The 288358-nt window shown below is 36.3% G+C and overlaps 5 protein-coding genes across 27 annotated transcripts; 2 read left to right on the top strand and 3 right to left on the bottom strand.

Annotated features, from left to right (window-relative positions):
* The first annotated feature begins 68588 nt into the window (after nucleotides 1-68588).
* On the top strand, nucleotides 68589-86979 carry LOC141539279 (CMRF35-like molecule 8). The gene is made up of 7 exons (XM_074261821.1): nucleotides 68589-68743; nucleotides 76936-77235; nucleotides 78775-78895; nucleotides 80446-80552; nucleotides 82391-82428; nucleotides 83087-83188; nucleotides 86299-86979. Exons 1-7 carry the CDS (start codon nucleotides 68671-68673, stop codon nucleotides 86425-86427), a joined length of 870 nt encoding a protein of 289 aa, XP_074117922.1. The 5' UTR covers nucleotides 68589-68670; the 3' UTR covers nucleotides 86428-86979.
* A 75293-nt stretch (nucleotides 86980-162272) lies between these two features.
* Nucleotides 162273-195899, bottom strand: UTP18 (UTP18 small subunit processome component). Its single transcript, XM_074261814.1, has 14 exons — nucleotides 195121-195899; nucleotides 189017-189129; nucleotides 188638-188733; nucleotides 186613-186680; nucleotides 185650-185738; nucleotides 184685-184810; nucleotides 184383-184557; nucleotides 180187-180287; nucleotides 179845-179935; nucleotides 174833-174956; nucleotides 171574-171748; nucleotides 168275-168417; nucleotides 164442-164488; nucleotides 162273-162387 (listed from the first exon to the last, which is right to left on the bottom strand). The coding sequence occupies exons 1-13, from the start codon at nucleotides 195457-195459 to the stop codon at nucleotides 164464-164466; spliced, it is 1665 nt and encodes a 554-aa protein (XP_074117915.1). The 5' UTR covers nucleotides 195460-195899; the 3' UTR covers nucleotides 162273-162387; nucleotides 164442-164463.
* On the top strand, nucleotides 190444-265626 carry MBTD1 (mbt domain containing 1). 20 transcript variants are annotated; one of them, XM_074261799.1, is made up of 19 exons: nucleotides 196048-196185; nucleotides 197064-197176; nucleotides 206403-206572; nucleotides 217472-217673; nucleotides 224409-224542; nucleotides 225725-225839; nucleotides 226574-226656; nucleotides 236156-236273; nucleotides 249827-249961; nucleotides 250249-250337; nucleotides 251359-251593; nucleotides 252232-252287; nucleotides 252639-252743; nucleotides 253622-253769; nucleotides 254659-254741; nucleotides 255334-255568; nucleotides 256201-256278; nucleotides 259738-259929; nucleotides 264524-265626. In XM_074261799.1, the coding sequence occupies exons 3-19, from the start codon at nucleotides 206561-206563 to the stop codon at nucleotides 264640-264642; spliced, it is 2139 nt and encodes a 712-aa protein (XP_074117900.1). In that variant the 5' UTR covers nucleotides 196048-196185; nucleotides 197064-197176; nucleotides 206403-206560; the 3' UTR covers nucleotides 264643-265626. The 20 variants fall into 20 exon arrangements, with proteins under 20 accessions (XP_074117907.1, XP_074117905.1, XP_074117900.1 ...); XM_074261796.1 differs by having other exon boundaries at nucleotides 224409-224548; XM_074261806.1 differs by lacking the exons at nucleotides 196048-196185; nucleotides 206403-206572 and adding an exon at nucleotides 190444-190597 and having other exon boundaries at nucleotides 224409-224548; nucleotides 226577-226656.
* Nucleotides 265627-271353: 5727 nt separating this feature from the next.
* Nucleotides 271354-276384, bottom strand: LOC141539277 (nucleoside diphosphate kinase B). The gene is made up of 5 exons (XM_074261816.1): nucleotides 276229-276384; nucleotides 275771-275900; nucleotides 274187-274288; nucleotides 272523-272635; nucleotides 271354-271679 (listed from the first exon to the last, which is right to left on the bottom strand). Exons 2-5 carry the CDS (start codon nucleotides 275894-275896, stop codon nucleotides 271562-271564), a joined length of 459 nt encoding a protein of 152 aa, XP_074117917.1. The 5' UTR covers nucleotides 275897-275900; nucleotides 276229-276384; the 3' UTR covers nucleotides 271354-271561.
* A 4741-nt stretch (nucleotides 276385-281125) lies between these two features.
* On the bottom strand, nucleotides 281126-287688 carry LOC141539278 (nucleoside diphosphate kinase A 1). 4 transcript variants are annotated; one of them, XM_074261820.1, is made up of 6 exons: nucleotides 287439-287615; nucleotides 284398-284527; nucleotides 283691-283792; nucleotides 283082-283183; nucleotides 282221-282333; nucleotides 281126-281411 (listed from the first exon to the last, which is right to left on the bottom strand). In XM_074261820.1, exons 3-6 carry the CDS (start codon nucleotides 283751-283753, stop codon nucleotides 281294-281296), a joined length of 396 nt encoding a protein of 131 aa, XP_074117921.1. In that variant the 5' UTR covers nucleotides 283754-283792; nucleotides 284398-284527; nucleotides 287439-287615; the 3' UTR covers nucleotides 281126-281293. The 4 variants fall into 4 exon arrangements, with proteins under 4 accessions (XP_074117921.1, XP_074117920.1, XP_074117918.1 ...); XM_074261819.1 differs by lacking the exon at nucleotides 283691-283792 and having other exon boundaries at nucleotides 287591-287688; XM_074261817.1 differs by lacking the exon at nucleotides 283691-283792 and having other exon boundaries at nucleotides 287439-287621.
* Nucleotides 287689-288358: the final 670 nt, after the last annotated feature.

Genomic DNA, 288358 nt, shown 5'->3' with positions numbered 1-288358 from the left:
TAGATATTATTTCATTTTATCTAACATCAATGGAAAGTAGGTGCTATTATTATGCCCATTTTAGAGATGAGAAAACTGATGTAAAAGGTTAAGTCAATTATCCAGAGTGACAAAGCTAGTAAATGGCTGAGGCTGGAACTGAATGCATGTCTTCTTGAGTCCAAGTCTAACCACTCTGCCACCTAAATTCCAGGAGCAGAACTAGAGTAAGAATATAGGATCCTTGACCCTTAATTCCATGTTCTTTCTACTACCTGTTCTACATCCTAAGGAGAGATCAATGTGCCCACCAGTTTGTAGATTTATAGCTTAGGGAGCAGTGGAGTCTTCTGGTCCAATTCCTTCATTGCATACACAACTAAACTGAAGTCCCAGAGAGAATGCGATCAAGGTTACTTAAGTAATAATAATAATAATTTCAAATTAAGACTCCCTCTATAATATCTCACTGCCATTTATCATGAATTTGGATAGATAGGAAGAGGGAGGAGAATATTCTGTTCATTCATTCATTCAATGAACATTTTTCAAGTACTAACTATGTGCAGAAAACTATGCTATGGAAGAGGGGAGAAATGGAATTTCAATAAGAGAAAATTCTCATATAACTTATAGTCTCAGCATAAAAGATATAGATGCAAGATAACTAATTATATGCCTGAATCTAGGTTGGGAAGAGACAGGAGCAAAAGTGCAAAAGTGAAAGTGAGCAAGGTGATGTTCAAATAACATAAAGGAGACAAATGTGTTGATTATGAAAACTAGGGATATCTCAAGGTGGTGCAAGGAGTACCCACCTAGAGTCAGGAGGATCTGAGTTCAACTTTAATCTCAGACTTACTAGCTATATGATCCTGGGCAAGTCAATTAACTCCGTTTGCATTAAAAAAATTAAAAAAAAAAACCCACTTCAAAGAAGGATCAGACAGCAATGTTTCCAATACAAAACCAAAAGTCTGCCTGAGATTCAGGCTGGGTGAAGAATCTGATAAATATCTCCTTTTCACAATGTCACATCATCCTCCAGAGATGCTCCGAGTTAGCTGTACTGTAACTGCTAGAAACAACCCAGCCCTCACAGGGGTTGCCCAATAATCCCACTGCAACATAAGACAAGATAGGACTTTCTGTCCCTTAGCCCAGTGACTCAGCCCCTTACTGTTAGCCTGATGTTCCCAGATTTCTAGAGAACATAAAGTTCTCAGATCTTGAAGTGATCGAAAGAGATGAGCTTCAGATAGTAAATGAAAGTCACGCTGCCGGACAGATATTTCAAAAGGACCATCTAGGAGCTTGGCTTCTAGCCAGACAGTCAACTCATATTTCCTCATAATCTCTGCAAATGGTTTCACATCCTCCACAGAGGTAAGAAATGAAAGGGGACAGATTGATAGATTTTCTAATATTTAGTGACTGGCAATTTAGGGCTATTTTCAGGTCTGGGCAGTCTTTCTTCTTTTTCCTTCCTCCTTTCCCTGAGAGGGGATTACTTTTCTTCAATGTATTTTTTCTTAAAAGTATTGTTTTCTTCCACGCTATAATTTCCATCAAATAGTTATATTTCTCCCATCCAAGAATGGAATGATGCTATTGTCAGCTGAGATTTAAGAGGACACAGTGGATAAAGTCCTGGATGTGGATTAAAGAAGGTCTTCCTAGATGTATGATTTTGGGCAAGACACTTGACATGTCTACCTTAGTTTCCTCATCTGTAAAATGAGGCTTAATTTTATATCCCCTACCTCTTAGAGTTGATGTAAGGATAAAATGAAATAGTTATTTATAAAGAGTTTTACAAATTTATATATATATATATATATATGTATATATATAGTAGTATATAAATGTTAGTCATTACTATTATTTAGTGCAACAGTTATAGATTGAGTTAAAAGACCTGAATCCTAAATCCAGCTTAACCATTTACTAGTGATATGATTTTGGAGAAATCAATTTTGCTTCTCAGAGTCTCACTTTCTCATTTGCAAATTGGGTTAATAACATCTCTATCCTTTACCTTATATGCTTATTGGAAACCTAAAATTAGAAGATTTATGTGAGGATTTGGTAAACTATAAAACACTATTCAATTGTAAGACCATGTCATTACTGTAGAAGGAATAGGTTAACATAATACAATGAAACAACCTAAGGTTTAGAATCAGAGTAGATAGATTCAACTCCTGATTTTAAATACTTATTAGCCCGATAGCAAGTCATGGAAGCAGCATCTCTGAGCTAAAGTTCCCTCCTCTGTAAAATGAAAATAACACTGATATCCCTATATCAGTTAATTCACAAGTCCAGGACAAAAACAAAATACTTTCACTACTTATTTCATAGTATTTTTGTCAGAAACAGATTTTGCAAACCTTAAAAGAAAATAGAAGTGTAAATTGCTGTTAGTTAGGAATTCAGACAGGAAAGTGGAATTGCAACTGAAACAAGATATAATTTGAGAGTTTTGATGTGGAAAGAAGTCATTTCGAATGTGATTGGTGATTGGGGGTAGAGGTTAGGGAAGAGGATGAGGGAAGAGAGGACCAAGAATTCACAGGAGTTGCATCACTTTCTTTATTCTAAGCAATCCCAAAACATACATCTTAGAGAAAAGAGAAATGTTACTGAGTAAACAAAGATCGACAGAGAACAACCACATTCAGCCCTTCCTGGTCAGAGGGTCCAAGCCAAAACCTATTCTGATTTTCACTTATATTCACTTGGAATATTCTAGGTAATATTTATGTGCTGTTTCACGGAGAGAATATAAGCTTTATTGAGGACAGAGATTATTTCAATTCTGGTTTTGAGTCCCCAGTAACCAACATACTGCCTGACATTTAGTAGAAGCCCATCATTACTCCCCCCACATACAAATCCCCTCAGTACCATTGATTATGAGAATATTGTTCCTCTCTATCCTGATGTCTGGAACAGAGGGAAAGTTCTGAGCAGAGATGGCAGTGTCCAGACACTCCTTCAGTCCTTCAAAAACATAAGCCAACATAGTCTTCCCTTTCTCAAGCTGTGCAGTGATACTAAGAGACCCTGCAAAACCCCAATTTGCTCAGGCCTATAACGATCCCATTATCACAGCTCTAAAACACCTAGGGCACCTTCGGCATGCTGGCTGATATATTGGCAGCATCAGCTAATCGGACCCAAAGAATAAATAAATCAGCCCAAGACATGAAGCTCTGAGGCTAATAACTCCTTAAAAGTTTTTGGCGTTCCCCTGAAGCTTTGGCAGTGACTTACCACCACATTACCCTAGGCTTTCCTAGGCTGCTTGTTATACACAAAAATAAGCCAGATCTCCCTGATCTCCTTTACCAATAATTGACTAAATAATGGATAGTGGAGATGGTGGTAACCACAATGGGAGGAGAATCTGGCTAGAATGAATGTGAGGTGGGGGGTAGATCAGATAGAGTCTGTGTGTGTGTGTGTGTGTGTGTGTGTGTGTGTGTGTGTGTGTGTGTGTGTGAGAGAGAGAGAGAGAGAGAGAGAGAGAGAGAGAGAGAGAGACAGAGAGAGAGACAGAGAGACAGAGAGAGAGACAGAGAGACAGAGAGAGACAGAGACAGAGACAGACAGAGACAGAGACAGAGAGAGACAGACAGAGACAGAGAGAGACAGACAGAGACACAGAGAGAGACAGACAGAGAGAGACAGAGAGAGACAGAAACAGAAGCAGAGAGACATAGAAAAAAAAGAGACTAAAAGGGAGAGACAGACAGAGACAGAGAAAGAAAGACAGAGGCAGAAACAAAAAGACAAAGACAGAAAGAGATAGAAGCAGAAAGTCACAGACAGAAAAAGAAAGAAACAAAGAGGGAGAAACAGGCAAAAATAGAGAAACAGAGGCAGAAACAAAGAGGCACAGAGAGACAGATAAAGAGAAACAGAGACAAAGAAGCAAAAAGAGAGTAGGGAGGCAACATGAGATAGGAGGAAGGGTACAGGCTGGTAGCAGACAATCTGAATTCCAAGATGCTGCCAATAAAGCTTGCCTATATGATTTGGGGCTCATTATTTAACTTTCTTGGGTCTCAATTTCCTTGTCTGTATAATGAGCAGGTAGAAACTATGACATCCTTCTCTAACTTTAGGTCCTGGATTTCATGTATTCTGTAATGATAGGAGGTGGCAGGGCTTGTAGGGGGTGAACTATCCTAATTAAAGCTAAAATAAAGGTTCAGTGCTTTTTTTGTTTTGTTTTGTTTTGTTACTTTGCTTGGTATGCCCACAGCTTAGCATACTGCCTGGACTGTAGCAGGAGCTTAATAACTGCTGGTTGACTGGCTGCCTAGTGAATGTTCTCCTGACAAAGTCTGGCCCCAGGGGATCCCTGAAGGCCCGTAACTTTGTCCTGTCCTGACGGCCAGCAAGCACTGAGTTCCACAACAGTTATTAGTTGTGGTTTATCTCCACAAACAACAGCTACAATTCTCATTTATAAAGCACTGGACTTCTCTCTTCCTCACTCACAATGTCCTGTCTCTCACCTCCATGGCTTTGCATTATCCAGATACTTTTGTCTGAAATGTATTCCCTTCTTTCCCCTGCCTCACAGTCCAAGCTTTTCTTTAAAATGAAGCTCAAGAACCATATTCTGCATGAAGCTTTCCTGATTACACTCCCCTTCCCCCCTCCTCTTTCCCCCACTCCCAACCCCCACTCCAATGTCCTCTTTCCCAAACTACCTTGTATTTAAGTACTTTGTATACCTACATACATATATATATACATATATGTATATATATATATACATATATATATATATATATATATATATATATATATATGTATTTACAATTGGGGTTAAGTGACTTGCCCAGGGTCACACAGCTAGGAAGTGTTAAGTGTCTGAGACCACATTTGAACTCAGGTCCTCCCGACTTCAGGGCTGGTGCTCTATCCACTGCGCCACCTAGCTGTCTCTTTGTATATATTTCCACTCATAGACTTTGCATTTATACTGTATATATTTTCATATGTACTTATCTCCCTCCCACCTTCCCCTTATTAGAATGCAAGCTTCATAAGGGTAGAAATTGTTTCACCCTTTGTACTTGTATCTCCAGTGCCCAGTACAGCCAGGTGCATAAAAGGCATTCAACAAATACTGACCAATTGATTGGTGATATATGCACTGTGTACATGTCATACTTTGCTCTCTTCCTGACCAATTATACAGCAAGTTTGTTTGCTTTAAACCAAGTTCATTTCTTCACCTACGTTGAAATATATACATATAGACATATGTATATAGACATATACACATAGACAATCACCTGCCACTCGGCACCCTTCATGGAAGTTGATGTATTTTCTCAGGATGTCTTCCCTATGATGAGCACTGCTGGATTTAGCAGCAAAAACAAGCCCCATTTTTGTGTTTTGAGAGCAAACATCCAAATATTTCCAAAGTATATGAATCACTCCAGGACGGCAACAGCAGGCTACCAATGCTGAGACTTTGCTCCTGCTTGTCTGCATTTCTCCTGCACGTCACCTAGAATATGAGCAGGCATCTTGGTGTCCTTAGGACCATGGAATGTTAACACTAAAAGAGAAGTTAGAGATCATCTATTCTGACCTCATTTAACAAAAGGGAAAACTGAGGTTCAAAGAAGACATGTGACTGTTCCACTGTCACCCAGTCAGTGGAAGACAGATCATTAGAATCCATATATGCTAGCTTCCAATATAGTCTGGGTGCTACTACCCTAAAATTCCAGTTGAAATATATTACAAAGTTAAAAAAGGGTAATAGTGGAATACCCATCTTCCTACAGCAGTCTTTTCTTATCTAAGTTCTTACTTAAGAACTGATAAACAAAACTGAGAATTGACTCTTTGAAAATGCTAACAAAATCGATTAACCTTTATCCAATACATTTAAAAGAATAATGTGGAAAATCAAATAAACAAATGAATAAAGGGAACAGAAAATAAAATAAACTCCAAAGCAATAAAAAGAATTATATGCCACAAAAACTAAAAAGTCAAATTTTTAAAAAAGACTGGGAGGAAGGGAAGGAGGGAGGGAAGAAGGGAGGAAAGGAGGAAAGGAAGGAAGGAAGGAAGGAGGAAAGGAAAGCAGGAAGGAAGGAAGGAAGAGGGAAGGAGGGAGAGAGGAAGGAAAGGAGAGAAGGAGGGAAGGAGGGAAGGAGGGAAGGAGGGAGGGGGAGGGAGGGAAGGAAGGAAGGAAGGAAGGAAGGAAGGAAGGAAGGAAGGAAGGAAGGAAGGAAGGAAGGAAGGAAGGAAGGAAGGAAGGAAGGAAGGAAGGAAGGAAGGAAGGAAGGAAGGAAGGAAGGGGAGGGAATAAAAGTATTAGGATGTAAACTCTCTGAAAGTTTCTCAAGAACAATTCTACCAGAGAGATCAACAATGAAGACATCTACCCCATCAATCTCAACAAGTTTTGGATCTCCATTATTTAACTTTAAACCTTGAAACCTTTTCATTCCATGTAGTTTAGAAATTATGAATATTTGGTATGACTTCATTTATTGAAAATATTGGTCAGATATTTTGAAGCCTGTATTGTAGTGTGGAGATATTCCATCTCTCTCTTCATAAAAGAAAGTAAGTTTCCAAATTATAATTCAAGAAATCAGGTCATAGATGTTTGATAGATGCTGAATTTTTATAATCTGTATGATATGTTGCATAATTTCTGTCTTTTTTTGCATAATCTATATTGACCACTGAGTCTGGATTGCTTAAGGATAAGCTTTCTGTACTTTCTGGTGACAAAGACCAATTGATTGTCAATTGTCATCCTAAATACCTAGGACAAATTCTGATTGCAGACAGAGCAACAGGAACGCTATGCACCTCTTCATGTTCCCACATAATTTTGCTCTCTTTTGCTAGGTTTTGTTCTATTGTTATCATCATCATTATTATCATTATCATTATTCCTTAGACACAGTGACTGAGTCTTTCTTCACCAAGAACATCAACCCCCACCCTCTAAACTCATTACTGCAAACTAACACGCCTTGAGGAAACTAGTCTTGGGTGCTTTTACTAATAATGGAGTGATGTGTATAACATCTGGTTGGGATCTAAGGCCTCCCCCTGCCATGGATAAATGGAGGTGGGACTCCTCTGGAGGGAAACAGTTTCACTGAATCCAGCTTCATAGAGGGAGAGGGAGTAAGATGCCTGCTTCTTATTTCTCTTCGTCAGTTCCCAATTTTGTGTCTGAAATCAAACAGCCAGGGATCAGCATGCTTTGAATTTTAATAGGCCCCTTTAGGGCAGTCACAGGTTATGAATGCAGACGATGAGTTCTGAGCCCCTTCTTCAGTACTGTACATACATTAATCCTTCATTCTTTCCTTTCCCACTAAGTGCCTCAGCACAGTCTCCCTTTAGTCAAAGTCCTCATGCCAGAAAAAGAAAGAAGCATGAGGTTTTTTTTTAGCTTCCTCACAATGAAGCCCATCTGACTGTGCTCTAGAAGGGCAAAGTGGTTGATGAAATATGATTTACCTTCTTGAATAATAATATACCCTGACATCTCAGTCTCCAGGTGATCATGCTAAGGATAGACTCCATTTATTATTTCAGTTTTCCCACAACTGATTGATGCTTTTGTAAAACTCATCAGCCAGCTCTGAGATCCCAGAATGGACATAGAAGAGAAAATAAGCTAAAAAAATTAAAAGGTTCTGAATGCATACTGTCCTTCCCCCCTTTTCTCCCTCTAGTTTTAAAACCATGAACTATGATCATATCAACTGGAAATGTTCCTAGATGGGGTATGTCAGATTATTCCCATATGGCCTTTCTTACTATCCTAGTAACTTTCTAGTCCAAAGTCCTTTATGGAATGTTCTTGCTTTAAGAATATAAGCTTCTTAGATCAGGGATTGTCTTCACTTTTGTATTTATACCCTCAGACTTTAGCACAATAACTGGCATATTTAAGCATTTAATAACTGATCATTCTTTTCATTTCACTTCATGTTTTAGAAATTTGGAGTTTCTGTACTCTGTAGCACCTGTGGTCATCCCACGTAGCATGCATGGGAATGGGCCTGAGCAATGGTTCCTTCTGGTAGATCTCTTGTTCTGATCTTTTGCTAGAGAATGTGCATAAGCAGAGACTTCTGGGTAGTTCCTGTATGTTCCCTTGACTAAGGGCTGTGTCAAAGATGAATAGCTATTGGTCAATGAAGAGCTGCCAACTCAGTGAACAGAGTTTCATAGATGGCTTCTAATCTTTTTTGAAGTAAAATCTATTACCTTATCTTTCAGCTAAAAAAAAAATACTGATTATAAGTTTCTATGTGTTATCTGCCTTCTAAGACTCTAAAATACAAAGGTGTTAATTCCCAAATATCGACATTTATGGTATAAAGGTTGAAAGTATTGTATGCCCCCAAAAATGAGAGGCAGCTAGGTGGTACAGTAAACTAAGTGCTGGACTTAGAATCTAGAAGTTCTGAGATCAAATTCTGCCTTAGACACTAAGTAGTTATGTGAGTCTGGGTAAATCACTTAACCTCTGTCTGCCTCAGTTTCCTCATCAGTAAAATGAGGATAATAATTATACCAACCTCATAAGATTGTCAAAAAATCAAATGAGATAATGTGTGTAAAATAAAAAGTAGGGGGAAAGCAGAAAATGTATGTAAAAGATAATTTATGTAAGTAAAAACTTAACAAAATATAAAACATTATGCAAATATTAGCTTTTATTATCATACCACTGAGCCTTGTACCATGGGTTTCAATGTCCCCAGTGGTTCTTTAGTGATTGAGCTTTCCAGTTCTCCTTATAGTAATCACCTCTGAGAAAAGTGTAGTTGCAGGAAATACATTCCTTTGGTGACTCTTTTCCAAGCTACCGAACTCCCAAGATTACCTATACAACTGGAAATGTCTACTTCCCGGAACCATTGTTCAGTAATCACCTCAGCATCAGAGAAAGAAACACAAAATTGTACCAACAAGATTGTATCATCCAGATATTTGAGACCCAGGCTCAAGCTCACCTAGGCTAATATATGTTCTTGCTGACATATATGCATACCAGTACCTACAGAGAGGGAAGGAAATCTCTTCTCTCCATTCCAAGTCCAAGAAAGAAAGAGATGTCTCCTAAAAAGGGTAAGAATCCATTTCTCCTCATTCCTTATAGCCCACAGAGCATAGAGATCTTCCAGACTCATCAGTCAATATCTTTGGTACAATCCATTGTTACTAGGGTATATGGAAACCAACTAGGAACTTCAAAGCAAATGACCCACCAGAAGGGACCAGAAGGGACAAAGCAAGTGACCACTAGGATGTGTTAGGTATTGTGTTAAGGACTTTACAAATATCATCTCATTTAATCCTCCCAATAATCCTGGGATATAGATAGGTGTTGTAAAACACTGGTTAAGTGATTTGCCCAAAGTCACACAGCTAGTAAGTGCCTATTGAATTTGAACTAAGGTGTTCCTGACTGCAGGTCCAAAACTCTATCTACCAAACCACTACTGGCTTGCCTAGAAGGGACAGGGCTCCTATTATCCCCACACAAGCTCTATGAGATGCTCTCCTTCCCTCAAGCATTCTTTTTCCAGTTTTTTTTTTAATTTTAATCTTTGACCATAATCTGAAAATCCAGATTGAAAATCAGGTTGTTTGAAAAACTGATGCATTATTGAATAAAATTGAGTTGTCTTTTTTAACAATTTTTTCTGGATAGAAAAATATAATGCTAGAGAAGCAACTTCAGAACTTTTATAAGAACTCAACACTTAGCCAATGCCTATCAGATAACTAAAATGGGAGTGAACGACACAAGATATTGACATTTACTGAACCCTAAATCTAAACATTTGGTAGCTATTTAAAAACTAGTTATGTTTTACAGAATTTAACTTAGAACAGGGAGAAGTGACATGAAGAGAGAGGGGGGAAAATAGAGATAAAAGAGCAGAGGAGATGGATAGAGGAAGTAGGGGGAAAGCAGAAGGAGATGGGAAAAAAAACAGACATAGGGAGAGAGAAGACCAAGATGAAAGAAAGAGACAAGAATGAAAAAAGAGAAAGAGTGGGAATGAAGAAAGAGAGAGAAGAAAAAAGATGAAAAGGACAGAGAAAGGTATGAAGGTAAAGGAAATAAAGATAAAAGGGGAAAGAAAAAGGGGCAGAGTAAGGAATAGAAAGGAAAGAGGCAAAGAGAGAGAAGGAAGAGGAAAAGGAGGTAAGGAGAAAAATGATATAGAGAAGAGAACTCAGATGTAAGAGAAAGATAAAGAGAGGAAAAACAGAAAAAGAAGGAAGTGGGAAGAAATAGATTGAGGAAGAGTCAGGAGTAGGGGCAGAAAGGAACCTTTTCAAGGCAAAATGGTTTTGTTTTTGAAAAATCAGAGGATACTGTTTCTTTTCTCATTTCAGATTTGATAAAACATTCATTCAAACTTAATCAAGGGTCTTTTCACTTGAACGTCTGTTTCTGAAATCATTAGTTATAACCAACCACTAAGTCCAAGGAATCTGAAATGCATTTGGGGTGTTTTGTTTTGTTTTATATAAACATCAGAATTTGTAAATGTGTTTAAGGGTTAAGTGTCTAAAAAATTTCATTTCAATTATGCCTCCAGACCTGGAACAGCCAGACAGCCTTCTTCCAAAGGCATTGGGTAAACACAAATGTAGATAAGAACCCCATTTGCCCACTGACTTTGGCCTCCTACTTTTCCAACTTTAAATCAGTCTGGATGTTAAAATTGACTTTTTACCATGTATTTTATCACTTATTTCTTCTTAGGTTTTAAAGTACAAGGTTTTCTAAACACAATATTTTCAAATTCCAGAAAGGTAATTTAGTTTGGGGCAGGAGGAGGGAAGAAGAAGAGGCAGGACTGCCTCAGAGAGAAATGAGATGATTGAATGGGTTCTAGGCATAATCTATTTTAAAAAGTTGATGCAGTGGGATGCATTTTCAGAATCTTTCTCCAGTAGTTCAACATCATAAAGATTTGCTTAACCAGTGATGAGGTAGAAAAGGCATTTAATTTGTAATCAGAAGACCTGGCTGCAAGACCTTGGATAAAGTATTGACCTATATAATAACCCATACAGAGAAAAATTTTGAAAAATAATTTGCAGGGGAGAGCTAAGTAGCATAAATGGATAGAACACTGGCCCTGAAGTCAGGAAAACCTGAGTTCAAATACTGCCTTAGACATTTACTAGCTGGGCAAGTCAGAAGGAAGGAAGGAAAGAAGAAAGGAAGGAAAGAGGGAAAGAAGGAAGGAAAGAAGAAAGGAAGGAAAGAGGGAAAGAAGGAAGGAAAGAAAGAAGGGAGGGAGGGAGGAAGAAGGAAGGAAGGAAGGAAGGAAGGAAGGAAGGAAGGAAGGAAGGAAGGAAGGAAGGAAGGAAGGAAGGAAGGAAGGAAGGAAGGAAGGAAGGAAGGAAAGAAGGGAGGAAGGAAGGAAAGAAGGGAGGAAGGGAGGAAGGGAGGGAGGGAGGGAGGAAGGGAGGAAGGAAGGAAGGAAAGAAGGAAGGAAGGAAGGGAGGAAGGGAGGGAGGGAGGGAGGAAGGGAGGAAGGGAGGAAGGGAAGAAGGGAGGAAGGGAGGAAGGAAGGGAGGGAGGGAGGGAGGGAGGAAGGAAGGAAGGAAGGAAGGAAGGAAGGAAGGAAGGAAGGAAGGGAGGGAGGAAGGAAGGAAGGAAGGAAGGAAGGAAGGAAGGAAGGAAGGAAGGGAGGGAGGGAGGGAGGGAGGAAGGAAGGAAGGAAGGAAGGAAGGAAGGAAGGAAGGAAGGAAGGAAGGAAGGGAGGGAGGGAGGGAGGGAGGGAGGGAGGAAGGAAGGAAGGAAGGAAGGAAGGAAGGAAGGAAGGAAGGAAGGAAGGGAGGGAGGGAGGGAGGGAGGGAGGGAGGGAGGGAGGGAGGGAGGGAGGAAGGAAGGAAGGAAGGAAGGAAGGAAGGGAGGGAGGGAGGGAGGGAGGGAGGGAGGGAGGGAGGAAGGAAGGAAAGGAAGGAAGGAAGGAAGGAAGGGAAGGAAGGAAGGAAGGAAGGAAAGGAAGGAAGGAAGGAAAGGAAGGGGAAGGAAGGGAAGGGGAGGGAGGGAGGGAGGAAAGGAAAGGAAGGAAGGAAAGGAAAGGAAGGAAGGAAGGAAAGGAAAGGAAGGAAGGAAGGAAAGGAAAGGAAGGGAAGGAAGGAAAGAAGGAAGGAAGGAAGGAAGGAAGGAAGGAAGGAAGGAAGGAAGGAAGGAAGGAAGGAAGGAAGGAAGGAAGGAAGGAAGGAAGGAAGGAAGGAAGGAAGGAAGGAAGGAAGGAAGGAAGGAAGGAAGGAAGGAAGGAAGGAAGGAAGGAAGGAAAATGATGGGGCTGGACCAAATGATCTCTAAAGATCCTTCCAGTCCTAAATCCTATGATTCTATGCTTAGAGGAGATCTATATACTTTTGAGCATAAGGAAAAGCATACAGGAATGCTCTTCAAGAGACAATGCAAGTATGAGGACAGCAGCAAAAATAGATATCCTTTTCCCTTTCCTTCCCTCTCTTTCCCTCTCTCCTTTCTCTTCATTCCTTTCAAGCTTCCCCTTTCTCTTTCTCCTTTTATCTTTATTTCTTCTGCCTTCATCTAGATTTGAAATTTCCTTGTTGTGAATTTCAATTTTGCAAACTCCCTCTAGAGATGCACCTCAGAAACTCTTGAGCTGCAAGTCTGAGAGTTACTTGTGAGGTTAACTGATTTGTCCAGAATCACACAGCTTATATCAGAGACAGACTTGACTCCAGGTCCTCTTAATTTCAAGGCCAGTCCCTTGTCATCCAATCCAAGGCCATCTATTGTCAAACTGGTCTCATACAAAATTACATGAGTGTTTAAGGATTCTTATTAATATTTCTTCAGCACCATGTTATATGTCTAGTGCTCAAAACTTTCCAAAGGTCACCTAGTAGTCAAAGCTATCAAGCATTTTATTTAACTGTAAAAAGCCAACTAAGAGACCTAAAAATCAGCTAAGCAACACAAATTGCTTCCTTAAAGACCTCGATATCCAGATTATTGAGCCTGACCTAGAAGATCCATGAAATAAAGTAAAATGAGTGTTTGTCCTTGGAAAAGGCCATGGGAAAGTAGCTTTAGGGTCTCCCAGCTAAGGTTCCAGAACTTCTCTACAAGGTCATCCTCTGAAGTTTTCAACATCCTCTGGTGTTCCTATCTCACATTTCTATTCAATTCAATACACAATTAATCAATATACATTATTTATTACCACTGTGTTGAACACTTAGAAAAACATAAAGCTTAGATATGATATTGTTGGGATTTGGGGTTTGCTGCTTAGTAGGAGGTTTTGGTGCTTACACAACTGAATATAGCAATTTTTATTTCAATGCCTAAAGAAAAAGAGATGAGAAAAGTGCGTGGAGATATAGCGAGATTTTGAATGGTTGAACAAAAAAAAAAATCTACAGCTATAACAAATAATATTTTAAAAGGATTCTTGGGGACAGTGAGATGGTACAGTAGATAGAGCATCTGTTTTAGATACAGGAGAATTTGAATTCAAATCTCACTTTAGACACCTGAAACTTACTAACTGTATGACTCTCGGCAAGTCACTTAACCCCAATTGCCTCAATAAAAAAAAAGTGATGGGCACTTTTGAGTAAATAAGTTAAATGAAGATGAAAAAATTCCTATTAATAACAACAGAGGCTCTAGTTAATTTGTGTAACTCACCAGATAATACTAAAATGTTTAGTTGACTTTTCTCTCTAATTTTCATGGGGGAAGTTCCCTATTTTTCAGGGCAAATCCTTATCACTATTAAGACTAAAATGACTTTCTTCGGGATAGGAACTGACACTTCTCAAGTCTCTGAGGTTTTATAGGAATTATTGAATCCTAAAACATCACCTTAATTATTATTGGCCCCATTTTACAGATGAAAAAACTGAAGTTTATTAGAGAGGTTGTAATTAGTCTATGGTCTTGTAAACGGGATTTGAATTCTGGTCTTCCTGATTTCTAGACCAGGTATATATCCTGCAGTGGAGTAATATATCCACTATACTACACTGCCTCTTGATATAAAGATATAGAACCATGGCACAGATATAAGAATCTATTCTTACATCTCAATGTTGATAGGATGCAAAAATCCAGTTATCCTATGGGAGGTGGACACTGGATCCACATAATGAAGATGTGAGAGAAGAAGCTTAGTCGGTCGGTCGAAACATTTATAAAGCACCTGCTATATGCTGGACATTGTGCTAATACTTTACAAATATCTCAATTGCACATGTTTAATTTATATCAGATTACGTGCTATCTTGGGAAGGGGGAGGGAAGGAGAGACAAAGAAAAATTTGGAACAGAAGTTTTTGAAAGGGTAAATGTTAAAAATTATTTTTGCATGTATTTTGAAAAATAAAAACTATTATTATAAAAAAAATTTAAAACAAATATTATCTTATTATCTTATTTTATTCTCACCATAACTATGGCAGGTATTATTCTCATTTTGCAGTTGAGGAAACTGAGGCAGAAGTAGAGTGACTTGCCCAGAGTCACACAACTAGAAAATGCTAGGGCCAGATTTCCGATTAGGTCTTCTTGACTCTGTATTCAGCATTTTATTCACTAAGAGTAGAACACAGGACAAAATTGAAAAAATGGCAAATGTCCTACTTTTTTATAAGGAGAAAAGATCATAGTGCTTGAGCTCTCAAGCAACTCAATGAGGATGTCTTACATGATCCATTGAGTTTTAATTACTGGAAAAATACCAGATCATAGGGGATGGAGGGGCCTAATAATTTATTAAGTACCTACTGTATGCTTGCACTGTACTAAGCACTTTACAAACGTTATCTTATTTAATCCTCATAGCAAGCCAGGAAGGCAAATGCTATAATCATCCCCATTTTATAGATGACAAAAGTGAGACAGACAGAAGTTATATGACTTGTCCAGGATCAGAAATCTAGTGTGTTGTTGTTGTTGTTGTTCAGTCATTTCAGTAACATCTGGTTCTTCATGATTCCATTTTCAGTTTTCATGACAAAAATACTAGAGTGGTTTTCCAGTTCCTCTCCAGTTCATTTTACAAATGAGTGAGCTGAGTCAAACAGGGTTAAATGACTTGCCCAGGTTACACAGTTAGTAAGTGTCTAAAGCCAGATTTGAACTCAGGGAGATGAGTCTTCCTGACTTCAGATCTGGCTGTCCATGCACTAAGTGGATGTCCCAGTTAGTATCTAAGGTCAAATTTGAATATAGGATTTCCTGACTTTGGGCAGTGCATCTAATTTACTAAGACATCTATTTGCCTCTGAGGCAGGAGTTGAGAGATCATAGAAACATGAATAAGAGAAATGGAACAGAGCCAAGATGAAAGAGTAAACTCAGGAAGCTGCTCCAGCTCTCCCAGTTTCCCTCAAAAATCAATGAAACCAAGCCTTTAAACAGAATCTGATGGAATGAATCATTCTCTAGCCCAAGATAAACTGAAAAAACTTCAAGAATGGTCAATCTCACTGGGGTGAAAAGGGTATTCACTTCATCCCAGGTCAGACAGACTGTGGGAAAGCCAGTGAGAGGGTCTTAATCACAGCAAATCAGCAATTAAAACCCTTCTGGCTCAGTAGAGGAGCAAATCAATGGGGCAGTCCCCAATACCTGCTCAGAAGGCAAACTCTGGGGAACTAAGCTATTTCCTGGAAAGAACAGCCAAGCCAAGCTACAAATACAAGGACCTTCTGCGCTCAAAGCTAAGGCTCGGAGCTTCACAGAAAGTTTGGGACAGTACCATCTTTACCCCAAGAACAGGGTTCCTCTTATTCCTGGTTAAAAAAAAAAGAAAGAAAAAGAAAAAAAATGAGCAAGAAACAGAAAAGATCCTTGGCCACTGAAAGCTACTACAGTGACAGAGCAGATCAAAACACAAACTCAGACAAGGACAGAATGTCCACAGAAGAAATCTCAAAGAATGAGATAAATTGGTCTCAAACCCAAATAGGCATCTTGGAAATGCACATAAAAAACTTCAAAAGGCCAATAAGAGAGGTAAAAGAAAAATTAAGAAAAGAAATAAGAGAGATGTAGGAAAGAGTTAACAGTTTGGAAAAAGAAAGGAAAAAATTGTCTGAAAAAAACAACTCCTTAAACAGTAGAATAAACCAAATGGAAAAAAGAGATACAAAAGATAACTGAAGAAAATCACACATTAAAAACTAGAACAAAGCAAATGGAAACTAATGACTTTGTGAGACATCAAAATCAGTCAAACTAAAAAGAATGAAAAAAAATGGAAGAAAAGGTGAAATATTTCATTGACAAAAAAGCTGACCTAGAAAATATATCCAGAAGAGACAATTTAAAAATTATTGGCTTACTTGAAGGCTATAACCAAAAAAAAAAGACCCTGGAGAACATTCTATAAGAGGTCATTAAGGAAAACTACCCCAGTATTCCAAAAGCAGAGAGAGAAAAACTCATTGAAAGAATCCATCAATCGCCTCTGGAAAAAGATCCTGCAAGGGAAACCCAAGGAACATTGTTGCAAAACTCCAGAACTATAATCTCAAGGTAAAAATATACATGCTGCCAGACAAAAACAATTCAAATATCAAGGAGCAACAGTCAGGATTACCCAGGATCTGGCAGCTTCTACATTAAAGGATCTGAGAGCCTAAAATACTATATTCAGGAAGGCAAAGGACCTAGGGTTACAATCAAGAATTAAGTGTACAACTAGAACTCAACATCATTTTTCAGGGAAGGAGATGGAGCTTTAATGAAGTAGGAGACTTCCAATCATTTCTATTGAAAAAAACCAGAATTAAACAGAAAATTTAATCTACAAATACAGGACACAAGAGAACTACAAAAAGGTAAATGGGACAGGGGAGGAAAAAAATACATATATATAAAGTTAAACTATTTACAACTCTAGATAGGAATAAATATTTGTAACTCTTGAGAACTGTATATGTCACTGGGGCAGGCAGAGGGGTCATGACATGATCTGAAGGTGCAGTTGTGAATGGTCCCTGATGTGATGACATCAAATAAAAAGTCATTAAGGGTTGGGAAACATCTGTACTGGAAAAAGGGGAAAGGAAAGGTATAATGAACAATTAGTTCACAAGAAGAGTTGCAAAAGACCTATTACAATGGAGGGAAAGAAAGGAGGGAGATGAACATTGTCTGAAGCTTGATCTTAGTTTTGGCTTTAGGGGGGAATAATTTAATCATTCAGTTGGATATAGAAATTTGTCTAATCCTATAAAGAAGTAGAAGGAGAAAGGAAAAGAAAGGGGAGCGATAGGATAGAAAGAAGGCAGAAACACTATGGGAAAAAAAGATGAAAAGAGGGGAAGGTTAGATAGAAGATAAGTGGGTAGAGTGGGTTAAAAAAAATACAGGACTAAGGAGTAAGAAAAGAGAGAACAAAAGAATATATAGGGGGGAATAGGATGGAGGCAAATACAGAGCTGGTAATCATAACTGTTAATGTGAATTGGATGAACTCTCCCATAAAATGGAAACAAATAGTAGAGTGGATTTTTTTTAATACTACAATATGTTGCTTGCAAGAAACACATTTGACACAAAGACCCACACACAGAGTAAAGATAAAAGGCTGAAACAGAATTTTTTATATTTCAGCTAAAGTTTAAAAAAAAGAGAGATAGCAATTCTGATCTCAGATAAAGCAAAAGTAAAAATAGATTTTATTAAAAAAGATAAGGAGGCAAAGTACATCTTGACAAGAGACCATAAATAATGAAGCAGTAACCATACTAAATGTATATGCACCAAGTGGTAGAATAAGCAAATTCCTAAAGATTTTAAGCCAGGAAGAGACCGTAAAACAATTCTAATGGGGAACTTCAATCTTCCCCTCTTAGAATCAGACAATTGAATACTTGGAAGTCTATCTAACAAAACAAGCCCAACAACTCTATGAACACAATTACAAAACACTTATCACACAAATAAAATCAGATCTAAACAATTGTAAAAATATCAATTGCTCATGGCTAGGCAGAGCTAATATAAGAAAAATGACAATTCTGCCTAAATTGGTCTACTTGTTCAATGCCATGCCAATCAAACTGCCAAAACATTATTTCATAGAACTAGAAAAAAGAATAATAAAATTCATCTAGAAAAATAAAAGGTCAAGAATATCAAGAGAATTAATGAAAGAAAAATACAAAGGATTGTGGCTGAGCCCGAACTAAATCTAAAATTATATTATAAATCAGAAGTAATCAAAACCATTTAGTATTGGCTAAGAGAGGTAGAACAGTGGAATAAATTAAATACACACCACACAATAATCACTACCTCACACCTCTCAGATTGGCTAAGATGACAGGAAAAGATAATGTTGGAGAGGATGTGGGAAAACTGGGATACTAATGCATTGTTGGTAAAGTTGACAAGTTATCCAACCATTTTGGAAAGCAATCTGGAACTATTCCCAAAGGCTATAAAATTGTACATATCCTTTGATCCAATAGTGCCATTACTGGGTCTATATCCCCAGGAAATAATAAAGGAGAGAAAAGGACCCATATGTGCACAAATGTTTGAGCACCTTATTTTGTAGTAGCAAAGAATTGGAAAAGGAATAGATGCCCATCAATTGGAAAATGACTGAACAAGTTTTGGAACATGAAGGTAATGGAATATTATTGTTCTATTAAAAATTATGAATAAGCAGATTATAGAAAGGCTTGGAAAGATTTACATGAACTGATGCTGAGCAAAACAAGCAGAACCAGGAATGCATTGTGCCCAATAATAGTAAGAAGAGTATGTGATGATCAACTATGAAAGGCTTGGTTCTCAGTAGTTCAGTAATCCAAAGCAATTCCAATAGACTTTGGGCAGAAAATGCTACTTGCATCCTGAAAAAGAACTAAGAAGACTGAGGATAAATCAACACATGTTATGTTCACTTTTTTCTGTTTATTTATCTCTCCCATGATTTTTTTCCTTTTGTTCTGATTTTTCTCTCCTAACATGATTCATAAAGCAATGTGTATTAAAAATAAATAAACTTTAAAATTTTTAAGAGAATTGGAAGATACTTTAGAGGAAATTTATTCAAACATCTTCATTTATATATAAGGAAACTGAGGCAAGGGAGATTTGATTATTTGCTTAAGGTAGTGCAGATATTAAATAAAGAATCAAGACTTGAAATTGGACCACCATCTGATTCCAACTATATAACTCTACTTTTGGAATTGGAAAGGAAAGTGGGAGGAAAGGGGAAATCGAATGTTGTGATTTTAAAAATTGTCTAAATTAAACATGACTTTTTTAAAAATCTGTTTTTGAACTGCAGAGAATTTTTTAATGTACAAAATCAAGTCATTTCTTGAATAAAAGAAGCAAATGGATTGGAGATGCATGTGAAAAATAATTTCAGATAAATGTGTATTAGAACAAGGTCCTAATAGATGTGACAACATTTCTGCTGCTATAAAGGGGTGCTCCTGGATGTCACAGCAATATTCATTGCCTCTTCTTGAGCTTTAAATCATGTACCTGAGCTACAGAGTCCATCAGTTCAGAATGTGATGTTCAGCTGTTGGGGAGAATAATTGACACTTACTGCTTCAACCTTGACTCTTTAAATAAGACAATAATTCTTTCAACAATCCACAGATTATTCCTTCAGCTGGTCAAAAATGGATGAAGTCATTGTCCAAACAGGGGAATTATTTAAGCACATTTGTTTAAAAGATAGGAGAGGGCAGAAAAAGGGAGGTGGTGACAGAGAATTAGGCAGTTCTTTAACCTGGGAAAACCCTAGATTTACTATTTGACTCCAGGCTAAAGTCATATTAATTATATTTCAAATGAATGCATCCAGGCCTGCAGAGGTTGTCACAAAAGGTTTCAATCTTAAATCAAATGCTTCTTCCAATAAGGTCATTAGTGACATGTTGAAATGTTACAGGGGATGTATTACATGATAGATGTTTGTCATTGAACTAAAGAAAAATTCTATAGCAGGCCTGAAGGGTCATTTCCCAAAACACTAACTGCTATCATGAAGCCAAATACCATACCAAGTCTTTGAAGTCCAAGTGGCTCCCCCCAATCTTTCTCCCTACCATTTTAATGATTCCAGGATTTTAGAATTCAGGAAGACTCACCGTCCTGAATTCAAAATCTAGAGAGGGCAAGCAATGAGAATATACCTTTAAATATCCATCTCACCATAGAGTCACATCCCTGCCTCCAAGTCCATTATTGATATATCTATATTGAGTAATTGACATGACCCCCATATTGGTTCCCTGAGTCAAAATGTTGGAGTAATTCTGATAGGCTTGTAGATATGAAAACCAAACAAGCACCCAACTGTCCTTGAAAATTTAAGTAATATTGCCTCTTGAGGAAGGAACAAAGAAATAACAGCCATTCAAAAAGGTCTGCCATTGCTCTTCAAGCATGATGACATGAGATGAAAAATGGGCTGATTTTGGAAAGGGAACATGTGTATGCATTGATTCATGGGCCATGGGAAATGAAATAACTAAATAAAGGTCATTGAGAGCACAAGGATAGGAGGTTAGAAATAAATGGGCTAGGGTTCTTTGGAAAACTTTCAGCGAACAGGGTTGGCATTTAGTCATTTCTTTGTCCATCAAAATGCCTCATCATCAAACAGGAACACAGCATCAATCAATAAACTAAAACAACAGCTACGGCCAAAGGCTGTTTGGACTCCCCTGACTTTGTATGATGGGTCCATAAGCAGAAAGGACATGGATGAAGATGTAATGTTCTGTTGTCTCCAGAAACTGCCAATCGCTCTCTGGGAGGAGATCTGCTGTCTCAACTCAATCTCTTAGCCAGATTCTTCTTCCTATAGAGATCTTCCAATTCTGACCTATAGTAGAGACTTTTCTTCCTCCAGAGAGCTGCCCCAACTCTGGCACAGACAAGACTCTCTCCTTGCTCAATGGTGTCTTCTTTTATCTTCCCAGAGAATGGACATGGGATAATGCAAGGGCTTGTGGGAAGATTACTTCTACCAATGAACTTGCTCCTTTTAAACATTAAGCTCCTCCCCAGAAATTCAAAGGGGTAAAACTCCCTTTAAAGGCCAGAACTAGAGAATTGTTAAGTACTGACTTAGCACTTAGTAAGAACCTAATATCTCATTATCTCTTTAGCACTTAGTAAGAACCTAACATCTCCCCCTTTCTTTTGATTTAAAACATAGGGTGGTCATGACCTTAAAACATAAATCCATCAATATGGGAGGCATTACACATAATTACATAGATTACATAAACACATAGTAACATAGTAACATAATACATACTAGAAGTATATAACAAATAACATGATCAAAAAATCATAACTTGAGAATTTATAAATGTCCATAAGTCCATTGTCCATTAGTCTCATCTTATGTTAGAAAATCCAATGATTCCTGCTGGTTTTAAAGTTCTTTAACAGTCTTCTTATTAGCCATGCTCTTTCAGTGTCAGATGTTCTTAGATTTTCTCCTTTGTTTTGAGGTCTTTCTCTTTTTCTTTCACTCTCCAATGGACAAGGCAAATACCACTCATTGGCACCCATCTGATTCCTTCTCCATCTGAAGAAATACAAGCAAACCCTCTCCCCCAGGCAGTTAACCTATCTGGTCCCTTCCATTCACCGCTTTCTGGGTCTCTCCACATAACCTGGTGATTATCTAAGGACAGTGGAGCTGCTTGCATTGGACACTGCCTTTCTGGTGGGTTATAAAACCTGTCTGCTGGAGCCATTCCATCTCTGTCAAAAATTAGAAAATTAATGGTATAGAGAACTAAATTTAGAAGTTCTCTAGGGCTACCTTTGGCTCCCTCTTTTTTTTGCTTTTGGAGGAGTGTCTTAATGTCTCTGTTTCTTCTCTCTACTATTGCCTGACCTTGTGGATTAAAAGGTATTCCAGTGGTGTGTAAAATCTTATACTGTGCACAAAAGTGTGCAAAATGTTTAGAAGAATATGCAGGTCCATTATCTGTTTTTATTTCTTGTGGCACACCCATAATTGCAAATACTTGTATAAGGAATTCAGTGACCATTCAGGCTGTCTCTTTTGCTGTTAGCACTGCAAAAGTGAATCCTGAAAAGGTATCTACTACCACGTGGATGAAAGATAGATGGCCAAAAGATTTATAGTGGGTCACTGGGTTAGGTTCTTACTAAGTGCTAAGTTGGTACTTAACAATTCTCTAGTTCTGGCCTTTAAAGGGAGTTTTACCCCTTTGAATTTCTGGGGAGGAGCTTAATGTTTAAAAGGAGCAAGTTCATTGGTAGAAGTAATCTTCCCACAAGCCCTTGTGTTATCCCATGTCCATTCTCTGGGAAGATAAAAGAAGATACCATTGAGCAAGGAGAGAGTCTTGTCTGTGCCAGAGTTGGGGCAGCTCTCTGGAGGAAGAAAAGTCTCTACTCTAGGTCAGAGTTGAAAGATCTCTACAGGAAGAAGAATCTGGCTAAGAGATTGAGTTGAGACAGCAGATCTCCTCCCAGAGAGCGGCAGTCTCTGGAGACAACAGAACTTTACAATTTGGCGTCCACAATGTGGGGAAAGGACTTTTGCTTATCCTGACAAGGACTTATTCTGAGCCCTTCAGAGGAGCTAAAACGGACCTTCGCATTTTGGCACCTGAACAGGGACACTCAGACTGACAAGATCCTGATTCCAGTGGAAAAGTCTCTCCTGAAGCATGAGTAACAAGGAAACTTTGTTAAAGAGCTAAAGTAGAATTTCAATGAAATGGGGCAAATGCCTTCTGTTCAAGGAAAATGTTTAGAGAGCATCATCAAGGTTATGAAAAGCCAAGAATTGATTATAATTTTGGAGGAGATTACTGAACTTTTAAAAACTGTGCAGGTCATATGTCCTTGTTTTTCTCTGGAAGAAGAATTGGATCTAGATGAGTGGAAATTAGTAGGAAAGCAATTAGATGAACACTACAATTCCAGACCAAACTCAATTTCCAAAGATACACTTCATACCTACAATTTAATCCAAATGGCTTTAAAAATCGTTATTCTAAAGGAAGAGAAGAAGGAGCAAAATGGGGAGGTGTCAACTAAACTAGGTGAAAAGGATGAAGTTAAGTACAATTCTAAGCAACAGGAGTATTTCCCATCTCCTCCCTCAATTAACCCTTCAGGGGTGGAGCAAGAAGGAGGAGAGGAAGAGGCAGAAATACAAACAGAATCGCCTGTTAAGCAGCCTATGACAAGATTGGAAAAAGCATTGGTTAAAGCTAAAAGAGGACAGGATATAAGTGATTTTACACATGCATATCCTGTGATTGAAGATATTGACTCTGTAGGTCAAAAAAGGAGAAGATATGCACCTTTAGATTTGAATAAAATTAAGGATTTGGAAAAAGGTTGTACCCTTTGTATTTAACAATTCTCTAGTTCTGGCCTTTACTGGGAGTTTTACCCCTTCAAACTTCTGGGGAGGAGCTTGCATGCTTAGGAGGAGCAAGTTCATTGGTTGAAGTATTTTTTCCCAGAAGCCCCTGAGTTATTCCATGCCCATTCTCTGGGAGGATAAAAGAAGCAACATTGAGCAAAAAGAGGAGTCTCTACTCTAGGTCAGAGTTGATGGCTGAGAGAATGAGTTGAGACAGCAGATCTCCCAGAGAGCGATCGGCAGTCTCTGGGGACAACAGAACATTACATGAAGAGATGGAAAAGATACACAAAGCAAAGATTATAGGAAGACATGAACCAAACCACCTTACCACAATAGGATCTGTTGCTTCAGCTGCCAGAAAACACAACTAGATTTGGAAATCTTTAAGATGCAATTGTAGAACATTGTTAATATGACAATGCAGGGGTGAGAATGAGTAGTCATATAAAAGGAGAAGGATAAAAATGCTGTCGTATGCTATATAAAAATATTTTTAAAAATAATATAATAACCTCTACAGGTTTTTTGGAAAGCAGAAAAGATGTCCTATATCTGGCAATAATTGGAGAAATGTATTCTTGGTGTTAACATTGTGTATTATTGTACGTATAATTATCATGTATTGAAAAAGGTGGGAAAGGAAGAAAAAAAAAGCTAACAAGTTCTGTTTCCATTATCTAGGATGCCCATGTATAACAACAGAGAAGAATAGAGAGACTAAAGAATATCCATGCTGATGATAGTAATTAAGAGCTTTTAGAATATTCAGTTTATGTCTTGTGTATTATCTGATTGATTGATATTGCTGCAGTTCTAATGTGATATCTGATTATTTTGCTTTAGAATGTTCTTGCTCTGTGTGTTTTAGCAATTGAGTGGAATACATTGGGTAAATATACTTGTTTATGACTCTCAATGCTTATCAAATACATTGCTGTGGCTACACTTATAACATTCAAATATTCATTTCTATCAGTGAAAATCCTGTCCTGACATTTTCTCTCTTCACTTGTGGGGACCATAACACTTAAAAGTTCGTTCAAATGACTGGCTAGAATTGCCCTAATAAGAATCTTCTATGAGTATGGCCTGAATTATGTATGAACCAGCTAATCAATCAGCAAACATTTAAGCACTTGCTATGTACCAGGTACCGAGAATATAAAGACAAAAATGAAATAGTCTGTATTCTCAAAGATCTTTCATTCAAGAAGAAAAACAATATGTAAAAATGTAAGGGAAATGTTTTAAATGTACAAAGTAAATATATAAATGTAATGGAAGTTCTCTGGGGAGATCAGAAAACATTTCACCAAAAGGTGCTGTTTGAGCTGAGCTCTGAAAGAAGCTAAGGATTCCCAGAGTCATGGAAGAGGAAAAGATGTATTTCAAACATAGGGGAAAGCCTGGGCAAAGAAAAATAAACAGGTCAAGGAATGATGTGTGAAAGACAGCAAGAAGGCCAGTTTTGTTGGGGCATATGAGAGGGACTAGCATATGATAAAACTGGAAAAAATAAATTGGGGTTAGGTTATGAAGGATTTTAACTATCCAATATTTGATTATAGTGGCTAGTACTTAGAAACCTGTAAAATTTCAAAGGAGTAATTGGATGTTGTTGCCATGGCCTCCAACAAGACTATAAGATGAGTTATCTGTAAAATAATGTCTTATTCTGTCAACCATCATGAAATTCTGTCTTTTTTTAATCAATCCACAAGCATTATTAAATACCTGCTCTGTTTCAGGCATTATGTGTATAGTGGTTATGTCAAAGTTAGATATATGAAATAAGACCTATCCTTGTGCATAATGAGTTAAAAAAAACCATTAAAATAGACACTTATAAAGCTTGTCATAAACCACAAAAATCTCTATGATGATCTAGCATCAGTTCTCTTAACTCTCTCCATAGTATTTAAGCATTCTTAGACTATATGCATGTTTTCCCCATAGAGCTGCCACAACTAATACTGTTTTTCAAAAAATATCATTATTGTATGATAACCAAACCCCACCACAAAGACAAAACACCACTCATGTATAATCGTTCACATGGAAATAACAGAATCTTAAAACCTTGTTTTCCCTACTGCCATGTTTCCCAGAACAAATTAAGCAGGGTATTAAGTTGTTTATCTGTGGGAAGTAAAAATAGATCAAAATGTGCTTTAAAAATTATATTTTTATTAAAAAAAGATAAATTGTTTTTTCTCAATTATTCATATCTAAAGAATGACTATGCATCTGAAATGATTATGGATAACTTGTGCAATGGAAAGAACATTGTCCTAGAAGACAGGAGTCAGGACTTCTACTCTGGGGATTGATACTAGTCAGTTATGGAAGTTACTTCCATTCTTCCACAATACATGTTTTTATTTATAAAATGAGAAAGATTGACTAGACAATCTCTGGCATCCCACACAGTTCTAATGAGCTATAAAGTATGTAAAGTATTACACAGAACTCTGTGTATAGTAAGCAACTATTAATTATGTGTTGAATGAATTTAGCTATTCACCTATATTTAGTTGTCCAGAGATTAAGCAAAAGGAGAACTCACTCACCTCTTAAAACTAACTTTCTATGATCAGACTTCTTTTAGTAACACAAACCTAACAAGAAGAATCACTAATATTAGAAATTTCAGAACAAGCATGCCTTCTTTACAAAATAAACCCACAGAAATCAATAGCATTTTTATAGCAAAAGAAAAACTCCAAAGGGAATAACAGAGAGGGGAATCTGATTCAAGAAACTATAGAATACATAAAATATCTGAGAATAAATTTCCAAAGCATACTCAATATATACATAGACAGAAGTACAAAATGCCCTTTAATAAAATAAAAAGTAACTTAAATAATTGGAAGGATATCCAGTATTTATGTTTGGGCTTAGTTGATATAATAAAAATAACAATGTCATCAATCTATCCAGGGTATAGTTTAGTTGGTATAGCACTTACTCTATAAGTTAATGTTGGTAATATTATCATATATGTTATTCATGTCATACATATCAAACATTTGTATATTATAACAAATACAGTAGTAAAAGAAAATGTGCAATGTCAAAGTAATAATGAAAAATTAGGAATGAAAGAGGAATAGCACTTTCAGAACTCAAACTATATTATTAAAGTAGTAATTATAAAAATTATTTTAATCTAGTTAAAAAGTTTATAAGTATATCCTTGTAACAGACTAGAAAAGGAAGAATCAGAAAGTACTGAATTCAATAAACCTATGGTCTATAAACCTGAAAATATAAGGTACCTACCTAGGAAACAACTACCTGTTTTACAATACTTGCTAGGAAAATTGGAAAACAATCTAAGAGAAATTAGGTTTAGAACAACAATTTACACCATATAAGACAATATTTTCAAAATAAATGCATGACTTTGATATTAAAGACAAGTAGATGAGCTCTCTAAGATACTAACAGAATCTAGGAATCCAGGCCAGAAAGCAAGGATGAGTTAAGGAGAGGGAACAAGGAGACTTCCAGAGATCTAGTTCATCCTCTGTGGACCAGGGAATTAAGCACTGACCCAAAGCCTTAACAGGGTGAATGACATGTTTGTTTAGAGTAGTTTTGGCCAGAGCCCCTAATATTTAACCATCTAGCTAGTTGGTTGGATGTTCTACCTATAAGTGTGTATCAATTATATAGTACTATTTTTTTAATGTTGAAAAATGGAGGTTAAAAGTCATTATCACTAAATTAGATAGCTAAAAGCTTCTCTGAAAATATGGGATGCAAGAAATATGTTTTAATGAGGCAGAAATTATAATAGGCATCAAAGCCAGATAAAGCATCATGGGATATTGGTTACTGGGAGTCATAGATCAGGAATTCTAATTGTATTCTTGGTTGAAATAATACTCCAAAAAATAATGTGACACTCTGGTAAAGGTCAAAACCCAATCTTGCCTTTTCTTTCTTTGTAATTTTTGTCCATATTCTCCCAAGGATCCTGTAGTATCTTACTAGAGACCTTCCTTTAGGTCTTTTTGTATTGTTTAAATCTTTTTTCTGAGGTAATTGGGGTTAAGTGACTTGCCCAGGGTCATACAACTAGGAAGTGTTAAATGTCTGAGGACAAATTTGAGCTCAGGTCCTCCTGACTTCAGGGCTAGTGCTCTACCCACCTCACCATCTAGCTGCCTCTATTGTTTAAATATTAATATAACAACTGAGCTGACCACCAGTTATCCCACTATCTGACTAAAATGTTATCCTACCTTCCATTAATTTCCTTCATCATTTCATCACCACTTCTTATTTATAGCCAATTATCAAAAACCCAATAGCCTAGTTTTATCCATTGCACATTTCCACCATTCTTTGAGTTGCTAACAATTTGGATTCTTTGGAGATTATGGCATTTTAAAATTTACAGCAACGTGGTGTGGTAGATGGAGTAGTGACTTGGAATCAAAAAAATCTAAATTCAAACCATACCCCCAGTTAATTACTATCTATGTAACCACTTAACAACTTCTTTCAGTCTCAGTTTTCCTCATCTGTAAAATGGGGATAAAAGCACCTACACCTGACAATGTTGTGATGATCAAATGAGATAACAAACTATAAACTAGACAAATATTTATTATTTTTTTATTATTAACTAAAAAGCATCACCAGGAAGCCACTTGAGGCCTTAAAGAAATCATGATAGACTAAGAAATCACGATAGACTAGGAAACTAGATTTAGACTTATAGGTCCTTAGTAGCTGTGTCATCTTCCACAAGTCATTTAACTTCTTTAGTCCTCAGTTTCCTCATTTGTAAAAAGTAGGGATTAAAATAGAAGACGTCTAAGGTTTCTTTTCAATGCTAAATTTATGATACTATATTCTTATGACTATAAAAGATGGGATATTTTATGCAATTTGGGTTGCATTGCACAATGGTCCTAATACCATCCACCCAACTCTCTTCCTCTGGTTCAATTCTTGGTCCAATTTTTCTGAGCACCTACATCAGTACTATATGTACTGATGTACTACCCCAGTGGACTAGCTTTCTAATTTTATGTTATAATCTGGATAACATGGAGGTTTCATTTATTTAGTTTTCCCTACATGAGCTGTTATGGTGATCCTTTTTGAAGAATCACGGATCTCAGTGAGATGGCCCTAGATTGTTCTGAGTTTTATCCAATAAGTACAAGATAAAGTAACATCTAGAGGACCTCCTCAGCTAGAGACAATCCCACTTTGATTTGGACTCTAACTTGTATGTCCTTCAAAGAGACAAATACTTTTGGCAAGCAAATTTCTCCCCTTATCATGCTGCACTTGACCTTGATTCTACAAAACTTGTTCCACAAAATTTTAGAGAAAATGTACTTAGCATCTACTCTTTCTTGAGAATTGTGCTAGATTTTCTGGGGAAGATACAAAATGAGAATAATTCAGTCTCTGCTCTTAAGAGTTTATAGTCACAGAATCTCATAGTTAGAAAAGACTTCAAAAGACCTATACCTAAATAAGAATATAAGATTTCTACAGCATTATTGACAAGTTTTCATCTGGTCACTACTTGAAAACTTCTAGTAAAGGGGAAACTCATTACCTCATGAGCCAGCCTATTTCACTTTGGAAGACTTGAATTACAAGGTAAAATTTGCCTCTCCATGACTTCCACTCTTTTGCCTTTGTTCTGTCCTCTAGATCCAAGCTGAACACATTTAGTCTGTCTTGTAATGGTGGCACTTCATATACTTGAAGAAAACTATCCCTTCTCCATTCTGATATTCCCTGTTCCTCTTATCGCTATTTATCTGGCATAATCTCCAGCTCTTCCATCATTGTCACCCTCTTTTGAACAGGCTCCAGTTTATCAATAGTCCGTCTAAAATGTACCCAGAACTGAACCCAGTAGTACACATGCCATCCAATCAAAACAGAGAATAGTGCTACTCTCTCATTTTGGACAATAGGTTTCTCTTAAGCGTTTCTGACTGCCGTGTCTCATACTATTTGTTATTTTTTAAATTATACTCTACTAAACCTCCCTAATCTCCTTCATAACAAAGTGTTGCACACAGTACAAAGCATGCTATATTTGGAGTCAAGGCACCTGGGATAAAATTGGGTAGCTTTAAGAAAGTGACTTTGTAAGGGTCCATGTTGAAAAATTATCCTTGCATATGTTTTGAAAATAAAAAGCTTCAATAAAGAAATAAGCAAGTGACGTGGTTCTCTGCATCTGTTTCTTCATCTTTAAAATTAGGGCATTAGATTAGATGATTTCTCTAAGGTCCCTTCCAACTCTAAATCTATGATCTGATGTTATTACCGAGACATGTTGTCCCCATCCTATATTTGTGAAGCTGCTAATGTGAATGTTAAGTACAGAATTGACAGATTCATTACTTTTTTTCAGACAATGGTTCTAGCATATTGCAGTCCTGGTTCTATGATCCAGCATAAGCTATTTGTCCCAGCTATTTGTACCTGAACCTTTGATAAGCATTCCCTCTTTGTTTTATTTATCTATAAAAGCATTGAAAAATATAGTAACGTAATATCTTTGTGGTATTCCACTAAAGACCACCTCTCAGGGACCTATAGATTCCCAAATTTGTAAATACATTTCAGGAAGTTCATGAACTTAGGTGGGGGAGAGGAGAAATTACATCTTTATTTAATTATAATTGATTCTTTTGAAATCCTGGGTATTTTATTGTATGCCTTTAAAAAAATTATTCTGGAGACAGGATCTATATGCCTCACTAAATTTCCAAAGGGGTTTATGACACAAAAAGGTTTAAGAACTCTTGTTGTAGATCAATATTAATCAGACAGATTATAATGATTCTTTGGGTCTGGCCATTCAAGAAGTACTGAAACTACTGATGGAAGAATTAACCCAATTTTTCCCTCCATTCCGTGACAACATGAGAAACTTTGTAAAATGATCTGCTAAAACCTAAGTATTCTATTACTTACAGAATTCTCCATTTTTGTCAGTCTCATTGGGCCATCAAAAAAGGAAATTAGGTTAGTTTCAGATGATTCTATCTTTGATAAAGTTGTTTTTTTAATAAACACTACTTCCCTTTGTGAATGCTTGCATAATATCTCTTTAATAAAACCTTTTAGTAAGATAAATTCTAAAATGTTGCCAGGAGTCAAAGCCAAACTCATCCTATAACATCACTCCACCTCACACTTGTTGGACCTGGAAGATCATCTGCCATCATGGTCCCTTCTTCTGGCCTCCAAGAATCTCCATTTTGAGGAAAATGCCCAGATTAGTCATGTTCACTCCTTCGTTCATCCCTAGGCTACATTCACAACTCTCCAGACTTTCTTCTCCCTCTACCCCATCTTTCTTCTATATGTTGTCTTCTATTAGAATATGAGCATCCTATGGACAGGGAATGTCTTTCTTTTTAATTTTGTGAATATTCTCTGCACTTGGGACAATTGCTAGCACTTTACAAGTGCTTAATAAATGCTTGTTGTCTCACTTGGACCAGCCTATACTTTGTAAAATCCATCCACTTCCCTTTTTTGAAATTTGAGACATTTATCCTTCTCCAATCCTATAGCATGTCTCCTATTCTCTATGATCTTTCAAAGATCACCATCAAGAGCTCAGCAATCAGAGCTAAAGATGTTATTTCACTATTTGAAAATGTAGTTTGACTGACCTAGTGACTTGAACCCAGTAAAGGGCAGCTAAGTGCTCTTATCATCTCCTCACTTATCTTTGGCTTCAACTCTCAGTCATATTTTTTTCCTATCCTTTTTAGTCAAAAACTCTCCTTTGCAAAGAAAACAGAAGCTGAATAAGTATTGAGTAGTTCAGCCTTTCACCCTTGCCTATTATCATCACTCTTTCTACCCTGGGCAGGAGTCATCCCCTTTCTCTGATCAATCTCTTGTTCACAATACAACTTTTTAAAAGGTTCTTTTGGTTGTCCTGAGTATTCGTTGCCTCTGACCATTCTGGGATATAATGATCTTGATTTTTTTAATCATACAACTTTTCTGATTTTATCTCATTACCTTTTAAAAAAAAATGAGTTTACTGAATTCCTGGAGTCCCATCAATCTATTTAGATAGTATTCTCTTTTTCTCCTCACTGGAATCTTTTGTGCTTATTTGCTCAGAATTTCATTTCTGATAATTTCTCATTTCTCTGTAATATTTTAGATTATTGAGTCTTACACATCAATTTTTTAACCATTTGTACTCCACCTAGGAATGTAAGATGCATTACAGAATATGTACATTCTTCTCCTTTTCTATCACTTGTGAGACTCATCTGTAGCTTGTGTGTGATACTTTGTGTCTCACAAGATGCTTAGAACACTGTGTGTGGACTTTGCAGTGTATAGGGTACAACTCCACTAGTTTATTGACATCCTTTATGCTACAGAATAACAAAGTGCCACATCTGTACAGGGAGAGAGAGTCATATCTGAGTTATCTACCAGTTGGTGCTCTACCTACAATCAAAAACCAAGTGATCTCACAGGGGTCTCTTTGGCTTATGCGCCAGAGTTTCCCATACCACTATTTCATATGGATCTGAACGATGCTACTGAACTGTTTAAATCCATGCTGGTCAGCTTCTGAATGTAGCTAATGGATTATTTAAACATTGTTCCAAAATGCTAAAGATGAGCTACCTATATCCTATAACCTATACCCCTTTCTCAGTTAACATCTTCTTATATATTTACAAATATATATTTATATATAGCTACATAATTTATTAAAAATAGTAAAAATCAAACAATAAGAATTTATTAAGCATTTACTATATGAAAGCAGAATGCTAAGTCCTAGAAATATAAAGAAAAAATTAGCTCCTGAACTTAAGGAGCTTGCCTTCTAGAGGAGGAAACAAAAATGTATAAGATACATACAGAGAAAATACAAGATAATCTTAGAAAGGAAGCCCTAGCATTCTTGGTAAAAACAGAAAAAGTATTCTGCAGAAAGTGATATTTAAGCTGAGTCTTGAAGGAAATCTGGGATTCCAAGAGGCAGAAATGAAGAGGGATAGTATTCTAGGCATGGAAAACAAAAGAAAAGGTAAAGAGAAAGGAAATAAAGATTCTGGAGTAACTTCTATAAGTTAAAGGTTCAGCAACAACATTAGACACACAGGAATGAGCCAATCTGGCATTTTCTTTGTATCTATACACATACACAGAGTATGTGAGGAGTATGAAAGGAGCACAGATAAGTTAACTCATAAGCAAATAATTATTGTAGTAGAAAGTCTGCTCCATTCTGATCCCCCTTCTCTCTCATTCCAGAAGGATAATGACCACTGGTTACCATCATTGAACACCAAAGTCACTTTTTTTTTTCTAATAAATCCACAACTCTACCAAGGGGCCAAGGGTCACCTCCTCTCTGTCCTATGTGCCCCTGCAGGCCTGTTGAGATTGGAGCTTCCTGGCAAAATACTGCAAAGGACAACTTTCTCCATTGTCTCTTTTTGTCTGATTCCAGTTCTTCAAAAACTTTCTTAATCAAGTGTCTCTGATCCTAAAAGTTTGGGACAAATCTTCAGAGTATCCCTTTCACAAGAAATGTCAAACGACTGATTATGAATAAAGACCAAATGAGGGTACAGACAATGGGAGATGGGGTTAAACTTATGATTTCCTTGGTATTGGGAAATTGTGAATAAAATAAAACTTTCTCAGGTGATGCTCTATGGCTATTAGGAAGCTGAGAAAGGAAGCTTTAGCTCCAGCCCCCTACACCAATAAACTCTTCTGAGACAACTTACTTGGCTTTTAGGGAAAGAAGTAATGTCTAATATACAAGGGAGAGATTGAGAGGTAGATATTGATACTATCACACAGCATAGCTATATGTAATAGCTTTTTTTTTTTTTTTTTTGCTTTAGCTACTGCCTTGACAAACAAAATTCACCCTCTTTTTTTCTTTAAGACCCCTAACCCAATGTTGAAAACCTGCTTCTTGTGTGGTTTCAATCAATCAATAAACATTTATTAAGTACTTATTGTCAGGCACTGTGCTAGGCTATTTTTTAAAAAGTGGCAAAAGACAGTGTCTGCCCTTAAAGAGTTTACAATATACTTTGGACTGGTGAGTTGAGGAACTATCCAGCCCCCCCCCACCCCCCAACAAAAAAAGTGTAGAACAACAATCAGATAACAAGAATTAGAAAGCATTTACTAAGTGTCATTTCTATCTAGAAAATGTTCTAGATATGTAAACAAAAATGGAACAATCCCTGCTCTCAAGGAGATTATATTCTACCAAGAGAGATAACAGGAACATAAATAAATACAAGATGTCCCAAAAGTCTTAGTTCGATTTTAAACTTGTATAGTACTTTGCTAGCTTAAAACTAAATTAAGATTTTTGGGACACAGTATAAACAGAATAAATTCAAAGTAAGTACATAGTACTCTAGGGAAGGAGCTACTAATAGAGTAGCAGAGGGGATGAGAAAGGGTTTTATGTTAGAGTGTGAGTTAAATCTCAAAGGATGTGAGGGAAAGCATTCCAGGAATAGGGATACAAAATACAGAGACAGGGAAAGAGCATCAACGATACCAATTCAGGCTGAGCTATAGAAAGTGTAAAAGGGATTAACTTAAAGAAAGTCTGGAAAGATAGTTTGGACTAAGATTGCCAAGGACTTTAAAAGCCAAACAGCTTATATTTTATTCAAGAGACAGTAGGCAGCCACTAGAGTTTAGTGAGAAGGGAAGTTACATAATCAGATCAGCCTTTATAAAATTATTTTGATAGCTGAACTTTTTCCATTTACAATCCCTTTTCAGCTGCAACCCATGTATATAGGTATTCAAAATAGGTATACAAATCAAACACTTATTAATAATAAATCATAATTTCACAACCCTCAAATTCAGTTAGAAACCTAATATGGGGGTCACAACTCAGTTTAAGAAGCTTTGATGTAGAGCATGGATTAGAGTGGGGAAAGCCGGAAGTAAGGAGAGGTCATAGTAATGGTTTAGAAAAGAAACTAGGACTGGGACTGAGGTAGTGGCTATAGGAGTGGTAAGAAGGGAAAAATGGATATGAGATGTATGGAATTGTAAATGGAAATGTTAGGCAACTTATTTAATATGTGGGTTGAGGGATGAAGGATAATGCCAAAGTGAAATTGGATGACTAGAAGGATGTTGATGTTGATGCCCTTGGCAGAAAGGAGATGTTCTATATTGGGTCGAGTCATGCTTTGTTTGGGCATGTTGAGTTTGAGAGGTCTATGAGATATTCAGTTTGAAATGTCCAACTGGCAGTTGGGTATAAGCCATTGGAACTCATGAAAGAGACTAGCGATGGACAGGTAATCTAGAAGTCATCTTTAATGATCATTAAATGCATCAGAGCAAATAAGTTACAAAGTGAGACAATATGGAAAGAAAAGAAAAGAGAGTCCAGAATAAAGCTTTAGAGTATACCCAGAGTTAGCGTGCATGATATAGATCAGAGATGTCAAATTCAAGGCAAACAATTTGCAACCAGATTAAAATATAATTGGGAAATGTTTCTAAAAATATGATACAATCTAGATAAAGTGGTTTCTAAGTCAGTATGAAACCCTATGTTTGAATTTGATACAGCTAATAGAGACAATAAATTAGACCAATGTAAAAGAAAAGCCAGGAGAGATGAAAACCAAAGAAAGCAAGGTATCTAGGAGAAGGAGATCAGTAATGCCTACTGTAACAAAGAGATCTAGAAGGAAAAAGATTAAGAAAAAGTCATCAGATATTCCAATTAATGAATAAGTCATTGGTAACTCTGGAGAGAGCAGTTTCAATTGAAGAAGGGAGTTGAAAGCCAGATTACAAATGATGAAGGAATGAGAGGAAAGGAAGTAGAAGCTGTAAGTGTAGACAGCGTTTTCTTAGAATCTGAGAAAAGGAAGGGACCTTTCCTCCTCCTGGAATATATATTCCTAGATATAGGAATACATATACATATATATATATATATATGTATATGTATTCCTAATTGAAATAGGAGTCTATAACATAGGTCCAAAGAAAGTATTTTTAAGGATGGGGGGAATGAATAAGGATATTGAAGAGACTGAAGATTAGAGAGATAAAATAAATGTTTAAAGGGGCAATGGATGCAGATTTACATTACCTACCAATCCAAAGACTGTTCTGATTGTTGCCCATATTCTGGTTACATTGGTTACATTTGCCATCTTTGTGCATGTTGAGGTTCACTGCCAAGGGAAGCCATGAGCTCAGTATTTTGTGACCCAGAGGTAATTGGCCCAGTCCCCACACAGGAAAAAGAGGGAAGGAGTCCAAGCTTAGAGAAATCAGGGCAGCCTCATGGAACTTTCCCACCTGGAAAACAAAGCTAAAAAGGTGTGTGCAGCCAAGTCAATTATCTAAATCAGTGATTCCCAGCCTTCAGGGAGTTGCAAAATCCCATTGCTATTTATTTGGTTTTGCAACACCCTTTCCCCTTTGAAAATTGATGCATTACATATGCATATTAGGCACATTGCTTTATAGCTAGAAGGGATCCCTGGAGAGCTTATAGTTCTTTCAACTCCTCCTTTGACAAATGAGAAAGTAAACCCATAGAGTTTATGTAAAGAGCCCAAGGTCACCGTAGTAGTAGTAAGCAGTAGCTCCAGGATTTAACCCAGATCATCCCACTGTCACTACATCTTTCTTTCCACAAGATCAACCTAAACAAAATTAAGTACATGAAAACTGATTTTCTTTTGAGAATTTCATAACCTCTTTCAAAATAACCTCTTTCAAAATAACCTGAGAGGAAGAGGAAGAAGGTGCTACCCATAGCAGCCACAAAAGAAATATATATATATATATATATATATATATGTATGTATATATATATATATATACATATATATATGTATGTATACACACACACACACACACACACATATACATACCTATATAGGGATATATATATGTGTGTGTGTGTGTGTGTGTGTGTGTGTGTGTGTATTCCTATATCTCTATTCTCTAATTGAAATAGGAGTCTACAACATATGAATAGTTTCTGGAATGCTAAATTGTGATGGTGTTTAAAAAGTGCTTTGGAGAGACTGTGGAACATGTGTAAGTATTTAATAATCATTTTAGGTATTAAAATACATGGCAAAGAGGAGGCCCTTTGATGTTGGTGACATTAGCATTAGCCATTTTTCCTTTTTCCTCAGTTGCTCTGAGGGATTCTTAATCACTGTTCGGCTCACAACTAGATAGTGAGAAAGCATGTAATAAGGAAAAAGACATTGGGCCTTCTCCCCAACTGAGTCATATGCCCAGTGAAAGAGTCTTGTATTTGAGTGCAAAACAACAGCAATAACAAATATAAGGTGTTGTTCAGTTGTTTTTTTAGTCACGTCCAATTCTTTGTAATCTTATTTGGGGGTTTCTTGGCAAAAATACTGGAATAATTTCTCATTTCCTTCTCCAGTTCATTTGACAGATGAGGAAACTGAGGCAAACAGGCTAAGTGACTTGTCCAGAGTAACACAGTAAGCTTCTAAGGCTGAATTTGAACCGGGTCTTCCTGATTCCAAGCCTGGCTCTTTACCCATTGTGCCACTTAACTAGCCTAAATTTAAGGTGAGGGAGGCATAGATAGATAATAGTTGCTCCCAAAAAGGCTCTGAGTATTTTAGGAGACTGATACAAGTCATCAGTGTGATGTGCAACCAACAAAGATAGCACAGTTTTGGACTATCTCAGGAAGGGGATGACTCCAGAAATAGTGAAGTGAGAATCTTGTTCTTTGGTTCAGTTTTCAACATCATGATTAAAGGACACTACTGAGCTAGAACTACACAAATGGGGACAACCAGGAGACAAAGGATTTTAAATTCTTGATATGGGATGATCTGTTGAAGGAGGTTAGCATGTTTATATTGGGGAAGAGAGGATTCAGAAAGAATGTAATTGCCTCTTGAGTATTTAAAGAGCTGTAATATGACACCTAAAAGCAAGACTGGGAAGAAATAGTAGAAGTTACAAAAAAAGCAAATTTAGCCTAAAGTAAGGGAAATTATCTAAACCAGTGGTCAAATTCCATATCTGTTTGAGGGAGAAATTGGCAAAAATCAACCCACTCCAGAAATGGACTCAATTTGTCTCATCAGGTTGGAAGTGGAAGAAGAGTGTGGAGAAGCCCTATCCTAGAATCAAAAATCAAGTTGCCTCCCTTTTTCCTGGATAGAATTACCCACTCCAACTTGAATGATAATTGTTTGCCCAGCCTCTTTTCTATATTCTTTTTCCTTCTATATTTTTCTACATTCTTCTACTTCTTCCCCTCTATAAAGAATCAAAGAAAAATAAAATAATTATATATAAATATGTGTATGTATACATAAACACATGGATATGTGTGTGTTTAAATTTTCTTCAGTCATTCTTTAGTCCATGGATCATGACAAGTCAAAGAATTCCATTCTGGCCAACAGAACTTTATTACTCATGATCATTACTCCATGTCAGAGAAATGGGTTACATGGTTACATGGGATAGAATGAAAGAATTGCCAAGTAACAATGAAGACTCAGTTGAGATTAAGGAACATCCATCAGAAGTGAGAGCAATTGGCATAGTCATCTGGTTTTCTCCAGCAGCATTTAGCAGTATTTGAGTAGGTACAAGAAAAGCAGATGGAGGTGAGGGAAGAGGTAATTCAAATGGCAATGCAGAAATAACAGAAATAAGACAAAAGGAGAAAAGATTCAAGTTTAGAGGTCAGGTCAAAATTCTGCAAGGAAAAGAGGGAGGCTAGAGTAAAAATGATGGATTGAAAGAACAAGAAAAAATTAAGGAACTGAAGTCATGGTAAGGAACAAGAATAAGATCAAATTCAGAGAAAGGGAGAAGAGAGAGAGGGGAAGGAAAGAGGGAAGAGAGAAAGACAGAGACAGAGAGAAAGAAAAATGGGGTATAGGGAGATGGGGAGAGACAAAGGGAGAGAGGGAGGGAGAGAGGGAAGGATGGAGGGAGAAACAGAGAGAGAGAGAGAGAGAGAGAGAGAGAGAGAGAGAGAGAGAGAGAGAGAGAGAGACAGAGACAGAGAGAGAGACAGAGAGAGAGACAGAGAGACAGAGAGAGAGACACAGAGAGAGAGAGAGAGAGAGAGAGAGAGACAGAGAGACAAAGAGAGACAGACAGAGACAGAGAGAGAAGAGAGAGATTATGATAAAAAAAAAAAAGTTAACTTCGCAGAGATGTTTTGTCTTCTCTCTCTCCTTCCCCTCATACCCTTTCTCCTTAGCTCCCCACATTAAACCCTTCCCATGAAAGTCTACATAAAGGTAGCCTAGCATCTAATTCTCCTTAACCTCAACCTCCTCATTTTCCATTTAGCCAAGAGGTTTAGCAGGAAGATCAGTAAAAATAAATAATATTTTTTATTTCCCTTTAATAATTAAAAACAGAAATGCAATCAGATCCAAGTGATGAGGAAAGGCTTCCATGAGAATTAGTGTCAGAGCCCAATAGATCAGGGAGTTTGGCCAAAACAAGTGCTTGGCCCAGAGAGGCCACAATCTAATGATATGCCCACCACCTCCTGGAAATAGCTAAGGACAGATGGTGGTGAAACCGGTTTCCAAAAGAACAAGTGGGTCTCGATGGCTGGGATAACACCCAGGATAGCCATAGCCAACCCAGAGGAGTAGGGGCCAAGTGAAAGGGACACTGTCAAACTATGATAGATTGACCTCACTCAAACTGGCCAGGCATGCGGATATACCCAATAATTCCCTGGCACGCCTCAGAATTAGACAGAATAATGTCTTTTAGGGGTGACGGAAGGACTTTTTTCCTTAAAAAAAAATTAAATATCCTTTGACTTACAAATGCCCTACATTCATAGATCAAAGATCTCCATTAAAAATCAGACAGAGCATCTGAAATGTGACTATCCAAGTTATACTGTCATAGTTGGAAAGCAATGGATTTAGAAACAGGACCTAGATTCAAATCCTAATTCTCCTAGGTTAAGTTAGGTAAATGACTTTACTTCTGAAATCTCCATTTCCCATCTGTAAAATAGAGGTAGAATTGAAGGTACTCTAAGATCTCTTCTACGATTAGATCCTACCATCCTTGGATCAGAGTTGGAAGGGGACCTCAGAGTCCATAGTTCAATTTCTTCATTTTACCAATGAGGAAAATGAAGTCTAGTGAGTTTAAGTGATAACTAGTAAACACCAAAAGCAAGATTCAAACTCAGGTCTTCTGATTGTAAAACCAGTGCTCATATCACCCCAGCAGCACATTAAGCTAAATTCGCACCAGTGTTGGCTATGAGATCCTTTCCTAAACAAGTTTAACAGAAGAGGATAAATGAGAGTATGATGGTGCAAGGGTCCTGAAAGAAGGAAGATGGAAAAGGGAACTAAAGAGAGGAAAGAGAAGCTATAAAAAAGAGAGGCTGAAGGGTTTTAAAGATCAACTTTTCAATCTTCATGATTTTGTCTAGAGTTGGCTCTGAATCCTTAATGTCAGATCAAAGCTGTTCCCTCCTCACTTTGCAGAGATACAGGAGGGAGACACCATGGTGGAGTCAAAGGACCTGACTCATGTTATTAAACTTTCAGTCTGATCTCAAGAACATCATTTAACTTTTCTGAGCCTCAATTTACTCATCAGCAAAATGATGGGATTAGATTAAAGTCTCTTCCAATTCTAAATCTACAGACTTACAGCAATTCTATATCATATAAGACATACAGGACCTAAAACTGAAAAGGGTTTTAGAACTGGAAGATCATCTATCATGTGTTATTGATCTGGAGTTCTTGATCTCATTTTGTTAATTTTTTGAAGTTGCATTTCAATATAATCCTTTCAAATTCTATGTATTTTATTCTGTGCTTTTAAAACTATTATTTGATAATAGCTCCATAGGTTTCATGAAATTGTGATAAAAAAGATCTCTTCACTTTATAGAAAAGGAAACAGAGGCATATGATTCTTTTCCTTCTGTGAAATTTCTCTCTCTCTCTCTCTCTCTCTCTCTCTCTCTCTCTCTCTCTCTCTCTCTCTCTCTCTGTCTCTCTCTCTGTCTCTCTCCATCTTTCTCTCTCTCTCTTTCTCTCTCCTCTCTCTCTCTCTCTCTCTCTCTCTCTCCTCTCTCTCTCTCTCTCTCTCTCTCTGTCTCTGTCTCTCTGTCTCTGTCTCTCTCTCTCTCTCTGTCTCTGTCTCTCTCTCACACACACACACACACACACACACACACACACACACACACACACTGTCCAGATTCTAATTCTGGTAATTTAGAAAGGATTATTCTCCTAGTAATCTGAGCTTAAATTTTGTCATCATTTTTTAAAATGAGGACAAAACTGGGAAGAGGTTGAGAGTGAAAGAACTGAATGTCTTTGTGAAAGAGATGGAGAGCATCCTCATGTAGAATTCCTCCGGGGAAGCTCCTGTGCCTGGGCAAGGGCTTGCCACACCTAGGAAAGTAAATCCCCTTCTGCAGTATGAAAGGAGTCCACAGAAGGAGTAGGATAAATAACCTGGAGGATAATAAATAACCAGTTCTCCAGATTCAGAGACACATATTCTGTGCACGTAAACTGCTCTGGCATTAGCTGAGCTCCCCTTTTCACTGGGGAGTCAGACTGACAAGGATTCACTGTTAGGAAGAGAGAAGCGGTTTCATGCAAGTTGAAGCAGCTGGGGAATAGCCAGGAGTTGGGGGTCAGCAAGTGGTCACAATTTGGCTTTTCCCTTTTGAGGATTTCCCTTCCTTCCTTCCTGGCTCCCATCCCTTCCTCCCTCCCTTTCCTCCCACTCTACATTTTGGAAGCATCTTTGTGGTCCCAAGACATAGTTATCCCGGCTCTGCATCCTGCCTGGAAGAGAGGATACTTCATCACTGCTCTCTGATTGCCATCTTGTGGCCAAAGGAAGCCAAAACCAAACACTGGTAGGACGTCTTGGGAACAGTCTCTGAGTGGAAGTTGGGAAAACTTCCTCATAGGATTCTAGTCTAGCTCTAACAAATGTCATTTCCCTTTCCTGGGTCTCCGCTTCCTCACCTGTAAAATTGGGGAAGGATGATGATTTCCAAAACTTTTGCCAGTCCTAATGCTTTATGAGCAGATATTTCCTGGAGGTTATCAAATGGCTAAAAGTAATGATGCTCTCCTGAAATTAGAACATTAAATGATGAGGAACAGGGAACTCTGTTGAAACCTGAGAACCACCTGACCGAGCTGTTGCTCAACTCATTTTGTCTTACATTGGCCAGAGTTTTTTTTTTTATCTACAGTAAACTCCTTGCTATGCTGAGCATGTTTTTTGTTTGTTTGTTTGTTTGTTTGTTTGTTTTTGTTTTTTGCTTGTTCCAGGACCAGTTTTCAACCCAACAAACCAATTCAATTCAACAAGCATTTATTAAGCACCTACTATGTGCAGGCATTGTGTTTAATTCCAAGATGGTTCATCTTGCCATCTGGTATGCCCTTACTAGGGTAATCATCAAGTAGGTTGGCCAATTTGAGAAGTGATGTAGAAATAACTGCTGTACCCAAAATGGAAGTAATCATTCTATTAACTGATCTCATATCACTTTTATTCTGATTTTTATTATAGCTTCATCATATACATGTACAAATTAATATGTGAAGTTGAATATACACGCATACATGTGTCATATCTCTCCTATTTGTAAACCTCTTGAAAGCAGGAACTGTCATATATCTTTGTGTCTCTTTTGGTACCTAGTACAATGCATCTAGTGGGTGCTTATAGATGTTGCATGAAAGAATAAATGGACAAAATAACAAACTATAAAGGTAAACCTGCCATGTTCCCACACTTTCCAAGAAGACGATTTAATTCATTTCTAAAAACAAAAATTGTTTGGGGATTTTCCATTGTTTGGTATTTTCTGTGCCAATGCTTTCCATACACTGGCACAAATCATCAAGAGTGGATTGTAGTGATGTGAACTGAATTGTGACAATTTCTTCCCCTTGTGCCCATTGAACACTGGAAAAGATAAAGGCAAGGAATTATGAGTTCCCTAAGGAAAGGAACAAGATTGTTGAAGTGGTTTTTTTCTCTTTATATCCCAATAACCAAACACCATGCCTTGTACTTTTTTTTTTCTCTTTTAGTTCAAACCTGTTATTTCTTCAGCTAGAGAACTCTCAGCATAGAAGGTGCCTTTAGAAATGGGTGCCAATCAATAAAGGAATGGCTGAATAATAGTGATATATGAATGAAATTGGGATGGTAATGGAGGCAAACAAGTTAACACATGAACAATTTGATCAATTTAATGAAATAAAGCCCAAATTTTGTAGGAAGGAGCTACTTCTCTGGGCTAGACATGTTTCCTAAAGGGCCCTCACTAAAATAAATAAATAAATAAATAACACAGGACTGTAGTGAATGCAAAATATTTGTTCAGAAATCTACAAAGGGTCTTTTCTCCTCTAAGGGAGTCCAGTGAGTCTAATGAATTATTTGAGTGTTTTGTTTTCTCCATTTGTTCATTGCATGCCTGGGAGTCCTTTGTGTTTTATATATTTTCTATGGTAAGTGAAATAAAAGTTTTCCCACTTCTGACATCTATGTTTTACATTGGGCAGCTTGCTGGAAGAAACCTTGTTACCCAAATTTCTGGTTATAGATTCTGGTTATAGGGGAAGGGGGAAGGGGGGAAGAGGGGAAAGAGAAAAGGGGAAGGAAGAGAAAAAGGGGGAAAAGGGAAGGGGGAAAGGGGAAGGGGGAGGGGGAAAGGAAGAAGGGAGAGAGGGGGGAAGGGGAAAAAGAGGGAGAAAGGGAGAGAGAAAGAGAGGAAGGGAGGGAGGGAGAGAGGGAGGGAGGAAGGAAGGAAGGAAGGAAGGAAGGAAGGAAGGAAGGAAGGAAGGAAGGAAGGAAGGAAGGAAGGAAGGAAGGAAGGAAGGAAGGAAGGAAGGAAGGAAGGAAGGAGGGAAGAAGGGAGGGAGGAAGAGAGGAAGGGAGGGAGGAAGAGAGGAAGGGAGGGAGGAAGAGAGGGAAGGAGGGAGGGAGAGAGGAGGGAGGAAGGGAGGGAGGAAGGAAAGGAGGAGGAAGGGAGGAAGGAAAGGAGGGAGGAAGGGAGGAAGGGAGGGAGGTTGATTTGGCATCTCTTAGGTAAGAAACTTTGCCCAGACAGCTGGAACTCCTGGAACAAGCCTCACAAGAGGATGATCTCATCTCTCCCTCAAAGGTACTTGGTTCTACAACTGAGGACACAAATACAAGTGAAAAGACAAATCCTGCCCTCAAGGAGCTTACATTCTAAGGGATAAAACAACATGGCAAAAGAAAGCTGAATCTGAGAGGATGAGAGTACACAATTCATGGTTTTGAAGTCTAGAAACCAAGAACAGAGTTGGGAAGATGGGATAAAACCTATCCTTGGAGCCCTCCACAAAATGGAGATTTCTGGAGGAACTCATCAGCAGTACAAATCAGGAGGAAAAGAAAAGGAGGAAGCCTTGGAGAGAGATGTTCCACAATGAGAAGGCTACAGAGATGGTTGGATGTTCCACAATGAGAGGTTCCAGGATGAGACACAAACAGTGCAGGAGTCACTAACACTTTTGCACAACAGGCATTTAAGAGATGTACATTTGTTGAATTGAATAAAGTTTGAGATTTTAAAAGATAAGTTTTGGTTTGTTTTTTTTAAAATCAATATCCCTTGAAAAAAATATGCTACCTCTGAAACATCACAATCTAGGGAAGAAATTCTATAAATTAGTATTCTGATCTCAGGACACTGAATACTAGTAAATTCTGCTGGAAAACTTTCAACTTTTTGTCACCATCCATCTCACTGCTATATTAAGCTTGATTCATTCAACAAAAATTCATATTCAGATATCAATTTTACACTAAGCACAATGAAAAAAATAAAAAGTGAAATGACAGCTTTACCCTCAAGAAGTTTAAACTCTATAAGAGAAATAAACAATGTAAAAAATGATAATGGAATGCAAAACGTACTCCAAAATACAATGAGTAATTAGAAATAGTAAAAATTACTTGCACTTGAGTTGGTTAAGAAACAAGAGTCCAACCCAACTCTGCTTGAGACCAAGAAAGTATTAGAAGGCGTTTTCATGAGAAAGTTAACTAACAATCTTAGTTCAGATAAAAACTTTAGCATGTGAATAGGCAGCAAAAACAAGCTGTCCAAAGGAACCACATCAAAAGCAAGAAACCCTGAGGTAAGAGCAAGGTATTATTTAATGAACAGTTCATAAAATCATTGCTTTCAGAGATTTTACAGATCATGCAATCCAGTTCCCTCATTTTACAGATGAAAAAACTGAGGCACAGAGAAATGAAGTGACCCACCAAAGCTAAGTTTTTAACAGTCTCAGTTTGACTGAGACATCCACCCATTCAGGGATTAAAGATCCAGACAAGTAATAGTCTCTTAGCTTTAAAAGACTAACATCTCCACTGCATCCAAAGCCATCTCTAGTGGTCCTAATCTATATCTGGTCACTGGACCAGAAGGCTCTGGAGGGAAAGGTGAGGCCTGGTGACCTTGTCAGCCCTCCCTCACTTCAATCTAATTCACTTGCCTGTCTTGGCAGGACCTCCCCAATGTCATGGATCTCTTCAACAACAAAGACAAACAACCCCTGTGAGGCAGAATGGTAACTAGCATGAAGTCAAGGGCCAGGAGATCAATATTGAGGGATATGAGCCCACTTCCTCTCTTCATTCACTATACATTTTTCTTTTGTGACTCCTTTTTCCATCTCCCAGTCCTTCATCCCCCTGGGCCACTGCAGCAATGTAACCAATGCCTATAACAGGAAACTAGATGTGGATCACCTCCCAGCCTCACCAGGACTACAGCAAAGGAAACTTGGACCTCATACCCAAGTCCCTGGCTCAGATAGGTGAACTTTTACCTTATTTTGCTGGCTCCAGGCCTCCATGACACTTTCTACCATGACCCACCTCTCCTCTCCCTCTTCTTCCTTCAGTACCTTTTTACAATGTGGACTCCTTGAGGGGAGGGACTTTGTAGGTTTATTTTGTGCCTGGTACATAGTAAGTACTTAATAAATGCTTTATCAAGGGATGTTTTCTTTACCAGTCCATTACATATTTAATTATACAATGTAATCCTGGTTGCCAGCCTGGAGCATTTCCATAAGTCTCTCCTTATTAGCAGGGAGAATGATAACTCAACACCTGCAGGAAGAGAGGAGTTGGCACAGGAGCTTTTGCCAAGAAGAGAAATTATTTTTCCTTCATGCTTCAAAGGAGGATTCAGGAAGTTCCAGGCCCTTTTCAGAAAGAGAACACCAAGAGAAAGAATAAACTTTAGAAGGCAATATATATGTAGGGAAAAGTCAGGTCTTCAACATGCCCTTAGTCTCCATGCTCCTTTGCCTCCTTAGAGACTTCAGGAAATTTCTCTTTGGATGAAATCAGGGTCTCTTTATCCTCCCTCTCCTTTTCCTTCTCCTTCTCCTCCTTTTCTCCCTCTCCCTCTTCCTCCTCCTCCTCCTCCTCCTCCTCCTCCTCCTCCTCCTCCTCCTCCTCCTCCTCCTCCTCCTCCTCCTCCTCCTCCTCCTTCTTCTTCTTCTTCTTCTTCTTCTTCTTCTTCTTCTTCTTCTTCTTCTTCTTCTTCTTCTTCTTCTTCTTCTTCTTCTTCTCTCTCTCTCTTTCTCTTCTTCTTCTTCTTCTTCTTCTTCTTCTTCTTCTCTCTCTCTCTTTCTTCTTCTTCTTCTTCTTCTTCTTCTTCTTCTTCTTCTTCTCTCTCTCTCTTTCTTCTTCTTCTTCTTCTTCTTCTTCTTCTTCTTCTTCTTCTTCTTCTTCTTCTCTCTCTCTCTTTCTTCTTCTTCTTCTTCTTCTTCTTCTTCTTCTTCTTCTCTCTCTCTCTTTCTTCTTCTTCTTCTTCTTCTTCTTCTTCTTCTCTCTCTCTCTTTCTTCTTCTTCTTCTTCTTCTTCTTCTTCTCTCTCTCTCTCTCTCTCTCTCTCTCTCTCTCTCTCTCTCTCTCTCTCTCTCTCTCTCTCTCTCCCTTTTCCCTTCCCCCCCTCCCTCTCTCCCCTTTCCCCTTCTCTAACTGTTTCTCCTTCTCTCTTCCCTATGCCTTCTCTCAAAGCTCATTAATTCCCTGCATTTTCTAGTAAATTTTAATCTGTAGAACTTCTGAGTTCCATTTGCTATCTTCCTGAATAAGTGAGTTTAATCATTATTCACTCTGTGAAGATCTTTTGTGTAACTATCATTTGGTAGGAAGAAGTTAAACTTGGGATACACTTTCCCTTTAAAGGTAGTGGCCTGAGAAGCTTAATTTGAAACTAAAAATTTGGATTAGCATTATTTATGGGCATAGCTAGATATAAATCTGGTTCAGAAATCCTTCTCAGAGGACAATGTGGTCAGCCTCAAAAGCCCTTCTCTCATTCTCTTCCAGACAGGAATCAAAGTCTCTTTAGAGAAGGGCGAGCAAGATCCCAAAAATATCCATTCATATCTCCCTAGTAAGCCTCATCTAGAGAACTCATGCGGACATACACATAACCTACACGGACCACACATACTGTGCAAAATCAGCCACTGATATAGAGTCAGTCTGAATGGTCTCATGTTTTAACCTTGTTTGACCTCTGGATATAGGAGTAGCCAGCCTACCAAACAGAGTGCTCTGTGGGTACACTAATCCTTAGCAATAATCCCATCTCCTTATTGCTAATCCCATCTCCATATGATGCTATTGTTATTGTTGACCAAAATGACATTATGACATTGGGGTCAAGGTACAGTGTGTCCCACTGTGACTGATCAGAACAATAGCAGCTGAAAAGGCTCTTCCACAGTCTGGGTACCCATAGTCCATTTGAACATTTGACATTTATGGAAAAGTCTTTAGTTTTGTCTCATATTTCTTTTGAGCTACTACTGCATTTTTGTTTTGCTCACAGAGCACAGCACCTTTTTTAATGCAGGCGTGCCATTCTGGATAGTCCTGTGCCAGCATCTTCCATGTCTTACAATTGATGTCAAGGTTTTTCAGAGAGACCTTGAGAGGGTCCTTGTATCCCTTCTTTCCATGTGAGCATTTGGCATTTAAACAAAGTGGCTAATCCATCAGAGTAGCTCTCTGCAGCAGGGTTGAATTCTTGATAATTCAGCTCTTTCTAGAAAGAATCTCAGTTTCCAAAACCTTATCTGGCCAGGAGATCTTCCCAAGACAATCCAAATGGAAGTGGATCAGTTTCCCAGCATGGTGCTAGCATACTGCTCAGGTTTCATAGGTATGCAACAACATAGTCAGCAAGCACTACAGTTCTATAGACTTTGTTTGGTGGGCAACCTAATATCTCTAATCTCCCATACTTTCTTTTGAATCCTCTCAGTGATTTAGGTCTGGTAATGTGTATGTCAACCCCATCATCTATGCAGACTTCCCTGGAAACTATACCATGATCAGTGAACATATCCACAGAATTCAAAATGTTTTCATTTGCTGTAACCAATTGTTCCATTTATGGAGGAGAACCTCTGATTTCTTGGTGTTAATTGTTAGGTCAGAATAAGCACAAGCAGCAAAGAGTTAATCCATATCCCTATTTGTATCTCAGCCTTAGAAGCTACATTGAGTGCACAATCATCTGAGAACAAAAAGCTATTAAAAAATAACTCTCTTTCCACATTAGTTTTGACTTGTAGCCTTTTTAAATGAAATAGCCTACCTTGGGGTAGTAGTTGACTTTGATGTCATTTTTATCTTCACTGAAGATGTCTAATAACACTGCAGAAAAAATCATGCTAAAAAAGAATAGGAGCAAGCATAAAAGCCTGCTTCCTTCCATTGGGGACTGAGAAAGTGTGAGAATATTGTCCTTTATCCAGAACATATGCTGATGATCTTTTCCAAGAAACCAAATTTCTCCATGATTTTCCATAAGCCTTCCTGACTGTTAGTATCAAATGCCATGGTCGGGTTGACAAACATTGCATATTATTCTCCTGGCATTTCTTCTGAAGTTATTGGGCAGCAAACATCATGTCTATCACCATGACCTTTATTAAGTCACACTGGCTCTCAGATAGATGACCATCTTTCAGGTGAAGGATCATCTGATTAAGGAAAGAACCTTGTCAGCAATAACTAAGAGAAGAACCTCCCTGTGATATTCTTTACCTTTTTGGAGAGGACAATAAAGGCATCCTTGATTTCCTGGGGATGGCTATTGAACATGCTATAACTTCTTGGAGCCATAGGTGAAAATTGGGTGACAGGTGGTGACCAGAGGTAAATAAACAGTTCTGAAAAGTTCTTGGTAAGCCCTCAAACCAAAGGTGCCGGTCCTCCCTGAACACTCTATACACCCCATGAAACTCTAATAGGACAGGAGTTTAGATGGCATTAATCTCACCTCCTCATTGAAAATGGGTATCAACCTTATATGGACATTTTTTTTACTCCTGTCTATAAAAACGTGCAATTTGGGGGTCAGCCACACTCCAAGAGATTGATGCCTTGGTCTGCTAATAAAAATCGGTTCATTTTATTTCCTGTTTGCCTTAATTGACTAGAGTAATACTCAAACCAATCCTGCCTGCTGTTTCACCCCAATTTCAATACTTTCCCTTGTTTAAAAGGTGTCAGTTGCTACTCCATTTTGGACAACCTATACATTGGTTAGTTTAGTTCAATTTTTTTTTCTTCTTTTTAACCCTTTATTTTAAGTGATGGTTCTCTGGATAAAAAAAGAGGAAATAATACTCCTTTCACCAAGAGAGGAAACTTGCTTCTCTTCCATGGTTCTCTGGTATATTTCCTTAAAAGGGCAAAATCCATTAATCTATTGTTTTCAAAGGCAAATTCCCTTTAATCCTAACAGAACCCAACATCTCCACACTAAGAATAAATTTCATGGGTACAAGGATTGTATCTTTTTTCATCTTTGTAGTTAGGATCCTGCTCTATCACTATCTTTGGTATCTTTGTCATTTTGGATTAACAATAGTAAGGGAGAACAGAAAGAAACCTGGATCTGGTATCGGAAGCTTGTGTTTGAATCCCACCTTTGCTTTTCATTCCCTATGTTATCTTGAATGAGTCATTTTACTTTTCCAGGGTCCCAATTTCCTCATCTGTAAAATTAAAATAAAGTAGTTGGACTATAATTACTAAAGCTCCTTTCAACAACAAATCCTGGGACCCTATGAATTCATTATATATATGCTCATCTCCCTTCAGCTTTCATTAACGTAAACTTCAAAGAAGAGAACACGAGTGATTTATGGAACTAAATTGAAGAGGTAGCTTCCTTCAATTAACATAGCAGGACCTCCTTGATCAAAACTGCACTATCCCTTAAAGAGGGAGAAAAGAGTTCCCTCAAAGTTTTTGTTAAATGTGGTGCAGATTTTAGAACATAAAAGATGGAATTTTGTTTCCAGTACTGAAGAGTAACAGGCTTTAGAGATTCTAGTAAGAAGAAGGCAAATGCAGGTAACTTGACTAGACTACAAGACAAGAGGTGAAATAATGAAGTAAGGTGGGGAAAAAATGGACAACACTTCCAGACTTCAAACTATTTTATAAAGCAACAATCATCACAAACTACTTGATACTAGATTTAAGAAAAAAAAAAACAAACAGAAAAGCAGATCAATAAAACTAAATAGAAAAAGAATCAAAAATAATTGAATTCAATAGCCCAGCGTTCAATACACCTGAAAACATAAATTACCTAGAAAAGAACTACCTATTTGACAAGAATTGAAAGGAAAACTAAAAAAATTAAAAAAAAAATACTGGCAGAAATTCATTTTAGATCAACATCTTATACCATATGTCCCAATAAAATTAAAATGGACACATGACCTGAATATTAACTTTCAAACCATAAAAAATTAAGACAGAATTAGATTGGTACCTCTCATAGCTACGACTAAGAAGATGAATTCTTAATCAAACAAGGCATGAAGGTGATAACAAAAGTTTAAAAAAAAAAAACATAATTTTGATTACATAAAATTCGAAAAAGCTTTTAGATGAACAAAACTAATACAACTAGGATAATAAGATAAACAATTGACTGGAGTGGAAATATTTTTATCAAAAATCTGGTAATTAACAAAAATATTTAAGACTAAAAGTCATCCCCCAATAGACAAAACTGTCAAAAGATAGGAACAAAGATTATCCAAAGAATTGATAACTCTTAACAACTATATGTATGAAAGTTCCAAAGCACTATTAATAAGAAACAAGCAAAATGACTTTGAAGTTTCACTTTATACTCAGAAAATTGGTAAAGATGGCAAAAAAACAGGAATATCCAATGTTAAAAAGATTTTTTTTAAATGCCTATCTAATATGTTGCTGGTGGAAATGTGAATTGTTTCAACCATTAAGGAAAGCAACTTAGAATTGTAGAAAGTGACTAAAATACCCATACCCTTTGACCTAGAGATATGACCACTTAATATGTACCTCAAGGATGTCAGTGACAAAAGAAAGGTGTCACATATAAAAAATATTTATATCAGCAGGCAGCAAAAAACTGGAAACATTTCCTACATCTACAAATTAGTGGCCCATTGATTGGGGAAATAGTTAAAATACTCATGATACATGCATGTAATGAAATATTATTTTGTTATAAAGAATAGCAACTACAAAAAATTATGAGAAGACATATGAATTCATGCAAATTGGAGTAAGCAGAAACAGGAAAACAATATGTGCAAAGGCTACAGCAATCTAGATGAAAAGAACAACAAAACAATCAAGACTGAATGTTATCATGATAAGTAAGCATGACCCCAAACATTAGCATTTCTGTTTATTTGCAAAATGGGACATTAGAGATCTGTAATATTGCATTCTTTGACTATTTGTTGGTTAGTTTAGTTCAATTTTTTTTTCTTCTTTTTAACCCTTTACTATAAGTGATGGTTCTCTGGATAAAAGAAGAGGAAATAATACCCTGAAAAATGTAAGCAATGTAAAACAACAATATATCAATAAAATTTTCTGTAGGAAAAAAAATTTAAAGGAAGGCCATAGAAAAGATACATATGAAATTTTCACTCTAATCTTAATCTCTTGTCTCTTTATCTTATAGAGCAATACCCAACATAGTTCTTCTCCATCTCACCTTATGTTAGAGTTGGTCTCTTTTTTTAAGAACACTAATTTTGTTTTTAATGGGCAGGATAGTAGACTAGAACAGCTCATCTAATTCCATTCCACTTGTTAGAAGATTTTTAAATATATCTGTGTGTGTGTGTGTGTGTATGTATTTATGTGTATATATACATACAAAGATACATATAATTTTTAGTTATTAGGAAGTGTGTTAAAGTCATTCTTAATAGAAATGTACATATAAGGGGGGAAAGGCATTTTATGTAATCATCCCACCCCATTAAAATAAGTGTCAAGATGCTATGTCCTGATATAAGAACACTCTTTTATTAAATCAATTGTTTATAGTCTTTAGACAAAATGGGAGAAAGTCTTTGAAAGCCTTTGGATGAATTAGAGTAATTTTGCAAAGGAAGTATATTTGAATCAGTTGAGAAAATGTGGTCACAACTTGGGAGGTATATATAAAATAATGAGCCAATTGAGAACCAAATATTTGAGTATTTATCAGTTCAATGTTCAAAGTTTAGAGCACAGCGAGATGGTACAGTAGATAGAATTCCAGGCTTGCAGTCAAAAAGACTTATCTTCTTGATTCAAATCCTGCCTCAAATATTTATTAGTTGTTTGACCCTGGAGAAATCACAACTCTTTTTTCCTTAATCCCTCATCTGTAAAAATGAGCTGGAGAGGAAATGGCAAACTACTCCAGCATCTTTGCCAAGAAAATCCCACATGGGGTCACAAAGAATAGGACATGAGTGAAAAACCACTAAACAACTATTAGAAGCCTCCAAACAAGCTCCTAAGGAGAAATCTCTTGGTTAGGGAGGGATGAGAGAAAGAATGCCCCAATCTCAGTATCCTCCTTTCCCCTTGACTGATGGAGAACTTCAGATTGATGTCCTCAGATGAATTTCAGAGCATCAACAGATTTCAACTTTTTAATCAGCATGCTAACAGCATGTAACAAACATCAAGGGCCAAGGACAGATAGACACAGTGAGGAAAAGCAGATTCAGAGCTCTACAAGGAGTTTAGCAGAAAAACTATATGATACATGTAGGAAACATTCAAAGATTTTAATGAAAGGACTTCTAGGAGCTGTAAATAATCCTTTTGCCACACATATGCTTCCTAATTTGAGCCTACTTTTTTCTCAACTCTGAATATACTTATAGGAAACCATGTCACAAACCTGGTACTAGAAGGCAGAAGGAGGATATTTTACATTAGCTTACCACTGTAGTAAATACCCATTTCTAATTTAATTAAATTGGGGAGGGGGAAACTTAAAATAGACGGTAGGATATTTGTAAACTTTAATACTCAAAAGACAACTCCTCCAAACCCTCTAGGTTAATCCCAGAACCCTGGGGTAAGAGGGAGAGAAGGGTCAGACAGCTGTTCTCTGGGGACAGGAAAGAGTAACCCCAGATCCAATAATATTCTAATATGCTATAGTAACCTATATCCTGCTAGGAACTTCTGTAGAAATCCATGTGCATGCAAGTTTTCATTAAATATGCCTTCTTTCTCTTTATTCTGTTTTATTAAGTGAGATTCACTCAATAAAATTACAACTTTCTATTAGCCATTTGTTAAAGGATCTCATAAGTTACTGGTTGGGAAGAGGACTCCTAAAATTTCTTCCAGAGGAGTGTAATTAATAATTTGTAGAGAACACCGGCATAGCTTTTTTAAAGATTGGATTATTTCTAATAGTATATCCCAACAGTATTTAGCACAGTACTTTATATTTATTAGGCATTAAATAAATGTTTGTTAAGTATAGGAATGAATGAATAACTAAGTCAGATTTTGTCTCACTAGAAGAAAAAAATTCTCTTAAATGATTAAATCTGAATTATAAAATAATTTCAAGGAAATTTAGCTTGTGACATACATATGTCATATATAAATATAATATATATATATAAATAAAAATCACTGGACTTAGACAACTAAAGCTGCCTAGTAGAGGGTTAGATTAGCAATATCAAAGCCCAAGTCTAAGAAATGTTCTTTAGTCAGCTAAAAAATACAGTGGATAGAGCATGGGTCTTGGAAACAGTAAAAACTGATTTCAAATCCAGTCTTTTGTTTAGTTGTGTCATTTGTTAATTGTGTGTCCCTGGAAAAGTCAATTCACTTATATTTGCCTCAGTTTCCCCAACTATAAAATGGGAGTCATAATAGCACCTGCCTTCTCAGGGTTGTTATGAGAATCATATGAGATAATAATTAGAAACACAACACAGAGCACATAATAGGTACTTATAAAATATTCATTCTCTTCACTTCTTGATCTATTTATTTTGTAGTTATGTTGAATTCTTGTAAATAATCACTTCTAAAGTGTCTTAAAATATTTTATTCTTAAAATATTAAGTAAATATCCTATATGATTCTTACAAGGTGCTAAGTCAGTTGTCTAATTTAGCATGGTACTTAACAGTTCTCTAGTTCAGAGTTCACACCTTTCACACCTTTAAAAGAACATATAAAAGGACAAGCTCACTGGAAGCTCGAGGAGATTCAGAGTCAAGATTCATTTCCAACTTCCACCTTTGTGCTGGATGAAGACATTCGAACAAGAGCTCTCAGGAACCAAGGAGAGAGAGGCCTCTAAAAAAGCTAACCAGGCCCAAGTAAAGATTCAGGATTTTGAAAGACACAATAAAGGATCTGGACTTTAACTCTTGGCTGCATTTGAGGTGATTATTGAAACTGAACTGAAGCTAAGGCTGCCTCCAGAAGCTCCCCAAGAGATCTGTTCTCAGAGAATGATTATGATTTTTAAAAAAAGAACATTACAATCCTCCCCTTCAATTATATTTCTTGGAAGGAACTATGTATTTACTGAGCAAATACTATGTGTCAGATATTTTCCAAATATTATCTTATTGATCCTGGAAGATTAAGTGCTAATATCACCCCCATTTTACAGATGAGAAAACGGAGGTAGACAAAATCTAATTGACTTCTCCAAGGACACACAGCTAGTGTTTGAGGCCAGGGCTTCCTAATTCAAACCCCAGGCCTCTATTCATGATATTACTGATCTGCCTATTTTACCATATTCAACTTCCTCTTTTTATTGCTAATGCTAAAAAAAAAAATATTGTATTCATTAAACTGAATTATCACAATATTCAAGTTACTTAGTTCTTATAAGCTTTATTGTTACAATAATTGCTTATTTTTATTCTAATACTTTCCAATTTTTAAATTATATGCCCAGCCATGTTCTCATCTGGTTTTTACAACTATCCTAAAAAGTTGGTGGGAACAGATATTAATATCCTTACTTTACAAATAGGAGAGTGAGCAGATATTAATATCCTTACAAATAAGGAGATGAGAATAAATACCTTATAAGTGATTCCAGCATTTAGCACAGTGCCTGACATACAGTTAGTACTTAATAAATATTTATTAATTAGTTAATACAGTTAATCTCAAATTCATGTCTTCTGGTTTTAAATACAGTAAACCAATTTTAAAGCCACATGTGAATAAGAAGAATAACCTAGTATCCCCCTGAGTTTATTAGTGCAAAAAGAAAGTAGGCTTATGTATAAGAATTTTCAAGATAGAGCAGGCAGGAGGTGCCAAAAGTTTGTACTGATTCGCCAAAGCTAAATGTTAAATTTTCAATATGATCATTTACATCTTAGAAATTGGCAAAGGCTATGAATCAAGGTTTGATTTATTATTTTATTGACTGTCTAGACTTAAAAAGATTATGGAGAAAATGTTAATAAATGTATTTAATAAGTGCTTTTTTATTCATTCTTGGTACAGGTCAAACAAAAGTTAAAAGTGCAGCCTGTGTCCCCCTTTATTTTTCTCAGAGAACCAGTTATTGAACATTTACCAATATCCACGGAGCAAAGGAATTTAAGGTTAGTCAGAGAAAACTTAAGCAGAGATAAGTGTTGACCTATTCCACAGAGGAAGTAACAGAAAAGGATCAGCAGACTCTGGGTTGCTATTATCAATTAAGTGCCTAATGGCAGCTTTCTGATGAGGAGGATGGGATGAGACATTATAAATTAGAAACAAGGTTTCTAATTCTAATTTCTCTTTTGGCACAGGTTTGGAATTAGCCAAATACAATATCCAAATATCCCTGTGCTACCTCCCAGTACTTCTAACTCCTATTCCTGAATCCTCTATACATCTCAGCCTTGCTTCAGGATGAAATATGAACATGCCATAGTTCTGACAACCTCCAAACCCAGAGGCCATAACTTGGACAGAATCCCAGTTTGAACTGTGAACAAGATGGCCAAGTTATCCAGAGCTAATGAACAGGGTTAGAGTGATTTAGAGGTCTTCTGTCAAAATAACAGGAACAAAAAGGGGAGTACAGACGAGAGAGAAGTAAGTGCTATATAGAAGAAGTGGTGAGGCAAGTGTAGAACATGAATTCAAATCCTAGCTTTGTCACTAACTAGTTCTGTAACTTTAGACAATTTACTTTTCTACACTCATTTCCTCATCTATAAATGAGAGTCGGAATAAATTTCCTCTAATGTCCTATTGAGTTTTGTTTTTTTAATTCCATAAGACAAAAATGCTCTTGCAGAGACCTTTTCTCTTTTTAGAACAGAGATTTTTCCCTGGTTAGATTTCAGAGAGGATGTGATTTTGGAAGAAGAAAAAAATACATCTTTATTTTAATTTACCTTTGCTTATCTTTGTAAAAAAAAAAAACATGCATTTTATGTTATATACTTAAAAATCTTCTGAAAAAAATGTCCATCCATAGACTTCTCAAAATTGTCAAAGAGGCAGATGAAATGCAAAAAAAAAATTAAGAACTCCATCTCCAGGGTCTATCTAATTTTTGATATAAAACACATACTGTACACCATCATACAATATATAAAAGTTCATCCTGCAGCTATTTAAAAAATAAAGTTTCCACCCTCTTCAAAGCCAGCTGCACACATTTAACCATTGGTTGACTATTTTAGAAGATGAAGCCATGCCTATTTCTTCCCTTTTTCTGTGATTCTATTGCAGCACCCACAGCCATCATGAGAAAAATCGACTCTTATGGGGATTTGACCTGGCAACTAAGTCAGCAAAAACCTCTCCTCCCCAAGCCACAGCTAATAAAAACCCAGAAGAGAAACTATTCTATCAATTCTCACTTGATATGGTCAAATAGTTTAACATCAAAAACAGACATGGTTTAATTAATGGAAGTGATACTAAAGACCATGCATTATCACCATCTTCTTTGCTGCTATGCCCTGAAGATTATTGGGTTTTTTTCACTTCACTTGTAGTATCTTAATAGAATGTGAATTCCTTGAGACCAGAGATTTGCTTTTCTATTTGTATCCCCACATTAGAGAACTCTTACTAATGTTGGATTCATATAAATAAAATAATTGCAGAAGATCAATATTAATATGAAGAATCTGGTTAATTAACTAGAAATCATTTACATAACTTAAGTAGAGAGCATTGTCAAGTCAAAAAGTACTTAGCTCTAATTTGTTTTGTATTACTACAAATAGCTAGGAGGATCTATTTCTAATGAATTGGAGTGAAAGATTATTGTGAGGAAAACCAAATACAGAAATAAAATAAAGTGATTCGGCAACATTGTTCTCAGACACTCAAGTTCTATTACAATTGGATTGATGAAAATGAACATCTAGAATGCTATATAGAAATTTCCTTTATTAGTTAGGTAGAAGGCATCATCAAAAGTTCCTACCACTTACTCCAATGTTTTGTATAGATTAAATGGGAAAAAAACACATTGTACTCTATTTAAATTATGTGATTTCTCTCCAGTTATCTAGCTTATCCAGTGTTAACAATCCAGGTACATTTTTTTTTTGGTATCTGCATCAATGCATCATCATTAGGAGTTATCTAGTATAACTTGGGTGCAATGTCAGTTGCATTCTACTTCTTTCTTGTTTGGACTAAAAGTATTTCATGCCATGAGATAGAAATAGATGTTACACACTGACTTTACACTAAATCCAAATAGAGAGTTCTATTGATGACGTTTGACACACACAAAAAAACTAGGATACAGAAATATAAATAAGTATCTCAATAGGATGTGATCTGACTACCTAAAAGCCAAGTGTATAATTAAATCTAATACATCAAATTCCTTATTTTAATATGTTGCATTCAGCAATAGATTGAAAGGTCTATTTCCACCTAAAAGAGTGAAAGATGGTTACTTGGATTCAAGGTACTTAGATTACTGCTACACACTGACATTGCAGCAAATCTCATTAGAGAGTTTCTTCTAGTATTGGAATGATAAAAATGGTTAGAATACCAGGAACCTACCTGAAGAGAACAAAATTAGTAGTGTAGAACTAGCCTACTAAAAAGTTTATATATTATCTAGATAAGACATGTCAAAATCAAACTAGATTGTTTTTATTCATTTGTATTGCTTTAAATAACAAAATGTATTTATTTCTAGGTAAAAGAATAAAACATCATTGCTAGCAATCAACATACTTAAAATAGAATACAGTAATAAGCTAACATTTTTCCAAGTCCTGCTATAGATTTGCTAGTGATAGTGCATTGCCACCAATTCATAGAACACTTGAAACCAAAATGAGGGGAAAATTCAATTTTTCTAAAAGATTGAGATAAAAGTATGGATAGGGACTAGATGTGTGACTTTGCTGATATAGAAAATTGAGAGGATGAGAAAACTTCTACCAGTATAAGCGAAGTCCTTCATTGCAACTTATAATTGTAGAGAGGATCTAAGAATTATAATAGATTAAGTGATTTACCCCATGTCAAATAGCTAATAAATGTCAGAGGTGGGATTTGAATCTAGGTCTTCCTGGATCAAGAATGGCTAAATAGCCACCATGCTACACCAATTCTCAGAAAACCAGTTAGTTAGATAGAAATCAAAAGAGAGAAAACTTTACCCAAGTAATGAAATCTTTGAAAAACAGAATATAACAATCAGAACATAATGGCTCCAATAAATAAATATTCCAAGAAAGTCAAGATGAAATGAAGGAAATGATTAGAAACTATTTTATCTAATTATATGCCAAGAAATAAAAAGTGTGAATATTTACAAAAATGTAATATGCTTAGATTTCAAAAACAAGAGAAGAGAATTTAAATAATCCAATCTCAGGAAAGGAAGTTGAACAAGTCTTAAAAGAAATTCCAAGGGGAAAAAAAAGTCCTAAAGACTAGATGGAATTAAATGTGAATTCTATCAAACCTCCTAGGAAAAATTCCTCTAATATCAAATGAATATCCCAATATCTGCCAAAATATAAATGAATACAAGTATATATTGTTCTTTATATGAATAAAGTCAGGCAAATAATGGGAAAGACAACAATTATTCATGGCTTGGCCATGCCAGTAAAATAAAAATAAATAAATAAGTATGATATTGATAAAATGACTAAAGAATTATTTCATAGAACTAGAAACAAATAATAGCAAAATGAATCTGAAAATACAAAAGATAAAATCTTACAAAAGAAATATTTTCTTAAAAAAGTTGAAAATATGGGGCAGCTAGGTGGCACAGTGGATTGAGTACCAGCCCTGCATTCAGGAAGACTTGAGTTCAAGTGGTCTCAGACACTTTACACTTCCTAGCTGTGTAACCCTGGGCAAGTTACTTAACCCCAATTGACTCAGCAAAATAAATAGATAGATAGACAGATAGATAGACAGACAGACAGACAGACAGACAGACAGATAGATAGATAGATAGATAGATAGATGAATAAATAAATACATAAGTGAATGCATGCATGAATGAATAAATAAGCTGAAAGGAAGATGTCAAATCAGCACCAGATCTCAACCTTTACAATAAAATAATAATAATAGAACAATTTACACAAGAACCAAAAGCAATCATATCCAATTGGAAAATGTTCAGTAAGTCCAAAAATTCTGAATATTGAGATTTTTGGAGGCAAAGTCTCACTTTTTGATAAATATTTCCAGGAAAATTGCAGTACAATCTGGCAGATGTTAGATTCAGTCAGATACCTCACACCATATATTAAATTAAGTCCAAATGGGTACAGGACATGGATATAGAGGAAGAAAGGAAATGTTTTATTGAAAAAGAAAACTTTTTTAAACCAAAGGAGATAAAGAGGACCACAGAAGGCAAAATTTAATTTTTTCAAATTATTTAATTTATTTATTTAATTATTTAAATTGAAAAGTGTTCACACAAAGCTAACATAATGAAAGGCAGAAGGGGAAATTAACTGGGAAAAAAATCTTTGAAACAAATTTTTTTTCTGATAAAGGTCTGATATCAGAAAGAGAAAAAGAAAGAGAGAGAACAGATTATGCACATAAAGTTATATGAAGTTGATTTAAATATACAAGAAAGATCAAGAAGTTTCCCCAGAAGATAAACTGTCAAAGATATGAAGAGACTGTTCTCAAAAAAAGAAATACAAGTTATCAACTCCAAATCATTTCTAATAAGATAAATACAAATTAAAACAATTTTGAAGTTCTGCTTCATGCCAATAAGATTGATAAAAATGACAAAAAATGAAAATTACCACTTTAAAAGGTATGGCCAGACTAATGAATGCCTTGTTTAGGGAGCTATTTGTGGTTCAACCATTCTGGAAAGTACTTTGGAATTATATCCTCAAAATCAGGAAACTTTTCATACTGTTTGACCCAGTGATATAACTATTAGGTTTGGAAATGCAAACAGGTAAGGAAGGAAAAGAAAAAAGGGAATAAGGGAGAAAAGGAAAGAGAGAGAGTGAAGGGAAAGAGGGAGGAAAGAACATATAATAACAAATAAATGGAGACAAAGTGAACACCCACCAATTGGAGAATGACTGAACAAATTATCTTCTATAAATGTAATGGAATATTATTGTGTCATAAAATATGATTAAAAATTGTATTCAGATAAACCTGGGAACACTTGTATAAATTGACATGGAATAAAGTAAGCAGAATTAGTAAAACAATTTATATTATTACTACAGCATTGTAAAAGGAAACAACTACGAAAAAATTTTAAAAATATGATCAACTTACTGATCAACTACTACCTTGGCTGCCTGATAATGATTAGCTTTCCTCATCTCTTGGGAAATGTCACCTCACAGAAGGGATGGACTAAAGGTACAAAATGAGACAAATTTTCAGATATGAGTGATGTATAGATTTATTTTGCTTCACTATATTATTTGTTACAAAGAAGAACTTTTATTTATTGAGGGGGGAGAATTATAAGGATAATAATTTAAAAAAGAAGAAAAGAAAAAACATCAATGAAACTCTTAACCAAATATATAAATATACAAAAGAGAGAAGGGGATTCTAAAGAGATCAATAGAATAATGTTGTAAATGCTATGTTACATTTAACATACTTTTAAAAAAATCTTTATATAATAGAAACTTAAAGTTATATATGTGATCTTGCTTTTCTACTTTTCCTTGCATGTAGAAATGCCCATATCTGTTTATATTTACCAAATATATAATAAATACTTTGATGCCCTTAAATATTATTATTAGTGAATAAGGTATTTAACCACAAAATAGCATTGCATCTTACTGGAGAGTTTCAATTGATTGATTGAATTGCTTCAAACAGCTGGAATACTGGAAACCTACTTGAGTAAACCCAATAATGCAATTAGCAAGTTCAATAACTACCTAGAAAACATGTACCTAACATAAGTATATTACATTGTCAAAAATCCTACTTGCTAGCTCTAATTTGTTTTCTATTGCTCCAGGTAACTGAAAAGCTTTATTTCTAGTGAATATTGCAAAAATAGTATTATTAGGAAACAACTTAACTTTCACAGAATTTTTATTGTCAAGTCATTTTAGTCATGTCCTATCCATTTGGAGTTTTCTTGGCAAAGATACTGAAGTGGTTTGCCATTTCCTTCAGATTTTATAAATCAGAACTTAGGCAGAGTTAAGTGGCTTGCCCAGGAAATACAGCTAGTAAGTGTCTGAGACAAATTTTAATTCTTGAAGTTGAGTCTTCCTGATTCCAAGCCCAGTGCTCTATCTACAATGCCACCTAGCTGCCCATTTCAGCAGAATACATTTTTTTTGTTCAAAAGTATTTTATTTTTCCAATTACACATAAAGATAGCCCTCAACATTCATCTTTGTAAGATTTTTGTAAAAATTTCCAAATTTTCTCTTTTCCCCTCCATCTTCTACTTCCCCCTTCCCTAAGACAACAAGAAATCCAATTCAGGTTATATATATGCAATCATTTTAAAATTTTCCCGTATTAATCATGTTGTGAAAGAGCAATAGAAGACATTAAACAGTGACACATAAAAACCAATTGGTAGTAAATTCCAAATGATATTAGATTTCTATAACATCTGGAATCTTGGAAAGTTAGCTAGAGAAAACTAGTATTACTACTAGGAATCAAGTAGCTAACCAGCTATTATTTGCATAACTTGAGTATAATATATTGTCAAAAGTCCAACTAGACATATTTTTATTTCTCGAAAAATAATAGATGAGAAGCTTTAATTCCAGCAAATAGAATGAAATATTATTAGGAAACAAGATTCTTAAGTAGAATGCAATTATACAGTAGCATTTCATCAGATCCCCCTCAGAGGGTTCCAACTAATTGTGGATTGTTGAAAAAAGATAGAATGCTGAAGAAAAAACTAGAGAAATACAATATTACCATTAGAAATCTAGATATCTAACTAGAAATTGTTTATATAATTTAAGTATTCCCTGTCCAGCTTAACTAATTTCAATTCATCTGTACTGTTCTAAATAGCAAGAAATACTAGTTCTAGCAAATAGAATGAAATATATTAGGAACCAAATAAAAAGGGGAGATACTTAAACAGATTATTACTCTCCAGTCATTTTATCCTATAGCCTCACCAATTATTTTGTGCTACCAAAGACCACCAGAGACATGTCTTGGAGATTTTTATCTTTTCACCCCTGGAACTTCTATCTTCTGTCCCTCCTCTCCTAATTGGTGACTGACTCTCTTGGAACAATATTTTGGAAAAGTTTTAACCGTGCCTTACTTCATTCATTTCTTCTTCAGGCTCATCAATCACCTTACTGCCTTTATGCTTCCTTTCCTGTCTCCTTTCTTCAGTTCTAGAATCATGATTCACGATTCCTTGATAGGATGTACCAAATGTTTCCCAGTGGCTGCATTCACCATCCCTGTATACTCCTGAACCAAAATGTCCCTACATGGCTACCACTCCCCTTTATGTTATTTCCCTCTTTAGAATGTAAACCTTTTGAGGGCAAAAACTATCTTTCCTTTTGTATTTTTATCCCCAGGACTTAGAATAGTGCATAGTATTTAGTATATAGTATTTAACATAATAGTATTTATTATATATAGTATATAATATGTATATAATGTATAACATGCTGTATTTAAAATATATAATATAAATAGTATACATATAATATGATATATGTAGTATTTAGTAAATGTTTTATCTTTCATTCATTCACTAATTCATGCTGTAAACAGACATAATACAGAAAATCTAGCTGAAAAAAAAAACCATATTAGCAATGGGGGAATGCGTAGTTAACTAGAAATCATTTACACAATTTAAGCACAATATTTTATGGTTTCTGTTATTGTCTAGGGAGGCATTTAGATGTTGCAGTGGATAAAGTCACTAAAGGCCTAGAGTCAGAAAGACTATCCCAATAATAATAGTATCTAATATTTACATAGTACTTATTATGAGACAGGTACTGTGCTAAGCACTTTACAATTATTATCCCATTTCATTTGAGCCTCATGGTGCTATTATTATTCCCAATTTACAGAGGAGGAAATTGAGGCAAACAGAAGTGAAGTGCTTTGCCAAGGTCACACAGCTAGTGTGTGAAGCCAGATTTGGACTCAGGAAGATGAGTTCTCCTGATTCCAGGTTCAATGCTCTGTGCACTGTACCACCTAGCTGCCATATAAGGAGAGAAAACCTATATCCTATCTAGACTTTGCCACCAAAAGACTATAAAATTGATACGCATCAAAAACATGAAAATCAGACTTATTAGTCAATCATACATTTGATATTTTATGCTGCAAAGGATTTGTATCAGCTCTCTGCAAAATGTACTCAAATGCTTACAGATATCAGATTTCTGAAAAACTTCAGATTTTCAGAAAGCACAGAGAATTTTGATATCAAATCCTTGGTTGTTCATTTGTATCACAGCAGCATAGGTAGAGTACTAAGCCTAGAGTCAGGAAGATTCATCTTCCTGAATTCAAATCTGGTCTCACTTCTTAGGCAAGTCATTTAAACATGTTTCCCTCAACTTCCTCATCTTTAAAATGAGCTAGGGAAGGAAATGGCAAACCACTCCAGTATCTTTTCCAAGAAAACCTCATAGAAGAGTCAAATACAACTAAAAAATTATTGAATAACAACCATTAGTAGTTGTTCTTGTTGTTGTATCACATCTGATGAAGAAGCCCTGATTTGAGATATTTTAGGCCAGGTAAAAATGAGAAAATGCTGATTGAGAATCCAACAGAGAAAGGAGAAGCAGAATGAAGAGAGAAGCTGAAAACAGACAGAGAAGAACAAGTATACTTGAAAGAAGCATAGTGCAGAGAAATCAAAGATGGAAGCAGCTTTTTGGGACTGGGAACCAAGGGATTCTTGGTTCTTACTGAGAGAGGAGTAGTAGGAGTAATAATAATCATCAATGCTTATCAATTGATATGTATATTGATTTACTTTTCTGAGAATATCTGTTCATCTTTTTCAAGAAAACCCTGGAAATAAGTCATTTCTAAGCTTTGCTGAAAAGATGTTTCTCTGGGATTTAGGGAAGGAAAACATAATTAGCCAGAGTGTATATAAAAATCTGAATCCCTTCTTTTTGGGGTCAGATTCCCCAAGAACTGAATCCATTTCATCTTAGTCAAGAGCCAAGGATCTTTATGGGGGAAAAAAAAGCCCAGAGCTGAAGATAACAAATACATTCTTTAAAAAGCAATATCAATTCATTTACATTCAGAGAGAGAGAGAATGATAGTTTGTGGTTATAAACATCCAAAATAGCAAACATATTGTAAAAAAAAATTATAAAAAAGAGAACCATACCAAACATTATGGAAATTCATTTCAGCAATCATAATTTAGTTGTCACTAACCTAACTTCAGTTACACCCAATCAAGTAGCATGAGAAGCTACATCTTAACTCTGCTCATTTCCACACTTCTGATGCTGTGAACTTGTCATGAGGATGACTGGATGAAACAGATAAAAAAGAACTGGTAACCTTTGCCCTACTTCCCCAACCAAATTACAGAATTTCTAAAAAAAAAAAAAAAAAAAAAAAAAAAAAAAAAAAAAAAAAAAAAGGAAGCCCTTTGACACACAAATTCTGAAGAAATCCAAGTTTTGATAAAAAGGAACTGTTGCCAAAAAATTAAATACTTGAAGGAACCACAGGTGTGGGTATTGTATAAAAGTGAGTAAGGAGTCACACAGGACAAGTTTTCATTTTTCCCTAAATCAAGTCTTCATGGGAAGCATTCAGCCTTTGTTTGAAGTGATTCCTGAGGGAATACGTATGCCCACATGTAACTAGTGTAATATCTGTTCCCTCATGTCAAGCAGGAGCTGGGGAAAGAGAGAACCAGAGAAGATAAGAAAAAGAATTTTTTTTTCCTTCAAAAAGATACCATTTATGGTTGTCCCACCTTGGACATGTGTGACAAAGGCTGAAAAAGTGTTCTTCAATTCGTCAAGTAAACAGAGTGCCTATGCTTTGGTAACAAGTCATTGACGAGTATTATAGGGCTTAAATAAATCTTATAGATCATCCAATTTAATCACCTCAATTTTTACAGTTTAGGAACTGAGGGCCTTGGAAGTTAAGTGGCATATAAGATCACACATTTGGAAGTTATGTTTCAATTCAGTCCTCTGAATCTAAATTCAACCCAGTTTTTCAAAACGATTCATCCCTACCATCCAAATCCTCACATACCTCTTTTATAGAGTAAGAAACTGAGCACCAAGAAGAGACAATGATTGCCTATGGTCAACCAACAAAATAATATCAAAGCCTAAATCAGATCATAGGGCATCTGACTCCCAATTCTTTATACCAACACGCTTATCTCACTGAAAGTTAAGGCATACATAGGACCAGTTAAGCAACAATATTTAGAAGCGTCATTCTGATTTAGGGTTGGAAATTCTTTTGGGTTCCCGATTTAAACAGCACCCAATTTTCACATTGTTTTCAGTCAGCATCTATTTTAAAGGAAGCTCTGCTAACAAAGCATCAAGGGTTCTTGTGGTTGCCCTTTTCTTTGCAGTACCAAAATTATTGAATCTCTCATGAAAATTAGTTGGAGGAAGGAAGAAAGAAAGGTCTGGAGAAGTCATAGAAACAAGTGCTAAACCCAAAGAGCAAGGTTATTGTCTTCCTCCAAACTAAGCATTCTCACCTCTATTGTGTAACAGTAAACCTGCTTTACTTAAGGACGTGTGACAGGAAACAAATGTGTTCTTGTTCTTTTTCAGTCAAGTCTGACTCTTCATGACATCATTTGGTGCTAGAAATGAGTCAAAGTGAACTTCTTCCAAGGGAACCCAATTTGGGTTTTTTGCCCTAAAAATAATAGCTAACACATGGTAATATGCCAGGCACCATGCTAAGCATTTTATAATTATCTCATTTGATCCTAATAACACTTGAAGATGGGTGTTTTTATTGTCACCATTTTATTTTCTCCACAGATGAGAAAACTGAAGTTAAATGAGTTGCTTAAGGTCAACACAGCTAATAATTGTCTAATGATGGATTTGAACTTAGGTTATTTTGACTCGAGTCAGTGCTCTACCCACTGTGTTACCTAGCTGTCCTAGAGGGTATTATTAATTCTGGTGTCTCCTAGATTGAGCTGGTCTGTTTATCCTTAAATACCAAGTGGATTTTATCTGTATAAGGTGGGAGTATAGGGTGGGAGAAAGGCAAGTAGGGGCAACTAGGTGGCGCAGTGGATAAAGCAGCAGCCCTGAAGTCAGGAGGACCCGAGTTCAAATCTGGTCTCAGACACTTAACACTTCCTGGCTGTGTGACCCCGGGCAAGTCACTTAACTCCAATTGCCTCAGGAAAAAAAAAAAAATAGTTTGAGAAAGGCAGGTAGATTACACTACAGATAATTAGGAAAGCTAACCCCAGCCCTTATATGAAAAGAACTATTCTTTCACCGTAGTCTTTTCCCAACTTCTTCCTAAGGATTTGACTTTTTCTCTTATTCCCTCAACTCTGTTCCTTAGGAAATAAATGATTTTACTTCTGTTAAGCACTTTATAATTCTTATTTCATTTGATCTCCACAACAGTCCTACAAGATAAGCATTATTATTATCCCCATTTTACAGATGAAGAAACTCAAGTAAGCAGAAGTTAAGTAACTTGCCTAAATTCACAAAGCTACTAAGGGTCAAAGGCTGGATTTGAAATCAGGACTTACTAACTTACTAACTCCCAGTCCAACAAGCTAAACACTAGCTTTCCTTTTTAAAGGAAAATTTTTCTGAAATAAAATAACTTTATATACTTCCAAGAACAAAATGGGAATGTGAAAACCTTCCTTAGTGTACTGATAAAACTGAAATGAATAACCATTGCTTAAGCACTTATCAAGGACTCAGCAAAATGCTAGGAATTGCAAAAAATTGAAGAGCCTGCAGGACAGAGATAGTCTTCCTCCTCAAGGAGCTCAAGATCTATCAGGCAATACATGACTATCAGATATGAAAATATTTTAGGTCATAGTGCAAGCTATTTTATTGAGGAATAGCTAGGTGGCACAGTGGATATAAAGTATGAGGACTTAAGTCAGGAAGATTCATCTTCCCAAGTTCAAATCTGCCGTCAGACACTTGCCAGCTATGTGAGCCTGATCAGGTCACAACCCTATCTGCCTCAATTCCCTTATCTGGGGAAGCTAAAAAGGAGCTAAAAAAGAAAATGACAAATCACTTATTTTATAGGGTCACAGAAAGTTAGATACAACTGAACAACGGAATGAACAGTCTTATTGAACAGATTCTGTCTTCTTGGAGTTCAAAGAAAGGAGAATTCGGCAAGGGCTTCCAGAAGTCTCCTTACAGGGAAGCCACAAAGGAATGATGTCTCCTGTAGGAATGCTGCTGCTAGATCCATTGAGGAAGAAGCGGTCCCAGTACATGACACAGGCAAGTAGCCTAATGAACTGCAAGCTGGGCTTGGAGTCAAGAAGAACTGAATTCAAATCTCATCTTTGTTAATTGTCATCCCAATATTTACACAAGTGGTAGAAATTCAATCCGTACACTGTTGCATCTCAGCCTCAGAGGTTGCACTGAGTGCACAATCATCTGGGAACAAAAAGTCATACATCCACTCTCCCTCCGCTTTGTCTTGGCTTGTAGCCTTTTCAAGTTAAAGAAGTTGCCATCAGTGCAGTTGCTAACCTTGGTGCTGTTATACATTGAAGGCATCTGATAAAATTGCTGAAAATATGCTTTAAAAAAAAAAGGATAGGAGCAAAAATACAGCCCTGCTTTACTCTATGGGTGACTGGAAAAGGGTAAGAGCATCATCTATTATCTAGAATCCATCTATAAACATAGAATTTGGCACATAGTAGGTGCTATAAAAATGCTTATTCCCTTCTTTTCCCTCTCCCTCCAAACACAACCTATTTTTAGTCTTTTTTCTATCTTTTTTTTTCCCCACTCACACTTCTTTTTGGCAACTTTCATTCCCAGTAAACTTTCAAATCTGTAAATGCTTAACACAGAGCCTAGCACATATTAAGCACTAGATAAATGCTTATTCCCTCTCCCTTCTTGAGAACTCTAAACAGCTATGTAGATGTCTTACCACTAAACAGCTACATAAAAACAGGAAACATGACACTTAAAAAAAACAGAAACGTAAGTCAGAGGTTTGGAGGAGCTAATTTCTGGGGCACACCATAAAGATTGGAGAAGTGAACTGAAGAGAATGTATTCTGAACACCCAGTGGAGAAATGAGCAAGCAAGAGAGACTCCCGCTGCTGCTGTTGCCACTACCTTCAATCCTACTGTTTCTTTGCCCAAAAGGTGAGTGAAGGAAGTCATTAGAAAGTCCCTCTGGCAGAGGTAAGAGGAGAGAAGTCAGCTGCAGATTCTAGGATGAGGAATAGGAATCAAGCTCTATACAGAACCTAGAATGGACCAGAAACAGATCCACACCAGAGAAAAAATATACTCAAAGAAAACCCTATGTATCTAGACTCAGACTCAAGAAACTTACTTGGCTTTGTGGAAACATGAGAAGTTTTTGGAGAGGAATACCGAGTGACCACCTTGGTCCCTTTGGAATATGCTCCAGTTTGTCAGTCTCTTTCCTAAAATGTCAGTCAAACATTTATTTAGTAACTATTATGTTTCAGGCTCTGCACTAAGGGTTGGGAATACAAAGAAAGGCAAAAGATAGTTCTTATTCTTAAGGATCTCACGGTGTAATGAGGGAGAGAACAAACAAATTTATGAACAAGTCATGAACAGGATAAATTGGGAATAATCAATAGAAGGAAATCAACAGATATAAGAAAGATTAGGAAAGGCTTCCTGTGTTTCAACTGGGACTTGAAGGAAACTGGGGAAATCAGGACACAGAGATTAGGAAGTAGAGCATTCCAGGCTAGTGAAAGTAATTAGAGCTGGAAAATGGAGTGTCTGAGGATCACAAAGAGATTAGGTGTCCCTGGTCTGATTACAACTGAGTAAAATGATCAAATTTCCCTCTGCCCTCTTTTAATGGAGCTTCAGGAAAATGATCTCATTTTGGCTACCAAAAATTGACTCATTCATATAGTTTCTTGTCTCTTTCATCACATAAATGATTTTTTTAAATCTAAATATAATTGTACATGCATATGCATGTATCTATACATGTATATACACACATACACATCTATTTGTGTCTACAGGTAAAGGGGTTGGGAAGGGAGGAGGGAAGAAAAAAGAAATTTACAGGATTATGCTTACATATTTAAAACATTTATGCCTATTTAATTAAATAATATTTAATCATATACTATATATTTATATATACATTTAATATGAATATATTTATATTTAATTATATATTTATTTTAATGTTTAAAAGAAATAGCAAGTTATATATAATAGATTTGCAGTATCATGTGAAGTCATCTTTTTTAATATACTATTAGAGAAATACTTGTTTACTCCACAGATTAAAAATTAAATAAATTTAATTTTTAAAAACTAAGTATAGAACTTTATTTACACTTATCCTTAAGGATGGAACCATCAGGGGGGCAGCTAGGTGGCGCAGTGGATAGAGCACCAGCCTTGAATTCAGGGGGACCCGAGTTCAAATCTGGCCTCAGACACTTAACACTTCCTAGCTGTGTGACCCTGGGCAAGTCACTTAACCCCAGCCTCAGGAAAAAAAAAAAAAGGATGGAACCATCATTCTAGTCATTTAGATTTATATCACCAGGAATCATAGGTTTCTATTTCCTTCTGGATACATTGAAGTTTAGCATACTGGGAGTATAAATGTTTGGAACAGAATCTTACGCCTTCATTTTTACAAAGGAGTACATTGAATTCCAGAGAGAGAGTATGAATTGCAGTGACATGCAACTTTTTAGAATTGTAATCATTTTAAGGGGAAAGTGTTACAGGAGCAACATGCTAATGGCTGCTGGGTTTCTAACTCTGTCCAGCAGAATAGATGCCTTCTTGTGAGAGGATAATAATAATACCAGGAGATTGAAAGGCAGTTATATTCTCTTGCCTCTCTTGCCTCTCTTGCCCCTCTTGCCCCTCTTGCCCCTCTTGCCCCTCTTGCCCCTCTTGCCCCTCTTGCCTCTTGCCGATTTATTTCATTCCCAATTCACAAGCAACAGCTGGGTCAGTAAAGACTGATTTGCAATTCCTTCAAGTGTGTTATGATTCACAGTTTGGGAGACTTTCAAGAACCAACCAGCCCCTTAATGGTACAGTCCCCTTTAACCCTTTACAGGCTTTCTGTGTTTTGCACTTAGATATGGTCCTTAACAGTAAAGAAATAGAATCACTCTTCCCTCTCCTTCAACCCCTATATCCAATTAAATACTGAATCTTGTTGATTCCACTTCCATCATATCTCTTGCATCTAGTGCTTTCTTTCTACTCAAATTATCTCTTGCCTGGACTACTGCAATATGCCCCTAATTAACTGGTCTTCCTGTTACCATTTTCTTTTTTCTCCAATCAATCCTTCACACAAATTCCATGATAAGAATCTTCATTCACTGGTTCACCCAAGCCACTCACCTGTTCAAATGTTTCCAGTAGCCAGTGTTCTATTGACTCTAGGAAATAAATACAAACTATTCACAAAAGCATTTAAAGCATTTCACAATCTGACTCCAGTCTTCCTTTCTGGACTTCTCATATCGCACTACTTTATGCACTCTATGTTCTGGTCAAACAGGATTACTTGGCCTTCCATTCCCATATCTATGTTTTCTTGCCTTTGCTCAGCCTGTTTCTTCTACTCAGAATGCTTTCCTTCTCCACTTCTGCCTCTAACAATCCTCAGCTTGCTTCAAGGCTCAGTTAAAATCCCACTTCCTTCATGAAGCCTTTCCCAATTGTTAGTGACATCTCCTTCTTCAAATTATCTTGTATTTATTCATCTATTTAAATGTTGTATTCCCACCAAGAGAATGCAAGTTTCTTGAGGGAAGAGATTATTTTTCACTGTTTCTGTCTTTTCATCTCTAGTGCCTGTCACAGAGTTTTCTGCATAGTAAGAGCTTAAGATATTTACTGAATTCGATTTGGCCCATCATTTTAACATGTCCTTTTTTTGTATCTTTTGTTAATTAACCAGTTTATCATAGGTAAGAAAAAGGAAGGAAGGAAGGAGAGAGAGAGAGAGAGAGAGAGAGAGAGAGAGAGAGAGAGAGAGAGAGAGAGAGAGAGAGAGAGAGAGAAAGAAAGAAAGAAAGAAAGAAAGAAAGAAAGAAAGAAAGAAAGAAAGAAAGAAAGAAAGAAAGAAAGAAAGAAAGAAAGAAAGAAAGAAAGAAAGAAAGAAAGAAAGAAAGAAAGAAAGAAAGAAAGAAAGAAAGAAAGAAAGAAAGAAAGAAAGAAAGAAAGAAAGAAAGAAAGAAAGAAAGAAAGAAAGAAAGAAAGAATCTATATCAAAAAGGAAATGAAAGTAGGCTGTTCTTGTTGAAAATTATGTTGGCTCGGTGGTCAGTGCTTCCCTTTGGAAATGTTTTTAAACATTCCATTTGCAATGTATCTTAAAATATTGTTGAGAACTGAATTCACAGTTGCTGACCTATAGTTTACAGAATTTAAATTCAATCACTAAAAAAATTTCAGCAGTGGTATCTTCCAGTTCTTTCAACATCTATCCCAGGCTGTTATTCATTAGAATCCTGAGAAGCAAAGTTAAAATGGGGTCACTTTCTATTCTCATTTTCTTCCATTCTCATTTTTTTCCATCCACTTGCAGACAGTACTATTCTTTGATATTTCTCTTGCCATAAGTTTAAAAAAAAAATTTAAACAACTTTTTCTATTGTCATTAGAACTTATTATCCGTCACAAATAATTCCAGACTTTACTGCTTCTGACATTATTCTTTCAAGATTGTGCCACAGTTTTGAATTTAGGTTTCATTACCTGTTCTTGCTTTTACTTTCTATACTTTTAAAAACTGATCTGGTTTATGACTTCTTTGTGAAGCTATGTTAAGTCTATTAGGACAGCTCCATCTTTTATTCCTCATCAGAATCATTTCTATTTTAGCCTTCAAAAAAAATTTTTTTCTACATTGAACATGCTGCTCTCTAAATAACTAGCTCTGTAGCTATATTGGGGATTTTTCCCCTTCCTTTTTCATTTTCAGTTTAATAACCTCTTGATCAGACTCCAGGCAAATATCTATTCCTGGTACTCTATCATCAAGAGCCCCATCATTCCTGTAATTTAATCCATAGTATAGAAGTCTATCTTCTACTCTCAGATAACTATCTTAGTCAGCTTTTCTTTTCTCAAACTTACTTTATATTCTGAAGTCCTACTAGTGTTCATGGAAATAACACTTGTCTACTCAAAATGTTTAGTTTCTTCCCCAGGGGTTCTTAAACTTTATATAACATATGACCCATCCCTTAACAACCCATTTACCCCCAAGACATTGATTGGGCTCATATGAAACAGGTTCAGTCCTGGGGGACTGACCCAAAGATGTTTATTTTCTCTCTTTGACTCACTAAACTCTGCCTTCAGTTTTACTCTGGGGAAATTTCCAAAATAAAGAATCCTAAATATACACAGCAGAATCTTGACCTCCTAAAATATACTATATGTATATTGGATGTGGGACAGCTTTTATTTTGTCCCCCACATAAAATACTTCATGAGAGCCCAGAAACAAATACAGAAATACATAAAATACTCAAGGAATGTATTAGAATACCCCGAAAGAGAAGCATGTTTCAGGGATAAGATGCTACAAGAATTATCTTTTCCCATGGACCTATATTATTTTAATAAATCACAGTAATAGTAGGGTTGGTAAAATTCAAATCTCTTCCTTCCCCTTTCCCACCCACTCCTACTTCCACTTCTACCACCACCATTACCACACACACACAAAGAGAGAGAGAGAGAGAGAGAGAGAGAGCAAAAGAGAGAGACACACAGAGACACACAGAGACACAGAGCGAGAGAGACACAGATACAGAGACAGACAGAGACATTAGTCCTTCAATTATAGGTCAGTTCTCTATCAGCAATATTCTTCCTTTTTCAAGATGCATGGTGTAGAGTCAGCCTTCCTCTAGGAAACTGATACATCAGTGTTCAAACTCGGAAACTTTCAATGTTGAGATTATCCATTTGGTAACTCCCAAATCTGATACCACCTAGGAAATCTCTCTTTTCTCATTCAGAGTTTAGATTTGAGGATCACATTGCCAAGGAAGCACAAACTTCTTCATTATTCACAGTAGAGGTCAGGTGTTCAAAAATACTACCCATGAACTTCTTTCTTAAATATAAACAGAATTACCTCTACCATTTATTACTCAGCTAGAGAACATAATTTGTTGAAAGCGATCTGAAACATCATAGTAAGAAAAGTTCTATGTGTCTTGGCTGCAAGTCAACATTAGCTGCTCTTGAGAGAAGAGAAGGAACAGAAAGAATGGAAGAAAGAAAACAAGCATGTTAAATATAGTTATATTTTATTTTAACATTTATTTTTGTAAAATTTCAAGTTCCAAATTATCTTGCTCCATCCAGTCCCCACACTCCCTTTGAGAAGACATGTAATATAATAATAATTATACATGTGAAGTGATGCAAAATATATTCATATTAGCCTTTTTGTAAAAAAGAAGAAAAATAAAATAAGTGGAAAATATGATTCAATGCACACTCAGAATTCATAAGTTCTATCATGTTATTTACCTTCTCAGTAAATAGATGGGGAAGGGAAAGAATTTGAAACTCAAAAAAAATGTTATAAATAAATAAATAATAATTTTTAAATTTGATCAAACAATAATTCATCAGTGCTCTCTCTCTGGTTTTTATCTGAGTCATTTGGAATTGTCTTAGATCATTTATCAGCCAATAAATTGACCGTTTAACAATAGATCATCATTACAATATTATTGTTACTATGTACAAATGTTCTCCTAGATATACTCACTTCACTTTGCAGCAGTTCATATAAGTTTTCCCAGATTTTCTGAAACCACCCCCCTCATTCCTTATAGGACAATAGCATTCCATCATCATCATATAATACAACTTGTCTAGTCATTCCACAATTTATAGGCACCCCTTCAACTTCTAATTCTTTGCTCACCACAAAAAGAACTAGCATAAATATTTGAGGAATTATGCCCTTTCCTTTTTTCTTTCATGTCTTTGGGATACAGACCTAGCAATGGTATTACTGAATAAAAAGTTATGCATGATTTTATAGTTCATAGGACATAGATCTAAACTGTTCTCCCAAATGATTAGACTAGTGAGCAACTATAAGAGCCAATTACACTTGAAACAAGAAAACCTAAAACAAGGTGTCAACTCAGTGGAATTACCTAGATAATGGTTCTCTAGTTCACATATAACTAGTATATTATGATATAATCACTCTAGTTTGATATAATGATATAATCACTCTGATTAGTATATACTCAGTATAATGAAATGATGTAATAGGATATATAAGAACTGGAGACAGGCAGTCAGGAGGAAGTCAGATTCAGACTGTGGGGGGAGACTAGTTCAGGCTGCTGAGGGAGACTGGTGTCTAAGACTGAGACTGGGGCAGACTAGGACAGAAAACTAGCCTGAACATTACAAGCAACTCTACCAACAATGCATAAGTTTACCCATTTTTCCATATCCCCTCCAGCATTTGTCATTTTCCTTTTCTGTTATGTTAACCAATCTGATAAATGTGCGGTGCTACTTCAGAATTGTTTTAATTTGCATATGTAAAATAGTAATTTAGAACATTTTATTTGACATTGATAGCTTATATTTCTCTTGAAAACTGACTGTTGATATCCTTTGATCATTTATAAATCAGGGAATCACTCTTATTCTCAGTTCTCTCCATATTTGAGGAAATTAGGCTTTTTTCAAAGATTCACTTCAATTTCCCCCCATTTTCTATTTTTTTCTTTTTTTGGCTGCATTGGTTTGGTTGTAAAACCTTTTAAATTCGTGTAGTCGAGATTATTCATTATACTTCTATCTCTTTGTTCATAAATGTTTCCTTTAGCCATAGATTTTAGAGGCAAATTTTTCCATGCTTCCATAATTTGCTTATATTACTCTCTAAGTCTAAATCATGTACTAATTTTTACCTTATTTTGATATACAATTTGAGTTGCTGGTCTATGACAAGTTTCTGCCAAACTTCTTTCTGGGAAAATGAACACTGCTATGAATATCTGCAATGTGCCAGACACTATACTAAGCATTGTCTCTTTAGATCTTCACAACAATCTTGAGGAGTAGGTGCTATCATGATCTCCATTTTGCAGCTGAGGAAAATGAGGCAATCAAAGACCAAGAGACTTGGCCAGGATTGCACAGAGAGTATCTAAGGTCAGATTTGAATTCAGGTCTTCCTGACTCCAGGTCCATTATTCTATCCATTATATCACATAACTGTCTCAATAGAGTAACAGACCAGTTGAATTACACCACAATGATTACTGTGCCCAGAAGTCACCATGAAACCATAATCAACTGAGGTTAGCTGCCAAGCAGTCACTAAGAGCCAACATCAGTAATTGGAAATTGGAAGCATGGAGATAACCCAACCAATGGGGATCAAGACAACAACAAAGTTAAATGACATCACTTTGCATCTTTAGTCTTATAGGGTTGAGGGTTTGAATTGCCCCTCCATGTGGGTATCCTTATATTGGTGTTCTAAATATGCAACCTTCATATTTGATCCCTAGTTGTGACCATTCTTTACAGTGATGGTGTGTGTTTATGGGACAATATGCTCTAGGTTTATGATGGAAAGGAGAGCAAATGGAGATGTTTTATTATAACTTTTCTTACTATGTTAGTTCATTAAGAGCCTTTGCTTTGAACAGATTACTCTCTAGTTAATTAGAGGAAAAAATAGTTTTGAGTAGTGTACAGAATGACCTTTACCAAAAATATTTTTGAACATTCCATGAGGGAAAAAGGAATGCCCCAGGTACTACAGATATTGGGGCCAAAAGTACTCTATTAAAAACATTTTCTTTTACAGATAAGGAAACTAAATTGGGAGGGAGAGTAAATAGTGGCTTTACAAAGTCAAAGTGACACAATTAAGACTAGAACCCAAATTTCTTGTTTGATAGTCTTACATTCTATCCAATTCATCATCTTGTCTCCTGGCCCCCTAAAGACAGCTTCCTATATGAAGTCACAAAGTATAGTCACTGCATTGTAGTGTCTAACACTTCTCCTGGAGGGAATTCTGAAGGAACTTTTGCTTTCTCTTGGGGAAGAAAAAAGAAACAAGAACAGAAACTCTAACCTTCAGCTCCCAAACCTTAACAAGATTATCTGGTCCTGTTTCTGAATCTGATAACAATGTCCAGTGTATCCCTGACTTCTACTTCATGCTAATGTCTTAGGTTGATGATTTCTGATGAAGTTTTTAAGGGGAAACAAGCTTATGAAATACCATCCACTTTGTTTTAAACCTTGCACATGAGATGACAATATGGGTTTGTGTTTTCCAGATTGTTTATCTCTGTCTGGCCCCAGTGAGGTGACTGGCATTGTAGGAAAATCCTTGATTGTGCAGTGTTCCTATGAAGAAAAATACAAGACTAAACATAAATACTGGTGCAAAACCTCACTTTATTTCCTTTGTAAGGATACTCAAGAATCAAGAGTTTTCATCAAAGACAATCTTGAAAATCTAACATTCACAATCACCATTAAAAACATCACTGAAGCTGATGCAGGAGAGTATTATTGTGGGATTAAGCAAACATTATTGGATTCCAGGTTCACAATTACTATAATTGTTTCTCCAGGTAAGAGAAATACTTCTCCCAGTACCCAGGGCTTATGGAAGCAAGAGTTATCCCCCATATCCTACCCCTGCAATTATAGTAGTAAAATCAATCCATAACTAATTGATGACAGCTCCAGATAATGAATATGAGTGTTTGGGTACAGATTTGTGCCTATTTACCTGATTATCCATCTAAGTTGGGTATGAGTCCCCAAAGTTCCCAAGGTCATTATCAACGAGATCCATATCTCCAGTGTATTAGCTACATTGGAATGGCTAAGTCCTCTAGTTTCACTCTCTATTCCCTCATAGGCATGAACTGAGCTAGGAAATTTTCCCACAAGTGTCCTATGAATCCTCTGGAACTGTACACATCCCACATCCATCCCAAAAGGCTAATGATCCCCTTGGCCAGGGAGAAGGGGGAAGGGAATGTGATCTCTACTGTGGCCTGTAGCCTAGTTATAATTAAGAATTAAGGGATGTTCCCCAACTCCAGCTCTTGTCCTGGTTTATCATCTCCAAGAAATCCCAAACCAAGCCCCAGTCTCTCTGCAAACCCCAGGATCTAGCCACCTCCTATACAAGGTGTTAAATTTTCTATTCTTGTAACTATACACAATTCTTATATCTCCGTAGAGCTTTACCATTTTCAAGGTTTCCCCAAGTGTTATTTAATGCAATATTTAGTTGTGTAAGTATCATTATCCCCATCTACAATTGAGGAAGCTGAGTTTTAAAGTGGTTAAGTTTCTTGCTCTAGGTCATCACCACAGCTAATAAGATCCAGAAGCAAGATTCAAACTCAGGATTCCTATTGTTCTTTCCAATGGTCACATTGGATCATATTCTCATGATGTAACAAAGGGAGAGATTATTGAGACTTCTTAAAGGGCCCATGCCACTGGTCACTGCACCATGAGTGATATCTGCTGTTGCAAGAAAAAAAAATGACCCAAAATGAACAGAGAGATCATTCTAACTACTTTCAAGGCTTCTCTGAAAACACTGTATTGACTTCTTCCCTACCATGACTTCCAGCTTCTCCCCTTTAAATAAACCATCAATCAAGTGAGAGCTCTCTGTATAAGCCCTCTAATCTTTAACCCATCAGGCAAAGATTTAAAAATACAAGGATATGAAACATTAAGATTTATCTAAGTGGTCTTTTACCTGTATCTAGGCCAGCAGTTCTTAATCTTTTTTGTGTCCTGGAGCTCTTTGGCTGTCTGATGAAGACTATGGGTCCCTTCTTAGTGATGTTTTTAAATGCATAAAATAAAATTCACAGGATTACATAATTTTAAATATAGCTATCATAATAATTCTTTAGAATGAAGTCATAGAACCCTGATTAAGAACCATGATCTAGACATATTTTGTGGGGTTTGGCAAATGAGTGACCCTCCTGCTGCAGCAGATCTCATCCCCCAGAGTCATTTGTCTGGTTGTTGTCATGAATCACAAACTCTATATAAAATGGAAATGTAAAAGTATTCACATAAGAAAAGACAAAGGGACAAAGTCTTGGATTTGATTTGAACTTTTCTTTTTCTAGCAGCTACAGTGGTCCCAAATAGATATATAACCACATCACCAACAAACAAAATAACGAGCAAAAATGAAATAGGTGGAGAGAAGACTTCAAAAGAGATTAATGACCTCATCCAACTCCCAAGGTAAGAATAAATTCATTATCTCTCCCCCAAATCATCCACTCTTCTGAATTCCCCTATTATTATTAAAGACGCTCTCAGTCCCCTAGGTTTACAAACTTAACATCGTCTTACTTGACTCCTTATTCTCCACACATATAAGCAGTTGTCAAATCTTGTCATTTCTACCTCCACAAAATTTCTTGCATACTTTCCCTTCTCTCCATTCACACAGCCTTGTTGGGATTTAGTACCTCTCACCTGGACTACTACAATAGTCTTCTGGTTGGTCTCTCTGATTCTAATTAGGTTCCTGGACTCTTCCAATCCATCCTCCAAAAAATGCCAAGGTATTTTTCCTATAATGTAGTTTTGATCATGTCATTTCCTTGCTCAGTTAGCTACCATGACTCCATATTACCTTGAGAATCAAATATTAGGTACTCAGTTTGACAGTAAGGTTCTTCACAACCTGGACCTTGTCCTGTCTTTCCAGTCTACTCATATTTTACTACACTCCACACTCAATGACGAAGAAATGCAAGTCCACTTTCAATTACTTAAACATAATACTCTATATCCCTTCTTTAGACCTAAGCATTAGCTTCCCCCATTTTTGTAGTGTTCTACCTTCTCACCTCTGCCTCTGAACATCCCTTGGATTTTTCCAAGATTTAGTTCAAATAGTTCCTTCTACAAGAGATCTCTCCTGGTCTCCCCCACCCTTACTCTAAGACTACCTTCCTTTTACTCTGTATCTTATTTACCCAATTATTTACATACTGTGTCCTGCATTCAAATGTAAACTCCTGAAGAGCAATGACTACTTTTAAAAATATTTTTGTCTTTCTTTGTATCTTTAGCCCTTAGCACAATGTCTGGTATAGATACTTAAAAATTCTCATTGATTGATTGATTGACTGAGGCACAAAACCATAAAATGTCAGAGGTAGAAGAGATCTTAAAGACCACTTAATTGAACTTTAATTTAAATTTACTTAATTTGAAGAAAAAATAAACCAAGCCTTAAATTTTTAGATTACACAACTTGGGTGAAATCTGGTTCTCTTAGGCCTCAGTCCAACAATCTCTCCACTACATGTCCCAATGTGGAGAGTACATTTATGTTCAGAACTGGACATGTACATTTACTCTCATGAATGATTATCATGATTCATGGTTGCATCTTCCCATTTCTGATATATAATTGGTCTTAGCAGCCTATCTATATTTTTACTTTTGTTGATATTCAAGCTGGGAACCCCATTAACCTTGAATTACTTGACCCTGTAGCCAATAAAGGACCATATCATGGCTCTATGTTTGGTCATTAACAAGAAAACCTTTTTAGTTCCCAATAAGTTTTTGGGTTTTGTTTTGTTTTGTTTTGTTTTGTTTTGTTTTGTTTTGTTTTGTTTTGCATCATTCTCCAAGTGTTGATCATCAGTCTATCTTTGGCAGGTCAGTTATCCAACTTCAGATAGGACATGGAATGTGTACCTCAACATGAAAGTAGGAAGGGTAAAGAAAGGGATTAGATCATCAACTATTTTGGATTTTCTTTCTTTCTGCAGATCTGGCATTCTTGACAAGTCTGGAGTACTGCTCTTGATCCTGAGTCTTTTAATTATTTTATTGGTGGGAGCTTTGTGTTTGGCTTGGAAAATGAGGCAGAAAAGAGGTTTGTATATCACCCTAAAACATGTAATTTTTTCTAGTTTTGTTCATTTTTTTCAATTAACTAGTATTTTTGTTTCTTAGTTCCTCCCCCCTCCTCCATTAGAAAAAAAAATCTTTCAATAAATATGTATAGTCAAACATAAAAAAAAATAAAACTGTTCTTATTGGTTCTGTCCAGAAATGTGTCAATTAGTTCCATTATCTTGCTGTAATGAGGTAGCACTCTTTATCACCAGTATTCTGAAATCATAATTGGTTAAAGTCTTAAACCTAAAAGTTCTTCTTACTTCACATCAATTAATGCAAATTTACCTACTTCATACAAAACATCCCTTCTATCATTTCTCATTGATCAATAGTATTCCATTATATCCATATACCATAGTTAGTTCATTCAATACTCAATTATTTGACTTAGATTCTGGTTTCTAGTTCTTTGTCTCCACAAAACAAGGTGATATAAATATTTCTCTATGCATATGATCTTCTTTGGTATCTTTGCTTTACAGGACAAGTAATGCTATCATTGGGTCAAACGTCCTGCCATTTTGTAACTTTTTCTACATCCAGTTTATCTTTCCCTCTCTGTTCCAACAAGACTTTCTCTCCTTCCTCCTTCTTTCCCTAGTAAGCTACCTAAGCTCATCTTGGGCTCCTCTGTATATTAATGGCTCAAGGAAAGGTAGAGGCTTTAACCATAGCCCCTCTCCATTTCTAAGGCTCTCCAAAAAGAAAAACTCAAAGCAAAAGCCATGGGGAGTTGGAACGGGAGTACTTATATTCAGAGGAGTATAGAAATAGATCTTCACTACTCTTCACATGGGGAATTTCCTGTCTGCTCTTACTTTCAAATACAGCAGCCTCATTCACATGCTCCAGTTACCCACTGTGTATTTTTGGCCTTTGGAGAAGGAAGTAGTCTGTTTTCAGTAATCTGTTTCTCAGATTAAAGAAGAATTATTTTCTTATCTGATAGCTAGACTTGTATCATTTTTCTACAACTTCACTATTAATATATTACATAGAAATATTTCTCGGATCTACTTTATTTTAGGGCACTGAATAGCCTGGGCATTTTTCTCTAAAGGCCCAATGGTCTCATTTCTCCTTGTTTTGAAAAATTAGATCTCAGTAAAGCTGCTCATGTAAAAAATTAAATTAGTAGTCCACCTCTTCCAGGAAGCCTGACTAGATACCTTGTCCAGCTCTAGTCAGTACAAACAGTTCAGTAAATCCCACCTCAACACAACACCAGTTCATTCTGCTCAGTGATAGGAGTGGAAAATGGGTTATAGGACATAATCTTGAATAGAAATATGAGGAGTTAAGTGGGGTCCTCTATGATCTTTAATCAGATCTTTGTTTTTAACATGAACAGTGGCTAAGAGTCAGGTTTTCAAGGGAGAAAAAGAATATAGTATGCATTGCTCAGGCCCTGAAGTTAAGACCCAGGAAACACCCCCAAGTGAAACATTGCAAAATTTTGGATGGAAAACAAAACAAGAAATGGTCGTGTTTCTTCAAGGGTAAATTTCCCATATTTTTTCTTCACTCAGTCCTGCTTCCTCTTTTAGATAATGTCTCTGCTTCTGAACTCATCCTTGTTCTGTAGGCCAAGCCAATTGACTCTGAACAAGATTGTGCTCTCTTGGGCTTTAAAGTCTTTAATACTGGTCCTGAGGAGAATAGAACTGTTACATAAAAAAGACACTGAATGTTCTCTCTTTCTCCTCTTACACCCATCATCCTAACTCAGCTTATGCATTTTCCATGCTGACTATTCTCTGTGCTCTATGGAAATGACTTTATGACTGCTTACCATTCTTTCTTCTTTTTTAGCTCGTGAGAAATCCAAAGTGTTGCTGGACTCTGGTCAGGTAAGAGAAGCTATAGTCTGAGGGAAATTGAGATCCCCAACCCCCTCCTGCTCCATTCCCTGATAAGCATAGAAGAAAAGAATGTCGTTATTTAATGCCCCATGGCACAATGGAATCTTCCTTTATTTTGATCCATTCTTGTAGAGAGGTGATATGGTAAGGGAGTTGGAAGGCTGGCCTCAGTCAAGAATACTTGACTTATACTGGCTGTGTAATCTTAGGCAAGCTAGCTTTTCAGGGCCCTGAGCATCTCTAAGACACTGTGTTTACACAGTAAAGGTCATTATATTACAGCAATCATAGCCCTAGTCTCTATCCCAGTGTGTAACAAAGGTGTGGCAATAATTTACAATTCAAAACTGAAGGCATTGTGCTCAGGGGCTCAAGTTATCACCTTTCACTTACTCTAAGAGTATTGCAGATAAAGTATAACAATCTAAGTAGGCTTTTTCCTGGTCAGAAAACTGGGATGAATTTAGAGGCGGGATAGAAAGACTTTGGGAAGATGTATAGGACTTTCAGAGAAGAGTCTACAGGCAGAGAGAACTGGATCAGCTAGGAGGGGAGATAGATAATGCTCAGTGAGAATCCTGGATATGGTTATTGACATGGTTCTGTCCAATGTGCTGACATATCCTTGTGCATTGTTCCCACGCAGCCCATTAATGAACTTTGTTACAAGAATCTGAAGCTGCAGGAGAGACCCTCAAATCAGGATCCACTTATCCAAAGCAATCCAGATATAGAATGCAGCACTGTGGTGAGAACTGGAGTCTTCCTTTCTCTACATATATCCTCAGTCCTCCCTATAACGTCTCCCATTCCCATACTAGGAAATTTAAAGGCATATTGGAAAAGGCAATATCCAGAAAATCTGAGTAAGTTTGATGTCATGGAATGGAGTCAGCCGCTTTTGGTATGGCCAACACAGGATGGGGAAAAACATAAAATATATGGATTTTTGACACACGTGTAGTCCCTTAATGGGTTTGATATCTGTGTTTTGAGAACACAGATTGGGGATTTTGGATTGAGTTATAGTATCAGTGAAAAAAGTTGGGAGTAGCTCAGAAATACAGTCCTTTCTGTGGCTTAAAAATGTCAACACCTAATCCAGTCAGGGATTTTGTTGTTGTTGTTGTTAAGTTTTTGTCCTTTTTTTAATCTAGATTCACTTTGGTCTCTGACTTTTATTCAAGTTCAACTTAAGATCTATCAAGAACAGTGTAAATCCTGGAGAGAAATAAAGACATTTTAAAATACCCTGATTCATGGGTAAAATTTTTAGGAAGATGAAACCCCTGGGAGTGCATGATATCATTTATCATGTCATCAAGGGGCAAGGCTCAGAGAATATTACTGCACATTGGTCTTCCCTGTGCTAGAAAAATATGGACAGCAACACTCCTAGAATGACTTACATCCAGAACAGAATTCCCCAGTAGCATTATTTCTGCATCAGGAAGAAGATAAAATTACTCCAATGTCAAGAACTCTTCCACTAGAGGGATGATCTTCTATCATTTCTGTATTCCTAGTTTGGCAAAAACAATAATGGCATTCCCAGTGCCCAGATGGGGACATTCTTCCAGGTAGTATAAAGGTAGTCATGGAAGTGATATTTCACCTCCAAATTGGCTCTACCCAATGTCATTGACACTGATTGGCGGTCTAGCTATACTTCTGCATGTAACTCAATCAATCAATAAAAATTTAATTAAGGATCTTTCATGTGCCAAGCATTGTGGTAAATGCTGGGAATACAAAAAAAAAAAAAAGGTAAAAGACAATCTCTGCCTTCAAAAGGCTCACAATAAAATAAGGAAAACATTAACAAAATTATAATTAATTAACAGAAGGAAGGTATTAGAATTAACAGAAGGAAGGTACTAGAATAAAGATGGTATTATGAAAGGGTTCTGATAGAATGTGAGATTTTAGATGAAACTTAAAGGGATCTAAGGAAGCTAATAAATAGGATAAGGAAGGATGACAGCAGGTATGAAGGACAATCCAGAGGTGAGAAATGGAGTGTTGTGTTTGTGGAACAGCAATAAGGCCAGTGTTTCTGGATCAGAGGCCCTGCAGGAAGGAAAGTGCAAGAAGACTAGAAAGGTAGGGAGGAATTAGGTTATGAAGAGCTTTGATAACCATACAGAGAATTTTATATTTTATTCTGGAGGTGATAGGGAGGTGATATGGAGCAGGGAGATGACATGGTCAAACCTATACTTTAGGAAAAATTATTTTGGTGGCCAAGTGTGGGATGGATTGGAGTAAGGGAATGGGGAAGTGGGGTTGGGGGATTGGCTGGCAGACCCACCAGCAAGCTTATGTAATAGGCCAAGCATGAAGTGATGAAGTCCTTGATTGGCTGTATCAGAGGAGAAAAGGGACCACATTTAAGAGTAGTGAGATAGTGAGTAGCTGAGGATGACAACTGGGTCACAAACTAGGTGACTGGGATGATCATGGTGGTATAACCACAGTAATGGGTAAGCTTGGAAGAATATATTGAGTTTAAAATGATTTCTACTAGACATTCAGTTCAAAAGAAAGTTGAAGAGTTTGAGACTGGAGATCAACAGAGATTAAAGAAGAATAGATAGATTTGAGAAAAATCAGCATAGAGACAGCAATTAAATTATATGGTTTCTGATGAGATTATCCAGTGAAGTAGTATAGAAAGAAAAGAGAAAAGAGTCCCTGTGGAAAACCTACAATTAGTGGTTTTGACCTGGATGAGCATCCAGTTATGGAGAAAATGCTCTCAAATCCACTAGACTAATCTGACCTTATTGCTTCTCTACATGATATTCCTTCCAGAGGGAAGTGTAGGGTATAGGGTATTATCCCCAGGATACATCTGAGGAAACTGAGACATAGAGAGGTTATACGATTCGCCTCAACATCACAGTTAATCAGAGATCAAGCTTGAAACTAACCTAGATGCTATACTTACTCTGAGCCCAAACCTCTTCAGGGACTCTCCACCAAAACTGCCTCCCTTATAACCCAAGACAGAAACAAGGCTTTGTTTAACATTATTTTAGAATTGTAGCTTGAAGTCAAATGAAACTTGAGTCATCAGAAGAAACCCTCAATAAGTGAGGAACTTTAGAATTTTTCATTTTGAGTATATTTCTAACTCTTCTCGGGCATGTAGGTTGGGGAAAGAATGTGGTGAAAATTGAAAGTAATAGGTTCCTGTGCTGGAAAAGGAAAGATATGGAAGACGGCTTTCATAAAATACCGTATCAGGGATAATGGTGAAGGATGAGAAAAGAAGAGCAGAAAGCCTTGCTATAGGAACACTGAAGTTTTAATTGCCAGGCTCAAGTTAGGAGCATTGCAGAATTGTTATCCCTGAAACAGGTACTAATTCAAATAGGGATTCCTAAATTTACTTTTACTTTAATCCCTACTAGCTATGTGTTATTGGGAAAAGCCTTTAACTCTCTATTATGTGGGTTTCCTCTCCTGTCTCATCTGTACTATCTGACTCTTTGCCTGCTCCAACTCATTATGTCCATCCAGCAGTTGCCTTAGCCAAGGATCTAATGACGACCAATTAAGCTGGGTCTGTACATACTTTATGATCTCCCACTTACAAGTCAAGGATAGAATAGATGGGCTAAAGAAGGGGTTGTGTGATATATAAGGAGGAACAGCCATATCAGCAAACTGTTTAAAAAAAAAAAAAGCCAGCACTACTGGGAAAAACTCTGGTTACAGATCAATGAAGTCTTATAGGTGGAAGTCTTGGATAGATCATCCCTGTTCCATAAGTACTTGAGAAATACGGCTCTAATTTTATTTTCGTTTTCTCCTTCCACAAGTAATCTAAACATATTCCCTTTCTCTCTACAGATTGATGATCAAGACCAGTCTGTTACATATTCCACCTTAAATTTTCCTACAGACAACCAAAACATAGCTCTGGAGACTCAGAAGTACCTAGAAGAGAAAACAGTGTATAGTACAATAAAGTTGACATAGGCTGCAACCAATTGGCCTCCTACACTAAAACCCAGCCCTTTGGAGAAAAACATAAATAAACTTATATCTCTTTTCCACAAAGCCTTATATATAGAAATTTTATATTGCATAGGTATGTAGAACATAGCTAAACAAATGTCTGGTAGGAAGGTGGAAAGAGGATAATTTTTGTCTGAAACCCATTAGAAAGATATATGAGAAGAAAGATCTATCTTGGCTGGGATTCGAAGATCTGGGTTCAAATTCTGTTTCTTTCTGAGTCGAGACAACTAATGGAGATTGAACGTGGATCAAAACAGCACTTTTACCTTTTTGTTGTTGCTTGTTTGCTTGGGTTTTTTCTTTCTTTCTCATGTTTTTCCCTTTTAATCTGATTTTTCTTGTGTAGCATGGTGAATATGGAAGCATATTTAGAAGAGTTGTACATGTTTAACCTATGTCAGATTGTTTACTCTCTTGGGGAGGAAGGAAAGAAGTTTGGAATGTGTTTTGCAGGTATGGATGTTGAGATCCATTTTTGTACATATTAGGAAAAATAAAATACTATAATCAAAAAAATTTTAAAGATATTTTGCAGTTGATTGTAGCATTAATTCAGTTACTCATCACAATTTCAGATTTAAAGAACTAACCAATCCCTCCTTAGCATACCCACTAGCAGTTCAGGTTTGGCAATACCCATTACTCTTCCTATGCTTTGCTTATTTCATTTTGCTGTTTGACATTCTGAAGTCAAAAAAGTTGTATTTGAGTACTACCTTCACTTTTGGCTAACTGTGCCTTCCTAGGCTTGTCACTGGATCACCCTGAGGGTCAGGCTCCTCATCTATAAAAGGAGAATCATGAGATTCAGAGCTATAAAGACATGAAGACACCATATGAAGTCTTACAGACTTTTGAAGAAATAATTCTGCATAAGTTTGCTTATTAACTGTAACCTAGAACTCAATGTCAGCATTTGCATAAGACTCTCCTTAATACTGGAGAAACCCATTATTCATACTTCTGTTCCAAGATAAGGGGGTAGAGTTGACAAAAAGTTAGGAGAGGAGAGATGCTTGATTTTTTGGCTTCAGTCTTTGAGAAGCTACACAAGGTGGTAAAAATGAAGCACACAGTAATGATTCTCTCCACAAATGAGAAGAGACTTAATGCAAATGCCAACCTTGAGCCAGAAGAGTTACCTATCTAGGGAGAATTACCATAGATTCCAAGTCAAGCCTGAACAGTATGAATCTATTTGTTGGCTTAAAGAAAGCCAAATACTTATATAACCTTGGTGAAATATAATCAATGATGAGTGGCAAGTACGGGGGGGGGGGGGGGGGGGACAAGGCATAGAAAGTTTGGAGATTAATGATTCTATACAACTATACACAAAATTAATGGATTCATTAAGAACCAAACCACTGAGGATTAGCAGCTTTGTGGGGGTCTTTGCAATACTCAGAGGAAAAAAAAAGTAAAATATTAATGAGAAATTGACTATAGCATGCTACACAAGCAAGTTACATAAGTCTTCCATTATTTCCCCTAGAGGCAATGAACTTTCACAGAATCTATCAGGGATGCAATGCCTAAAATACCCAGAATACTTTGTAATTAAGGTTCTAGAAACACTACAAAAAGTAACAAGTGTAAGGTCTAGTAGGGGCAGCTAGGGGGCACAGTGGATAGAATACCAGTCCTGGAATCAGGAAAACTCATCTTCCTAAATTCAAATCTGACCTAAAATATTTGCTAGATGTGTGACCCTGGACAAGTCACTTAACCCTGTCCGCTTCAAATGTGAACCACAAGAGAAAGCAAGTCAAAGTATTTCTGGGCTTAATAAATAGAATTTATTATTATGTTAATATATTATGTATATAATATATAAATAAAGGTAATAAAGGAAAATGAAAATAGAAAAGAAAGAAGGAAGAAGTTATCAATCAATATACATTTACTAAGTACCTGCTATGTGCAAGACATTGTACTAGGTTAAGAAAAAATGAAAGAATTCCTATCCTCCCAAAAAGAGTTTCAATTCTACTGGGGAAACAACATGTTTATAAGTGTAGCAGATTTTACTTATTCATATGTAGCAGCTCCATGTATAAATCTTCACATCTACTAATCCTACTTGAAAAAATATATGATGCAGGCTGTGAGAAATACTTGTTTGGTGCTCTCAGAATATATACACTATTTCTCCACCCTCCAGTCTATTATTTCATTGTTACCTTATAAATAATTTTTTTCTCACTGAGTTCAAAGACAATGTAGTTGGATCAACTAATTTAAAACTACCCAAAAAATTACTTAATATGAAAAAAATTTCATTAATTAGCTTTGTCTCCCCTCCAGTAAAAAATGGGGAAATTTCTTTTCCCATAAGCTATCTCTTCTCTTTCACACTCAAACTTGGAACTCAAACTTGGCTTAGGCAAACACTATTGCTATTGCCCACATAATTTATTGACAAAAATAAATCATACAAAGGTGTAGATAAATATTTAAACAATGTATCAACTCTAAGAAACATCATAGCCAGAGTCAGCTCTGCTCTGGAAAAGAAGAGGAAGAAAGCTGTTGATGTGAGTTCTCATATCAATGACCATATGTGTGCCTTCCTCCAAAATTCCTCACAATCCAACAGGTCATTTTTCTTGAATATAGCTGACTCTGAAACAAGTTCTCTCACCATGATCTTTTATTCAGTTCTCAGAAATCACTTAAGTAAGTAGAACATTGAACACAGCAATTACAAGATTATACAAAGACCAATTCTGATGGACGTGACTCTTCAACAGTGAGATGATTCAGGCTAGTTCCAATGATCTTTTGATGAAGAGAGCCATCTGCGCCCAGAGAGAGAACTGTGGGAACTGAGTACTTTCATTTTTTGTTATTGTTTGCTTGCATTTTGTTTTCTTCTTATTTTTCCCTTTTTAATCTGATTTCTCTTATGCAGCATGATAATTGTGGAAATATGTATAGAAGAATTGTACATGTTTAACATATTTTGGATTACTTGTGATCTAGGAGAGGGAGTAGGGGCAAGGAAAGGAGAAAAAATTGTAACAAGGTTTTGCAAGGATAAGTGTTGAAAACTATGCATATGTTTTGAAAATGAAAAGCTTTTTTAAAAATCACATTCCATCTCTCCTCAGAGGTTAAATCCAAACACTTATTAAGCACTTACTATGTTCTAGGCACATTACTAAGTGCTAGGTAGGGATACAAAGAAAGAGGAAAAACTCAGTCCCTGCCTTCATGGAGCTCACATTCTAATAAAGGAGATAACATGTAAGTACTTATGTACAAATAAGGGTAAATTGGAGGTGTTGCCAAAGGGATTAAGTGGGACCAAGAAAATCTTCTCACAGATAGGAGGATATAAACTGTGATTTGAAGGAAACCAGAGAAGCCAGGATATGGAGATGAGAAGGGAGACCACTCCATTTGTGGAAGATAAGGAGTGAAAATATTTAAGAGATTGGGAGTAGGGTGTCTTGTGTGACAAACAGCAAAAAAGCTATATAACTAGAAGGAAGTCGAATGTAAGAAGAGTGGAAAAATAAGGGACCGGATTGCACAGAGTTTTAAAATGCAAAAAGGATTTTATATTTTAGACATAATAGGGAGCTAGTCAAGTTTGTTAATTTTGGAAGTGACATGTTCAGATCTGAGTTTAGGAAGTCTAGTTTAGCTAGATTGATGTGGGGAAAGACTCATGGAAGGGACACCAACCCACAATCTATCTCAGTAATCCATGTGTAAGATGATGAAAGCTAGTATCAAGGTAGTTGCAAGGTTACAAAGATAGAAATGATAAAATTTGGCTTAGTTCAATTCAGAATAACAGTTAAAGACTCAGTTCCGTTCAGGTATTCTCAGAATGTCTTCACCACAGTATGAGTTAGCTTTGTCTAGTTTTCATCAGGCATGAAGGACAGTTAAACTCATGGAGTTCCCCTCTGAATGACAATTAAATTCAATTCTCCCAAAGTGTCTCTTCAGATTCTTTCCAAGATGACAGTTAACTCTCCAAATCCCTCTCAGTGTCATTCTCCAAAAGCAGTTTCTTGTACAAATCTCTTCAGGAAAAAAGTTCTTAGTCATCTCCCAGTGAATCACAAGACTCCTTCAAGGATGAAAGTTAACTGTCAGTCCCTAAGATTCTGTGTTTTCTTGTAGGTACAGAAACAGCATCCAAAGTCTCTGTGAGAGGGATTATTTTAACTGTAGTTACATAAATATTTACAAAAGCTATACAAGATAAATTCAAAGTGAAAAAACTTTAGAGAAAGGAATCAGGAAAGGCTTCATGTAGAAAGCAGTGCTTCACAAACTTGAAGAAAATAAAGAATTTAAAAAGAGAGATTAGGAGGAAATGTATTCCATCCATGGGAGAGAGCTTTTGAAAAACAAAGAGGTGAGAAAAAATGTTCTGTGTGAGGATTAGTAAAACAACGTGATATATATTATATATATGACCACTCTAAAAGTTGGTTAGAGCAAGTTTGTAAAGGGCTTTAAATTCTATACAGATAAATGTATATTTGAGGCAAGAGGCAATCTGGAGCCATGGAAGTTTATTTTGTAGGAAAATGAGACATGGGCTATTTCACCAGTTTAGGTGAGATTTGATGAGGACTAAATTAGAGTGGTAAGCACAACACTAGAGGAAAGACAATGGAGGCTACCAATGAATCAGCCAACAAGCATTTATTAAACAATTACCATGTGTCAGGCACTATACTAGGAGTTAGTTATTCAAAAACAAAGAATGAAACAAGTCAAACCCTCAAAGAGCTTACATTGCATCCTTCATTTTAATAGGGATACAACATATATGAATATAAACAGAATATATATATAAAGTAAATAAATACAAATATTTAAATGCAAAATTATTTTGGAGGGAGGGTACCATTAACAGTTGAAGAGGATCAATAAAGGCTCCATGAATCTTAAAGAAAGAGATTCTAGTTAGCTGACATGAAAAGGGAATCAATTCCAGTCAGGAGGTATGGCCAATAAAGTGGTACAGAGTTAAGAAATGGAATTACTCAGGCATGAGAAATAAAGAAAAGGCCAGTTTGACTGGATTATAGGCTGCTAGCAGAAGAGCAATATATAATTAGAGTCAAAGGTCAATTTGGAGCCAAGTTAGAAAGAACTTTGAAAGCTAAATAGACGCATTTATATTTTATCTTAGCTGGCCTTTGCATATAATAGGCATATAATAAATGTTTGTTGAGCTGCCTTAGGTCAAAAAAGTGTAATAAATTTCCTATTACTAGGTGTTATTTAGCAGTAGACTGGATGGTTGTATCTGGAACACTAGAAAGAATTCCATATTGAGAAGGAAAGTATTAAATACAAAATTGGAAATCTTGAAAATCAAAAGAGAGATTAAAAAATTGAAAGTAAAAAACCATTAGACAATAAATAAAACTGAAAAGGAAAGTAGATTAAGAGGCCTTTCCAGTGCTTTTCAAACCTGATATCCTATGATAATAAGAGAGAGTCACACATTAAAACAATAAAGGAAGGTATAAACAAGTGTGAATTAGAATATAAACTCAGTGTTACATTTAAATGATACATTAAAAGAGGCATCACTTCCATGAATAAGGAGGTAAGATAAGAATCTCTCAGCACTCTGCCCTTGTAAGAACATATCAAGTGTTTTTAGGCATCAGAGTCAAGAAAGAACATTGGTAAATAAGTCAGTGTACAGAGAAAGGCAACAACCAGGAAGGTGAAAGGTCTTGAGCCCTTGTGATAAGGTTTGGTGCAGGGCAGAGAGCTATGGGAACTCCTTCTGGTTGGCACAGGTCCTTCAGAAAAGAATTCGCAAACCCGAAAAGTTAGACTGGCAAAAAGAAGTTTATTGGCACTGAGAAATTAGCCTTTGCTAGGAAGACTGACTTCCTTCATGGCAAGGTCCTGACATAGAGAGAGAGAAAGTTCCTAGCAGAGAAATCCACTAGCAGAGAAATAAAGAGGATGTAGTCCTGTTAGGGAAGTGGAATCTGGCACTGAGAAGAGAATGTTTTCTCAGCAGACAGGATTCTAGCAAACTGCTTGGGCCTCTGCAAGGTAAATGGAGACTGGCACTGGGAAGAGAATATCTTCTCAGTGGGCAGAAGGTCCTAGCAAGCTTCTTGGCCCTCTGCAAGATAAATGGAGGCTGACACTAAGAAGATGATGCCTTCTCAGTGGGCAGAGGGTCTAGCAAACTGCTTGGGTCTCTGCAAGATAAATGAAGGCTGGTACTTAGAAGAGAATGCCTTCTCAGCAGACAGGATCCTAGCAAACTGCTTGGGTCTCTGCAAGGAGTGAGTCCAGAAATTGCCTTTTAAAAGGAGTCTTAAGGCTTCAGGACTCAGATTCTCAGGCTTAGAAGCTAATCAGTATCCAGCCCAGATCTCCTATTGGAATTAACAACTATTCAAAGGGGTGCTTTTTGACCAGGAGTTCTAATTGAATCAAAGGCTCTGGCATCCCTGAAAGATCACTTAGCTAGGGGGATATGCCTTCCTTTGGAGGGGCTGAGACTCCAAAAGGGATCACAGATCAAAAGGGAATACAGTTTCAGAGTGATAATCTTAAAGGGACCACAGCTTCAGTAAAGGGAACAATTTCCCTCCCACTTCACTTGTACCAGGATCAATTTAAAAAAAAAAAAAAAGAAATTCAGTATGGGGTTGAAGATATGCTGTGTGGGCAGGTCTGTCATGTTGTTTGGGGGATAATGTTAAGGGAGATAGAGATGAGTAAATGATTTGCTAGTTGTATTTAAGAGAAAGAGGAATTAGACTTGTTCTTTTAGGCCTCAGAAAACAGAATAAGAAGCAATAGGTAGAAGTCAAATTTAGGTTTAATGTCAGGAAAATTTTCTTTATGACTTGAACTGTCTAAAAATGAAATAGGCTGCTTCAGGAAGGGATGGATTCTCTCACTGGATACTTAAAACAAAGACCAGAAGAATATTTGGTTGGTGATCCTGGGGATTCCTTTTGACTACATAAGGTCTCTTCCTATTCTCAAATTCTGCAATTATGGAAAGGCTCTGGGAAGCATTATTTGTCTTTTTCATATTCAGATCATTTTTTTGCCTTGAGGTTCTTTTCTTTTCTTATTTAATGCCCTTGCTTAGCTAGCCATATTGGGATCTTAAAAGATCAAGGAAGATGAAAGGGATGTCCAAGTATTGAAGAAAGACAAATGTTACTCCAAATTCCAAAAAAAAGGGGGAAGAACTGTCTGAAAACCATAGGCTATTGACTTTGACATCAATTATTAATTAATAATTTAATTCTTAAATGGATAAGTAAGTAGACATCTAAAAAAAAGTAATTTTGCTTAGAAAGAGACAGGGTGGCTTTATCAATACATTAGTTTGGTAGGAAATGGTAAAGTCTTTTTTAAACTTTAAAAAGATAAGGTATAAGGAAAACTACCTAGGCATCATTTTGGATGGATAGTGAAAGAAGGATGGCTGTTTGGACACCTTATCTGTGGTTTATCTAATTGATAAATTGGCTTACCTAATCTTATTTCCTTTTTTGATGGAGTCACTCAACTAATAAATCAAGGTAATGATGTACCTTGACTTACCTAGATTGCAGCAAAATATTGATAGAGTATCAAGTTATTTCTGTGGAAAAGATAAAGGAGTTTGAAACTAAACAATAATATAATTAGGTGGACTAAATATTTATTGAATGTCCACGCTTAAAGAAAAGCCAATAATGGATTGTGTCAATGTGACATTAGATCCTAATGGAGTCACTTTGGGATGAGTAACATTTTTATCAATGACTCAGATGAAGGCATGGATGCCATATTTATCCCATTTATAGATGACAGAAACATGGGAGAGATAGCTAATAATTTTGAATGACTGTCAGAACTCAAAAATTGGTATCAATAAGCCATACATTGCAGGTCACATATTAGTTTTAAAATGTAATGTTATTGTATATTTATTTATTTTGTTAAATATTTCCCAATTTCATTTTAATCTGGTTCAGGTCACATTCAAGGGTACTGTGGACCCCATGTAGTTCATGGGCCATGTATGTGTTTGATACCTCTAGACCAGAATATTGGATTGAATCTAATGAAGAAGATAAAGTTAATTTCAGAAATAAATGTAAAGTTTTACACTTGGGTTCAAAATTTCTACCCCAGAATTATAGGATAAGCAGCAATTTTTCTAAAAAAGAATTGAAGTTTTCAGTATACGCCAATCTCAATATGAATGATCAATGTGAACACTGTCATATCACACTAAAGTTCTAAATGTCCAAACAGCCATCCTTCTTTCATTATCCATCCAAAATGATGCCTAGATAGTTTTCCCTGTACCTTATTTTTTTTTTAAGTTTAAAAAAGACTTTAGCATTTCCTACCAAACTGATGTATTAGCTATTTGTGAAACCTCTGTTCATTAAGAGATAGAAATTTCCCAATGTTTGTCTGTTTGAGACCCTGGAGAATCATGAGACCGTGATTGAAAGGTTAGTCTCAATTCCACTGAAACAACTAGGTGGCAGAGTATATAGAACACTGGGCCTGGAGTCAGAAAGGCTCATCTTTGTGAATTCAATCTAGTCTCAGGCCCTTACTAGCAGTGTGGCCCTGGGCAAGTCTCTTAACACTGTTTGTCTCAGGTTCCTCATCTGTAAAATGAATTGAAGAAGGAAATAGCAAATCACTCCAGTATTTTTGCCAAGAAAAAGCCAAATGGTGTCATGAAAAATCAAACAACTAAAAAAACACTTAAACTCCATTCCATCTCTGATAGAAACATTTACTAGAGTCACTACCAGGTAGGTTGGGACTGATTTTTTCCTAAAAGTCAGAGAGCTCATCTCCTAAGATTTGATTGGCCCAGCATTCAGACTGTTGTCTAAGGTATTAAAAAGCTCAGCTCACTGGGTTCCATCAGAAGAATTCATAAACCTTCAGACTTGAATAATAACCCATTGCCAATTAAGTCAATACACTCTTCTGGGCAGATTTTTTTAAGCCAAGGGAGATGAAGGAGACTGTGTCTACCTGAAATAAGGCTCTCTTCTTGCTATTCATTCTTTCTATGCTTCTGTTAAATAAACTCAATTCATTCTTATTCATGTAAGAAACTTTTTCTTTCTATATAAATGTTAAACTTCTCTTTTATTTCTTATTCTTTCTATGCTACTCTGAAGTAAGATATTACTTAGTCATGTCTAATTCTTCACGAGATTTTTTTGGCAAAGATACTGGAGGAGTTTGCAAATTGCTTCTCCAGCTCCTTTTACAGATAAAGAAACTGAAGCAAACAGAATTAAGTGACCTGCGGAGGGTCATATACTTAATGTCTGAAGCTGGATTTGAACTCAGATCTTTCTACCTCTGGCCAGGTGGTCTATCCACTATCCTAGCTGCCTTCCTACTTTTTGTTAAATGTTAGATGATTTACAAGTGTCTCATTTCATTCTTATTCCCAAGACTGAGCTACTAGAATGATGAGTCAGACCTGAACTAGAGCACAAGTCTAAAGGAGAAAAGAAAAGTCTCATGAAAGAGAAAGACTTGGGAGAATAGTCAGAACAGGGATATCAAAGAAAGTAATTTTGTGAAATAGAGGAGAATAAGAGACAGCAGCAAATGGTTGTGGTCCTAGAAACAGACTGAACTGTAAAGGGAGCAAGAATGGAGATGCTAAGGCAAAGAAGACTAAAGTTGAGCCATGTGAAAGGGACACAGAATGGTTCAAACACTCTGCTTCAGGGTGCTGAGAACAGAACTAGTGAATCTGCCCTTTCTTGCTCTTTGCTTTACTTCTACTTTTATTCTCTCTCTCTGATGAGAATGGATTACTTTCCCAGACTTCATTTGTATGGTGGTGGGGAGGGAAAGGGAAGATTCTACTTTCTGACTTCTTGTTTCTCTAAAATAAAATTGTTATCTCCAAGATAAAATCTCTTGCTGATTTGTGTGTGTATACTTGTGCAAATACTGGCAAAGGGATAGATAATGGAGTAAAGTACCTAGAAGGAAGGGCATTTAGGTGATACAATGGATAGAACACTCAGCTAGAAATCAGGAAGATTGATCTTCATGAGCTCAAATCTGACCTCAGACACTTACAAACTATGACATTGGACAAGTCACTTAACTCTGTTTGCCTCTGTTCCTCATCTGTAAAATGAACTGAAGAGAGAAATGACAGATCACTTCAGGAAAACTTCAAAAATGCAATCACAAAGAGTCAGACAAGACTAAACAACAACAATAACAACCCAAAAGGAAAAGAGATCAATTTTACATCTTCTAAGACCTTCCAAGCATGGGGACTGGAGATATACAAAAAAAAGAACTTTTATTGATTCCTACTTTTATAATTGGTCCCAGAAAAGATGAACTTAGTCATTTCTGGTGGAGAAAGTTTGCAAATGAGCTAGCAATAACTTTTTGAGGTGATCACTATAGATATTTCCCTTTTCCTATTCTTTTTTTTCTCTTGGTAATTTTAAAAGGAAAATTCTTGTGACTTCCAGGATGTGACTAGAAAAGCTTGTATCTGAAGGAGAATAAAAGAAAACCTTGGGAAGAAAGAAACTATCCTCTATCCCAAGTATTTTCTATCTCATAAACCTGTTAGACTAGAAAAGTTTCAAATATGGTCCAGAAATGGATGCTATGTCTTCAGTAAGCTTGGGGCAGCTCAATTCTTCTCATGTAGTTAACATCCACCTAACTAGCCTGTTTGCTGTCCTTATACAGGACAGTGTATGTCCTAACTAATCAGTATTTCCCTGCCTTTGCATGAGCAATTCTATTTTTCCAACCTCTACCAGTTTCTTCCTGCCCCTGCACCCATACAGCTGGTGATGCAGTAGAAAGAATGCTGGGCCTGAATTAGAAAAACTTGAGTTCAAATAATACCTCAGACACTTAACTAGTGACTCCTAGACAATTCACTTAACTTTTATTTGCCTCTGTTTATTCATCTGTAAAAAGAGAATAATGTCATCTATTTTGCAGAGCTGTTGTAAAAATCAAATGAAATGATATTTATAAAGAGTTCTTAACACAGATCCTAGAACATAGTAGATGTTATTTAGATATTTATTTCTCTCCAAGCCTAAAATATTCCCAAGGTCCATTCAAAAAACAGCTAAAGTGCCACCTCCTACATAAAGCTTTTTGTGATCCCCCATTAATACTTCCCTTTCAAAATATATGTATACATTTACAATATTTACTTTAAAAATACTTTTGTGTATCTTATATTTACCTACTTATGTATCTCTCCAATAGAGTGTAAGCAAGACTATGATGACATATATTTAAAAGCTAACTTTCCAAGGGTAAAATGTATAATAAAAATGTACATACTTTGAAGCTTAATTTCCATTATTAACATTTTCTCCATTATTTTCTCTTTTTTATTTTTCTGTTACTTTCTTAGGACTATTTAGTCAACAAAATAATAAATCAAGCTCTGATTTGTAGCATTTGTCGATTTCCAAGGGACAAAAGCTCATATTGAAAATTTAACAATCAGCTGGCTCCAGCACCCCCCTTATTACAAGCTCTTCCAGAACAGAGACTATTTTCATTATTGTTTTTGTAATCTAAAATTCTGGCACAGCTCTTAGCATGTAGTAGGGAATTAATGAATATTCATTGAATTGGCAGTCACAGTAACTCTCCCAAAAAGAAGCTACATTGTACAGTGGATAAAGTGCCAACTCTACAGCCAGGAATACCTGAGTTCAAGTCCAGCCTCAAATATTTACTAGTGGCATGACCTTGGGCAAGTAAGTCAACTATCCCAATTCTCAGTTTCCTCATATGTAAAATGAGCTAGAGAAGAAAATGGCAAATGATTAGCTTGCAACCCTGGACAAGTCACTTAACCCTATTCGCTTCAGTTTCCTCATCTGTAAAATAAACTGGAGAAGGAAATGGCAAGCCACTCCAATATCTTTGTCAAGGAAACCCAAAATGGGGTCATGAAAAGTCAGATAGGAGAGATCTTAGACATGAGCCCATGTTTGTTCATAACAAATGAACAACAATAAACCCTCCCAAATTGTTCAGTAATCATTTCAAAGATCATCCTTCAATGATGGACAGAATCAGCTACACCCAGAGAAGGAACACTGGGAAATGAGTGTAAACTATTTGCATTTTTTGTTTTTCTTCCCAGGTTATTTTTACCTTCTGAATCCAATTCTTCCTTTGCAGCAACAACAACAACAAAATTCGGTTCTGCACATATATATTGTACCTAGGATATACTATAACATATTTAATATGTATATGAATGCCTGCCATCTAGGGGAGGGGGTGGAGGGAGGGAAGGGAAAAGTCGGAACAAAAGGGAGTACAAAGGATAATGTAAAAAATTGCCTATGCATATGTACTGCCAAAAAAAGTTATAAAATTCATTAAAAAAAAGAAGAGCATCCTGTATCACATGCAAGGAGCATACAAATTAATGAAATCATGAATTCTCAAAATAATCGACTAATCAATAAGCATTTATAAAGCACCTATATGTGTCAAGCACTATGCTAGATGTTGCTGATGCAGCATGCAGATGCTAGATGCAGCAGGGGTACTATTGGAGCTAGGGGTATCTGCACCACTCACTTTCTCCCTCTCCTATTAAAGGGTTCTTCTTAGTTTTGGTTCCACATAAGTGTCTGGATTCAGTTCTGGGAGGACCCTGAACCCCAAAGAAAAGAATCAGATTTCTTTTTCTTGCAGTTTTCAGATCTATGAACCTCCATTCTATTGCCCCATGGAGAATCACTTGACATTGAAGTTGGGCTCATGTCTAAGATCTCTCCAAATGGGGAGAGTAAAAAGGTACTCATTGAATAATGTAAATTAGGTGTTAGAAAGTTTTTTATTTCCTCCACATAAAATAAATACTTAATACAAAAGATTCGCAAGGGTACACTGACATAGTCTTAAACAAGAGGCAGTAACTTTTAAATACTGCTATAGTCTTCTAGGGGGTTGATATTTAAAACATTCAAACATAGAGCACTTTGCAGAACTGATGAATAGACATTTCAACTTGGTGAGCTTGACACTACTTCCTTTTTGGCTGTGTGTATGCATGTGTATGTGTGTGAGACAGACAGAGAAAGAGTGAGAGACAGAGACAAAAAGAGAGAGAGAGAGACAGAGAGAGGGAGACAGAGATGGAGACAGAAACACAGAGAGACAGAGACAGAGAGAGAGACAGAGAGAGAGCACAAAGGAAATTCCAAAAGTGAAACAAAGATAAACAAAGAGAGAGAATTAGTTTCCACATGTTCCAAAGAAAAGAGAGATGATCTGGCTTCTTTTACAGAGTCCTATCCCACCAAATCTGAGAGTATTGAAACAATGGAACTTCCCCGGGTTTGATATGTTACCCCAAAGCAGTGAGTCATTCAAAGCTGAACATATGTTTCCTCAGATGTGTCCAGAACACAGATTCAGCACTTAATGTTGTAAGCTTGAGCCAGAGCAAACCAAGAGGAACCTGTTATTTGCATTCATTACCACAACAAAAAATGAATAGCCCAGCTATATCCAAGAAGCTTATATTCTACCTGGAAAGACACATGTACATATGTAAAAATAGGATTTGTGTTTATCATTTTTTCAGTCATGTGGAGTTCCCATGACCCCATAGAGGATTTTTTTGGACAGAGGTACTGGAGTGGTTAGCCATTTTAGATGAGAAACTAAGATAAACATGGTTAAGTGACTTGCCCAGGATCATATAGCTAGTTAGTGTCTAAGTTCAGACTTGAGCTCTTCCTGATCCCAAGCCCAGTGCTCTATCCACTGAGACACTTAGCAGCCCCAAAGTTTAAGGACAAAATAAGGAAAGAGGGCACTAGCTATTAGAAGAAATTAAAAAAGGTTTCCTGTAGAAGAGCAGCAGCTCTGGGATTCCCTGTGGATGTTGAGGTCTTCCAAATGCTCTTTTGTGGATGACATTATACTGATTTCAAGCCCTAGAACACGGCAGAGCCACTTGGAAAAAATCTGGAATTATTTTAAATGAATCTGGTCTGTTTTCTACAAAGAAAGATGATAAGAGAAGAATGCCTTTTCAGTAGGCATTTTTGATGGACAGAATTTTCCATTAGATTTATCTCCCAGACAGATAATACAAGTCATGGTCAAAAGTTAGGCGTATTTCTTGATAACTTTATTACATATTTAAAAGGAATAGCAAGTTGCATATAAAAGATTTGTAGTTTCATGTAGAATCTTCTTTTTTATTATACTATGTTAGAGAAATGCTTGTTTTATAATATAAATTTAAAATAAAATAAATGTGGGTAGAAAAAGAAAAGTAAGGTATAAAGTTAAATAAGAAAAGATTGCCTTCAAAAAATTGCAAAGCCCCTCTACTAACCCCAAGTTTCCCATAAAAGCAAAGGTCCCTCCTTTTAATAACAACATTCTACTGGAGTTGCTATACAGTAGTGAGACATGGAACATCTCTTCCTTGGAAGAAGTAAAGATGAGCCTCATTCAGAGGAGAATAGAGAGCCACTTGGTGGGCATAAGGGGGCTGCAATGTATAATCAATGAAAAACTAAGAAGACTAGGAGTAAAAGATATTCTCAATGCATTGAATGGCAGAAAAAGATGAGCTAATTATGTAGTAAGCTTGAGGAACAACAGGCAGACAACCAGGTAGAGTAGTCCAGTGGTACCCTCACGATGTCAAGCAAAAGAGAAAAAGACCTCTAGTAATTTCCATGGACTCTCTGTGACAAACTTTAAAAGGAAATAGAAAAGATTCTTATTGAAAAGGTGGTCAAAGAACGGATCCTATCAGTAAAATCACAGATCCCCTTGAGCACTGATAATGTCACAAATACAGAAAGAAGCAGCATTGTATAATGGAAAGTGCACAGGACTTGGAGTCAGCACATACAGGAGCTCAAATTTAATTACTCTACTTTAATTTCTTGCTAGTTGCTTGATAAGCATACATGGCATAGTAGATAGATAACATGGTGAAGTCAGGAAATACTGAATTTAAATTAGATACTTACTATCTGTGTGACCCTGATCATGTCACTCAACCTCTCTTTAAGTCACTCAACTGCCTCAGCCTCTGTTTTCTCATCTGTAAAATCGGAATTATAATAGTAACAACCCCCACAGGGCTGTTAAGGATAAAAACAGATATTTGAAAAGCATTTTACAAACTTTAAAGTTGTAGACAAATATGAGAATAATTACTATTATTATTATTATTATTATTATCATCATCATCATCATCATTCCTTTATAAAATAATGTTTAGAATTAGAATTTTGCTTTAGAATTCCTTCAAGTCTCATATAAGTGCTAACTATTATCACTATCTGTGTCCCTTTAGACAAGTCACTTTACCTTGTCTGAGCGTTTATTTTTATCTGTAAAATGAGAACAATAATATTTATATCTGCTTCTTAAGCTAGTGCTTTGCAAAATTTAAAATGCCACATAAATGCTCATTTTTATTACTGTCATTTCAATAAATGCAACTGCCAGAGTCACAGTCTCTCTTTTATGGTAACATAGCCTAGCTTTTTTCCTATCTCATACAGCACTATAGATAACAAAGCTATTTTCAAGCTCTGTGTTTGCCAAAAAGAAGAACTGGGCCAACCCCATACACATTGCTCCCCCCGCCAAAAAAAAAAGCCCCCACTAGAGTTGATGAGAAAACAATAACAGAAGGGTCTCGGATGCTGTCACTCTTCAAAGTTTTCTCTAGAGTTTCAGACTGGGATATGTGACTGCAAGTCAGATATGGGTAGTAACTGTCCCCTGATTATAATGCAGCCCAGATAAAACATATATACTCCCCACAGTGGGAACTCACCAGTCCTTAATATCTATAATAGGAAAGAAGCAGAAAATGGGAGCTCATTAAGTTCTTATTGAATGCCGAAAAACAAATTAGAGAAAATAAACAGAGCTGAACATTTGTGTAAACCTCAGTGTTTTTGATGTTTTCAATTAGCAGAATTATTTTTTGCTGTGGAAATTAATTGCTGTCATTTTTTTTCCACATGGCTATCAAACTCTGAGGCAAGATGGTTTCCTTATGATGACAGGGTCAAACCTAGTTCCTGTCCATCCTTTACTCCATATCCCACATGTCTGGCCTAAGCCAGAGGGAGCTAGAATAGCATTAAAAGCATCTGCAAATGATACACATTGCCTACTTAACAGCCTTTTTGATAGTTTTGGCTTTGGGGAAAATCTGTCTTCTGACCCAACAAATGGGACTCACTCCCAGAGTGTGATGGAGATAATGGCAATTTTTTTCCCAGTTGGACAATCCCTGAGGTGTTTACAAGGGTTTAAAAAAAAAACTCACCATACATAAACATGTAATTAATTCATGTACTAAAAGAAACATGGCAACCAGAACAATGTAGGTTGTAATCCCATGATCCTATGTTCTGCTGAGAGCACAAATAGAATGTTCTTTTTGAATCGGGGACCAAAATTTAGGAAGGATGTTGATGAATTGAGAGAGTTCAAAAAAATAGGACCAGTAGGAGGAAGGAAATTGAGATCATATCATAACAAGGCCAGTTAGATGACCTGGGGATATTTAACCTGGAGAAGAAAAGATTAAGAGATATGTCATTAAGTGTCATTAAGCTTTTAAAAGTCTGTCATGTGAAAGAAAGATTAAATTTGCTCTATTTCACCACAAAGGGCGAAGCAATGACAGAAAGTTGAGGAGAAAATGATTTTGGCTTATTGCAAAGAAAAATTTTCCAATGGCCAGAGTGGTCCAAAAGTAAAATGGGCTGCCTGTCTTGGCAGGTAATCTGTTTTATCCTTTGAGATATTCTAACAAAAAGCTTTGGGTATGGAGTCAGGGAGACCTGGATTCAAATCCTCTCTCAGACACTTACTGAGGTGTGACTCTGGGTAAGACACTTAGCCACTCTCAGTCTCCTCTCTTGTAAAATAAAAGAGGAAGGCTGAATGATTCCTAAGGTCCCTTCCAGATTTAGATTTATGATCCCATGAATAATGAAAAGAGTAGTTCCATATGAGTAGGACTAAATGGTTTCTAAGGAACTTTCCCAATCCTTAAAAGTAGGGATTGTTTTATTCTTTGTATTTGTATCTAAGAATCCTAGGACAGTTTCTACACACACTAGGTGCTTAATGAAGGCTTGTTACTTGCTTGACTGATTCTCTTAATATGAAATTCAAATTTGTCCTAGACTCCAGATTCTTACATTTGGAACTATAACTTCAGACAACTTCATTCAAATTTAGCATCAGACATTTAGTAGGCTGTGACACAGGAAAAAACATTTAACTTCACTTAGCCTCAATTTTCTCAACTATAAAATGGGAATTAAAAATAGCACCTACCTTGAAAGATTATTGTGAGGATAAAATGATTTAACACTTGTAAAACACTTTGCAAACCATAAGAGCAAGATAAATTCTAGCTATTACTATTATTATTTATTCCCATATAGTATAATAGATTTTGAATTAGAAGAGATGTTAATAATGACCATTGAGTCCAAATCTTTTTTTTACAATTGAGGATACTGAGACCCAAAGAGGTTAAATGATTTGACTAAGAACATGTAAATATTAAGAACCTGAGTCAGGATTTGAATCCATTTCCTTTAAATTCAAATTTGGGGTGTTTTTTCACTATGTCTCATTACTTTCCCAGGGTTCAGTTCAGATATGGTTTATAAATAGCTCTACCTGTTGGCAGTATTAGTTTAGAAGAACTCTCAGAAGCTTCTGGGAAGCAGTATGGTTTTGTGGAAAGAGAGCTAGATATGAGATCACAGGTCCTGGGTTTGAATTTTGGCTCTGACTAGTACTAACTGTGTGATCTTTAGCTGCATCAGTCATTCAGTCTAGGTTTCAGTTTTTTCATCTTTAAAATGAAGTTAGTGACTTCTAAGGTCACTTTCATTTCAAATTCTATTAATTTTCTCACCTTAAGAGATATTCCAAATTTTGCTAACTGATTTGGTCTCAAAATTATGTCTGGGAAGAGATACAATTCATGCTGTCTTTCAAGTGCTTCCTTTCCCTCTTTTTCTTCTTTTATTTTTTCTTCATTTACAACAGGATTTATAACTACATTTTTATAGCTAGACTACTATTATGTTCTTTCATCTGCTTTAACGATTTTGATATTTTAGAGAAGAAATTTCAGGAGCTAATTCAAGCAGCTCAACATTGGCTGTCTTGAAGAGGGATGTTTTTTGCTTCATTTTAGTCTTTGCCAACTCCCTAGATTAAAAGAAACAATATAGCTTGGAGGGAGGGGAATTGTCCCATGTTAGAAGAAACAAAGAGGTAAAAGAATTGGATTTACAGTGGACACAATTGAATAACCTACAGTTATGGAAAATCTAAACAAGCAGTCTTTGGACAGCTCCAATTCTCAGTTGATCCCAAATTTCTTCTTAACTCAAAGTCTACCAAATTTTCTAGGAAGCTGTTATACTGACCACTTAGAATCAGATTTCCATTTATTTCCCACCTCATTCTTGGTGATAAGGGTCAGAGGAAAAGGAGAGATCAGAGACTCGATCATGAAGATAGGTAAATTTTCTGATTTTTTTTCCTGGGTTTTATTTTTTATTTGACATGGCTACATGATACTTGATTAAGCTGCCTGCTTTGGCATGGTGGTATTGTTATAGTAAGCTTGCTATATCCTTGAGAAAGAGAACTTGAAATTCACACAATTTTTTAAAATGTAAAAGGACCATAAGATTTTTTTAAATTTTGATATGTTTGAATTTATTAGCCTATACTTGTAAATCTTCTGGATCCATCAGCATGATTTTTAAAATTTATTTTTAAACCACATTGCTTTATAAATCATCTTGGGAGAAAAAAATGAAAGCAAAAGGGAGAGATTAAAAAACAGAAGAAAAAAGTGAACATAGCATGTGTTGATTTACTTTCAATCTCATTAGTTCTTTTTCTCCATTCAAATGGCATTTTCTGTCCAAACAGGGATTGCTTTGAAACACTGAACCACTAAGAACTAAGTCTTTCACAGTGATCATCAAACATTCTTGCTGTTTGTATACAATGTATTCCTGGTTCTATTTGTTTCTCTCAGCATCAGTTCATGTAAATCTTTCTAGGATTTTCTAAAATCAGCTTGTTCATTTTTTATGAACAATAATATTCCACTACCTTCATACACCACAACTTTTCAGCCGTTCCCTATTTGATGGAATCTATTCATTTTCCAATTCTTTGTTACCACAAAAAGAGGCCTTCTAAACATTTTTGCATATGTGGGTCCTTTTCCCTTCTCTAGGATTTCCTTGGGATACAGGTCCAGTAATGGGACTGCTGGGTCAAAGGGTATGCACAGTATCATAGCCCTTTGGGCATAGTTCCAGATTGCTCTCCAGAATCATTTTACAACTCTACCAACAATGTATTAGTGTTGTAGTTTTCCCATATCTCCTTCAACATTTATCATTATCTTTTCTTATCATCTTAGTCAATATGAGAGGTTTTTGGGATCATGGAATTTAGGTATAAAAAGGTCTTACAGATGATCTAGCCTTAATTCTAGCCTATATATACATATATATATATGAAATAAGGATATAACAAGACAGTTTTTGATAGAAAAGAACTATGAATAGCAATATGAAAAAAGTTTTAAATAACTAATAATTAGAAAAATGAAAATTAAAGCAAATTTGTGGTTCTATATCACATCTATCACATTGGTAAACATGGCAAAAGAGAAAAATGACAAGTGTTGGAGGGGTTGCAGGAAAATGTTACATTAATGTACTCTTGGTAGAATTGGGAATTGATCTAGCCATTCTAGAAAGCAATTTGGAACAGAAAGACACTAAATTCAATATACACAAGGTCAAAGAACAAAAAAAAAAAAAAAAAAAAAAAAGCACAATCAAGTGAAATAAGTAGAACAAATATCTCCATTTCACAATATAGTTAACTGAGGCTTAGAAAACTTGTCCTGAAAAAAAAAACAGACAAAAAATAATAATAATACTCACCACACCCTTCGAGCTTACATTCTTCTGAAAGTAGGGATATTTTATGTAAAAAGGTGAGTACAAATATGGAGGAGAAAATACTAATAGCCACAGGAATTGGAAAAGGCTACCCATCAATAATGATAGATGTAATATATTATAAGCTGTCTTTATCTCCACAGTAGAAGCAAGGATAAAACCAGGAATCCATGGCTCTGAGCAGTGAGAATCAATGGGGATGGGATTGAGCCAGAACTATTTTCTCCTTTTTAGCAATGCCATTTTTTTTTTCTCTTCTCAGAAAAGCAATTGGACAGCAGTGAGTAATGATTGAGAGGCACTAAATCCTCCCTAGGCTTGTCTCTTTGATGCCCTTAGGCAACTGGGAAACCAAGTCAAAAGTTGAAGCCTTAACTGCCTGAACTAATCAAATCTTGGGGATAACTTCCTTGCCTTTTAGGGGGAAGTAGCTCAGCTTCCATGGTAGACAACCCAAATAGGCTTTCTATCACTCACCCCTTTCCCAAGTTCGGTGACAGCTCAGCTGGGATTGCTCTCAGGTGTCCCTTGCTGCCAACATAAAAGACTTAGCTTTATTTTTCCCCAGGGGATGGATATAAAGCCCACTAATGTCTGAGACTGCATGGAATTTATGATACTGACCCTGAAGTTTGGGAAGCTTGGAGGATGAAGCAAAGGAAAGAAACTTGTTGCCAAAAAGTGTACTTTTATAAAAGAGTCAGAATTGGAGCACAAACAAATCAAGATCAAGAACCAAGAAGACAAGTTGTGAGACTAAAAACCAGAGGATGAAGAAGTGTCTGAAGTGGGATTAAAGTCAAAATTCAGTATTTAGGTCCAAAAAAAGGGATAATGAGAAGTGAAATCCAGACTTAATTTTGCAGTTGCTTTAAATTATACGAGTAACAGACTGCCATTAAATAATGAGTAAGTACATCAATATAGTTGTCCTTGCTCTCCACTTTCTTTTGAAGTACTTACATCCTTTCATCATTCTTCTCCCACCTCATCTGACTTGCAGCTGACACTTTCTATGTATGTTGTTCTCTCCATTAGAGTGTCAGTTCCTTAAAAGAAGGACAATCTTGCTTCTTTTTGTTTTGCACATAGCAAGCATTTAATAAATACTTTTTCATTCATTCATTCAGCTGGTGAACTCTGACATCACCTTCACTACCCTCAATATTGGTGATGGTCATGGCCACATAGTATTAGACACACACATAAAAAATTCATGGAGAATTTGCTCTCACTTGTCTATAAGCGGATGATCAAATTTGTGGCTTAATTTACAACAAACTGCTTTCAAGTCTAAAGATGCTAGATTTGCCATCTACTGGCCAAATGTAGCCTACAACATTCCCAAATGTGGCCAAAACCTGATTAAAAAGTAATTTATAAATAACAAAATAAATAAAAATACAATAAAACACAGATAATATCATTTTGAAATTTTCTAAGTCAATATGCAGTCTATGGGGATCCTGATATATGGCTTAGTAGCCATCTCTAATTGATTTTGACACCACTGTTTTAATCTATTGATTATAACAGTTTTTGCTATTTGATTTATTGGATTCTGGACATTTCCTCTACTCACCACTTTTGGAGGCATCTTTAATTCTATAAATCATAAATGTAGTTGATAGGAAGGCTCCCTGCAACTCAAATATTTTACCAATTTTCCTGTTTCAAATTAATTTTGATAAAGGATAACTTTCCCTTTGGTTAGTGCTACACATCAAGCTTTAGTGTGAAGCAAGTGAAAGAAGAATGAGAAAATCAGACCAATTCCCATCTCCTCAGAATCAACCTTTCCCAGATCAACTTTGTTAACTGAGTTAAAGCAAATTCTCAAAATCTCAGATACAACTAGATTCAAAAATAGGTTAAAATCACATTATAAAGTCTTGTGTGATGATATTTGCAACATAAAAAAAAAAACCAAAATATTGTCCACAAGTGAGAGCTCTGCCAATTACTGTGAGAAACTCAAAGGTGGCCAGAGAACAATTACACTTGTGTCTGTTCTGTCTATCTATAAGAGAGTGAACTCCTTGAAGAAAGAAGAAATATCATTAAAACTCAACTTTGAACAATTAATCAGCACAGTATAAACTATGGATCTAACCCCATCGAGGTTTAGAGATGTTGCTGAATTGAGACCTTGTCAAGAAAAAGATATGGTCCCAGATTTGGATGGAGTTGTCCAGCCCAGATGTGATTTTTGTCTTAACTGAAGGATATAGGAGCCCAGAATTATTAACTAGGAATTCTTTTGTCTAAGATAAATTCAGCTGGGGGATAAGAGCAGTACAGGGGACAACCCAACCCACACTAGGGGGGCGGTACAGCCCATAAGTCAGAGAGACCAACCTGTGGCCATACAAGGATTGGGGCAATAAGGTCAGTCCTAGGAGAAGGCCATAGATGGTTCTTCTAAAGGTTTGGCAAAGGAGTAGTAACAAAGTGCACTATGGCCAGCAGAGGATTCTGAGGGACAAGGAGAACAGACATGGTGAGAATTCATATTTCCCATGGAAAAGAAATTAAATCCCCATGTTTGTTCTCAGGCAATATTCCGACTAACCTATCTAGTTATAACTTGGTAGGAAGCCTGAAATCAGTAGGTTGTAGGATCTTGTTTGGCTCCCTTCACATTACTTTGGTAAGATCTTTAAAAAGGACACCGAAAAAAATGGCTCACCTGGAGCAAGGTTCATGGATCATAGAAACAATGAGAGCTGTAATAGTGAGGGGGAAAAAACTTTCTGAACTCTCCTCCTTCTCAGTCATCCTCTTCTCTTCTTTCTCTGTTTTCTTTACTACTCTCTCTCTCTCTGTCTGTCTCTCTCTCTCTGCCTCTCTCTCTCTCTCTCTCTCTCTCTCTCTCTCTCTCTCTCTCTCTCTCTCTCTCTCTCTGTCTCTGTCTCTCTCTGTGTGTGTCTCTCTCTCTGTCTCTCTCTCTGTCTCTCTCTCTCTGTCTCTGTCTCTGTCTGTCTCTGTCTGTCTCTGTCTGTCTCTCTCTCTCTCTGTCTCTCTCTCTGTCTCTCTCTCTCTCTCTGTCTCTGTCTCTGTCTGTCTCTGTCTGTCTCTGTCTGTCTCTCTCTCTCTCTCTCTGTGTCTCTCTCTCTGTCTGTCTCTCTGTCTCTCTCTCTCTGTCTTTGTCTCTCTCTGTCTCTCTCTCTCTCTTTCTGTCTCTGTGTGTGTGTGTGTGTGTCTCTCTCTCTCTCTCTCTCACACACACACACACACACACACACACACACACACACACACACATTATCAATTTCTTTCTCTCTCTTTGACTTTGTGGATGTCTGTCAGTGTCTGTCTTTTTCTTTCATTGTCTCTTGATGTCTGTCTCTGTCTTTCTGTCTCTCTAATTTCTGTCTGTCTCTCTCTCTTTCTTACCTCCCCCCCAGTCTTATCCATTTTGATAGCTAATAAATTAATTTCGTCTCTCACACATTGAGAGATGGAAGAGGATTTAGAAGATTATTTATTCCAATTTGCCCGTAGTCATATGAGTATTAAGAATTGGAGGTTAGACTTGAACCAAGATTCATTCCTCCAAAGACAGATAATTTGTCAATCAGAGATCTGTCTAAAGGCAGGAACTTTTACCTTTATCAGTTTGTTGTTTTGAATTTCTTAAAAACACTGTACCCCCACACTTACACCCCATATCCCTCCCACTGCTCCTGAAATTAAAGAGCCCAGCCTCGTGACCATGGGGGTATACAATGAAGCTCACCATTTTCTCTCTGGGAAAAAGAAGGCATGACTCTGGCAAGTATAACATAGATCTATTTCCACGACATCCTTTGGAATGGATATTCTGCATGATTGAGCAGGGCTCTGTTCAATTCTCAAAGCAATTTGCCAGAAGTGAGAAAGGAGCGCTTTAGTAAGGCAAGGTGGTCAGTCCTGGATGATTACTTCTTATTCCAAAACAGTTACTATAAAAGTAAAATGGGTTATATTGCTGTAAAAAATATGAATCTCTCTAAACAGTAGCACAGTAACACATGAATTTCTTATTGGAGCTGCCAAGACCACCACTGGGAACAGAACGGGACAAGGAGCTATGAAGATGTTTCCACTGTGCTTTTCCCGGTCCCTCTTCCTTACCACCACCACTAGCTGGTGGTGACTCTCTCCCTTCCCCTTTACATCCCCCAGATGTATTTTATTTTGTATACACTTGAATACATTTATGCATGCACATGTTGTTTCACCTTATAGAATACAAGCATCTTGAGGATGTTTCATTTTTGTCTTTGTATTCCCAGCATCTAGAATAATAATTGACACATAGTAGGTGCTTATTAAATGCTTGCTGGGGGATTGATACCAAAAGAACTGATTTCAAATATAAGATAAAAATTTCCAAAGAATGGTCTGACTGTATATGTGGAGGACAGAAGGAGAGGAGTTATCCTAGAGTTGATCTTTCAGTTGCCCTAATTTCCTTGCTGATGGTAGTGGTTAAATATTACAACAAGGAGATCCCCAGACATGTGGCAACATTGCCTGTATTGTCCTTCTCACTCTTATCTATCACTCATCCTTGTTCCAAAGGCAAAGAACTGAAGGAGCCCTGGAGATGTCATAAAAGCTCTGATCCTATTGTTTCAATGTTTCTCAAAGGATGGGTCATGGTCAAGAAGGCATATGGCCAGGGATTTAAACCATGAGCACTTTTTTAAATGTAAATCACTTTGAAAACCTTAAAGTACTATTTAATCTTGATGATGATGATGATGATGATGATGATGATGATGATGATGATGATATCATTCATTGAACTTTCTAGGGAAAATGGTTACCATTGCCCAGAATATAAAAGGCTTGACTTGGATAAAGGACAGTCCCTCGAAGCCTTTGCATTCATTTGCTTATCATCAGTGTATTTGCCAGTAGTGATCCTAGAAATGTCTATCTTCTATTTCTGAATCTAATGACACTGCCAGCATTCAAGAAAGAAAGGGTAGGAGAAAACCTCAGTATCTGCAAGCTGAGACCAAAAATCATAGCCAGCAACCTAACACCACTAGCCGCTTTAGCTCATCTCTACTTTAAATCTTTACTTTTCAACTCAATCTTGCCTCCACATATCCAGGAATCCTGATTTAGCACCAGTCCTTTTCCAGCCATCACCTACAATCAGGAATGACATCACAACACTCAAGCTGATCAGGGTCCAGCCTTTAATGGGCTACTGGGGAACTAGCCCAAAGTACCAAATAATGAAGCATTTTGTGGGACTACTAAATATTTGTTTACCTTCCTCTCAACTCTGTACTGTCAGAATAAATTGCTCAAGTTTCATATCTTCTAGCAAGCAGGATCTAGGCTCAGAATTATCTTCTTGTCAATGATCATCTTCTAATAAAAGAACATTGTAGTCCCTGCAGAGAATACTTCCTTTATTGCAACCAGCACCAAGTGAGAAACCCTAGTCTTAAATTCCTAAGATAGTCATCAAGGTTATAAATCTCCATTTCAGCATTAGGTCCCCCTGTGCTCAAGGAGAAAAAAAATCCACAAAGTCAAAGAGGCAACCAGAGATTTGAGAACAAGTTGCATTTTCATCTCCAGGTGGACAGTCTATATAGTTAGGAAAGGAGGAAAGCCTCTAAGGAAAAGACTTGCAAGAGACTCAAGCCACATATTAAGTGAAGAAAGAGGAAGAAGATTGCAAGCATGTTCAGTGGGACAAAGTAAGCTCCTCAAAATGCAGAGGAGTCCAAGCTGGGTTGAAAGCAGAAAGGTTTTATTAGGAAGAAAATTAGACACTAGTGCCCTAGTACAAAGTACAAGAGAGCCCACAGCCCAGAAGAGGCAGGAGGGATTTTATGCTTGCAAACCACAAAAGGAAGATTCAAAGAAGGGTTGGGGAAAAGAATGGACGATCTTTTCCAGGAACATGTGGGGACACAGAAACAGGACAGTTTGCAGGGATAGTTGACCACCAGGCTGATTTGGGACACTTTAGGAGGTCAGCCAGAGAACACCAACAAAGGCATCCGGGAGTAAGAAAGATGGGCTCACTGCAGACTCCTGATTATCTCCTAATAAGCAAATAGGCTTATTCTGTGTCCAGTGCCCCGCCTGCTAAAGTACCTCACAGAAATCACAGTAATCTCAGGGGTACCTCTATATATGGAAGTTGTCTTTCCCTTTAATATCTACTGAGTGAACAGCTCTTCCTGAGTAGTGGCCAATCTTCCTTAATGAAACTATCACTCACCCAGACTAAGGTAAGAAGTGGTAGGAAGGGAACACAAGAAACAAGATCTCTGACTCACCTTCCATGGAGCCAAAACCATGTTTCAATGGCATCCCTTCCATTCCAATGATAGTTGCTAACACGTAGTCACAGGATGGCTTTGTACTCCATTACAAATTGTTTTCTTTCATACACTGCTTATTTTTTGCTTAGGCAAAATGGATAAGAGTGACTTAACTATTAATAGAGCTAATGGAGTAGTGTCTTTGATGCTGAATTTTAAAGACATCTTAAAACTCATGTCATGAGAAACAAAAAAAAAACTTTGCTTTTTAAAAGTGTTTTTTGTCCTTTTAAAAACTTCTCTAGATCTTTATTCTTTGTGGTTTTTTCCTCCATTCATTTAACTTCTATTTGTTAGGATTATCAAATTACCCTTTATTTTCAGTCACTTTCATTTTATGTCATACTAAGTACCTGAGTAATCTGTCCCTTTTCCCTTTCCCTCAAGAACCATTTATTAAGCATCTCTTCTGAGCTAAGTAGTTTAGGAATATTATTCTCTCCTCTCTATCCTTAAGGAGTTTCTTGTCTATTTGCAAAGATTCATTCTTTGAAAACAAGACCCTATGTAATTCTGACAGAGTATGGTAGATTTGGAGGGAGTCAGGAATAAATGAGTGCAAATTCTCCCTGAGACACTTATTAGCCATGTGACATTGGGCAAGTCACTTACCTTCTCTTAGTCTCATTTTTGTCATCTTTAAAATTAAAAAAAAATAACAATAATCGACTATAATTTGTTGTCACCTTTCATTCTCAAAGAGAACCAAAATGATATCACTGAGTCAAATTACAGTGTGTCTGACTGTGGCTAATCAGACCAATACAAGCTCGGAATGCTCTGCCACAGATTGGATAAAAATAGTTTATTTGAACTTTTGGGGTAGCTTCTCTAATTTTGTTCATCTTGCATTTCTTCTGGGCTAATTCAAATCTGCCTTGCTCATAGAACACAGCACTTTCTCTGATGAGAGCACGCCATGCTGGGTGGTCCTGTGCCAGTGTCTCCCATGCCATATAATTGATTCTAAAGTTCTTAAAAGATATCTTGAGATTGTCTTTGTATCACTTTTTTCTAATCCCATTATGAGTGCTTGCCCTATGTGAGTTCTCCATAATTTTTTTTGGCAAGCATATGTTTGGCATTCAAACAATGTGACCAGCCCAAGGGATTTGTGCTCTCTGCAATAGAGTTGGAATGCTTGACGATTTAGTTTCAAAAAAGACTTCAGTGTTTGATATCTTATCCTGCCAGGTGATCTTCAGAGCCTTCCTAAGACAATTCAAATGGAAGCGATTCCATTTCCTGGCATGGCACTGGTATATTGTCCAGGTTTCACAGACATACAGCACTGAGCACAGAGCACAATAGCTCTGTAGACCTACAGTTTGGTAATCAGTCTAATACCTCTCCTCTCCCCCACTTTTGCTCAGTCCCCCAAATATTTTACTATCAATATGGACATCCCTGGAAAATATACTGCCAAGAGAAGAGAACTTATCCACAACATTCAAAACTTCACCATTTACTGTAACTGATGGCTCCACATATGGATAATGTGGTGCTGGCTGATGGAGGACCTGTGTTTCTTTGGTGTTAATTGTTTGGCCAAAATTAGCATAAGCAGCAGAACTGATCCATATTTTGCTGCATCTTAGCTTCGAAGTGCACAATCATCTGCAAACAAAAATTAATGCAGCAACACTCCCTCCACTTTAGTTTTTTGGCTTGTAGCCTTTTCAAATTAAAAATTTACTATCACTGCGGTAGTTGACTGGAGAATCAAATTAGATAATATTTATAAATCACTTTAAAAACCTTAAAACACTATAGAAATTTTAATTATTGTTGTTGTTAAATATTTGTGTGCAAATTTGCATGGTACAGATCATACCTAGGTACATGAACTTATAAGACAAATTTCCTTATTTCCCCTGTGAAATGACAGACAAGAAGTTGGTGATAGCTACTCAGATAAGAAATATTTACTTCTGAGTATGTTCCTGTTGTATGTGCTATCCTAAGTCTCCCAAATGCAGTTCTCCCCTCCAAAGCAGGGTTCCTGAAAGAACTAACTAGAAAAAACTGTTTTGGATAGACTCCGTTTCCTACAGCCTCGAGGACTGATTACAATCCCTGTGCTTTTGCTATTTACAAGATGATTGCTTTGTCTTTCTCAGACTGGTTTCCTTCTGAATCAGCTTAAATTCTCTCTCCTATAAGAAGCCTTCGTTTATCTCCCCAGCCATTAGTGCCTTCCCTACAAACTTTCCTTGCATCTATTTTATTCATATCTCTGTATGTATATACTGTCTCCTCCAGTTATACTCTAAACCCAGAGTGGTTTCAACACTTTTGTTATTGTTCAATCACTTCAGTTTTCTATGGCTCTTCATGATCCCATTTGGGGTCTTCTTTGGCAAAGATACTGAAATGGTTTGCCATTTTCTTTTCCATCTCATTTTACACATGAGGAAACTGAGGCAAACTGGATTAAGTGACTTTCCCAGAGTCACATAACTAAGTGATTGAGACCAAATTTAAACTCAGGAAAATGACTCTAGGACCAGCTCTCTTTAGCTGCTATCTACCTGCTTAGACACAGGCTGTCATTCCCACCCCATTTAAGATACACTCCTTGAGATCAAAGGCTACTTTATTTATAGTTTCTGTTCCTAGTATTAAATTAACAGTAAATTTACATAAAATAAATTAATAGATATTTAACAATTGCTTATTGATTGAATGATAAGGAAATCATAATTGGAAGGAATTCAAGGAATCTCTTTCCCAGTCTTTCAAAGCGAGGAAGCAAAAAGGGGAAGAAAGGAAGTAAGGAGGGAATTAGGCATTGATTAAGTTGTTTTTGTCTGAAATTTAGCTTTAAGAGATTCTAGTCTTCAAGAAAAACTTTTTTAGTTATTAAGCATTTTTATTCTCTTTTTCATCTTCTTATCCTCAATGAAAAAAAGAATAAAGAAAACCTTTTTTTCAGATATTTACAATCATACGAAAACAAATTATCACATTGGCTATGTTAAAAAAAATATGTTTCATTCTCCATATTCAGTTCATCACCTCTCCATCGGGAGGTGGGTAACATTCTTCATCATTGGTCATGGTTGATCATGGCATTCAGAGTCAAGATTCTAGTCTTAAAAGAACCAAAGAGTGAGGTATCTCTCCCCCGCACCAGGTATGCTGGTCTGTTTCCTCATCTCCTAGAGCAAGATAGAAAACATGTCAGATACGGTCATTTTTTTATTCTATGCAGACTATGGATGTAGAAAGACAAGGTTAAATGATAAGGCAGAGCTTCGGTTATTTTCTTCTAATAGGGGGAGGAAGGGAAGAAAAGGAACCAAATCTCTTCTAATAAAAGAAAGTGTGTTTTATAACATAGCACCTTCATCCTGGAAATAACAGGAGCCAGAGGGTCTCTCTCATTAGGAAGTGGTTGTTTTTATTTATTTATTGTCAGCCTGCAAACAGTAATTCCCTGCCCCTATCTATCCTGCCTTGATCCACAGTTCCTCTACATGGACAACCTAGGAAAGCAGACGGCTTCATTAATATTCTGCAGGAGGCACAGAGCTCGGACTTCATGAACTATGGTCTTTCATCCAAGAAAACTAAACCATCCCAGGTGAGAAAAAACTCAGAATTATTTCTACAAACACTTAATAAGGCACTAGCCACCTGGTGCTTCTCCACCCCCGTCCATCCCCCCCAAATCGGATTGTTGTTGTTTCTCCCCAATATAGCTATGTGAAATATTCTGGCATAAAGCAGAAATGAAAGTAAGCAACTGGAAGTTAGAACTTCTTGGGTTAAATCTTCACTTTGGCCATTAACCCTGATTTAGGTTGGATTTGGAGCAGTAGGTTTGAATTCAGTCTGTCAGTCGGCATCTTGTTTGCGATTGTGTTGTTCAGTCATTTTGACTCTCCATCACCCCCATTTGAGTTTTTCTTGACAAATATACTGCAATGATTTGCCATTTCCTTCTCCAGTTCATTTTACAAATGAGGAAACTAAGGCAAACAGGGCTAAGTGACTTGCTTAGGGTCACTCAACTAGTAGGTTCTGAGACTGGAATTTTAACTAAGGTCTTCCTGACTCCAAGACTGGTACTCTATTGCAGCACTTAGCTGTCCCATTGCAGCTGTTTGGATAGCAATAAATAAGGTTTTGATTTGCAATGTGACCCCAAAAGATAGCTAGTTATAGTAAAGTGACCCAGCAAACTTAGCAAACTCTGTTTCAACTTTCTAGCTTTTTACAGGAAGATTATAATAGCAAACACCTCCTAGGTTGCTGTGAGAATCAAATGAGTTGATATTGTCAAGTATCTGGCATAAAGTTGGTGCTTATTAAAATGTTTGTTCTCCTATCCCCAAAAGGCTATAAAACTTTGATCCAGCAGGGCCAATACTGGGTCTACATCTCAAAGAGATCACAAAAGAGGGAAAAAGACCCACATGTACAAAACTGTAGCAGCTTTTTTTGTGCTGTCAAAAAATTGGAAAATACCCATCAATGGGGGAATGGCTGAATAAGTTATGGTATATGAAAGAAACAGAGTATCATTGTTCCAAGACAAAGGATGAACAGGCTGATTTTAGAAAAGCCTAGAAACATTTACATGAACTGGTGCTTGAGTGAAACAAAAAGAACCAGAAAAGCATTATACACAGCAACAGCAAGATTGTGCCATGATCAACTATGACAAACTTGGTTCTTCTCAGTGGTTCAGTGATCCAAGGGAATCCCAGTAAATTTTGGATGGAAATTGTCATCTCCATCCCAGTATAGACAAACTCCTCTGTTGGTTCACTCTCATTTTTTTTAACCTCTTCTTTTCTTAATTTTACCAGCTCCATGAATGCTATATTTTAAATACTGATATTTATTTTTATTTGAATAGGAATCATCATTTTTATTCAGTGCACTTCAAATACAAGATTGCTAGTTTTAATTGACTGTTTAGAGATGAATAATTAAGAGTTCAAATCTGAGTTATTTACTTTCCTCATTGTTATAAGACTTTCCTCATTAATATAGATGACTCTATTCTCTGAACCTACAAGAGGGATAGAGATGTTGGAATAACTTGAAAGAAAAGAGACATTCTTTTTAATTCCTATTTCAAGAGAGGCTACATGTGGTTCCAGATTCTGTTCAGGGAAAAAGCTAAAGAACATGAAAAAAGACTTTGGGAAATGGTAGACACGAATAGGCACTATCTACCATTCCCAAAGTCTCTCTCTAGATTCACTCCAAAGAGGGTCTACAACCATGTGTGTGTCCACTCTCAAGGAGTAAACAAAAAGAATGTTTTTCTTCTTCCAAGCTCTGTTGCCAAATTTGTCCCTCATGCTCAGAGCTAAGTTATCATTCTCTTGGCCAATGAAGAAAGGCTTATGTAAATGATCCAGTCTTGAACCCTGGGTTATAAATTAAATCAATGAAGGGAAAATAAGGGAAAAACTGCAGAGTGGGAAAAAATATTTGCATTAAATATCTCAAATAGAAGTGTGATTGTAAAGATATGTAAAAAAAAAAAACTTACACAAACATATAAGACCAAGAATTATTCACCAATAGTTAAGTAATTAAAAGTTATCAACAGTTTTCCAATGAAGAATTTGGAATTCTGAATGATAATTTGAAAATATTCTCCAAGTTGCTAATAATAAAAGAAATGAAAAAATTAAAACAACTCTGAGTGTTTTACCTCATCCTACAAAATGGAAAATATAACAAACAAGTGAGAATAGTCATTAATCTAAAGTCTATGAGAAGACAGGCACACAAATAGACAATTGGTGGATCTGTGAACTGGTTCTACTTTTCTGAATATTAATTTGAAATTATGCAAGAAAAGTAACTAAATTATTTATATCCTTTGATTCAATGATCTCACTCTGGATCATATACTTTAAAAAACCAGCAAAGATTCAAAATATGCCAAAATATTCATAGTGGTACCCTGGGATAACAAAAATTGGAAATGATGGATATCCAACAATAGAGGCAAGGCTTAAAAAAAAAAAACCTGATATGTGAATGTAATGAAATATTATTGTAAAATAAGAAATTAAAAGGAACAAGGGGAGATTTGTGTAAATGAAACCAGAGTGAATTTAGCAGAATTCAAAGAACACATATAATAATTATAATAATGTAAGTAAAAATATCACTGAAAGAAAGCTGAACTATTGGAATAATAATGGCCCAAGAGAAGAAAAAAAATTACATTCCTTCCTCATTGCAGAGAATTTTGTGTACATTGTCAAATGCAATCACTATATTGGGTGTTATTATTTTTTCTTTGTTAAAAGGCAATGGAGGAGCAATGGAGGAAGATGATTTTTTTTAATTACTAAATTACTAAAATGTTAAAAAAAAATACTAATAAAACCTCTTTTACTGGCAAAAGATATTAAAGGCAGAATAGAAAACTAAAAACTAAGCTTTGGGGTTCACCAATAATTAAGAAAGGAGAAGAGGAAAAGGAGGAAAGAATAATCAAAGAAATTAAAGGAGAAGAAAAATAATGAAGTATCATCAAGAACATGAGAAGAGCAATTCAAGGAGTATGTGCTCAGCACTACTATAAAGAGGTCAAAGAGAAAAAAAAATCTGAGAGAAGAGTGCTGGATCACTAATTCACTATGGACCTGTTTCTGAACTTGTCTGGGCCTTAGTCCTGTAAAATGAGCAGGTTGGACCAGATGATTTTGTGATTTGGCAGTTGTTATTTGAATGTACAATTTTAATAAACTGGTAAGGATGGAAATCAAATTGCAGGTAGTAAGTAATGAAGAAAAGGAGGTAGTAGGTTTGGACCACATTCTTGGTTTAATTATTATTATATTTACATATTACATATTATTATATTCAAATTAGTTTCTTCCTCTGGACACATAGCAACAAACAATAGGAAGAAGATGACTGATTGAAAGGGGGGACCCAAACTGCCACTAAAAATCTACTGCACATTTAAATTAAATAAATTAAAAATTAGTTCATACAATTGGTAATACATCCATAAATAATTGAACTGACTGCTTGGTGTATGTCTTTTGTGTGATGTATAAGAGTAGGAAGAATAGCATTTGAGCTACATGTATGACACTAGGGGTAGGTGAATGGTGCTTGAAGATAAAATTTCCTATTTTTGTGACATACAAGTTAGATAAAAAATTCTTGCTGTCCCTTCTTTAATGGATTTACTTCTTTAAAAATTGTTGCTTCTTGTGACAGCCAGGTGGCACCAGCCCTGAAGTCAGGAGGACCTGGGTTCAAATTTGATTTCAGACACTTAATACTTCTTATCCACGTGACCTTGGTAAAGTCTCTTAACCCCAGTTGGCTCAGAAGAAAAAAAAAAAGTTTCTTCTAGAGTTTAGCCTCAACAAGGGAGCTTAGCACCTCTTCCAGGAAAATATCCCTTGGATGTCAGATATCAATACCAGTCAATCAATAATTAATAAACATTTATTAAGCACCTATTAGGAGCCAGGCATAGCTATGCTCTGGAGACAGAACAACAAACAACCAGTTCCTACTCTTATGCAAGCAAATACACAGAAGCAAGCTGTATACAAGATAAATAGGGAATAAAAAAGGGAAGGCACTAGAATTATAAAGGTTTAGAAAAGGCTTCTTACAGAAGATGGGATTTTAGCTGAGATTTGAAGGAAATCAGGGAAGTATGAGGGACAACCAAAGAAAATTTCTGAAGCTCAGAAGTGGAGTATCTTATTTATGAAACAGTAAAGGATAAGGAAGAAGAAGAAAATACTTTTCCTGTGTGGAAGAACTTTCAATCTAAGTAACAGTTTTCTATTTTCATGAACTTTTTTTTTTCTAGGAGAAAACAGGAAAGAGAACTGTTAGGTGCTAGAAATTGAACTGAACTCATTATCTTTCCTGTGAAATCCTCACCTCTCTGAACTTCCCTGTTACTATTGAGGGTACTACCATTTTCCCAATTATTAAGACTCATATCCTAGCTATCATTTTTAACTTCTCCTTTCTTGGCCTTCTATATTCAGTCTGTGGCCAAAGCCTGCGGATTTTACCTTCAAACATTTATCACATACACCCTCTTCTCTCCTCTCACTTATACAGGCTGATGTAAATTCTCATCATCTCACATCTGGACTTTTGCACTAGCCTTTTGGTCAACCCTCCAAAACTCCATACCTTTCTCTCACCTTCTACCTCCTTATTCTCAGAACTCTTCATGCACCAATTTCACATACACAGACTCCCTGAGTTTATCTCCAGGACAGCTGCTAGCTAAGAATTCATTCATTCATTTAATAAGGATATATTAAGCATCTAGTATTTGCTAGTCTAAGCAATGTGTTAAACCTCCAAAGGCAATAGATAAATGATAGATGAGATAGATATTATATGAATGTGTATATCATGTATCTGTGCATATACATATATGTGTGGGTACATTGTGGGGATGTATAGGATATACAATTGAAAAGGAAGAGATGGGATTGGATTGCTTTCAGGAAATTGCAAAACTTTTTTATTGACCCCAAACATCCTATAAATGCAGAGATCCATATTTTTAATACTAAGTGGAATGGCAGACAGAATGTTGAACTTAGAAGACCTGAGTTTAAATCTTCTCTCAGATACTTACTGTATAATCCTGGGCATATCACTTAATGTCTCAGTTTTCCTCATCCACAAAATGGAGAGAATCATAGCATCCACCTCCCAGAGAAGATAATATTTTCCTTTTCTTTTTCTTTTTCTTTTTTTTTTTTTTTTGCTGAGGCAATTGGGGTTAAGTGACTTGCACAAGGTCACACAGTTAGGAAGGTTAAGTGTCTGAGACCAGATTTGAACTCTGGTCCTCCTGAATTCAGGGCTGGTGAAAATAATATTTTCTGTAAAGCTCTTTGCAAGCCTTAAAGTGCTACAGAAATGCTAGTTATTGTTATAATTCTTAGCAATTCCAGTAGATAAAAGACCTCTACCTCCAAAGAACTAAAAAGGAGTTTCATATTGGAGAAGCCCGTGGAGGGTATAAACGGGCTACCATGTAAAACCAATAAAGGAGTAACTCTAAAGAAAAAACAACAGAAAAAAATGTATGATCCAGAGATTGGACTGGCAGGTAGCCCTCAGTCCCATGTAACAAGAGTAGGAGATAACAGAAAGATAACCAGAATGCTCCATGGATATCCTCAAGATGCACCTAAGATGAGACTTCCGGCCAAGATGGCGGCGTGGAGGCAGACAGCTGCTTGAGCTCCTCGTTTTCTCTCAGAACTTACTTCATGACAAGCCTCTGACTTAATGCTTGACCCAGAAAGAAATCCACAGATGGTCACCAAGAGAAGACATCCTTGAGAGTCGCCAGAAAAGGTCTGTGTTTGCTCGGGGGAGGGTCAATCAGATTGGGCGCAGACTGAGGGCAGACAGCCAGAGCAAGACAGGCAGCTCACACAGCTCAGACCGGAGGGGGAGGGGTGTGATCTCTGCCGTTTCTGTGAAAGGGCTTTTGCCCCAGTGTGGATGCTCCGTCTTGGCAGCAAGCCGGGAGCAGCGGAGAGGGTGTAAACACCGGAGGTGAAGACTAAAACCCCAGAAAGCCAGAGTCTCTCAGAGCCCGGCAACCCCCAACCCCCACCTGGACTGACTCGGTGCATTCTCGGAGCCTCAGAGCGCAGACTCAGTACAGTCATTGCTGTTCTGTTGGTGGCTCTCTGCAGCCCTACCCCCAGTCTGTAGAGGAAGCCCATTAATACCATCCAGCCCCATCCCCCACAAAACAGACCAATTGTTTCTCTTGTCAGTTTGTTTTCTTTGATTCCTACTCTGACAAAATGAACAAAAAATTCAAAAGGGCCCTAACCATTGACAGCTTCTGTGTGGAGAGGGAGCAGACTTCAAATGCTGAGGAGACTAGGAACAGACTGTCCCCAGATGAATCCCCTGGGAGGGATATAAGCTGCTCCTCAATACAAAAGAACCTCATAGAGGAAATCAAAAAGGTTCTCACAAGAGAGCTGGAAGAGAAATGGGAAAAGGAAAGGGAAGCTTGGCAAGAGAGCCTGGAGAAGTCATCCCATGCATTCAAAGACAGAGTGGATAAAGAAATCAAATCATTGAGAAACAAGATTAGTGAGCTGGAAAAGGTAAACAACTCCAAGGAAAACAGGATTAGTGAGCTGGAAAAGGTAAACAACTCCAAGGAAAACAGGATTAGTGAGCTGGAAAAAGAAATCAGCTCTCTAAAAAATAAAATGGATAAAATGGAAAAAAATTCCATAGAAGATAAAAACTCAATTGGACAATTACAAAGAGATATAAAAAAAGTGAGTGAAGAAAATACATCATTGAAAATTAGACTGGAACAAGTGGAAATGAATGACTCAAGGAGAAACCAAGAGGGAGTCAAGCAAAACCAGAGAAATGAAACAATTGAAAAGAATGTCAAGTACCTTACCAGAAAGAAAACAGACCTGGAAAACAGATCCAGGAGAGACAATTTGAGAATAATCGGACTCCCTGAAAAATGGGAGGAAAAAAAGAGATTGGACACCATTTTCGAGGAAATTATCAAAGAGAACTGCCCAGACGTTTTGGAAACAGAGGGTAAAATAGACATTGAAAAAATTCATCGATCACCTACTGAAAGGGACCCTAAAATCAAAACGCCAAGAAATATAGTGGCCAAGTTCAAGAACCATCAGACAAAAGAAAAGATATTGGAAGCTGCTAGAAAAAAGCAATTCAGATATGGAGGATCCACAATAAGGATAACCCAGGATCTAGCAGCGTCCACATTAAAAGAACGCAGGGCCTGGAACATGATATTCCGAAAGGCTAAGGAACTTGGTATGCAGCCAAGAATAACTTACCCAGAAAGAATGAGCATCGTTTTCCAGGGAAGAAGATGGACATTTAACGAAATAAATGAATTCCATCTATTTTTGATGAAAAAACCAGACCTACATAAAAGGTTTGATCTTCAAATACAGAACTCAAGAGATTTCTAAAAAGGTAAAAAGAAATCTTGAGAACTATACTTCTGTCAAAAAAATATGTAAAGAACATATGTACAATTTGTCTTAGAAACTAGAGGTGGAAAGGAGATTATATCATAAAAAAGTGTAAGGTGATGGTACTACATCTCATAAAGAGGCAAAGGTAACCTATTATATCTGAGAGAAAGAAAGGAGGGAGATGAACATAGCGTGTATCAATAGACATATTCGATTTATGGTGAAACTTCTTCCACTTCATTGAAAAGTGAAAGGGAAGGAGTAAGCTAAGGGGAAGGGAATACAGTAATTTTGAGGAAAAGGGGTAAAATAAGGGGAGGATCTTTAAGGTGGGGGAGGGATCCTAAAAAGGGAGGGCTGTGAAAAGCAAGTGGTGTTCACCAGTTTAATACTGGATAGGAGGGTAAAAGGGAAGGAAAGGGGAAAAGCATAAGCAGGGGTTAATAGGATGGCAAGCAATATAGAATTAGTCCTTCTAACCATAAATGTGAATGGGGCAAACTGCCTCATAAAGAGGAAGCAGTTAGCAGACTGGATTAAAAGTCAGAATCCTACTATATGTTGTTTACAGGAAACACACCTGAAACAGGATGAGACATTCAAACTAAAAGTAAAAGGGTGGAGCAGAATCTATTATGCTTCAGGCAAAACCAAAAAAGCAGGAGTAGCCATCCTCATCTCAGATCAAGCAAAAACAAAAATTGATCTAATTAAAAGAGATAAGGAAGGGCATTATATCCTGCTAAAGGGCAGCATCAATAGTGAAGCAGTATCAATATTAAACATGTATGCACCAAGTGGTGCAGCATCTAAATTCTTAAAAGAGAAATTAAGAGAGCTGCAAGAGGAAATAGATAGCAAAACTATAATAGCGGGAGATCTCAACCTTGCACTCTCAGAATTAGATAAATCAAACCACAAAATAAATAAGAAAGAAGTCAAAGAGGTAAATAGAATACTAGAAAAGTTTGATATGATAGATCTTTGGCGAAAGCTAAATGGAGACAGAAAGGAATATACTTTCTTCTCAGCAGTTCATGGAACCTATACAAAAATTGATCATATACTAGGGCATAAAAACCTCAAAATCAAATGCAGTAAGGCAGAAATAGTAAATGCATCCTTTTCAGACCATAATGCAATCAAAATAACATTTAATAAAAAGCCAGGGGAAAATAGACCAAAAAATAATTGGAAATTATATAATCTTATACTAAAGAATGATTGGGTAAAACAGCAAATCATAGACATAATTAATAACTTCACCCAAGAAAATGACAATAATGAGACATCATACCAAAATGTGTGGGATACAGCCAAAGCAGTAATAAGGGGAAGTTTTATATCTCTACAGGCCTACTTGCATAAAATAGAGAAAGAGAGGGCCAACGAATTGGGCTTACAACTAAAATTGGTAGAAAAGGAACAAATTAAAAACCCCCAGACAAACACAAAACTTGAAATTCAAAAAATAAAAGGTGAGATTAATAAAATTGAAAGTAAAAAAACTATTGAATTAATTAATAAAACTAAGAGTTGGTTTTATGAAAAAACCAACAAAATAGACAAACCCTTAGTAAACCTGATTAAAAAAAGGAAAGAGAAAAAGCAAGTTGATAGTCTTGAAAATGAAAAGGGTAAACTCACCACTAATGAAGAGGAAATTAGAACAATAGTTAGGAGTTACTTTGCTCAATTTTATGCCGATAAATTCGATAACTTAAATGAAATGGAAGAATACCTTCAAAAATATAGCTTGCCCAAATTAACAGAGGAAGAAGTAAGTAGTCTAAATAGTCCCATCTCAGAAAAAGAAATAGACCAAGCTATTAACCAACTTCCTAAGAAAAAGTCCCCAGGACCAGATGGATTTACAGGTGAATTCTACCAAACATTTAAAGAACAACTAACTCCAATGCTATGTAAACTATTTGAAAAAATAGGGATTGAAGGAGTCCTACCAAATTCCTTCTATGACACAGACATGGTACTGATACCTAAACCAGGTAGATCGAAAACTGAGAAAGAAAACTATAGACCAATTTCCTTAATGAATATTGATGCTAAAATCTTAAATAAGATATTAGCAAATAGACTTCAGAAAATCATCCCCAGGATAATACACTATGACCAAGTGGGATTTATGCCAGGAATGCAGGGCTGGTTTAATATTAGGAAAACTATTAGTATAATTGACCATATTAATAATCAAATTAATAAAAACCATATGATCATCTCAATAGATGCAGAAAAGGCATTTGATAAAATCCAACATCCATTCCTACTAAAAACGCTTGAGAGTATAGGAATAAATGGACTATTCCTTAAAATAATAAGGAGCATATATTTAAAACCTTCAGTAAACATCATATGTAATGGTGATAAACTGGAACCTTTCCCTGTAAGATCAGGAGTGAAACAAGGTTGCCCACTATCACCATTACTATTCAATATAGTACTAGAAATGCTAGCCTCGGCAATAAGAGCCGAGAAAGAGATTCAAGGAATTAGAGTAGGAAATGAAGAAATCAAATTGTCACTTTTTGCAGATGACATGATGGTATACTTAGAGAACCCCAAAGACTCTGCTAAAAAGCTATTAGAAATAATTCAGAATTTTAGCAAAGTCACAGGATACAAAATAAATCCACATAAATCCTCAGGATTTTTATACATTACCAACACAATCCAACAGCAAGAGATACAAAGAGAAATTCCATTCAAAATAACAGTCGATAGTATAAAATATTTGGGAATATATCTACCAAAGGAGAGTCAGGAATTATATGAGCAAAATTACAAAACACTTGCCACAAAAATAAAGTCAGATTTAAATAATTGGAAAGACATTCAGTGTTCTTGGATAGGCCAAGCGAATATAATAAAGATGACAATACTCCCCAAACTAATCTATTTATTTAGTGCTATACCAATCAGACTCCCAAGAAACTATTTTAAGGACCTAGAAAAAATAACAACAAAATTCATATGGAAGAATAAAAGGTCGAGAATTGCAAGGGAACTAATGAAAAAAAAGTCAGAGGAAGGTGGTCTAAGTGTACCTGATTTAAAGCTATATTATGAAGCAAACAGTCACCAAAACCATTTGGTATTGGCTAAGAAATAGACCAGTTGATCAGTGGCATAGGTTAGGTTCACAGGGCAAGATAGTGAATAAAAATAGCAATCTAATCTTTGACAAACCCAAAGATCCCAAATTTTGGGATAAGAATTCATTATTTGACAAAAACTGCTGGGAAAACTGGAAATTAGTATGGCGGAAACTAGGCATGGACCCACATTTAACACCACATACTAAGATTAGATCAAAATGGATCCAAGATTTAGGCATAAAGAACGAAATCATAAATAAATTGGAGGAACATGGGATGGTTTACTTTTCAGACTTGTGGAGGAGGAAGGAGTTTGTGTCCAAGGGAGAACTAGAGACCATTATTGATCACAAAATAGAACATTTTGATTACACCAAATTAAAAAGTTTCTGCACAAACAAAACTAATGCAAACAAGATTAGAAGGGAAGTAACAAATTGGGAAAAAATTTTTACAGTTAAAGGTTCTGATAAAGGCCTCATCTCCAAAATATACAGAGAATTGATTTTAATTTATAAGAAATCAAGCCATTCTCCAATTGATAAATGGTCAAAGGATATGAACAGACAATTTTCAGATGATGAAATTAAAACTATTTCCACTCATATGAAAGAGTGTTCCAAATCACTATTGATCAGAGAAATGCAAATTAAGACAACTCTGAGGTATCATTACACACCTGTCAGATTGGCTAAGATGACAGGAACAAATAACGATGAATGTTGGAGGGGCTGTGGGAAAACTGGGACACTGATGCATTGTTGGTGGAGTTGTGAAAGAATCCAACCATTCTGGAGAGCAATCTGGAATTATGCCCAAAAAGTTATCAAAATGTGCATACCCTTTGACCCAGCCATACTACTACTGGGCTTATACCCCAAGGAACTACTAAAGAAGGGAAAGGGACCTGTATGTGGCAAAATGTTTGTGGCAGCCCTTTTCATAGTGGCTAGAAGCTAGAAGATGAATGGATGTCCATCAATTGGAGAATGGTTGGGTAAACTATGGTATATGAATGTTATGGAATATTATTGTTCTATAAGAAATGACCAACAGGAGAAATACAGAGAGGCTTGGAGAGACTTACATCAGCTGATGCTGAGTGAAACGAGCAGAACCAGAAGATCATTATACACTTCAACAATTATACTGTACGAGGATGTATGCTGATGGAAGTGGATTTCTTCAACACAGAGAAGAGCTAATCCAATTCCAATGGATTAATGATGGACAGAACCAGCTACATCCAGAAAAGGAACACTGGGAAATGAATGTAAACTGTTATTTTTACCTTCTGAATCCAATTCTTCCTGTGCAACAAAAAATTCGGTTCTACACACATATATTGTATCTAAATTATACTGTAATATATTTAACATATATAAGAGTGCTTGCCATCTGGGGGAGGGGGTTGGGGGAGGAAGGGAAAAAATCTGAATAGAAGTAAGTGCAAGGGATAATGTTGTAAAAAATTACCCATGCATATGTACTGTCAAAAAATGTTATAATTATAAAATAAAATTAAAATTAAAAAAAAAAAAGATGCACCTAAGATGGAAAGGCATTCAGAAGGTGGTATAGACTCTCTGTAATGAATTTTTAAGAGAACAGGGAAAGAGTAGCACAGGATGGGCAGGCATGGAGGGGTTGCACTCTGCTTACTTAAAGGGAGCTTTTGAATTAATAATGTCACAGATACATTTAAACAGTTAAGAGTTCCTCACTGTAGGATGTGACTTCTTAATCTGTAGCTCAGATACATGGTTTTTTTAGAGACCAGTTTGATATCTATATTTCAATATAATTCATTTCCTTTGTAATCTTATGAATTTTATTCATAAAATTTTATTAATTTTAATTATTTTATTTTATTAACAATATTTTCAGAAGGGGTCCACAGATTTCACCAGAATGCCAAAGGGGTACATGCTTAATCAATCAATCAACATTTATTAAGCTCCTACTATGTGCCATGGACTAAGTGCTAGAGAGACAAAAAGAGGTAAAAGACATTCCCTGCCCTCAAGAAGCTTATAATATACTGGGGTAGATAACATGAAAACAAGCATTTACAAATTAAGCTATATACAAGATAATTAGAAATAAGGCACTAGAATTAAGAGGAAATAGGGAAAGCTTCCAATAGAAGATGGCATTTTAGTTAGAACTTCAAGAAAGCCAGGGAGGTCAGCAGGAAAAGTGGAGGAGAATGTTCCCAGCATGAAAGACAGCCAGAAAAATCCCCAGAGCTGAGAGATATTGTTTGTGAAAAAGGCAGAAAGCCAATGTCATTGAATCAAAGAGTATGTGTTGGAGAATGAAGTATAATAGGCTATTAAGGGCTTTGAATGCCAAATAGAGTTTTTCTATTGATCTTGGAGGCAATAAGAAGTCAGAGGAGTTAACTGAGTAGGGAACGGTGACATAATAAGCCCTGCACTTTAGGAAAATCATTTTAGAAATTGCATGGGGGATGTCTTGGAGTGGGAAGAGATTTGAGGCAGGAAGTCCCACCAATAGGATAGGAAGTGATAAGGGCCTGCATTAGAGTGATGACAGTGTCAGAAGAGAGAAAGGGACATTTTCAAGAGATGATAACAAAGGTGAAATCAATAAGCCTTGGCAACATCTTGGTTTGGGAGGATAAGGGGTAAGTCTCTGATGTTTACTATATGACTATGGACATCATCTCTCCAAATCTCAGTAAATGGACATCTCTCCAAATCAATAAAATGGACATAAAAATTGTAATTTTTTGAATAGCTATTAGGAAAGAGCTGTATAAACCTCAAAGAGTTATATAAAATATGATTATTTTCAATGGACGTTTCCAAAACATATTACATTTCCCTATCTTCTTTGTAGTTAGCCTCTTGGTAATGCCTCTAAAAAAATTATTGATGTCTTTTGTTTTTTACATAATCATAGTTTTCTCCAGGATCTCTCCCCTTCTCTCTCCTAGAGTCAACCCATATAACAAAGAGTAATTTTAAAGACCAAAAGGAAAAAGGGAAATCAGCACAATTAATCAATGTATTAAAATTATTGATGCTTTTTAATTTTCCCATCACATTTATTTTTGATAACATCTTTCTACACAATGGACCATTCCCTATAATAAAAATTAAAAAAAGAAAGAGTGAAAAAGCAGTTATGTAAAATTAACCAATACATCAGCCACATCTGGCAGCAAATGAATGAATGAATAAATGAAAAAGCATTTATTAAGCTCTTACTATATAGAAAGCACATAGTGTCAAATGCTGAGCATATAAATAGAAAAGCAAGGAGCTCCCATTTTAACAGGGAGAGACAGCATACAAAGAAGTTTTCAGCTACAAATGAAATGGAAAAATTCAGTAATCTTTAGGGTATAGTAGAAAAGCAGATGGTAACATACTTTCTTTAATTTCATTTTCATTAATAAAAATAAATCTTTTTCTGATGTTGAACTATTTAAGAATACCAAAGGCTTTGGAGGCAAGTATTTCTTTTCCAGGTCTCCAATAGCTGTTCCTAAAGAAGTGGGTATTGAAGCATCTGCAGCTATAGTTATCAAGTCCCATTTCCACAAGGATTGTTCCTGGATGATGGCTGAGAAGACTGGAAGAGAAGCAGAACTTGTGATCTGGTGGTGCATTACTAATCCCAGAGCTCTTGTATTTACCTGCCCATGTAGAACAATTGGTAGCAATTGGTGCTGATTGTGGCAGATATGGCTGGAACTTTCATCTAGGCAGCTAGGTAGAGCAGTTGGACTTGGGAGTCAAGAAGACCTGAGTTCAAATTCTCCCTCAAATGCAGGACTTTGGGCAAGTCATTTTATATTTATCTACCTCAGTTTTCTTACCTCCAAAATGGGAATAATAAAATATAATAATATTATTTTAAAATAGTACCTCCCTCATGGAGTTGTTGTATGCATCAAATAAGATAAGATGTACAATGCTTTGCAAAATTTAAAACATTATATAAATGGTAGATATTATTATTATCCATAACAACAAAAGAGGCAACGAGTTAGATGCAGGATCTATGATCTAAAGACTTCTTCTTTTCCTGTAGAAAGAAAGAAAATGAAGGAAGGAAGGAAGGAAGGAAGGAAGGAAGGAAGGAAGGAAGGAAGGAAGGAAGGAAGGAAGGAAGGAAGGAAGGAAGGAAGGAAGGAAGGAAGGAAGGAAGGAAGATAAGGAGTGAGGAAGGGAGGGAAGAAGGAAAGGAGAGAGGAAGAGAAGAAGGGAGGAAGAGAGGAAGGAAGAGAGAGAAGAAGGGAGGAAGGAAGGGATAGCATTCCCTGACTTCTTGCAAGTATTGTTCAAGTACCATCTCCTCCAAAGACTTTTCCTGATCTCCTCCCCTTCTGCCCCAGTCACTAACATCTTCTTTCTCTTGAAATTATATCATATTAGTTCATATATATTTAATATTTGTTTATTTGTGTACACCTTTCCCACTTGACCACCCCAGTCCTTGAGGACAAGGATTGTTTCATATTCGTCTTAGTATCCCTAGCTCCTGGCACAGTTCCTTAACCATAGGAGAGCTTAATAATTATCTGTTGAATTTAGTCTTAATTCAATGATGTACTCGAGTCTGTTGTGGTGGGCACTGGCTGTTTGTCCTTAATTTAAATAGCCTCAATAATGCCAGAGGTTTTTAGGTTCTTGTGTCTACTTCTAAGTTTGCCCATTTTCTGCTGATGGTCAAGAACACAGAATATTCAATAACTCAATGACTCCAGGATTCTTATCTTTCCCCTTCCAATTTGTTATTTCTAATCTATAATGGATCTGGAAATAAAAAAATAAAACCCAAGTTCATCAAAGTAAGGGTCTGAGGGCTCTCCTATGAATAAAATATATGACCTTTGATTTCAATTCTAGGATGCTAAAAGGCCCTTTTAACTTGTATAAAATCCTCTGTTTGGCTTTTACAACCCTTCACATCTGGCCCCTTCCTACCTTTCAAGACTTCTTTCTTCTATCCATGTAACCTGGGATCCAGTAACATTGGTCTTTTTACTATTCTTTACAACCAAATGTCATCTCTCAACTCTGTGCATACATACAGTTTGTTCCCCACATCTAGAATGCTCTTGCTTCTCACTTCTGACTTCTATTTTCTCTGGAATTCTTTAAGATGCAGCTCAAATCTCACCTTCAGCAGGAGGCCCTTACTAGGTCTCTAACCCAACTCCTTCTCTCTAGTATTATCTTTTATTCATACTGTATATGTCTTGTATATACATAATTATTTGCCTAATATCTCCCCCAATGGAGTTCCTTAGGAGAGTAATCATGTTTTTGCCTCTCTTTGTATCTCCAGAGTTTAAAAGTTTAGAGGATGTTTGTTGACTGACTGATTTTTTTTTAACATTTTAATCTATTAACATTCTTTTTTTTTCTTTTTAAAGCTTTTTATTTTCAAAACATATGCATGGATACTTTGACAACATTGACCCTTGCATAGCCTTGTGTTTCAGACTTTCTCCTCCTTTCCTCCACCCCTTCCCCTAGATGGCAAGCAATCCAACATATATTAAACATGTTAAAGTATATAACATTCTTTTTAAATTTTGAATTCTAAATTTTCTCCCTCCTTCCCACTATCCCACACACATTGACTAAGAAGGCAAGCAATATGACAAATTACAAATGTGGAATTATGCAAAACACAATTGTATATAAACCATATTTCAAAAAAAAGCAAAAAAAATATAAAGAAAATGTAAAATATATTTCCGTTTTCTCTCAGAGTTCATCAGTTCTCTCTCTGGAAGTAGATGATAGCATTTTTTTCCTGATGAGTTCTTTAGAATTTTCCTGGACCACTGTATTCATCAGAACAGTCAAGTCTTTCTCAGTTGGTCATAATTACAACATTGCAGTTACCAGGGAGCGTGATCTCCTGGTTGTTCTCACTTGACTAGGCATTAGTTCATATAGTTCCTGCCATGTTTTTCTGAAACCCTGTCCTCCATCATTTCTTGTAGCATTCCATCACAATCATATGCTACAACTTTGTTCATCCATTCCCCAATTAATGGATATGCCCTTGGTTTCCAATACAACACAAAAAGAGTTGCTATAAATATTTTTGTACAAATAAATCCTTTTCCTTTTTCTCTGATTTCTACAGACATAGTATTTTTATTTCTGAGTCAAAGGGTATGCACAGTTTTATAATCCCTTGGACATAGTAACAAAGTGTTCCCTAGGATGATTGGACTAGTTTACTCCTTCAGCAGCAGTTTATATTAGAGTATTTATTTTTCCTTCATCTCTTCCAGCATCTGTTATTTCTGATAGGTGTAAAGTGGTATCTCAGAATTGTTTTAATTTTCATTTCTCTAATCAATAGTGTTAAGAGCATTTTTTCATATTACTCTGAATAGCTTTGATTTCTCCTTTTGAAAACAACCTGTTTGTGTACTATGACCACTTATCAAGTGGGAAATTGCTCTTATTTTTATAAATTTGATTTCGTTCTATACTTAGCTTATATTTGAGAAAAAAGGCTCTTATGAGAGAAACTTGCTGTAAAAATATTTGAGATTATTTTAATGTTGATGGTACCTCTGTACAACTTTATTATCTCTTAATTAGTTCTATTTTTGCTTTTTATGGTCAAAGTCACTTTTTGTTATTTGGTATTTTTTTCCAACCTATTTCTTGACTTTGAACTTGAATTTAAAGTTGGACTCTGCTCATCTGGGAGTGGGGAGATACTCTCAAACTTCAGACTTTTTGATGCTGCTATTCCGGGAGCTAGTTCTGGAGATCTGCTTCCAAGGTAGTGCGATACTAATATGGTCCCTGCTCCCCGGTTCTGCATTATGTTCTTTTTCCAGCAAGAGCTGGTTTCTGCAACCACAAGAACCAGCACTTCTATTTGCTCTGAATTGTGACCAGGACCCATGCTCCCTGTGACAGCCCACCAGCACTCTATCCTGGAACAGAGACCCAGAATTATGTATGGGAAATAAAGTTGCCAATCAGCACTTGCTGCACAGCCTGTAATCTCTTTTTGACCACCTGTCCTTCACCCTTACTGTCTCTGGACTGAGAGTTCCCAAAGCTGATACTGATGCTGCTATTGTTGCTTCCAAGGCATGTGTGAGCTCTGGACAGAATTCTGCCCTAATGTCATAGACTCTCAAGTTTTCTTAGGCTGGAAAAATTCTTATGCTAACCTTTTGTTGTATCTGCACTCCAAAATTTTATTTGAGGTGTTATCTTAAAGTTGTTTACAAAATATAGTTTAAAAATTTCAACTGGGTGGCTGCCCCTGTTCCATTATCGTGGCTTTAACTCAAATGACTGATTATTGAGAGAATAGATGAGTCCTTCAGGGAAAAGGCTGGTTATAGTATTCTGGACTCTATGGGCACAGCAATTGTTCTTTAAGGGTAGGATGTGGAGGCGTTTTGGAAGGCCTAATTCCAACTTGCCCCCACTACTTGATCCTTTTGAAATCCATGTCTGATGTTCATCTGATTTTACTTTTCTTTTAGAACAAAACCTACTTGTCCTATATTAGTTGAGTTTGGAATTCAATTTGGACTGCCCCATTCCTTGGCGGGGATCCGCTGAGAAAATTTCATTTTCCAGCGGTGGTTCTTCAATGTTAGTCATGTAATTGCTGCTGACATTTGTGGCCACTGTAAATCCCTGCCAAGATATTCTCCATCTCTAATGGGACTCCTTCACGGTAAGATTTCATCCTGCCTGATGAGCCCATTGTTACTTCATTAATTTCTCCCTGATATTTTGCCTACATTTTAATAGCTACTTATCCTTAGCCCTCTGAGGTCAGACAGGATCATCATCTATGGAAAGAAGCTTGAGACAAGCTATGGCAGCTCAAGTGAAGATGAAAGAGAGTTGGTACTCCCTTTGTGGAAATGCAATTGATTCCTATGCTTCTTTATTTAACCAATTATTACATGTAAAAATGAAGCAAAACATGGGGGAGAGGGAACAAGAAGAAACAAGTCCCCTTCCTGGTTAAAAAAAAAAAAAAAAAAGAGGTCTTGTATAGAGTGATGTCGTTAATTATTCAATATGATTACTGGTCATCTTAAGTGATAAAAGGAAAAAGATGGATTGAATTCCTGGTAAAGGCATACTTTTCTGATCAGCCTTTGTCATATGTAATTAACCACTTAAGATTTCACAAACATCAACTTAGTTCCACAGACAGGCAGACAGGCACCAGACGGGGCTTTAGGATTTATAAGCATCGTTAAGCTTTGCTGTAGAGACTGCTCAGCCACTCTAATGATTTGCATTGCCAGTACTTAATATTTTCAAGTAAATGCCAGGAATGGAGGTTTGGATGTAACTTAAAGAGTTTGTTAATTCCTTTGTTCCTTGATTATTTTGTGAGTATAATTGCTGTGAAAACATGATTGTTTTCCTTAAAGCTACCAATTCATCCTTGGCAGTGAGGGGAAGCAACATGGTAGAGTGGGAAAAGAGCCAGATATGGAATCAAAGGACCTGGATGTAATATCTAGTTCTGTCAATTAACTATCTGTATGACCTTAGACAAATCACTTCACCTTATTTGTAAAATGATGGGGTTGCACTAGATGTACTTTTCAGTACTAATCTGATACAACAGTAAGGCAGAAGGAATCCTGGACATTGAAGGAGAATACCAGGTTCAAGCCACTTAATAGGTATAGGATTCTGGCCAAGTCATTTATTTATTATCTCTGAACTTCAGGGTTTTTTTTTTTCATGCAAAAGTTAAAACTAATAATATCAATATCTGATTTATTAATCCTAAAGTATTATAATAATATGTTACTGTTAATATTAATAGCTCTCATGCTACATTCTTCCATTTAAAGGAAGGAAGGGAGAGAAGGAGGGAGGCAGAGACGGAAGGAGGGATAGAGAGAAGGAAAGAGAGAGGGAGGGAGGAAGGAAAGGAAGGAGCAAGGGAGGGAGAACCAAAGAAAAGAACAAAGGAATGAAGGGAGAAAGGGAAGAAGGGAAGAAAGGGGGAAAGGAAGGAGGGAGAGAAGAAGGAAGAAGGGAAGGAGGGAAGGAAGGAGGAAAGGAAGGAAGGAAGGAAGGAAGGAAGGAAGGAAGGAAGGAAGGAAGGAAGGAAAGAAGGAAGGAAGGAAGGAAGGAAGGAAGGAAGGAAGGAAAAAGTGAAAGAGGAATGGAGGGATTACTATCAGTGTCTACAGTGCATACATAGATACTTGGCAAATTTCTCAGGTGATTCTTGAGTAATTGTAGAAGCAGCAACATCAGAGAACTAAATTGTGTATTTTCTTTCTGCAGTCATATAGGAAACAAAATAATATACTAATGAATTAATTGACCATTGAGGGAGATCTCATAGTGATATGTAAGTAACCCAAATCTAAGAAGCCTCAAATTTGGAATGGCTAGAAAGAAGAAAACTCTAACTAGACCAGGTCCTAGATTCTAGGAGTAAAATACAGAGTATGCTCCAAAATTACTAAAACAGGAAAATCTTTCCTCTGTGCTCTTGAGCCCTCATCCACACTTTTGGAGTTTCATTTTATTATCCATGACACATATCCTATTTAATAAACTCCAGTGGCTCCCTATCACTTTTAGGATCAAATATAAAATCATTTGTTTGGCTTTTAAAGCCTTCACAACCTGGCTCCTCCCTACCTTTCCAATCTTCTTGCACCTTACTCCCTACTATTTACTCCATGATTCAGGAATGATATTTACCTCTGCTGTTTTCACACAAAACACTCCATTTTTTTCTCCCTCTATCTGGGTATTTTCCCTGGCTGTCTGGAATGCTCTCCTTCCTCATATCTCCTGATGCCCCTAACTTCCTTCAAATCTCAGCTAAAATTGTACCTTCTGCAAGAAGCTTTTCCTGGTCCCTCTTCTTTCTAGAATTTCTTTCTGAATTTATCTCCAACTTTTACCCCATATAGTTGTATATTTTCTCCCTCCTCACCTCCATCAATCTGTGAATTCCTTGAGGGCAGAAACTGTATTTGTCTTTCTTTGTACCCCACCACATAATAGGGTATCTGGCTGCTGAATAAATTCTTCTTGACTTGATTCCAACAATGGAAACTGACTAGACAACCCATGATATCTTTTCCCACTCTGAAAGCCTGTGGTTCTTTGAATATAAGACCCCCTTTTCAACACCAAACAATTTTGCCACCTCACATGATTATAATTATACCATGTACTATTGATTAAAACAATGTATGACCAAAAGTTACTTTGATTTTAATTGTGCTTTTAAATTAATTGATGTCAATTAATTAATTAAGAAGCTTTTAAAAATGTCTGCTATGTGCCAAGCACAGACGATAGATAGAAAAAAGGGAAGAGTCTACCTTCAATGAGCTTCCTAGTCAGTTGGCCTGACTTTTGGTCCTGCTGTTGCTGACATTTTTGTGCTACCCTGCTTCATTTCAATCCAATTCACAGGCAAATCAAGACATCACTCTGTGATGCGATTGGTCCTTTTTGAAGACAATGCAAAACCACCAAGCTATAAAGGAAAACAATTATGTACTATATTTTTCTTGTTCAGTCCTTTTTTCAGCCCTATATAACTCTCCATGACCCCATTTGAGATTTTCTTGGCAAAGATGTGGAGTGGTTTGCCATTTCCTTACAATATAAGTATCTACAAAATAGATATGGGAGTAAAGTTGCAGAGAAGCATCTTAAAGGGAGAGAAAAAGACCTCATGTATAAAATGACCCTGGAATTGAAGCTTAAAGGGAAGTATTCCAAGGAGGGAGAAGAGGAAATGCATTCCAAGCATAGAGCATAGTCAGATAATAGATGGAAGATGATGATGGAATACAGTATATAAGGAAGATGACAATGGAACTCAGTGGATAAGGAAGAGTAAGGAAAATCAGGGTATATAAAGGGAAGTACTATTACAAAATAGTATTAAAATCCTTCATATACATTACCTCACTTCAGCTTTACAAAAACTCTCTAAGGTATAGACTATAGATACTATTGCCATTTTTCAAATGTAGAAACCAAAGGCTCAGATTGGGTAATTGCTATGATCACCCATTTAGTGTTAAAGATAGAATAAGAAGTGACTAGTTCTCCACTACTCCATGCTGCCTTCTTTTCTTCTTTTCTGCATTTATCATATTGACCAACATTTCTCCTGCATACTGTCTCCTTCTTTGGTTTCTAAGACATGATTGATATGACCCTTTTTATTGTTGTTTGTTTTTTTCATTTATTCTTTGGAGCCAAAGTGGTTCCCTACCTTCTTTATATATATATATATATATATATATATATATATATATATATATTATTTTTAAAGCTTTCTATTTTCAAAACATATACATAGATAGTTTTCTACATTCATCCTTGCAAAACCTTGTTCCAAATTTTTTCTCCCTCCATTCCCTTCCAGATGGCAAGTAATCCAATATATGTTAAACATGTGCAACTCTTTTGTACATATTTCCACAATTATAATGCTGTGCAAGAAAAATCAGCTCAAAAAGGAAAAAATGAAAAAGAAAACAAAACACAGACAAATGCAACCAACAAAAGGGGAAAATTCTATGTTGTGATCCACAACATAGATTCTCTAGGTGTAGATGGGTGTTTCCATCACAAGTCCACTGGAACAGGCCTGAATGATCTCATTGTTGAAAAAAGCCACCTCCATCAGAATTGATCATTGTATAATCTTGTTGCTATGTACAATGTTCTCTTACAACCCTTGTTTTTCTCTTGCATTTCTGCTTGCTTCTTCCTACCTTTTAATATTTTCTAAGATTCTTTCATGAGCCTATTTCTCTGTCCTCTCTACACACTCTTCTTTGCTGATCATTAGGCTCTATCCTAATGAAATCAGAAATCATTGAATTGTCTAGAATTAGGGTAGAGGGGTACATCAATCAGGAAATCTTAAGCCTCTGGTCCAGACTGGTCTGTGGAGAGTATCCCACCTTGGCCACAATCCAGGACAATTCAAATGACTTCAATTCCATTCAGTCAAGAATCTTATTTGGTCTCATAGATTTCTTGTTTCAAGTTTTCATCAAGCTGATGGATGCTACAGAAATGTGATTCATTATCCCTGGTTCTCCTTCCCCAGCCATTATCCCCATCATAACAACCTTTCATGCTGTGTAAAAGGTCATTAACTATTTGGAGAGAATTCACAAGGTCAAGTCCTGGCTCCATCTATCAGAATCAACCAATTCCTAAAGCACTGAAGAATTCCAAGAACCCTCATTATTTCTTCATCATTAAACTAGAAATATACAGCCAATAAAGCAATCAAAAAGTAAAATTACAAAGCAATAAACATGTTTGAATGGTTTCATTGCTGCACTCAGCAGAACGCAGAGCCGATCGCTACACATCACAACTTCATTAGCAAGGAGACCTCTTCAAAGAAGCCTCCATCTCTTCTGGGTCTTGCAGGATATATGTGAGTAATTCACATTTCTGTAGCACATTATGGTTTACAAAGCAATTTCCTCATAACTTTACAAGGTAGATAGTACAAACATTATTATCCCTCATTTAATGGATGGAATGTGACTTGCCCATGGACAGACAGGTAGAAAATATCAAGAGTAATTATCTATCATGGTAGATACTCTTTCCATCATCAAGTTGTCTATGATTGAGTAATAGATAAAGTGATGCAATCAGGAAAACTTGAGTTCAAATTTGAATTTTAATTTAAGGATTGTTGTGAGGATTATATGAAATAATATTTGTTAAGTTTTTTTGCAAATCTAAAATGCCATGTAAATAGCAAATAGCAAATAGGATTAAATGAAACGCCCAGGATCACATTGCTAGAAGGTATCTGAGGCCAGATTTGAACTCCAGGCTCTCTCAATTGTGTCACCTAGCAGCCCTTTGACTACTTCTGTAATACACTGAAGTAGTATTAATAAATAACAATAATAAATTACATTTATATAGCACTTTAAGGTTTACAAAGTACTTTAGAAATATTATTTTATCCACATGACAATCCTAAAAGGTATGTGCTATTATTACCATCTTCATTTTACAGTTGTAGAAACTGAGGCAGAGACCAGGTGAACAGGAATTTGGCCAGGAATCACACAGCCAATAAAGTCTCTAACACTGGATTTAAAGTCAAGCCTTCCTAACTCTAGACTCAGAGCTCTCTCGACTGCATGACCTAAATCCCTAAAAATATGGATTAAAATAACAAAATATTACAAAGGTAGGCTAAATTAAAAGTAGCCCCATCCAGTCCCCCTGCTAGCCAACTTCCTGTGTCAATTCATTAAGCAGAAATGCCTCCAGAGGCCTAATTTCAATCAAAAATTTCAACTCCACTGATCAGAGAATGAGAGACCACCAGCATCAACCCCTACAAAAGTGTCATTCTAGGAGAAGGATGAAAGCAAATATTTTCCTGCGGCAGAATGAAATGTTCTCCATGATATATATTAAAGAACCAGGAGCCTGGAAGTCTCCCTTGAGACGTTATCCTTTGTGAGAAATGCAACCCTGTAAAAATTCATTAATATCTTTCTGTGGCATCATGTATTTCACAATATCTATTATGAGAATTAAATCATACCACAATTTTAAAATGCATAAACATAAGATGGGTTTTATTTCAACTCGGAGGGTCTCAGAGTAATTTACCACAATTTATAACTGTCAAAGGCATTTCCCAGCTGATGGAAATTCAGGGAAGGAAGCAGCATGTAGAGAACAAACCAGCCACTCAACAGCTGTCCTCCTCTTGACCCTCACATAGAAAGCCTTACAGGACAACACCAGTGGGTTGTTCTTACTCTTCCTGGAAACTGCTTGGGAGCCTCTCTGAGGGGAAATGGGGTTTCATAGCATTGTGCCATAGATGGTAGGAAAAGCCTCGATTCTTAGTCAAAACCTCACGATCCACTTCAGCCAGGGCTTAGTCTTCACCTGTAAAATTGGCTTCAGTCATTTCAAGGGTCCCTTCTAGTTTTAGAAATGTCTTTCCCCATGTAAACTTCTTAAAGATAGGGGCTGTTTTTTATCTCTGTTTCTATCTCCAGTATTTAGTATAATGCCTGCTACATATTAGATGCTTAGTAAATGCTTACTGATTGATTGATGATTAGGATGAAGAATGAGAGTCATCTGATGTATAATTCCAATATATTTGTTTTCTGTGGACCTTGGACAAGTCCCTTCGTTTCTACATCATCCAGAAGATGGAAATAATGATTCTTGTCCTGTCTACCTCACAGAGTTGTTTTGAGGATCAAATGTGAGAATTAGAACTCCTTACATGAACTGATGCTAAGTGAAATGAGCAGAAACAGGATTTCATTGTACATGGCAACCTCAATATCATACGATGATCAATTTTGATGGACATGGCTCTTCTCAACAATGAGATGATTCAGACCAGTTCCAATAGTCTTGTGATTGAGAAGAACCATCTACACCCAGAAAGAGGACGGTGAGAACTGAGTGTGGATCACAACATAACATTTTTACTTTTCTTGTTATTTGCTTAAATTTTATTTTTTCTCATTTTTTTTTCCTTTTTGATCTGATTCTTCTTGAGCAACAAGATAATTGTATAAGTTCATATACCTATATTGGAGTAACATATATTTCTGAGCATGTTTAACATATATTGGATTACTTGCCATCTAGGAAAGGGGGTGGAGGAGAGGAGGTGAAATTGGAACACAAGGGTTTGCCAGAGTCAATGATGAAAAATTATCCTTGCATATTTTTGAAAATAAAAAGCTTCAATTAATTTTTTTAATTTTAAAAAGAGAATTAGAACTCCTGGGTCAATAGTTCCTTTTTAACATGAATTACCTAGATGCACTTTAGGAACCTCTCGGTTATCTTGGTAGTGGTACCCATCCAGATGCAACATGGAAACTTTAATATCTGACACTTCGCTTACCTCACTTTTCAAGCTTACAAGGGTTTAAAATATGTTTTATTTTTATAATAAACTATACAGGAAATTATTAAATCAAAGTTCAAAAATTAAAATAATCACTCTACTATTCTTGATTAAGTCTTTCTCTCCAAAAACCAAACAGTCTGGGTGGGGCCCCAGCAAAAGAGAAGGCTAGAGTTCACCTTTCCATGTTAGTATTCATATTTCATTGCTCATTTGCCAGAGGCTTACCTCCCACAGGTGTTCTACCACTCCTCAATTGACAAGAACTTTTTAAATACCAGGTCCTGTGCTAAATGTTAGAGATGCAAGAAAGGCAAAAGACAGTCCCTGATATTAGAGGTGCTCATGGCCTAAATGGAACAACACAACATGAAAACCACTACACACAAACAAGAAATACAGACAGGATAAACTGGGAAGAATCAACAGAAGAGCAGGAGCATTAAGGGGAATCTGGAGAGGCTTCTCACACAAAGTGAGACTTGAAGGAAGCCAGGAGGTGGAAGTGGAGGCACAAGAAACAGACTATAAAAAAGCTTGTGATAGTCAAACAACTGCCAATATATTGAACTGCAGAGGCTGCCACAGGTCAAGCAGGAATGTTTGAATGACATCAGGGTCCTGTCACACCAGGAGAGAGAGTCCTGGCCAGGCCAGGCCACTGGAGCACTCCCTGAGAAGGCAGAGAAGAAGGGGGAAAAAACAGTTATAAAAACACCTGGTAATTGTACTTCACTAGGGGGAAAAAAGAGTATTTGTCATTCATTCTCTTTTGCAAATCCTTTTCCCTGGCTCACCTCATTAAAACAAACAAGTATTCAACATTAATAGCTCAATAATAATAGAAAAAATAGTACAGCTCATATTTTTATGAATACAAGTTTACAAAGTTGTTTTTTTTTTAATATTCCTTATTTCATTGATTTATTTATTTCATTATTCCTTGCCCTGTAACATAGGTCCCATTATTATTTCAATTTTATAGATGGGAGAATGTTGTAGGAGTGATAGCCTACCCTTTCAGCCCCCATGAAAATGAGTCTTTTTGTGTTTTTTTTTCTTGAAAGGTATTGAAATTATCCTCAAGAAATTACCTCAGAAGTCTCAAGGTTCTATTGACATCACTCTGGTTTCCTGAGTACTAAGCAACTACAAGGAGCTCCCTATGTGTTCTGAGGCTAGGCTAAAAAACCAAGGTGGGTGCCTCAGAGGCAGAAGAGCTTTGTTAGGCTAAATCAATTCAGAGTATCTTAAGTACATATTTCTTTATTGAAGTTCTTTCTCTTGTTTTGGCTCAGTAAATTTCATTTTGTTAACTGTTGAATGAACTAGAAAGTGTCATTTCATTCCACTTTCAAATATAAACTATTAGAGGACTGGCTCCATCAGACTCAAAAGAAACTGAGGTTCAGAGAAATTGAGAAAGATATTCACACTAAGCTGTCTAGAAAACCCAAAACTTTGTGGTTTGGAATCTGCTGTTCTATCCACTAAGTCAACTGAAGCTCTCAATACAAAAGTGCTCAGAAGGAGTAAACAACTAGGCCCTAGTGAGAGTTTAAACATCCAACCAGAATCCTAGAATCCAGTGATTCTAGGATTAGCTATGGCAATAACTAGCTATATGACCTTTAGCTTCTCTTTGCATTTCAGTTTCTTCTATAAAACAGGAAAGTCTGTAACATTCTAAGATCCTCAAACTTTTTGGTATCATGGGATCCTCTGACTATGTATTGTTGTCAGAAAAATGTTAGTTAATGCACAAAATAAAATGCAGAAGATTAAAAAGGAAGAAAAGGGAGGGGACCAGACTTTTGTTAAATTAATGGAATGAAAAAAAAAGTAAATAAAATTAAATATATATATAATTTGTTGATGTTCAGTTGTGTCCAACTCTTTCTGACCTCATTGAGGGTACCAGGCACAATATTACGTGGGCACTTTACAAATATTATCTTATTTAATACTCTCTTTAAATTGATTATCTGAAGTAAAAAGGAAAATGAAAACAGTTATCATGCCATCTAAAATTTCATTTGCAAAGCTAGCACTTGCATATTAAATCAGGTCACCTGACTTTCCAGAAGTCAGAGATGATTTACAGAGGTGATTTTTTTAACAAAAAAAGAGGAATTTGAAAAATAATAGAAACTTGTTTTGCACATAATTCAATTGGACAATGCAGAGCATCTGACTAGTTAACTTCTCTCAGACATTCTTATTCCTTAGCTAGTCATCTGTTACTCAAGTCATACTAACCTAAAAGTATCCTGGGAAAGAACTTCATGAGTGGTTAGCGTGCGTGCGCGCACACATACACACACACACACACACACACACACACACACACACACACACTCTTCCTTAGCAGAGTCCATTACTCAACTTAGAAATTAGCTAAAGGAAAAAAAAAAAAAAAAAAAAAAAAAAGGAAGTTGAACAATCTCTAGCTAACCTTTTTCCAGATGCTAGAAAGGGGAACTTGGCCTCTGGTCAGGTTCACTTTCTACTAGAAATGGGGACATAGTTTTTTGAAAAACCTTTTAATCTGATGATTATTTTATTCTTCTAAATTATCTATTAAATGATCAAGTGTTCTCAATCTATCTATTCACTAGCAATGTTAGTCTGGTTTTGTTCTTAGGCTAGCTCTTCCTAAAGAAATCAAACTAAACATAAATCAAAATATTCAGTAAAAGCTGATTTCCTTTTCACCTCAAAATAATTCTGGGAGGTACATGCTATCATTATCCCCATTCTGTAGCTGAGGAAACTATGGCAGAGTCTGGAGGTAAGTATTCCTAGCTAAATGGAGGGCAACATTCTCACCTTTAACAGGTGATTCAAGGCTTCCACCAATTCATCTAAAGGCCCACTTCGTTTTTTCCTTTCAGGCTAATACCTGTTCATCATAATTATGAAAAGACAGTTGTACCTCTTTCACATCATTAATAAGCTGGAGTGGCTCCAGAAAAAGGAAGCTAAGATAATTACAGAACTAGAGACTGTGCCGTATAACATTTATCTGTTGAAGAAAGAGGTATGTTCATGTTTAGAATGGAGGAAGATAAAATGGTTTTTTCCTAATTCCTTTGTTAAATAATGAACCCTTCTCTCTCTCTCTCTCTCTCTCTCTCTCTCTCTCTCTCTCTCTCTCTCTCTCTCTCTCTCTCTCTCTCTCTCTCTCTCTCTTTCTCTCTCTCTCTCTCTCTCTCTCTTTCTACCTTTCCCTTTCCCTTCCTTTTTCTTCTCTTTTCTCTCTCCTTTCCCCTCTCTCTCCCTTCTCTTCTTTCCTGTCTTTCAAACACACTTACACACAAAGTGTAAGTCCATCCTGGCCCCTTTTCTCTTGTGACTTTGTTAAAGTTATCAGATATTTATCATGATGTCACCTCTAAAAGAATTCAGGCTCAGTCTCCCACCTAAGCAAAGGTATTTTAATGAGATTTAATGAAACTGATGCATTCAGTGGGTGGACCAACCTCCCTGAAGAAGTCAGCAGCTCAGCAAAACAAGAAAAGGATTTTTATAGAGTAAATGGTGCTGATTACTTCACAAGATATTAAATTCTGAAGTTATAAGAGGAATTTGCTAACAGGGGAAAGTCCTAAAGCCTTGGCATAACTGTACATGTGTCCAAGGCAATCCCAATAGATTCCCCCCTTCCCCCCCCAGGCTGGGGTTAAGTGACTTGCCCAGGGTCACACAGCTAGGAAGTGTTAAGTGCTTGAGATCAAATTTGAACTTGGGTCCTCCTGAATTCAAGGCTGGTGCCCAATAGATTTTGAATAGAAAATGCCATCTTCATCCAGAAAAAGAACTGTGGAGATTGAAATCAACACATGCTATGTTCACTTCTTTTGTTTTGTTTTGTTTTTCTCTCCTATGTTTTTTTTCCTTCTGTTCTGATTTTTCTCTCCCAACATGATTCATAAAGCAATGTGTATTAAAAATAAATATTTTTTTTAAAAGAAACCACACGTGTGGTTACCTAAAGGGCATACTTAGGGGAGTATTAATTTATGTTAATGATATTATAACTCACATGGTTTCACTCAAAGACAGCAAAAAAGGGTGTAGGTATCATGTTTCGGTTAAGATTTATTGGGGTCTGCCATCCAGCATCCTGTTTTCTTACTAGCTGATTTCTGATATATTTTGTGATAACTATCATGTGGTAACTTGGTGATGTGGTTACAAAATATCCTGGTCTGCTCATTGTTCTAGTGAGATCCATGATTAATGATTTCTGTGGGACTTGGGGTTGGAGGCAAGTCTGGGCTGGGTAGGCCTGGGCCAATAATCAGAATCCCATCAACCTTACATTATCTTCTTTGGTCTACTATCTCTAAATAGATGATTCCCAAATCTCTCACTACATTACCAAATATACCGTCATGTGGATGCCCCATTGGGATCAATATATCAGGAAAGTAGAAGTCACTGTCTTTTCCCACCTTAAATCAGCTTGTACTCCTAAATTCCCTTGCAATCAACCAAGTTCATAACCTCACAATCATCCTACACTTTCTTCTCACTCTCTCACCAGTCTAATCAATTGCTAACTCCCATTGATTCTATCCCCATGACATCTCTTTCTCTTCACACACACAGTCATTACCATAGCTCAGGTCCATATTACACTCTCTTCTGCCTCACAATTGAAATAGATTTCTTACAGTTTTGCTGCTTTCAGTCCCTTTGGTCCCATGTAGCTTCCTCTATTCCTGGGACCCCTCCCTCTGATTGAAGAGTGAAGGCCCAGGACAACTCTTTCATTTCCAGCAAGTTGTAATGCCCCAATTCTGGGCATTTTCACTAGCTGTCCCCAGTAACTGGAATTCTTTCTTCCTTTTCACCTCTGGCTCCAGGCTTTCCAGGCTTCCTTCAAATCCCATCTTCAGCAAGCTTTTCAAATCCCCTTTAATGCTAAAAAGCTTTTATTCTGAGTTTATCTTCAAGTTGTGCTTTGTCTGTACAAAGTTATGTCTCATGTCTCCAGTTAGATTGCAAGCTCTTGGAGGTAAGGATTGTTTTGTTTTGGGTTTTTGGAAGAAATCCAAATTAAGGGATTTGCCCAGTCACATAGCCAGTGTCTGAGGTCAAATTTGAACTCAGGTGCTTTTGACACTGGGCCCCACACTCCACCCCACTAGACCACCTGGCTGCCCCCAAAAGAAGTTTTTAACATTCTTGGTAACCCCAATTCTAGCATAATCCATGCCATGTAGTAAATATGTTTAAAAGGTGTTTGTTGATTTGATTTACCAAATATTGCTATATTTGATATATCAAAATGGGATCAAAAATGCAGCAACCCTCTTTTGAAATAGCAACAACAAATGAAGAAAAGTAGTTAGCAAATGGCTTAAACAAACTGGGACATTAATGTAAGACAATATTATTGTTCCATAAGAAACATTATGTGACCCTGGGCAAGTCAGTTGACTCTGTCTCAATTTCCTCATCTGAAAAATGAGCTGGGGAAGGAAATAGCCAAAACCTTTAAAGGTGTCATAAAAAGTCAGACATAACTGAAAAATCACTAAACAAAAAGAAACAACATACACACCAAAAAAATGAGAGAAATTTAGGAATATTTGTATGAACTGATTCAGAGTTCCATAATTAAGTATGAGCTTTTAAAAACCCCAGTCACATAATAGTACATGTTGGCTTTTTTAATCATAAATGAGTAGGCTACTTTGTGAATTGCAAAGATAAAGCTTGCATTCTCTCATTCTCTTTTTTTTCTCCCTCTATCTTCCTTTCTCTCTATATCTCTATTTGTATCAGTACTGATGCAAAGCCAAGAATACACTATCCAGAATGTTCACAATAAAGGAAATCTATGCTAGAAGGTCTTGAGATTTAGATCAATGAACTAACTAATCTTGTCTCCAGAGGACTCATGATAAAGGATCCCTTGTCAGACAAAATGCAGCCAAAGTGTCCATTTCCTTTTGTTTAATCACTACAATATAAGCTCCTTGAGATTAAGGACTGGTTTTTGTCTCTTTTGTATCCCCAGAGCTTATTATAATGCCTAGCACATAGTAGGTTCTTAATAAATATCGATTGATTACTGCTTATTTGTTTTAAGGGACAGTAGGGAGTATCAATGGGGCACGAATTGAAAAATAATCCAGATACAGATGTAAAAAAAAAAAAAAAAAAAAAAATTAATAAAACTAAAGAACAATCAAAGAAAACTAAATTGTTTATTATATTTATTATCAAGTTAGTTTCAAGGACTTTGAGCTAAGGGAAGTTAAATGCTATTTCCCAAACTACTTTCTCTGGAATTTGTTTTAGCAGACATTCAGAGAAATGTCTCTCCCACTCCTCAAAATGAGGAATATCTAAGAAAAAGGAGATATGGATTTGAGCTATGATTACTCGATGTAGAGAGCTTCCAGGAAAAGAAATTCCCCTTCTCCCCTTTTAATCTTAGAAAGTTGCCTAGCACTAAAAGGTTAAAGTGGATTGTCCAGGGACACATAAAGGCAGTCCCTTGAATCCATGTCTTCCTGGATATTAGGCCAGCTCCCAATCCACTACGCCAAGCTGCCTCTATAGATTTTGAACTACAAGGTATCTTTGAGGTCATTTGTCCAAACCATCCATTTTAATAAATAAGGGAATGGAACACAATAAAATGAAGTGATTTACGCAAAGCCACACAATGAGAAAGCAGTATTGTCAGAATTTGAATCTGTATCTGCTGGTTCCAAATCTATTACATCCCACTTCTTCATCTTCAGATCTTGAGTTGTTCCATAAATAATGATGAAGGGGAGGGCACGGAGAAGCTTTTGATTTTTTATTCTCAGATCATCAAAAATCAAAGATAAATTAATCACTTTTTTAAAAGAAGAAAAAGTATACAAAGCAGTTACTTTTGGAAGAGAGGAAGGAGGGAGGGAAGGAGGGAAAGAAAGAGAAACAGGAAAGAGAAGCAGAGAGAAGGGAGGAAGAAAGAACAGAGAAGGCAGAGGAAGGTAGGCAGGCAGGCAGAAAGGAATAGAGGAGAGAAAGAGGAAAGAAAGGAAGGAGAAGAAGGGAGGGAAGAAAGAGGAGGGAAAGAAAAAGAGAAGAGAAGAGGGGAGATAGAGAGACAGAGAGAGAGGCAGACCCAGAGAGAGAAAGGACAGACAGACAGACACAAAGAGAGAGAACAGGGGTGGGGATGGAGGAAGAGAGACAAAGAGAGAGAGAGGGAGGGAAGGAAGAGGAAGAGAGAGAGAGAGAGAGAGAGAGAGAGAGAGAGAGAGAGAGAGAGAGAGAGAGAGAGAGAGAGAGATGAAGAGAGAGAGAGAGGAGAGAGGAGGGAAGGAAGAGGAAGAGAGAGAGAGAGAGAGAGAGAGAGAGAGAGAGAGAGAGAGAGAGAGAGAGAGAGAGAGAGAGAGAGAGAGAGAGATACAGAGAGAGAGAGAGATACAGAGAGAGAGAGAGAGAGAGAGAGAGAGAGAGAGATACAAAGAGAGAGAAATAGGGGAGGGAGGGGACCGAGGAGGAGGGAGAAAGAGAAAGAGAAAGAGCGTTATATCTTTGTAATTCACAAAGTAACCTACTCCTTTATGATTTAAAAAGCCAACATGTACCATTATGTGACTGGGGTTTTTAAAAGCTCATAGTTAATTATGGAATTCAAATAAGGCCTCAGGGGTTTCCCTCTTTAATAATCATTTCAGAGCCTGCGTACCATTCTGTGAGTAAAATGTGACTTCATTCACAGACTTCTGAGGACACTGACACTCACAGAGGCTGACATTATGATTTAAAAAAGAAAGAAAGAAAGAAAAAAAAGTTGAAGAGAGAAGACACCAGCTATTTTGTCAAACATCATTTTTGTCATTACTGTTGCTGCTGTTGCTACTACTATTACTACTAATAATACTCCACATTTTCATAATACTTTGAAGTTTCTAGAGGGCTTTTCTCACAATTCTGGGGTAGAAGGTACAAAAAGGTAACGATTACCTTCATTTTTATACGAAGGAAACAGGTTCAGAGAAATGTAGTGGCTTGTTCATGATCACAGAGCTGGTGAGCTCAGATATGTTATTCTAATGATATGGATTCCAATCCATATTTCATGATTACTAGTAATAAAAATAGTACTGATAATAATGATTAATAGTCACTTAATGCTTCAAGGTTTGCAAAGAGTTTCATATATATATATATATACTCATTTGAGTCTGAAAATTACTCTGGGAAGTAGGTGCTATTATTATCTTCATTTCACAGATGAGGAAACAGATTGAGAAGTTTAGTCACATGTTTAGTAAGTGGCTTGTAACTCAGGTCTTCTCAACTTTAAGTCTGGTACTTTTCTGCTGTACCACTTAATTATCCAATTTCTAATTTTTAAATTATATACTAATTCTTACTATGTGGAAAATACTGCATTAGTCCTTGGGGTCAAAGGGGGGGGAAAAATGACAGTGTTTGACCTCAAGGAATATACAGTCTAATAGGGAGGTGCAACATGCATATAGAATATTAAAAGCAGAGGAGAGCTCCTTTGTTCCTCCGAAGTAGAATGAGCTTTCCAGTTTCACAAGGGACTTATTACAGACCACTCCTCTTCTCCAATGCCCAAGCAATAAAATTTCCATTCACATCAACACTTTTCTTTATATAGGGTTTTGGGGGAGAAGGAAAAGGGACCAATTTTCTCCCCATTAGTCCCTTTATCCCATTTCTTTCCCTAGGGCATTTGGAATAAGTTCTTCAAATTATTCAGAATTATTTTTCTGAAATTTTAGAAAAGGGATGGGAGGAGACCTTCTCCTGGTCTCCAATGGTGTAAGAAGAAAATTTGGTAATCCCTATTATATTGAAAATTAATTTCTTAAGGGTTTATTATGTAGGAGATACTAGGGATACTGAAAGGGTCAAGGAAATCTGAGAATGGAGAGAGAACAAAAATCTAATGCTGTAGATAGGTCAAGAAGAAAAATCTGAATAACGCCCACTGGAGATAGAGAATAGGTGATCAGAGTAGAATAGAAATTAAATAGAGTATTCTACCAATAAGTAGAAGAAGAAATGAAATGAAAGCTATAAAGGATGGTATAAAAAAAATAAGAGAAAAAAAAGACTTTAAAATTTTCTATTAATGTTCTAATTGTAATAATTGCCATTATTAATAATGAAAGTTTGAAAGGAAATGAAAAAGCCCAGTTGTCTTACACAAATCCAAGAAAATATCCCCATAAAATCCAGAAAGATTATGACAAAGAAAACTCAAGAGAAACAGAATTAGGCTTCTCTATCTAATCCAAAACTAAACAAAAGCCAGTGGAAACGAGCAAAAGGGTCATATCAAGGAAGTCAATGGGGGTTTAGATAAATGAGTCAGAAATAGGCAGATACACCAAGGAAGCAAGTGCAAGGTCCTGCAAACATAACTGAAGCCAATGGATGTTCTAAACAAAGTGTTCAAAGCTAGCCAACATAAAACGTTAAATCCTGAACCTGGCCTGTAAGGACAGAAGCTGGAGAAAGCACTAGACATATTAGGTCTCTGAAAAGATAAGAGAGGATCTAGCCACATACTCTTCAGAACCCTGGAGGTCAAAGCAGGAATTTGTTCCTAGATGCAAGAGTGAATATGTATTTGGCCTAAGAAGGAACTAACTCCTACTTGGAAATCAGGCAAGACAGAGAGAAACAGAAGGCAAAATTCAAAAGAGATCATTAGTGGACTGATAAAAACTATGGGGCCCATTACCAGCTAAACAGGAAGAGAAGCATCCATACTACAGACAGAGACAGAACAGGGCCACATAAGACCTCTTCAACCAATCCCAGAGTACTAAAGTGCAGCAGCCTAATCAGGAAATCCCAATTCAAGAACTGAGAGACTGGAAATATGGGGAAAATGAAGAAAACAGCTACTGCATTGAAGATGCTAATGAATGAAGAGAAGCCCTAAAAGTCATGGGCAAGTAAAATGAGCAAGTAGTAAATTACAGCACTGGAAGGAGTATCAATATGTATGCTGAAAAACAACTGTTTGGGCATATATACATATATTGTATTTAACTTATACTTTAACATATTTAACATGTATTGGTCAACCTGCCATCTGGGGGAAGAGGTGGGGGGAAGGAAGGGAAAAGTTGGAACAAAAGGTTTTGCAACTGTCAATGCTGAAAAATTACCCATGCATATATCTTGTAAATAAAAAGCTATAATAAAAAATTTAAAAATATATATATGCTGAAGTCTATTGATAGGAAGACAAAAGGAGACGAGAGAATGATTACAAATGAGGCACTGACCTTGTTAAGGAAGAAAGGAGGGAAGTGGCTACCAGAATCTTGATTAGGTGACAAATATGGACTAAATGAACCTCAAAGGAGAAATTAATGAACAGTAGTGGTTGAGGGAGTAAAGGAAGGGAGTGGCAATGGGGATCAAGGAAGGTAACTCCTACACCATGATCAATGAGGGGGAGAGGAGTCAGGAGTGAAAGTATAAAAAGGGTACATTAGGAAAGGCAGCAAGAAAGCCAGGTCTAGGGGAGAGCAAAAAAAGAGAGAAGGAGTTCTAATTACAGCTTTGAAGTTTACAAAGCATTTTACAAATCCTCACAAGAACTGAGGGAGGGAAGTGCTATTATTGTCTACATTTTACAATTGAAGAAACTGAGAAAAATGAAGGTTAAATGATTTGCCCAGGATTACACAGCCAGTAAGGGGTGGAGGCTGGATTTGAGGCCTTTTTAACTTTTATTCTCTATCACTGCACTATCAGAGTGAGAAAGGGAAAAGTTTAAGATAATAGCAAATTTTTACTCTATGGAGCAAGCATTCCAGAAAGCATGACCAGGTAGTTTTAGAATGGGACTTTGGGTTGGTTGGGTTGAGGAAATTTGGGATATGGGAGCAGGCAGGGTCAGATGGAGAATGAGGTTAGTACAATGACAACTGTGAATTGAGAAAGACTGGGATGAGGAAAGCATGACAGGGTGGGAATATGCTAATCAAGTAATTGGTTAAGTTATCACCATCCTTAGAGTGCCAGGTGTTGGAAGTCAGATAAATTGGTGGTGGAAAATGAACAATGAGGATGGGCTTTAAGATGAAGTTGTCCCAGAGCATCTGGCAGTGTTGTGTATAGCTAGAAGGGGTGGGATGTTGGGGAGAGAGGCAAATACTAAGTTTAAGTTTAATTGTCATTTAGCTGCATTTGTCTAGTTCTGCAAGGGGCTAAAACTATCTCAAGAGGAGGGGAAACAAATCAATAAATTGAGCATCAAACTAAAAGATCAGAAAAACAACAAATTGAAAAATCTCTAGCAAAAAGAAAAATACTTAAAAAAATTGATATATAAAATTAAAAGCTTGTTTCTCAGAAAAATTTTTAAAAATATATGAACCATTAGTTGATCTGATTTTTCAAAAAAGAAAATCAAATTGCCAATATAAAAGTTTTTAAGGGAAATTTCACAACAAATGAAAAGGAAAATAGTAGAAAATAGTAGATGCCATTTTCTCCAGTTTTTTGCCAACAAAATTGATGTGACATGGATTAATATTTTTAAAAATACAAAATATCTAAATTAACATGAAAAATAGAGAATTAAAATTCAAAAAGAGAAACTGAATAAGTTAAACTGTCAAAGGAAAAAATTTCAAGAACAGATGAATTCACAAATGAATTTTATCACACATTTAAAATTCTATCACATTCTATTGAGCATTAAAATTAATTCCAGTATTACATAATTTTTTGCAAAAACAGAGAAAGAAAGAATTGAGCAAACTTTCTAATTCAAATATGTTCTAGATCCCTAAACCAGGAAGCATCAAAGCCAAGGAAGAAAGCTATAGACTAATCTATATAGAGAATTATCAATGAAAAGATAGTGAATATTGGCAAATGCTACAGCTTCTTAAAAAAAAATGATAATACTATGACTAGGCTGGTTTTATACCAGGATCAGTGTTGGTTCAATATTGAAAAAACTATGAACATAATAAACCATATTAATAACAAAAATAATAAAATCACATGATTTCTATCAGTCAATTCAGAAAGGCCTCTTCACAAAGTATAACTCATAACTCACATGTTTAAACATTTAAGGATTAAATTGTTACTTGCTAAAAAGTATGAATGTCTGAATTAATGCAATGAATGAAAAGTGGCTATTAAGCACTTAATATATGCCACATGTGCCAAGCATTGTGCTAAGCACTGGGAATATAAATACAAAAGTTATTTTGCAAAGGCAGCTTATGATTATCAAAAATTAGTTCATACAAGATTTATCATTCAGAAATTTTCAATCATGTCTGACTCTTTGTGATCCCATTTGGGGTTTTCTTGGCAGAGATACTGGATCATCTCCTCCTCCCACTCATTTTACAGAGGAAACTGAGGCAAACAGGGTTAAATGACTTGCCCAGGGTCACACAGCTTAGTCAGTATCTGAGGCCAGATTAGCTTCACAAAGATGAATATTCTTGACTCCATATCTAACACTATTCATTCAGCACTTACTTGTCATTATTTGTCATGGAGCCTTAATTTAGAAAGGTCATGGTCACTCTCTGCATCCCAGACTGTAGCCATAATCTTGACTTTTGTCCTCCCAACTTAGAAACTTAGAAAATCACTGAAGCTGAAACTTAGAGAGATTATAATTATAATAATAATTATTATTACTTCATTCTTTTCTGCTCATTTAGATAGAAATGGTACTATGATAAGCTGCCACCTTGCTGTTCTTTTTATAAATAATATTCTACAGACCCATGTGATCTCAGACACTGACTAGCTATATAATTCTGGGCAAGTCACTTAACTTCTGTCTGCCTCAGTTTCCCCATAGGTAAAATTAACTGAAGAAGGAAATGGTAAAACACTCCAATATTTCTACCAAGAAAATCCCAAATGATGTCACAAAGAATTGGACATGACTAAAAAAAATGATTCAATAAGAAAAGTCAGATAACAAACAAAAAATACCTCTTATCTCCCTAAGATTTTGAGATTAAAATATTTGTAAAGCACTTTGCAAACCCTAAAGTACCCTGTTATTATTATAACCCCCTCATTTTACAGAAGAGCAAACTGAAGCCTCAACTTTCAAACATTACACCACACTGCCCTTCCTGTCATATAAAGTAAAATTGCCCTCCACATATTATCTTCTTGCCTAAATAACCAGCTAACTGGTTTCCTGATCTCCAGTCTCTCCCTTCCCAGTTCTGAAAGGGTATAAGATCTTCCTGCCTACTTCAAGAATTTGTTATGCATTGGCAGAGGCACTCCCCTGATGTAAATCACTCCATTTCTTCATCTTAGTAGTCTTCTGTGATTATTGTAGTTCATAAATCCATTACTCTTGTAGCCAAACTTTTGGCAATGAACTACCCTAAAAGAGAGTTAAATTGGTCCTTATACAAAAGATGTACACAACTTGTTTTTGTTTTTGATGGGGGACAGAGGAAGAGTAGCAGTCTGCTTATTACATACAGTAGATGGAAAGAACAAATTTAAAACCTAGTTAAGATAGGGGTCTCTTCATCCACAATGCAATCTCAAGTCAAACAATAACGAAAATCAGTATGATGCTCAATGGCTCATAGGATATTTGTTGGAAAGATTGAATATGGTCCATAAAGACTTGAATTTCTTAGTCTGGGTGCTTTTATATGTCTCGTGATGAAACAAATGTAGTTATCCTTCCATATTATGGGAGGATAAAGATGTGCCTGTGATCTGGAAAATCAGCATAAAATTTTTTTGCTTTCCCTTGGTACCAGAAGTCTGAATCTTTTTCTTTACTGGAGTGTTTATGGTATCCTATTATAAAATTTTGGTTCATATTATATAATACTATACTTATAATTTTATGTATTTCTGCATTTGTAAAATTCTTCTGTGTCATCTGTGGCCTCTACAAAACTCCCCAAAAATTCACATTTAATTTCTTACATATCAAAACCTCAATGAGGAAAATCTCAACGTAGAAGAGACAACTATCATTGTTAACTCATATTATAAGACGGTCATCTCATGATACGCTGTTTCAACTGCATTTGATTTCAAAAGTCTATAAAATTAGACCTGAAAAATATTAGAGTCCAAACTCCTCATTTCAGGGTCCAGGATCATGGAGCTGATGGGCAGATTTTAACCTCAGGTTTTCCTGATTCTCAACTTCAGGACTCTATCCACTATAACACCCAGTCCCTGACAAGGTCTTTGATCTAAACCTGTTCTAAGTTTGAAGGCCCCAACAACGCTCAGATCCCAAACTAGAAAAAAAAAGGTCTGCAGATATCATAGATCAAGGTCTTTTCTGCAAAGTGCTGAAATTAAAGTTTTACTTCAGCAATGCCTACAGACTAGACCACTCTCCCATTAATTATCTTGCCATCGGTCAGAAAGCAGAATATAAAAAAATGGATGAATCAAATTCATCACCACTATTGGTGGGACAAAGTACATGAATCAGTCATTTCGCCTTTTCAATTGAAGGAGAAATTGAGCCTGTTTTTTAAAAGGGATTAGAGTAGTAGATAGCACACTGAATCTGAAATCAAAAAAAAAAATCTGGCTTCAAATCCCTCCTTGGACACTCACTACTGTGTAAACCATAGCTGAGACACCAAACTTATCTTCTCTAAAATGAGTAGTTTAGATTTGATGACCTCTAGATTTCTTCCAACTATGATATTTTGATGACTACAATTTTTGTTGTGGACTAAAGACCCATTTCCTAAACTAGAAAAGCATATAATTCATTATGAGGCAGCTAAATTATACATCGGGCCTAGAATCAGGAAGAACAATTCAACTCCAATCTCAGAAACTAACTTTGCAACTCTGAGCAAGTTACTTAACCACAGTATCCTCATCTATAAAATAAAGATGATAGTAATAATACTAATAGCACCTACCTCACAGGGTTGGGAGGATCAAATGAGAGAATATTTGTAAAGTGCTTAGCACACAGTGTCTAGCACATAATAGGTGGTAAATTCTTGTGCCATCCTCACTCCCTTTTGAAAGATTTGTGACTAAATCAGAAAGACATCCTAACCTCTGCTCTTACAAATCAAAAATCATCCAATCCCCTTTCATCCTGTGCTATTTCTATTCTATACTTCTCCATATTCTGTAAATAAAAATGAATCCTTTCAATGCCCTTGACCTCCAGAGTCTAAAAAATTGTTGGTAAACAATCTGTTTCCAAGCCAACATTCCAGGATTTTAGATAGAGTACAAAGGCAAATATACTGATTGGTGACCATCACAGGAAAGAATGATTTAGCTGTCTCAGCAAACAGTGATAATCCTATCAACATCTAAATCTCCATGCAGCTAATTGAACAGTCTTATGCTGCCCTCTAGCAACTTAAAAGGGAAACAACTTGAGTCTACTTTTAGAAAATATGTCAGAATTCTGGCTACTGAAAATGGTACAAAAAGGGAGGAAATAGAAGGGACTGGGACAGATATACAATATACAATAAAAAGTTCACTACTGTTAATTTTCCTAAAGCTAAATGTCTGTCTCTTGAAGTTCAATGCTTTGTATACAATAGTAAAGCACTTAAAATTATTCATTCATTTCTTTTTCAAAGAATATGGAAAAACCAACTACTCTAAAAATGGATCTAAAAAAAGATAGGTACATCATGTGTTAAGAGGGAGAGACAACAGTCACTTTAACAATGTGCTGGCACCCACTGGTCAGAACTGTTCAAGTTGTGGAACCACATTTTAGGAAGAATAAACTGGAAGCATCCTACATAGATGACAAACCAAAACAATCAAGATTTGAAAGGAAACAGAAAACTGGGGGAAACCTTTTTACAACCAAGGTTTCTGATAAAGGTCTCATTTCTAAAATATAGAGAATTGACTCAAATTTATAAGAATAAAAGCCATTCTCCGACTGATAAATGGCCAAAGGAAATGAATAAACACTTTTCAGATGAAAAAATTAAAGCCATTTCTAGTCATATGAAAAAATGTTCTAAATTACTATGAAAAAAATGCAAATTAAGACAATTCTGAAATACTACTTCACACCTCTCAGATTGGCTAAGATGACAGGAAAAGATAATAACGTTGAAGAGAATGTGGGATAACTAGAACACATAAATTGTTGGTGGAATTGTAAACTGATCTAGCCATTGTGGAGAGCATAGAAATTATCAAACTGTGCATACCCTTTGATCCAGCAGTAAGTTTCTATTGGGTTTATATCCCAAAGAGATCTTAAAGGAGGGAAAGGGACCCACATGTGCAAAAATGTTTATGGCAGTCCTTTTCATAGTGGCTAGAAACTGGAAACTGATGGATAGGCATCAGTTGGAGAATGGCCAAATAAGTTATGGTATATGAATGTTATAGAATATTATTGTTTTGTAAGAAACAATCAGGAGGATGATTCACAGAGGCCTGGAGAGACTTAATGAACTGATGCTAACTGAAGTAAGTAGAACCAAGAGAACATTGTACACAGCAACAAGATTATATAATGATCAACATGGCTCTTTTCAACATTGAGGTGATTTAGGCCAATTCCAATAGACTTGTAAGGAAGAGAGACATCTGCACCCAGAGAGGACTATGGGAACTGAATATGGATCACAACATAGTATTTTCACCCTTTTTTATTGTTGCTTGTCTTTTTTTCTTTATTTTTTCCCATTTCAATCTGATTTTTCTTGTACAGCATAATTGTGAAAATATGTTTAGAAGAAATGCAAATGTTTAACCTATATTGAACCTCTATTCTAGGGGAGTACAGAGGGAAAGGCAGGGAGAAAAAAATTGCAACAGGGTTCTTAAAGGGTGAATATGTTGAAAATTATCTTTTCATATATTTCAAAAAATAAAAAGAAATTATTAAAAACAAAACAAACAAAAAAAAAAACCCTTCAACCCTAAAAAAAAAAAAAAAAAGTGACCATTTGGAAAGTATCCAAAGTGAATTGGCTAAGAACTTCAAAATCATATGAGGCTAGGTTAAGGGAAAAGGGATATTTATCCTTGAAGATTAGGTGAGATGTGAGTGATAACTGTTCTCCAACATCTGAAAAACCATCATATACAACAGGGAGAAAACTAGTTCTGCATGGTTGGCTCAGGTGGCAAAGCACATAAGCTTGATATAAGTAAAAATATAAAAAGTTATCCTACTTATATCCTAGAGTAATCTTATAGTGGAATGAGTTTCTATTAGGATTATTACAAGGTGCTAAGTCACTGGAATGAATAGAGACAATAATTATCTAATTTAGCATGGTTGATCTGATCCTACAAGATGTTATGGGCCAGAACTTGATTCAAGATAATGTACTTGGCTGACACCTTTAAAGGAGTTCATACCTTTAAAGGAGTTTACACCTTTAAAGGAGTTTGCTCATTGGTTCATACATTAAACTTCACACCTTTAGAGAGCATATAAAAGGACAAGCCCACTGGAAGGAGATTCAGAGCCAGGATTCAGTGGGGAGATTTGTAAGTCCAGGAGATTCACAAGTCTAAAGGAAAAGCCTGCTCATGGACTTCCAGGAGATTCAGAACTAGGATTAACTTCCAGGAGATTCACAAGGCAGAAACCCACAATCCCACAATCTTGGAGATTCAGAATCAAGATTTATTCCCACTTCAACTTTTGTGCTGGCTGGAGATATTCGGACATGAGCTCTCAGGGAACCAAGGAGAGAGGCCTCTAAGAAAGCTAACTGGGCCCAAGGAAGGAGACAAGACTTGAAGGAGAAAATAAAGCATTTGGACTTTAACTCCTAGCGCATTTGGTGATTATTGGAACTGAACTGAAACTAAGACTGCCTCCAGAAGCTCCCCAAGAAACCTGCTTCCAGAGAATGATTACTACTTAGAGAACAGAACATCACAAGTTTCCTCAAGGAAGTAGCAGGGACTGTTGTGCCACAGTTCCTTTTAATGTCCTGTCCCAGTTTCCCAGATAGTTCTATTCAGTTACTCTGCCTCAGGTTATAACCATTCCTTCTTAATAGGACAAAGGTCTTATAGATGTAAGACCTTAGGTTATAGTCATTCCCTCTTAATGTTTGATGGGATAAAGATCTTAATCCATTTTAGACATCATTAGAATATCAGGAGCTTCTCCAGTACCTCCCTCCTCATGTTATGTCATCCTCATCCTAGGTTCCTCCCCCCATTAGGTCATCCCCATCCAGGTAGCTGCCCTATTATGTCATTGTTCTTGTAACCCAATAAAAGAATGGGACATTCACTGCTGGATTCTTTGAGAGGATAGTCTCATTCAGCCATGGGACTAAACCATGGATCCATTTGGTCCCAGTAAATCTCTTCCATTTAATAAATTATTAAAATGCCTTCTAATCTGTCTTGCTTATTTTCTCTGGCATTATAGTACCATTGCCACCATCCCCATACATCCTCAAAAGCCTTTAAACAAAGGATAGATGACCACTTTTTAGAACTACTGTACAGTGGATTCTTTTTCAGGAATGTTAAAACTACAGGGCAAGTGAAATCTTTTTCAACTCAAGATTTTGTAATTAAAGACTTACAAGAAAGCTTCTACTATGCTAGTAAATGCTTGTATCTATGGAAAAAATACAAATAGATCTCACAGGATGAAATGTTCGTAAAATTTAAGAGTTTAGAAACCATCCTGGATCAACTTCTTCCTAACATAGGTGAAGACAATGAGATAGAGAGATATAATGACTATCTAAGGCTATGAAGCCAGGAAGCATGGATCCAGAATTTAAATTCTTTAACTTCAAGCCTATTATTCATTTCAAGAAAAGCCAGATTGGCCAGAATCTGCCCAAGAATGATCTAATTAAGTATCAAGGGAACACAAAAAAATGACTGAAAAATAGTACATTATTTCAGTATAATTATAATTTATTTAACAACAATAGTATCTCTGTAATGTTTTATAGTTTACAAAATGCTTTATATGTTATCTGAACTGAGACAACTCTGTGAAGTAGGTGCTACTATCATCCTCACTTTCAGGTAAAAAAACTGAGGCTGATAAGTTAAAGATTTGCCTAGGGTCATTTACTTTAAGTTTCTAAGGCAGGATTTGAATTTAGGCTTTCCTGACTCCAAGTTTAGCATTTTGTTCACTATCCTATCTATAAATAAGATAAATAACTTTGGTTTAAACATTCAAAATCTACTGGCAACTTTTTGTGGATACAAAAATGAAAAACACCATAATCCTTGTCCTTGCTCTCAAAATACTTATACTCTAACAAAAGAGTTAAGATAGATATACTAATAAGTAGAACACAAGATAATACAATAGGAGCAAAGGAAAAAAACAGATGTAAGAGGACAATTCAAGAAAAGCAGAGATCATTTTTACTTGCTGAGAAGGAAAATCAAAGGTTTCATGGAAATAAGAGCTGGGTGATCAAAAGAAAGGATTTCAACAAGCATAGGAAAACAGGAATATACCTTCATGGCATGAGTAGATAACTTGTACAAACATTTAGAGACGAAAAAAAGAAGTATATATTCAAGGCAAGGGGAGATAACTTGTGTAAATGTGTAGAAGAAAGGACAGAGAAAGATAAGAAAATATCTAGTCATCAAATTGAGCTGGAAAGCAGACTGTATAAAAAGGGTATAAAAAGGAAATGTCAAATAAGGTTGGAAATCAAAGTCCAGGGCAGACTGTGAAGAACAGTCTTCCATATTGAGTTAGATGTTTTATCCAAATAGCCAGTGGAGTATGGAAAAGATGTTTTTGAGTAGAGAAGTGACATATTGTAGTGAGAGACACTGAAAGCCAATGTGAGAAAGTATCTGAGTTCACAGAGAGCTTTTTTATTTTTAATGTAGAGAGATCTGAATATGATTATAAGCAGAAGAAAAAGGGCTAGCAGAGGAGAAATTGAAGATGAAAACAGAACAGAAAATGATACATAGAGCAAGTTTGCTAAGGAAATGGGAGGAAAGATGATGAAGGGCCCACAAGTAGAAAGGTTAGTTTTCATATGGGAGTGGGGTACCTTATCCTATAGAACTGAAAGAAAAGATAGAATGGAAAAAGACAGAACCTTAGAGGAATTGTGTGTGGAAGATGAGGGAGCTCATGAGGGATGTCCTCAATCTCCTCAGTTAAATAAAAGATTAAGTCATCTACTAAGAAAAAGGGAGTTGGAGTAGGGGTCTTGAGGAGAGGCAATCATTCAAAAACGAAAGAAAATAACAGGCAAGGTTAACTGTACGGTTAGACTTTTGCTTATGTTACTACTAAATACCAGCATGTGTTTCTATTTTCTCACATTTAGAGATAAAATGCATTCATTAAAATTAGGAGGAAAATCATCTGCAGACTAAGTCACTGTGATTAAGACAACACTGTTGTTAACTTAAACAAGAACAGTTGTTTTATTAATTTATTTTCCATTTTAACATATATTTAGAAAACACAGTAAAAAAAAAGATATAAACAAGAACTTCTTTTGTAGTTTAACTGGATCTGAGGGAAAAAAACAAGAGATGATATTGAATTAATTTATGTTAGTGATCAACAAACAAAATAAGCACTGACAATGTAGCACAAACAGGATGGACAATTCATATGCTTCTGCAGAAAATATTTTCCTAAGGAAACCCACCTGATTAAGCCCTCCTAGCAGTAAGATATCCCAATCCGCCATAGTGATCAACTGTCCTAGTGGAGTCACTCCATTGCTTTCTTCCCTGGCAGCTCACTTGTGCTTCAGTCCTGGGGGAGCAGACCCCCAATGCCTGGGATGCAAGGTCTCTGAAATCTTTCTCTTTCTTCTGCTCAATTCAGGAGATAGATGACCCCCACCCCAGAACCTTTTCCCCCAATCATTCCAGATGAAACTGTTTTCTCTTTCTTCCCATTTTCCTAGACTACTCTGAATCCATCCCCTCCTCCACCTTGGTGAATGTCATATCACCCCTAGATTATAAGCTCCTTGACAGAAGTAACTTATTAACATCTAAACTAAATGTTTAACAAACGTGTACTAAACTGAATTAAATGATGAGCTTTCCTTCCTCTTGTCACTTAAATGTCAGCTTTAGGGACCAATATATTGCCCTTCCCTGAATAGGCCATTGTTTCTAAATTTTTACTATTTATATTAATTCTCCTGAATCCTAGGCTCTACACATCAGTACCAATTATTGTTAACTGTATAATTGATTTATTGTTCATAAGTGACAAGATGCCACAGCAACATGCTAAATGGTCTACTCTACAGCATTGGCCACCTGTCGGTGACACATGCTAGCATTTATATAATCAAATTAGAAGGGACCTTAAAGATTATCCACTGAACTGCCTACAGATTCCTAATATAAGAATACTTTTTCCAAACTCAAGACTCAGTTTAAGTTGATAAAATTTTAAACTGATAAATAAGGAAAAAGAGAGCTAAAAGAATGGAAGGACCTGTGCAAGCCCTACAGGTAAGAAATATCAAAGCCAGGATTGGGTTCATATCCTGTGTCCTTGATCCAGGACTCTTCCTTCCAGGCTGACAACCTGCCGAGTCCTGGAAGTGCAGACATCAAGCCTGGAGAGCTCAGAGGGCATGCAGACATGTTGGTTACACGCTTAGGTCACGGAATCAGAAGAGCTCACAGCCATTTCCTTCTCCACTAGGGAAAACCCTGTGATTTGCCCAAAGGCTCATTCCCTATTCCCCGCTGCCTCTCCTTGCCCAGCTTGTGCCTGAGAACCCCTGGTGCCAACAGGAACCTGACACTTTGTCACTTTGGCTCTCTGAGAGGCTGCCTGCCCACCCACTTGTCAAGTTATGCAGATACACTCCCCTCCTCAAAAATCTGAAGAGGAGACCTGGCCTTCTAGTGCCTTCTTGCCACTCAGAATGCCTGGCCTGGAGTCCGCAAGCCTGGAACTCAAACTCAGCCTCAGACACTCACTAAATGGCTGTGTGATCCTGGCCAAGCCCCTTACCCTCAGGTTCCTCAAGTGTAAAAATGGGAGAGGAGCAGCACCTACCTCCTGGGGTGGCTGCGAGGACCAAATGAGAAGGACTAGAAAGTATTTAGCATGGTGCTGCTGTATCAGTGTTAGCTATTCTTATTCTTATTATATTAACATCCTCTTAAAATACCATGCCAATAACTGAAGGCAATACTCTTAAGTAATCCGCTCAGAAGAGGATTCCTCCCGATGGCAACAGCTTATGTAGAATTTATAATGAGCTTTCCTCCCAAGCCTTTGAGTGCAAACACCAATAGCTCATTTTATGAAGGGGACAACAGGTGGTTCATAGAGTGTAATGCTAATGAATGCCCCAAGTCAGGGCCCAAGTCTACTGCTGGTGACTTCCAATGGATTGTTCCAAGATTACCTCATGAAAAATAATTCTCCTCCCCCTTTCTTCCCTACTTCCCATATCTAAAATATAAGTAACTCCTCCCAAAATGATGAAATGCACTCCACACACACACCCAAACATCAAAGAATTTAAATCCCTTTGTCTACCTAATGGCAATGAATATAATTTTAGGCCCAAAAAGGTTTCTTACCAGCAAAAATCCACTTCCCACCTCAGAAATCTGAATAATGGTGCAACCTAAAAAAGATAAGAGAGTGATTTAGCCATTTCACAAAGTATTACAATTCATGTGTCAATTGGAAACTTTCTATGGCACTTTAAGAGGATTAATATATATAATGATGTGGGAATTAAAACACCTGATGAAGAGAACTTAACCTAGTATATTTTGTAGCCTACATTTCAAATCAATGGCTATTTCAGTTTTCAGAGAAAGGTTGTATATAGAGATTTTATTACATATATAAAACTATGGAAAAAACAAAATGCTTAAAAATAAACTAGTATCAACTTCATCTTAAAAGATTCAAAGTATAGGAAAAAGCTAGAGAAAATGCTCAGAAGGCAATAAATCCAAATAGAATCTTCAATATGTTTTCTAACCAAGATATTTTTTTCAACAAGTATTTTTTTTAGTTAATCAATCAGTCCTTCCCACTACCACTGCCCTTTACCACTGAGCAAAGTTCTTAAAATCCCTCCCAGAAAACCATTCAGAGCTAAAATAACACAGTAAAAGCAATTCATACATTAAACATGTTCAGAAATATGTGTTCATTTCTACTGTTTTGAACTCATGGCATTGATCATCAGTTCTGAAGTTTTTTTAATTGCATATATACCATTAAAGCATTTTTAAATTAATCTGTCCATACCCCCCATCCACACCCTACCAAATTTAAAAAAAAAAAAAAATTTAATTGAAATTTTTTTTTTCATTACATGCAGCCAGTAATCCAGCAAAATAAATTCCTGTTTGTTGTCCCCAAACAGATATTTCTGGATCTTAAAAACACTTCTCTTTCAGGAAATAAGTGGTATTTCAACCTCATCCTTTACACTTGTTTGGAGTTCTACAATTCTTCAAAGTTGTTTTTCTCGGCATTATCACTGTATAAACTGTTATCCTACTTCTGCTCATTTTGCTTTTAATCGATTCATAAAGATCATCCCAGTTTCCAATGAAATTGTCCACTTCACTTCTTATGGGATTACACTACATTATAATCTATTACATTACAATTTGTTTGGCCATTCACTAATGGGAAGATGCTCCCTTAAGTTTGCAATTTCAAAGGCTACTATGAGAAGAACAGCTATTGGGGCAGCTAGGTGGAGCAGTGGATAGAGCACCACCCCTGAATTCAGGAGGACTCGAGTTCAAATCTGATCTCAGACACTTAGCACTTCCTAGCTGGGTGACCCTGGGCAAGTCACTTAACCCCAGCCTCAGGGGGGAAAAAAAAAGAACACCTATTAATATTTTTGTACATATAAATCTTTTTCTTCTTTCATAAGTCCAATATTGGTACATAATAAATATAGATGTATCTTTAAAAAAGTTCTGAAGTTATTTCAAGAAAATTTTTTGTTTAGTATATCATCTGTCAAAAACAAAACAGAATAAGTTTGTCTTCTCTTTGACTAAGATTAATCCTCAATTTCTTTTCCTGGTCTTATTGATAGAGCTACCATTTCTAGAACCCTGTTAAAATAGCAGTGCTGATAATGAGCATCATCCTTGTTTTATCTTTGATCTTACTGGAAAGGCCTATAATTTTTTTTCTGTTATACATAATGTTTGCTCTAGTATTTAGAAAAATACTATTTACTTCATTGGGGAAAGTTCTATTTATTCCTTATGATTTCTAATTTTTAACAGAAATGAGTGCTAAATTTTGTCCCCAAAAAAAAAAAAAATCTTTTCAATAGCTACTGATATAATTATGTTTTTTTTTTATTACATCAGTAATGTGGATTATTGCATACATTATCTTCCTTATGTTGAATCAACTTTGATTCCTGGTATAAACCCAACCTAATCATAGTATATAAACTAATTTTTTAGCCTATTTATTAGATTTTATTTAAAATATCTACATCAATGTTCATGAAGAATATTGGTCTGTAGTTTCTTTCTTCCTGTTTTTGTCTCTCCCAATAAGATATTCTTAAAATATCTCACTTTAGAATAAAAGTTATAGGATCATTGATTTTTCTAGACTAATTTTTTGTCCCTTCACAATTACAATAAGTCATATCTTTTTAGAGATGGAATATCTCCAAATCCTCAAAGTTTAAAGACTTCCTTTTTTCTAACTTCCAGAATTGCAAATTAGTTAAAAAGATTCATTCTTTAATCGATTCATCAAGAAAGTATAAAGTTGTAGCTATGTGCTATAGCAGGGGTTATCAAACTATGGCCCTCGGGCCAGATGTAGCCCGCTGAGGACATTTATACAGCGCGCTGGGTTATGGCAAATGGGCTGAGGGGCAGAGACAGAGTGTGAGCTTTTGTTTTTACTATAGTCCGGCCCTCCAACAGTCTGAGGGACAGTGAACTGGCTCCCTATTTAAAAATTTTGAGGACCACTGTGCTATAAAATGGAAGGAAGAAGAAATAAAGGGAAGGAGAGAAGGTTCCTACTTTAATGTAGCTTACACTGGGGGGAAATATGCATGCATGTTAAATTGAATACAAATTATAAAAATGATGATACAAAGTCATTTGGAATGGAAAGGAAAACAACAGTAAAGAAGGGAGATGGCATGAGAGGGAATCAGGAAAAGCCTCATGTAAGAGAGAATATGAGTTAAGCTCTGGAGAAAATTAGAGATTCTATGAAGTAAAAATGAGGAAGAAACACTATTTAAAGCATAAAGATGGGCAATGGAATGCCCATTGTGAGTCATAGTATGGAGGCCAATTTGTCTTAAATGTAGAATAAATGAAAGGGAATAATAAGCCAAGAAAGGCAGCCAAATTATGAAGGGATTTAAATGCCAAAATAGTATATATTTTGTTCGGTAATATCCAAGAATGAGGAAAGGAGATTAAGTTCATCCTAGATGTTCTGAAGAAAGCTGTTTAGTTCTCTCTGAAGAATACACCTACTGACCTTCAGGCAATTACATCTGGTTTATTCTTGGTTTTCTAGCTAATATATGTGGGAAGTATAAAATAGGCTGAGCATATAAATTTTTATTCTTCTTGAAATTCGCCATCATTAAGGCTTTATACATGTAGGTAATCTCAATATGTTAAATATCTGATGTTTACAGTGTACATGTTCAGATCAATTTAATAACATAATTGTTAAATATTCGCTGTGCTAAGCTCACATAGTATAGACAGGATATAACTCATGCAAGCCAAGGGATATGGACTCAAAATAGTTACAGTAGAAAATATATATCAACTGAAAAAACAAAGTCAAAATAAAGTGTTATGTGAAACTGTAAAAAAAAAAAAAAAAAAGGTCCTTATTAACTTGGATTAAAGGAACAAGAGAATGTGGTACACTGGGAAAACCACAGACTTTGGTTCAAGTCCTTCTTTACTCTCTTATCCCCAAATAATTTACATAGGAACCTAGAGCAAATCACTTTATGCCTTCAGGTTGCTTTGAACATGGCTGACTAGGTCAGTGTCAACACTGGTGAATCAGAAGTACATATTCTGAATGGAAGATAATAAGCTAATAAATTGCAAGGGCCTATAATGAGTTTTTTTCAATCCATGCTCCCTGCCTTTGGGTTACTTGAGAAGCACTTCACAAACACTGAAATTACAGCTTCTATTTCTTTTTGTATTTTGATGATCTTTTATAAATCAGTGACACTGATTAAAGTTCCTTGATAATAAAAAGCATAGGCTAGAGCATAAATAAAATCAAATGACATAATCTGAAGATAATAAAATCTATTAAAGATCAAATTGCTAAATGGTATATATACTTCACCTTCTGCTTTCAAATGTAGCTTGCAGAGTGAATATTTTAACATCTTTTAAGTAATACCTACCTATACAATAAGGCTTTGCCCTTGTTGTTTCCCAGTGCAAAATATCCACTTCTAGGAGAGAAATCCAAAGTTTGAGCAAGGAAAATCTGCTTAATTCTATTCATAGGAAAGTTTAAGAATACTGTACAGGAAGGTAGATGAACCTGCAGGAGATAATAAAATTTTTTTAATTTAATGTGCATTTAAGCTTTCCTATAGTGACTAAAAAGTTAATTGTAATTAAACCGTACATTACATATAGTACTTCAAAGGTAGAAATGTTCCTACATTAAAAATAGATTTGGGTGTTATTTGGATTTATAATTTAACACAGCTAAACCAACTTTAAATTTTGAGAAAAATTTAAATACACTTATAGCTCTTAACCCATAATATCAGAATTCAGAGAACACAGAAGAATGTCAAGAATACTTCTACAATTGCTTCCATCATGAAACTCAATTCAAATCCAACAAGAATTTACTGAGCCAAACTCTCTGATAATGTAATAACAATGATGATGAAGGATCACTTAACAGGTCAGTTTGCTACAAGAATGCCAACTGTAAATAGAGACCTAATGTTATGGAGATAATTTTTGTACATGACAGATATAACAACAAAATTCATATCGAGTCTTTTAAAATAAACTGAGTATTTTTCTCACATACAACTAATCGGATTTGCAAATATGTGAAGCACCCTTTTTGATCTCCAGATTAGGATAAATCAGGAAAAAGATATATTCAAATATCTGTTTTCCCCTATTATCACAGGAGGATCATAAAGTATCCTAAGATGGGGCAGGATTGAAAAACAAATGCTGTTTTCCCCAGCAGCCAAATCTTATTTTCTGCCATGGCCTCTTCTTTATGATCTTCCTCTTTCCCCCTCCCCTCTACAATACAGATCAGAGAAACACATACTTGGGATTCAGCTCAGAGATAAATGAGTATGAACAAATACACACACAAATTTTCTTCAGTGATTTCCCTTGACAAATTGTTGGCTTTCACTTAATATAGTCTACACATGTACAGATAAGACTGCATACCATCACAACAAGGTTATTTTCACATTCTAGTGCTAGTTAAAATGCACTCATTTAAAGCAGTACACTGTTCATTTTACTTAAATCTCTTACCAGATATTTGTTAGACATAATATGACAGCTACTGACTATCAGAAAATGTAAGGAATTTAAAAGAAATATTCTAGGATTAACAACCTGCCATGGGGGTCAAATGATAAAATTGTCAATGTGCTTTGTTTCCATTAGATTTATCATCTAACAAAGAGATTATGCACATTTATTTTTTTAAAAAATATACTTTATTTTAATATTTTTAAAAATTCCTTTTCATTTTAATTATCTTCCTCCATCTAGCTTCTCCCTTACCCATTAAGGCAAACATATCAATTTAACTCCTTCACCTGACACCTGAATAACCTTTTGAAAAACTGAAGTTTCTGTTCATTCCTTTCACTTTCATTTTAAGTACAAAAATAAATCCCAATTCGAATTTATATAACTTTCCAACTATCATATTTTAAGCAACAAAATTGGACTAAGAATTGGGGGTTTTCCCCAAGTTAAAAGCTGAAGTACAAATCCAAAGGAAGTTTTAGTCAATTTTTGCCAGGGGATGGTATAGCCTATGCCTTGTTAGAACAATAAATATAGTACAAATTATCAGTGTTCAAGCTCTGAGGCTCCTTGCAGTCTGTGAGAACTAGGTCACTGAAAGGACTAATCTTCTAAGACTGAGAATTTAAAAAGTTAGAATTCTTGGCCCCAAATAATTACACTTCTGGATCTGCTATTGATATAATGTCTTGGATTTAGATACATTACTTTGTTGTAAGATAACAGAAGAGTTTGCCACTTTAAAATGATATGAGGCCCAACAACTGACTTAATGCTCTTTCATTGATTCAGGACACTGTCATTCTTGAGTTCCTTTTTATTAGAAATTAACTTTTTAAAAAAATAACTATTTTTCAAATAGCTTTTTAAAAAATAAATGGCATACCATTTTTTCACAATTAAAAAACAGTACATTTTCATGAACAATAAAAAAAAAAAAAAAAAAAAAAACAACAGAACTACTATATATCTTTCATAAAATATTCTGTAGATATTGGATCCCAAAGTTTCCTTTAAAAATCTGTTATCATTAAAATAATGAAACAAAAATTTGTGAAATAGATTTTCTTTAAAAGCAACATGGAGTTTTAACCTTCCCCATCTACTGACTACTATTTAAATATTCACCTAAATTGAAGGCAGAGATGTACCTTTGTCAAAAGTCTGACTGACATCTAACATAGCTCATTAGTAACATTAAATCCAGCTGGAGAAGTCTCCAGCCTAGGACCTTAAACATTTTATTAAGAATCTTTTAAGTGTCAGGCCTATGACTAGATACAGAGGGTAGAGTTTCACACATTGCATGTCAAGAGATGGATGTAGCATGTTAATACTGGGCTTCTATCCCAAGGATATATTAAAGGGAATGGGATCCTTATGTGCAAAAATGCTTGTGGCAGCCCTTTTTGTAGTGACTAGAAACTGGAATTGAATGGATGCCCATCAAATGGAGAATGGCTGAATAAATTGTGATATATGAATGTTATGGAATATTATTGTTCTATAAGAAATGACTAGCAGGATGAATACATAGGCTTGGAGAGACATACATGAACTGATGCTAAGTGAAATGAGCATAATCAGGAGATCATCGTAAACTTCAACAATAATACTACATGATGATCAATTCTGATGGATGTAGATCTCTTCAACAATGAAATGAACTAAATCAGTTCCACTGATCTGTAAAGAACAGAACCAGCTACAGCCAGAGAAAGAACACTGGGAAATGTGAATGAACCACAACATAACATTTGCACTCTGTTATTATTTGCTTGCATTTTTGTTTTTTCTTCTCAAGTTATTTTTACCTTCTTTCTACCTTCTTTACCGATCTTTCTTGTGCAACAAGATAACTGTATAAATATGTACACATACATTGTATTTAACATATTTAACATGTATGGGACTACCTGCAATGTAGGGGAGGGGATGGAGGGAAAAAGGGGAAAAGTTGAAACAGAAGTTTTTGCAAGGGTCAATGTTGAAAAATTACTCATGCATTTGTTTTGTATATAAAAAGCTATAATTAAAAAAGAGAGAGAGAGAGATGGATATAGATTCATTTTTCTTTTTTAAACCAGTATTTTCTTTTCCCATCTCCTTTTCAAATCCCCAATTTGGATTAAAAGCTATTATCAATATTAAAAATAAAAGTTTAAAAAGTTACCAATCTAGCAGCTTCATTTGCTTCATTAGAAGCTATAGCCAGAATTTCTGTGGTAGGATTGAAAGCCATAGAAGTAGCTCCAGTAACCAAATTCATTATGGCTTTTATAGGCTTCGGGTTACTTTCTCGAAGACAAGTATCTTGATTATAGATATTTACCACACCAGAACTGGAACTATGAAAGAAGAAAAAAAAAAAGCAAATATCAAGCTCAAATCACCAGAAGAATACAATAAAAATTTTCATAATCTATATGAACTGGATATAAATGAATATTGACAGTCAATTATGAAAAATAGGAGAAATTGGGGGTTATTCATACATACTTGAATATGTTTATAGTCTTAAGATAAGTACTATTAAACTAGTTAATTCTACAGAGCTCAACTACATTACCCAAAGATAAGATCTCAAACATATGTGTTTTTGATGATCAAAATATTCAGAAAATAGAAGATAATTTCATATTTTAACACTTTCATTAATTATAAGAAAAAAGGACACTTGAATATTAAATAGCAAAATCAATCAAGTGTTGATTAAATCAAAAGCATTTATATTAAGCTTTAAATAGGCAATTTTTATATTTTTTTCTTCAATTGGAAGACCCCAAAAGACTTTTAAGAGCATTAGGAGAGGCAGGTAGGTGGCGCAGTGGATAGAGCACCAGCCCTGAATTCAGGAGGACCCAAGTTCAAATCTAGTCTCAGACACTTAATACTTCCTAGCTGTGTGACCCTGGGCAAGTCACTTAACCCCAGCCTTGGGGGGGTGGGGAGGGAAGAGCATTAGGACTATCAGCACCCTTCTTCCCTGGTTGTATTTCAGGCTCTCCTGTTCAGCCTCATTTAGACAAGTAACCCTTATAGAATAGCAGGTGATGTTTTTTGCTAGCCACAAAGATAAAATTGTGTGACAAATGTTTGGGTTCAATTTGGAAAACTTTGAAAGTGTAGTATGTGCAGTTAAGAAACTGGTCGCTATTAAATAAAGGTTTCCCCTGACACCTTTAAGTCATATTTATATCTTTTCACTGTCAACGTTTTTACATCAACTAAAGCTGTAGCAAACATTTTAACATTTAGAGTATTTTCTAGCAATTTCATGCCTTCACGTAAAAATTCATGCACTAAAATATTATCTTCACGAAGAGATAGGTTGTGAAAAACTGTTTTCAAATTAGATTGGGGGTAAAGGGAAGGAGCAAATCCAGGCTTTTTTTAAATGCCATATAGGAGATAATCAATTCTGATGCACATGACTCTCTTCAACAATGAGATGAACCATATCAGTTCCAATTGTTCAATAATAAAGAGAACTAGCTACACTCAGGGAAAGAACTATGGGAAATGAGTGTGGACTACAGCATAGCATTTCCACTGCTTCTGTTTTTGTCTGCTTGCATTTTTGTTTTCCTTCTCAAGTTATTTTTACCTTATTTCTAAATCTGATTTTTCTTGAGCAGCAAGATAACTGTATAAAAATATGTATACATATATTATATTTAACAGATACTTTAACATACTTAACATGTATTGGTCTACCTGCCATCTAGGGGAGGGGAAAAGGAGGAGAAAAATTGGAACAGAAAGTTTTGCAAGGGTCAATGCTTAAAAATTACCCATGCATATGTCTTGTAAATAAAAAGCTATAATAACAATAAATAAATAAAAATACTAGAAAAGATAAAAAATAAATGTCTATAGGAGGTTCAAGGACAAACAATTTTTGGAAGGACTACATATAACAATGCAACAAACACAAGATGCAGAATCAGAAAAGAACTAGACACCAGATGTTGTGAATAAAATAGCCCTAGGCAAATCACCCAATTGCTCTGAACCTCAGTTTCCCTATTTGTAAAATGAAGGAGTAAAATTAGATTTTCTGAAAAGCTTCTAGATGTAAAAGTATGATTCTCAAAAAACTAGATTTTTATATAATACCACCATAAATATAAATGCTACTTTACAATTTATAAACATCTTTCAGAACTCTTAAGATTCTATAGCCATCTCATTTGATTGGTTCTCCCACTGGTTCAATTCTTCCTGGAATCTCCATTTTGGGAAAAAGCTCCAGGCAGGACATCTTCCTTTTCTCAAATTAGTCAATAAGACTCAGCTCCTTACTTCCTTGCCTGTGGGCAGGCCCTTGTTCTACTCCTGAGTTCTCCCTGGAATCTACATTCTAGGGAAAGGTCACAGACAACCAAACTTCACTCTCCAGATTTAGCCACCATGCCTCTATCTATATATGACTCCCTCACTCCCAACATGATTTTCAATGTCCTTTTTGCATTTTATCTTCCCCCATTACAAGGCTCTTAGCATTTAGCATTGTGCCTGGAACACCATTAAAAAAGTGTTTAAATAAATACTTGCTGATTGATGACTAACTCCCATTACACAGCAAGGTAAACAGAACAAGAATTTTGTCCTCATCTTCCTGATGAAGCAATGAGCTTCCCAAGGTTGCACAGCCAGCAAGTGGCAAATTTAAGTAAGAACTCAGTTCTTTTGACTTCTAAGTCTTAGTGTTCTTTCCACTATATGACATTATTTTTGTATGGGAAAAAAAAATTCCTTTTACTCCAGAAACAAACTATAAATTGGAAAGAGATAATAGGGAAGGAAGAAAAACAATGTTAATTTTAAGAAAAAACTTCAATAACGAAGAAATCCTTGAAATAAGCAAAATTTATGATACTTTACAAAAAGTTCCTTGTTTTTTTATAACAGTCTAATTCTAGACTATCAGTCTAGACTAATAGTCTAATTCTAGTCTATCAAGATGTTTTTTGGAGTGAAACTCAGTCAACCAATATATTAAAACCCTCTTTAAGCTTGGTGTCATCTACAAATTTGATAAGCAGGCCAGCTAAACCTATATCCAAGAAAGCATTAAAAACCACACCACAAGGCTAATGACCCATTTCTGGATACTTTTCTAGGAAATTCCCCCTTTAGCAGCAGGAGAGTAAAAATAGTTCCAAAAATGTTAGGATAAGGCAAAATTGCTACACTTCAGTTACAAAACAAAATGCAATTATAAGGTCATCCTGTATTTTACCAGTTCAACAGCTGCTACAAAACCACTAAAATTAAATCATGTTACGATTTAACAAGCAAAAGTATATCTGAATTTAAGCCATCAATACAGAATTTTGAATTAATTCTATGAAAATTAATTTTATAATTCTGTATTATTTAAGATATCTAGCACTGTCATTAATATTAAACAATAAGAGATTACTCACCCACAAGCAACATATTGTCCATTCCTAGACACAGCAATACTTAATCCACGCAAACATCCTTCATCAGTAAATTTGTTCAGGCATTTCCTGGAATTCACATCCCAAATGTAAACTTCACCATCCACTGAATGAAAGAACAAAAGGGGGAAAGGTAACATTACACTTTTATAATCTACAGGCAAATAAACCTATCAGTTCTTGAAGTTACTAGGTAGACATATAGTAAGCATTACATAGGATACTCTGTGACAGTTAAAAAGGAAAGCTTTAATCACATATTAAACTTAGGTCATTGATAAGAAAGTAGCTATATTTCATGGTAGATTACTGGAGTTTTTAAACAATAAATCGGGGCTTTAAATACTAAATTTAATAATTCCCTAAAAGTTTGCTAAGTATCCTTATTTTCTTTAAAGTTGTTTTAACTTTAACAGCACATTAACTATGCTGCAATGGCTAAACCTCATGAAATCCTGCCTCCCATCTCAGGCCAAAAGTGAACAAATGTCCTAAAGTTCACTTGTCTGATTAGGATACTGTTCCACAAATCTAAGAAAAAAATTCTAGCTCTTACTTTCCTTTCTAAAGAATGTTTCCATAAAATATATGTTGGATAAGAGTTTGAAGGCTTACCTTTATTTCTTTTTTTTTTTTTTAATTAAAAAGAGGAATAAATTACCCTAAATTGAAGAATACTCTAAAATGAAGGCAAATGCAAAAATTTCCATGGATTCTTAGCCTTCATATTAAAATGAACTCATTAATTGAAACTAATGAGTTCATTTTAATGTGAAGGCTAAGAGTAAGACTGAAGACCAGGAGGAACAAAATACTGCTTCTTCAAGGAACCAAAAGAAAAGAAAAAGGCTAGATAGTTACTAAGATATCTACAAAATTAATTTATATGGAAATATACAAAAAAATGCAGAATTTCTTTATTATGTAAGAATTTACTTCAGGAACAGAATTCAATTGATCTATATGACTCAGGACATAGGTTGTAGAGTATTATCTGAAGCTCATAAGAAATTAAGTAATTTGTCTTATAAGTATCAGAAGTAGTATTTGAACTCAAGATCTTTTTGATTCCAAATCCAGGTCTTTTTATCTACTAATTTTCTTAAAAATAAAGTAACATAATAAAAAATAATAAGAACCTACCCAGGTCCACAATAGAAAAACATAAGTAAGAAGAAACCATTTAACACTTTAAACTTATATCAAGATAAATCAGAAACATGATTTTTTTTTGTACTTATAACTTTTTAAATATCTAAACCATCTGCTCCCAAGTTTCCTTAAAACTAGAGCAAAAAGATAACTATAAATATGTATATACATATTGGATTTAATATATATATTTAACATATTTAACATGTATTGGACTACCTGCCATCTAAGGGAGGAAATGGGGGGAAAGGAGGGGAAAATTTGGAACAAAAGGTTTTTGCAAGGGTGAATGTTAAAAAATTACCTATTGCATGTTTTGTAAATAAAAAGCTCTTAAAAAAAAACAAAACTGATTTTAGAAAGGCCTGGAAAGATTTACACGAATTAATTCTGAGTGAAACAAGCAGAACCATTTAACATAATAACAGAAAGATTGTGGGAGGATCATCTTATGAAAGACTTGGTTCTTCTCAATGCTTTAGTGAACCAAGATAACCTCAATAATCTTTGCATAGAAAATCCCATTTACATCCAAAAAGAGAACTATGGTTATTAAATGTAAATCAATATAAGCTATGTTCTTTTCTTTTTTTTCCTCTCATTTTTCCTTTTTGTTTGGATTTTTCTCTCCCAACATGATTCATAAAGAAATGTATATTTTAAAAAAAGTTAATGTATATATATATAAAACCTAAAAAATAAAACAACTAAAAAGGGGGGGTAGGGAACTAGAGCAAAACAGGCATGTTCTTTAAATACAGCTTCCAGATCGCAGGGCAGGAAGGTTTGGAGAGTAATCAAAGATACAAGATAAGGAGAAATCCCTATATACTTACTAAATCTTAGTAAGATGAATTTATACAAGGTAACTCTTCCCCACATTCCACAAGGTGACCAATGAACAAAGATAGGCAGAGAAGGAAACAAAGTCGGGAACCTCTCTATCTTGGAGATGACCTAAAATCACTTATTTCCTCATACAACATTTAGCAATTTCCAAGGAGAAGCAGTAGCTAAGTTAAAAAAAAAACAAAACAAAACAAACAACCAAAAAAAACCTTTGTCATTCATTCAATCAGATGTGTCTAACTCTTTGTGATCCCATGGTCCATAAAAAATGTACTATATTATTTAGCCAGTTATTTATTATCTCCTCTTTTCTTTATTTGAATGTGAATTCCTAAATCCATAACATTTTAAATTACTCAAAATGGTTTGGAATTTTTAGTACTAAATAAATTACTGGGTCTGGATAACATTTGGAAAAGACTAAGATCACTAGAAAGAGAGAGCATCAGGCCTGGAATTAGGAAAACCAAGATTCAATCTGGCCTCAGGCACTTACTAGCTATATGACAGCGGTGCTCAAACTTTTTAAATAGGGGGCCAGTTCACTGTCCCTCAGACTGTTGGAGGGCCAGACTATAGTAAAAACAAAAGCTCACATTCTGTCTCCGTCCCTCAGCCCATTTGCCATAAGCCAGAAGAAGCATTGCATGTGGCCCACAGCCGTAGTTTGAGAACCCCTGCTATATGACCTTGGGCATATCAAAAATCACTTACCCCTATTTTCTTAGGCTTCCCCAGCTTGAAAATGAACTAGAAAAGGAAATGGCAAACCATTCCAGTATCTTTACCAAGAAAACTTCAAATACGATCATGATGAATTGAAAAGACTGAACAAGATGATTAAATGAACAGTTATTAACTGTGAAAATATAAGATTGCCTATCCACACCTTTCACTCACACCTGAAATTTCCCACCCCTGACCTTTAATCCCAACAAGCCTTAAGCCTCAAATGGATTCAATCTGAAATAACTTTGCATTAAAAAAAAAAAAATGCAAACAATTTTTTAAAAATCATGAGGCATTATTGAATTGAATCTATGTATATGGACAAGAACTCAATGGATACTATACCTTTCTAATTCCAAAGAAGTTTTTTAAAAAAACAAAAAAAGCTCATATCTTCAAAACATCACCATTTTAATATTTTGAAAAATACTTCATTTTAACAAGACTTTCATATTGTTGGAGCAGCATAGCATAGAGAGTAAGGGGAAGACTGAAATTAGGAAGACATAAATTCAAATTCTGTCACTGGCATAGACTGTATGCTCTAAGACAAGTTCCTGAACTTCTAGGTGCCCCAGAAAATTCAATAAGATAGGAAATTACAAAGGAGTTTCCAATCTACAACACCAGTGAAATCATAGGTCTAGCTAAAAGGAAAAAAAAAACAAAAACAAAACAAAACACTGCTTAAGTGTTACGCCTAAATCTCATGTCAAAAAAGACATTTCAATTAGCAGATGCCAAGAAGATGGTGTCTACTGAAAGCAAAGGAATTCTTATTCAGACAGAGATCAGTGTAGACACAATAAGTGTTAAGTTCTTAACATAGTGCATGTGTGTGCAAGTTACAAAAAGTAAAATGAAAACTGGCCCCCTATTTAAAAAGTTTGAGCACCACTGTCATATAGCTAGTAAGTGCCTGAGGCCAGAATGAATCTCGGTTTTCCTAATTCCAGGCCTGATGCTCTCTCTTTCTAGTGATACTTGACCTTAAGGAAGTTATATTTTATCCAGGGAGTATGAATATTCATTCCTAACAATGTCACAGAAACACCCTTGTTAAGACATTTAAGTGATCAGAGAAGAATAAGCAGTTTTCAAAGAAATACAAACTACTGCAATTATAGGAAAGATTGTTTAAAATTATTTTTAAAAAAGAAATGGCAAGTTGAATTAATGTTTCACCTTACATTACATTTACCAAAATGGCAAAGATGACAAAAAATAAAAATGGCAAATGTGGGAAAGACTTTAGGAAGAGAGGCATTTTATCTACTGCACTGTTATTATGTTAGAGATGTGGTTCCAATTATTATTTTCTACACTAAAAAAGTCACTAAACTGACTCAATGATACCGAGACTGGATACATATTCAAGGAAAAAACCTTACTAAGGGAAACTTCTTAAATATAACATAATATTTATAGCAGCATTTTTATGTGTGTGTGATGTAAAAAAAATTGTGGAAAAAGAGTGACTCCATCAAATATAGTAAGATAAATCAAAATGTGGCATATGAATTCAAGGGAATATTACTGCCCTGTAAGAAATGAAGAATATACAGAATGAAGATAAATTAGGGAAGAATTTTATTAACAAAATAAATAGAATATAACAATTTATACTTATACAACACACACACACACACACAAACATACACCCCTCTCTTTCTTCTCTAATCTTTAATTATTATCTCCCCCTCTCAAAGGTAAAATATCTTCAGAAGTAGGGGGACAGAAAAAAATTTCGGATAACTCTTCAGTTGTGAACCTGAGGGGAGGATGTTACTATCCCCTCTGCAGTAACTGGAACGGTGTTAAGGAAGAAAGACAATAAATTCTCTTTGAGCTATGCTGAGTGACAGCTACAATATAATATAACTAATCATTTTATATTTCTTTCAAAAAGTCTAATACAATCTGCTTCTTAAAATTCAAACTCCTCTTAACAGCTACACATATAACCTGTATATAATTACATAAATTACAGCAATATATGATCTCCTCTTGTAAATAAGCTTTTGCATTTTAAATTTTTCCATAAAAGTTAGCATATCATAAGAATTCATTACTAATAATGACTGGCAAAAAGGATAAAGGTTGAATAAACAAAGTTTTAAAGTTTAAAACTAGTTTTTATTCCACATTTTGCCCACTCAAAGCAAGAAATTAAAATTCAAGAAAACAGAAATAAAATTTGATTTATTAAAATACAAAGATTTTAATGAGCACATCCATACCATTCTATTAGTCATTAAACTTACCAGAGCTGGCATATATCTTTGTGCTATCTGATGAGAAAGTTGATGCAGCTGCCTTTCCATTTATTTTCATACTGCCAATCAGCTCTTTAGTCTAAAAGATAAATAGGAATCAACAAATTGTGCAGGACCACATTAAAACCTCCTCTCTATTTTCCAAGTTTACTTTTGCTCTTCTCTATTTTGAAGATTAGCCTCCCCTAAGAAGTCAGGTTTCTTCAGAGATCTGTGCTTCCTTATTTGAGACTCCAGGTTCATATATAGAACCTGGGAATGTTTAAGAGTTACAGTTTGGGATACAAGAGAAAAAAAAAAAAAAAAAAAAAAGAATTAGTAGTAAGTCACCTTCATTGAAAGTAGATGAAAATATCCTGAAGAACCATTTAAGAGTAAAAAAGATCCATTTGGAGATACTTCAAAATTTCTGACAAACTTTTCTTTTAAACCTTGAAAAAAAGAACAAATGAATTCAATAGGGATTAATCATTTCAATCAATCTCATTTATTGACACTTAAAGTCTTTCTAAGCTCATAGAACACAACTGAAAAAGGCCATCAAGCTGTATAAAGCTAGACTGCAACAGTGTCCAGAGAGGCTCTGTGAGCTACAAATAATGCCTCCTAGGGTTTTTAAAAGCACTAAAAGATTAGTCCCTGCACACTACCCAAACTTCCTCTGCTTACAGGGTCTGTCAGGAACAGTCCCTGTCCTCTCTCCAAGCCATTCAAATCTTTTATTATACTGCTTCTCTATTGGCACACACTGTGCCAACCACTACCCTGCTTGGGTAATAATTCACATTTGAAGTTAATAAAATACTTCCTGGAGCTTAAAGATTAACACCCATAGGACAGGTACCTAAGAGGGCTTGTAAATAAAGCAGATCTGGGGATGCTGAGCAAAACAGAAGTAAACAAATGCATCTAAGATTAAGTATATGGAAAAGGAAACAAACACAAAGGAAGAAACAATCCTTTCACAATCTTGCCATGCATGTAAAAACAAGAGAGCCAAAATGATATAGCTACTGTGTACCATTAAACTTTAGGGAAAACGCAGCCAACACAGCCGCTCCTTCAGGAGGCTGCACAGGTATCGCCTTAGATCCTGAGGCAGAAAAATGGTGCAGTAATGGAGAAGTGACAGTATTCATTCAATACACTCAAACCTCAGTAGTTTATGACAAAGAGATCTAAGGAAGAGGTCTGAGGAAAGCAACCCACGTCCAAGTGTCAAGCTTCTCCTCAAGCCCTAGAAAAGTCCTGCCCAATAAATAAAAAGGGCTTCTAAGTAATTATCAAACCTATTTTAATTGGACAAAATAAACTTGCCATGACCCATGCCTTAAGGGCCCTTGATGAAGGGGAGGTGGCTAAGGCCTATCAGCCAAAGGCCCCTTTCCTCCCTCCCCCACCCTAAATCATTTCAATAGGACTCTTTTTCAAAGACTTCAAAAGTTTTCCAAGTTACATAATTCGACATATTGAATAATCAAGATACCAACCTCATGACTTAGTGTAATTTCAGTATAAGATCATTAGAGAATGCTTAGTATGCTGTGGCTCCATAGCTAAACCCTCAACTGAGCAAGCTGTGATGGAAACTGCACTACTAAGAGTTCTTATAGTGAAGAGTCAAAAAGAAGTAAAAGAGAGGACTTCTGCCAAGAATATGCAGAGATTAGAGAAAGGCACATCCAAGATACGGACAAAACAGCGATGTGGCAGTATCAGGAGCAAAGACAAAACAAAAAAGCACAAAAGCCAGGCAAGAGTCCAAGAAACCAACTCTACAAGCAGATTTAAAGCTGAGCAAATGGTTTATTTGTTGGAATGAATATAGTATTAAAAAAAAAAGAATGTAGTAAATTTACTGACTTCTTTTTGAGCCTCAGGCTTTGGACTGATGCTTGTGCTAAACATACTTCATGTGCAGGAAGTTTCAGCCTGCTGTTGACATTTTTCACTTAAAAAAGTATGCTCATCTAACAAAAGATCCCTAGCAATTTATCTCTGATCCTGACTGGTTTCCATTAATTTTCAGTCAAATCCCTAGGGTATTTTAAGCACACCACCATATTTGTAAAAATAATTACTCAACAATACTAATCCCACAATTATTTTACCACTAATAGACAGCATTCCTAGTGGTATGTCAAACAGAAGGGGCAACAATAGACATCCTGGTTTCAGCCCTTAATTTACTGGGAAGTATTCTAATTGTTTCACAATATAATGATAGCTCTTGATTTTGACTATGTACTATTTATCATGTTAGGAAAAGGTTCATTTCTTCCTGTTTCCTCCAGTTTTTCCTTATAAAAATTAGTGTTGCATTTTGTCTAAAGTTTTTTTAAATAATTAATCTTAAGTTTTCCTAATATTAAACCAAGTCAGCATTCCTAATATAATCCTTTCATAGCACATAATCTTTGTGATGTTGTTTTAGTCTCTAAGCTAATATTTTATTTAAAACTTTTGCATCTATGTTCATTAGGGAGACTAGTCAATAGTTTCCTTTTTTCTGTTCTTATTCTCCTTTGTTTATGTATCAAAACCATATCTGTGTCACAGAAGATATTTGAAAGAATCACTTTACTATTTTTACAAACTACTTATGTAATACTGGAATTCTTCTTTGAATGTTGGAGAAAATTCACTCATAAATCCAGACAGTCCTGGAATTTTTTTCTTTGGAAACTCATTTATCATTCTGTGAAAATTGGTTATTTGAATTGTTTCTCATTCTATTCTGATAGGTACACGTTCAATTATTGCATTAGATTTTCAGTTTTAGACAGTAGAGGCAACTGGTGGAACAACAGATAAAATAATGGGATTAAGGTCAGAAAAATCAGAGTTCAACTTTTGACCTCAGATACTCACTAGTGACCCTGGACAAATCATTTAATGTGTTTACCTCAATTTCTTCATCTGCAAAAGAAGGCTAACGGCACCTACCATGCAGGACTATATTGAAGATCAAATGATATAACCCAAGTAAAAGCATTTCAGTGGATTAGGGGCCTGACACAAAATAAATGTGTCATAAATGCTCATTCCCTTTCCTCTGCCTTTCCTTTAATGACAGATAGTTTGGCAAAACAGTTTCTAATGTTGTGAATTCTTTTTTTCATTTTTCAAACTAGTAATCTGATGTTTCTGTTTTATTCAAGGGAAAAAGTACCCTGTTATTTAGTAATTCAATTGGTTTTTGTTTATAATTTTGTCAATTTCCTAAATTTTCAGGATTTTTATTTTGGTTTTAAAATTTGTTAGTTCTAGTATTTTTAGTTGCATTCCCACATTGCTAACATGCCCCTTCTCATTTTTGTTAATAAAAATGTTTAATAATATCTGTTCTCTGACCTACCAACTCTTTAAGGATACATTATTTAGTCTCCAGTTTATTTTTCTTACTTTATATAACATGACTTTTGATTTTAATAAGTTTTATTGCAACAACTCCAATCACTTACATAAGTTTTTATGTAACTTCATGTAAGTTACTCTATCCTCTGTTTAATCAGCTGCCTCTGCTGCCTAAAAATCTGCTTTTTTAACTTAACAATTAAATAAAGAGAAAGAAAATATAGTTTTTAAAAATGTTAGACCAGAAACAAAAACTATCAACTATTAAACTATGAATTAACTTCACACCCAAACTATTTGCAAAAATTAAAGCAACAAAACTTAGTACAGTTGTGAAGAAACTACTACTCATTTACAGATGTTGGAATGGCAATTTTTTTGGGGGGGTGAGGCAATTGGGGTTAAATGACTTGCTCAGGATCACACAGTTAGGAAGAGTTAAGTGTCTGACGTTGGATTGGAACTCAGGTCCTCCTGACCTCTGGGTTGGTGCCCTATCCACTGCACCACCTAACTGCCCAGTCACATAGCTGCTCCATGGAATGGCAAATTTATAGACTATTTCTAGAGAACAAATTGGCAGGACATTGAAAAATTTATAAATGATTTTGACTTAATAATTTCATTGTTGTCACAAAAATATTAAAAGTTTTAAAAAGATTTTTATGGCACCACAATATATAATTACAAAGAACTGAAAACAATCTAAATATTATCCAATAACCGATGATGAAATAAATATTAGTACATTAATATGATCTAATAGTCCAGATCTCTGATCTCATCCAAATATATAACTCTATGAGCAAACTCCTAGCACTAATACAGATTTATAAAATAATCTGAAGATGTTGCCCTGGGTCACACAGTTAGTATGTGTTAAGAGACATAACTTGATTTTAAATATTCCTGACTCTTGAGGTCTGCAGTGCCTCACCATCCACTATGCTGTAGCACCTCTTGTTAATAAGTCAAAAAAATCAAATGGATTCACCTACATGATGCAGCAAATTTGGATAATCACTACTTGAAACAACTAATAAAAATTGTTAATTACCTAGGAAGGAATTTTAGGAAGCCAGAGAAATAGTGATTATAAAAACCTTAACTAAATTTACACTAATCTCAAAAGAAGCAAATATGGCAACACTGTTCTCAGAAAACATTACCTCTTACTTGATGCACAGGAATTATATTTCCACCCATCATGTCATATACATAAAGTATCTTGCTGAGATTACTTGTAGCTAGCACTTCTTCTCCATTGGCACTAAAACGGGCCCTATAGACAGGAAATTGTTCTAAATAGATGCTCTGGATTTTAGGATTTGTTTCTCCATCAACCTGTAAAAAAAAGTCCAGAAAAATTCCTCCAGTTATTACAATGTCCTCACCCCCTCCTTCTAAACACAAACACATGTAGTTCCTATGTCATTACCACTGTTCGGTCTCCATAAAAGTAAATACATGCCTGAAATAGGGATACAGCATTATCCAAACCAGCAACCATAATAACTTGAGCACAAGGATGGAATTGCACTGATGAGATCTTAGCAGAAGAAGGACGTTCAGCATTTGCATTCAAGCAGCTCTTCATCTGTGAAGGAGGAAACAAAAGAAATATAACAGGCTTAATACCATTACATCAAGAAGAAATCTATAACTAATTAACCAAGACTACCTAATCTTCCCACTGTGTATCACCAGCATTGATCTGCTTTGCAGATAATAGGGATTTAATGTTTACTGGATTAAATCATATGGCAAAAAGTTTTTATATACTTTAAGGAACAAAATATCTTTTTGAGGGTAAATAATGGCATAAGCAAAGACCCAAAAGACTGAAAAATGAGCCTTGGAATCTAGTCCTAGCTTTACGACCAGGTAGTAGTCATGTGACCCAACACAAGTCATAACTCCTCTGGGCCTTGGTTCTGTCTTCTAAAAAGTTTGTCCACATGTGTTGGGTTTGGGAGGAAATGGGAAAAGAATAGATTAGACATGCTCCAACATTTTTGTATTTGTAAAGCTTGGTGTGTATCTTGGCTTTGATATAACCTCGTTCTCCTTTGTTCTACCATTCCTTTTTTATTGAGAGAAAAAGTAGTTGCTTAGTTAAGAGTCACAAAGAACCAAGAAAAAATATATAGGATTCCCAACTCCCATAGTTCTAGACTTGACAATATTTTCTAGCTAGATCCCTTTAAAAAGACCATAGCCTAATGTGACAAAAGAAAATCCACAAATATTTATGAAGATAAATAGGGAGAAAACCTGTCCAACCCCAAGGATGGAATAATACTGTATATCTCTACTCAAGAACCAGAATTAAACTAATGTAATAAGAACTTGCTCAGAATACTAAAAACTTATGGTAGCATAAGAAATTTGTACAGAAAACATAAAAATAAATTAAATCAGTATTTACTCTCTCACCTGCAAGATTCCACGTGGTAAAGAAGCTGATGAGGTTATAAAATTTCCTGTCCTTTTCAAGAGGTCATCTTCATCCTCATCACTTTCATCTAAAATAAGCAAACTCATCAACAACCATAGGGAAATATATACAAATCACTAATGAAAAGAGAAATGCAAACTAATTAACTGAGATACTAGTTCACACATGGCAAAGATGAGAAAAAGGGGGAAAAAAACAATTGTCAAAGGAGATATGATACAACACTCACAATGTTGCAGTTGGTGGAGATATGAATTTGGAGCAACAGTTAGGAGCTAGACATTAAAAAGTTATTAAACTATGATCCAGCAATTCCTGGTAAAAAGGAGAAGGACTTATGAACAAAAATACTTTTATCAGCATTTTTTGTGGTAGCAAAGACTTAGAAATAAAAGTGGATATCTATTAGGTATGGCTGAATAAATTAAGATAAATATAATGTAATATTACTGAAACAAAAAGCGACACAAGGATAAATTACATGAACTGATCCTACGAAAAATCAAGAAAACTATATAATTTTCTATAATATTGCAAAGGAAAACAACTTTGAAAGAGTTAAAGAACTCTGATCAATGTAGTTAGCAAAACTACAGAACACTGATGAATTGTACTGCCTTTTAGTGGAGATGATAGACAAGAGAAGAGTACAAAACTTGACAAGTTTTCAAACTCAGTCAGTATGTGATTTTTTGTTGTTGTAAGAAAGTAGAGATATTTAACTACAAATGAGGGTACACCCACTTGAAGATTCTTTATATTTAAAAATAGAAAACAAAACAAAAAGAAAAATAAGAAAAAAAGTGTAGTTGATTGTATGCTCAATACAAGCCAACAGTGCACTGTGCCTTTACAATTTTTTTTTTTTTAAAGACTAAAGTAGAATATTGAATTTCATAAATATGATGCCCAGGATCCAGAACAAAAGAAGCAACAATCACCTTCTGAATGTATCTTCTTCCTGTTAATTTCTGCCCAGGCAGGTGTTCCACCCATTGCGTGCTGAAATCTAAACAGAACAACAAGAGATAAACTTTGTTGGTAATTACTGTGATTTTTTTTTTTTTAAATAGTTACTAACATACATAACAGGAACTTACCAGGATATAACATGTGAACTACTCCATGATTTTACAACAAAAATGGATTATCTTATATAATATCATCAGCACAAATCATTTAATTTAGAGCTGGAAAGTGACCTTGGAAACTGGCTAGTCAAATCCTCTAATTTCATGTAAAGGAAAAAAGAATCATGAAGATGAAGCAATTTGCCAAAGATCACACTGCTATTCAACAGGAATGCCAAGATTTAAAGTGAAATTTTCTGATTTCAAGATTCATTACCATTTCTAAACATTTAGCTTCTTTTCTTGTCCTATTCTACCAAAATATAAAACCTCTGTGGCCTACTCATTCCTCATCATAATTAAAAAAAAAAAAAAAAAAAAATTCTCTGAAATATACCTCTTATTAATTCTTTACTATTTAATATAACACACTAATCTTTTTCTCTAATTGTTCAGGTCAAAACATCCAAGACTATAGGAATTAACAAATACTGCACATTATTATGTCAACTGTAAAGCTGAAAGGAATGTGAGGAACAGAGAAGTCTTTGGATACTGATGGACTACATATAAAACACTATGGAAAAAATCTACCACTTGGAAAATTAATCCAACTTCTATTTCCAAATTTAAACATTGTAAGACAATTTGGGGTTTTGTCTAATAATTTGATAACTGTATTTCCATATAAGTACTTTTCTTTGCAGACCTATGTATATTATTTTATATATTTAAAAATATTCTTCTAAGAAATCCACAGACTTTACCAAATTGTCCAAGAGACTTGAGACACAAAAAAGGGTGAAGAGCTTCTATCTTAAAGTATTCTAATTAACTATAATGAAGAATTTCATAGATCTTTCATAAAAACCTAAGCTCAACCTATCTTTTCCTGTTTTGGAAATGGTAATCAAAGAATGGAATGCTAATTCCAAAAATTGTCATTCCTCACAATGACAATAAATGGAATTTAATTTGACTAATCATTCTTCAATAAAATATTCAACTTGAGCCACTTTCTAAACTATAGAACAAGTGGAGAACATTTTCTTTATGATCCTAGAGAAGGAAATTTCACTGTTTCATAGAGGATAAGTACCAAAAAATCGTACTTTATTCCTACATTTGTGAAAATGTAAACAGCAATCATCTAAAAAGTCAATTATTTATGCTACTGCTTCCTCAAAATTTTTTCTCTCTGTATGCCTGTTTCTCTGCATATCTGATTCTCAATTAGTTCTTTATTCCTTCGGTTCATTCTGCATTCTACCCTGCCATCTCTCTTAATTCATTCAAAATCATTAGAGAGTTTAACATGTATTAACGTGTACTTTTAGACCCTGCAGATGGTCAAAATACAGGACATTGCCTTCTCATTGTCATTTACCAGTTTTTAAATGTTAAAAATAAGTTATATGTGTTTACAATATTTCTTTCTAAATAAAAAGGGCATTTTATGCCCTTTAATTATTTTGGGGGATCAATGGCCAAGAGAAAAAAAATCTTTCCCACCAATGAGTCATTTTGTGACTCATAATACAGAGCCCTCTGAGAGTAACAATTCAGTTACCCAGATTTGCAAAACATTTTCCTTCCAACATTAGGGTAAATGTTATAAGTATTAATGTTTCCATTTACCAAGTCAGAAAAAATGAGTGAAGTTCAGTGATATTAACTGACTTGTCCAAAGTCAGTTTGTCAGCTGGCATTCAAACTCAAGTTGTACAACTTTGAACACATTTTGTATTACCACCGATGGTCTACAGAACATACAATTTCTAACAGGAAAATACACCATTCAAATAAGTCTACTGCAGCCACTGACATTTATTATCAAAAGATTAACAATTTCAAAACATATTGCTGGCTATAAGTAAAACACCAAAAAATACTTACTCTTCTTTAAGTCTCCTTTGGAGTTTGTCTTTGGAGAGTTTCTTTTCCCCTGCATTTTTTATCATATTTTTTCGAAACCGATGAGTCATGTCAATTCTATAGAAACAGAATAGCATTATGTGAAAATATCCTCCACATATTTGTGGTCTTTGATTTTTGAAACATAATACTGTTTAAAGTCCCAGATTCCATATATGTGCTCTCACTGATTAAATGACAAAAAGATTTTTCTGAAATATCTAATAAGCATACTTAAAATTACATTGTTTGTAAAAGATATCTATTTTACCCCACAGAAAATTAGCATTTCAAAAACCAATTTATTCATTTAATGCACAAAGGAATTTCAGTTTCCAGAAATGAGTAAGTTTCAACTTACTCTTCTTCATCTTCATCTTCAGTATCTACCCAAGCTGGCTTCTTTTTGGAAGGAATATTACTTCTTGCTTCACTCTCCACTTCTGAGTCACTAGAATCTTCATGGATATCATCCTAAAGTATAACAAGAGTAAATTCAACCAATATTGATTATGAATCAGTTTCTGTGAAAGGTAATATATCATGGTTGATAAAAAGCCAGCCTTGAGGGTTAGGAAAGAAGCTCATACAGGGGAGGGAGATCTCACTATGCAGCCAGAGGACTTGGGTTCAAATCTTGCTTGTGATACTCTAACCTTGTGACTTTAGGCAAATTGTTTATTGTCTTTAGACCCCATTTTCCTCATCAGTAAATTTATGATCCAATGATTCTACAGGGTTTATGAACTGATATATATGCCTTTTATATGATGATGAACATGTTTAACTTCTCAGTGGCACAAGAAATACTCTAAGATTAAGATACAAAAGAATGCACAGGTCTCACCAAGTTGCCCCCTACTTGATAAACTTAAATAGATCCTTTTTACCTCCAGGAACAATTCCAGGAATAAAATCCTCTAGCTGCCACATAAAGTCCTAGGCTCTTCTAATATCTTTAGTCTTAATTACTCTCCCTGGACTCCCTGTCTTCCTACTGCTTCTCATACATGACCCTCCACGTCTAGACTCTGCCCTTTCAATAGCTATTCACCAACTTAACTCTACTTGGACTCAAGTACTCAAGACTTAACTCAAATCCCATTTTCTATGAGACCTTTCACAATCTCCCTCTAAGTGTTTCTTCCCTTTGACAATTACCTTCTATTTACTATACATACATCATATATATGTATAGTACATATATGTACACATATATAATATACACATGCACACATATATATGTTTACATTAAAATTTTGAGTTTAAGGGTCAAAGGATTATGCTTTTCTCTTGTGTCCCCAGCACTTAACACAGTGCCTAGATTTTAATAAGCACTTAATAAGTGGGTACTTCACAACCTAATAAAGGAAAGTATAAGAAACTTACAGTCTAATAAAGAGAATGGGAACTAGATAGGGAATGGATCTGTCATTTCGCCAGTACTCTATAGGTAATCCTCTAGGAAGGAAACTTTTACCAATACAAGCTGGGGCATTCTTAGAAATTAAAAAAACTAAACTAAACATGTTAAGTGACTACCCAGGAACTTGAACTTCTTTCTGGGGTCAAAACCAGCTCTCTATTTCCAAAACCATTATGCCCCTCTAAAGGAAGAAAGCTTTATATACAATAACTAAAAAACAAGGTGGGGATAAAATAAATGCGAGAAAGATGTCCAACAGCCAAATTTCTCCAAAACTGTAAATACAATCAAGTTTTCCTCTCTACACAACAGGTGGTAGAATGCTTTGAGTGAAACCCCTTCTGATGAGATAAAGGATGGAATGTCAGCAACAAGAAGTTCTATAAGAAACAGCAGAAAATGAAAAGGCTCAAGAAGACCAGTAAAGGATCCTGGATAGGAAAAGAAAAATGGGACTGTCAAGGAGAGAAGGACAACAAGCAGAAAGAAAAGGATCACATAAGACAACATCAAAAAGTGAGTAAAAACTAAAGAAAATAAGAGACATGGGGAAAAAGTTGCCAAGAAAATCAAAGTGAAGGAAAATGACAGGGTTGAAGAATACAAAACATTTACATACTATAATTCATTCAATAAATGTTTGAGTGCCATACATTGTGCTAGAATCTAATGTTGAAGAATAAAACATTACCAGGTAATTTCTACTCTACATCCATAGCAATACCACTGCTCTAGTCCTCTTAACTATTCAGGATATTTCACATTAAAGTTCACATCATTCTCAACTTTTTAATGCTCAATTCTTCCCTCAGGAGAAACCTTTCATACAAGTAAACAACCCTAACTCCATAGCAGCAATAGTTCACAGCAATACTTCAGCTCCTTCCTTTCTCAACTACTCCACTTCAACCATTCTCTTAAGGTCAGAAGCTAATCAATTTTGCTTCTTTCCACTACATCTCCTATGTAAAACTACATCAACTCTCAACATTTCTTCCTTAGAAACAAACATCTCATACTGGGCTATTCTCTATTCCTACTACCACCAGGCTAGACTACCTCATTCCAGGTTTATTGACAGCCTCTTAGAAGAGTTTCCCAGTCATCCTGCTACCAGGATGCACAGATCTCCAATAAGATTCTGTGATTCATGTGATTCTTCAGACCAGAGCCAATTTAATCACACAATTTTCCCATTTAAGAGCTTCAAATAAATTTCCAAAACTCCTCTCCCAGAAATTCCATCATCTGGCCCCATTTTACCTATCTAATTATCTAATCCTCCTATAGGCCATCATCAGGCCCCATTTTACCTATCTATCTAATCCTCCTATATGCCATCATCAGCCTCTGGCTGCAGCTTTGGCTAGACCTACCATGTGCCATAATCTTTCCTTCAACCTGCTGTTCCTGTCATCTCCATGGCTTATGCTTGCTTCCACAAGATAATCTGAACTCCCTTCTCCAAAAAAACTTTCTAGATCAATAGACACCAAATATTTTATCAAACACACCTAACAATAAAATTTTGCAATGCATTCCTACTATGTGTATTAACTGATTTATAATTTATACACATGTACTGCTGTACTAATAATTATGTACCTTACAAAACTTAGACTGAGCATTTAAAGATGAAATAACATTTGATCCTCATGTTAACAAGAAGCCACTAGAGCAGGGGTTCTCAAACTATGGCCCTTAGGCCATATGCAACCAGCTGAAGATGTTTATGTGGCCCGCCAATTTATGGCAAATGGACTGAGGGGTGGAGACCAAGTGTGAGGTTTTGTTTTTACTATAGTCCAGCCCTCCAACATGAGGGACAGTGTACTGGCCCCCTATTTAAAAAGTTTGAGGACCACTGACCTAGAGTTTATTGAGTAGGGAAATATGTTCACACCCACACTTCAGAATCTGTATAGAAAATAGATTGGAAAGGAGGAAAAAATTTTAGAGACTAATTAGGAGATTACTGCAACTGTCTAAGAGAGAAGTGATAAGGCTCTGAACAAGGACTGTAGTTGTTTTGACTACAGCAGATCCAATAGATTCAAGAGATACGGAGGTAGCAATAGCAAGATTTAACAACTGACGAGCTATATTGAATAAGGGAACATGAGAAGTTGAGAAGATGTGTGACAAAAAAAAAAAAAAAAAAAAAAAAGAGTTGAGAAAAATCAAAAGAAACATGGATTTGCTGGAAAAGGTAATGGATTTTTTCAGACACTGAGTGTGAGACATTCACAGGACTTCCAGTTCAAAATGTCTAAAAAGCAGTTACTGACAGACCTAGTCTTCAGCAAAGAAATTATTGCTGGATAATACTTAATCTGCATAAAAATTATAATTGATCCCATGAAACAGACTATATGAAAGGAAGAGGATTCAGAACAGAACTTTACAGAATACTCATATTAGAAGGCAAGAAATGAATGCTGACAACAATCCAACAAAAGTAACTGAAGTGACCAGAAAATTGGGGGGAGAATCAAGAGAACAGTATCATGACAATACAAAAATGACCAAGTATTCAGGAAAAAAAGGTGTTCAATAATATCAAATCTACTAAACAGTCAAGAAAGATGATGATTGAGAAAAGAAAATCTAAGATCTCAATGAAGAGAACAGTTTCAAGTTCAAGGTTAAGGAAGATACTGAGAATCTAGGAGTAAATTTAGAAGAATAATTTTGAGGGGGAAAAAATAGCAAATGATCCATGCCTTTCCAGCCTATGTTACTCTCTCTCCCAGCAAAAATTGAAAAGGGAGAAATCTGGCTGCATAACAATCGATGGGTCCTAGTTTAGATTAAATTATTCCCAATGAAGGAAAGAGGCAGACAAGGGGGAGTGGTAAAGGAAGCATAGAAGTAGGGAAGTCTTATGTTGGAGTCAAGCCATTACTGGCTAGTGGAGGGAAGACAGGATTCAACTCATTGGGATCAAGTCTAGTGCTCCTTGGAATTAACTCTAGCCCTGCACTTTGAAAATCACTCTTCCAGACTACAAAAGTACACAGACCTCTTTTTCCAAATTCCTACTGCATGTTGATCTCTCAGTTTAGCAAAAAAAAAAAAAAAAAAAATCACAAAATATTTAGAGATCAAAGAGCTCTTATACATCATCTTGTTTTTGTTTTTGTTTTTTTTTTTTTTTGAGGCTGGGGTTAAGTGACTTGCCCAGGGTCACACAGCTAGGAAGTGTTAAGTGTCTGAGATCAGATTTGAACTCGGGTCTCCTGAATTCAAGGCTGGTGCTCTATCCACTGCGCCACCTAGCTGCCCCTCTTATACATCATCTTAAATCTAATCCTCCTATTGAGCAGAAAAGAAAATTTGACTTGCCTAGATGTCAAGTGGCAGAATTTCCCTGAACAAGCATCTTTAAAGCAAATTTATGTGCTATTTGTTGAGGATACAAAAACAAAAAGGAAATAAAGAGCTTACATTCTACTTCAGGAAAAGAACAGTTATCTAAGTACATGCAAAAAAGACTTTCTAGCTGGGGTTTGGCCTAGGTTTCTGAGTGCCAATGTAGCGTTCTCTCCACTGCATCCTACTGCTTTCTAGAGGACAATTACCAATCCACAAATATTTATTAAACACTTATTCCTCAAGGAATTTAAATTTGATTAGTTTGGGAAAGATGAAACAAATGACTTGCCTAGGAATGGGGAGGAGGGGCATAAGATTCTAAATCTAACCAATTTAGCAGCTGAGTGAAGAATGAATTGTAGTAGAGACTGAAGGAAGAGAGACCAACCAGCAAGCTACTGAAATGAGAAGATGAAAGCTTGTGAAAATTGAGGGGATTGTCAAGGAGGAAACATATACAAGATATGCTGTAAAAGTGGAAGTGACTAGACTTGGCACTAGTTTAGAAACATAGGGTAAGATGCAGTTGAGGATAACACCAAGTTAGCAAAACTGAATGACCAGGAAACCAGTGGTACCTCTGACAGTAAGCAGGAAATCAGAAAGGGAAGAAAGGTATTAAGTTCTCTTTCAAGTATGAAGTAAATGTCTACAGGATTTCCACTTGAAGATAAACCAAAGAAGTCAATGATGTGAGACTAGAGATCAAGAGAGGGATAACGAGATCTGAGAATATTACTGAGAATATTACAAGATCACCAAGTGAAATAATATGTAACAGCATTTGTCAAACTATGTGCTTGCACACTGTCAGGAAGAGAAGCGAGTGACAGAAACAGAAAAAATCTAGAGATAAATCAATACCTAGAAGAGAAGGATCAACTGGGTCAAAGTCTTCAGGAGATCAAGATTAAGAAAAAGAGGTTATACTAAGCAATTCAGAAATCATTGAAAAGAGAGCAATTTTAGTAAATAATTAGGTCCAGACCCAGACTTGGGGGAGGAAAGAACACAAAGGGGAAGCACCTATTACAGGCTAATTATAAACCACTTTCTCGAGTTTAAATAAGATAAGAAAAAAATACATATAGGTGGCATATAGAGATGGACCTAGTAAATGAGGGTTTTAAGGAATATGGAAACATAGTCTAGTTCCAACTAACAGGGCATTATGAAAAATGATCGCGGTTGCAGGAAAGGTGATACCTAGTCACGAGCTATGTCTGAAGGGAAAAAATGAGAAAGGAGAAGATAATGGGAGCGTGCATCTGAGTGACATGAAACACACAGAGGGGCTCAGAGAACGTTTTCTGCAAGGAGAGATGAAAAGATCTGGAAAGTCCATTAAGTACTTGTATAGCGGCTGACTTGCTTCAGAAGCTCCCAGGGGAGTTTTGTAACAAATTTGTAACAAATGCAACAAGTGGAGCAGGGTACAAGGTTTTCTCCAGCTTTCTTTCGCAGCACGTGTGTGGAAATGGAAGGCAGATAGGGGGAGGGCCCCGTGGCTGGGAATGGTTAGGGCCAGACTGCAAAAGGATAAATAGCACAGCGCGAAGTCGTTTCTTATGTAGAGATGGGGACCGAAGAGAATGGGGGCAACGCAGCCACCCCCCCCCACGCGGAGGACCAGAGCCCTGCCTCCCGCGATGTGGCTCCCTCACCCCGAGGCTCCGCAGCCGCCCCAGCAGCAAGTCCTCCTCGTCTACGGCGTCGTCGCCGAACACCAGCTCCTCCAAGCAGCGTTCCACCGCCGGCTTGTCGGTGCCCAGGGCCAGCTGGTGCAGGTACTGGAGCCGCCTCTGCTCGTCCGCCGAAGAGCTGGGGCCAGGTCCGCCGTCGGGCCGGGGAGACATCTTTTTCCGACCCAAACGTGCAGTTTTGGCGACCTCCCGATTCCGACCCCGGCCTCGGCCCAGGCCCCTGCCCCGACCACGGCGCACGCTCCCGCCCCGGTTCCAGCCCTGGCCGCGCTTGGACACCACGCTCCTGTCCGGCGGCATGGTGCAGCACCGAGCTCTCAGAGATCAGGAGAACTCCAGTACGCAATCTCAGAAGAGACTCTACTTCCGCTGCAGCGGAGGCTGATGGGATGTGCTTGGTCCCTTCTCACGTGACACAACACTTTCACTACGTAACCTCCCACTCCCCTCGCGAGCCCCTCCCCACGTGACACTCCTTTAGTAAAAACTCATCTCAGCGGATGTAGGGGGAACTCTGTTGAAATGGTTCTGATTGAAATACTCTGCAAGCTCAAACTCCAAAAAAAAGAGATTGAAGGAAAAGAAATGGGTAAATGTTTCTTAATGTCCGCATGCGCAAGGCTCGGGTCGGTTTGGTTGCTCTGCTTAACTGCAGTTTAACGACTCCAACCCCCTCCAGGATGGTAGCGCCGAGAGAGTACGGCGCCTGTCGAGGGTCTAGTGCACGAAGGGAGGAAGGGCAAGGGAGAAGTGGGCCAATCGGGCCACGGGTCACGGCGCAGGCGCGCTGGGTTGGGAGGGCTATGCTAATGTTGTTGATATCTTGGGGCCATCCGAATTAAAAGTGGGGTAAAACCTGGGGTTACCGAAGCCGCGGCTGCGAGACTGGGCTGAGGCGGGATCCCTCCTGCAGCTGTTGTCCCGAGGAGAGACGCCGGCCCCCACCGCGGGGAGGGGGCTCGGCGGGCCTGGGGAGCACAGCCCGCCTCTGCCCATGAGGCCCTGATGGAAAACACAAAGGATCTGGTGAGAGAGGAACGCGGCGGCGCTTTGTGTGGAAGCTGACGGGCTTGGGTGGGCAGCGGGCCCCGCCGACACTTCGGTTCCCCCGAGGGCCGTTAACGGCTCCCGAGCCGCTCACTTTCTCAGCAAGAAGCATCCCTGAGAAAAGTTTGTGTCCGCGGGTGTGCCAGGGACCGGGGGCGGCCGCGGTTGAGACCAGCCTCTGTGTCCAGCCGCAATCTGGGAGCCATCTCCCCCTCTCCTACCATCCGGGGCTGCGGGATGGGCCGCACGTGGTGTTGGAAACATATCAAGGGGGCGGGGTGCGGCGTGGGAATCGGGGCATCTCCCACCTCCTCGTTTGCTAAGATCCCCGGGAAAGCTGGGGAATGGGGGTGTGGGCTAGTCCAGGCTTCCTCTTGGGGCTTGTCAAGCTTTGGGTGTTCACCAGTGTCCTCGTCCCGCCCCCCACTGACCTAAATAACACTGAGTTGGCTAGAAAGAACGCGAGGGTATGGGGGAAGAAAGGTGTGGGAAAGTCATGTAAGAACCTACTATGTGCCAGATCTTAGGCTAAGCGCTGGAAAGTTAAAAACTGTAAAAACAACTCCAGCTTTCGGAAACAGCATGAGAACGGTTGTGTGCAACATGATAAATGCAGGATCAACTGAAAATAATCTCGGAAGGCCCAGAATTAAGGGGAAGAAAGACACGAAAAACGAGCAGAGGTTGTTAACGGAAACTTGCTGGGTCCCCGGGGTTTTGAGTGGGAAACATACAAGCCTCTGGATGGTGTCTCTCGGGTCTTTCTTCCTCCCCATCTTTCACCCACAAAACAAACTTATTGACTACGTCATTTTTCTTAGTCTCTTTGTGCTCTAAGGACTCCATCCTATTCACAGGTAGGGGACTGACTGGACAAAAAAAACTGCCCTCCATAGAAGCCAACCCTTCTTAGAAGAAACTAACTAATCTGCTTTCTAATGTGACTCTGCCCAGGTTCTTCAGAGTAAGAGTAAGAATACAAACTTTTAAAACCCTTTTTCCCCCTTCCCCCAAATACTTTATCCCAACATTTTAATGTTTGCAGAATGACTTCTAATGGTTTCACAGCAAGTTAGAATGTTTGCAGAATGATTGTTCTTCACATTAAGTTTGGGTATTTACAGAACTGCTTTGAATGACATTCCAGTAAGCCAGATAAGGTATTTTATTTATAAATTGAGGTCCAAAAGAACCCTAATTTGTTATTTTTCATATAAGAATTTTTCTTGATCAACATTGCTGTTTCTAAAGTAAATCATTTCCCCCAAAGTAAGGGTGGTTGGTACCTGCTATGTAGAATGCTTCAGCAATTTTTCTCTTCCCACTTTGAAAGTGTAGAAGAAATTTGAACACATGCATATATGTGTAATATCTGCAAAGTGGTGTAAAAGCTAAAGGGAGAATTGTGTTTAGCTCGTGCTTCCTGGCTCTATTAGGCTAATTTACACGTTTCCCTCACCACCACCTGTTTCAATAACCTTGTTGTCTCAGAGGGGTACATGCCACTTTGAAATTTTCCTATGCTTAGACTGCAACTTTTTTTAGTGCTTTACTTAAACACTGGAATTTGTTTTTATCTCTCTCTTTTGTATTACCACCTCCTTTAAATAAGAAATATTTGTATTTATATATAGAAGCCCAGATTCAGAGGCTTCTGGTACTTTAATAAATAACTTCTTTTAATAAGATACGTATATGTAAATATTTTATTGGGGGACTTTTTTAATAGAAATTTCTAGTTTGGAATTTTCTGTCCCTTAAAACACCTCTAAAGTTTTAGCTAATGTTGAGCGTGAGGGTGTTTTCCTGATTGCTTTTAAGATGAACTGTGAGAACTTAATTGACTTACTAGACAAGAAAAACTGGTTTAATACACATTGCAGAAAGTCCTGCTTTACTTGTTTTTTTCCTTCACATTTGGGTTACATATTGACCCTAGTTTTGGTAAGTATTCAGTTGTTTCTTACCTTCAATTTCATCTAGAAATTTTACAAGTTGTGGTCTTCATTTCTAATGATTTTTAAATTATTTATTATGTATTATGTTGGTTTAAAAGCAGATACCATCCACAAAGAGTGGTTCAATGAATAAATGAGAGTATTACGCCCTAGAGACACAAATAGAAAAAAAGCAAAACTGTTTCTGCTCTCAAGAAGCTCACATTCTAATAGAGAAGAAACACTTTCTATGCACATAAAATGGGAGAACCCAGGGATCTTAGTAGTGTAGTGACAGAGCAGATGGCAGTATATATCTTTAGCATCATTGCCATTGATAAAAATCATATTAGTGCCAAAGACTTTGATGTGGAAACCTTTCTTTGGAGGCCTTTAATAGCTGTGGTTGCCAAGTAGGCAGGGGCTGGAGTACTTGCAGTTGCCAGGTCTGTTCTTCATGAAGTGCCTTGTTTATGAGGGGGGATGCCACTGCTATCCCCAGGACTCTTGGGTACAGCACTCTAGGCTGCCTTCAAGGAAAAGTACTAATTGAGGTAGTAGATGGTTATCTCCCTGGATAATAGCTTCTGGGCAAGAAGGGTATTACTAGATCTCATTGGTAATTGAAAGACATTCCTCAGTGGAGAAAACAACCAAATTCTTATGGGTGGCAGACCACTGTAATTGGAATATTCCACAGCTATCTTAACTATAAGATATTGACTAATCTTTTGAAATCTGGTATTTTTGTTTAAAATTTAGAGAGCTACTTCAAGAAAATTCGTATTAATCACAAATTAAAGTCTGAAAGTGGCACTTTAGTTGACTTGTCACTATAATGGGAAAGCCTTGTAACAGTAAAAAGATTAAAAATTTCCAAAAGGCCCCTCTACTTACCCTATTCCCATCATTTAACCAAAACACAGTTGTAAAAATTACTAATTATTACTTTAATATATGACTGAAATAAACTTCAAAGAATTTCTTTTTTTTTTTTTAATTTAGAAAAAATTTTCCTTATTTGCAAGAATAAGAGAAATGAGAATTGGTGCAATAGAAATCTTTGTACAAGTTTCAGAAATAAAGTAAAACTATAAATTGATCAATAGGATAAACACTCATCTAGGGACCAGAAGATGGGAATCTCCTCTCAGTCCTGTGGTTAACTAGCTGAGTACCTTGAATTGTTTATAAAACAATGTGTTGATGAGATAGTCCCTGATATCCTTCTACCTCTTAAATTCTATGATTTTACACTTTAGCTTGAACAATTTAGTTCTTATTTCATTGTAATCTCTACTTTGATCTAAAACATGATAGTTAGAACTCTGAAGTTGGGGTTTAAATTGCACTTCAGACACCAACTTGCTAGGTTATACCCTGGCCAAGTCACTTAACTTTTCTCATACTAACTTCTCATATATAAAATGAAGGTTAAAGTACTACTGACCTCACAGGGTAGACATAAGGTTCAAATGAATCCATATTTGTAAGAAGCTTTACAGAACTTAGAGTCCTCTAAAGGCAAACTAATGGTATTTCTGGGATCTGAGTTGGAAAGGACCTCAGGTCTAATCCCACAAGTGAGCTGGAATCCACTCTATAACATCTCTAGCAGTAGATAATGGAGGTGTTCCTTGAAAATAGGGGAGCCTACTTCCTCTTAATCAGGTCATCGTACATTTGGACTGCCCAAAATGTTGGGAAGTTTTTCCTTCTCATGACCTGATTTTTGCATTTCTGCAGTATCTTCACATTGCTTCTAATTCTGCCTCTCAGAGCCAAGCAGAATAAATCCTAATGTCATTCTACATGACAACCCATCATCTATTAAAAGACAAAATTTTTTTGTCTTCCCTCCTTCTTATTTTAAAGTAAAATATCTCCAATTCTTTAATTGATTGTTATATAACATGGTTTCAGTTTACCACTTTGGTTCCAGTCATTTAGAAATCCAATTATGGGGAGCAAGGGCACTGTACAATAAGCATTTATTAAGTGTTTATTGTTAAGGACTGTGCTAAGTACTTTATAAAGATCTCTTTTGATCTTCACAACTACTTTTTGAGGTAGGTGCTTTTATAGTTGAGAAAACTGAAGAAGACATGGTAAGTGACTTGCCCAGGATCATACAGTGTGTGATACTACTTTTGAATTTGGGTCTTCTTGACTTCAGGCCCAGTGCTCTTATCTACTGTACTACCTAGCTGCCATTGTAAACAAGCATTTGATAAATCCCTATTATCTACCAAGCACTGAGGATACAAAAATAAAAATGAAACTACCCTCAACATTCTGTTGGGAGGCAACTTGTACATAAGTATGTACAAAGCAATTAGAACTTAAGAGGTAGAAGGATATCAGGGACTATCTCATCAACACATTGTTTTATAAACAATTCAAGGTACTCAGCTAGTTAACCACAGGACTGAGAGGAGATTCCCATCTTCTGGTCCCTAGATGAGTGTTCATCCTATTGATCAATTTATAGTTTTACTTTATTTCTGAAACTTGTACAAAGATGGCAGTGAGGTAGAGGGGAAAGGTTCTTTAGAGAGAGAGAGAAATGAGAATGGAGTGCATTTCTAACCAATTAAGTGCCTGTCTTGAGGAATGGCAAGACCACCAAGTTGGCTAGACCCTTGAACTTGTGAAAGATTGCATGGGTGTGGGTGTGTGTGTGTGTGTGTGTGTGTGTGTATGCAGTTCAGGTTGTGGAGGGCTTTAAAGTTTATTGACTAGGGCAGGGATAAGAGAGAGGTGCAATTGCTTTGGCATATGGATGGAGGAAGAATTAAAGAAAGAAGAGAATAATCCAGAGGCTATTTCAGAGGTCTACAAGAAAAGTGACGAAGGCCTGAGTGAGAAGGGAGAGAGGGGTCTGAGTACATGTGTGGGATGAGAGAGGATGAAGGAGATTGCAAACCTGGGTGACTATGTGGGTGGGGTACCTATCTCTGCATGGAAATGGGAAAGTTAGGAAGAAAAATGGATTTGCAGAGAAAGATGGTGAGTTGTATTTATATCAGCCACTTCTCTCAGTGTCCTGAGGTATAATTCAGCCAGGCTTGTTGACTTGCCACTTGTCATAGTAACTAAGTGTTCTCTTCTCATCATTTGAGTTTCAACTCTATTATAATCATTTTGCGCACTCCCCTCCCAATTCCTAGTGGTCTTGATGGAGGAAAAAATATAATGGAATAATTTTGAATTCTCTGTTGTCTCTGATCACAATTCCATCCTTATCCTTGACCTCTCAGAAACATTTGACGTTATCATCGGCATCCTTCAATCTGGGTTTTTGTTACAAGGCTTTCTCTTGGTTTATCTACTTATCTGACCCATCCTTCTCAGTCTTATCCATTTACCTACTCTTAACTGTAGCTGTAGGTTCCAACCTGGAGTGTTATTAGATTCCAGGAATTCAATTATCACCTCTATGAAGAAGACTTCCAGTTCTAGATATCCAGCTTCAATCTCTCTCCTGAGCTCGTCTTCTATCACCAACTGTTTGACATTTCAGACTATTTATCCCACAAACATTTGTGCCTATATAAACAGAAGTTTACTCCTGAGGGATTCAGATCCCTCTTTGTTTTAGAAGTTAACCAACCTATACTTTCTCTGAACTTTTCCATGTCTGTTTTCCCCTCATTAAGAACATACACCGAACTTTACCTAGTTTTCCTTCTAGTCTTTTGAAGTCACTAAATTAAAATAATTAGTCCTTCCCCAATCTGCCTTTTATTCTTCAGTCAGATCTAGAAAGCAGTTAAACAGTTCCCCTTATTGCTTCTCTATACCTTCTGAGGGGTAAAATTATCAACAAGGCAAAAACTTATCAACTTATCTATTTTTAACAGGAAAAAAAAAAAAAAAAGCTATAGCACATGTCTAAGTAGTTTAAGTTGCCCAGCCACAGTTTTGTGATCTGCTTTCTGAATTTATCTTCCATTTTCTCTTTCTGCCTTGAAGGTGCAAGTATGATTCCACCAACTGACAGCTCCTATTTCTTTCACTCAATCATTATCCCCAATTTCTCAATCCTATTTCCACTTGGGTTCTTAGAGTTCAACAAAGGAGAATAATTTTTATGAAGTCTTATGGTGCTGTAGTAGAATAGAGCTCTGAGTCACATCTTATATATAGGATGATGAGGAAGGAAGAGAATAAGCATTTATGTAGTACCTCCTTCATGTCAGGCATTGTGATCTTCACAACAGATCTGGGATGTAGATGCTGCTATTGCCTTTATTTTATAGTTGAAAAAACTGAGGCAACCAGCAAGTTAAGCAACTTGTTCAGGGTCACACAACTGCTGAATATCTGATACTGGATTTGATTGAATCAGGGCTTTCAAACTCTAGGCTCAATGCTCTAGCTAGTAGTACCCTACTAGTTGCTTTTAGAACTAGCTTTCTGGTAGGTGTCTCATGCTTCAAGTCTCTCCCTACTATGATCATCATCCACTCACCTGCCAAAGTGATTTCCCCAAAGAGCAGGTCTGTATTTGTTACCTGTCCCATCCTCGCTTCCCCAGAGCAGGTCTGTATTTGTTACCTGTCCCATCCTCGCTTCCCCTCAGTAAATTTCTGTGGCTCCCTCTCACATGTAGGATGAAACATAAAATCCTTTGTCTTTGTCCTTAAGGTTTTTCACAACCTGAGCCCTTCCTCCTTTTTTTAGTCTTATACTTTACTCCCCTCCACATTCTCTAAAACCTGGTGATAGGGGCCATCTTGATATTCTTTGCACAAAACATTCCATCTCTAACGTTGGTAATGGCTGTCCCCCATGTCTGGAAGGCCATTTCCTTATCTCTACCTTTTTGCTTTCCTAGCTTTCTTCAAACTCAACTTGAATGCCATCTTTTACAGGAGACCTTTCCCAGTCCTATTAGTGTCTTTCTTTCAAAATCTTTGTTATCTCCTCTTTTATGTTATGTTAATTTTTTATGTTAATATTTCATATCTACTTTATTCCTGTCATTATGTGACCACAAGGATTCTTATTGTTCCTCCTATGAATTTCTCAGTCTCTTTAATATTATTCTTAGGGTGCATCTTTTACTTTCATAGTATCTAAAGGTTTTACATGAATATTTTTCTCTCTTCATCTCTCCTTCCTCCACTCCTGCACACCCTCCATTGTTCTTTTCTTCCTCAATTCCTAGAATTATTGATTCTGTTGCTGGTACCATTCTAAACTCTGAAAAGTGAATTTTCACATTATCTTCTCAGATTATCTCAAATAATGCCTATTTATTCTTTAATATACTATTAGGAGACTTTTACCAGATTGCCTCTAAGGAGAGAAAAATCTAAAGAAATCCAGCTTCCAAACACTTCACACCTCCTGCTTTCCTCATTCCCCTTTAGTCCTTTCTCTCCCTCCAGATGCCCATAGTGTGGTAGACATTGCTTTACTTGTTGCTTTTGTTTGTTGTTTTGTGTCTTTCCCCAAATCCCCAAGATCATATAAATTCATTAGAGCCAAAAATCAAGATACTTCCTTGTGCTATTGATGGTGCTTTACATAGACCATATTGACTAAGAGTATAAGAGCAAAAAGGAAGAATAGAGCTAGAGCCCCTTAAATTTTAAGAAGAACCTGAGATCCAAGAGATAACAAACCTGGACATGGCCCCTTCCTTCTCAGTCGAGTGCTCTTTCACTTAAGTCATTCTCCTTCATAACTTTAGACTCTCAAAGAATATTAACAGTTGCTAGATTCTACTATTGCATTACAAAAGGTGACTGAAAATTTGTGAAACTCTAACTTTGCTTATTCACCATGGCCATATGATATAAAGCCCCACATTTGGTAGATGAGGCTAACAAGTCCAGAGAAACCTGGTGACCTGGCTGGGGCCTGGCTAGAATAGCAGACAGCTTCTTTTCATTAGATCATATTAGCACTGATGTTTGGTCTGAGGCTACCAGTATGTTTTTCTTAAATTTCCACCTTAGACTATTAACTCTTTTACCCAAAGAATTATATACTTCAAAGGTAATTTCAATATAGTTTTCTACTACCCATTTTAAAGTGCTTTAAGTATTTTCACCTGTATCATCTAATTTCACCACATAATAATTCATATAAATCATTTATTGTCTACTATGTACTAAACACTCTGCTAAGTGCTAGAATACCAAAAAGGAAAAAAGTCTGGGTGTTTCCAAGCTAATGGATAAGTAAAAACAAGTTGTAATCTTACTTGGGAAAACTAAGATACAAATATTGAATGACATCCAAAATCACATATCAGTGATAGAAAGGAAATTCAAATCTAGATTTTCTGATTATCAGAGTGAAAGCAAAACTTTTTGTCTCTAGACTTTTGTAATTTCCAGTTATCAGAGCATATGTTCCTTTTGATAATGGGTCATAAATGATGTTTAAATATTTGACTTAGAATATATTTACTGTACTTATGGTGTTAGTTTAGCTGAATGTCAAGCAATACAGCAGGGCCAGTATTATTCTGAACTTGAAGATAGGGAGAGAAAACGCAATTTATTCTCTGTGGTTCTATAAAATATAACCCAATTCAATGTAAACATTGAGAACAGTGAAAATATATTAGTACTATTATATACATTCATCTTTATGATGAGAATTTTTTTTTAAGTTAACTTAATCTCCTTTTTTCTCTTTTCCCTCTCCCTTTCCAGTGGGGCCAAGGAGCTCAAACAATCATTATCTTACTGTAGAGAATGATTAGAGCTAAAGGCTAAGGATGGGAAAAATATCCTATATTCATTAATTTGTTGATTGTAGGGGTGTATTTGTGGAGCGGGGGTGTTAATAAATAAATATTTGTGTGGATGGGTAAGTGAATGGGGATACCCAAGTCTGTCTACTCAGTCCTTTGAGTAGGGAGCTAGAGCAAGGCCACAATAGTATATTTGCTTAGAAGGAGAAAGGAATTGAAAATATAAAATAGGCCACATTATGAAGTCAAAAAGCCTTTGTGGGCTTCAACCCTTAAATGAGAGGATCTATAGGGATGGAGATCCTGAGCTTATTAGAAGAACCTAACTTGTAGGATTCAATGTTGACTAATCAGAATATCATTTTTCTTATTTTATATATGAAGAAATAAAGGGGTCAAGAGAAGGCTCTTAAGAATGTTTTTTTTTTCTTTTTTATTCTAAACTTAATCATCAACAAATAAAAACTTAAGAATATAGAAAGTTATATGTAAGGTCAGGAATTTTGTCCCATACAGGTTTTTTAAATGAATAATAAATTTAACAAGGTAATAACATAATTGCCTTATTCGTGTCCCCTTCTGAACTTTTTCCTATTTTTCTAAAAATCTTCTCTTTCCTTTCCTGTATCATTTTTTTCTCCCTACTATGGGGCCTCTTTAAAGAAAGTTATGAGGGGCAAAAAGATCTTCATTACTTAACTTCTGGAGAAGAGAGGGGCAAGAAACAGAGCCCCAAAAAGTGGCAATAGGGATGACACACGAGTAAGTGGAGACTTTTGGATCCAGGGGGCCTGGAAGAGATAGTTGGCTCCCAAGGCCTTGTGGTCTGCTTATGGGCATTATCTCTATTTATGCTTACTCTTACAAACCAGGCTCATGAAAGGAAGCATTTCTGCTTGGACTGCAGTTTTACATTCATTTGAGAGGTGATGCTTTCCCACCACATTTTAAAATGGGGAGTAGATTCTAGAGAAGTTAATCAGCTTCCCAACTCCTACTGAGAAGGAGCTTCACATTATGTCTTTATATCATTTGATGTATTCTGGGCACCTCATATTCAGAAACATATTTCAAAGTCATTTCTAATTATTGGAAATGCTGCTTCCTTTTATTATACATAGTCAAATTGATGGTAAATTAGCAAATTCCTTTTCAATTATTACCTAGGACTACAATTTAGAATTGAGACTACTCATATATGGACTCTTAGATCCTGACTCAATCCCTGATGGGGCAGTGTTGTATAGTGGGTAGAGAAGACAGCCATGGAGATCTGTGTTCAGATTCTACCCCAAACTTAGTAATTGTGACAAGTCACTTAAACTTTCTGAGCCTGTTTTTTCAACTGTAAAATAAGTATTTTTCAACTTGATAGAATTGTTTTGAGGGTCTACTGAGAAAATCCTCCCAAAGGGGTCATCATCCATTTCCCAGCCCCTTTGTGTAGGTGTGTACCTGATGTCTGTTCTATTCACTCTTCTACCTGTGTACCTCTGTCAGTAATCTCATTGGCTCACATGAGTTCAATTATCATCTCTGTGCAGACTACACAGCTTGGTGCAGTGGAGAAAGTGCTGGATGTGGAGTTAGAACCTGCGTTCAAATCCTGGCTCTGCTACTTATTCCCTGTGTGACCTTGAACAAATCCCTTAATCTCTCTGAGCCTCAGTTGCCTCATCTTAAAATGAGGGAGTTGGACTAGATGACCTTGAAGGTAAGGTCCCTTCCACCTCTAAATCTGCTTTTCTTTTGACTCCTAGCCTTCATTTCTCTCCTATACTCTAATCCCACATCATCAATTTCCTGTTATTTGTTTCTACTTATATGTTGCATAGGCAGTTCAGACTCAGCATTCACCAAATTCATTCTCTCTCCACCCTTTTTGCTAATTTCCCTTTTTTTGTCTGGGTTGAGACGTAATTTATTCACTGAGGTCTGCAACGTTGGGATTAGCCTCAACTGTTGACTCCCTCATCTCCCAGATCCAGTCAGTTGCCAAGTGTTTTTGATTCTTCTCTGTAAAATCTTTTGCTTCTGTATCCTTTTCTCCACTCACACTACAGCCACCCTCGTTTCATCACTTCTGTCCTGGACAGTTACACAGCTTTTTGTTTGTTCCAGCCCTTCTCTAATCTAGTTACAACTCTGGAACTTCGGTTCTGATCATATAACTGGCTCAGGAAGCTTCAGTGGCGCTCAGTTAACTCCAACATATTAAAGTACAAACTCCCCTGTTTAGAATTTAAAGCCAATCACTGTCTGGCTTCAATTTGCCTTTCCAGACTAATGTCGAATTACTCCTCTTTACACACTCTGCAAACCATCCATGATAGATAGCATTTTGTCACCCATAGGCTCTATCTCCCAAATTAGAATGACCTCCCTCCTCATCTTTATTTCTTGAAATCCCAGGCTCTCTTCAGAATTCAGCTCTTTTACTACTACCTATATTAGGTCCCCTGAATTGTTAGTGCTTTCCTCTCCTCTGTCCCTGTCATTAAAATAATTTTGTGTTTCATTTATATATATTCTGTTATCTACTTACCTATTCTCATATTGTTATCTTTTAGCAGAACATAAATTCATTGAGGTCAGGAACTATTGTTTGTTCTTCTGCTTATAACCCCAGCACCTAGTTTGGCACATAGTAGGTTCTGCTTAAATATTTACTGATTTGGATTGCATTTTTTTATTTCAATTTTACTTTATTTTCCATTCCAAAATCTATTTCTCTCATTTCCCTACCACTACCACTACTATAACCCAATTGGAAAAACAAGAAAAATAAAGCCTTTTATAAATACGTACAGTCAAGTAAAACAAATTCCCACATTAACCATGTCCAAAAAAAATAAGCTTCAGTCTGCATTCTTAGGGAGTTCATTAATAGCTTGCCCAGTTTCTTTTTCTAAAATGGGACTATTTAATTTATTTCCTCCTGTTTAATTTGGGCAATCTATATTTTTGTAAGTATTCATCCCTTTCATTTAAATTATCAGATTTAGTGGCATATAGCTGGGCAAAAGAGCTCCTAATTATTGCTTTAATTTCCTCTTCATTAAGTTCACCCTTTTTATTTTTGATACTGGTAATTTGATTTTCTTTCCTTTTTCTAATCAAATTAACTAATTTAACTATTTTGTTGATTTTTTTATAAAACCAACTCTTTAGTTTTATTAGTTCAGTAATTTTCTTTGTTTTATTTATCTTTTATTTTCAGAATTTCAAATTTAATATTTAATTGGTGATTTTTAATTTGTTCTAGCTTTTTTAGTTGTATGCCCAATTCATTGATTTTTTTCTTTCTCTATTTTACTCATATAAGCATCTAGAGATGTAAAATTTCTCCTATAAACTGCTTTGACTATATCCCATAAATTTTATTATGTTGTCTCATTATTGTCATTTTCTTGGATGAAATTATTTCTGTGGTTTGTTGTTTCACACACTCATTAGATTATTTAGTTTCCAATTAATTTTTTGGTCTGTTTTTCCACATTCTTTTATTACATGTAGGTTTTATTGCATCATGATCTGAAAAAGATGCATTTATTATTCCTGCCTCATTTGATTGTGAGATTTTTATGCCCTAATACATGATCAATTTTTGTGTGGGTTCTATGTAGCACTGAGAAAAAAATATATTCTTTTCTGTCCCCATTCAATTCTCTCCAAAGGTCTATCATACCTAACTTTCCTTAACTTTTTTCTTCTTTATTTTGTGGTTCAATTTATCTACTTCTGACAAAGGGAGGGTGAGATTCCCCTCTAGTATAATTTTACTGTTTTATTTCTTCTCACAAATCATTATTACTAACTTCTCTAGGAATTTGGATGTTATCCATTGATGCATGTTTAGTATCAATGTAACTTAGATCAAGATTGCTACCCTTGTTTTTTGTTTGTTTGTTTTTGGGAGGCTTATTTTTGTTTATCTGTGGCAATTGGGGTTAAGTGACTTGCCCAGGGTCACATGGTTAGGAAGTATGAAGTGGCTGAGACCAGATTTGAACTCAGGCTCTCCTGACTTCAGGGCTGGTGCTCTATCTACTGCGCCACCTACCTACCCCTACTCTTGCTTTTTTTTTTACTTTAGCCAAAGCATAATGGATTCTGCTCCAGCCTTTTGCCTTTATTTTTATGCATCTCTCTGCTTCAAATGTTTCTTGTAAATAACATAATGTAAAGTTCTGATTTGTAATCAGCTCCGCTATCTGGTTCCATTTTATGGGAGAGTTCATCCCGTTCACAGTCATAGTTAAAATTACTAACTGTATTTTCCACTAAACTTTTTCCCAGTTGATACTTTTCTCTCTCCTTTTCCCCTTTTCCTCCTCATCAGTGTTTTCTGATCACCACCTCCTTTTTTTCAGCCCTTCTCCTTTTTCCTATCTCTTTTTCCTTTTACTTTTGCCCTCTCTTCTATTACCCTCCTCCTTTCAGTCTACATTCTTGAGTTCCTCACTTTCCTGGAAGTGGGCAGCATGTCCTATCATGAGTCTTGGGAATTGTGACTGCTTCCATTGTCCAAAGTTCTTTGAAAGTTGCTTATCTTTACAATATTGTTGTTACTATATAAAACATTCTTTTGGTTTTGCTTGTCTCACTTTGTATCAGTTTGTTAAAGTCTTTTCATATTTCTTTGGAAACCATCATCTGAAATCATTTCTTACACAATAGTATTTCCATCACATTCAAATGTTATAACTTGTTTAACCATTCCCCGATAGATGAACACACACACCCTCACACACCCATTGTATTAAAGCTGTTATAGTACTGTGTAAGAGTGAGCTATTATCATTTTGGGGGAAGGAGAAGATTCATTTAGAAGCAAATTATAGAGAAATGAAACCTAAATGAATATTTATAATTTTAATCAGTTCCTTATTTTTGCCAGTGTAAAATAAGAGCTCTTGATGACTTGACACAATACACTCTTCAAAGGATATAATTGCTGCTATGGCATTAATTTTAAAATACTAGAGATTTTATTTCAGCACAAATACTGCATTTGAATAGTGACATCCCATTTTAGTTGAAGATTATTTTCATTGAAATTTAGAATGTTTGGAATAGTTTTACCAAAGAATATCACTCCACAAATATTCTAGTGAAACTGACTTACATAATGCCCCCCCAGATTTAGTAAGGTCTTTCCTTTGTTGCCATGCCTTTATACTGTCTCCCATGTCTATTATACGCTGCCCTCTCATATTTTATCTGTTGGAAATCCTTCCATTATTTAAAGCTCAGGTGTCACTACCTCTTCTATGAAATGGTCTCACATTGCAATCAGAAATCGTGCGTTCAGAACCCAACTCTGATGTTTATTTTCTGAATGATCTTGGGGAAATCAATTAACATATATGGGTCACAGTATCCTTGTCAATAAAATGAAGAGGTTGGACTAGATGGCCTCGGATCTTATGAAGCATTGGATGATTTCTCAGACTCCTCTCATTACTCCTAGGTAATCTCTCTCTTTCTTGCTTCCAAGTTGTCTTAGCACTTTGTATATATCTTCCTCAAGTACTCTGCATGTTGTTATTTAGTCCTTTTCAGTCATATCTGAAAACTTTGGACTTTCTTGGCAAAGACACTAGAGTGTTTTAATATTTTCTTCTCTAGCTTATTTTGCAGAAGAGAAAACTGAGACAAATAGAATTATGTGACTTGCCCAGGGTCACACAACTACATGTCTGAGGCCAGATTTGAAGTCAAGATGACCCTTCCTGACTTTAGCACACTGGCAACCTAGCTGCATTAATAAGTTAGCATCTTCTGATTTATATTCCTATGTCATCTTCCACACTAGATTGTAAATTCCTTGAGATTAATCATTTTTTTTCCATTTTAATAGCTGTAGTGCCTTGCCTTACAGTTGTAGTCTTACAAATCTTGTGAAACTAAACATTTAAATGTCTTACCACCGTGGAGCAATATAGTGGACATCCTTCGCATTGAGGAACAATTTGTAATATTGCTGACTGACCTTTGGCTTCAAAAGTTATAAATCTTACTGTCATAACAATGACCATCTTATAAAGCATGTATATAAGAAAAGGCCTGAGTCCTAGCCACTTTAAATAATAACCATAATACTAGGACATTTGTAAAATTAAATTATTGAGCCTTATTATCTGCCATGCTATATACCCTCCAGACTTTCAGGCAATTGGATTTTCTTTTATTCGATTTAATGTATGAGCTCTTTGAGAACTGGAATTGTCTTGTTTTTCCCTTTGTATTCCCAGTATTTATACCATAATGCTTGACACATAGTGAGTACTTGAAAATGCTTCTCCATTTTAATTGCATGCCTGTGTAAGCCACTCCTAGATTATATACATGTGTGTGTATCTACACACATCTATACATATATACGTACACATATCTCTTATTCTCACAATAATTTAATTTTTTATATACCATCATCACTTAACATAATTATATTATCTTTTTCTAAAATACCTAAATCTTTCTCCTTTCTCTATGCTTTACTGTCTCTCCATAGCTCTCTCTCATTCCCCATCTCCCTCTTCCCTTTCTTGCTAACACACATACGTCCTTGTTTCTACTTTAATGAGAAGATTCAATCTGTCTGACTTGAGTGCCCTCGTTTTCCATCATCTGTTCATTTTTATGTGTTTTTGTTTTTATATTGAATTTTTATTTTCAGTTCTAAATTCTTTCCCTTCACCTCTTCCTCACTCATCGAGAAGACAAGAATAAGTTTTATACATATGAAGTTAGCCATGATCTGTCCTTTAAAAGCCTCTTTACCCTTTCTTTCCAATGATCAAACTTCTCTCTCTGTATTTACTCCTTACAAAAATAGCCAGAACTCTCCACTAACCTTTTTTTAAAGCTTTCCTTTTTCTTGACTCCTTTCATTCTGATTTCGATTTTCACCAGTCTCTTAAAATTGTTTTCTTCATTCTCCAATGATCTCTTGATTACCACTTTCAAGTGATTTTTTTCTCAGTGATTTTTAAGCTTGAAGCATTTGCCATTGGGATCCCACCTCTTTGAAATTCTCTTTTCTCTCAGTTGCCATAATACTGTTTTCTTCTAGTTGTCTCTTCCTTAGACTTAGTCCTTCTGCTTTTAAATGGTTCCTCTTCTTTATGAATTTACATTATTTTCAGTTTTTCCTGTGGAATTGATTCCCAAATTTTCATTTTTAATCCTAAACTTCAAATCCAAATTTCTAACTGCCTGCTAGGCAAATCTACTACATAAACCTTTTTAGTTCCTCAAACTTAGCATGTCCAAAATTGAACTCATCATTTCCTCCCAAAAAAATTGTCTCTCTCCTCTCTCCATTTCTCTCTTGGATGATAGTATCCTACTGATGCCTCCAAAATTCAGATTTTTATCTCATCACCCATAGACTATTTAGTAGCTTTCTGATAAATATCCCTGCTTCTAATCTCTGTCTCTTGTTCCATTTGAATGTTCTAATAATATTTATCCTCACTCATTCATGTTCAGCTATTATTTACATTCACTTTTAGGTTCACCACATAGGGTTGATTCAAGGTGCAATCCCCACACAGCTACTAAATTAAGTTTTATTTATGCATAAATCTCATCATATCCCCCTGCCCAGAGAATTTGAATACCTTTAGGTTACTTGTAAGGTAAAATTAAACTCATTATCTTGGCATTTAGTACCCATTAGTCTTCTTATGCCTTTCCAACCTTATTTTATATTATTCCCTTTCACATACACTCTATACTTTTGCTAAATTAAATCACTTGCTATTTTCTAGTCTCATTCTAATCCATCTATTTATCTAGTCACTTCAAAGGACAACCTAGGACATTCCATACAAGTGAACAGTAAGTTAGACCTACAATTAAGTAGGAAGAGAAGTGTAAGTTCTTTAGGAAATTTTGAAGCACCTTTAATGACCTTAAGCTTCTCCCCAAAACAAAGGCCATCTTTTTAATATGGAATTTCTACAAATATATATATATTTTTTTCACTGTCTGGAGCACAACAATCTCTGAAGAATTGAAAATAAAAATCACTTTTGAGAGCATGAGGCATAGTAGCAAACTACAACAATATTACCAGGAAGTAATTTAAACAAAGAACAGAAGTTTAGGGAAAAAAATTCAAAAAATGTGTATGAGATAAAGACGAGGGCTTTGGTCATAGGTAAAGAATAACAGATGGATGACCTAAGCATTTCACTAGTATTTTCATAATATCATGAGAAAGAAATGTTTCCAGGACCTAGTATGGACACCCTGACATCCTCTCCTTTCCACTGCCCCCTCACCCAGAGGAGGATTTTTATTGTTGAAAGGAATGTCTATTTAGCATAATATTAATCCATTTGAATCTTTCTCATATGAGTATAGTATGCCCATATGAATTCATTCTCCTCAAAGATTAGCAGATTGTAACCTCCCATGATGTTATCCCTTATTCCCCCAGTTCTGGATGTTCCACATCCTTTTTTTCATCTTTAACACCACTCTCTCCCTTGAGTTTGACCATGTTCTAACCTAAATCATAGTCATGTGTATATATCTCATCCTTATCTCTCCCTTTCATCCAAATTATAAACTTGTTGAGGGCAGATATAAATTTTTCATAAATAATCTCTGCAACTTAAACAAGGTAGGAGTTTAAAATAGTTATTTAATTGAACAATTTTGTGAGTGGATATTGTATTCTGATCCTCATTTTATACAAAATTAATCAAGCTCAGAGAGATATAAAAAATATCTTGACCAAAACCTTAACTGCTGATAATCCAGCCCTGAATCCCATTTAGAATTAGGATTCAAAGGTTAAAACCATTTTCCTATATGCCATGGTGCCTCCTATATCAAAATGACTTTTTGAGTACCATTCTCTTACACAGTAGTCACTTGGGGAGCTCTGAGATGTTATCAAAGAATGGCAGTTTAGGGATGAATAGTTGTAAATTGCCTTTGTTACCTCTGGCATATGGTCTTGAATATCTTCAGTAGTGACCAAGCTTACCTTTTGAGAACAAACTTAGTTTTCGGAAAAAGTAAAAAGTCATTCCAAGCCAACCACAATGAATGAGTGCCTTCTTTTTCTAACTATACCCTGTATTTATTCTCTTAATATTTGCTCTTTGTATATCAATATTTGTATATGCTGTCTCTTTCATAAGATAAACTCTCAAAGAAGGGACTATTTCTTTTTTTGTATTTGCGTCCCTAGCACCTCCTATGGTGCCTGATCCCCTGATTGATACTTAAAAAATACTTGTGAATTGAGTGTTTAATACTCCCAGGATGAGGCCAAAAAACAAGATAGGAGATTCTACCCTTGATTGTCTGGTTTGGATTGGAATTTTTGTTGGTTTATTTTTTAGTCTGGCTAATAAACTGACATTGAGATCATTTTAAAAGATTTATTGTGACAATGTTTTGGACATTGAAATTAATATATACTCCAACTTTGAGGACATTAATCATCTATGTGCATTTAGTTTGGGGGGGGGTGTAGTTTACCTAGAATCAATGATTCTAGGTATAGTAAAAAGTATAATTATCCATCAAATAAATGAACTCTGTAATCATGCTTACTCACCACCCAACCTCACACCAGTTATTTGAAACAGACATATTCTTCAGGTGACAGCAGATTTTCAGTTGCAGTGTGAAGGAAAATCTTCTCAAAGAAAAAGGTGCTGCACCTTCTGAGGAAGCTGCTTCCTTATAATGATTACATGGGCACAGTCACTGTCAGGTGAGAGATTTTCCTTCAGGGATCCAGAGGAAGAGGAGACTTATTAGATAAGATCCTTTGCTCTAAGGAATATTGAGGCAACTTTTTTTCAGAAAAGTATGTTGTTGTCCTAGCTCTCCTGAGAGAGTATGACAGAGATGTTTCCAAGTCTTGCCAGACTAGATGATTGAGTATGGTGATATAGAAATAAAGGGAAATTTGGAGGAAAAATTACTTGTCTAGAAGTTTTAGAACTTAGAAGAAGAAAGAAAATTGAAGCATAAACTGGCATGAACCCTCTATTTTAGGTAGATAGATTTCAAAGGATTTGTTAAAAGAATAGGATCTCATGAACTTCTATCCTGAAGGGGTAGTCAATACAGAAAGGTTGGAGAGCTTTTAAGAACAAAATTATTCTGAAGACAAATACAACAGGGACAAATACTATAAGGAAAAAGGGGGGAAATTGTTTAATTAGATTATAGCCTCCCTGAGAACAAGGATTGTTTGAGGACTTTTTCTTTGTAGTCCCAACATTTAGTACAGTGTCTCAGGTATAATAGGTACTTAATAAATGCTAATTAACTGATAACTCCCTATCTTATTCTTCCATTCACCATCCCCTTTCTTCCCCCCGCCCTTGCAAAAAAAGTTGTTGAATCATAGGAAGCTCATGAACTTGTTTTCCGAGTACAATCTCAGAAGAATGGTGTTAGATGTAAATCTCAAAAAAGGTCGAGGCTAACAGGTGGGAAAAGGCTAAGAACAAATAAGATAGTGGTCGTTTTGGGGTTTGGTTAGCGCTTTAGGAAAAGAGGAGGCACAAAAAAAAGAATAAAACCTTTGCAAGTGTAGATGGATGGCAACAGTAGAAACAGAACTACTCCACCCTTCTTTTGCTTCCCTTTCCTCTGTCAAGAAGAGAATGCTCTTTGGACAGGAAAGTAAGGAGCAAAAATGACTAAGAGGAAATTGCCACCCAAGTTAATAAATAAAGAACAGCTTTAGCTACCAGTGATAGATTCAGATCCCCAGGGGCCAGAGGAGACTTGGATACTGAAACAAGGAAGAGGGCCTGTAAAGAGTCAGAGGCATGTAGTGTTAAAGAAAGTCAAGCATCCTGATTTTCACCCAGGGGAAAAAAGCAGAATTTACATGCCTTAAGTTAAGGAGGTTGACTTTTATTCTTAGCAGAATCTTAGAACATGATAGAATTGAGGAACATCTACAAATTGAAGTGGGGGTCACAATTCTATGAAGAATTTTTGCTTCTTGGCAGTGTTGGTTAACTCTAGATGTAGAAGGAAGCATACTCCATCACACATGACCAATTTGTTTAACAGAAGTTTGTTAAGAGGGAAGGGTAAGAAGTGTTAGAAAGTGGCAACTATGTTTAGTGATTTAAAAAACATTAGACATTGCTGAAAAACAACGAAATGTGTTATTCCAGGCTGAAAACATTTCCTTTTTTGGCAGGCTTACTAGACTAATAGAAAAAGGATTGTGTGTGTGTGTGTGTGTGTGTGTGTGTGTGTGTGTGTGTGTGTGTGTGCGCGTGTGTGTGTGTGTATGTGTACGTGTACATAGCTTTCAGCAAGAATTTTTGCAGTCTCATTCTATTCTTGTGGAAAAGATGGGGAGATGTAAACTAAATGAAGATAAGAAAATGTGAAATAGATTATTCAGAATGAATTTATTAAGTGCTTCCTATATAGCAAATACTGGGCTAAATGATAAATAATATAGTTAGGTGGATTCCAAAGTGGCCAGACTGAAGAGAATCATGAGTAGTCTTTGTCTCCTTAAGAAGCAGCTTCCCAGTGGTACAACCCAAGGAATTGTGCTATTTAGCAATTTTATGATTGACTTGGATAAAGGCTTAAAATGGGTGTTCTTAAGGTTACAAATGAAGTAGATCTTGGAGGGAGGGATCTTTAATATGGTTCCAAATAGACTTTTAGAAACTGGAACATTAAACTAAATCTGTAATAAGCTGAAATTTAATAAAATCAAATGTGTAAATCTTTGGGCTCTAAAAGTCAATTTCTCAAGTACATAGTAGTAAATACATATCAGGCAACAATTTGACTGAAAAGGTTTCATGAACTTTATTAAAATGCCAATTCATTATCTGCAGAACAGTGTGATATGGCAACCTGGAAAACTGACATTATCTTAGGTGTAACTGAGTAAGGTTTAGTATCTTTTATTTCATAAGTCTTTCATCCTCTCCATTATCTGATTTGTTTAGGACTGCATAGCTGACATAACCATTTATTGCTTTATTTTTGTCTTTTAGAAAACTAACTCCCCAAGAAAATTATCTAGGAAACAGCATGGGACATGGCATATAGAAACATTAGCTCATGGTTTGGGGAGGGAGGAGGTTAAACTGTTTTTTCTTTGTGAGAGAGGAATAGCTTTTCAAGTACAATGAAAGAAGAACCTACAATATTAACCTATGAGAATATAGTGTAGGCTAGTTTCTTTGAACAGAAAGTAGTTTTTCCTTAGAGGCAATTTTAACCGCTACTTGCATTAAAGATAATTGTAACCATGAAATCAAAGAAACTGAAGTAGGCTTAATACATCTCTAAAAAGATGAATATCCCAAATTTGAATGAAGATAATCATGATGTCTATAGTGTTCAGCTACCCAGAACAGAAGGAGCACTATTACTATTTTTAAATGGCTTAAATAATGGCACTAGCTTCATGCCTTAAGAATTCCTGCCTCAAAAGATGGCTTCTACTTGTGAACAAAAATTTTACATTTGTAATGATGAAAAATAAAATTTACTTTTCCCATTTCTGCTCCAAGAATACTTCATTTAATCTGCTTAATTTTTTGTTAATTGTAATTCAGTAATGCTTCATTTATGTTTTAAGACTGAGCATTCTACACATTCCGAAAGGAAACGGCGAGATTCATTCGGGATGTTTGACGGTTATGATAGCTGCAGTGAGGACACCAGTAGCAGCTCCAGCTCTGATGAAAGTGAAGAAGAAGTTGCTCCCTTACCCTCTAGTCTCCCAATTATTAAGAATAATGGACAAGTCTATACATACCCAGATGGTAAATCTGGCATGGGTAAGTGCTAAAATTTGTGCTATGCTATTTTTACTACCCAGTTTTATTTGATTTTTAAAAATTGGAATTCCTCTTTTATTCAATTTTAAGTCTTTAAACCTCTTTTAAAATTTTCTGATGGAAACAATAGACCATAAAATTTGCATTTCCTGAAATGTGTCTATATTTTTCATGCCTATCTTATACTGGCACTACCAACAAATAGCTAAATATTAAAATAAAAAGGAGACTTGGGTTACATAAAAGATAGACAATCAACTTCTAAAATATTCAGAGTTCATAAGATTATAAAAGCTTAAGAATTAGAAGCAAAAAAAAAGTTAATCCCATTCAGCCTTCCAAAGGTCCAAGAATCTTTACCACATTTTCTTTAATAATGGTCATTCAGCTTCTTTTAAAACAGTTATGGCAGTATCCCACACTTCAGAAAGCAGCTCATTCTAATTTTAATTGTTAAAAAGCCCTTACCTACATTGAGTTGAATTTTGCTCCTTGCCCTACCACACCTACCACACCATCTTTGTGGTTCCTGCCTATCATTTCTGGTTCTGCCTTCTGACTCAAGCATAAAATTAGTGTTCTTCCCTTTTGCATGTGAAAAATCTCCAGATACCTGTAAGAATAGGAATGAGATGGAGAAAATGGCTTTCTGTCTCAGTACTGCAAGCCAATGTAGCAACTCAGAAAAAGCATCTGAATCGACTACAAATGTTTTGGGCAGATGTTAGCCTCACATTAAAGATCAGCTCACTTTGTTAGCAGCTAGTGGACTCTTCACTAAGAAATTTTCAGTCATTTTTATAAGAATCTCTGTAAAAAGTAGACAGAAGATATTTTGCAGCTCTTTAATTACACTACTCAGCTTCAGTATCAGAAATTTTGGTGAGCCCCCAAATAGAACCTTTATAAGGAATCTTAACTGAACTTCAAATATTCAGGTTTCCTTTATCACCAAAGAGGGTAAGCTATAATTTCAGCATCTCCAGAAGAGAGGAATTTGATAAAGGAGTGCTCTAGCCTCTAGCCTTTTCAAGTTCTAAGCCAAGATTGCTTGATTCCATCTCTTCTGTGTTCTAGAGGCAGATTGTAGGAGTTGTCATTTCTACTTTTATCAAATTCAGTTTTGCCATCCATATTAAATACTCTCACTTCCTATCTTATCCTCTTCTAAATCTTCTACAGTCTGATTTCAGCCTCATCATTCAACTTGAACTGCACTCTCCAAAGTAACCTTTATTTGACACAGTTAATCACATTTTCCTCCTGTTACTCATTCTTCTCCGGGTTTTCATGGCACTGGTCAGTACTAGTATTTCCCCTATGTGTCTGAGCCCTTTTTCTCAGACTCCTTGGCTGGCTTCTTTTGCTCATCCTGCCCACTAAAAACAGATGACCCCTAAGCCTCTCTCCTGAGTTCTTTTCTCTCTTTGTAGCATTCTATCAACTCCCCTAAGTTTAGTTATCAAATTCAAGCAGGTGAACCATTATGCCACATTACCAACTATTTTTTGGACCTTTGTAGATGTCCCATAGGCATCTCAACTCAGAATGTCCAAAACAGAATTCATTACCTTTCCCTCAAAAATCTTCCTGTTTTCCTTGCCTATTACTTTCTTTTTAATTTTCAGTAGTATTTTATTTGCAAATAGATGTAAAGATGGTTTTCAATATTCATGTTGAAAAACTGTTTCAAATTTTTCTGTCTCCCTTCCTTACCTCTCCCCTCCCCAAAACAGCAAGTAATACAGGTTAAATATGTGTAATTCTTTTGAATATATTTCCATATTTGTCTAACAAGAAAAGTTAGACACCGCCCCCCCCCCAAAAAAAAAAACCATGAGAAAGAAAAAAAGTGAAAATACTCTGTTTTTATCTCTATTCAGTCTCCATAAGTCTCTCTCTGGATGCAAATGTCATTTTCCCTCTCAGTTCTATTGGAATTGTCTTGAATCACCAAATTGTTTAGGACAGTAATTCCTCCAAATTGATCATCACATAATCTTGTTGAGTTTACTGTTAGGAGTACTGCCTTCCTTTTGATCACTCAGGTTCAAACCTAGTTATTACCTTTGATTCCTCACCCTCACTCTCCATATCCAGTCTGTTGTGAAATTTTATATTTTCTATCTTGACTTTTCTCTTAATTGAAATATGAAATGCTGTGTATAGCCTTTCAAGTCCTTGACAATCTGACCTTTTTCTACTTGTACAAAGTAGTTAAACTATTCACTTCTATGTACTCTTGCATCCAGTATCATTGGCCTGTTTACTGTCCTTTGCAAGTGACATTCCATCTTCCAATTCTGTGCCTTTGCACCGGCTACCCACCATGGCTGGAAGACTTTTCTTCATCACATCTGCTTCTTAGTTCCCCTGGCTTCCTTCAGGCCTTAGCTTAGCTCCCAGCATCTACAAAAGACCTTTCCCAGTCCGCACAGCTGCTATTGCCATTCTCAGAAATGACTCTTCCATCTGTTCTCTCCATGTGCCTGGTAATTTATGTTATTTCCTCCATTATAATATGAGCCCTTTGATAGCAGGGACAATTCTTTGCATCCCAGCATTAAGCACAATGCCTGGCACAAAAGTGCTTAATGTTTGTTGCCTGGTTGAGCTCACTTGGAACTGTTGACCCTCTTGGATCCTATTATGAAGATTCTTATTAAAACCTTCATGCTGGACCCAGAAAAATTTATACAAGTAAGCAAGACTTGGCTCAGATACCCACAGAGTATACAAGCCTAATGTCAAAAGAGCTTTCTTTATTCTGTGGACAGGTAGGCCATTATATGACCCACTGTCTCTTTTAGGTCCTATAGAAGTAGAAATAAAATAAGACTCCATAACATTGAGGGATTTGCCAGAATTATAACCCCGATGTTCCCCTATTTTTGAAGTTTAGGTTTGGTTCTTATTTCCAGAAACTCCATTGTCTACTTCATGAATCTTGCATTAGTGTGACCGGAGGGGTTTCCAATCCCACCCTGAACTGCCCCTAAAATTAGCAAGACAATTGATGAATATCTTGTTCCAGCAAAAGATCCAGACTTAACCAGACTGACATACTACAGGGTCTGGTAAATAACTTACTTACAAATATTTTACCCAGATATAATTCCTGTCCCTGCCCCATTCATTTTCAGTGGCCCTCAGAATGTAATTCCTGATATTGAATGGCCTGCACATCATTTGAAGTTTCAAATAAATTATTTTTGACTCCTACCTGTGGTACCCAGCACTATTCAGATGTCTATCAGGTGACCACTGGCCAACTCTTTTTGATGGCAGCATCTCAGTATGCCACACTTTTAGGATGCTGACAAAGCAACAGTTGGAATTTTTTTTTTTTAACACTTTCATTAATAAAAGAATAGAAAACTAAATGGAACATTTAATAAAGAATTTCTTATTTAAGAAAACTAAAAAAGCAACAAATTTAAAAACAAGAACTAAATATCAAAATATAAAATCTGAAAAAAATATCAAAAAAGAGACTAACAAAGTTTTTTGAGAGTTGACTTGATAAATAACCAGGAACTATTGGACTTTTAAAAAAAAATTAAAAATAACTTTTTTAAAAAATTTTAAATAATAAGTAAAAAAAATTTTTTTAAGTATGATTCAAGATTGTTTGGCACTGGGTGGCACAGTGGATAGAGCACAAGCCTTGAATTCAGGAGGACCCGAGTTCAAATTTGATCTCAGACACTTAACACTTCCTAGCTGTGTGACCCTGAGCAAGTCACTTAACCCCAGCCTCAGGGGGGAAAAAAAAAAAAAAAAAAGATTGGTGGGTAGTTAAAAAATACAATGTCTAACACTTAAAACTGTTTTAGATTCACAGCTTTCAAAAGCAAGGCAAACCTTAGTAGCATGTATTCAGTAAACCCAGAAACATCAGTTCCTGATGGTAAAGACTTATCACCTAGCTAAAATATTTCAAATAGAAAAGCATTCTGGCAGAAAATTATTTTGCCCTTCAAAATTGATAAATGAAAAATACTTTTAAAATATAAAATGAATGATTAGCCTATCAAATTCTTAGTATAATCCTAATAACCTTATAGATGAAACAGAAAGACTATAGACCAGAATCCCTAATGAGCATATCCAGACTTTAAAAATTAGCAAAAATCTTATAAAAATATATTTAAAATGTTATATTTTATGATCAACTTGGATTTATAGCAGAAATGAAAAATTATTTTAATATTAGAGAAACTAAATATAATGGATCAAATTAACAAAGATCACAATTTTATCATAAAATACAGAAAAATTAATTGAAACAGTAGTGTCAGCCGCAAAAGCTTCAGGATATAAAATAAAAGTACATAGAATACCAGCTTCTCTGTATATTGCTAACCCAGAAGGAAGAGATAAAAAGAGGAATTCCATTTTAAATGACTTTACTTTAGCTTGAGGGGAGGTAGAAGGGAAAAGAAAGTAGGACCGTTCAACTAGTGAAGCTCATAATAAAAGAGATGAAAATTAAAACAACCTTGAATTTCCACATCATGCCTATCAGATTGGCCAAGATGACCAGAAAGGAAAATGACAGGTGGAACTTCCCAGATCCCCCATGCCACACCCACAATTAGTCTCAGATTTGTGCTCAGCCTTATCTTCCTGAAATGCTTGTGCTCACAGACACAGCAACCCAGTGCTCTCTAGGGCTTCTCACTACCAGCCTTTCCTGCCAGTGTGTACATGTGCATGTGTGTGTGTGAATGTCAATGCATTGCATGTATGTGTGAGAGAGAGAGAGAGAGAGAGAGAGTGTGTGTGTGTGTGTGTGTGTGTGTGTGTGTGTGTGTGTGTGTGAGAGAGAGAGAGAGAGAGAGAGAGAGAGAGAGAGAGAGAGAGAGAGAGAGAGAGAGAGAGAGAGAGAGAGAGAAAGGGAGAGTAACTGAGATGATGCGTGCAGAGTGCCAGTGGCTAGAGAACTAGCCCTGAAACCAAGAAAAACCTGGGTTTGTATCCTGGCTGTGTGGCTTAATTTCTCAGCACTCTAGGCAAATCTTTTTTTTTTTTTTTTTTTTCCTTTTTCTGAGGCTGGAGCTAAGTGACTTGCCCAGGGTCACACAGCTAGGAAGTGTTAAGTGTCTGAGACCAGATTTGAACTCGGGACCTCCTGAATTCAAGACTGTGTCACCTAGCTGCCCCTACTCTAGGCAAATCTTTAAGAATTAAGTAAATAAGTTGCCAACTTGCATTGGTACAGGGAGTTTCCTCATTTGGGGAATTCTTTATATCAATGAAATCACAGGTTCTGTCCCTTTCCCCTATGTATAACACACATACACTCACTCACACTCAACCTACCACAGTCTGGGACTGGTGCTTTCCTTGTCATTAATAGGGGATAGGCCAGGATCACTTTGAAATTAAACTTGAGAATTTTGTGTTCTAATTTAGTTAAATGGTTTTGGACATACAACAAAATAAACATATTCAGAATAAATACAAAATAATTGTAAGGTAGTTGGAGAGAGCATTAGCAGGCAGGATCAGATATCTTGTTCAAGTTATTTGAGTAATATCTTGAAAGTGAGGGATTCTGTAAGGCAGAAGCAAGGAGAGAGTGTATACTAGGATTGGGGAGAGCCTTTGTAAAGAGATAAAGCTCTGTGAGAAATGAAGAGATCACAGGATACAGGAAGGGTAATGTATAATGAAATAAGAGAGGTTGAAGCTAGGTTGTGAAAGGCTTTAAAAGCCAAACAGAAATTAATATTTAATGCTAGAACCATTAAAGGGCTGCTGGAATTTGTTGCACTGACATGGGCCGTGGATTTAGGACTTAGTAAAAATCATTTTAGCAACTATGTGAAGGATAGACTGGGGTAGGACATAATGTGGTCAGTGAAGCCAATTAGGAAGCTGTTAACAATAACCAGGGAAAAAGTACTGAGGACCTGAAAGAAGATGATATCTCTATGAGAAGAAAGAAAGAAAGATTAGGATCTGAAATGATTCAGAGATAGAAAAGGCAGAATTTGATAGCTCATTTCACATGGAGTGAAGGAGAAGGAAGAATGCATTTCATGCATATGAAAATACCAAGATTACAACTCTGGGAGACAAAGATAAATGATATCTTTAAGGGAAATAGGGAAGGTTGGAAGAAGGGAAGGTTTTAAGGGGGAAAAGGAGAAAGTTAAATGAGTTCAGTTTTGCACATGTTTAGTTTGAAGGTGTCAATGAGAGATCCAGTTTGAAATGTCTAAAAGGCAGCAAGTGATCTGGAGCTTAAAAGAAAAACTGGAGTTAATTATATAGAGCTGTGATTTATATAATAAATAAACTGATAAGTACTAATGAAATCAAGAGAGAAAAGAGGGTTTAAGCCAGAGCCTTGGAGTGTATCCACAATTAGGGGGTACAATAAGGTGAAATCCATCTAAGGAAACAACCAGGAGAGAGAAGAATCAGGAAAACCTAGTGAAAAAAGTGTCCTCATTATCAACATTTGTTCTTAATGTTGTCTGGATTTTCTTTTTTATTATTTAGCAAGGAAACTTGCTTCTAAAACCCAACTTGAAGTTCTGACCATGAAATCATACTTATCTTCTCTCAACTTCTTGAAGTCTGTTCCTATTATAACCATTAGAAAGAACTTGGAGGAGGATAGAAATTAGTATCCTTTGGTTCTTTGGAAGCCTGATTAAGTTGTATGGTTAAAAACTGATTTTTTTGTGAGAGATTCCTGATAGCTTTCTTTTTGTTTATTAGCTACATGTGAAATGTGTGGAATGGTCGGAGTACGAGATGCTTTTTATTCTAAAACAAAGCGTTTCTGCAGTGTTTCATGTTCAAGAAGTTATTCCTCAAACTCCAAGAAGGCAAGCATTTTGGCAAGACTTCAGGTAACGGTACAGAAACTTTTTTATTCTTATGACTCTCTAATTTCTATAGTTTTTTTGTTTTTGTTTTTGTTTTTGTCATTTGATGATAATCCATCAAGCTGGGCTGCTATCAACTGGCCAGTTTCTTGTTTTCATTTTGTATCCTATTTCATAATAAAGCGATTTGTTAAAAATTTTGTGGACTTCCTTAAGAAACAACCCAGCTCTGCCTCAAAATGATGGTTTTTTTATTTTTTACATGAATCAAACATTTAAAATTAAATTAATTTAATTTGATATTGTGTGAATTCAATAAATTGTTTCTATTTCTCAAGTGAATCTATATTGAAAGTAATATGGCAATTGAAGCATTTTACTTTTAGTATAAAATTAAAATGAAGTTTTTGCATGTTTGGGGGGAGGGTGGCAACTTTTTATGATTATCTGCTGGTTTAATTTTGCCTTTATCTTTATTTTTTAGTATTGGTTGAATTAATCAAATATAAACTGCATTACTAAATCTTACCAAGTTTGAGAAGACAGCCTTCTTCAAACACAAACTCCTCTCTTAAATATTTATTGGCTTACTGAACAAGTTATTTGAGTTCACAATTTGGCTCTTCACTGTCCTTGCTTGCTTATTTACATAATAGATTTATATCTTAAGCGTTTTCTTTATTCCACTTAACTGGTAAATATAACAATTTCCCCACTTTCTTCACACTAGCACTGTTATTTCAGCCCCCAAATATCAAGAAATATGCTACATGTACAGGCATTAGTTGTTTCATCAACTTCCCAAAGTAACTACTCTACATCTCATTGGCTGGCAACTTGTCATGTTATAAATTTTATTCTTGACCGTACATCACAGTTCTTGCCTCTGATCACAGATTGTAATGCCGTGTCGTAACTCCTCTTGTGTAACTCCTGTGGGAAGGACTTCAGGCTTTGCCACAGCCTGATATTTTAATTGTTTATATATGTAATACTTAATGAATAAATATTTAACCTGCATATTGCTATGACAGTCTGACATCTATGAATTTCTGCATCCTAAAAGCTTCCCACCTTTAAATTTCCTTGTGCTTCCCTAGTTTATAGTTTTCTAAAACATCAAGATTTAAATTAGACTCTAGATAGTAATTTTTCAGGTATTGAATGAAAAAGGTCACTCTGTTTACTTAACTCTTTTTGTTTCAGGGTAAACCTCCCACTAAGAAAGCAAAAGTTCTTCAGAAGCAGCCTTTGGTGGCGAAGCTAGCAGCTTATGCTCAGTATCAAGCCACCCTCCAGAGCCAAGCCAAGACAAAGTCAGGTAATGTGACAATAGCCAGGGACTTTATCATTATCCCGTCTTTTTGTGCCAGTCTCCTAGAGACCTTCAGAGTAGAAGAAAGCCTGGAGCCACAGCATTTGGCAAATTGGGGAGGGAGGGAGGGGAGGGAGGCAGGGCAAAGCTTAGAGATAGTCAGCATTTATCTAGTATTTACTAATGCTAAGCATTTTGTGATTGTTATCTCTTTTGATCCTCCTGGCTACCCTGGGACACTGGTGCTACTATTATTTCTTGGGTTTAGGTGACTTGCCCAGAGTCACATAGCTAGTATCGGAGGCTGGATCTGAACTCATCTCCCCGACTTGTGATTCTTATTCTGCACACCAGGGTGCCACTTAACTGTCTGAGGCTGGGGCAAGAGTAGGGAGTAGCAGCACTTGAGTAGTAAGGCAATCTGCAAACCTCTGGGTCTGAGAGATCACTGGGGCAAGTGCTTTGAAAACCTACCACAAAAGACCTCGTGGCCTTTGCCTTCTGAAGCATGTTTCTGTTCAGTTTTTCTGTGACTGGAAACTCCAGAGCAGACATGAGCATGCTTTCACATGGGGGGTGGCAGGAACTGCCTTTCTTGAATGGTTAACTTGCATTTAGTCTAAATAACTAACAACTTTGATGTCACATCACATTGCATTTCAGTGGACTTTTACTGAAGCTTAAAGCTTTTAAAGATTTGATTTTTTTTTTTTTTTAATTTAACTTCCCTCTTTTCGCAGCAGTCTCCTTGGAAGGTTTCAGCTGGGGTAATTACATCAACAGTAATAGCTTTATAGCTGCTCCAGTGACCTGTTTTAAGCATGTGAGTATAGATTTGCTACTTTTATCACTTGAATAAGTGTAAATAAATTAACTAGTTTTTTTTTTGTTTTTTTTTTTTTTTTTTTTTCCCAAAAACAAGCTTTTGTTTTAACAGATTACAATGGAAATTTTTTTTTTTTTTTTTTTTTTTTACCATGCATAAGTTTATCACTATTGTTAATGGAAGAGTCCTATATTTAGACCTGTTTATGGAGAAAGCAAAGAATTCTCCTTCTCATTTTGTGTTGTATCCATGCGTTAAGTCCTGAAGATTCTGCAGTGTCATTAGTATTATGATGTTAGATATTTCACTAAAACATTAACAAAGTATTATTGAAGTCCATAGATTATTAAATAGATTATTGGAAATAATGCAGAATTTCATTTGAGTTGACTAAATAAAAGGACTAATTTATTCTTTTCGTTTATCTAGTCATAAAAATTACCCTGTCATGCCTTTTTACATAAGCATGTAAAAATTAAATTGAAAAAGTTTTCTGTTCTGTAGTTTGTTAATGTCCACTCTAGGGTGGCATCATCCCCATTCTCTTGGAACCTAGCAAATCTATTGATTATCATTTTTTTCATCATCCTTGGTATCTGTCTGGCCCTTTAGAACTTATTCTTTGCTTAGACATGATGTTTTTTTTTCCCCAGTTTTTTTTTTGTTGTTGTTGTTTTATTTCCATTTCACAAGAATAAAGCACTAGGAATTGCTTACACTTATATTCCCTAAAGCCAGCCCTTCACAGTAGCATAAAAACCTTCCCATTAATTATGTGTATAGTTTAATGCTGTTTCAACACAGTACTAAAGATAATTCTTGCTAAATACATTGTTAAGCTGATAAATAATATCTAAAATGTGGCATTTTTTAAAATTTAGGATTCCAACTATAACTTAAGAACAACCTTAATTATTATTCTTTGAAAAATACTTGGCATTTTTTAAAAGTTTTTAATTATTTCTATATATCTATTTTAGACAGAGGAAGGCTCTTAAATGGCAATTAGCTGAATGATGGCTCTTTATGATTGTTGAGACTGATTTTGTTAACATTAAGATGTGCTTAATCACAGATATCAGTATATGAATAGTCAATATAGATAGTTTCAGTTCCTGTTGCTCCTGAAAATCCAAAAATATTCTTTATTTTCTTAAGAAATAATAATCATCCACAGGGCAAAGCAGATCACTTTGAAACAAACCATTGAATTTCACCTACATGCTTAAATTAAGAAAGCATTTAGATATAATTTCATATTTGTTTAAATAAAGTTTTATTAGTTCTTAGAAACAAAGAGTTTGAGGTTTATAACTAAAAATGGATAAATCACAAGAATTTGCTCTTCACTCTCCCCTATGAATTAATAGTGGGCTGGTCTTTGGCTAGAAAGACACAAATTAAAGTACCAAGCAAAGATAACCCAATTGAACTGAGTTAAATGGAATATCTAATTTTTCATCTCATTGAAATGTTAATTTTAGCCACATGCAATGTTGCTTCAGTGAGAAAAACAAACTGCTGCACAGCATGCAGTCAACCCAGCTTATGAGACTGTGAGGAAGGGGAACTTTGGAGCTTTGTCTGTTTTCCAGCAACAGAATTAGTTCATTTATAAAACAAACAATCTTTATCATATAAAAATGGAGCTGCCAAAGTAAAAAAGATAAAAAAACCTTGACACCTAGACTCACTCTTCAAGTTTTCATTAACTTCTGATGCCTCTCCCTCATTTTCTTTCTTTATTGGTTGATTCTACTTCAGTGAGAATGAGTTTGTTAGCCTACTTATTCAAAAATTTTGTATATATGTTTGAGCTTTTTTATTTGGAATAAGTGAATAAAAAGAAAGTAAAACATAAGTTCTTTTAGGGTGATGACTAGTGAAGCTCATTGAGGAAGAGAAAGGACAGAGTATTCCCATAGAGCACCCTTTGTTCTTCTTGGGAAGCAGAGATTGTAGCAAATAAAAACCTCTTCCTAGGATCTACTTCAGCTGGTGGAATCTGAACTTTTTCTACATGAACAAGGATTCAGCTTCTTCTATCTGCTCTTTTAACCCAACTCTTCCCTCTGCCTCAATCCTCCACTATTCATTTTTTTTTTTCCTTTTCCACATTTGATTTTACTTTGGCTAGTAATAAGCGATATTTTCTCAGAAAACTTGTTTGACCTTCATTTCCTAGAACATACTTGATATTGTCCACCTCCCTACTACTAATATTGATCAAAAGAGTATTATTGAAATGTCTCTTCTTTGTTTAAATAGAGATATTCCTAAAATTCTACAAAGTGGTTTATCACTTGTCATTCAAGAAGAGCAGTGATATTTGACAGAAATATGTCCTCATGATTAAACATAAAAGCTATCATGGATTTAACCAAACCAGAAGATGCATTTTTTAGTAAATCTGTATATCTAATGACTGCTTTCTACAAAGTACCTGATGTATCATGTCTTTTCTCTAAAGAATTTGAGAGATGATTCTTATAACCTTTCTTTTTAGCAGTTAGAAGCATAATGATCTTAATACATTTGGAATAATTGGTTTATTTTTGCCTTAGGACTCATAATTTGCCTTCCAGAACACAAAATCTGCATCTCAAAATGACTTAAAGTTAGGATTTAAATATAGGGACTGCATCACAGAATCCCAGAAATGGAAGCAATCTCCAGGACTATGGTCTATCCCATATCTGAGCAGGAATCCTCTCTATAATATCTCTAACAACAATCATCCAGCCTCTGCTTGAAGACTTCAACAGATAGGAAATTCACTTTCTCACGCATCCCATTGAACTTTGGAATAGTTATTCCCTTAACAATGAAAATCCCTTATAACAATGCTATGTACAGGTATTTGATAGCTATTAATGATGAAATTCATATATTCTTTTCTTCTATAAATCATTTAAATTTAATCCTAGAGTACTCTCAAAACATAGCAAAATGCATACAAAACATCTGCATTATAGAAAATGATGGTTGATTCTTGACTGCTTTTTCTCCCTTTTTATTTAAAAGATGCTATTATGCCCCTATTCCAGTCATCTCTATGTTATAAAAATAAATAAAAATAATACATCGCTAAAATGATAAAGCACAAAATAAATGAGAACTGCAAAGTCATATATAATCAGAATTTCTTTTACTTAAATGTTTCAAATTTATGTTCTGCTAAACACTTATTATGTAGGTGGTACTAAGCATATTCAAGTTTTTTCTCCTCATTAATGTTCCTGTCACTCAAGAAACTAAAACTGTTTTGGTTGTGCTATTCCTTCTCTTTTTTTCTGTGAAAATAATCTAAGGAACTAAGTATACATTTTATTTAGGAGACAAAGGTCTCTAAACAGATAGGATCAGAGCAATGCATATGGGAGATTACAAGGATAGTGATTACAAAGGATGAATTAGAGAAAGAGACCAGAGAGAGGAAGGGCTAGCAGAGGAGTCCAGAGATGTGATGAGAACAATGGAAAGAATTAGGAGCAGAGAGAGAGATGGGCTAGAAGAATAGGCAATACTTGACAATCAAAGGGTAGGGGGGAAAAGTCAATGATGATCGTAAAGTTTTGAGCCTGCCTGACTGGAAAGGATAGTGGCACAGTCATATGAGAGAAAAGTAGGGCATTTAGTTGTAGGTATCTTCAGTATGAGTGTCTGTCTCTCTTTGGAGATGTCCAGCAAGCATTTGGAAATGTGAGACTGAAGAACCCGCTGCATAAAAACAGTAACTGAAATAATGGAAATAGGTCAGATCACCAACAAGAGACTGACAAGCAGAGATGGCTGAAGACAGGGGTTGGTGGATACCTATTCCCAGAATTTGCTGAATGTTCGTAGAACAGGGTAAATCAGCCAAAGAAGGCAGGAGAACGGGCAGAATTCTGTCACTTGTTCCTCGTAGTAGTCCTCTGAAGCTGGGTATTCTACAAATGAGAAACCTAAGGTTCCATTAGGAGCTTCATGCAGGGACAGGACTTGAACTCAGGTTGTGGAGTGTCTGGTTCAGTGTTCTTTTCACTATATAATGACATCTTTTCGGAAGATCTTATTAATGAATAAAGTAAAACTCTTCTGGAAAGAATGGGACTAATTTACACTTGTAAAATCACTTTTATTTTGTATATATGTTACATGAGTGAATACACACACATATTTTGCTGTTTACTTTTGTGTGATCTCTTCAATTTTCTAAAAAAATTTTTGCTTTGCTATTATGATTTCCAAAGCTCCTTACCAGTATTGATATTTTTTATTAAAAAGGAATGGATTTTTTTAACCCTTCTAAATCACTAGTCAATTTTTCTGTGCTTATACTGTATATCACATACTAACAAAAGTTAGAAAGGACCTTAGAAGTCAATCCAATGAACTTGTGCATTTTAATAGTGAGGAAACTGAGGCCCAGAGAGGAAATGATTTATCCAAGATTATTTGACAGCTTATTTAGGTGTTGTTTAATTAATTTAATTAATTAATTCATTGTTTAATTAATTAAGACAACTTAATTAGGTGTTGTCTAATTATTCCCCTTATTGCTATCTCAAACATGATCTTTTTCCCTTTATCACTCACCTCCTCTCTCTGTGTGTTTCTTTCTCTCTTTCACACACACACACACACACACACACACACACACACACACACACACACACACACTTAAATTGCAAGGTGAGTGAGTTTTGTGGGAAAGGAAAGGATTTCTTTTTGTCTTTTTAACCATGATTTCTTCATCTTTCTGTAGTTTCCCGTGTGTGTGTGTGTGTGTGTGTGTGTGTGTGTGTGTGTGTGTGTGTGTGTGTGTAAACATATCCTTATTTTTTTGAGTCCTCATCACTATTTTCCCCCTCTTGTGAAATTTTAATGTATTCCCTATGCTTTTATAATAGCAAAGCAACACTTTGTTTCTACACTGGATGGCAGTACATTCTCCCTTAAAATGAATTTTTGAAAGCACTATAATGGTAGCTTTCATGCAGATTTTCTCTTACTCTTGGGACAGATTTATGTATAATTTCAGAGCTTAAACACTGTCCTCCATTCTTGTACATTAATGTCAAGAGTTTTTATGTAATTATCAGTGTTATTTTGGCCCACTCTATATAGAGCAAATCTATGTAGACTTTTTTGTGGTCAATAGTGCATTATATCTATATAAACTGAGGATCCATACATCTCTAGAAATCCCATCTGAAGCACATTCCTGAGCTTATAAGAAGAATGGAGAAAGGGAACTTCCCTCAAAAATATTTTCTTACAGATGAGAGAAAGAATCTTTTTGTTGTTGTTGGGAGGCCCTTAGCATTTGGATTTGGGCCATGTCCAACAGGACCTTCCTGATTGCAGCTTACCTTGCAGGGAAGGAGAATCGCTCCTGGATCAGGAAGTGAACCAGATCTTCCTTGTTTGGGGAGGCACCTGAGGTGGATCTCTTCGCCATGAGTCTGGAAGGTAAATTTGTTGTTACCTGTAAATTATGGTTCTGCTAGTTCATACTATGCCAATCCAGACTTCAGTTATCCCTCCTGCCAGCAAGTGAAGACAGATGACTTGAACGAAGATGGCTATCGAGGCCTGGGTCATTCAGTCTTCCCCATTTGACAATATTCATTTTTAACAAAAGGGAAATATATATGTATATATATTACATATATGTGCATATATATGTATATATATAGATTGTTTGTTTTGCTATGTGGAGCACAGTTTCCATTGTGGTGCTCTTTTTTCCCCCTTTTTCTTTTTCCATAGAGTCAAACATATGGATGGTTTAGGAGGGCCTAGCAGAACCACAACATTACAGGCAAGAACAAATGTCACTTTCTGCTACTTTCTCCTATACCAATCCAGACTGTAGAAACCAAGAAATAACAAAAAAATGAAGATAGTTACCATTATTAAATGAAAATATTGATACATTATTTACTTGAACATAAATTAATTGGTTCATTAAAATTGTTTAGTTTTTTTCTATTCAGCCTATCAGTTTGGCAGATAAACAATCAGATCATTAGTAAGCTTATTTGTTAGTCTCATTAGAGATACAATGATCTAAAACAATACCTGTTTAAGAGTGTCTGTGTGTGTTTGTGTGTGTCTGTGTGTGGAATTTTAAGAAATACTATGGAGCATTTCTCCTGATCCACAAAAACAGATCCTATTTATCACACTACACCACCTACCTAAGAAAAAGAGATGTGCCTCTAATTTTTAAAATTTAACTACCACCTAGTCTACTCAAAGTAGATTAATATTGGTAATATAATATCTTTTATATAAATACAGACCTACATAATCCATCTTCCTTTTAAGTTTTCTTGTTTTTTTAATTATACCTGCTGGCAATAGGAGTAGCTTTAAAGTCTAGAGTGATATAGGGGAAGATAGCAGAACATGAAGAGTCCAGTATTTAACATAAATTAATAAAGAGGCCAAAAAAGAAAAAAAAAAAAAAAAAAGATTCACATATTTTTCCACAACTAGAGAACCTGTTTATATCTTGCCTCCAGAATCAATGATAGCTGAGATACCCTGTTTTCTCCATGTGTTTAGGGGTCATGCCCACCATTGATAGGGAGAAGCCATAACTGATTCTGTCTTTCAGTTTGTGGACCTAACCTGTATCCCTTCACCTCAATTTTCTTCACATCAATCTGAAATTGTTCTTTCTCACAGTTTGGCTCTTGAAAAGATAGGGATTGAACAGATATTTCATAAGTTGTTAGCCTATCAGAAGAGAGTCTACCAAAGAGTAGAGGACCATATATAGACGTCTACTAACTAATGATCAAATTGGTTAGGTCCTGTATCTCTGATTCCTTTGGTTACTCATTCTTCTGGATATGTTTTCTTATATTGATTTGCCTGAAAATATACAAATACACCTGACTTTACTTGAATCTTTTCTTTATCATCAAGGTTTTAAATTCTTTCAGTATGGTTCTTATCATTTACCTCTGGAGACTTTCAGTGTTTTCTGTATTTATAAAAGAAATTTAGTTAATTTAGTTAATTATTACAGTGGTGTGCAAATTAAATGGGACAAATTAAAATAATTGCATTTATTGATTTATACAATAAACAAATGTTAACTTTCATTATGTCCTCTTTTTGCTGCAATCACTTGTTTTTCATGATTTGGCATTGAGTTTTTAAGATTTTGACCAGTAATTCTCTAGTTCATCATGAAATCATTTCTTGCAATGAATATTAAACATATTTTTGACAGTCCATTTTCCTCATCTAGCCTTGATTATAACCTATAGTTTTATCAATAGGTTTTAAATCAGATGAGTTCTCAGGCCACAGAAACATGTTTCTCTCTATCTCTTGGACAGATTTCTCTTTCTTCGGCATATATGGCATAGTTAAAGATTATGGTGCAATATTCCATCTCAATTTGGGAATTTCTGTCATTTTAGGATAGTTCTGCTTCTCAGTATGTCCGTATATAGTTATCAGAGTTTAGCATTGCTTCAGCAGGGGCAATCCTTCCAGGCCCAATAAAAGTAAAAAGTTCCCTGACAATTTTTTTCTGGCAGATGTTTTTCATAGTCCATTAGAGAGTTCTAGATCTTATAGGATCACCTAAACTTCTTCCAACAACAGTTTTGTTACATCTTTGGATAAAAAAAGTTTCATCAATAAAAAAATTAGCTTTTTTCAATTTTCAGTTCTCTTTATAATATATCAGGCATTTTTGTTTCATAGGCACTGTTAGCAACTTTTTTATATACATACTGGTCATCTTGTTCTTTCAATTTTAAGAAGCATTCTCTGGATATAGAGGAATCGGGAACAACTTTACAGCTGCCAGGTCCCTCCAAAGATCTTTGCTTGTCTTCTGAAGATTAATTAGGCTCTTTTGTATTGTAGACCCTTGGCAATATTTACCATTTTCAATTGCATTTTCCTTTGTGTTTTGGTTCTATTTATTCTTTTTCACTGTGAACTTGAATGATCTGTTTGACTTTCCCAAACCAACATCCACAATAATTTCTCTAATCATCATTGAAATTCGCTCTTTAAGAGCTAAAAGTTTTGTACCTTCATTTAGAATAATAACCATTCTTGAAGACTCTGGAACTAAATATGCAACAAAAGAGATTAGTGAGAAACATGCAAATGGCAGAAAATACATCACTCAACCAACAAAAAGTAGAAAAATTGGTTTAATTTGATTTCAGCTTGTCATTCTATTCTGCAACACAAATTAGTGTCATTGGATGCATATGTGTACATGTACACATACCCAAGTACATATGACTTGCTTTCCCAAGATAAAACAATATCTAAATTATTATTTTCCCCCATCATTGTATTATCTCCCTATTACATGAAGAAATGGAAGCATGATATACTTTGCAAATTTCATATCACCATCATTCAACATGTCTGGTTATGATCAGATGTTCTGAATGAGCCTAGCATCAGTAGATACAGATACACATATGTGACCATTCTTATCACAAGATGAAACCATATCAAAATCACTTGTCCCAAATAATTCACATACCACTGTATAAAAGCTATAAATAAATTTCAAGCATTGAATTGACTAAAAAGTAATAGGGGATATATGTAATGTAATAATTATAATAATTGTACACTATATTAGTAAAATATTTTAGAAAAATCCCATCATCTTATTATGTAGGTTAATCACCTAATGGAGACAAAAGTCACTGAGTTTTATTTGATGAATGCCATTTTCTAATGTTCAAGGTTCTTTTAGTGATATTTACAGTAAATTATTATGTTAATCATGAGAGAAACAATATCAATTGGTTAAACTAACAATTTACTATAGTATAGATATCTAAAATTGTGCCTGTGCCTTTTGAGTGTTTATTTCCTGCCACCTTCTCTTTTACCCATTCTTACAAACTTTCTTTTGTGAATTAGTCTTAAAAGTAAAAAAATTTTTATACTGAGGTGATAAAATATCTTGAACTTTCACATCTTCTCTTACCAACCTTCTCTTACTGACTTGGAGTATATTGCCCCAAATACTGGAGGTAATGATATAATGCATGAAAGGCAGTTTTGTATTATTTTTCTTGTTATGCTTTGTTGAATTAAAATGATATTCATTTGAAGATATATTGCAAAAGACAACTACTATTTTAAATTGGTTCTGTCTTGTGAAAGCTACTACAACTGGTTTTATAATTCTGCTTTTATAAAAATATTTTTCTTTATATGCTAAAATGATATTCTGGATTCTGAAACTGACATTTGTACATTTCAACTTCTTTGAATTCTGTTAAATTTGAATTCAATCCTGATGCTAGATAACACAGAAATATCTAATAAATAATAAAGTTCTATAAAAGTAAAAAGGAAAAAAGGTTGAATTTTTAGAGAATTTTACGTATTAGTCTGTCATTTCTTGCATATTTCTGTTGTTGGTGAGTTAATAAAAATAAAGATTGTATTCCAAGCTGAGTGCTAATAATAAGGTGCTAATTTGGTGCTTTTTACATGACAGGCACCCATGGGGACCTGCTGGGGTGATATCTCAGAAAATGTGAGGGTGGAAGTTCCCAATACAGACTGCAGCCTACCTACCAAAGTCTTCTGGATAGCTGGAATTGTGAAATTAGCAGGTGAAAAAACCTTCATAGTAATTGACCAAAAAAGCTAATGATACCTATAATTAGATTATTTTATAGGTGCTTATAAATTTTATGCTACATGGAGGTTTGGGAAGTTATAATGAATAATGAAAACTAACATGTTAGAAATTTTGTGCAGCTTATTTGCTTAATGTAATAATTTGGATTGTTAATGATAGCAGTGTCCATGTCAACATGTCCTGTCACTTTTTCCTTCCCAGTGTTTCTCAGATTTGTCCCATTCTTATCATTGTCACTAATGTCGCTCTCTTGGTACTGCAGTACCGTACTGTTGAATAGGTACACAATTAGGAGTTCCCACTATTGGTTGTAGCTAACCAGTTAGCCTAGATCCCTGCTTTTCCAGGTCAAAATTTTCCACGGATTCATGATATGGAAATATGGGAAAGTAGAGCAACTCTCCACCCTTGCTCTGGATCTCAGATCTCTTTACTGTGACCAATAAAGGAACATTGAAACTACTAAGGACTCCAACTCCAGAGGATATATAAACCTCTGAATTATACACACATGGAAGTTGGGGCAAAGAGGGAGATGGCAGAGCAGTGTAGAAAACTATCATTTTCTTTGCCCCACCATGCAATGTGAATGTTAAGTATAAAATATACATTTCAAATGTTAAAAAAAAAAAATTGTAAATAAAATATTAGAACAATAAGTCTGTCTTCCATTAAATGTTTTAGTGTAATTTTTTTTAAGTTTTTAAATTTATATAATAACTCACATTTAGACAGTACTTTTGAGTTTATAAAATACTTTCCTCGCAATGTGATGTTTTAGTTGTGTGGTTTGAGGGAATTTTTTTGTGGACTTTTTTTTTTTTTTATCTTAAATAACTGTTACAAATTATGATGTTTTAGTTGGGGGTTTGAGTGGGGTTTTTTTGGACTTTTTATAAACAACTGTTACAATTATGCATAGAGAATCTAACAGGTTTTAAAATGTCACTGCCCAAATCTGATCATCAAACAGACTTGTTTTTTTTTTTTTTTCCCACCCCCCCTAAGGCTGGGGTTAAGTGACTTGCCCAGGGTCACACAGCTAGGAAGTGTTAAATGTCTGAAATCAGATTTGAACTCGGATCCTTCTGAATTCAGGGCTGGTGCTCTATCCACTGCGCCACCTAACTGCCCCAGACTTGTTATAAAGAGTATAATTTGCTATAGGAAATAAGATATGCCCATAAAAAATTGCAGCAACAGAAAATAATTTATTATTAAATGATTAAATAGTGTATGATTAAATTTCCATACACAGACACTAAGAAATAAAATAGCCCAGAGGAAAGAGGAAATTCTTGATTAGAGTCATCATACCTAGTTTATTGTGATATCCTCCTATTCAAGCTTTTTCTTTCAGTCCATTCTGCTTGACTAATCTGTCCTGCTGTTAGATTAATCTTCCACAAAAGCTATCTTTTCACTGAAAAAGCATTTGATAAAATTCATCCTCTCCTCATGACTGTTTAGATAATAGAAATACTTTCATAGTGTCATTAAATAGTATATTAAAATTCAATTTACTGACAAAAAACATTAAAGCCATCCTTTTAAAATTGGGAGTAAAATAAGGATTCCTAGAAAGCAGTTGGTGATACAGAACTGGAGTTTGGGAGAGAGATGAAAGCTGGGTGTATAGATTTGAGAATCATTACATAAGAGTTATAGTGGAGTCTATGGGAGTTGATAATTCTAGCAAGATAAAATATAAAAAGAGGAGAGTAGAGGGCCTAGAATAGAACCATGCATATGTAGAGGACAAGACACAGATGTTAATCCTCTAGAAGGAAATCAAATATGTAGGAAGAGAACCATGAGCAATGTCACCAATCCTCGGCAGATGATCAGCAGGGTCAGTTGCTGTAGGGAACTTAAGGAAGAGACTGGAGAAAAGCCGCAGAATTTGACAATAAAAATATCATGGATAGTCATGGGGATGAATGGTCAGAGTGAAAACAGTTGAGAAGTAGGATATGAAAAGTTGAAGACAACAAACTTAGGAGTTTAGATGTGAAAGGGAAGATAGCTATAAGATGATTGCTTAAGGAGCTTATTAAAGGGTCTTGCCTTTTTTTTTTTTTTTTTTTTTTAAGCATGTCTGTCCCCAGCATTCAAATGTTTTTCCTTTTCACTTCCATCTTTTATGAGAATCCCTGACTTCCAAGTTTCAGCTCAAATTCTATATACTGGAAGAAGACTTTTCCCATTCCCCCAGCTGTTAGAACCTTCCACATTAAAGTTACTTTTCATCTCCTCTTATCTTTTATGTACCTGCTTATATACATGTCATCTCTCTTCCTCAACCCTAATAGAATGTAAGCTCCTTGAGGGCAAGGATTGTTTTTGCCTTTTCTTCATGTCTCCAATGTTTAATGCATTTCCTCATATACTATTTAATAAGTACTTACTGATTAATAGCTATCTGGGCATTTTTGTAAGAAAGGAGGAAAAGAATTTATATGGAAAATTGATATACCTAATTTTCAGAAGGTCATGCTCCTGGAAGAGACAGGCAATTATAAGTTTAAGGACAAGAATAGAAGAATTAGTGGTGGCAAGGAGAAAAACATCTTATCTGCCAAAGCTATAACAGAAAAGAAAAAGAGTGGGTGGTAATTATCCAGGGTGGCGTTGAAAGAGTACTAAATTTGGAACCTGAGGACATTTAACCCAACCTCAGAAAAGTTTCTTACCTTTTCTGAACTCCCATTTCCTTTTCTAAAAAACAAAAGCATTAGAGTAAATTGGCCTTAAGACTATTCACATTCAACATAGTGCTGAAAGAACCAAGAAGTATAGTTTTTGTTTTGACATCTAATTTCATTGACATAGAGACTTTGCAGGAAGGAAACACCTACCAATGCAATCATACTGCTCTGCAATTTATAATCTAAGCACTAAGAGATTGGGTGAATTGCCAAAGACACTATATGGCAGTTTACACATAGTAACAATAACTGTAATATGCATTATACCAATGAAGGTCAGATCTTATTCATAGACATATTTCCTTCTGCTACACAGACTATAGTCTACCCATGCCATCCCATTCTGTACAGTTCTTGACGATAACTTCCCATAAATTTAACATGGAGTCCACCCACCTTTCAAGGGCCCTCCTTCATATTTTCTTCAGAATAGAGTATATAGGCTGTACATAATTTGTATTTGGCTTTCAATGTATTAACCAATCCCATCATTTTTTCTAGTCATACATTTCCCTGACATACTTTACACACTTTTGCCTAATTAATATCCTTTTGTATCCACTCCCGGTAGTCCTTTGGGTGACTCTTAACCTCAGTATTTCATATCTGTCCCCATGCCTTCCAACCATACACCATCACTAGAAAAATACTGGTTTAAAAAGATAGACTTTTATGTGGAGAAGAAGCTTGTACAGTTTCCTAAAGTCAATACATCTTGCTCTCTCCCTCTTCCTGCTTATCTCTATGCCCCACTCATTGTCCATTTGCAGTGTCTAGCCCAAATATGTTTACTATTAGATGAGTAGCTGATGGATGGTTGATAAATTATCCATTCACAAATCAAGACTTTTGACAGCCATTTTTCCTATGTGATAGTATTGAATAAGCCAAACTCTTCTGGGTGATTATGAATTTCATTTAGGAAGCTCTGCAGTGTTCTGAAACTTGATATACTCAACAGAGTTTTATCTGCAAACCAGGAGTATCTGGAGGACTTCTTCAACCTGAGCTCTATGCTGCATCATCCTTTAGGTACTTAAAAGTGGCAAGTGCCTTTGGCAGCCATCTTTATTGGAAAGAGCCACTGAACAAGCATTTTCTAAGATTTTGAAATATGCTTGGGAAACAACCTTGATGGAAATGAGCCTCTAAAGTGGCATTTTCCTCTACCAAAGCAAACGCTTTCATGTAAATACATCAAGTCAATTTGTGATGATAAAGATACAGCCAGCTGTGAAGAATTATTTGTGACTTCTCTGCTTATTCTCCCTTGATTCCATAATGAAGAATCTCCTCAGTGCACGTGTCCTTGATTCTCCTATTTTTGCCTATAAGCAATCATTTGTGAGTCTTATTCTCTTGATTACCTTTTTTTAAAGACAATATTATCCAAGGTTTTCCCCCCACATCTTTGTTCTCTTTTTTCACAAATGTTGAGAATGAATCCATCAGTACCTCAAAACTTTGTCTTCTCAAGTATGAACCCATCTCTATGTGTGTCTGATCTAGTCCAGATGCTTTCTTGTTGAGTCTTTGTTTCTTCAGTATCATTTTTTTCTCATGGTGGTCTTTTTTTTTAATCTTTATCTTTATCAAGAGCAATGTACTACAAGATGCCCAAAGAAATTATTTTTCTTTTAGTGTTTGGATTAAGATAAAGCCAGCTTTTTTATTTTCTTCTCCAAAAACAATCCAATAGCCATCCTTCCATTTAACTTCAGTTTGGTTTTGTTATTTGTGGTGGGAATGTCAAGTTTAGTATGATTCAGTTCTTCTAATAAGTTTTTTTGATCATTGATCAAACATCTCACAATTAGAGTAGTAACAGCTAGGTTAATATTTATAATCTAAAACTCTGATTCTTGACACTATCTTCCCCCTTTTCCACCAATATGGAACTATGAATGTAAAGTAGACACACTGGACTGAGGATAATTTTTTATTTTCTTTTGTTTAATGAATTGCGGTAACAATATCTCAGGATAATTTATGAAGAAAAACTGAGCAGACAAAAGTTGCAGCAAATAGGGGGAAGAAGGAAGAAGAGTAAATGGCCAACAAGGAACTTGCCCTTGTGAGCTTTATAATATTTTCTACAGCTACAATTTTCAAATTGCCCAAATCTAAAAGGAAAAATGGGGAAGGAAGGCAGAAAAGAGAGTTTCCAGAAAGAAACTCAGATATGTTGGATCCCTCAGTGGCCAAACTGAAGTAGTAAAACATAGTATAAAGGGAATAGACCACATCAAACAGGAAAGATGTGTGAAGAAAGCAAAAACTGAGAAATCGGGCATAAAAATTACATGCAGTTGAATTATTGTAGAGATGAATTGGTTAATGCAAATCCTAGCCACCTTTTGATTGTGCACAAAATTGGACACCTTTGGTTTAGGGCCATCCTTAAACAACCACCATTGTGCTACTGTCCTGTGAAAAGCTTGGGCCACCAAAAATGGTGACTTGTAATTTATAATTTGCCTGTTAACATTTTGCAATGAGGAAAAGAATTCATTGAAATTAAACAATGGAAATAAAACGTCATTAGTCATATGCTTTGAGGAACAACTTTTATGTGAAAAAAAAAAAATTTAATTCCATACAGTATGCTACATTCCCTAGCAAATTCCAAATGCCATATGGTTTAAATATAAAAGGATACATATTTAAAGGTTAAAACAAACCATATTGGACTGCTTAACCCAACTTAGAAAGAATAAATCATTGACTATTAGAGAGGAAGAATCGCTGAGAATGATGTTGAAAGTTTGGATTATCTGAGAATAATTTCTTACACTATGAAAAACAATAAAACTAAGTTATAAAGAAAAGCAAGAAGACTTAGGAGATGAGGGTTGTGGAACATCACCTCTTCTGTCAGTCTTGGCATCGTGTTGGCCAAGTTTTGCCTTACTGCTTTTTTTCTTATTTGTATAAAAAGTTTTTGTTTCAAGAGATAACTCGTTGGCTAGACAACAGGAAAGAGATATTCAGAAAGTAATATAAAAACAACAAATTGAATTTCTCAGCATAAAAGTATATGCTTAAACCAAAGTCTAAAAGGTCAAACTGGGACAATTTGCAATAAATCACAGCTAAAATAACTTAACAGATATTAGAAGGTATTGATATGTATATAAAAGTAATAAATAGACAATCTCCAATATATGTAAAATCAATCAGTTGTAGATATTTCACAGGTTGAATCATACAAAGTAAATAGATAATTGGAAAAATATTTAAAGCCAAACAGAAGACCTTTAGTGAGTTTGTACCACTGTATTGGAGCTATACTCTTCTGAGTTCTCAAAAGTCAATTTTAAAATTTTCATTGTGAGCATTTACATATCAAAATTGGCAAACATTTTAATATTGTTGACTAGAGAGAATAAATTAACAGTGAAAATGTTAATAACACTCAACTATAAAGTATGTTGTACATATTTTGTTTTTTTCATCTTTGTAAGCTCTACCAAAGTTAGAACTTGAGAACTCACACTTACTCTCTATGGCATTGATTCAGTAGAGTAGGACTGAAAAGAAGATTTGGAGTATATCCCAAGGAAGTTGCTTTCCACTTTATTTCATATAAAAATTTATGGCAGACATTTAATGGCAAAAAAAAAAAAAAGAAAGAAAGAAAAAATACACTATAGTCAGTAAACTCACTGTGTTAATTCAGTTTACATAGATAATTGAATCCTTTAAGTATAGTGCTTTTTCCACTACATTACCAATTGAAGTATTACATCACCATACAAAAAACAAATAAAAAATATGCAGAGAAATTATAAAAATTCTTTGTATTAAGTAATAGAAGGTGGGAAAAATAGAACTAAATTAATATATGCTGACTACAGTTTTGTACATGCATATTTGCAATATAAAAAGGCAGTGTGGTTTAATGGCTAGCTTCATTTAAAGTCAGGGCTTTCCTCTGACACACTTGAGAGGGACTGTCATTCAGCCTCAATGTCAGAGGTTAAAACTTAGAATTCTTGCCATTATGCATTGAGAAGGAATTTACTCATCATTTATCTTTTCAAATGAAATCACAATTCTGGTCCCACTTTTTAAAAATGTGATAAAATATATAATTTTTAAAAGTTTATAGAATTTTTAAACTCCATTTTACTACAGCCACTCAGAGATTTTCACCCCAAAATGTTGTATCTCATTTAAAACTGATACTCTTTTTTGCTAACTAAACCTATTATCATACTATATCCGTCTATTCCTCATCCCTCTTAAAGCCTTCATTTCTCTCTCATTTCAAATTTTACCTCCATCTAGTCCTTAACACTTTGCTCTGACTTCCATGCCTTTCCAGTCTTGGCCTGGAATTTCAGTCCCTCACTGTTGTTTGCTCTTGAATCCCTCACTCCTTTCTCCTTCCATACCTCAGTCCCGGTCATTCTCGCCATCTTTGCCTACTTTGCCTACTCAGATGCTGCTGAACAGAATTGGAAGAAGCCACACAGCTGTGCCAGCTGGGTGCAATACACACTTAACTTGTCCAGTTTCAACTAGGTCCACATTGCCATAAGGCAGGCCCCTTTAATTCTCTCCTTTGATTTCTCCCTAATTTTTTAGATAAGGAAACTGTTACTGTGTGAGTTAGTGATTTGTTCAAGGTCATTTTGTCATTCAATGACAGAACTGAAACAATAATCCCAATCTCCTACTCCCATATTGACACTTCTTAAGAATATAATTATAATTCACCTTTAAATGATCTTTTTTAAGACTCGTATAACTCACAACATGTGAGAGTTATTTTTCATCATCTACTTGCATTTGAGAAAATAGGCTGCAGAAAAATCAGGATTCCTGCTTACAAGAGTCACACAAATAATCTTGTCAGATCCAAGAACCCAGTTCTTAATCTGGATCTACTGATAAAACTTAATTCAGTACTGCTCAAATTATTCTATGTGGCATTACATTTCTTTTGTTTTAATTGAATTTTTATTTTTTCTCAGTCAACATAAATCTGCTTTCTCTCCTTTTCACTTCCTACTCCTCCTCAATTGAGGAACAAAAACAAAACTCCTCTTACAAATATATGTGGTCAAGTGAAAAAAGTTCCCCATTAGCCAATCCCCCCCAAAAAAATGTTGCATAACATTTTTAAATATTTGTTTTTTTGAGTTTCATATTTTCTCCTTTCTTAGCCAATGGAGAAGGCAAGTAATGATACTCATTATACATGTGAAATCATATAAAACATTTCCATTTTAGTCATGTTGACAAAAAATAAAGTGGAGAAAAAAATGCTTTAATCTGCATTCAAGAGTGCATCAATTCTGTGGAGGTAAAATGTATTTTTTCATCAAGAATCTTTTGGAATTATGAATCATTGATGTGCATAGCTAAGTCTTATACAGTTAATTATCGTTACAATATTGCTAGTACTATATATAATGATGTTTAGTTCTACTTCACCTTACATCGGTTCATATAAGTCTCCCCAGGTTTCTCTAAGATCATTCCCCTCATAATATCTTATAGTACAGTAGTGTTCTATTACAGTCATATCATAACTTAACTCAGACATTTCCCAAATGAGGGCATTCCGTCTTTTTCCAATTCTTTATCAAAAAGAGTTCCTATAAATATTGTGCTTATAGGTCCTCCCCCCTTTTTTTTTCTATTTCTTTAGGATACAAATCTAATAGTATTGCTGGGTCAAAAGGATATATACCCAGTTTTGTAGCCTTTGGGGCAGTTTCAAATTGTTCTTTTTCTGATAATCTTTTGATCTTCTTGATCTACTTTGAAGTTTTTTTTAAAGATTTTTTTTTTTTTTTACTTTTAAGATCTGGCTTCCCTCAGATGCTTCTGCCACTGAAGGCTGTCCCTTCAATCATCAGGCTCCCCAACCCTGCTGCACCCTCACACACTTCGAGGGGACCATCAGAACACTCTTGCCATTTCCATCTTCTTCCTTTACTGCCATTACTCAGCAACTGATCCTCCTTTGAAATTTAATTAATTTTTTCCACCAATTAAATTTTTCCACCAAATCCAGGTCATGGTGGCTATCATATGCCAGCTCCTGGTTTATTCCCTTCCCTTTTTCAAGAAGTCTGACACTGGCTTAATAATTTTTCTCAGCTCCAAACTCTATGTAAGGGCATTTTGTCCTTCCTGTTGAGTTTCTCTCAAACTCCGTGCCCTCCAGGTTCCCTAACCTCCTTCAGTCCTCTGACTGTTACTCAGCCACACACAATAATTGTGACCCCCTGCCTCTTGTCATTATTACCCCTAAAAGATTTTACCTCTCTCCTTGAAAACGCTTTCTTCTAGTGAACTGTAACTTCTCATTCTGTCTCTATGCCTCCTCTTAAACCTGTTCTTTCCCTCTTTTCAATTTCCTTAAGTCCTCTGCTCCTTAGGACTTCTGAAACCATTGCCCTTGCCCCAACTTCTCTTTTCTGCCTTTACAAGCCAATTCAACTCCACTGTGTCCTCTGCATTTGAGTCCCATGCCCTATTCCTTTTCAACTTTCAATCCTGGATTATTCCCATGATTTTCTCCCCTTTTTCCTATTCCTGTTTTCTGAATGGAGTTGGAGCAAATCACGCAGCCATACTGAGTGTGTTATATCTGTCCTCAACCAGACCCATCTTTCAGCAAAGTTAATCTTTGTATTCAGGTCCAAGAGATTCCATATTTCACTCCCAATAGAAAGGCTTTTAACCATCTCTCTCCAATCTTGCCCCTCCTCCTGGAAGAAGCTGTCCATTTAACTTCATTTACTCTCAATACTCCGCAATCTGGCTTCCAGTTCACCAGTTAACTGAAATTACTCTCTAGTTACTAGTGATCTCCTACTTGTCAAATCTGATGGTCTTATCTCAGTCCTTACCCTTCTTGACTACTCTTTGTTATTTGACATTGTTAACCAATCTCTCCCGGATATTTTCTCCTCTCTGAATTATTATGACACTACTCTTTCCTCCTGCTTCTTCTGCACATTAGGACCCACTCCTCAATTTTCTTTGCTGGATAGATCACCATATCAGTGGTTCTCAAAGTGTGATCCAGAGAATCCTAGAGGTCTTGGAAATACTTTTAGAAGCTCTACAAATTCAAAATCAGTTTTTATTTCTAAGTAGTATATTAGTAAATGTAACCTACACAAAACACTTTAGACAGATCCTCATTAATTTTTAATAGTCCAAAAAGATATTGAGAGCAAACGTTCAAGAAGCACTGATTTATACGACACCTCCTAACTGTGTTTTTGCCCCAAGGCCATATCTTGGGAGCTTGTCTCTCTACATTCTTTCTTGGTTAGTTCCCCTGTGTTTAACTGTCATCTTTATGCTGACAGCTCATTGATCTATTCATCTAGCTGCAGTCTCTCTCCTGAGTTCCATGTTTTCATCACCAGCTGTGTGTTTGACAGTTCAGATTAGCTATCTCAGAGACCCCTCAAATTCAGTGTCCCAAAAAGGCTCACCTTCCCCTCCAAACCCCTCATCCATACTTCACTGTTTCTAGTAAAGACAGCATCATTCTTCCATTCTCCCAGTCTGTAGTGTTGATGTTAATCTGAACTTTTCATTCCTTCACCCCACATGTTGAGCCATTTGCCATATCTTAGCATTTCTGTCTCCACAAGGACCCCTAAACCTGACACCTTAGCTCAGGTTTCATTACCTCTCATCTACATGAAGGGACCTGTCTGCCACAATTTTCCTTTCCCCACTCTACCCCACAAAGTGCTTCACCGGGATGTTTCTGAAGCTTAGATTTGGCCATATGAGTCCCCAAACTCCATTAGTTCCCAATTGCCTCTGATCAAATATAAATTCTCTATTTAGTTTTTAAAGCTCTTGGTAACCTGGCCCCCAGCCCCCACCTATCTAGTCTCAATGGATATTACTCTACTTTCCACACTTTGAAGTCCATCTAAATTGCCCTTTTTATGCTCACCATACAATTTTTTTCCATGCCTTTGTTGTAACTGACCCCCCCCCTATATCTTTAATGCACTTCTTACCCTTACTTACTATAATTTTATAGAAGCTCTCTAAGTGCTGTCTCTGCCATAGAGCTTTTATGATCCTGACCCTCTCCCTCAAACTATTCTCTTTAATTACTTTTATAATTATATTTGTGTGTGTGTGTGTATAGATAGATAGATATATACACATACACCTTAGTTCTCTTTAGATTATGTGTATGTATATATACAGATACACACACCCACGTATACAATATATACACAAATATACACATAGATAAACATGCCTGGCACATGGTAGATGTTTAATAAATGTTTGTTAATTAATTGCTTAATTCTTGTCTTCCCTCTTATTGTCAAGGGCACCACTCCCCCAGTCACCTAGATTCCTCTTCCTTTTCCAGCCTCCAAAATCCAGTCATTTACCAAATCCTGTATTCTATCTTCACAACTTCTCTTGCTTATGCCACCACCATCCTGATGCAAACACTCATCAGCTGGCACCTGGACTACTGCAGTAATCTATTAAGTGGTTTCCCTACCCACTTCAGTCCTCCTTCCACCCACCTGTCAAAGGGATCTTTGTAAAGTCTGGTGGCTTTCTGTTACCTCCAGGATAAAAATGAATGCTCTGTTTTGGCATTTGAAACCCTTCATAACCTGCCCTACTCCCTACCCACTCATCTACCTTTCTAATCTTATTACATGTTACTTCTCTCCATTTGCTCTATATTCTTCTTCTTCCTGTCCCTTGCATAAAATACCCCAGGAATGTTCACTGACTGTCCTTTGTGCCTGGAGGTGTCTCTCCCTTCATAGCTGCTCTTTCTGGTTTCCCTGACTTTCCTGACTTTCTCAAGCAATAATCCTCCCAATCTTTGAATACAAGTGCCTTCTCTCTGAGATGACAGCCAATATCTCATTTGCGTATGATTGGTCACTTGTTTTCTCCTTCATTGAAGTTCTTGCAGAGAGCTGCCCTTCTAACATGTTAAAAATATGCTAGACCAGAAAGTTAATGTGCTTATAAGCTAAATGATATTAGTCTCTTATTGGTAGGTCATAAAGAAGTGTCATTTTATATGCGGGGCATTTTCTTTTTAATCTGTTAAACATCAAGGCAGTTAAGACCCAAGAACAGCTGTTAAAATTATATGTTATGTGTATTGGTCAACCTGCCATGGGGGGGGGGGGGGAGAAAGGAGGGGAGAAATTAGAACATAAGGTTTGACAGTTGTCAGTGTTGTAAAATTACCCATGCATATATCTGGTAAATAAAACTTTTTAAAAATTATATGTTATTATCAGTTATTCTTCCAGGAAATTGCTTCAGCTTTCCTCCTCACCCCTTATTTGCCCAGTCTATGGAGTTCTTACCTGTCCTTTAAAAGGTCTTGTTCAAATGCCAGTTCAACCAAATTTTCCTTAATCCCTTCAGTAAACCCAGTTCCCTCAACCCTTGGAAACACAGAGTTAGTACTTCTCTTAGGTTCTTATAGAGTTGTTCTAATTGTGTATGTCATATCCCCCTTAAAGACTGTCATCTCCAACTCTGAGATGGCACTACCCACCTGTCAGATTGGCTAAGATGACAGGAAAAGATAATGACCAGTGTTGGAGGGGATATAGAAAAACTGGGGCACTGATAAATTGTTGGTGGAACTGTGAATGAATCCAACCATTCTGGAGAGTCGTTTGAAACTATGCTCAAAAAGTTATCAAACTGTGCATACCCTTTGATCCAGCAGTGTTACTGGGCTTATTAACTAAAGAGATCTTAAAGAAGGGAAAGGGACCTGTATGTGCAAGAATGTTTGTGGCAGCCCTCTTTGTAGTGGCCAGAAACTGGAAACTGAATGGATGCTCATCAGTTGGGGAATGGCTGAATAAATTGTGGTATATGAATGTTATGGAATATTATTGTTTGTGGATCTCTTCAACAATGATTCAAACCAGTTCTAACTGTTCAGTAATGGAGAGAGCCATCTACACCCAGAGAGAGGACCGTGGAAACTGAGTGTGGACCACAACATAGCATTCTCACTCTTTCTGTTATTGTTGCTTGCATTTTTGTTTTCCTCAAGTTTTTTTTCCTTTCTAAATCTGATCTTTTTTGTACAGTAAGATAACTGTATAAATATGTATGCACCTATTGAATTTAACATATATTTTAACATACTTAATATGTATTGGACTACCTGCCATCTAAGGGGAGGGGTAGGGAGAAGGAGGTAGAATAGAAAATTTTGCAAGGGTAAGTGTTGAAAAATTATCCATACATATGTTTTGAAAATAAAAAACTTTAACAAAAATAAATTTAAAAATAAAGACTGTCATGTCCACAAGAATAAATGGCTACTATGTAAATAGTACTGTATAAAGTATGTTAGAGTTCACATTCTTGTGGAGATGACTATCTTTAAGGGGAATATGACATGCAGAACTAATCAGAACATAGACTATGAAAACCCAAGAGAAGTTTCAGCTCTGTGCATCCCAGGATTCGAGGGGACTGGGTTTTCATTGTTTTAATTTGTAAAAATAATGAATTATTTAATCATCCAGGAAACTAGCAATTGCTTTACAATATAACTTTGAGTAAATTAACATGTAATATAATGGATGCAGTTCATTTCTTATTTGATTCAAAAACTTAGTAATAGATACTCTAATTCATTTTTTTCCCCTTAGCATTTGATAAAGACGTTTCTAAACAAAAAATAAGATATTTTATGCATTTCTCTTTAAATTTGTTCCGATGGATATATTTTATTTTCCTTGACAAAAATCCTTTTTGCTACACTTGGGGGTTTTCCTATTTAAACATTTTCCATTTCTTTCAGGTTATAATGCCCTTTTGAGATATGAAGGGTTTGAAAGTGACTCCAGCCTGGACTTTTGGTGCAACATATGTGGGTCTGATATCCATCCAGTTGGTTGGTGTGCAGCCAGTGGGAAACCTCTTGTTCCTCCTCGGAGTAAGTAAAAGTAATAGAACCGTTGACCCCACAATATTTTAAATGAATATGCAATATCGGAATTATGTTGTGTCTTTTCTATCATAATTTAAAATTAATTTCCAAGATTTTTGGTTTGAGTCATTTTTTAATTCATTCAAATATGTGTTAATTTTAAAGTCCTCAATTCCTGGGATACATGGTAATATTGGCCTTGCCTTTTTTTTTTTTTTTCTTCTTAACAAAGACGTCTTATTTCCCACATACCCTCCATGCCTTGTTAAAATATGATTTCTTTTTTGCAATAGCCATTCAACACAAGTATACAAACTGGAAAGCTTTTCTAGTGAAACGACTTACTGGTGCCAAAACACTTCCTCCTGACTTCTCTCAAAAGGTAAAACTGGTCTCTATAAATCACTTTTAACTAAAACATAAAAGAATTGTCTGGATTCAGGCATTTGGGGATTTACAAGATATGTTATTCCAAAGCTTTGTGTTAATATAGATATGTTTAAAACCACAGTGAACTGATCTTATCATTCATCAAACATTCTTTATAAAAATGATTTGAAAGAAATGCACATCCTTTTTAATACTTGGAATCAGATTTCATCTTTGTGGGTACTTTCCTCACCAATATAGATTAAAACCCATTCACAAGCTCTCTTCTTGTACAGTTCATACTTATGTCTTTTCATAAATAGTTGTTAATATGTATTTCCAGACTGAATGCATGTTACATATCTTCATGCCTTTTATACTTCAGTTAAGCTGACCTAATTGTTGTTCCTACAGTGTCTATTCCCTCCAGGCTTTTGCATAGGTTGTCCCCTATGCCTGGATTGCTTTCCTTCCTCACCTCTACTTCTTGGAATTGCTAGCTCTCTTCCAGGCTCAGGCCAGGGCTCTTCACTCTAGAAGCCTCATAATTTGGGACTCATTTTCTCTCTGTGTGTGTGTGTGTGTGTGTGTGTGTGTGTGTGTGTGTGTGTGTGTCCTTATTACATGCTTGTGCTGTCTTTCTGGGCATCCTTCTTACATGTTGCATCTCTTTGGGTAGAAGGTAAGCTCTCTTTCAGGACAGAGGCTTCCAGACCAGGGAAGGCTGAGTGGGTTAATTGTTTGGTTCTTTTTGGATCTTTTAGAGTACCAGTAACTGTCCAGTTATTGTGTTAGCATTCTTAGTATGTGGCTGTTTTACCTCCTTTTCTGGCCATATCCTTTTTGCTTTAATAATTAATGAGCAAATTAATGTTCATACCAACACACGTAGCAGATGTCAGTTCCTTCAAGGTAGTCTTATTGATCACCTTGGAGTACCCAGCCCCTTTGCAGTCCCTTATATCTAGTAGCTGTTTAATTGATGTCTGCTGGATTGAAGCAAACACCTGGTTATTTCTTGTCTTGATCTCAAGGTGTCAGAAAGCATGCAGTACCCCTTCAAGCCCTCCATGCGAGTAGAAGTGGTTGATAAGACCCATCTGTGTCGGACCCGGGTTGCCATTGTGGAAAGTGTGATTGGAGGGAGGCTGAGGTTGGTCTATGAGGAAAGTGAAGATAAAAGCGACGACTTCTGGTGCCACATGTACAGTCCCCTGATTCATCATATCGGTTGGTCTCGAAGTATAGGTCATAGATTCAAAAGATCTGGTGAGCACATTTATAGAGATTTTTGTTTCAAATATCAATGTGTCTTAATGGAACTCTTCAAACATTTTTCTTGTAAAAGTCTTAGATTTATAGTCTTCTAATTTATCTAAGCATCTTCTAATTTAGTTAGTGAATAGTTTACACCAAATAATAATGTCTTAACTGATTAATATCATATATTTCCTTTGCTTGCTTTTGATTACAAAATATGTCCATAGTCAAATAATGATTGTTTTCTTATTTTTCAGTCTTTCAGCTTATCTAAAAATAAAATCAAACCAAAACAAAACAAAACACCTAAGTATAGTTTTCCCTACTTTCCCATTTTAATCAAGTTTTAGAAGTAAATTTGGACAGCATTTTATCATACACATTAGTAGCACTTCTAAAATTAAGCGATCTAAATAATTCTCTACCTTGTAAAATATCAGCATTCAAATTAATTTAGTTCTATTAATAATATAGGCACATGTTCTCTTCAGGGAAAAGAACTCTTTAAGAGTAGTTTTGAAGTGTGGGAGACATGTGTTTGCCATGTTTGAGGGCATCATGTGCCATGTAAATCGTAAGACTTTCAAAGAAAGGTGGTTTTTGATCTTTCAAATGCTGACAGATTAGTATGTAACTTTTCCTTGTAGATATTACTAAGAAACAGGATGGACATTTTGATACACCACCACATTTATTTGCTAAGGTAAGAGATTTTTCATAAGAACCCTCATTTGTAAATTAGATTTGAAAGAGGGTTGTGGGTATTTTCATAAAGTAGTGGAAATCACAATTATGTGGTCATTTACAAAGATTAAGACTTTGTAATACATAGGTATCATAAATTTCTATTATAATTGCTCTAAAATTCTGTCTTATTTCCCTGTATTCCTTTAATGCTATTGAAAGTTTGAACAACAATGTTAGGTAGGTAGGAAACTATTTCACCTCTTCTCTGGTGAGTTTTTAAAAATGGGTACTTATGGGTACTGTTTTGCAAAATACTGTAGCAGCATTTTTTGCATAATAGTAGATGTACTTTCTTATAATCCTTTAGGTAAAAGATGTAGACCAGACTGGGGAATGGTACAAGGAAGGAATGAAATTGGAAGCTATAGATCCTCTAAATCTATCTGCAATATGTGTTGCAACCATTAGAAAGGTGAGATAATAAATGTAAGTTTAAACAAAAAAATGGGTATTGACTGGAGCCACATGATAATGGCAAGATAAAAAAAAAAAAAATAGAAGCTATTTAGAACGGTAGTGAAATATTTACACCTAAATAGCTTGTGTCTGCATCTGTACTAGGAAAAGAGAATACCAGTATACCAAGATAACTTCAAAGTAAGTTTTACTTCCTTAACATAGGTCATCCATATAGCATTTTGCTGAGGTTGTTGTTTTGAAACCATACTTACAAAGGGATACTATGCCAGTATTGTAATCTACAATGTATCCTGTCTTATAAGCAATCTAATTTATTTCCTGGTCACTGGAATCCATATTGGTCCTTATTGTGTCCAATCTCCTAGTCTTGCAGCAAGTGTTCCACCCCTACTTCTCATTTACATCTTCCCATTCCATGTCTAATTCATAATCTTTGAAAGAATCTGACATTGGATTCATAATCAGATATAAATAACTGGTAATTGTTAAAATTCTTATTATTACCAAGGATGTTTTGCATTTTAACAGAATTCAAAAGCCTAAACAGAAAGAATAAAATTCTAAGGTATGGAATTTCAGTCATTAACCAGAGTTGGAGAAGATTTTAACTTTTTTTCCCCCCACTTATATGTAGCCCTAGCAGATGCTAGATTTTATATTGCCAACTCAGAATTAATGAAATTATATATTTCAGTTAGGCAACATAAAAATCTATGAATATAACATAAGCCTTTTTTTATCTTCATAAAAGATTCTTCCAGTAGATTAAATAAAGTTGTAAACGAAAAGGTAGTTTAGATTTACTTTTTTAAACGTGAATTCCTAAGAGTGTTTTCTAATTTCAAATATTTGGGTTTTTAATTCATAAAGGTGCTAGCAGATGGATTCCTTATGATTGGGATTGATGGATCAGAAGCAGCAGATGGATCTGACTGGTTTTGTTACCATGCAACCTCCCCTTCTATTTTCCCTGTTGGTTTCTGTGAAATTAACATGATTGAATTAACTCCACCCAGAGGTATCTCATTTTAACCTAAGATGATATTTCTGATATTATAATGATATCTTTATCAATGTCTTTTTGATGTATATATGTGCAGCTTATCCAGTGTTGTCCTTAAAATCTGTATACAATACCAAAACAAAACAAAAAACCTACATGTTAAAAGGTTTAATGGACCATATAATGTGCATTATGGAACATTTCATTGTAGACCTATGTAGAATATTAATTAATTGTAGTACCAGGAGCTATTGTGAAAAACAGGTCTAGCAGATATTTGCAGTATATAACAAGAGTATTTTTTTACAACACACATCTTTAAGCCTTAAAGGCAACTTCTCTTATTAGACTCGTCATTGAAAACTCCATTAAAATGCCTTTTTAAGGTACAGCTATCTCAGCAAAACAAGTGGCCACATAACATGGTTCATGAAATACTTATTCTTCAGAGATCTAAAGAAAAAGAAATTGAGTAGAAAAAAATGCAAAACTTAAGTCTTGCTATATTCCCTTTTCTTCTAACAAAACACATAAAGAAATGATCCCACAGTTTCAAGAATTTCACTAAGCCAGACCTAAGTATGAGAGCAGACATCTGTGACTTTAGGTAATGCTTGAATTGAAAAAAGATGCCTCTGCAAAGAGGTCTTTAGGTTAGCCTCCATCCAATTAGTTTGGGCCCCAATGTCTATTTCTAAGGGGACAAAATCCTCTTAACTTAGGGGAGAGCAAGGAAGAGTTCTGTAATTCATTAGAACCACAGGAAAGTGTCTGAAATTGATTTAAATGACCCTTCCTAAAACCTCCAAGATTTTTATTTGTTCTTAGAAACTTTTTATCTGCATTTTTGATGTTTCAGGAATTTTGAATGAGTTTCCACTTAGGACAATGCTATATTTTTCAGGTTATACAAAACTTCCTTTCAAATGGTTTGACTACCTCAGGGAAACTGGCTCCATAGCAGCACCAGTAAAGTTGTTTAATAAGGTAAAAAGAAAATTGTAGTTACCTACTTGTAAAGCTTTTTTCTTTTCCATAAAGTTTCATAACTAGCTCTTAAATGCTTCACCATCTTAATTTATAATTAAAGAACTATTCATAAATCCTGATCATTTTTGTATAAATTATTCCTATTTAGCTCCCTTCCATTACCTTTGATTTTCCTACTTTGAGTCAGTTCAACAAACATTTATTAACTAATTGATAAGACTTAGAACTGAAATAGAATTTAGGAATCAGCTGGCTAATGCCAGGCATTTTGCTTGGTGCTTCCAAAAGATAAAGCTGTCATTTATATAAGACTTTATGGCTAGAAAGCCTTTTTCACATACTATCTCATTTGCTACCCATATCCCACTGATGAGGTCTAATGCAAGTATTGTTTTTTCCTCACAAATAAGGAAACTGAGGTTTATAGATTAAATGGCTTACCTTGCATCACAGTACCTCTGGTGTAAGTGCTGGAGACAGCACTTAAACCTATTCTTCTGGTTCCAAGTCTAAGGGTTTTTCTACTGTTCCACATTATTGTCTTGTAATTTCTACTGTCTGTCAGCTAGAATGTTCTTTTTCTTATCAGGATGTTCCAAATCATGGATTTCGTGTTGGGATGAAATTAGAAGCTGTAGACCTCATGGAACCACGCTTAGTGTGTGTAGCCACAGTGACCCGAATCATTCATCGTCTACTGAGAATCCATTTTGATGGTTGGGAAGAAGAGTATGATCAGTGGGTAGACTGTGAGTCCCCTGATCTCTATCCTGTTGGATGGTGCCAATTAACTGGATATCAATTACAGCCTCCAGCACCACAGAGTGAGTTGCTGACTTACCAAAAATATATTACTTGTAGGTTTTTTTAATTTTTCTTTTTAAATCGGGACTTCTTCAGAAGAGAGAGAGAGAGAGTGTGTATGTGTGTGTGTGTGTGTATGGTTTTTTTTCCCTGAGGCAATTATTGTTAAGTAACTTGCCCAGGGTTACACAGCTAGGAAGTGTTAAGTGTCTGAAATCACAAATCAGGTCCTCTTGACTTCAGGGCTGGTGCTCTATCCACTGCGCCACCTAGCTGCCCCAGAAGTATATATTTTATGCTTGCCCTTAATGTACTTAATTACATTCCAAGAATGTGCAACTGGGACATACTTTCCTATGTCTGGTTCAATAACAGTATGCCATAGAAACCTTGAACTTAAGGTCCAGAATATAGATCAAAGTAACATCTTTCATCAGACTAAATTAGTATATCATTATTTGAAAAGGGCTTCATGTATTCATGACTTTTCTAGAATAATCTATCAAATTTATGAAGCTTCAATATACATTTATTATTAAAATGTTCTCTCATGTGCATATGGAGTACAAATCATTTAAATGATGGTTGCTGTCATGAGTAAATACCCAGAACCATTGTGGTTTTTTGGTGTTTTGTGTTTTTTTTTTTCCAGCATCAAGAGAAAGCCAATCAGGTTCATCAAAACAGAAGAAAAAGGCTAAGTCACAGCAATACAAAGGACACAAGAAAAGTGGGTCACCAAATATTAATACGCATTTCTTTTTCATTGTTAACAAATTGTGGTTATTGTGTTTTAAGGGAAAGTAACATTCCTTGTTGAAGTTGATGATTGTACATAAAGTATTATGCTTAAAGGTGCAGTATGCCATAAAAGGCAAATCTTTTTTCAGTAAATAAGAAATGCCTGGGGAGGTGGGGTTCAATTTGTAAGGAAATGGTTAGTATTTCTTAGTCTTGCATGGTAAAAGAAGATGTTTGCTTTAATATTTTTAGACATTTGGTTAGGATTTCATAATTAATACTTTAAATTCTAAATAATCTATTTCAGATTTTTCCTAATTGTTTTATAATAAAAACCTAGTTTTTAAAATAAAGAGTCAGAGCATAATGACTCTAACTAGCTTATAACCAGAATTCCTGTCTAAAAATAGTATTCCATTGTTTAAAAAAAATCCAAGCTGCTTACCAACAAACAAAATTCATACAGTTACATGTACATCATAACAAAGAAAGAGTGGTTATTGGTGGGAATATATTAGGCAGGTATGTTTGACAGTGTTTTTAAAACCTTTTTTTCTTATTTAGCTTGAATGAATGATTTTTTTTCTTTTCATCAAACTTGTCATACAGTATTTCATTCCAAGAGACAAGTTTGTTCATATTGATTTAAAGATATTTTTTTTTGAAAGTTAAGATGCAATTAAGAATAGAAACTCAAATCCAGAATTTTCCAGTTGACTTGCCTTATGTTCAGATGAAAAATTATCATTATCATCAACTGGTAAGAGATGGACAACATGATTAAAGAAGTCTTCATGCTCTGTTCTTCCCTTTTTCTTATTTTTAGTCAATGTGTAATAATTTGAAGTGAAGTATTCTTTCTCTTCCATCATTTTGCCATTATAGAGACATTTTGGGCCACAGAACAAATTTTCCCCAACGCGACTCCTTCCCCAAACCCTGCTCTTCTGTGGTGTTATTATAATTGTCACATAATCCCAGTATTGTTATAGGCTGGATGTTTGCCATGTCTAGCATATTTACCTAAAACTGTTTCCATAGGAATGGGAATTCTGACCCCATCAACCAGGAAACTTAACTAAAAATTATTCCAATGAAAATATGAACTGAAAGATTGTGGGAAGGTATAATCTCTAGGTTTACCATAAAGGGTTTGTAACCAAGATTGTCTTGACTATTTCCTATTTGAACTTTTTAATATTAGAAATTCTCCTTCCAGAATAGAACTAAATTCTAGCCAGTACTACATGATATTTTATTTTTAAGATTATATATATATCCCTTCGGAACACAAATCTTGCAGTTCTTTACTGTGTATATGCTGAGTGTGGTTTTAGACTGATTGATTCAAATAGGCCCCACAAGAAAAGATTCCATAGTAAAGAAGTGATAACATTAATAAGGATGTTTTTAATGACATGGTTCCTACTATGACTGGATTTAGGAAAAATGTTCTTAGCAAAAGATGCAACATTTTTATCTCATTAGCATTTCAGGTCTTCTTAGTTTTATGATATATTTTATAAAGTTTTAAAATACTCCCTCAGAAATGGAAAGGAAAAAGAAATATACAGGACCTTTAACTCCTTGTGGCTTTGCTGAGAAGAACTCTTGATTCTGTGCTGGTTAGAAAGGAAATCTTCTCAGATATTTCGATCACATTGCCAGACAGGATAGAACTGATCCAAGGTCCCTCTTAAGAAAATAAAGGGTAGTATTCTAAATAAACCCAGGCACATAAAGCACTACAGTTTTTGCAGCCAGAAATCTAAGAGTAATAGACATGGAAAGAACAACTTTTTTAAAATAGTACTTTATTTGTATTGTGTGCAAGTAGAATTATGTACTGGTTATGTGGTCTGTACTTCAGTTTTAATTCTTTTTTTTCCTAAAACAATTGCTTCAGTGGTGCTTGCTTACTTTTGAAATAGGAAAGTCTAGTTGGAGAATCTTAACATTCTGTAATTGTGCACAGGGATGTATGTGTTGTTATTATGAGTGTGGATGCATATTAACTAGTGTTTTCTAACACAAAGATAGTATGCCATAAATAGGCTCCTATAAGCTTTATGGTATATATTTTCAAAAACATCTTTGAGTTAAAGTGTAGTTGTTGTAAAGTATGGAAATTGGCATTCTATATGTCTTGTTCATTGGTGGTTTTACTGGTGCTAATCTTAGTAGTTTTCTTAGTTTTCTGTGGTTAATTACTTGCATTTTATTCTTTGGTCATATATTAGTGAAGAGATGAGATGGACACATGGCATAGGGTTAGCAATTTAGAAATCAATAGAAACTTAATATTTAGATTGATTATAACATTATTTTAAGTAGTAGTGAGAAATACAGCTTTGGTTTGGTTTTTGCCCTGGTTATGTAAACATAGGCTGTATTTGGTCTTCTTACCTGAGATATTTTAAATCCTGGAAGAAAACTTTGTTGGCATCTTAAACATACATGCAATATGGTAATCTGTTGCTACTTTTATTCATTTAGACCAATGGTATCAAACTCAAATAGAAAAAGGAGCTACTATACCACACAAAGGGTACATAATACTCAAGCCACATATTGACTTAATTTTAAAATGAAATATCAATATTTTATTGTGTTTTTATTTATTTTGTTAAATATTTCCCAAATGCATTTAATCTAATTCTGGCCACGTGTTAAGAAGTATTGTGGGCCACGTGGTTGATACATCTTATATAGATTGTCCATACCTTATCTTCTTGCCAAGTAGATGACTATTTTGCTTTTGTTTGTTTTTAAATACTTCAAATTTATGTGCAACCTATTCCAAAACATTTTTGTTGACAGTACAAGCATTGAATAAATCCTAAAGCTTATGGTTTTTCTGGAGATGAAACTGAAGGGTGTGATGAATTTGTTATTAAAATGAAATTCATTTGCTTCTAAATATGCATAAAATCAGAATTTTTATCTTAGAAAAAGTTTCAGAACTACCTTAACTAGGTTCTTTTCAAAGAAAGGATTTTTTTAAATTATATAGGTACATTCATATTATGAAATTCCGTCACACTCTGAATTCACAAACAATCGTACTTTCCTTCCTAACCAAACACCAGTGTTTGGGGTTTTGTGTGAAGTGCTGCCACTGAGCAAGGTTTAGAAGAATCTTTCCCCCTTGTTAGCAGGTTATTCCCTCCAAGATACGTCTAAGGATTTTTCTTGGTTAAAGGAAATGAACTAGATGTTCTCCCAACCCAGTCAATGCTCTCTCGAGTTCAGATTTTGCTTTTCAACTGAGTTCAACTCAGGATTCCAAGCCTGGGATTTCCAAACTCCTAGAGAATGAATATAGAATCCCATGTTTTCAGAGTGCCAATCTTGTGCTCTGTACTCCACAAACTTTCCAACTTATTTAATGCACTTTTCTTACCACACATGTAAGTAAAAGCTTACTTTAGTCTGACTTAATGTTTAGAAAGGAAGATGCCAGTTGGGAAGAAGCCTGTCAGTTTGTCGAGCCTGCCCATGACTGGTGGGGTGCGGAGGAGCCTCTCTGGTGACGAAGAGTTGACTCCTCCTCCATATCGAACCCTTCCAGCACAGACAGCCCCGGAGGCCTTCCCACCTCCCAGCACTAGCCGAGAGTTCAGTCCCAGCCTCAAAACAGGTAATTAGTCACATCAGCACCTCAGGTACTACAGATGGTAATCTTGCTGGGTAGGGTGGTGGGAAACAAAGCATGGTCTGGCATGAAAGATGCTGACTCATTAATTTTTTTTTTTCTTTTCAATAAAAAATTTCATTTTCATTAGTGCTTGGTAGCTACTTCACCAGATAAATCATATGGGAAGGATTTTTGTTTTAGTTTGACCACTTTAGAACTTTAGATCAGAGTAGATTCACAAAATTAATTAACCTAAAAGATAACCATGACTTTTTAGTATAATTATACTTCATAATCTCATCCAAAAACTACAGAACATTTTTCATTGTGGATTTCTGTTGGATTTTAATTCCTGCAAAAGTGGAATGTATTTTTTTTTTTTTTAATCTGATTACCCAAAGCCAAAGGAAAAGATTCATTTAACAAACCCATAGCATTTCATAGCATCACATTGACTGGGAAAGGAGCTCTCTTATGAGATCAGAATGTATTTTTGGTGCTGATAATAGTTTGGACCTGTGAGTAAAGAACTTTCAGACTTGGTGGAGAGATTGTAGTTTCAAAGTCAGCTTTGAAATTGACTGCTGAATTTGGCTTTCTTTCATTTCTGTAATTGTATTTCTTCACAAACTCCAGCCATTAAATAAGTAGGTGGCATTTGCTACAAGTTTAATTTTTGTGGGCCAAGAAAAAGCCTAAAGGATGTAAGCTTTAAAACTTGGAGGAAGACTGTTGAAAAAATTTGTCTTTACTTTAATTGGTAAGATCTGACACAAGGTAATCATTGAGTACTGAAGAATGTCACTGTAATTGAATATGATGCAATTGAGTCTTGTAAGTCTAAGTTAGAAAAATCAACATCTTTGGTTAGATTGTTATCTGCTGTTACGTTTAGACTACAGTACTTTGTATTTGTTTTAAATGTCATTTCTCTGCTGAGAGCCAAGATGGATAGGACTGTGAATCCTTTTCATTCCTTATTTTGCTAACATTTGTGAAAATGAAAACTTCAATGGCATTTGCCTTACTATAAATATCTCAAATGATTTTTGTAGAATAGGCATACATCTCATCCCACTTCCATTGTTTGTATAGTTTCCTTTCCATTCCCTCTAAAAATCAGTACGAGTTCTTGCCATTTAGAAGAATTTCTGTGGCTTACTTTGTATCCATAAGAACTTTAAATCTAACATTATCTGTCTTGCCTAGAAGAGGAAGCTTCTTCTAAATGTCTTATTCTATTATGTTGCTGACATTTTAGACCAACTAGCTCCCTAAAGTTATTTATTTTGTGATATATTAGTATCTGGAATGGTTTTTGACCTTGGAAGTTGAAAGTTGAAAATAATTGGCATTATTGAGAGGTTTTTTTAAATACTGATGTTTTTCACAGTCTGTCTTGTTTCATTGGCCATGGGAAAACTGGATTTGGAGCAACCCAGAAGTATTAAAAATTAATACTTCTGAGGAAATCATGTGGCCTAGCAAGAGTATTTTCTCCCAAGTTGCTGCAGTGATCAATAGATAAATAGACTACTATAGATGGATATACTAGAAATATGTATAGAGCTATACCTGTATCTGTAGATATAGACATAGTAGCCATAGAGCTATGAGCCTATGCTTTGTGGCTTTGTGTGATCTTAAGTGGCTCTGCTTTTTTTAACTGAATATTGTGGTTTAATAAGATCTCTTTGAAGAATTTATAATTTAGGATTTGTGGTAAAATGTAATTTGGTTTTTTAAATTCCTGCAACAATAGGGATTTAGCGTCAAGGTAATGTTAGAACTGCCTCTTTTTAAAATATACAAAGTTTCATAAAGCTGCAAAAGTTGTTTTAGCATCTTAGGAATTAAGGTTAGAGGCTGAAGAATTAAATAAGCCATGAAAACAATTTCCAGATTTTGATTTCAGGTAGACGAAATTTATATAGAACTAAGTTCCACTTGAATGAATGTATCATCATTGTTTCCAGCTACTTTTTTAAGCATATCATTTTCATGTTTAGAGAAGATAAAGAAAATGAAAACCAAAATTTGCTATTTTCTGCAAATGTAGACAACATTTAGGGCATACTGTGGATCTTGTACTTACCTTTCTTATATTTAAAACATCATTCCGAATATAATCTAGGTTTCAGTAACACTTTTTCTCATTCATTTGGTCATCATATAAAAAAAAAAATCTTTTAATCGACCTTTTAATGTGGGTACTGCACCTTTAATGAAACTTGGCCATTTTTGATTTTCAGTGGACTTTATTTTCATGTAGTCAAAATGCTTACAATGTTTCTTTTATTTGGGTGATAGATTTGAAGGTTAACAGCTGGACATTTGAAATTACTATCCACTTATATTCTCAGTGATGCTTTTGTGACAGGAGAGAAAGAAAAAAATACAAGAACTGGTTTCATTTACCTTTCTTATGTTTATTTTAGAATTCTTTGGATAGCTATAGTGAACTTCCTTCCTGTCCATTTACATGAACATTGTTACAAAACAAGCACAAAAGCAAAAGAATTGAATAAAAATTATTTTTTAGTTAGGTAGTAAAAAGTCAGAGATGATTGTTATTTCACAATTGAAATCAGGGAATTAAATATACTTAATTCACCTTACTATTTTTTAGTGTAGTTTGTCATTAACACTTGGTAAATGCAAAAATGCACCTTATTTTTCTGCATTGAATAGTTTGATGACTGTTAGATTCTTGCATTCTAGAAAGCCAAATTGTTCTCTCAGGACCAATTTGAGCTGTACAAATTGGTTTTCTTCACTATTTTAGTTTAGGTAGATTTTTACTTATGAATGACAGAGTTAAAACTGACATATATACATAAGTAGACACAAATAACAGCCTCCCTGATTGCCATGAAATATAACATGAGTTTTTAGAAAAGGCATGACTTCAAAAGAATAAGAGAAGTTTTTAAAAGTAGATATGGCCTAGGGAAAGAACCCCAGACATAACTACCAAACCCTCAGAACTTGCTACCCTAACTTGTTACTTCATTTATGCCCCTAAAGTGCTAATTTGAGTTATTAAACAGCCTTTTTTTTTTTTTTTTTTTAAACTGTTAGGGGAAAACTGAAAGATTATGGTACTGAGAGTTCCATAAAGTTTGCTTCTTCCTAGCCCCTCCCTGAGATCTGTTACTCTGAATAGGAGAAAGAGAAGGTAGGGGAAGCACATCGTGCTATAGAAAAAAAAAGCACGAGATCCGAAGCTTTTAGAAAGGCCACAAATCTAGAACAGGAAGAGCCTCCCAGGGGCCATCTAGTCCTCATAAGGGGAATGTGGAGGTCCTGAAGTAAATGAGGTTCCCAAAGTCACAAAGGAGGTAGAATGAGGGCCAGACTCCCAACTTCCATTCTCTTTCCACAGGCCATCTCTGCCTCCCAATCTTCATGGGCATCAGAAGCCTAGAGATTCAGACCTCAGCTCTGCCACTTTATAGGCTCATGATTTGGGGCGAATCACTTCCATTCTATAGGTTTCAGTATTTTCATCTGTAAGATGAGGGAATTGAACCAGATCATTTGTAAGGTCCTCTCCGGCTCTTAATACATGATATCCAACATTCTTAATTCTCTAAATTCTACAATATTAAATAAAAGGCAGTTGTTACTTTTGCAAATTCTGCTTTGCCTAGGCCAACTCCACCTAGAAAATGGAAAAAGAAACTCTTCTCCTTCCTTCTTTCTTGCTTGTTCTCCTTCCCTTTTTTCCTCACCATCCCATACCTTGGGGGCTTCCTGCTCTCAAAACTCAGGCAAGTACTATATTTTCTGTGTTATGTGTTAAATCAGTATTTGTAGGCTGACCTGCAAATTATTTAACTTTTTATTAAAAAAAACAAAAACAAAAAACACTTCTTTATTAGTTAGGGACTGCCTGTGTATTTAAATTTTAAAAGATTATTAATCAGTTTCTTCCCCGAAACATTTCATTGAAGAAAAGACCTTGTTTTGTGACATCATCAATTTGACACTTCTAATTTTCCTATTATTGCCGCCATCATCTTTCTGGAAGTCTTAAGTAGTTGTACTTATATAAAAGTAAACATTAAATTATAACATATTTTGTTATAACACAGTGGAATGTTCATTAAAGTTCCCTCTGGGGATAGTGTAATACACAATAAAGCCTCTTTAATGTTTTTAATCACCAAGGATTACTAGAATATTCACTTCATAGTTCTTTCATTCATCCTCTGACAAATTCCTTAAGGTTAAATACAGACTATCATTATTCAGTAAGCGTTTATTATATTAAATAAATGTTTATTGAATGAAAAAGTTTGCACATGACTATCATCCAAATAATATAAACACCATGATCTTATACTTGCCATAGAAAGTGCCCTCTGAGGAACACCATTTGTCTTTCATGTTCGCATGGCTTTTCATTATCTGCTTATCTCCTTAATCATCTCTGTTGCTGTAATCACCTTGATGCTCATACTTATAATTTAGTGTTTAAGTTACTAAAGGGATGAAGAAACCTCCTTGCCTGTAAAGTTGGCTAGACTAGAAGAAAAAGGGCATGACTGTATTGGGAATGTATATCTCCTTTTTCTTTTTTCTTTTAATGTAGTGACTCCATTGCAGCTGAAGGAAGAATTGCTAGATGGAGAGGAATACAGCTTCCTCCAAGGAGCTTCTGATCAGGAAAGCAATGGCTCTGCCAGCTATTACATCAAACAGGAACCCTGAGATGACAACTCAGAAACCAGGGGGAGGGAGAGCTTTCTACAGGATGGATTTATTACCAACCCAACTGGATAGGGGGGACAATTCTACTGGGTCACTTTGCTAACCATAGAAGAGATTTAAGTTCTGGATTTTTGAGGTGGGTGGGGAAACTATTTTAGTCGGGGAAATTTTTCAATTTATAAAGATGGACATTTTTGTGTTGTATTTGAAGCTTTTGAAAGAATTTTGTAATATTTTCCAAGTTTGGATTTATTGTGCATTGTTAACAAGAACTGAAATTCTAACTTTTTGGTAAGATTTAAAGTTTAAGTAACAGGATTGCAGGAAATGATTTAAGGAGGATATAGTTGCAAATACAAATGAACTGTCATTACAAATGAACCTTTTTTGGTACAAGTTGGGAGATTTTGGAATCTTCAAAACTATGCCAGTCACATCTCCAGCTTCCTCTGCTGCAGAAATATGCAACCGATGCCCTCATGAAAGGAGCATCACCACGTAGATCATGGAAGGTGGGACGGATTTTGAGTTGTTGGCATTTTATTGCAGACCATTTTAAATGTTTGTACAGAAATGTTTTCATTCTGAAAAATGCTCAAGAAATTTTATTTGGAGTTCTGTATGAACCTGGAGGAACTCTAGATACTTTTTACAACTTATCTTTTTAATTAGATATGATCAAAATTATTTTAACACTCATGTGTTAATTAAACTGGAATGGTTGACAATGAGCTTATGCATAGCATCTTTGTCTTGGCAAAGTGGGGTTGGGGAAAATGCAAAATTGTCCTAAGTTTTTCTTTTTTTCTAAAACACCCCTGTTAAAAGAAATAAGAAATTCTGTTCTTTCCTTTCTGACATCTCTTTTTTCATTCTGTGAGATGACATTTAGCATAAGCACACCCCAAAGCCAGATGTTCTTTATTAACCAGAAAGTACAAATGGAGCATCTTCTAAAGCCAGAATAAATCTAAATTTCAGATCATTCCAGTTCTGCTTTGTTAAAAAGTCATTGAAAAGGAATGTGTTCATCCTCTTAAAAATTCCCATGTACTGTAAAAACTGTATATCACTACAGCCAAAACAAGTTCTTAACAAAAGTAACAACTAATTTGGACCATGTAAACATTCCTTGTTTTAAAAGTGTATGTGGCTTCTTTTAAAAGGGTGGTGGGAGGGGGAATGTGTGCTCTCTGCATTTTTAAGCTTTCTACTGAGTTGTGACTGAAAAAATAGAGAGTTTTAGCTTTTACCAGTAAGGTTCATTAACTAAATTCTCAGGAATTAACTGCGTGTGTTCTCTAAGTGCTTCTGGGCCTTAGCCTGTCCCCTTCAGAGTGCTATACTGACCATCTCCTCTGGAGTTCAAGTAGATAGTAGGTAGGGCTAATTAGAAAATAATCAACATGATTAACCTCTACAGTCCTTCAGCCTATGGAATGCTTTAAAAGATGTTAACAGAAAGCCCCAGGAGACCATTTTAGGTAAGTTTTTATTTGACTTTTAAAAGTGCATAGAAAGTTGAAAACCAGCAATTTATTTTCTAAAATATTGCTCTAATTTTGGGTACATAACATTGGTAATACGCACAGGTTTACCTCATTCTATGCAAGAGGGGTTAATAACATGTGGTTTTGTAGTTGCTACTGGAAGTAAAATTTGTTATTTATCTCGTAGGAATGTATGGAACCCCAGTGTCAACATTTCTTAATACTGACCTTTTGGGGCATGTAGATCATATCAGCAACACTAGTTGATTCTCATGTGTCAATTGTATGTGAATTCAGCTGTTAAATTACTGGTTACTTGCTTATCCTAAGCTAAGATTGCTGAGGAGGACTTAATCCAAATACAATATTTCAATGCCTCCTAAATCTTTTAACTTTCAGAATCCTCCCATAAAACTGAAAACTGGGAAACTTCCAAAGGAAAGATAGCAGTTGTCTTAAATCAATCCTCAGGCTCAGTGACAAATTCAGGATTCTGAGCCCACTCGATATGGGCAAAAGAAGCCAAAGTTTCGTGGCTTACCCCACCTTCCCCTTGAATACTTAGATCTTGAGGTCAGTACAGCCTGGGGTTGGGGAGTCTGCAGGGAATAAAGGTGTAAAGCAGGAAGGTCAGATATGAGGCCAACCTGTTCTAGAGGTAGTTGTTCAAAATACTCACTTGTAGCCCAGACACTGTCAGCTTCCAGTTCTAAAGCTAAGCCAGGCACACTAAGTGGTTAGACTCTCCCGTCCAAATGGCACGCTTTTGTTATCAGTGATAGTGCAGGTACAGCTTTTATTGTTTCAAAACTGTGACCAAATGTTGGAGGGGACTAGAACTTTGTGAGGTCATAAAAGGAGTCCCCCTACTGCAGATGATCAGAAAATCATCTCTTTATGAGGCTTACAAATTTTATGTCTTAGCCATAATTTAAATAGTACAACTTTTAATAGCCCCATTTTCCTTTACACTTCAAAATGTACTGCTGACATTGAGTTTTCTTTCCTTTTTCCCCAAGTTGGGATTTTCGGTAGTTTAAACTCTTTAACCTTTTCCTTGCTGTGTATGAGGAAAGCTAAAGCTGTTATCAACTTCTTGTTCTACGGATACTAACACGGGTTTCAGTGTTTGTTTGTTTTGTTTTAATTATTATTATTATTATTATTATTATTATTACTATGTGATGTGAATACCCTTTCCCATCAATATTTGTATTATGGTGCTATATATTTGGTGATGATCCTTTAATATTGGGAAGGGATTTTTAAATACTGTGATTAAACTGGGTTTTCTTCCTTTAATTTTCATATTTTAAATAAAGCCACAGTCATTTATACAAAAAAAAAAAAAAAAAAAAAAAAGCATCTGTCCCTGGGTAGATCTTTGGGGCAGAAGACAAAGTAAACTACATAGGGTTTTTACATCATTTCTGTATGTAATTGATATATAGATCAATATCTGTACAAATTTAATCTTTTATTTTCTTGGTAATTGTGTGATCAGTGGGAAAGTGTTTAAAACTTTCTCATGAAGTGTACATAACTAAGTGAAAAATGCTTTTGGAAAAATTTATGTTCCTTTCATTTTTACCAAATTGCAGATTTTCAGCATGGATGTGAAAAGCATTAAAATTATAACTTTGTGTACAAGATGAAAATAATTCACTAAACTTGCCCTTTTTTACACAAAATAAAATGTTAAAGTAATCTTTGTATGGGTGAAAGATTTACTTTATTTACATTTATGTTTTCTTGATTTGATGAGATAAGTTTTGATTCAAGGAAAATCTTTTTATTATTGCCAATTTTACTTCCACTAACAATATCTTCATATCCAAAACCCTTGTTTCCAATTTCATGTGGCTTTAGACAGCAATATCACATTGTCCCAACAGTTTGGTCAAGAGGTGATTCTTCACTTTTGCATTTTTTCTTTTTTGTGTGTATGAAAGTTTTGGCTATAATTTGGGTTTTTTGAGTTTTTTTTTTTTTTTTAAAGTTCATATACCATTCATTGCATTAGGAAATTTTAAGGACTTTGAGGGGTATGGCAAAACCAATTTGTTTATTTTGAGGTAGATAATTAAAAATCCTCTATGCCCCAAACCAGTGAGTCCCACTCACATAACATTTGATTGTTACATCAATTCAGCTACAGAGAGCCAGTCTATCAGTCGACAAACATTTAAAGAAATTACAAAATTTTAAATACAGTGTAGTTATGGAAAACACTATAGCAATTGAAAAGATTGAGAAAGGCTTCTTGTAGATATGTGTTTGACTTGAGTCTTGAAAGAAGGAAAGAATTCTATGAGGCAGCATTAAGGAAGGGAGGACACTTCAGGCCCAGGGGCAAAGGCAGTGCAGACAGATTGGACAAGGTGTTAAATGAGGTACAGAGAAGGCAGGACTGTGCAGGCTGAGGAGTAATGCAGAATGAAGTGGGGGATCTGGAGGTAGGCAGACTCTGGAAGGCAGTAGAGAAAAGTCTGGAGTTTGAATACAGAAGTAGTTATCAAGTCTAGGACTCAGAAAAAATCACCTTGGAGTGGGGAAACACTGGAAGCCATTGCAGGACTCCAGAGGAGAGAGAGGTGATGAGAACCTTAGCTGGGGCACTGGCTGTGCAAGTCGAAGGGAGCAGACAGATGTGAAAGGTGACCCTGAGGGAGAAACAGCAAGGTTGGCAATTATCTCAAAATGGGAAACATAAGGAAATTACATCTAAGAAAGAGGGAAAGTACATCTGAGAAAGGGGGAGGCAAAATTATGTCATGTAATCAAAATTTTCAAGTTGCCATCTATATACAAACAATGGGATGCTAAGGAACAATTGAAACTTGAACCTTACATCTGAACTGGTGAAAGGGGGAAAATAACGTGCACACACACACACAATAGAGTACCGAAAAATAGTTGATAGGAAAAAAGAAATGAGGAAAGTTAGGGAGAACAGATTAAGAGAGGGATTATTCCTAAGCAAAACAAACTCTAAAACAAAAATTGTGTAGTTTTTTTTTTTGTTTGTTTGTTTGTTTTGAAGTAACAAAGAATGCGGGTGACAGCTGAGGGATTCTCTATAAATTGGGGAATGGCTAAATTGTGGTATATGAGTATGATGAAATATTACTGTGCTGTAAGAAATGATAAAGGTGATCATTTCAGAGAAACCATCTGAGAAGAGTTGTGTGAACTGATGAAGTAGAAAGGTGATCAGAACCACAATTTATACAGTCACAACCTTTTAAAGACAAAACAGAGTTAGAAACTTTAATCAACATAACTTTCCACAATTAGAAACATCCACCCTTCTATTTGGACATGGTCAATTTAAAAATACTAAATTTCTTTCCAAAATATGTAAGCAACCCGATTCAAATTTATAAGAATACAAGTCATTCCTCAATTGATAAATATCCAAAGAATATAACCAGGCATTTCCTAACCATCAACAACTATATAAAAAAGTGTTCCAAATTACTAATAAGAAGAAAAATATAAATTAACTTTTTTTTGGACAGGAAGTTGTTTTGCTAGACTATGCACATATGTCACAGAGATTTGGGTTTTGTTTTGCAATAGGGCAAAGAAGAATAGGGCAGAGAATTTGAACTTTGATCAATTTTTTAAAGTGTTAGCAAAAGCAATGCATAACTGTACCCATAAAGTTACCATAATATCCCTAGACCCAGATACTCCACTCCAGGTTTTAAGGGGTTACATGGAAGTAAGAAATAGCTAATCAAATTTTGGTATATGAATATGATGGAATATTTTTTGTCATAAAATGGTAGAGTTAAGAGAAAGTTATATAGCCATGCAGACTGAAGTGATCAGAACCAGGAAAACAATTTATACAAGAAAGTTTCATAAAGACAATTTTGAAAGAACTTTGATGAATGCAGAAATCAACCATGATTCCAAATGACATTCTACCACATTCCTCACATAGAGGTAAAGGACTCAAGCATGAAGAATGAGACTTAATATTTTTTAAAAGGGGGAATTTGCCTTGATTCTGCATATTTGTTAAAACGGTTGGTTTTTAATTTCTCAAATGGGTGAGGAGTCAGGAGGGAGAAGATACTTTTTTTTTTTTTAAATCAACAAAAACTAACAAATACCTGACAAAACCTAATATTTAAAGTCTTCTACACCCAGTGCCCCATTAATGCAATACATTAAAGTTTTTCATGTGTCTTGGAACACTACATTCCAGACCAACTAGATAGTCCCAAGTTCCAATCTAGCTTCACCTAACTCAAAAAATTATATTCCCATTATCCCTCCAGACATCTTTCATGAATCCCTTTGTTCCCCAAATGACATGCATCTCCCATATCCATCGCTGTAATTCCTAGTTTCCCACCTTGCAGAATGAAGGCTTACTTCAAATGCCACTTTAAGGACCTATTAGAGTTCCCCAAATGTTAGTATTTTCTTCCTTCCATGTACAGAATTTAAGTTCCGTGAGGGTAGAGACCGGACTTTTTTTCCTCAAAACTTGACAGTTCTTTATGCCTTGTAGATGATGAATTAGTATCTATCCTGTTATATTTTCATCCCTCAGTGCTTTGCACATAATTTACTTGAATTTAATTAGTCACCATTTTGCTTCCAATATGACTTAATTGGTTTTGAGCTGTACCCCATGTGAATTAGTTTCCCAGGTTAATTTTCTTTCACTGTCTCAAGAGTTTTCATTCTCATTTTATTACCCTGTTTAGTTTTCAGGTACAACGTTAGATATTTGTAGAAATACCAAACCACAAACACTTCCTCTAGTTCTGCTTGGTAGTTAATAGAACCAACTTTAGTAACACGGAGATAAGACTACATAAATTGCAGATCATTTCCTGAATCCTTACAACCTAATAAGAAATGTGCTATTATGTCCCCCTTTTTCAGACAAAACCATTCTTAGCATCCTCATCTACAGCAGGAGATGAAGTTCATGCTATAAGTTATAGAGCACCAAGGTGGAGGGATTTGGCATGGTCATTCCCAAGAGAAATTCCCTTATCTCTATTTTACAAGGGATCTAAAACTACTGTCTCCATCCTGAAAAAAAATAAAACCTAGAAATGCAAAAACTCCAAATAAAAAACATTCTTCTAGATTATATCATAGATTTAATCAACTGTTTTGTACTAACACTGTTATGAATGCACTGTGCCAGGGTTTCAATTCACTTTAAAACCCAGAAGTAACCACACAAGACTTTCTCTTATTTCCAAGGCTTTATTGAACAGGATTAAAGTATTTTAGAAAATGATGGTTCCAATTCCTTTCAATCCCCTGGTGAAATGTTGAATTCAAGGACAGACACACATGCACGCACACACACACACTCAGTGACAAAAACACATAAGCATACCACAGCTACTACTAAAAGGAGTGGGTCCAGTCCAGATCCACTTTTAAAATCCTTATTCATAGACCCAGTCATGAGCACAAGACTTATAGTCAACCAGCTCTTCAGGCTTAAACCACAGGCTGATCTCCTTCTCAGCACTTTTTACAGAATCACTGCCATGAATGATGTTCCTAAAGAAATAATAATTAGAAGTTACTATGTTATACACAATTAACTATTTAAAAACACCAACTCCTTTCAGAACCCCTTAAGCAAAACCTGGTATTTCAGAAAGGCATATTGCTTAAAAAAAAAAAAAAAAAAAAAAAGTGACCAACACCCATGTAACTATACTAATGATTAGATTACTCAGGTTGCCAATAAAAACCTCTGCAAGCATCCTTACTGCTATTTAAATGCCCCGTTAATCCTCCCCAGATGCCAATAAACCACTCAAATTTTAGCAAATAAAAGGACACTATCCCAGAACTTCCAATCTTAGATCTATAATGTAAAAAGCCTAGGCACAGATCTGGCTAAAAGGACATGAATTCTCACCCTGACCAACTCCTTTATCATTGATGGTTAGGTGAACAGAACAGGAAAGAAAAACCTAAAGGAAAGCTGATTTTTTTAACCTTTTTTTTTTTTTTTTTTTTTTTTTTTAGTGATGATAGGATATGGACTGGATTTACAATAATAGCACAGAGAACTCCCTCTTATCAATTCAGAATAGCACCCCCTCTGCAGTGTTTTATTCTTAGTGGGCATAGTTGTCCAAGGCACTGCTATATCTATGGTCCAGGTCACAAAACCAAATTGTATCACAGGTACCATGTTTTTTGAGTTTCAAAGTCAACTCTATTAATCATTATACTCCACCTCTGAGGATAATGATCATTGCCTACTTTTTCAGTTTTTTATAAACTTGGATTTTCATCCATCAGACTTCATATACAGAGATGTTCAGAACACCCCCACACAAAAATATCAATGTAATCAAGGTAATGGAAATTTTACTCCCCAGAACTTACCTGCCAACCTGAATGCAGAAATCCCCACGAATAGTGCCTGGCTTGGAATCAGCTGGGTTGGTCTCCCCCAGCATCACTCTGCCTGTCTTCACCACATTCAAGCCCTCCCAGACCTCCATGGCAAAAAAAGAATGGCAAGACAAAAATTCACATTAGGTTTATGTTCTGAGGAGTTAAGAGAGCCTATTCTTTACAGAAAGGGCCAAGTTCCCAACATTATAAGGGAAAAACAATTTCCAACTAATTATCTCAAGGAAAACCCCAAGTTAAGAAGATAGGAGAGATATAAAATGATTTAAGAAATACAATAAATGGGGCAGCTAGGTGACACAGTGGATAAAGCATTAGCTCTGAAGTTGAGGACCTGAGTTCAAATCTAATCTCAGACACTTAGCACTTCCTAGCAAATCACTTAAAACTCCAATTGCCTCAGCCAAAAAAAAAAATAAGAAATACAGTAATAGACATTGATAAAAATAAATTAGCCCTAGGATGGAATGTTAAAAAGTAAAGATGAGACTTGAGCAGAATTTTAAAGGGTTGATGGCACGAGGGATGTAAAAGGATAGAGACAAAAAGAAATTATTAGAGATCAATGAATTCAAAATCACACTTTGTAAGATCTTTGGAAAATAGAAATCAGAATAGCTTACTCCAGTTATCTATTTAGGCTGATTTCTGCAGGTGAGGCCAGTGCCACCTTTGACAAGGCAATGTGACAACCCTTACTCAAGATGTCCTTTGCTTACTGCTTTCACTTCCTCCATGACCCTCACTAGTGGGAGGTAATCGATGAAAAAGCAGTCTGCCATACTATGCCTCCTCTCTTCCTTCTCACATCAATACCTCACACATATATTTTAATTAGAATTCAAAATTATCAAGGGAAAAATTTCTAACGGCCCCAGTATAAAGCAGCCAGGCATTCAAATCATACCTATATTAATCTATTTTACTCAGGTACATTAGATAATTTGTCTTTTCTCTTTTCCTTAAGATTCCTAGCTGCACTCCTAAATGAGAGAACATTACTAACACAATGTAAGCTCCATTCCATCAGGAAATAGATCTTACATACATAGGTCTTATATATCTTTGTATTTACTCCAGGATTCCAAAGGACATTAGATGAAGCATTCTACCCATCCACTGCCAAATTAGTATAAAAGTATGCAACTAGGTAGCACAATGGGTAAAAGACTGTTCCTGGTATCAGTTCTAATCCACCCGTAGTCACTAGCTATGTGACCCTGGGCAAGTCCCTTAAACTGCCTCAGTTTCCCCATTTGTAAAATGGATGAAATAGCACCTCTCAGGGTGATTTTGAGAATCAAAATGAGATATTTGCAAAGTGCTCTGCCATTATTAAAATATATAAATGCTAGCTATAACTATTAAAATGCAAATGAGACACATTGTTAGGCCTCTGCTTTCTGTTGAGTTTTTAATTGTTCAATTGGGAAGGGAAGTTGAAAGGATAATAAATTACTATTAAAATATAAAAAATTTAATAAAAAAACAGTAGCATTCCCTAGTAGCCCTAAATTCCTAGTGTTTTCGCACCAGAAGTGTTTAATAAGTCTTTATTGAATTTAATTGAATAGGGAGGAATAGTGTAAAACAAAGGCTCCTAATTAACAGTTACACTTGGCTCACATACTTACCATGGCTACAACAGGCCCAGAATTCATGTATTTCACAAGCCCAGGGAAAAATGGTCTGTCCTTCAGGTCAGCATAGTGCTGTTTCAGATGTTCCTCTGAAGCCTAAGGACACATAAAGAGTTACCAGAAGAAAATCTTGTAGTCTCCCTATTCAAATTTGGGAAGAGCAAGGGAAAAGGAAAGTTGAATACCACTTCTGCCAAGGTGTTTTCTAAAAACTCTGGCAAATTCAGCCTTTGCATACAAACAAATCATCTATATTATACTCTGAAGCTGGCTAGAAGAAGAGATCTTCATGCTAAATCAGCCTATAAGACATCAACCAGGACTAAGAGAGAATGTACAAAAATCCATTCAAAGTAACATGGCTAATAAGGAAATTTTTTTGCATGATAATTAACATATTACAAATGATATAATGCTTGCCTTCCCTAGGCTAAAGAGAGGCAGGAAAGAGGGAGAGCTTGCAACTCAAAATTTTTTTTAAAAGCAATGTTAACAAAAAAACTTACATGTAATCAGGAAATATTTAACAAAATAATATACTTAAGAATAAAAAAAAATCTATTCAAGGAATCTGGGTGTGCCTTATGTCATTTGGAAGAGCAGGATGAAATTTACTCTTGGGGACCCAAGGTTAAAACTAATATTAGTCAATTACAGAGAAGCAGATTTCATCTCAATACAAAGAAAAACTTAACAGTTGAGATTGTAAGAAAGTGCGATGGTCGATGGTCGGCCTCGAGGACTGGGTTCCCCTCAGTGCTGATACCGGAGAAGGGACTGCTGTTTAAGTAGGTATAGGTTGTATCACGTGCCCTCTGAGGAAGAATTAGTGGGGCCTTTGGAACTCCAACTCAACCTCCTTTGGTGTATTTTTGGTAGCACGGTGAATGAATTAATGAAGGCCATGTGGGCAGCTGCATCTAAACACGATCATTTTTGAGTGTATACAAGGAAGAATTAAAATAGCAAAGGCCCGAACCATTTCGGCCACGAAGGAGAAGCATTTGGGTGACCAAGGTTTGATTCTCTTTCCCAGCCACCACCTCTACGGAAGAGGGAAGGCGGAGGCTAACAGGAATCAAGCTCCTTCAGGGTCACGAGCTGAGGTACAAGGGCACTGCGCTCCCTTCCCTCCGGTAGGGGCCGGGAAAGACGTGAAGGAGCCAAAAAACATGGCGATCAGATGGGGGGGGAGGGTTTCACTTCAGTACTTAATTCATAAAATTAGAGAGTAAGGAGGCTCTCCAGCTCTGATTGCAAAAGCCCGCAGATAAGCAGCTGGAAACACCGGGCGCGGCGCAGGAGCGCGGTGCCCCCCCTCCCCCCCTCTGGCAGGCTGAGTGCCGGGGGTTTGGGGGGCGCCTGAACAATCTTTACGGGAGCAGGTCAGACTATGGAGACGCCGGGGCTGTCCAGGGAAATCCAAAGGACCCCTCGGAATAAGGTTTCTAAGTGCACAGAGATTACCAAGAAAACCGCCTCTATGGACAGCCAAGAATCCAAATAGTTCCACAGAACCAAGCCCACGGTCCCCACGGCCCTGGGGTTTAGGGAGGGGGAAAGGAGACGTCCCCTCACCCTCAAGAACTTCATGCCAACGAGGCGGAATCCCTTCTGCTCAAAACGTTTGATGATGTCCCCGACCAGGCCCCGCTGGACGCCGTCGGGCTTGATGGCAATGAAGGTGCGCTCGGTGTTGGCCATGATCCTGCGGGGGTAAGAGCAGGGTTAGGGAGCCACGTGGGAGGGGCTAGTCAAGGGTGGGGTGCAGAGGCCTGAGCCGGGTCTGCGTCTACCCTGCCCCCCAATCCCCCCCAGCGCTCCTTCCCCCTCCCCGGCACCGGGCCGGGCTCCACGTGGCTTTCCGCAGGCGGAAGAGCGGCTTCCGCTCGGCCGGGATTCCCCCCCCCCTTCCTCCGCGGTTCCGGCCGGCGGGGCCCGGCCCCACTCTGGGAGACGAGGGCAAGAAGAAACGCCTGCTAGAGCGTAGCCGCGGGGACGGCATCTAGCGGAGAGCGGGGCCCAGCCGTTCTCACCAGGGGAATTCGGGCAGGAGCAGAACCAGGCGGCGGCGGAGGTGGCGGCTGGAACCCGAAAACTCTGCAGTTCACGCTGGAGCCGAGAGCGAAGAGACCCGAGCCGGAGCCGGTGCCCAGAGCCCGGAGTCCAGAGCCCGCCCCCTGGCGGGGCCTGGAGAGGGGGCGGCGCCGGGAGGGAGGCTGGCGATTCGAGGGAGAAGGGACGGGGAGCTGAGGGGAGGAGGAAGTGAAAAAGAGAGGAGGGGAGGGGAGAGGGCCGGCCAGGAAAGGGGGAAGAGCCGGCAAGGGAAGAGTTCTTGGAAGAGAAAGTAATCGCCGAGTCGGAGTATATGGGGGGAGGGGGGTAAAGTACGGGACTCTAGAGTCAGGAAGACCTGAGTGTAAATTCAGCCTCAGACGTTTTTCCTAGTTGTCTGACCTTGGGCAAGTTACGTTACCTCTAATTGTTTCAATCCACTGCGAACCACTCAAGTGTCTTGCCCAAGAAAATCCCACGGACTGTATTAGCCTCCGGTGGTACGAGGGGTCAGGGAGAGTCAGCCACTGAGCAACCATAAACGTAGGAGGGCCTTCTAACGTGAAAGGCAAGCTTTCGTGGTGGAGGCAATAGGGAGCACAGGACCTTGTGGAAGCAGGGAGGAGACCAGGTCGGATATACCTCCGGAAATCACGTTAGTGGCTAAATGCAGGATGGATCCCGGAGGGAAGTGATGAAGGCCTGAACCAGGGATGGCAGCGTCAGAGGGGAGGGACGGGTTGCAGAGATGTTGCAGAGATGAAATCCACAGGCCTTGGTCACAGCTTGAACATGGGGACTAAGCTAACGAAGTCATTCTCAGACTGGTTGGGAGCCTGGGGGACTCCTGGGGGACTGGGTGCTGCCCTTGATTATAACAGGACAGGTAGGAGGGGGCAGTGTTTAGGAGAAAAGTAATGAGTTCAGTTTTGGATACATTGAATTTAAGATGTGTACTGGACATCTGGTTCCAGATGTCTGAAAAACCGCTGGAAATGCAAATGGAGGCCGCTGAGAGGGTGGGGTATGAAAGCTGATGAGATCACTAGTTTTCTTGCCTAGGAGTTTCCTCCACCTAGAAGTCTTTGGATCCCTTTGGCTCTCCAGCAGTTAGATTCCCAGCTTTTGACACAAAGCCTGGTCCATAGAATTAAATGCCTGTCGATTGGCTGAATATTGATCTGTTAAATGGAGTGGGAAGGAATTAAAGAGATCTAGTTTCTAAATTCCTTCATTTCACAAATGGGGATTAAGTCAAGCAGAGAAATGGCTTCCCCAAAAATAGAGCAGGATCAGAGGCAAGGATAGAACCCAGACCACTTATTACCACACCAGAACCACTCCAACCTGACTGTGATGAGAAAGTAGGACTATCATGTCATTTTTCTCTTCCTGAGGGCTGAGTTAACTCTTAAAATGCCTTCTAGCTCTAATCACACAGATCTCCCCTTTTCCCATTCCAGGAACATTTTTGTCAGTTGCTGGTTCCTGGAAATCTGAGCCCAGCTCCAGATAGAGACCCCTGCTTGGAAGTTCAGAGATCATAGGGCTCCACAAGGAGACCCAGTGGCTTCCCTAGGGGTCAAGAAGGGAGTTTCACCTGTAATTTTTCTAGACCTGAGTCAACTTCAGAAGCTACATCACTAACACTTATGGAGTGAGCTTCTTTCTTCCTGATTCTCTCTTCAACTTCAACATATCTATTGACAGGCAGAGTTACCCATAGGAGTAAAACCTAGACACTCCAAGGGCAGGGACTATCTTTGACCTTTCTTTTATCCCCAGGGTTCAGTCCAGTGCCTGGCATATTATAGGTACTTAATGTTTACCGAGTGATTCAGTTATTCAAAATACAGATTATTCTGTGTATAAGTGGAGTGGGAGTCTGCTTCTGTAGGGGAATGATGAAACAAACTGGGGCACAGGAATGTAATGGATGATTAGCATGCAGTTAAAAAAAATTATAAGAATCTAGAGAAGCCCAGAAAAATAATGCTAAATGAAGTTAGCAAAATAAGATATATATACACACACAAACATACACATTTATGTATCTATACTATTTACACCATTACATAGTGGGGATGTTTCTATTTACATTGAGGTAATCATGTAGATTGTAATATTTATCTTGTAGAAACTATTTATTTTCAATCTTTACATTGTTGTAATATATGTATATATCATATAATACATATACACAATTACTACAATATAAACAGAATCCAAAAAACCTCCAAACATTATATAATTATAAAGACTAAGCTTAACTCTAGAAAAAAATTGAAAGATCCAGTGCCAAGATAGGGTATATGGGCATAGAGTACTTTTATGTTCTGTAAAACACAATTCTACTTTAATTGCCTTTTTTCTCACTTTTTAAAATTGTTGTTACAAGAGATAGCTCTCGACTGAGAGAAGGAAAAAGGCTATCTTTGAAAATGAATGTAATACAACAAGTCATCATTAAAAATGATATTTTCCTTTTAAAGAAAAATTAACTGTTAACTCCGCTTTAGCCCTCAGCTGCTTCTTCCCACAATTCAGTGATCTCATCTCAAGACTAAATTATTCTTAGTCCCCACAGAACAAAATCTTTCTCCTGTCCCTTAATCCTTGTTTCCTACCCTCCTTCAGACTCAAATGTACTGAACCCCAAGTTGCGTTTTCCTGAAAGATGTGTCTGTTCTTTTCTCCTCATCACCCTCTCACTCCTCAATCCACCCTTCTTCATACATCAAAGGACTATTGTGTGAAATATAGATGGAGTATCTTGTATACTGTAAAGTGCTAAAAAGTATCAATGTTTATTTTCATTACCATCATCCACTTCCACAATCACATGTAAATTAGCAGAGAAAATACCAACCAAACAAAATTGCTTCAAGCAAGCTGTGGAAGAAAAACTACCCATAGGGGCTGCCTGAGTCTCCAGTTTATTCTGAGATCATGATTATACATTTTTGAAAATCAACTTTTTGAAAAAGGGATACTTAAGGTAGATCTCCTATAGTATTTTGATGCTTTTCCATTTATAGCACAGGACCAAACCCCATAGTATATGCTCACAAATTCATTTACTCAAAAAGCATTTCTAAAGTACCTTCAATATTTTTGAGAGTGATTCAGATCAATTCCAATAGATTTGTGATAGAGACAACCATCCATCTGCATCCAGAGAAAGGATTATCAGAATTGAATGTGGATCACATTTTCACCTTTGTTGTTCGTTGTTGTTTACTTATTTTTTCTTTCTCATTTTTTCCCCTTTTGATCTGATTTTTCTTGTGCAGCATAATAAATGTGGCAATATGTTTAGAAGAATTGCATATGTTTAATTTATATTGCATTACTTGCTATCTAAAAGAGGAAGATTGGGGAGGGGAGGGAGAAAAATTTGGAACACAAGGTTTTGCAAGAATGAAAGCTAAAAACTCTCTGCATGTATTTTGAAAAATAAAAAGCAATTTTTTTTAAATAAAAAGAGATGTGACAAAACAAAACAACAGTCTAGGCCCTTGAGGATGCAACATTCTATTGCCCAACACTTTCTTTTTTTTTTTTTCCCCCTGAGGCTAGGGTTAAGTGACTTGCCCAGGGTCACACAGCTAGGAAGTGTTAAATGTCTGAGACCAAATTTGAACTCGGGTCCTCCTGAATTCAGGGCTGGTGCTATATCTACTTCACCACCTAGCTGCCCCCTCCAACACTTTCTTGATAAATTAAATATCATGATATAATTGTATGGCACTTGCCATGCAAAAAGCTCTTTTACTTGTTGAAATATGCCATTAGCACAATATGGTACAGAAGTCATCAATCCTGCCTCCCAAGCAATTTACCTGAGTTGCTTTCCTAGCCAACACACCCACGTTGCAAGGAAGAAAGGAACAGCAGTTGGAAGTACCAGGAAGAAGGAGAGAGAGCTAAGAGTAATAAAGCACGAGAAATAGGATGATCATCAGAAAGTCCCAGTGGGCTCCATGACACAAGGAAACATAACATGAAACAGAGAAATACAAAAAATAAATAAATAATAGACTCAATCAGCTTAGCAGGTGAACAAAGGGGGAACCAAAGGGATTCTGGTTGTCGTTAACACACAAAAGTTATAATTAGCACAATTTTCAGTATTATAACCACCAGCCAGCATGCCAACCAGCAAATTATCATTAGGGTATAGCCAATTAGGAGCTAATAGTAGAATATGAGCATATATGTTAAGTTTAAGGACCAGGAATTATGTTAGTATAGACAGAATTTGGTGGGGGGAGGGGGGCTACTCCCTATCTCTACTAGTCCAGTGAGGGGTTAAACTGGTATAATTAAGCCTCACTATCCCCTGTTCCAGGAAGCATCATGGTACAATGAGTGATGAACTTGTGGAAGATGGGACCTGAGTTTGAATATCAGTTTTGGCTCTTCTTTCCTGTGTGTCCTTAGGCAAGCCAAGTCCCTACTTGAGCATTTTCTTATTTGTAAAATAGGCCCTGGACTAAATGGGACCTCTAAACCCCCTCCCAGCTCAAGATGGATGACATTATATTGAACTATACTTGAATAGCTGCTTAGAAAAGGGAGTTCTACAGGCTGTATCAGAAAAAAACTATCTCTTGGAGAATTCTTAGATATATCTTCTCAATGTTCAATAATTACATGATCTTCATAACAGTCATATGAAAGAAGAATAGAGGTTGGATCTTCCTTTCCTCCTCCCTTTCTCCCATTATCTCATGAATTTTATATCCCCATTGCATCACAGCTAAATATCAATGAATTGTCAATTCTTTACACTATTCCATTAATTCAACCAGTTCAATAATATACAGAAAAGAAAGCTAGAAACCCCTTCTCAGCATCACACAATGACACACACAATAGCTCCAATAACTTTTTAATATAATCAGAAGCATGTAAACACCGTGCAGCTAAAGTTAATGACACAGAAATCTCCACAGTCCAAATGGAAGCTCTTGGAAATAAGCAGAGCCACAGCCTGGTCCCCTGCCTGTGGGAGCGGAGAAAGCTCAACATGCATCCCCCACATCATTCATAGATCCACTGCTGAGTACAGCTCTTATAATTAACCAATTCATCAGGATGAAACCACAAGCCAATCTCCTTCTCAGCACTCTCCACTGAGTCACTGCCATGAATAATATTCCTGGGAAGGAAAGGGCATGAAAGGGGGGGAAAAAAAGCAAAACCGGTTGTATTAGTAATAATTAAAAGAAAAAGCTTATTCCCGCAGCTCCTTCATTCTTATTACCAGCAAGACACCCAAGAAAATTGTTGGACTGTCAAGTAGGCCTCCAGTCTCTCAGATGTGGCATAAAATGCATATTTTTTAGATGTGGCTCATGTACTGATTAGTTTTGTATAATTGTTAAAAGGTAGGATATTGGGGGAGTCATTAGGAAATGCCTTTTTTAAAAGCATTCATAAAATATACCTTCCTTCCAAGTGGCTCCCACCTCCAAAGATATGAAAACTGTCAGATTCCCACTTCACCTCTTTGATGATTTAAAATTTATCTACAAATTTAAGCTAATAGAAAGTTAAAAAAAAAATAAAAATTTAAAAAAAAAAATCAAGCCATCAACTTTTGTCTTTTAAATCACAACTGTCCACAAGACTGGCTCAGACATCACTATCACAATGATACAGAGCTGGCAGAAATAGTTTGGAAGCTTTTGTGGATGCTGACAATTGGGTCCTCTTTATCTTCTGCAGAAGTACCACATATATACCTCCAGGATCTACTACAGGGTTAAATGCACAATAAGTGCCTAATCATGTTGGTTGACTGACCTAAGATAGAGAGTCCCAAAGCCAAGCCAGCATGGGAGAGAGATTTGCTAAAAGATACAAACCTCCTAGTATTACTGCAATACCTGCAGATTTCTATCCCCTACAGTAATGCTGAGGGAGCACAAATCTCTGATGAGGAGTTCAACAAGCACCAAGACATACCTGCCAACTTGAATACAGAAGTCCCCACGGATAGTCCCTGGTTTGGAATCTGCCGGGTTGGTCTCTCCTAGCATCATACGACCCGTCTTCACCACATTCAGCCCCTCCCAGACCTCCACAGAACAAAAAGAGAAAAAAGTCAAAGGAGAAAACCAATCAGTGGGAAGACCCAGTGGTTACTAATTCCAAAAACACTCTTCCCCACTGAGGAGAGGACCTCCTGGTGAGACCTCCACACCTCAAGAGTCAGATATGTTTAGGGAAGAATAAGTAAAGTCCAACCAGGATGCTGGGGAGCAGGGAGGGATTAGGAGCCCTGTAAGCTTCAAATTACAGGTGCCTTCAGTTCCAGACAAATCTGCATTATCTGAAATGGCTCAGAGGACTAAAATCTCCAATTTTGAGAATCCTCCAAGACCCCAGAGTTCCCTGTATATAAGTGAGAATGATAAGAGCAACAATAACTGACACTTATGTGGCGCTTTCAATGTTGCAATGCATTGTCTATACATTACATTCCTGTGATGTTAGGGACAAATCTATGGATTTAGGGCTAGAAGGGACCTTATACAGAGGGGTAAAGTCATCTTGCCAAAGTCACACAGATGATTTGAAGAATTAAGATTCCAACCCAAAAGTTCTGACTGTAAAGCCATACTCCTACCCCTTTACCACAACATCACCACCATCCTCTGGGGAATTTGACACTGAGACGTGTCAGGGAGGGATGCAAAGCCAAGTCTCTCTGACTCCAAGTGTAGCACTTCACCAAGTAGTCCCAAGAGTGAACATTTGCCATCATTCATCCCAGGCTGTTCCCAACATCCCCAACTTACCCAAACAGTCCCTACAAATACGCACCATGGCTACCACAGGCCCAGAATGCATGTACTTCACCAAGCCTCCATAGAAAGGGCGATCCTTCAGATCAATGTAGTGTTCTCTAAGAAGGTCTTCAGAAGCCTGAACCAAAGAACTGAGTATGAGAACCAAGGCCCTAAATGATCTAAAGCATGTTAAATCTATTCCCACTCTTAAAATCATGGCATATATTTTAGATGCCTGATTCAATCAGAGATGAGATCAAGTTCAAAATATAGGTGCTAGTGGAAAAGACTGGTTATTCCCTTCTTTTTTATTTTTTAATTTAGCACATAACACAATGCCTTTAACACATGTTTACAGAATTAAATTGTTGTATAGTGCTTTTTCTTCTTCTTTCTCTTCCCTATTTAAAACTGCTGGATTAGAGTTCATCATAGAAAAGCCCAGAGAGTTTTAGGAATGGAAGAGAACAAAAATACTTAACTTCAGTAAGAAACAAAGATTAAGATTAATTTGTATTCCCTGATCACTTGTCAACAGCAGAGAAGGATAGTTCAGAAACAAAGCCAAATAGATTTTATAATTTTCTGGAGCAAATTTCAGGTTGATTTTTATGATCAACTCCTAATTATTCAAACTGCCAACCTGCATTGTAGATTCTACAAGCTCCTTGTTTTTCCTTCCATGTTTTGGGGATGAATGGGTCATAACTGCATGTTTTTGAGATACGATGAGTTTTCAATTTATCTGCACCAGAGTAAATAGAAGAGATACTGGAGATGAAAAATCTCACTTTCAATAGTGGGTGTCTTTCCTCCTTTAGAGCAAATGGTCTCCAATGGCAGAACCCATGACTTCTTTGTATCCCCCACCATGCTATAATTTAGGACTGTATACAATGGGTATAGATTGACTGAAAGATCTCCTTGCTGGAATGCAACCTGCCTCCAAAAATAAAATGATTTTCTAAAACAATCTATTCTGGGAAGCTCAAAACTACAAACTCAAACATGTGATTAAAAGGATGAGAATCTTGTTAAGAAACTACTAAATAGGGTGGGCGCTTCTTTCGAAGGTGAAAAGATTCAGATATCAACTGGAACAAAGGTACCCAAACATAAGTAGGCACACATATAACACCAGGCTACTTTCTAACACTACCTCAAGGAAAATGATGCTTCCTCTTCTCAAAGAGCCCAGAAAGTAAAAAATAATCCCATCATGTCTCTTCATTCCACTCTCATACCTTATTCCCTCCAACATCCTCACCCATGTCCCAGGGGAAATTGTTCCCACCCCATCATGCCAAAGGAGGGAGTATATTTGCTCAAACAGGGAAATGGTCTACTCACTTGCATGAATTTTAAGCCAACAAGACGGAATCCTTTCTGTTCAAAGCGCTTAACAATCTTTCCAACCAGGCCCCTCTGGACCCCATCTGGCTTGATGGCAATAAAGGTACGCTCGCTGTTAGCCATGATCCTAGAGGTGAGGTGGTGGGGGAAATGTGGCTATAAGTGTCCTTTTTCTATCATCATCCTTCCCAAGTAGATTACACAGTAAAGCCGATTTAAATCTGTCATACTAACTCAAAGCTTTTTGATTACAAACCCAGTTTTCTAAATCTGTTGTTGGCTTTAATATCAATTTTTTAAAATCAGTATAGCATTTCTCCCAATGCCTTGGATGCTACTCTTTCCAATTTAATTCAGTATTTGTTTATCAAGCACTTACTGCTTATATGGCACCTGTAATAAATGTGGGTAAGAATAGCAAAAGATCATCTCTGCCCTGATTTCTTACCTAACCTTTTCCCTCTTCACTTCCCATCTTAAATTATACTCATCTGAAGATAACAACAGTAGTACACACTGACCCAGAAGATAATACACTGTAGTACATAACAACAGATGAGTTTGTGGTGTTCAATTCAAATCTTGTAATGATGCCTCATGGTGCACAAGTGACCCTGGCTATACCTGGGGAGAGTAAACTGTGACATGATCCACCAAGTTGGAATAGCTTTGAATACAGGTATTATCTCTTTTTGGTACCAGTTTAAGCCAACTGTAAAATGGTTCATTATCAAGAAGGCTAGCCAAGAGGTGATGAATTTTTCAGCCCTTAAAGTTTGCTATCCGCATGTTGGGAGAACATAGATAGATGAAATTACAGATATACCAAATCTACTTGATGAGGTAATAGGGAACCTCAAAATGATGTGGTAACTTGAACTAAATCATGAGATAAACACTTAATAATGAGGTATATACCTCAATAGGATTAAATGAGGTCTAGTGGCAGGATTCGGGGTACAGGGAGAAACATGGAGCTCCCCTGCAACCCCCTTAGGATTCGGCGCAAGGATACAAAGTTAAATCAGGTCTAGTGGTGGTGAGAGTCCCCTGTAAATGAATTTACAGGCCCGAAAATCTAGATGGGTAAAAGATGTTTATTGCAGGGTTTGGAAGCGAAGTTAAGGTCTAGTTACCAAAAGGCATTAGATAGAGGAAGATATACACTGAAAGCGGCGGGGACAGAGAATCTCTGCTGCAAGCATCTTGGCTGGCATCTTTCAAATCTCTGAACCAAAGATGGTTCTAGCTTTGCTCTTTTTATCTGCTTGAAGAAGTAATGGGCGGAGTTCAGGTTAATTCCTAGAAGGCCAGATTTTTGGTGGGCTTTATCCAAGCCAGCTCAGATCCAGTGGGGGGCTGGGTACAAGCCCAGACTAGTTTGATCAGATCTTGTATCAAAGGTCCAAGTCCCAAAGGAAGTTGTAGATCAAACAAGGAATACCAAAGGGGCTACCGCCCTCAACATACTGATGTAAGAGAAGCCTGTGGTACAGATTTTGTACCACAGCTCTATGAAGATCCACAGTATTTGGAGATCAAAGACGGCAGAGTTCAAACCACTCATTTTACAGATGTGGAAATCAAGTCCCAAAGGCTCAAAGTGACTTGCCACAAATTACAAAGTATCAGATTTGGGATCCAGGTCTCCTTCCCAACCTATCCTTTTCCTTAGAAGAAAAGGGAAGCGTTTGTTCTGGTTTTTCTTTCTTATACATGGAAATGTATAAAAAACTAATGTACATGTATAACCCCAAAAAGTTTTTTGTGTAACTGAGGGAAATAATTTTTTTAATAAAAAAAAAAAAAAAAAAAAAAAAGAAAGAAAAGAAAGAAAAGAGAAGGTTATTATTGCCTAATTTTAGCTTGGAAAACAAAAGTCTTCACCCCTTTGGCTCAGCAATTCCATTCCTTAGGCATCTATGTACTCCAACATATATTGGACCTCAAAGCATGAGGGAAAGGGAACGGACTCATGTGCACAAGACATTTATAGGAGCATTTTTTTGTTGTTGCATATAACTGGGTGCCCATAAAATGGACAATGGCTGAAAAACTATGGTATAAGGTAATGGAACATTATTATGCCATAAAAGGAACTGATTCAGGGAAAGCTGGAAGCATTGTATAAAATGACCCAAAATGAAGAGAACAGCGCCAAAAGAACAATTTGTCCAATGACAACATTGAAAAGGAAAGCAAATGTGAATGATTTAAAAACCATGATTAGCACAATGACTAATCATTCCAAAAGACTTGGGATGACACATCTTTGGGCAGAGAAGAAATGGACTAGAGATGCTGAGCATTTTTGGCCAGCTAACTTGTGGTAACTTTTTGTTTGAATACACTAGATTTTACTTTCATAGAGCGCAGCAGGGGCAAAAATTAAGAGGTTAATAATAGTAATACAAAGGGGGGAGGGGGTGGAGATCCGATATTAAAAACTCAGAGAAGAGACAGTAATTCAGAATGGACCACAGACAAATGAGGAAGTGATGGTTTTCTTTTTGTTTGTTTTGTTTAAGATCGTATTTAAGCCAGTTAAATGACTCAAGGGTCATTGGTGGCAAGAGTGAAGACAATGGAACAGGAGGCAGAAAGGCCTGCGTTCCAAGCAGCCTCAGCCACTTATTAGCGCGCCCCTGAACAAAGTAACCCAACATCTGGGTCCCTCAGCTTAATCACGTGAAAATGCAGAAAACAATGGCTCCTACTTCCCAGGGCTGCTGATAAAATAATATAAATATATATTTAAAAAGGAACCGAGTGTACTGGGCCTCCTGACCACAAAGAAAGGAAGGGCTGGAGGCGGACCCCACCCACATTTGGGACAGCCCCGAATCCTAGCCCCCGGCCAGTTTCAAAAGCCGGGCGGGGCTCTGGAGGGCACGGGCCGGAGAGGAACCAAAGCGGGGCTCAAAGTGTGCCCCGGGAATTCAGGCCGGCTAGGGCCGCCTGGAACCTCGACAGCCGCACCCCTGGAGCGCCCCCTCACCTGAGGCCGCAGTCACTGCCCACGCCCTGATTCCACCTACCCGGAAGTAGCCCCCACTCCACGTGGTCCCCGGCGAGCCAAGAGCGGAACGCTTCCGCTTAGGCTTAGAGATTCGGGGAGCCCATTCCAAACGGCACCAAACGGTTTCCTTTACTACCCGCCCCCCTAGCGTTCCCTGCCAAGGAAAGTCACCATTTTCTGAGCCTCTCCTGAGAATGACTACTTCCGGTGGAGACCACACTTCCTGTTCCGCCCAGACTGGGAAAAAGGCGGGGTGACTGTCATGGCCGCCTTCTGGGTTCCGCAGTGACTTTGCAACCTTAATAACCTTAACGGTTCTTCCCCTTTCACGTTCCGGGGCCCGCAAGACGTCCTCATCCCCGCCCCCTCCGTTCCTGGCCCCACCTTCAGAGCGTCACCCTCCCGACTCCTGGCTCGTGATCCTCCTCCTCCTCCTCCTCCTCACCCGGGCCTTCACCCTCCCTCCGCCGCTGCCCTCCTCTTCCCGTCCCGTTTGATTCCCCTTGTACTTAGGCTCTTTAGAAATCTATATGGGGCATATCTGTGTTTCTGCTTAAATATATGTGTATATATTTCTACCATGTTTAACATACACTGGAGTACTTGCCGTCTAGGGGAGGGCGTGGGGGAAGGGAGGGAAAATTGGAACACTAGGTTTCCAAGGGCTAAGGCCCCCTCGTATGTTTTGAAATATAAAAAGTTTTAATAAAAAAGTATATGTGTGTGCGTGTGTGTGCATAAATACGTGCATTCATATATGCCCAGGATGGCTCAAAAACCTTGTTGCAGTTTTGATAGCTTAATTGTAAGTAGGAATTATGTCATCCTGTGTACCTGAATTCTCAGCCTAAAAAGATGCGGGGGCGGCAACGGGGTGTGAGCAGCGAGCTCCAGGCACTAGCTGCCTGACCCCGGGCAAAGCCTAGACTGCACAAAACC

The sequence above is a fragment of the Sminthopsis crassicaudata genome, chromosome 4 (genome assembly GCF_048593235.1).
Source record: "Sminthopsis crassicaudata isolate SCR6 chromosome 4, ASM4859323v1, whole genome shotgun sequence".
In the NCBI taxonomy this organism is placed as follows: Eukaryota; Metazoa; Chordata; class Mammalia; order Dasyuromorphia; family Dasyuridae; genus Sminthopsis; species Sminthopsis crassicaudata.
This window is presented reverse-complemented; position numbering and strand designations above follow the sequence as displayed.

Coding starts and splice junctions, on each gene's coding strand:
- LOC141539279 (XM_074261821.1), top strand. CDS start 68,671: ATGAGCAAGCAAGAGAGACTCCCGCTGCTGCTGTTGCCACTACCTTCA. Junction 77,236..78,774: donor TACTATAATTGTTTCTCCAG/GTAAGAGAAATA, acceptor TTCTTTTTCTAG/CAGCTACAGTGGTCCCAAAT. Junction 83,189..86,298: donor ATATAGAATGCAGCACTGTG/GTGAGAACTGGA, acceptor TTCTCTCTACAG/ATTGATGATCAAGACCAGTC.
- UTP18 (XM_074261814.1), bottom strand. CDS start 195,459: ATGCCGCCGGACAGGAGCGTGGTGTCCAAGCGCGGCCAGGGCTGGAAC. Junction 185,739..186,612: donor GAAGAAGATACATTCAGAAG/GTGATTGTTGCT, acceptor TGCTTATTTTAG/ATGAAAGTGATGAGGATGAA. Junction 164,489..168,274: donor GGCAAAGCCTTATTGTATAG/GTAGGTATTACT, acceptor TATCTTTTTTAG/GTTGCACCATTATTCAGATT.
- MBTD1 (XM_074261793.1), top strand. CDS start 196,165: ATGGAAAACACAAAGGATCTG. Junction 249,962..250,248: donor ACCTCTTGTTCCTCCTCGGA/GTAAGTAAAAGT, acceptor TTTTTGCAATAG/CCATTCAACACAAGTATACA. Junction 255,569..256,200: donor ACAGCCTCCAGCACCACAGA/GTGAGTTGCTGA, acceptor TTTTTTTTCCAG/CATCAAGAGAAAGCCAATCA.
- LOC141539277 (XM_074261816.1), bottom strand. CDS start 275,896: ATGGCCAACACCGAGCGCACCTTCATTGCCATCAAGCCCGACGGCGTC. Junction 274,289..275,770: donor TTGGCATGAAGTTCTTGAGG/GTGAGGGGACGT, acceptor ATGTGTCCTTAG/GCTTCAGAGGAACATCTGAA. Junction 272,636..274,186: donor CTGGGCCTGTTGTAGCCATG/GTAAGTATGTGA, acceptor TTTGCCATGGAG/GTCTGGGAGGGCTTGAATGT.
- LOC141539278 (XM_074261819.1), bottom strand. CDS start 284,523: ATGGCTAACAGCGAGCGTACCTTTATTGCCATCAAGCCAGATGGGGTC. Junction 283,184..284,397: donor TTGGCTTAAAATTCATGCAA/GTGAGTAGACCA, acceptor TCTTTGGTTCAG/GCTTCTGAAGACCTTCTTAG. Junction 281,412..282,220: donor TTCTGTATTCAAGTTGGCAG/GTATGTCTTGGT, acceptor TTTCCTTCCCAG/GAATATTATTCATGGCAGTG.